The 220,995-nt window shown below is 46.5% G+C and overlaps 52 protein-coding genes and 6 non-coding genes across 58 annotated transcripts; 34 read left to right on the top strand and 24 right to left on the bottom strand.

Moving 5' to 3' along the window:
- Positions 1–6,960: 6,960 nt before the first annotated feature.
- On the top strand, positions 6,961–7,031 carry QC764_0087170. The gene has a single exon. It is a non-coding gene; the product is annotated as a tRNA-OTHER (tRNA).
- Positions 7,032–18,430: 11,399 nt separating this feature from the next.
- Positions 18,431–19,564, top strand: QC764_0087180 (uncharacterized protein; the record flags this gene model as incomplete). Its single annotated transcript, XM_062940879.1, has 1 exon — positions 18,431–19,564. The coding sequence occupies one exon, from the start codon at positions 18,431–18,433 to the stop codon at positions 19,562–19,564; it is 1,134 nt and encodes a 377-aa protein (XP_062799789.1).
- Positions 19,565–19,917: 353 nt separating this feature from the next.
- On the bottom strand, positions 19,918–20,580 carry QC764_0087190 (uncharacterized protein; the record flags this gene model as incomplete). The annotated part of the gene is made up of 1 exon (XM_062940880.1): positions 19,918–20,580. The coding sequence occupies one exon, from the start codon at positions 20,578–20,580 to the stop codon at positions 19,918–19,920; it is 663 nt and encodes a 220-aa protein (XP_062799790.1).
- A 3,550-nt stretch (positions 20,581–24,130) lies between these two features.
- Positions 24,131–24,710, top strand: QC764_510775 (uncharacterized protein; the record flags this gene model as incomplete). Its single annotated transcript, XM_062948314.1, has 2 exons — positions 24,131–24,353; positions 24,439–24,710. The coding sequence occupies 2 exons, from the start codon at positions 24,131–24,133 to the stop codon at positions 24,708–24,710; spliced, it is 495 nt and encodes a 164-aa protein (XP_062799791.1).
- A 405-nt stretch (positions 24,711–25,115) lies between these two features.
- Positions 25,116–25,736, top strand: QC764_510770 (uncharacterized protein; the record flags this gene model as incomplete). The annotated part of the gene is made up of 1 exon (XM_062948313.1): positions 25,116–25,736. One exon carries the CDS (start codon positions 25,116–25,118, stop codon positions 25,734–25,736), a length of 621 nt encoding a protein of 206 aa, XP_062799792.1.
- Positions 25,737–29,702: 3,966 nt separating this feature from the next.
- QC764_0087220 lies at positions 29,703–29,783 on the top strand. Its single transcript has one exon. It is a non-coding gene; the product is annotated as a tRNA-Ser (tRNA).
- Positions 29,784–30,004: 221 nt separating this feature from the next.
- Positions 30,005–30,913, bottom strand: QC764_510760 (uncharacterized protein; the record flags this gene model as incomplete). Its single annotated transcript, XM_062948312.1, has 2 exons — positions 30,005–30,431; positions 30,499–30,913. 2 exons carry the CDS (start codon positions 30,911–30,913, stop codon positions 30,145–30,147), a joined length of 702 nt encoding a protein of 233 aa, XP_062799793.1. The 3' UTR covers positions 30,005–30,144.
- Positions 30,914–32,504: 1,591 nt separating this feature from the next.
- Positions 32,505–33,320, bottom strand: QC764_510750 (uncharacterized protein; the record flags this gene model as incomplete). The annotated part of the gene is made up of 1 exon (XM_062948311.1): positions 32,505–33,320. The coding sequence occupies one exon, from the start codon at positions 33,318–33,320 to the stop codon at positions 32,505–32,507; it is 816 nt and encodes a 271-aa protein (XP_062799794.1).
- Positions 33,321–34,304: 984 nt separating this feature from the next.
- On the bottom strand, positions 34,305–34,899 carry QC764_510745 (uncharacterized protein; the record flags this gene model as incomplete). Its single annotated transcript, XM_062948310.1, has 2 exons — positions 34,305–34,531; positions 34,593–34,899. 2 exons carry the CDS (start codon positions 34,897–34,899, stop codon positions 34,305–34,307), a joined length of 534 nt encoding a protein of 177 aa, XP_062799795.1.
- Positions 34,900–41,516: 6,617 nt separating this feature from the next.
- QC764_0087260 lies at positions 41,517–41,587 on the top strand. Its single transcript has one exon. It is a non-coding gene; the product is annotated as a tRNA-Asn (tRNA).
- A 7,502-nt stretch (positions 41,588–49,089) lies between these two features.
- Positions 49,090–50,040, top strand: QC764_510740 (uncharacterized protein; the record flags this gene model as incomplete). The annotated part of the gene is made up of 1 exon (XM_062948309.1): positions 49,090–50,040. One exon carries the CDS (start codon positions 49,090–49,092, stop codon positions 50,038–50,040), a length of 951 nt encoding a protein of 316 aa, XP_062799796.1.
- Positions 50,041–50,594: 554 nt separating this feature from the next.
- On the top strand, positions 50,595–52,151 carry QC764_510730 (uncharacterized protein; the record flags this gene model as incomplete). Its single annotated transcript, XM_062948308.1, has 1 exon — positions 50,595–52,151. One exon carries the CDS (start codon positions 50,595–50,597, stop codon positions 52,149–52,151), a length of 1,557 nt encoding a protein of 518 aa, XP_062799797.1.
- Positions 52,152–52,521: 370 nt separating this feature from the next.
- On the top strand, positions 52,522–54,111 carry QC764_510720 (uncharacterized protein; the record flags this gene model as incomplete). Its single annotated transcript, XM_062948307.1, has 1 exon — positions 52,522–54,111. One exon carries the CDS (start codon positions 52,522–52,524, stop codon positions 54,109–54,111), a length of 1,590 nt encoding a protein of 529 aa, XP_062799798.1.
- Positions 54,112–54,607: 496 nt separating this feature from the next.
- Positions 54,608–55,152, bottom strand: QC764_510715 (uncharacterized protein; the record flags this gene model as incomplete). The annotated part of the gene is made up of 3 exons (XM_062948306.1): positions 55,013–55,152; positions 54,783–54,950; positions 54,608–54,716 (listed from the first exon to the last, which is right to left on the bottom strand). Exons 1-3 carry the CDS (start codon positions 55,120–55,122, stop codon positions 54,608–54,610), a joined length of 387 nt encoding a protein of 128 aa, XP_062799799.1. The 5' UTR covers positions 55,123–55,152.
- Positions 55,153–55,620: 468 nt separating this feature from the next.
- Positions 55,621–55,723, top strand: QC764_0087310. The gene has a single exon. It is a non-coding gene; the product is annotated as a tRNA-Ala (tRNA).
- Positions 55,724–57,177: 1,454 nt separating this feature from the next.
- On the bottom strand, positions 57,178–59,255 carry QC764_510710 (uncharacterized protein). Its single transcript, XM_062948305.1, has 3 exons — positions 57,847–59,255; positions 57,602–57,787; positions 57,178–57,550 (listed from the first exon to the last, which is right to left on the bottom strand). The coding sequence occupies exons 1-3, from the start codon at positions 59,071–59,073 to the stop codon at positions 57,395–57,397; spliced, it is 1,569 nt and encodes a 522-aa protein (XP_062799800.1). The 5' UTR covers positions 59,074–59,255; the 3' UTR covers positions 57,178–57,394.
- A 2,270-nt stretch (positions 59,256–61,525) lies between these two features.
- Positions 61,526–63,599, bottom strand: QC764_510700 (uncharacterized protein). The gene is made up of 4 exons (XM_062948304.1): positions 62,921–63,599; positions 62,369–62,859; positions 62,219–62,320; positions 61,526–62,165 (listed from the first exon to the last, which is right to left on the bottom strand). The coding sequence occupies exons 1-4, from the start codon at positions 63,128–63,130 to the stop codon at positions 61,658–61,660; spliced, it is 1,311 nt and encodes a 436-aa protein (XP_062799801.1). The 5' UTR covers positions 63,131–63,599; the 3' UTR covers positions 61,526–61,657.
- A 7,750-nt stretch (positions 63,600–71,349) lies between these two features.
- Positions 71,350–75,264, top strand: QC764_510680 (uncharacterized protein). Its single transcript, XM_062948303.1, has 2 exons — positions 71,350–71,860; positions 71,916–75,264. Exons 1-2 carry the CDS (start codon positions 71,431–71,433, stop codon positions 73,667–73,669), a joined length of 2,184 nt encoding a protein of 727 aa, XP_062799802.1. The 5' UTR covers positions 71,350–71,430; the 3' UTR covers positions 73,670–75,264.
- On the bottom strand, positions 73,707–74,618 carry QC764_510670 (uncharacterized protein; the record flags this gene model as incomplete). The annotated part of the gene is made up of 1 exon (XM_062948302.1): positions 73,707–74,618. One exon carries the CDS (start codon positions 74,616–74,618, stop codon positions 73,707–73,709), a length of 912 nt encoding a protein of 303 aa, XP_062799803.1.
- A 660-nt stretch (positions 75,265–75,924) lies between the features above and the next one.
- On the top strand, positions 75,925–76,767 carry QC764_510660 (uncharacterized protein; the record flags this gene model as incomplete). Its single annotated transcript, XM_062948301.1, has 3 exons — positions 75,925–76,230; positions 76,298–76,504; positions 76,567–76,767. 3 exons carry the CDS (start codon positions 75,925–75,927, stop codon positions 76,765–76,767), a joined length of 714 nt encoding a protein of 237 aa, XP_062799804.1.
- Positions 76,768–76,958: 191 nt separating this feature from the next.
- On the bottom strand, positions 76,959–78,272 carry QC764_510650 (uncharacterized protein; the record flags this gene model as incomplete). The annotated part of the gene is made up of 2 exons (XM_062948300.1): positions 77,865–78,272; positions 76,959–77,812 (listed from the first exon to the last, which is right to left on the bottom strand). The coding sequence occupies exons 1-2, from the start codon at positions 77,929–77,931 to the stop codon at positions 76,959–76,961; spliced, it is 921 nt and encodes a 306-aa protein (XP_062799805.1). The 5' UTR covers positions 77,932–78,272.
- Positions 78,273–78,367: 95 nt separating this feature from the next.
- On the top strand, positions 78,368–79,990 carry QC764_510640 (uncharacterized protein). The gene is made up of 3 exons (XM_062948299.1): positions 78,368–78,599; positions 78,672–79,265; positions 79,323–79,990. The coding sequence occupies exons 2-3, from the start codon at positions 78,698–78,700 to the stop codon at positions 79,973–79,975; spliced, it is 1,221 nt and encodes a 406-aa protein (XP_062799806.1). The 5' UTR covers positions 78,368–78,599; positions 78,672–78,697; the 3' UTR covers positions 79,976–79,990.
- Positions 79,991–83,222: 3,232 nt separating this feature from the next.
- QC764_0087390 (uncharacterized protein) lies at positions 83,223–84,288 on the bottom strand (the record flags this gene model as incomplete). Its single annotated transcript, XM_062940881.1, is given in 4 exon segments — positions 83,223–83,329; positions 83,370–83,499; positions 83,518–83,592; positions 83,661–84,288. The coding sequence occupies 4 exon segments, from the start codon at positions 83,682–83,684 to the stop codon at positions 83,223–83,225; spliced, it is 336 nt and encodes a 111-aa protein (XP_062799807.1). The 5' UTR covers positions 83,685–84,288.
- Positions 84,289–84,634: 346 nt separating this feature from the next.
- On the top strand, positions 84,635–84,960 carry QC764_510615 (uncharacterized protein; the record flags this gene model as incomplete). The annotated part of the gene is made up of 2 exons (XM_062948298.1): positions 84,635–84,811; positions 84,880–84,960. The coding sequence occupies 2 exons, from the start codon at positions 84,635–84,637 to the stop codon at positions 84,958–84,960; spliced, it is 258 nt and encodes an 85-aa protein (XP_062799808.1).
- A 15,729-nt stretch (positions 84,961–100,689) lies between these two features.
- On the bottom strand, positions 100,690–102,168 carry QC764_0087410 (uncharacterized protein; the record flags this gene model as incomplete). The annotated part of the gene is made up of 1 exon (XM_062940882.1): positions 100,690–102,168. One exon carries the CDS (start codon positions 102,166–102,168, stop codon positions 100,690–100,692), a length of 1,479 nt encoding a protein of 492 aa, XP_062799809.1.
- A 275-nt stretch (positions 102,169–102,443) lies between these two features.
- On the bottom strand, positions 102,444–104,595 carry QC764_0087420 (uncharacterized protein). The gene is made up of 3 exons (XM_062940883.1): positions 103,225–104,595; positions 102,942–103,172; positions 102,444–102,886 (listed from the first exon to the last, which is right to left on the bottom strand). The coding sequence occupies exons 1-3, from the start codon at positions 104,438–104,440 to the stop codon at positions 102,771–102,773; spliced, it is 1,563 nt and encodes a 520-aa protein (XP_062799810.1). The 5' UTR covers positions 104,441–104,595; the 3' UTR covers positions 102,444–102,770.
- A 577-nt stretch (positions 104,596–105,172) lies between these two features.
- On the bottom strand, positions 105,173–105,880 carry QC764_510590 (uncharacterized protein; the record flags this gene model as incomplete). The annotated part of the gene is given in 3 exon segments (XM_062948297.1): positions 105,173–105,365; positions 105,385–105,656; positions 105,716–105,880. The coding sequence occupies 3 exon segments, from the start codon at positions 105,878–105,880 to the stop codon at positions 105,173–105,175; spliced, it is 630 nt and encodes a 209-aa protein (XP_062799811.1).
- A 1,395-nt stretch (positions 105,881–107,275) lies between these two features.
- QC764_0087440 (uncharacterized protein) lies at positions 107,276–107,665 on the top strand (the record flags this gene model as incomplete). The annotated part of the gene is made up of 1 exon (XM_062940884.1): positions 107,276–107,665. One exon carries the CDS (start codon positions 107,276–107,278, stop codon positions 107,663–107,665), a length of 390 nt encoding a protein of 129 aa, XP_062799812.1.
- Positions 107,666–107,826: 161 nt separating this feature from the next.
- On the bottom strand, positions 107,827–108,752 carry QC764_0087450 (uncharacterized protein; the record flags this gene model as incomplete). The annotated part of the gene is made up of 2 exons (XM_062940885.1): positions 107,827–108,495; positions 108,577–108,752. The coding sequence occupies 2 exons, from the start codon at positions 108,750–108,752 to the stop codon at positions 108,339–108,341; spliced, it is 333 nt and encodes a 110-aa protein (XP_062799813.1). The 3' UTR covers positions 107,827–108,338.
- A 29-nt stretch (positions 108,753–108,781) lies between these two features.
- On the bottom strand, positions 108,782–110,501 carry QC764_0087460 (uncharacterized protein; the record flags this gene model as incomplete). Its single annotated transcript, XM_062940886.1, is given in 4 exon segments — positions 108,782–108,944; positions 109,009–109,381; positions 109,390–109,746; positions 109,824–110,501. Coding segments are annotated over 4 exon segments (1,107 nt in total). The 5' UTR covers positions 110,038–110,501.
- Positions 110,502–113,289: 2,788 nt separating this feature from the next.
- Positions 113,290–115,066, top strand: QC764_510550 (uncharacterized protein). Its single transcript, XM_062948296.1, has 3 exons — positions 113,290–114,119; positions 114,181–114,578; positions 114,632–115,066. The coding sequence occupies exons 1-3, from the start codon at positions 113,583–113,585 to the stop codon at positions 115,056–115,058; spliced, it is 1,362 nt and encodes a 453-aa protein (XP_062799815.1). The 5' UTR covers positions 113,290–113,582; the 3' UTR covers positions 115,059–115,066.
- A 347-nt stretch (positions 115,067–115,413) lies between these two features.
- QC764_510540 (uncharacterized protein) lies at positions 115,414–117,028 on the top strand. The gene is made up of 2 exons (XM_062948295.1): positions 115,414–116,591; positions 116,675–117,028. The coding sequence occupies exons 1-2, from the start codon at positions 116,314–116,316 to the stop codon at positions 116,913–116,915; spliced, it is 519 nt and encodes a 172-aa protein (XP_062799816.1). The 5' UTR covers positions 115,414–116,313; the 3' UTR covers positions 116,916–117,028.
- An 8,811-nt stretch (positions 117,029–125,839) lies between these two features.
- QC764_510533 (uncharacterized protein) lies at positions 125,840–127,312 on the top strand (the record flags this gene model as incomplete). Its single annotated transcript, XM_062948294.1, has 3 exons — positions 125,840–125,865; positions 126,262–126,437; positions 126,504–127,312. The coding sequence occupies 3 exons, from the start codon at positions 125,840–125,842 to the stop codon at positions 127,310–127,312; spliced, it is 1,011 nt and encodes a 336-aa protein (XP_062799817.1).
- A 37-nt stretch (positions 127,313–127,349) lies between these two features.
- QC764_510532 (uncharacterized protein) lies at positions 127,350–128,048 on the top strand (the record flags this gene model as incomplete). The annotated part of the gene is made up of 4 exons (XM_062948293.1): positions 127,350–127,387; positions 127,440–127,622; positions 127,685–127,838; positions 127,896–128,048. The coding sequence occupies 4 exons, from the start codon at positions 127,350–127,352 to the stop codon at positions 128,046–128,048; spliced, it is 528 nt and encodes a 175-aa protein (XP_062799818.1).
- A 1,498-nt stretch (positions 128,049–129,546) lies between these two features.
- Positions 129,547–131,273, top strand: QC764_510530 (uncharacterized protein; the record flags this gene model as incomplete). The annotated part of the gene is made up of 2 exons (XM_062948292.1): positions 129,547–130,323; positions 130,354–131,273. 2 exons carry the CDS (start codon positions 129,547–129,549, stop codon positions 131,185–131,187), a joined length of 1,611 nt encoding a protein of 536 aa, XP_062799819.1. The 3' UTR covers positions 131,188–131,273.
- A 961-nt stretch (positions 131,274–132,234) lies between these two features.
- Positions 132,235–143,085, bottom strand: QC764_510520 (uncharacterized protein; the record flags this gene model as incomplete). Its single annotated transcript, XM_062948291.1, has 2 exons — positions 132,235–135,770; positions 136,401–143,085. 2 exons carry the CDS (start codon positions 143,083–143,085, stop codon positions 132,235–132,237), a joined length of 10,221 nt encoding a protein of 3,406 aa, XP_062799820.1.
- Positions 143,086–144,157: 1,072 nt separating this feature from the next.
- LXR1 (L-xylulose reductase) lies at positions 144,158–145,671 on the top strand. The gene is made up of 2 exons (XM_062948290.1): positions 144,158–144,948; positions 145,005–145,671. Exons 1-2 carry the CDS (start codon positions 144,617–144,619, stop codon positions 145,483–145,485), a joined length of 813 nt encoding a protein of 270 aa, XP_062799821.1. The 5' UTR covers positions 144,158–144,616; the 3' UTR covers positions 145,486–145,671.
- Positions 145,672–145,723: 52 nt separating this feature from the next.
- QC764_0087540 lies at positions 145,724–145,810 on the top strand. The gene has a single exon. It is a non-coding gene; the product is annotated as a tRNA-Lys (tRNA).
- A 688-nt stretch (positions 145,811–146,498) lies between these two features.
- Positions 146,499–148,052, top strand: QC764_510490 (uncharacterized protein; the record flags this gene model as incomplete). The annotated part of the gene is made up of 1 exon (XM_062948289.1): positions 146,499–148,052. The coding sequence occupies one exon, from the start codon at positions 146,499–146,501 to the stop codon at positions 148,050–148,052; it is 1,554 nt and encodes a 517-aa protein (XP_062799822.1).
- A 270-nt stretch (positions 148,053–148,322) lies between these two features.
- On the top strand, positions 148,323–150,194 carry QC764_510480 (uncharacterized protein). The gene is made up of 3 exons (XM_062948288.1): positions 148,323–149,177; positions 149,239–149,490; positions 149,549–150,194. Exons 1-3 carry the CDS (start codon positions 148,498–148,500, stop codon positions 149,868–149,870), a joined length of 1,254 nt encoding a protein of 417 aa, XP_062799823.1. The 5' UTR covers positions 148,323–148,497; the 3' UTR covers positions 149,871–150,194.
- A 209-nt stretch (positions 150,195–150,403) lies between these two features.
- QC764_510470 (uncharacterized protein) lies at positions 150,404–153,091 on the top strand (the record flags this gene model as incomplete). The annotated part of the gene is made up of 1 exon (XM_062948287.1): positions 150,404–153,091. The coding sequence occupies one exon, from the start codon at positions 150,404–150,406 to the stop codon at positions 153,089–153,091; it is 2,688 nt and encodes an 895-aa protein (XP_062799824.1).
- Positions 153,092–155,834: 2,743 nt separating this feature from the next.
- Positions 155,835–157,811, bottom strand: QC764_0087580 (uncharacterized protein). Its single transcript, XM_062940887.1, has 2 exons — positions 156,324–157,811; positions 155,835–156,267 (listed from the first exon to the last, which is right to left on the bottom strand). Exons 1-2 carry the CDS (start codon positions 157,692–157,694, stop codon positions 156,043–156,045), a joined length of 1,596 nt encoding a protein of 531 aa, XP_062799825.1. The 5' UTR covers positions 157,695–157,811; the 3' UTR covers positions 155,835–156,042.
- Positions 157,812–163,592: 5,781 nt separating this feature from the next.
- Positions 163,593–165,312, bottom strand: QC764_510440 (uncharacterized protein). The gene is made up of 2 exons (XM_062948286.1): positions 163,978–165,312; positions 163,593–163,914 (listed from the first exon to the last, which is right to left on the bottom strand). Exons 1-2 carry the CDS (start codon positions 165,228–165,230, stop codon positions 163,887–163,889), a joined length of 1,281 nt encoding a protein of 426 aa, XP_062799826.1. The 5' UTR covers positions 165,231–165,312; the 3' UTR covers positions 163,593–163,886.
- Positions 165,313–166,254: 942 nt separating this feature from the next.
- QC764_510430 (uncharacterized protein) lies at positions 166,255–168,240 on the top strand (the record flags this gene model as incomplete). Its single annotated transcript, XM_062948285.1, has 1 exon — positions 166,255–168,240. The coding sequence occupies exon 1, from the start codon at positions 166,612–166,614 to the stop codon at positions 168,238–168,240; it is 1,629 nt and encodes a 542-aa protein (XP_062799827.1). The 5' UTR covers positions 166,255–166,611.
- Positions 166,366–166,452, top strand: QC764_0087610. Its single transcript has one exon. It is a non-coding gene; the product is annotated as a tRNA-Lys (tRNA).
- A 544-nt stretch (positions 168,241–168,784) lies between the features above and the next one.
- On the top strand, positions 168,785–170,226 carry QC764_510420 (uncharacterized protein). Its single transcript, XM_062948284.1, has 2 exons — positions 168,785–169,620; positions 169,675–170,226. Exons 1-2 carry the CDS (start codon positions 168,814–168,816, stop codon positions 170,158–170,160), a joined length of 1,293 nt encoding a protein of 430 aa, XP_062799828.1. The 5' UTR covers positions 168,785–168,813; the 3' UTR covers positions 170,161–170,226.
- A 605-nt stretch (positions 170,227–170,831) lies between these two features.
- QC764_510410 (uncharacterized protein) lies at positions 170,832–172,660 on the top strand. The gene is made up of 4 exons (XM_062948283.1): positions 170,832–171,445; positions 171,500–171,976; positions 172,046–172,237; positions 172,300–172,660. Exons 1-4 carry the CDS (start codon positions 171,083–171,085, stop codon positions 172,453–172,455), a joined length of 1,188 nt encoding a protein of 395 aa, XP_062799829.1. The 5' UTR covers positions 170,832–171,082; the 3' UTR covers positions 172,456–172,660.
- A 9,319-nt stretch (positions 172,661–181,979) lies between these two features.
- On the bottom strand, positions 181,980–182,928 carry QC764_0087640 (uncharacterized protein; the record flags this gene model as incomplete). The annotated part of the gene is made up of 2 exons (XM_062940888.1): positions 181,980–182,033; positions 182,071–182,928. 2 exons carry the CDS (start codon positions 182,926–182,928, stop codon positions 181,980–181,982), a joined length of 912 nt encoding a protein of 303 aa, XP_062799830.1.
- Positions 182,929–183,309: 381 nt separating this feature from the next.
- On the bottom strand, positions 183,310–184,700 carry QC764_0087650 (uncharacterized protein; the record flags this gene model as incomplete). Its single annotated transcript, XM_062940889.1, has 2 exons — positions 183,310–184,321; positions 184,342–184,700. The coding sequence occupies 2 exons, from the start codon at positions 184,698–184,700 to the stop codon at positions 183,310–183,312; spliced, it is 1,371 nt and encodes a 456-aa protein (XP_062799831.1).
- Positions 184,701–196,835: 12,135 nt separating this feature from the next.
- Positions 196,836–198,733, bottom strand: QC764_510380 (uncharacterized protein). The gene is made up of 3 exons (XM_062948281.1): positions 197,778–198,733; positions 197,579–197,721; positions 196,836–197,525 (listed from the first exon to the last, which is right to left on the bottom strand). The coding sequence occupies exons 1-3, from the start codon at positions 198,426–198,428 to the stop codon at positions 197,480–197,482; spliced, it is 840 nt and encodes a 279-aa protein (XP_062799832.1). The 5' UTR covers positions 198,429–198,733; the 3' UTR covers positions 196,836–197,479.
- Positions 196,935–197,306, top strand: QC764_510390 (uncharacterized protein; the record flags this gene model as incomplete). Its single annotated transcript, XM_062948282.1, has 1 exon — positions 196,935–197,306. One exon carries the CDS (start codon positions 196,935–196,937, stop codon positions 197,304–197,306), a length of 372 nt encoding a protein of 123 aa, XP_062799833.1.
- Positions 198,734–201,967: 3,234 nt separating the features above from the next.
- On the top strand, positions 201,968–203,500 carry QC764_510360 (uncharacterized protein; the record flags this gene model as incomplete). Its single annotated transcript, XM_062948280.1, has 1 exon — positions 201,968–203,500. The coding sequence occupies one exon, from the start codon at positions 201,968–201,970 to the stop codon at positions 203,498–203,500; it is 1,533 nt and encodes a 510-aa protein (XP_062799834.1).
- A 644-nt stretch (positions 203,501–204,144) lies between these two features.
- On the bottom strand, positions 204,145–204,814 carry QC764_510350 (uncharacterized protein; the record flags this gene model as incomplete). Its single annotated transcript, XM_062948279.1, has 2 exons — positions 204,677–204,814; positions 204,145–204,624 (listed from the first exon to the last, which is right to left on the bottom strand). The coding sequence occupies exons 1-2, from the start codon at positions 204,719–204,721 to the stop codon at positions 204,145–204,147; spliced, it is 525 nt and encodes a 174-aa protein (XP_062799835.1). The 5' UTR covers positions 204,722–204,814.
- A 2,999-nt stretch (positions 204,815–207,813) lies between these two features.
- Positions 207,814–208,786, bottom strand: QC764_510340 (uncharacterized protein; the record flags this gene model as incomplete). Its single annotated transcript, XM_062948278.1, has 1 exon — positions 207,814–208,786. The coding sequence occupies exon 1, from the start codon at positions 208,738–208,740 to the stop codon at positions 207,814–207,816; it is 927 nt and encodes a 308-aa protein (XP_062799836.1). The 5' UTR covers positions 208,741–208,786.
- A 1,947-nt stretch (positions 208,787–210,733) lies between these two features.
- On the bottom strand, positions 210,734–211,396 carry QC764_510335 (uncharacterized protein; the record flags this gene model as incomplete). The annotated part of the gene is made up of 2 exons (XM_062948277.1): positions 210,734–211,077; positions 211,225–211,396. The coding sequence occupies 2 exons, from the start codon at positions 211,394–211,396 to the stop codon at positions 210,734–210,736; spliced, it is 516 nt and encodes a 171-aa protein (XP_062799837.1).
- A 906-nt stretch (positions 211,397–212,302) lies between these two features.
- On the top strand, positions 212,303–213,421 carry QC764_510330 (uncharacterized protein; the record flags this gene model as incomplete). Its single annotated transcript, XM_062948276.1, has 1 exon — positions 212,303–213,421. One exon carries the CDS (start codon positions 212,303–212,305, stop codon positions 213,419–213,421), a length of 1,119 nt encoding a protein of 372 aa, XP_062799838.1.
- Positions 213,422–213,939: 518 nt separating this feature from the next.
- QC764_510320 (uncharacterized protein) lies at positions 213,940–216,905 on the top strand (the record flags this gene model as incomplete). The annotated part of the gene is made up of 1 exon (XM_062948275.1): positions 213,940–216,905. A coding segment is annotated over one exon (2,964 nt), but the record flags the coding sequence as incomplete, so codon positions are not given.
- A 2,013-nt stretch (positions 216,906–218,918) lies between these two features.
- SUB2_3 (Suppressor of the cold-sensitive snRNP biogenesis mutant brr1-1) lies at positions 218,919–220,592 on the top strand (the record flags this gene model as incomplete). The annotated part of the gene is made up of 3 exons (XM_062948274.1): positions 218,919–219,395; positions 219,488–219,886; positions 220,041–220,592. 3 exons carry the CDS (start codon positions 218,919–218,921, stop codon positions 220,590–220,592), a joined length of 1,428 nt encoding a protein of 475 aa, XP_062799840.1.
- Between the last annotated feature and the right edge of the window lie 403 nt (positions 220,593–220,995).

A 220,995-nucleotide genomic window follows, 5' to 3' on the forward strand; every position in this document is an offset into this window, starting at 1 on the left:
CAAAAGCGTTTAAGATTATACGCCTCCGGACCTAAATACCCTTATTATAAACGGTGCGAACCTAATGCTTTAGCTAGCACCTTTAAACTAGGTAGCCGTAACTCAATATAGCCGTATATTTAAATCCATAACCCTGTAATTAAGTATATCTAACTAAGTATTAAGCTAAATAGTATAGTATACCGACTTATAAAATTAATTATAGCGTTATATCGAGTTACGCTGTTCTTAATTTCGAAGCTCTTAAAGATAAAAAATTTATTTTTTCTAGAGGAAGATATTTAGACCGTGCTGGACTTAGAGATAGTAACAGCCTCAAAATATTCGGGAATAATATAAGAAGGTAAACCGCGCTCGCACCTCGGGTATCTTAAATAAAGAAAAGCTTAATTCGTAGGCTAGTAATATACTAAAGGTACACGCTATACCACACAGGGTACTTAAAAGTACTTTAAAGTTTTAGGTATCGAATATTAGGAAATAAGTAAGGGCTAAATAAAATAAGCTAAAGGGTTTCCTCGATGCTAGTTTTTAACTTAGGGAGGATCTAGATTTTTTAAATAGCCTAGCGTATTACGGCTTTTTAGGCTTGCGCTAGCTATATTTCCTTAAATACCTAACCGTAAGCTTCTTTAAAAAAGGAAATGACCGCAGTAAGCTACTTAGTTTGATCTAACGGTTTTGTATCGTACTCCTGAACTCCGACACTATAAACCTCTCGAATTAGTAGAACGCTATATCCGCATTTAGTCCGAATCGGCGTTAAACCGCAATTCTATCTCTGCTATACAATAGGAGATGAAATTTCCAGTCGATCCTTAATAACGGTTTCCAACAGCCATGGTAGATAGTATGCTCTTTAGTATAAATAGCGGATGACGGCTCCTCTAATATAAAGTGTTGGAATTCGCTAAGGCAAGGGCTAAGTTAGCGTCCAAACCTCTCTAGATACTTAAACCCACCACAAATAAAACTTGATTTCGAGAAGTGCGGACTCTGATAGCTGTAAGTAAATATACTTATATTTTAGCAGCTTAGGTAAATATACGGTTTTATTCCCTAACAGCAATCATAACCTTTTTCTTCTAAACCTGTAATTTAGCTAAGAAACTCTGTCCTCTCGTAAAGCCTTACGTAACTTAATATTAATAGCGTTTACATAGTCTTTCAGCACGCGCTAATTGTATTTCTTCTTTACTATATAAGACAAATCCCACGATGATTTTACAGCGGTAACTAAGCCCGCAAAAGCGGCAGTTAATGCCAAGGAATCTATCTATACTCAGCACATCTTCTTGTCTTAGCGAATTTCAGCACTTTATAGCACAGGAGCCCGCATCCGCTATCTATACCGAACAGCTCCCTATCTACCATGGCTGTTGGAAACCGTTATTAAGGATCGACTGGGAATTTCATTCCCTGTTATATAGCAGAGATAGAATTGCGGTTTAACGCCGATTTAGACTAAGTGCGGATATAGCATTTCACTAATTCGAAAGGTTTATAGTGTTAGAGCGCAGGAGTACGATATAAGACCGTCAGATCAAACTAGGTAGCCTACTACGGTCATTTCCCTTCCTGGAGAGGCTTTTAGGGTTAGGGTTATATAAAAAGGTCTTTAAGGTATAAGCCTAATTAAAGGGTACGTAATAAAAAATAGAGAAGGAAGAGTTTAAAGGACTTAATAAACGCGGAAGGATTTAACTTACTAAATACCTTTTTATTACTATTTAAATCCCCGCTACTTTCCCGGTTTACTTTCCTCCTTAGTTCTCCGTTAGCTTTAGTTACTACTGCTAAAGGAAATAAGTATATTATAGATCTTTCCTTTAATTATAAAAAGTTTAGACTATATAGCGTATTAAACGACTTTTAACGACTAAATAAGGTAATAACTCCTTTTAAGCTCCGTACTTCTATAATAATAAACTCGCCGCTCCTCTTTAGGCTAATTATTACCGGGTCCTTTATTTATAACTATTTAGGATCGTTAATAATATACTTTTTACTTAATTATATACTTATTATATAGGATAAAAGTGGGCTCCTAAAGATCCTTAAAAACAAAAGGAGAAGTTCGTTAGGTCGCCGGTTATAATAGCTCGATAGAGATAAAGGTATACTCTAAGATCCAAAAAGTAAGGATACTCCTCTTTCCAATTAAAGGAAAATAAATAAAGAATAGTAGGATTATATTAGTTTTTTTTTTTTTTTTACTAAATAATATTTTTTTTTTCGCTTAGAAGGAATTTTTTTTTATATATTGTTAAAATACAGCTTTTATTTGTGGATTTTACAGTGTATCTGAGCCCTGTATATTACAGGGCCTCAGAGGCAATACGATGGCTTGAATCAGCAGTGTTTAGGGACTGCGGTTGCCGGAGCGGAGGCTCGGCCTCCGGAAGCAATCCGAGGTCCCGGAAGACCGAGCGCTAAGGCCGGTGCCCTGCAGTAGTCAAACGGTAGCGGCAACGTAGCCTGCAGTGGCCAAACGGTAGCGGCAACGTGGCCTGTAACCTTATATTTGGATAGCGCACTTAGCGGGCGTTCGGGCCCGGGAAACGCGCGTTCAGGCCCGGGAACGGAATCGCCCTCGGGGAGCAAGTAAGAGGCCGATAGCCTATAAGACCTCTGCCTCACACCCTATCCACTGTGGTATTTTTTAGTCTATAAGGTTCAATCAATATACTGGTTCACCACACTCATCAGTGCCTTATAAGCCTATGTTACAGTGATTCTCTTCTATATATTACAGGGCACCGCCCCTGTAATCCTCCTTCCTTCAGTGCCACGGCAACTGTCGAATGCTGCAGTCAAAGTCTTCTTCGCTCTCAGTGTACTACGCCGATAGCTATTTAAGCCTATATTTATAGGCCTCAATAGCACCTATTTCAACATATATATATTTACCTACTAGTTTATAGTAGTTACATACGAAGGGAGGTTTGGTTTCGGGTACGGCTATAAGCCTAAAGGTTTAAGTAAAGAAGTGGAGCTCTCTAAGGATTTAAAGGGTTTAGGGGTTATATATAAAAGCGGTTTACTTCGGACATTCTATTTTAGATAGGATATCGACTTTTATTTCTTTATATTTTTGTGCTTTGCATGCGTGTAGGCAATTCTGGCCCTTTAATTAAGCCGATTAGGTGCTTATTATGTGGCCTGCGAACCTATAGAGGCTTTTCTTTGTCCTACGTAGAGTGCGGCCTGCGAGCGAGCTACTGTCACGCAGGTGTGTTTATTTAGATACTCCATTAAGGGTATATTTGTGGTGTTGTAGTTGGTTTGTGTGTTTTCTTTCTATTTTAATAATAAATAATTTAACAGAGAATAGTATTTTTATTTTATATATTTGTAATTTAAAAGTCTATTACCGCGAAACTTTCTTTACTTTTACTAACTAACAAATTAATATATTCTTACTTTTCCTATAACATTTTACCTTTTTTTATAAAATGTACGCCGGGCCTTCTATTATTATTTATATAGTAAAACCGTACCGTATAGGCCGGGTAAAAAACCTATATCGGAAAGTTTAGATAGTCCGGGACTATTAGTAACCGTACGTAAGCGTATCAAGGAGAGCCTATACTAGCTATTTATTCTTAATAGCGCCGATAACTTTATTATATTTAGGGTAAGCCGGATATAATTAAGTAAAGAGTAAAGTTAAAGAATAGAAGAGGAGCAAAAGCTTATATAATTTCGTATCCCGGAGCCTCGCAGGGATAGTACTATAGATAAATCGTAATAAGCGGATTAGCGGTAGCCTTATAGGCGGCCGACGAGCGATTAATATCTTTAATATAACGGAAGGAATGGTAAAAATATTATTCGAAATAGTTATATACGCGGTATTATATACGGTAATATATATAGGAAGGACGGCTACCCTAATCGGTAACTATTTATTAAAGTTAAAGAGATATATAAAGAGATAGTAACTATTTAACGAAACGGAGTTAACCGATACCATAAAATAAATATATCGAATAACGTTATATAAACGTAAAGTATTTTAATCGAGTATATCCGACTACGAATATAAGCGAGTAAATGACATTATAGGCTATTTAGTTTTCTTATCGCAACTATACCGAAACTATATTTAAAAGTAATAAAGAAATTTACATTACCTTTATATTTTTACTCCCTTAATAGACTTATCGAAACGCCTAATAGTTCCGCCTTTTAGATTTTTTTATAATAGTTAAAACCAGAAGTATAAGCTGTATTATAAATAATATCGTATATAAAGATATTATAAACAAATAGAATTAAGGATTTTAATACTATCTTATAGTATTTATTTAATAAAGAAGTAATAGGTTATACTTCCGGTATTTACTTATACTTTTATAGTTTATATATAATTAATTTATAAAGTAAATATATAAATAAAATTCTATTATTAATCGTAATACTAATCTCTCTTTAGATTAATTTCTCTCTTATATTAAAGGTTATTAGCCGAGAAGTCGATAAAATCCGTTTAGAAACCTATAAGGTAAACTAATTACTTTAAAAGTTATTATTATAAAATAAAAAGTATATAAATTAGAGGTTATTTATAAAGATAGGAATAATATTTATTTAAACTTAATATACTTATCCTATAATTATCTAAACTATATATACGTTTAAATAATAAAACTTTTTTTAATTAATCTTTCGACTAGAAATATACTAATAAAAACTAAAACATTAGGATAATATATGTCAAAATAAGTGCTATTGAGGCCTGTAAATATAGGCTTAAATAGCTATCGGCGTAGTACACTGAGAGCGAAGAAGACTTTGACTGCAGCATTCGACAGTTGCCGTGGCACTAAAAGAAGGAGGATTACAGGGGCGGTGCCCTGTAATATATAGAAGAGAATCACTGTAACATAGGCTTGTGAGGCACTGATAAGTGTAGTGAACCAGTATATTGATTGAACCTTATAGACTAAAAAATACCACAGTGGATAGGGTGTGAGGCAGAGGTCTTATAGGCCATCGGCCTCTTACTTGCTCCCCGAGGGTGGCTCCGTTTCCGGGCTTGAACGCGCGTTTCCCGGCTTGAACGCGCGTTTCCCGGACCCGAACGTCCGCTAAATGCGCTAACCAAATATAAGGTTAGGGGCCACGTTACAGGCCACGTTGCCGCTACCGTTTAACCACTGCAAGGCACCGGCTTTAGCGCTCGGCCTTCCGGGACCTCGGATGCTTCCGGAGGCCGAGCCTCCGCTCCGGTAACCGCAGTCCCTAAACACTGCTGATTTAAGCCATCGTATTGCCTGTGAGGCCCTGTAATATACAGGGCTCAGATACACTGTAAAATCCACAAACAAAAGCTGTATTTTAACAATATATAAAGCTAAACCTAAAGATTTTACTATATAAGAAAAATTATAAATAGAATTCCGTTTCTAGACCCCTTCTCCTATTTATTTATAACAATCTCGAGTTTATATAGATCCCCCTTATATATAAAAAGGAAGCTCTCGCTTATATTATACTTTTCGAGAGCCCGGCGAAATAATTTAATTTTCTGAATATTAAAGTAAAGTATATTATAACCGTTATTTTATTCTTTAGGTTTCTAAAAGTTATTTTAATATATAATATATTTAAGGTCGTTAATTATAATATTAAAAGCTATTTTATTATTTTTATATTTAATATTTAATACTTTGTGACGAACCCCTATCCAGAACCTTTGAAAGGGATACTGGTTAAAGGCACTTCTAAATAATCCTAGTTCGGTACAGCTAAATAGTATACAATAATAACTTATCTCTATTATAATAGTCTAAATACTAACGATTATAACTTATATTATATACTACGGAACTATCTATCTATACCAGTTAGTTCCTCCGTATATATAAAACTCTATCCTCTAGGTACCTCCGTACCTGGCTTACCACGCTTACCAGTAAGCCTAATAATCCGTCCTAGCTTACTACGTTTACTAATAAGCTAGGTAAGCCAGCTTACTTCTACCAAAAGTAAGCGCCCCGCCATCCTACAGGTCCGTCGTTTCCTTCTACCTAATTAACTACTACGGCTAGCTGCAGTCTCTATCCTACTTTACTATATAGTTAGCCTATAATATAATACCTCTTTTCTTTATCTTTCGTCCCGAAAGATACGCTACTACTATTCCTTATACCCTAGCGCTTCTTCCTTTTCTTCCACTATATATATATTTCCTCCCTCTTTTCTATTTTAGCGTTATTAACTATATCGGGGCGCGTAGAGAAACGTTATCGCAATACTATCCGTAAACAAATAGTTTTTTCTAATTCGATTAATTAGGACGGTATTAAAATTATACCTTATTCCCGCTACTAGCGCGCGAAGCCCCAAAGGCGCTATATTATAAAAGAGAGGTTAAACCGTTACTCGAACTACGTTCGAGCAGGTAAGCCGTATAACGGTCCGAACGTAACCGACTCCCGTATATATCCGGGTATCGTAATCGTACGTCCTTTACTAATAGCCATAGTAATTAAAAACTTATCGGAATAAAAAAAGATTAATAACGAGATAATTATAAAAAAGAACTTACTGGTCGAGACGTTAAGTGCCTTAACTCGCCTACGTAAGTAACGTACGTCGATATATAACTAGGGTTCCGAGCTTTTCCGTCGAGGCATAAAGTCTTTAGACGAGGCCGATAGTATATTGTCTCCTACAGACCCTTCTTAAAAGCAATATCTTATTAGCTAGGCTTAGTTAATAGGTACCTTTAAAGTAATAGACTAGGAGGCGGTTAAGGTCGCTCCCTTAGATCCTAGCATAGCCTTTAACTTCCCCGCTAGCCTTAACTAGCCGCCTAATCTTTCCCTAGATCCGGGTACGGCCGGTCCTTCCTTCCTCGCCGCGCTAAATGCCACCGATAGCGCGCCTTTTACTTCCTAACGTACCTAAGGCACGTAGCACTATTTATATCCCGCTCTCCTTATACCTTTTAATCTTATAGTATAGTATATAGCACGTCGGCTACTACGTCGGAGGCGCGGGTTCGATTCCCGTCGAGGTTTTTTTAGCTTTATATTATAGCTATTTAGCTGTAACTTAGAGCTAAGTCTTTTTACTTACCTAGGTTTTAGTCGGTCCGGATATTATTAATAGAATTCTTTTTACTTATTTAAATAATTAAAGTATATTTATAGCTCTTACGAGTTATTAATAACCGGATATCCTAATTAATTAATTAAATACTTTAATTAACCTTTATTAAACCGTAAATTTAATATCTCTTTTATATCGTACTTCTCTTTTTTATCCTCCGCTACTACCTATATATTAGCTTTACTTACGTATAGTACGGGTTCTAAAAGTAAGATATAAAAGGTATATAACCGTAGACGTATCGTATTAAGTAACTTTAATTCGAATACTATCTTTAATATCTTTTTCTTAACCTTAAATAGTCCTACTCTCCTATAGTCTAGCTTCTTATTAGGTCTTTTAATACGTAAATTACGTATAGAGAGAAATACTATATCTCTTTCTTTAAGGCGAGGTCCCTTAAACCTTTTAATATTATAATATTTCCGTATTCTTTCCTTTATAAACTTTAGTTTTTACTTAAGCTTATTATAAAATATATATATTTTATTTACCTTAACCCTAACTTTAAATACCTTAACCGTAGGTTCCTACCGTAGGTCTGCCTCGTAGCCGAAATCCGCGAAGAACGGTATAGCTTTAGTCGTTTTAATTAACGATATATTATATATTAATTATACCGTAAGTAATAATTTAACTTAATCGTCCTGCTCGAAATTAATATAATTCCGTAAATATTATTTTACGATTTAATTAAGCCGTTCCGTTTAACCGTCCGTCTAAAGGTAGTAGGCCGATAATACTTTACTTACTACCTTTAGCTTCGTTATTAACGCTATTTAGAATTTCGATACGAACTTAGTATCGCGGTTTATAATAAACTCCTTTAGCTATATATATATTAATATAATATACTATAGTACTATATCGGCTAATTATTTTACCGATTAAGTCTCTTTATAAAGCAGGAAGTATACCTATTTAATAAACCTATCGATTACCGTTAATATATTATCGTATTTAACGCCGGTTACTGTATTTTTAGATTTTAATAATTTAATAATAAAGTCTATCGTAACTAAACTTTATAGCCGTTCTACTACCGGTAATAGCTCTAAAAATCTATAAAGCTTATACCTTATAATCCTCGTTCTTTCGCACGTATAATATAATTAAATAGCTTTTTTAATATCGTCCTTAATCCTTAACTAATTAAAGTATTATTTAATCTTTTTTATAGTCTTAGCGATACCTATATATCCTTCGAGCTTTAATACGTAAATCTCTATTATTAATACCGTTTTATCGCCTAGCTTTACGTACGCTCGATTTTTATACTATAGTCTTCCCTAACTATCTTTCTAAATACCCTATAGCTTTAGCTTTTCCTACTAATATTACTCTATAATATCGTTACTTATTTTCCCTTAATATTTACTAAAAGTAACCTTTTTATAATATACTACGTAATACTTTATTTACGGCTATAATAAATACTTAAAAATACTATTTAACGCCTCTTCGAATAATAGTAGTAACTCCTTAGGTATATCTTTATAATAGTCGGCTCGCCAGCTAAATATATTTACTTTAGCGTTCTCCGAACTCTTTTTATAATTAATTTAAAAATTAAATTCTAAAAGAAACTTTAACTATCGTATTTACTATACGTTAAGGACCTTCGTAATAGTAAAGTACTATAAATTTTTATAATCCGTATAGACCTATACTTTATACTTAATACCGCTAAAGTATAGCCTTTACTCTTTAAACGCTTCGATAATAGTAAGTAGCTCTTTATCGTAAATTAAGTAGTTCTAATATACTTCTTTAAACTTTTTTAAAAAAAAGGCTACCGGGTATAACTTATCGTTATCGTCTCGCTACCTTAATTATCTACCGATCGTATAGTCTAATATATCCGCCTCGACCTCGAACGGTTAATTAGGGTCTAGTAATTTAAGCACCGAGTCCTTTAAAATAGTTTCTTTTAGCTTTTAAAAAGCTTATTTCTCTTCCTACCTTTACCGGAACTCTATATCCTTTTTAATTAAATAATTAAGTAGCCTCGTAATATTTATATAGCCCCGAATAAATATTTAATAGAAATTTATAAACCTTAAGAATTCCTTAATATATATTTATAATTATAGCGTAAGTTAGTCTTTAATTACTATAATTTTCTTTAATTCTATACGAACCTTACCTAGCGATATTAAATATCCTAAATATATTATCTTTTATATATAAAACTCGCTTTTTTCCTTATTAACTAAGAGTCTAGCTCTGTATAGCGCGTTAAATATCTCTCGTACGTACCGCTTATACTTTTCTAAAGTACGTAAGTAAATAAGAACGTTATCGAGATAATATATTATTATTTTATCGAGGTATTTCCGTATCGTATAGTTAACGAAAGATTAAAACGTTATAAGTATATTAATTAACCTAAATAATATTACGAGATACTTAAAATAACTATAGGATATACGAAACGCTATTTTCTATTTATCTCCTTCTTTAATTTATATATAGGTATACCTAATAGGTATATTTAAGCGTATAAAGTATTACGTTTTTACTAGTTAACTTTATAACCTAAATATTAACGGTAACGAATAATTATTTTTTACCGTTTTATTATTTAATTAACGGTAATCTATATATAATCGTAAACTACCGTCCTTCTTTGGTATAAAGAATATAGGATATCCTACTAACGATATAGATTCCTTAATATATCTTTTTTTTAGATTTTTATTTAAATATTTCTATAATTCCTTACTTTATTTATTATTAGTATAGTAAACCTTAAATAACCGTAGCTTAATTCTTTCTTTTAATTTAATCTTATAGTCCTACGGTTCTCGCTTTAGAAACCCCTTTAAGTATTTAGCCGTAAAGGCTAAGTATCCTCGATATTCTATCGGTATTACTTTTTTTTTACTTTTCTTTACGTTATTATAATAAATATACTTATTAACTTCCGATATCTCTATTAACGTCGTTAATCCTACTTTTTCGATTTTACTACCTATATCGATAAAATATATTATTATTTCCTATACTCTTTACGGTAGTACCGTAGAAAGTGCTTATCCTATACTTTACTCCGTATATACTCCTAATCTTCTATTGTTAATTAAATACTTCTAAAGTTCTTTTAATCGTAAATAACTATTATCCCTCTAATCGATATTTAAGTTATAGTCTTTATACTATAGTTACTTTAGGATTATATCTTTCGAGGGTCCTATATTTATAATATCGAATATAATTAATATTATTTTTCCTTTAACTATAATATCTAGGGGTAGTATCTCTTTATAAACCTTTTACGTAGGAAATAATCCTTATATAACGATTTATTCCTTTTTTTTTTCTATAGTATACGGGCCTAATATACGAACTATAATAAAATTTAATTTATTTCCGTACTACCGTTTATTAATATTACTATTTAAAGATTTTTCTATCGTATAGTAACCTAAAAGCGTTTATCTTTCTTACTTCCTTCCTATATAGTAGCGACCTCGCTAACGAGCGCCGGATCGTTATTTTATATTTTCGCTTTACGTTAATACCTTCGAAAATACCGTTTATAGTCCGTTAAAGGTTAACGGCCCCCGTAAAGGGCCGCGAATCGTTTCCTAAGCGGTTATATCGCTTAAAAGCGTTTTCTTACTCCGGGTTATTTAGTAATATAAAGTTTTTTAACTATACCCGCCTAGCTTCCTCCTATCTTCCGTCTTTAATATTTTCTCGTATCTACGCTTAATAACGGTTCTTCTACTTAATTTTAGGCGTTTTAGCTTAATAATACCGTTTAACTTTCTCCTGTAAATATATAGCGTAGTCTAGATTTAAGTACTATCTTAATATTACTTTCTCCTATAAACGTATATTATTATTTATATTTTAACCGTTTATATATTCGACGTAGTACCTTATATACTTTAATGCGATCTATATAACTTAAAGGCTATTCTTTAGTTTAACCGGGTTTTAAACCTTTTATAAAATATAGTTATTTAGGTCCTTTTATTAAGCTTTTTCCTATCGGGCTATAGTCTTTTTAATTAGCTATAGCTTACCCTCCTTACTTACCTTACGTATCGGCCAGTAGCCGTATAGCGACTTACTTTAGTAGTGCTTTATATATTTATATATAATATACTGGAATTAAGGTACTCTTTAATACTCTAGATATTTAGGATAAAACTATACTGTATTTCTTTTATAGGGTATATACTATATAGGTATTAGTATATCCTTTAATAACTTTACGATTTTAATATTAGCGACCTTCCTACCTTTTTAATATTTTTTTTAGCTTTTATATAAAAGCTTTATAGGCTATAATATATCTTATAAAATAGTAATTCCGTACTTACTATATTACTTCTCTAATATCGTTTACTTAATAAGTCTTTACGTAAGACCCTCGTCTTTAGCGACCTCCGTAATAACTTTTATAGCGATCTATACTAATTAATTTTATAATACTTATATCTAAAGATCTTCTTCCTCGTACTCTGCCTTTAGCCTTTCTAAGGCTTCCTTCACCTCCTAGAACTCTATATTTTCTTATCCGGCGTATTAATTAAAGTATTCTTCGGAGCTTACCGCTCTGCTTTACTAATACCCGATAGCTATTACTTTTATAACCCTCGGTCCCTTTAATATAGTAGTTAACGCGATTTCCTTTTTCTATCCGAGCCTCTTAAGTACTTTATAGTCTTTCTTAAAGTATTTTACTTTACCGTAATTAAAATACTTAAAGTTATTTCTACTTTAGCTCCGGCCTTACGGCCTTTATTATTATATAGCGTTAACGTCTATCGGTCCCGAATATATAGTATTAAAGTAATTAATATTAAGATATTGTTAATAGTATTACGTAAGTTATCGATTTTAAATTAAACTATATAGTTAACCGTTAAACGTATTTAACGTAGGCTTAAAAGCTTTTTTTATACGCGTTTTACTTTATCGTACTTTCTAAATACTTTCTTAAGCTTAACTTTAAAGGTATAATAGCTCTCGAAGTACTTTATAGTAATTTTCTTTTAATCTTCCGGTTTCTATTCGTAATAGTTATTAAGGATAGGCTCGAATTATACGAGAGCCCTATCCTTAAGCCTAGTAACCGCGAAAATTACTTTCGACTTTTTATTAGTAAACTAGTTTAAATATTAACGAAAATAGGTTTTAAGCTAAATTAAAAACCCTTTAAGCTCTACCTTTTCTCCTCCATAACGTTCCGGTACCGGAAACTTAATAGTCGACTTAAATATAGTCGAGATAGCGAAAGTCTGCTCCTGGGTCTACTAAGCCTCGTCCTCGAGTTCTTTAAGGCGCTTAATAACTTACTTTATGGTAAAGGGTATATATCTAGAAAGTCCCTCGGCGCCTGGGTTAGGCGGGACGCTTCCTATCTAAACGTTTTTAGGTCCGGCTATAGTAATAAAAAAACGCTTTTAACTTATTTATAATAGAGTTAAAGTAAGTATATAACGTATAACGAACCTCTATCCAGAACCTCTAAAAGGGATACTAGTTAAAGGTACTTTTAAATAATCCTAGTTCGGTATAGCTAAATAGTATATAATAATAGCTTATTTCTATTATAATAGTCTAAATACTAACGATTATAATTTATATTATATACTGCGGAACTATCTATCTATACTAGCTAGTTCCTCTATATATATACAACTCTATCCTCTAGGTACCTCCGTACCTGGCTCACCACGCTCACTAGTAAGCCTAGTGATCCGTCCTGGCTCACTACGCTCACTAGTGAGCCAGGTGAGCCGGCTCACTTCTGCCAAGAGTGAGCGCCCCGCTGTCCTGCAGGTCCGTCGTTTCCTTCTACCTAATTGGCCACCACGGCCGGCTGCAGTCTCCATCCTGCCTTACTATATGGTTGGCCTGTGACATACTTTTATACCCTGCATTTCCTATACGTATATAGTTATCGAGTCGTTATTGGTTAGATCCAGTATATATATTGTACTACCGTAGCTACCATCGGGGAAAGGTATCATCGAGTTATTTTAGTTAAGGTCGTAAAGGAATATTATTAAGTTATTTTAATAAGGATTATAGTAAGTAAAGAATAGATTTAAGGGTTTTTCTTAAATAAATAATTATTAATTATAAACTTTAAAATAAATAGAAAGAGCTTTATTAGTAAAATCTTAATTAAAAGAGTCCCAATAGTAAGGGTTAGACTAGAATAAAGACCTTCGAAGAATGATAACTTAGTAGGTTAAAAGATCTAAATATAAATATGCACTTTACGCTTTTATATTTTATATATTTCGTATTAGTAAGAAGAGGGAACTTATATATATTTATTTAATTAATATAAAAATAATAAAGGAAACCTAAAATATATTTCGCCCGCTACCGATCTCTATAATATCTAATATTTATAAGGGGGGGGTGGGTTAATATAAGCTTAGTAGTAGGGATTTCTATAGTAAAAGAAACTATATATCTATCGTCTCGTAATATATAGTGTAGCATAATAAAGTAATACCTTCCAAACTTCTAATCCTAAATAATATTTACCCTTCCTTCCGGTATACTTTAAATAAAATAGGTTTTAGCCTCTACTTTATATACTATATTTAACCCAGTATCGGAGAACCGTCCGTCTAATCCAATAAAGTAGATTTATCGCACCACCTGTTTTCCGTTTTTACGTTAATTCTCTAAAGAGTATAGTAACGAAGTTATATTTAATTTAAGCTTACCTTTAACAGTAATATAGAACTTAGGCTTTATAATAAGCGTACTAGGGGTTTAATAAGAACTTAGCGAATAGTAATGTCGTTATAGTTATATATATTTAGAAAACCGGCGAGCTTAGCAAGAAAGCTATTATCGACTTAAAATAAATCTAGCATAGGCTTTACCTAATACTTATATAGAACCTCGAATCTTGCTACCCCACTCGCTTATAACCTTATAAATTAGTAGTTCGCGAGATACGGGTACTAGAAGTAATCCTCTTACTGGCCATAATTACTACAGGGTATACGGATATATCGTATATACCATTAGCCTCACAGATACTTTTCTCCTAATAACTAAACTAATCTATTTAGCCCAAGCTATTACAGCCACCCTTAATAATGGAGGGGCGACGGCAAAGGCGTCAATCCCCGGCTAGATGCGATCCTGCAGACGCCATGCAGCATGTCTTTAAGCTTAGAGAAAACGGAGGCTGAAATATATAGGATAACCGGAAGATATAACTTCATCGATTTTACTCTCAATAAAGCATCTGAAGATGTTGCAGAGCGCCTAAGTTCATTAAAACGATCTATCCTAATAATCGTACGCATTATTTCGACGCAACTAGATCTAATAAATCGGCGATTTTTCCGATTATTCTCTTCCCCGTTAATTAATCCGCTCCAAGTAAAATACCTCGTCAACTACTCCGCCGATTACCCTACCAAATTACCCCGCCAGTTCCTTTATAAAAAGCTTACGAATGTCGTTAAATACAAAATATATAGCCTAAAAATCCGAGTTTAAAAACCATTAGGAGCACTTTAAGGGCGCGGTCATTAGGCGCTCCCTACATTAATAATGCCAGTCTTAGTCGAGAATAAAGATAACGCTTTAAGTTAAGCTACCTAATTAGTAAAGCCGCTCTTCTATTTACTAAATATTCTTTAACTTGCTAGATATAAATAAATATATCGATCGATAGTCTCGAATTTAACGATAAAAAAGAGTAAAGACATTAATTATTTATATATAGAAGCCTTTTTACGAGATTATTATCTATAATAAAGATTCTTTAAATACAAAATAAGGAAACTAGTTATATATATCTAAAGATTTTTTAAATAAGTTGCCAAATATAGAAGAGGTTAAAATTGAATATATTAATATGAAATAAAAGTATAATTTAGGTATTAAATAAAATAGTAATATAATAATCCGCTTTGGTAATAACTATTCCTCCTTAACTAGTAAAGCGACTCAAAATCTATTTATTAAACCTCGTAGTCTTTAATAATAAAAGTTTATTATTATAACCGCGTATATAAATAGAAATAAAAAATATACGATTTAAAAATAACTCCGCGATTTTTAAAGTCCCCTTTTTAAATACTATACTAAAGTTAGCCTTATACCTATATTATAAGCAGTAAACCTATACTAATTAATAATATATTACTTCGCTTTTTACTCGGATATAATAATATAGAATCCTTCTATTTAATTAATTCTATATCTACAAAACTTACGTATAAATCTAATATTTTTAATATTCCTAATCGCCGAAAGGAATAGCTCGTTAGAATAAATAAAAATAATATAATATCGACGTATAAAGCTAGAAAATACTTTGATTAAATACTACATGCTATTAAGCTAGCTCGGCTAAAAAGCGGGATCAAGCTAGTCCGGCTGAGCGTTCGAGTATATAGTTAAGAGGCTCGCTATGCCGGGATATATGCCTAAGGACCCGGTACTGTCTAACCGGGATATCGGAGTCTAATCGAGACTTTAGGGAGCAGCGGTATATAAATCTATATTACCTATATTAACTTATAGCGGAAAAAGATTATACATTAAACTTACTATCCGACGTATTTATTCCGGTTCTTAAACGCTTCTTTAATTACCCCTTTAATTCGGTTTTGATATCGCTAGTATTATTATAAATAGCGGTACTTATCGTTTTAAACGTCGGCGGGGCAGGGGTATTATCGGAAGGTTAGCTTAACCGATCGCTAAATACGATGCGAGTCGCCGGCGGCAGCGTAAAAGTCGCTAGATTCGCTTTAGAAGTTAGTTCTAAGGTTATAATTATTAACTAAGTAAAAGGAGATAAATAATAAAGATTTACCTTTAATCGATTTCCCGTAAGTATATTAAAGACGTAACGTTATATTATAAAAAGAATACATATATATTTATTGCAGAATAATAGCTTAGTATTAAGACAGCGGAATTATAAATATAGAGTCGGGCGCGCCTAGTCCGATTATTATTAGTATAGGACTCTAAAATAGCTGGAGGGTCTCTAAAGCGGGGTTTAGCTCGGTAAAGAACGTAATACTCGGCGGTCTTTAGTTTTATATAACTATATTAAGCCTTACGTTATTATCCTTTAACTACGTAAACTGCCCTATTATCTTTTCGGCTCCCTTCGAAAGCGTATCGATAGTCCTAAATACTCTTATACGGAGCTCGACTTCCGTATAGAGAATTATAAATATACCGAGCAGTTTATTATCTAAACCTCGCAAATAATTTATTTTTTTCGGCTATTTATAGGTTAATCTTTTCTTTGTAATATAAGTAAGAAAATTTATAACGCGCTTAATATCGGCGTTATTAAGTAGACTGTAAAATAATTTAGTAAAGGTAAGCTTCCGAATATTAGCGTAGTATATTATTTTATTTAGTAAGGTATTAAATTACTATTATAACTTAATATTAACGACGATATTATTAGCCTATAAAGAGTCTAGAAATATATTACTAACGGTGTAAAGCTTTTTTATATCTAAATAGAATAGAACACTGGGCGAGAAAAGCGGTAAAGAAATCGATAAACGGATAAGGATAAAGAAATAGGTTAGGAAATTGAGGAAATTAATAAACGAATAAAAGTAAAAAAGCGGTAAGGAAATCGATAAACAAAAGAAAATACTAAGGAAATCAGAAAGTATTTTAGAGAAAACACTAGTAAAAGAATCTGTAAGGAAATCTATAAGGAAATCTATAAGGAAATCTATAAGGAAATCTGTAAGGAAATCTGTGAGGAAATCTGTGAGGAAATCTGTAAGGAAATCTGTAAGAAAATCAGTGAGGAAATCAGTAACGAAATTAAGGAAATTAATAAACGGGTAAGAAATATAACTAAATACCCTGCATTATACGTTAATGGCTTAGCAATTAAACGCACGGGTTTGCAGAGGGGGCAGCCGTAAAATATACGCTAATGCAAGAGCCGCATATAAACACCTTTGCCTATACACGCCGCAATACTGAACGTCACATCATAATGAGCTGCGGTAAGCTATATCAAACCATATCATCGCTAGGGCGACATACGAGAGGATGCCCTGCATTCTCTGATGATTGCAAGCGGTTTCTGCGACTACTCGCATATCTGGAGCCTGGACCTGGCGCATATGCATCAGGATGTACTTGTGTGAACGGCAAGGCTGCCGAAACAGTACTCCTGCCTGTGGGATTTATGCATTAGCGTGGGCCGCATATCGATCCAACTTGAGTATCTATAGCCGCCAAAAAGGGATGCAGCACGTCTCACCAATAAATGCTTTATTCAGGAGTGGGTGATGGGCCGCACGCTGCTCACGAGTTGCTATGTATTATGGATTCGGGGCGCCAGGCATGATGAGTCTCAGCTTGCAGGGGAGTAAGTAACGTTGTATCTCGTTTCATCAAGAGGTGTTGGTGGCGATCGCAATGTTGGCGCATGCACACGTCTCATCGATGAACAGGCTGCACGCTGCTTGCGAGTCGAACCTCACTTCCATGGCACACTTTGCCTGTGAAGGCAGCTAGAATACGTGTGTCGTGTGTTGAGTGGTGCAAAATATGAACGAGCCAGAGATAGTGTTGGAAAAAAAGGACGCTGCGTTTGTCTATAAATGGTGGGTTCCATCTTCTCCTTCCCCCTTGAATTTTCAACATCAACGCCTCCACCTCCCTACTCACGCGGCTTTCCTAATCTTACACCGAATACAACATGTATCAACTTATTAGGAAAAGGTTCCTTTGCGAACATAGCTCTCACGAGTCATACTGGAATCCCCCCGATCCAGCTGAGTGTGCAGATGCCGTCGCAACTGGCTGTTATATAAACGGTCAACTGCAGCGCTGCTCTGGGTACCACTATTCGACAACCACCTTTGTGGACAAAGGCCATTGCCCCAACAGCAGCTGCCGCAAGAAGGCATTCAGAATGTGTGATTGGAAGTGCCACGCGTGCGAGTTCCAAGTTCCCGCTGGCGGTAATACCTGTGGTAATTGTAGCCATAAGAGTTGTTCTGAATGTTTATTAAGCTAGAACCAAAAGTTTTCTGGGGCCGGTAAGCTTCTTCTACCTGTAGCTAACCGGTAACACTAGCAAGGCTAAAAACTGAGGATTAGTGTAACATATACAACATGTGTTCAACGTTGATTGGTAGCTATAGTGGAGTGGAGGCGGTGAAGCCGATGGCTAGCAAACGGGCCTGTATTTAGGTTCCCTAGTTTCTCTGCAAATTAAGAATTTCTTGTCCTCTTTGTTACCTTCCCTTATCTACACTAGTGTTCTCTTCTTCTCTCCAATCCACCAATTTCACGGCGTGCCACCACGATGCAAGAATTCTATATTGAGTGTATTACCTGGGATACGACATTTAATTTAGACAGCGAAATCACTCTTTACGTCCGCCATGGCGGCGCCGCGTTCCGCATCTGCTACGATCCACGCATCCTCGCCGTCTCGCCTACTGTTTTGGACCAGCACCACGAGTCATACCGAATCCTACACAATGATGATCCAGATGGAGAATTTTTGGAAGTGGCGGAACGTCTAAGAAAGCCGTTTGAGGAACTTATGACTCAGATGGCCTCATCAATGGAGTCAATACGGCATCTGCACAGTTATCTCTACCCGCCGTGGTTCATTCTCGAGGCAAGGGTAGCTAAAAGCAGCAGCCACATTCAACCACATTTCAAACTAGCCCTCTCGCGACAGGAGTTCATCCGTCCAGGTGATTATGTAACCAATAACTTCCTTCAAGCACACCTATCTCCGCTACTTAACTCGAAACTTAATCAATACTCGTCTCGTCAAGTGCAAGTTCTGGCTCAAACACCGCAGTTAGTTCCATCTAGGGTCCTTGTAGATAGTACTGTGTACTTCTTCAAACCTTGGGTCTCAGGTCGAGTGCATGGATACCACGAGTTACAGTCATACAGGAAGATCCTAGCGGATACCGAGGCAAGCCCGCCCCTTCTCGCCGACGCACGTATCTGCCGCCTTTACGGTCTAATTATCGACAATGACGATAATGTCCTCCAACACTATCCTCTCGATAACGGCGAGGAGGACCATTCTGGGACCCGTTTAGTCGGACTACTTCTTACGTGCATCGAGAATCGAGGCACTTTAAAGGATTTGGCGCCTTGGGACGACTGTACAAATGAGGATCGGCTTCGCTGGTCTGGGCAAATACACCATGCGGTCGAATGTTTGCATAACGCAGGTGTAATTTGGGGAGATGCTAAGCCCGAGAACGTTTTGATTGATATGGAGGGCGATGCCTGGCTCATTGATTTTGGCGGTAGTTATACCCCGGGCTGGGTTGACGAGGATAAGCGGGAGACTGTGGAAGGAGACTGGCAGGGTGTGCAAAGGATTGATGATTGGCTCACCAGATGGTCCCGCCAGCCGGTTGCTCGTATTAAGCGGAGTGGTAAAGGGGTTGGGGAAGGAGGAGTGTGATGGTTATAGAGGGTGGTGTCATGGTGATGGAGAGGGAGGGGAAGGGGGCTGTGGAAGGGTATTCGTCCTCTATGCTATGGGAGGGGCTTCTTAAGCTGTGGGACAGCTGCGGTTATAGAATTTGAGGGTCTGGCTCGGCTTGTCGAGCTGGAAGTTTTTCCGGCCGATTTTTTGGCAAAGTATATAACATTTTGCGAATATGCTTGTGTATTTACCTCGTAACGGCGGCAAAAAGGTCTAGGATCAGTGGACCTAGTTTAAATACGGGCCCGCCAATCTGGTTCGATGGCATTGAAAGCTCCTAGTTTCCGCTGCATTTGTGTTGTACGAATGCGCTCGCTGTATTGAATTTGTTAGAGCAGTCGGCGCAGGGTCGATTCCAAACAGATCTTGCGAGATGCTTTAGGTATTTCCGTTTCCCGGTCCTGTTTAACCTCGGAATTGTTAAGCTCCACTAGCCTCATAATGGCGATTGCGGCTAGGCTGGCAACAGTCTTTCCCAGCCCGGTGCCGAGCGTTTCCCGAAGGCTTGTCTCAGTTATTAACTGTTTATATACTTCGGAGAGCCTCTGTCTGAGATTGTCGATCTCTGTAGCTAGCTGAGTGATCCGCGAGCTAAAACTGACTTCGACCTCGCCAATGGGTTCTGGGGGAAAGATGTGGCTAGGTTGAGAAGAAATTTCAGAGCTAGATATAACTGATGGAACAGCCTCAAACTTTTTTCCGAGTCCCGCACATAGCTCCCTGTAAGCCCCGATAGAGTATTTACTTATGTTTCTAAAAAATAAATGTTTTAGCTCAGTAAGGTACTGCCATGAGTACCCGTTATCTCTTGATGTTAGCAGCCGAACCTCCGAAGGTTTAATAGAAATATCAGTGCGCTCCTCTATAGTTGCATTAGCACTTCGATTTACTGCTGCAGAGTATAGCATCTTACTTATATGTTGCGTAAGCAGGTACCTGCATATTTCCCTTAACCTCTTCCGCTTTAGGTTGTTCGGCCTCGCGTTAGACATCGAAGTAGTATAATTACACTTTAGCACATTGCTGAAGCGCGGACTTTGGCGCTTAAACTTCCTATAACGTAACAAACTTACGGTATCCCGGTTCTATTTTCTTAAGAGAAGTGGGATTTAGCGCTTTATTTTCCTGCTTCTACCTTATAGGAACGTATATTCCGCTCGCTCCGCGCCGGAAGTCGCTGCTTACCGCGCCGTCGAATCTGGAAGCTTAGTGCCGGAAGGTTCAAAGGACCTCCTTACCGCTCGCTTAGCGCTAGAAGCCGCCGCCGCCCGCGCAGCCGAATCCGAAAGAGGACCTCCTGGGACTGCTATTTGCTTTTGGCCGGTAAGTGCTATTAGCGTGTGCTTTCAGGTCGCTGGTACAAGCTTGGTTATTTTTTAGGACGTTAGCATAGGTTGTTTTAGCGGAATCGATCCTATTAAGCGGGAGGCGCCTAAGGTGTCTAGGGATTAATGTACTTCGAAGCTTAATATACTTAGCAGTAACAGGTATATTGTGCTGACTTATAAAATGCATTTCTGCTAAAGGAAGGCATTTAAATCCTGCTGGGCTAAGAAATAGTAACAGCCTTATAAGATTCGGAAATAACGTAAGAAAGTTAACCACGCTTATACCTTAGGCATCTTAGATAAGGTACCTTCGGCCACAATGCGTGGCATAATGAGTCCTTTAAGTATATTACGAGCTTGCGAATCAAACTATTTTTTAAGGTTCGAGCTACTTAATACGGAGTCTCAGAGTTGGAGACAGTGCTGGGTGGTTGGTGGGATGATCTTTGTGACTGGGTGGAGTGTCTGTTGGAGTATGTCAACACCGCCCCCGAACATCGAAAGGGTCCGGCGCTGAGAAAAATGCTTACCTCCATGGAGAGAGCCACACGTCTGGCAGATGACGGAGTGGTGCCCAAAGATAGGACGGTATCCCTTATCGCGAGGCGGAGTGACTACGCAGGTTTTGGCACAGATCTGTGAGTCCGATCCAAGCCAGAATGTTCAGGGCTATCTCCTAACCGTACGTCTCCTCAGACTTTTGTGAGACATGATCAGTATTTCCAACGTAACTACCTAGTTTTTGTGGCCGAAGTTCGTGCTGGACCTCGCAAAAACCTGGAACCATCGATGGATTTATGTCAGTTCGAACAAAGACATTTCGCTGTTGCCATAGAGCATCGCCATCAATATTTTACTCTCTCGATATCTGTTCGCTTCTTAGTTCGTCCTCCTCGTGATAGAACATGGCAGATACGAGTCGTGGTAACATGAGCCAACGGACAGGATCGTGAGAGCTTCCAACAGTTTTGATACATCCTCGCTGAGGCTATATAATCATTATACCTGTTTTCACAGTTCAACTCAGCTCAGATGGCACATCTTGACAACTCTCACCGTTCAGCTTTCACGACTTCGACTTCGAAACACCATCATGAACGCTGAATTTTGGAGACGGCTTTATGCCAAAGACATCATGAACAGTGGGCTGGGCTTTGAAGGCAATGGCGCGGTATCAGTGGAGCACTTCATGTACGGATTCAAAAAGGGCGATGATATTTCACACTCGAAGAACGACAACGGAGGAATCATCGAAGGCGAACAAATTGTGGAAAGCCTGTCAGCGTTGAACACCAATGGCGACAATGCCATCGACACTCAAGACATCGCTCCCAACAGTGAAACGCCCCAATGTTCGGCAAAGAAACGGAGTGAGGAGGGCCCGGTCGTAATTCAAGTGGGTATGGCTGTTGTGGATACACGCAATAAGTGGCCTCTGGGCCGTACTATTAAAATCTGCTTCTTGGGTGGTCTCGGTGACATCCATGCCATGGTTGAAGAGGCCGCCCGACAATGGGAACGTTGTGTTAATTTGCGATTTGAATTCGGTCACCCGGAGTGGAACTCTGATGTTCGTATTTCATTTCACCCCATCCACGCTCGCCATGGCATAGGGTCCTCGTGGTATGACTTCAAAACCGATGCTCTGACGTCTTCTTATGCATGCAACATGTATCTGGATGTTCAATACAGAGCATTGACACGCGGCACAGTGCTCCATGAGTTTGGACATCTCCTGGCTTTCGACCATGAACATCAGTCTCCTAAATCAATCATAAATGGAACAAGACGGCTGTCGCCATGGAACTCCAACACAGAACGTCCCGCTTTCTGGAAGACAACTACTTCCACACCTTTCAAGACCCTGATATTGAATGTACAGCTTTTGATCCCAACAGCACTATGATGTACGGTATTCCTGTGAGGTGGACGCTGAATTGGGAGACGTACCACAAGCCTACTGTTCTTTCCGAATCGGACAAATCTTTCGCCGCTCACCAGTACCCATTCCCACCACCTCGCCAACCAACACCACCACCACAGCAAGTAGCACTACCTCGCGTATGGTAAGTAGCTTGCCATTGCGGAGCCACACTCAGCCAACCGTATAGCTTTTGTCAGCGCAGGGTATGCCAATGTGAACAATCGGTCAAGCCCTTATGCAGCCTTCAGGGGGCCTGTCATGGGGTACTGCGGGCTGAGAGTGCCCAAGACAGTGATCATGGCCGAGCGAGCACTTCAGCCTGTTATGGCTCTGTGGACTAGGCTTCGCAATAGATTTTAGAACAGTTGTGCATCCCCTCTCGTCGGTGATATACCACCACCGTTTCTGTGAGCTAATTGTGTTTAACATTTTACCGAATTGGCTATCATACCCCTTTGCTCTGCTATCATTATTTTCACGAGGTCTCGTAAACATGATTCGTCAGTCTTCTTACCTACCTCAGATAAGAAAATTGGTAGATTTCAGGATTCAAGGGAAGTGTACAGCCAGAGAGCTGCTATTCGCATGGTCACCCAACTGAATCGTTGGCTCACATCTAGGTAGCTAGCCACAGCAGCACAGTCGGTGCAGCACTGATGCACTAGGGTGGTAGGTAGAATGAAGATGGTATGCTGATTGATTGCTACCACGCGGCGTCAAGGCAAGGATGACAGCCCTTCCTGTCTGGTGCCTCCAAAGAGAAAATGACAGGTTAGGGACGGTTGCGGGTGGATATACCGACTGAGACAAAGGGGTTGATGATAAGAAGGTTGTTGTTGAGGCTACGGACTTGAATTTGCAGGTTTATTCAACGAATGTTGTGACGAGCAAGACGTCAGATCCCGACGCGGCAAAGCCTACAGCGGCTGAAGAAAAAATACCACTGGAAACCCTGCCGTTAGCGGCACTTCAACCCATATCACTTCACTACCTACCTGAGCACTGCCTATCTTATTCGTGGACAAACAAAGTCATTGTTTCTGTGCGTTTCATCACGAAATGTGACGGGCCCTTGGAGAACCTTCTCGTCAAGTAAATGAAGGATGAACATGCGTCATATCTTTGTTGCATGTGACCAAGGCCTCATAAGTGTTTGCTGTGTTTACAAAATTCTTCTGAGTCTTTCCTGGGATGGTCTGGCAGCGTCTACTCTAACGGATTTTAGTTCCAGTGTCTTGAAGGAAGGTTGTCACAGATTCATCTGATTATAAATACCACCGTCAAACACATATGATCTTCCTGCGGCCGTCAAGACAATTCCCATCATACTATCTACTCAGTACTCGAGGACCATTACCGATAACCACACCCTTCTCAACACTTCCCTCTATCATCATGGAACCCTACAACAACAGCCCGTTCTGGGACATCGGCGTAGATGACCTCGCAAGCTACTGGAATGGTGGCCAAGACAAGACGTACGACCACCAAGACAACGGCAACGACAGCGACAGTGAGTTCAGCAGCAACTTCGGAGACAACATCGACTCGTGTCAGAAGAATAAGTGGTATGAAGTCCGGCTTGAGCATGACTCTAGAAGAATTCTGGCTCAATATCAAGACGATGACTCAGACGACGAGCCCGAAGGCGGCCAGTACGAGGATAACGAGGATGGCGACTGTCGAGGCTGCTGTGGTGACGAAGGGTGCCACTGTCAGTGTTGTGATCCAGACGACATGGAAGGTTGCCAATGCTGTGGGAGAAAGAGTTGTCATTGCCAGTGTTGCGATGGGGATGATGACGACGATGACTACGAGGATAGGTAGCTTCGGGGGTGCTGGTAGGGTAGCGGCTTCATGCATTAAGTAGGAGGAGAAACAACCATCATTTCTTGCAAACAAGTTCTGGCTCAGAACAGGAGCTGATGTTCGCCCATGTCAAAAGTTGAACTCGGCGAGTAATGATCAGGTGACATAGTATAGTCAAAACCTTCCTCTTCCATTTAATCCAATATCTCGCTTTTCAAGGATAGATGTTCCTGAGTGTTTACCCCGCCTATGGCAATGACATGCAGTTGCCATTTGTCTTCCAGACTGCCCCTCCCTATCATCAGTCGTGCCTTTCTGTGCTTCTGTTTGCTTGCTACCCAATGAGTGACGTGATCATACGTCGCCCATCATCCAGATCGCAGTAGATTTTACCATTCCCATACTCCTCAGCTCTCGTCCACGTCGCAACCACAGGATACAACACTCTGAAGACAGAAGCGACACAATGAGCGCACCCGCCGCCCCAAATGACAACAAAACTGAAAAGCCCGAGCGCGAACATGTCTACGCCGTCACCATACCCAGTCTTCAGTGGAAACGCGGCGAGGTAATCCCCACAGCCTTTGTCAATGGCACCCCGCAACTCCAAGCCAAGGTGAAGCAACACGCACAAGAACTCGAAAAGCACGCCAATTTTCGCTTTAAGTTCCGGCCTTCTGAGCATGGCCCCGCCAGGATTACCATCGCCATGGATCCCCAGTTAGGCTCCTACTCAAAACTTGACACCCAGTCTCCCGTCGCTGCCTACAACAATCCCGACAATCCCACCATGAACTTGCGTATCGACGAGACAACACCAGATGACGAGATTCGAAGAACCTGCATGCACGAGCTTCTTCACGCAATCGGGTTTGACCATGAGCACCAGTCACCAGTCGCCAACATTGAGTGGGATGAAGATGCTGTGTACGAGGAAATGGCCAAGAGCGGTTGGACACGTGAGAAGACTCAACAAGCGCAACGTGCAGCACTCAAGATTCGACCCCGATTCAATTATGATGTACCCGATCCAAGAGAACCGGACAAGGAACGGGTTTTCCAACACTCGGAACACCATGCTTTTTGAGACTGACAAGTCTTTTGCCCGTGAAGTGTACCCGTTCGATGACCTGCCGCCTCATGGCTTGCAGTGCGTAGGGAAATGTTCCTCCCCTGGGGCCTACGTCGAACAACATTCTCCGCAACCTGTTGCCGGTCATGATCAAATGTATGCCCGGCCGGACCAGTCTCCGTCAAGCACAGGATGCATCAACGGAGACGGTGCCGACTCAGGGGCGTATGAATATCAGAGCATCCTGCAAGGAAATAAGTCGGAAGAGGATGTCGGAGACACGGTGCGCTATGACACGACTGGGTACTTTGAGGAGGTTATATCTGTCGCAGAGTCAGAACGGTAGCTTTTAGAGGATGAGGTTGGTAATGGAGGACATAGTGTTGAGAGCCTTAACTACAATGCCGAGTGTGTGTATATCTGTAACGTACATTATAAGCGAGTGCACCATATAAGCGAGTGCACCACTTTTTAAGCGACGCACTATCCTTCCACCCAACATCGACTTTTTCTACACAACCCAATATGCCTTCTACTTTAAAGGAAGCCAGGGTGATCTTAGCCCTCGAAGCTCTTGAAAAAAATAAAAATCTTAGCCTCCGAGCCGCAGGAAAGATCTATAACGTCTACTATACGACTCTCTTACGACGACGCGCTGGCCGGCCTGCACGACGCAATACCACGCCCAAATCGAAGAAGCTTACTTAATCCGAAGAGGATACTATTGTTTAATACATCATTAAGCTATATACGCGAGCTTTTCCACTAAGATTACGTGGTGTAGAAGATATGGCTAACCAACTACTACGCGTACGCGACGCGCCCCCTATTAGCAAGCTCTAGGCACATAACTTCGTTAAACGCTAGCCACAGCTCCGTACGCGTTTTACGCGTAAATACAATTACCAGAGGGCTAAGTGCGAAGATTTAAAGGTTATTACCGAGTGGTTTACGCTTATACGGAATACTAAGGCCAAGTACGGTATTATAAATAACGATATCTATAACTTCGACGAGACTGGGTTTATAATAGGTATTATTTTTGCGGGTATAGTAGTTACGACCTCGGACGGCTTTAGTAAGGCAAAACTAGCCTAGCCTAATAACCGCGAATGGGCAACGGTAATCCAGAAAGTTAATACTCTTGGTTAAGCTATCCTTCCCTTTATTATTTTAGCCGTATAGTATTACCTTACTAATTAGTATACCGAATGCAATTTACCGTCCACCTAGCGTATTGTAATTACCGATAATAGATAGACTACCAATCCGGTAAGCCTAGATTAGATTAAGTACTTTAACTATTATATAGCGTCCCGTATAAAAGGTAAATACCGGTTATTAATCCTCGATGGCCACGAAAGCTACTACTCGACCGAATTCGAGCGCTACTACTAGCAAAACAATATTATTACACTCTATATACCTCCACACTCCTCCTACCTCCTCTAGCCACTCGATATTAACTACTTTAGGCTACTAAAACAGACGTACGGTCGCTAGATCGAAGACTTAATATATATATATATTAACTATATAAGTAAGCTCGAGTTCCTCTATACCTTCCGCGAGACCTTCTTCGTCTCTATAATAGAGAAGAATATATAGGGTAGCTTTACGGGCGCTAGCTTTATACCGTACGATCCAGAGAAGGTGCTTTCTAAGCTGGATGTAAAGCTTTATACGCTAACACCTCCAAACTTACGGCCCGGCACTGTATAACCTTGGGTCTCCTAGACACTACACAACCCTCGAGAAGCCAATTTATAATCAACGCTTATCAAGACTCGCATTACTAACTATCAAAATAGCTCCCCAACTTCAATGCTAGCTACGGTAGACCAGCTTACTAAGGGTACAACGGCTATAATGCACCAGGTGGCTCTCCTTCGTGCAGAGGTCTCTTCGCTCCGTAAAGCTAATGAGGCACTAAGCAAGCGCCGGAGAGCTAAAAAAACACGTGTAAGGCTTGGAGGGTCACTTACTATACAAGAGGCACAGGATCTATTGGATCAGAAGGCCGTGGATAAGGAGGGAGTGCAAGAAACGCAGCCGGATAGTAGTAATGCAGGGGGCTCGTACGAAGGTTCAGTGCTGTAGTGTGTGCGGCAAGCCTGGCCATAATGCGCGCACTTGCCAGGAAGCTGCAGATGCCTCAGATTCAGCTGTTTCTGATGTAATTATAGTTAATTCCTTGTGCTGATGTGGTGTAATTGAGGATAGTATTCGTAGGGTGGTGGAAAGTGGTGCACTCGCTTATATGGTGCACTCGCTTATAATGTACGTTACCCTTTATTGGGTGAAGGCTACCGATACGTAGTAATAGCGACCTTATAAAAAACTATTAAGGGATAAATATAGGCCGACTAATAATACTAATTAAAAATAATATCTAGAACCTAGTTATGTTTTTTATTCGTTTATACTGTTATCATATTAATAAAGGTAAAGCAATAACAGCTTTTACTAATGAATTTATAATGTATTTAAAGAATGAATATCAGTATATCGCAATTCATAGATTTTAAAACTTATGTAATAATTGTTTTACCTGTCGGACCAAATATTTCCCAAGCTGTAGGGCGAGTTCTTGGGTCAGAACACTTTCATCCGTCCAATAGACCCGGAGCAATGGTTCACTTATGATCATTCACGCGATATCACGAAACCCACAGAGGAGCATAAGTGAATCCGCGCAGATATTCACCAGCGTGATAATCCCTGCAAAAAGCCACTATCAAGAAGTATATAAATACCAATTCCTCCAACCAGTCTTTCCACCCACTCTATCGCGATCACCACTCCCCACCAAGATACCAATCAACCTCATACATCGCATCACTTCCGAGTTAACCAGCCTCATCCCTTAACCGCAACATCGCCATCAAGATGCCCACCTCAACCAAGACAAAGACCAAGATCAGGTGCAAGTGCCACTGCGCCTGCACAGCCGAGAGCAGCAAAGACTTTGGGCCGTACTGCTTCCAGTGCGTCAAGGAGCACGCAGCCAACGTCATCGATAACCGGCTAGCCGGCAGCAGGAACGAAAAGAAGAACATGGGAACCCACAAAGCTCCCAGTACCGACACGGTCTCTGTTATTCCGACGAGTTTCCCCGAGTCATCAAGACAACAGGCGCGCGATCATTTTTTTCAAGAAGTCCCCTAAGGAGGATGAGTATGAACGAGGCCGGAAGAAGAGGGAGGATGGGGTTTTAGTGCCGAATAATTGCTCGGCTATGTAGGGGGACTTGTAAGTACATTGTTACAAGGGAGGGGGTATTCTGTTGCTGACGCTGGGGGTGTAGGTTATGGCGGCGGGCCGTGGTGGCAATGGTGATCAAGGAGCGAGATGTATGGGGGGAGGCAAGACACTGGCTACACACGAGGGGGGGATGATAATCGGAGGGGATTTCGGTATACAGGGCATAGTCAGGAGGGGGGAAGGGTCTGAGCATTAGTCGTCTGGACATTCCTTTTCATCGAGAGAGATCGACACAATGAACAAAGAGAAATCCCCACTGGAGCCACTTGTTCATTATGTCATGGTTGCCGTCTATGCAAACATGAACCTGATGATTTGACTTGCTGTGCAACCGTTAGTTATCCGCCTTGGTTTGACGACGAAACACACCTCTCAGTCAATGTTTGCAGTTAATATGAAGTGCAGCGGCCTCGCATTTCGATGGGCCTGGAAAAGATGCTGAGAAGCAATATGTTGGCAGGGTAACAGCAAGCGGTTAGCATCTCGAAGGCGGGCCACAGTAATTAGGTGGCAGTGAACCACATAGACAACATATTAGCTTGTATATCTGTAAACACCATCCTACTCAACCCCCTGAAATTCTAACAGAGCTGCAAACCTAGAAGTTCCATAAAAAGGAAGACCAAAAGAAAAAGGTACGTCCAGATATAGGACGTGCAAGGCTTCATGGGAGCCATGCAGCATTGGACTTGTATACATTTGAAGTATGAGAAAAATCGTCACCTGCAGGATTCGAACCTACGCTCCCGAAGGAACAGCCTTAGCAGGGCTGCGTGTTAACCACTCCACCAAAGTGACCTAATGCTTTGTTGATATATTGCATGTTTGGGAATAGCTCTCAAGACGGCCAGCAGAGAACAGGCAGAGCTAAAGTAGCTGCGCGGCCCAGCGCCAAATTAAAAACTTTTGGCCTAATATCTATCATGTCATCAGTCGAATCGTGAGATTGTGGGTGTTGTCGAGCTGCATGAATAGCTAGTTTCACATCACATGATGGCAAAGGCGGCGAAAAGCAGTCAAGATACCATAATATGTCCTTCTATTCAGAAGCAAAGTATGTACGACGAAGAATATCCAAATGGTATATCTGCAACCCCCCTCAGCTTCACACCCCTCCCTTATTCCCCATCACACCAATCCACCTCTCACCACCCCGCATTTAGCAGCGGACGGGAGCAGGGCCAGGGTTGGTATAAGAGGTAGGTGTAGGCCAGTAAAGCTGGAACAGAATGCCAGGGTCGGTAGCCTTGTAAGCACCGGGGAAGGACACCAGCTGGCCGGTGTTGAGGGTGCCAGAGCCGCCCGTGACGGAGATCTGGGCGCAGGAGAGGTAGAGCTGGGCACCACCGACGCTACCGGCCGAGTGGAGAGCGATATGCTCAACACGGAGGAGGTACTCGCCGTTGGCGATGCAGCTGGGGATCTGGACCGAGACCTCGGTCTTGCCTGTTGGGTGAAAACAACCAGGTTAGTACCTTGTCTTTAACTGAGTTGCTGGCATCGAATAACTTACCATCGCTGGGCCACTTGATGGAACCTGTGCCGAGGCCGGAAGGACCATCCTGGTAGATCTTGAACCAGACAGCGCCCTTGCCGTCGAAGGTCTTGGCCGTCTTGCCGGCGGGGACCTTGGCCATGTAGAAGTGAAGAGGGCCGGGGTGGCCGACGGAGGAGCCGACCTGGAAGGTGACGGTGGAGCCGGCGGTGACGGCGAGGGTGTTGGGGGCACCGACGCCAGGGTCACGCTCGTAGCAGGTCATGAGGGGGGAGTTGACATCGGTGACCGGGCCGTTGGAGTAGTGGTTCTGAGTGATACGGACGGTGTCCCATTGGGGCTGGGCAACACCGTTGTACTTGGTACCAGGGAAGGTGTAGTGGGCTTGAGCGCCAGCAGCGGCGAGGACCGCGAGGGTGGTGGAAGCCTTCATCTTGACGGTGGGGAATGAACCGTGAGTGAGATGAGAAATGTGATCGGCGGATGGCGGACCAAAAAATTCAGGAGATCGTCAGGGCGGTCGAGGCAGACCTTTATAGTTGGACGATCTCCCGGGTTGAGCCATGGCCATGCTCCCGCCCTGTCGATGATCGAGTCCAGAATCTCAGCCGACAGTCACATCAACCGGGTCAATGGAATATCCAGCCGATGGAGGACGTGAATTGTGGAGCAGGTAGCAGTGGGTGGCAGACATGTGGAGAGCTGTCGAATATTCTGATGTGTGAAGCGAATCCATCGACCAGTCAGCCGGCGGCTAATAGATTGAAGTGAAATGGCGAGGGGCTGCGGGTTGACGTTGTGAACCCGGTTTTGGGATGGCACTGTGAGCCTGGGCCGTGGTGTTGCGGAGGTTGTAGTCATGCGTCTGGTAATTGCGCAATGCCGTTCTTGCTTGAATCGAGTGCCGGAGGAGAAGATTGTCAAGGGGGGCCATCAGCGTTACATGCGGCTTCTTCTCCCGAAACCTCTTACCCGTTCGGGCAACCCAACGACGAAACGGCTTGGCGATGGTATGCCAGTTTCCAAGCGGAACAAATGAGATTGGAGGATTTTCCCAGTTCTCGACACTGTTTCGGTACCAGGCCTTCCATGATTCCCATTCCGGGCCCTAGTCCGATGTCGATCGCCGACTACGCTGGCCGACACTACAGGCGCGGTACCGGCGACGTTGCGACGGTATATCGGGCAGACGGTGACTTGGCGGGCTGCCAGTCCTTGACCTGACAGACATAAGCCGGCTATCTCCCCGATAGATGCGGCTGGCGGTAGCTGCGCTGATCTCCTGCACGAATCCAAGCTTGATCCATCCTCGCGTGGTAGATATGTGTGGCTTGTAAGAGGATATTCAGGCTCCCGAGACAGAGCATTCGACGCCAAGTTCTAGCCGCCCAGTTCCAACGTTGCGCGGGCCTGTCATCCGATTGTCTCGCTCCCAAGAGTTTCAAAGTTCCCAAGCTGGAAGGTCTTGGAGGTTGGCGGTGTTGATCTGATGTCGATTCGTGAAGGCTAGGTATGTCGATCGAGATGCAAGTGGCCGCGCCATTGCAACCTGCGACGAGCTGGAGGCCGGGCGTTGGCAATATTTCGGGTTCTGGTTTCGAGTAGATGGGTACTAGCACGCGAGGAAGAAGGATAATCCTCGGGGTGTTTTGATGTTCACAAAGCAACATCAGAGTCTAGCAGAGATGGCGGAGTTGAAAGCTCTTCCACCCTGGTGTCCCGTGTTGCCAACTGTGCCAGCCCCACATCGTGACTGCTGTCACTGGCAGTGAACCTGTGGCTTTGCACCATCCGGCTGACCCCCTCACACTGTCTGGGAGATGTCCTCCTTCTCAGTATTCTTGTTGCTGATCGTCAGCGCTGCGGGTGAATCTCGATAGCCACGGTCCTACTTACCCACACATCCCATCGTCGTTAGCCATCAGCCGCGCTCAAGTGTCACTCAACAATCAGCAACGAATTCGGAAGACAACAAATAAAATATTCGATTGAAGCTACAATGACCACCTCTCCCAACAACCCCCTTATGGATTTCCAGGCGACCCAACATCCAAGTTGGCATCGAAAGTGATGGAGCTGTGCTTCGCCCGTCCAATATTCCCAGCGAAAGTCGCGTCTTTGAAGCCGATAGTGGCCTTACCAAAGTCATGCGCAAACAACTTGTCCCTGATAGCAAGCGAAGGGAAGCCATTATACGACACCAATGCACCCCTGAACCACACGCCCTTGTGGTTCTCAATGTTGTCATCGCTGGCATCGGCAAAGCGGAAGCAGTGAGTGCTAACCCCGTCCTTGTGATAGACAATCTTGGGGTGGTCTCCATCCCATCTAACCTGGCTGGCAGCCTTGATCTCATACTCCCCGTGCTGTGAGACGCCGACATACTCGGCCTGGTTGGTGCTTTGCCTCACCCACACGGCAATGTGCTCCCAATCGTGGGTGTGGCCGGGGTCAATAAAGTTGGCGATGGCGACGTCCTTCTCGAAGTAATACCCGTACAGGTAGATGCACCAGCCGTTGTTGCACCGCTGGCGGGAGTAGACGTTGTTGTTGTCAAGGTCGGAGAGGTCGCGACAGTTGGAAGAGTAGCCGGTCCAATTGTGGGGGAGACCCTCCACGATGTTGCCCTGGGCGTCGATGGCAGGGACGTTGTAGCATCCATCGGTGTCAAAGTCCAGAGAGGGTTGCCATTTGAGGTCATTGGCTGTGGCTCTCTGGGGGAGAGCCGTTGGGGGGGCCGCGGCACGGTAGGAGATGATGGCGGGTGGTGCTGCCAAGGCGGCCCACGGGGCAAGTGCCGCTGTCAGGAACAGGGCGGGGGAAGTGAGGGTGGGGATCATCTTGATATCGGCCGGAGTTGGGCGGGCAAAAGAGCGACTGCCGATGATGATGGAGGTGGAAGGACGCCATCGTTGGAACGGGATGCGCTGGCCATCTTATATCATCACGTCGGCGATGGTGCAGTAGCTGGTTACCTGGAAGGAATGAAGGAATGTCATCTCGGCGGAAGAGAGTTGCCTTTTTCAGATGACCCCTTGTCGGCCACGAGTAGCAACGATGTGCAAATGCACTGTTTTCCCATTGATATTCCCCTATCATGAGGGGCCTACTGAGCATCGCATTGGCTGAGTCCGAGTTCGTTCAGGGGTATTGACGCGGGGAAGCATATGCTCCAACGCCATTGCATGAGCAAACAGGTGTGAGGGCGGATTGTGGGCTACAATTGGAAGTTGGAAAGTTCCAATCAGCGTCCAACCGTTGCATTTTGAAGGTATATGTTGCACTGTGCCAGCCAATGATGAGGAGCAACGCGGCAATGTGACCTGGCCAGGGGGCCGTAGCGTACCCATCAAGCTGGCCTACAGGAGCCAACCGGCCAATATGTAGCCAATCCATCGTCAAAGCCGAGCACATGATTTTATACAGAGTACCTAATCCTGGTAAGAACACCGGGATCGGCCGCGCTTCTACAGATGCTCTTTTGCATCTTCATACAAGGCATCTTTACGGCTGTCTCAAGTCATACTTTGCACGTGAATCATTCCTGGATCAGAAGAAGAGAATACCTATCTTGCGCAATCTCACTTGCAAGGATCGAAATTGCAGGTGGCACTTGGGTATCGCAGAGTCAACACACTTTTTCCAGCGCGATGAGAGCATTCCTCTGACAGAGACAATGGTGGTACAAGGCAACCAGTCCCTAAGCCATTTGTGTGATTACTAACTATCCGTACCTAGACTCCTCTCTAAGCCGATAGAATAAAAACAATGCCTGCCTACCATCCGGTGGTGGGTTAAGGAGCACAACTACGAACTTTGAACGATTAGGGCACCCGGATATTGGCGGGCTTTGCTGCAATGCCCTTCACCCTGGTGAGGTCGGTTCCGGTCAGGGTGAAGGTGGGCTTTCCCTTGATCTTCTGATAGTACGTCGCGAATTCGGCGTTTCCATCAATGTAGTCACCAGCGGCCGGGCCCCTGGTTTCTCTCATCTCCTTCTCGCTCTCCTTGCGTCTGGCTGTGGGAGCAGTGACCTTGGCGGGGGTGAAGGCTGGCAAAGTTAGCATCACGGAAAATGGGCCATTTCAATGAGGTGAAGACTAGGTACGTACTTCCAGCGAGCATTGTCTTGACCCAGGCGTGATCGACGAGATTCTGGTCGGCTGGGGCAACGCGGCTTTGCTTCTTGTCTGCCCACAGTTTCCCGGCCTGCTTCTCCTTGAGGGCATCCGCCGGGTCAAAGAATACCTCAATGTTGTAGCCGACAAACTTGTCCTCCCAGAACCGACCGGACTCACCCTTGACCCTGGAGAGCTCAGGGGGGGCGTTGATCTTGTCGGGCGTGTTAGTCTTGGGAACACCGATGATTCTGCCGGCGAAAAAGTGCACCAGTTCGTGGGCAATGGTTAAGCTCCCCATGAGAAGATGCTTTTCGAGGTTCTTCATGTTGGATGCCGTCGGGCTAGTGGCTGCCGCTTCGGCGGCAAGGCTGACGTACTCCATCATCTGGACACAGAACGGGTAAGCTTCATATGGTTTTGTTGTCAATCAGAACAAGGGGTGACTTACCGCCTTGTCAAGGAAAAGGTAAGCGGCTAGCTTGGGGTTGTAAGCAGTCCCTGGCTTGACGTTCCATGTCTGGCGTCTGGTGACAGCCCGTCTAGGAACACGAGTGCTCAACAGCAAGTTGGGGAAGTCGCTGCGAAGTGCTTTCAGAAACGTATCAACGAAGGCTGCATCAACGCTATCTTTGGTGACTGCCCAATCCTTCCGGTGTCTGGCCGGAACAACCTTTAGGATCGGCGAAACTTGCTAGCTGCTGTTCCACCGGGCGCAGACTGCCGTCTAGCCAATAGCTTCGCGGACTCAAGTGATATAATGCGGGATTGTGGGGATTCTTTTGGACCTTAACGACAGTTCAACCCCGGCTTTGGTCCCTACGGTGCATACCCGGTAACCAGGGCATGAAGGGGAGGCGGGCGGCCATGTGCTGGGCCGTTGGGGATGTGGGCTGGAGGCAGCGCTTCTAGGCCAATAAAACTTAGGTACAACTGTAATGTGGGGCACCAAAGGGCCCAGGTTTTCCCAGACCCACACCGGTTTGCTCTTGGGGCTGGATTTTCTTACTGTTTTCTTTTGAACCAACAACCAACTACTATAATACTAATTTGCTTACCAATTTTGGCCATTTTTTGGCCTTATTTTCGCCGCCGGTGACTTTCCTAGGTCGCCAGCCCAACAGGTTATGAGCTCTTTTAACGCTTAAATCACCAAGCAAACCGAAGTCGACGCCCTCGTCGATAACCTGACCTCGTAAGGCCGAATACTATACCGGACCTTACGACTTTTCGACCCTTATTAAGCTAATATTACGTAATTAGACCTTTCGATAGTAATTTTGGAGGCGTTAAGAGAGTTAATTAACTTCCTAATTAACGGAAGCCTGGTTTTAACCCTAATACTTATTTTAACGAAAAGTTAAAGCGACCGACTACCCCTCACCGATAAAAGTATAGTTTACGGCGCTAACCTTCTCCTAGCTAAATTTCCTTAATTCTGCCATTTCTACGACCTTTTAGTTAGGAAATTACTATTTTCTAGTAGTAATCGAGAACTCTATCCTACCTTATTAGGAAACCGATAGCGAAGTAAATATCTCGCTCTCTATATAAATTAATTTAACCTACTATAGGCGGCTATAAAGTTAAGTAACGCCTTTCTTTAAATCTTTCTTTCGATATTTTTCTTATAGCGTTTTTCTTACGACTTTTCTTTAACTAGTTTTTCTTTTAAAATAGTTAGTACTAACGTTATTATAGCCTAGCTTTTAAAGCTTATAAAAGCTATAGGAAATACTAATACCGTCGCTATAGTTAAGTAACGAACTTTTTAAACTTTATCGGCTCTAAACTTAGAAACCGATCTTTCCGGTTAAGAATTTTAATTAACCTAGTCCTTTATATACTATAGTTTAGAGGACTATATTAAGGCTAATATATAACTATTAGCGGAAGAAAGGATACTTACTTTCGACTAATAGCGTATTAATAACCTAGATATTTAGAACCTAATAATAATTTCCGTTAAGAAGCCCGAGATCTAATAACGAATTTTTAACCTCGGTTAGAGGGCCGATAGTATTAATACCTATAGTCTATACTAAAAAATTATTTAAGCTCTATAGCGCAGTATTTTCGATATTATTAATATACTTTTAAAGAAGTATTTTACTTTTAAGCGTACTAACTTCGCTTTATTTTAAATTTATTTTAGCCGGCTCGAGGTCCTTTACCGTCGTTTTAATACGATAGAAATTAAAATCGACCACGTAGCTTACCTTTAGGCTACCCTAAACGGCATTAAAACCGCGTACCCCGATTTATATAATCGGCTAATAAGGAAGATAGAAGATAGTATTATAACCTAGGCGCTCCTTTACTAAGAATATAGCGCTAAAGCCGTTATAGAGAAAACTACGCCGGCTTACTCTAAAATTACTATCGAAACTACTAAGGCCCCGGCCGCGACTATACCCTTATATACTATATTATTAACCTTATTAAAGAAATGCGATTACTATATTAAGGGCTTAAAAAAAGGTAATTAGTATTATATAGGCTATGGTCGTTACTACCCGAAGGGTAAGGCCTATTAATAGTATAACTCTAATAAGGCTTTAAAGGATTAAGAGTATAAGGAAAAGGTATAAGCGGATAGGTAAGAAAGGCAGTAAAGTACTAGCTCGTTAATAGGGACTCTTTAAGGCTATATTAGTAACGTTACTAATACTAGGTCTTCGAGGGACCGACCTACTTATAATACCTTAATACTATTTAATAACTTCGCTAATATATCGCTCTTTATTTACTATAATAATAACTAATCGGATTTTCGTTTCGGCCCCTAAAGGTAGTACTCTCGTTAGTAAATACCTTTAAAGTCTAATAAGCTATCGAGATATTTAAAGACTATATATATTACGACTCCGGATATACGGATTTTATATTTAATAAACTAAAGTAGTTTACCGAGCTTTACTTATTATTTAAGGAAAGGGAAAAGAGGTTCTTTTCGTTATTAGGAGATATTATAAAGTGTAATTACCAGGGAGCCGCAGCGCTAAAATCTACCTTTTTAAGTAGCTAGGTTATTACCCTAGAGCTTAAGGAAGCGGTATACTACCTATAAACGCCTATTAATTTAATATCGGCGGGTAAGTTACTCGATAAAGGTATTTTCTAAGACTAGGAGAGTTATAACCTGATCCTTAAAAGTATTAAGTAGGTAGTATATAAGTTAATTAGAAATAATAATATATATTAAATAAATACGACGCCCGGCGTTAATTTCGGTAAAGTATCTTTAGTAAAAACTCTTATTAAAGCCGTAATAATATTTATTAATTACCGGGTAATATATTACCGCCTAATACACGCTAATAAAGACGATATTTATAAGGCTTATACGTAAGCGAGGATTAAGCTCGTTAGTAATAACTTTTTTTACGAGCCTTACGTAATAGTAAAGATAATAGATTAACTAGGCTTATCGACCCCTACGTAGATTAATAACCCGTTTAACTTTATCTATATCGACGTTATTACTTATAAAAACCTTAAATATTTAGATTATAAATACTTTATTTATTACGTAAATATATAGAGTAGTTATAAGTGGATTAACTTTATAGTAAAGAAAAAGCAGGTATTCGATAAGGTTAAGGATTTCGAAACGAAAATCGCGTATTAAACCGGGTATAAAATTAGTATTATCGGCCTTAATAAAAATACGGAATTTACTTAGGGCTCTAGGACCTTTAACAATAGCCGCTTAGCTACTTAGGCCGACCAGGAGGGCATTACTATCCTTAAGACCATACCTTACTTACCGTAAATAAATAGAAAAGTAAAGAGGGCCGCGAGGACTACGCTTAACCGCACTAGGGCTATTATACTAGCCTATAAGGTACTAAAGAAGCTATTTCTATTTATTATATAATCTATAATTTACGTAGGTAACCTACTACCTTCGAGGGTTAACGAGGGAGATATTAGTATTTATAAAAAGTATATTATAAGGCTTAATATACCCGAAGGTAAGCGGAAGCCGTATATTCGGTACTTACGCTTATACTTTTACGACGCGTATTACTACGTTAAGCCGGTTTACCGGGCTAATTCGGATAAGTTTATTGTTAGGGTAGAGAAAGGAAAGCTTATCGGCTATATAAATATATACGGTAAAATATATTAAGTCTGGAACCTAGTTATTAATAAAGTCGTAAAAGTTAACGCTATAAAGTTTAATAAAGGCGATTTTTATAGGCTTAACGATAACGAGTATAAAGATATTAAGTACGAAGTAATTTTTATTAATAGTACTATAGTTAAAGAAAAAAATACCGCTATTAATAGAATAATATTTTTAGGGAGGAAGGTTATCTTTAATAATAAACTTATTACTATACCGGAGTCCGCTATATAGCGGAGTACTTTAATAGTTAATAAAGGGAAGGTTAAGGACCTTAAGTAAACTATTTTACTTACTCCAAAAGCTACGCCGTTATTAATACTACCTTTATTACCTAAGGCTTTAAACGTAAAAAACTTTTTCGACGCTAAAGAGGTAAAGGATATACGGTCCGAGGCACCTATCTTACTAAACTATAACTAAGCGCCCTATACTACTAACTTTCTTATTATAAAAGAGTTTACCTCCCTTATAAGGCTAATAGGGGGGGAGGAGGGTAAGGCTATAGGGAGGCCTAGTAATAACTAAGTTAATAATAAGTTACTAAATTTAAGTACGGATAGCCTAGTCGAAAACTCTAATAACGATTTCGAGCCTAATATAGGCTATATAAAGGAAGCGGTAGCTTCTCTGCCGGCTTAGGAATAGCCTCGCAAAATAATAATAAAAAATTAAGGCCCAAGCTTCTATAAAAAACTATAGTAAGGTAAGCACCTTTATTAAGGTTTTTTTATAGTATATTTCGATAACCTATAACTACGTAAGGTAGTAGCCTACGCCCTATCTACAGTTAAAATCGACTACCTTCTATAAACTATTAATAAATATTATATACCTAGGAACTACCGGTAAGCGAGGAAACTCGAAAACTATTATAAGTATTAGCTACCTACTATAAAGGAGCAGGACGCTAGCCTATTAGAAAAGGATATTTACGAGCTAATAAATACGCCGAAAAGCTATAACGTTTTACCGAGCAAATAGGTATATAATAAAAAAATAGACCCTTATATTAATAAAGTAAAGGCTAGGGCGAGATAGGTAATATATAATAACTTTAACAGGGACTCCTGGGCTATATAGGACGTCTACGCCGCTATTATAAGTAACGTAATAATTAAATACTTTTAGGCTATTATAGCCGTAAAGGACTGGGAGTACCTTCAATACGACTTTAAAATAGCATTTCTTAACGCCAAAATCCCTAATACCGCATAATACTACGTACGATTACCAGATAGCTTAGGCAAGTTACTAGGCAAGGTGTACCGGCTCAAGAGGGCATTATACGGCCTAAGGAAGTTACTTATTTACTAATACGAGATAGTGAAACCTATAATGGTTAAACTGGGCTTCGATACCCTCTTATTAAACCTTTACCTATTCCGTTATAAAGAGATAGGTACCTTAGTAGTCCTATACGTAAATAACCTACTTATATTAACGCCTATAACGAAAATTATTAAAGATATTACTATCGGGCTAAAGAGTAAGTATAGTATTAAGAAACTAAGCGAGCCGAAAAGGTTCTTAGGTTTTAATATCGTAAGGAACCGCGGGAAGAGGTAAGTCTACCTATCCTAAGTAGCTGTGACGAACCCCTATCCAGAACCTCTGAAAGGGACACTGGTTAAAGGCACTTCTGAACAATCCTAGTCCGGTACAGCTAAATAATATACAACAACGGCTTATCTCTATCACAATAGTCTGAATACCAACGATTGTAACTTATATTGCATACTACAGAACTGTCTATCTACGCCGGCCAGTTCCTCCGTATATATAGACCCGTGGACCGTAGACCGTTAACTTACAGACGGTCCTCGGTCCGCTCCTGATTGGCCGATGCCGGACCGTAAACCGTGAGCCCCACCGCGGTCCCCGGTCCCCATTTTATTGGTCCGTTGCCCTTCTAGACCGTGAGCCCCGCTCAACGGCGCGGTCCAGTCTTGATTGGTCCCTCGTGGCCCCACTGTCTTCCAGAACCGTAACATGATGCTCCCTCTCCAGGCCGAAGCCCCTGCGGCCTAGTCTTCTTCCACTGCTAACTATATCGTAGGTTTTTCCTCCCCTTTTCTCCTTACCTTCATTATGTCTAACCGTGTGCAGAAACGTCATTGTAAGACTAAATAGGCCTCTGCCCTTTCCTCCCGAATCCGCCGCCGTAGTTCTGCCGTAATACCGTATTTTACCTATTTTACCGCCGAATCCCCTTGCATCATAGCCCCTAGGTCCTTACGGTGCGCCGAGTGCGTGCGCCGTAAGATCCTATATGATGGATCTGATGTTGGCTCTGCCCGTAGGTAGATCTTCCTTTTCTTCCTGTACCGTAATTGACCGTTCCATAGTAACCCGAACGATAGAAGAGCAGGATAGACTCGAGCGTAAGGAATAAAAGCTTAAAGACTAACTTTCGCAACTAACTGCCTAGCTTATCCGGGTAAAACGAATACGTCGCTCTCTTCGCGTACGTGAAGAGCGCCTCTTCGCGCGGGGTATCCAGGAGGAGGATGCCCAGGTAGCGCAGTCTGCCGCTGCGGCGCCTCCTGTTTCTTCGCCGGGTGCTCCTGCGCGGCCGGACGCCGCCCAGGATACCGTTCCGTGGTCTCCTCACGCCCTGGATCCTTCCTTAGGCCTAGACTGGCCCTCCGACCTTTCCTTTGATCCTGGCGTAGCCGGTCCTTCCTTCCTAACCGCGCTAGATACCGCTAGTGGCGCGCCTTCCACTTCCTAAGGTGCCTAAGGCGCGTAGTACTACTTATATTTAGTCCCCTTTAATACCTTTTAACCTCGTAGTGTAGTATGTAGCACGTCGACTATTACGTTGAAGGCGCGGGTTCGACTCCCGTCGAGGTTCTTTTAGCTCCGTCTTATAGCTATCTGGCTATAAGCCGGGACCGAGTCTTTTTGCTTGTTTGGGTTTTGGTCGGTCCGGATATCGTTGGTGGAATTCTTTTTGCTTATCTAGGTAGTTAAAGTATGCCTGTGGTTCCTACGAGTTATTTATAGCCGGATATCCTAACTAACTAACTAAATACTCTAATTGGCCTCTATTAAACCGTAAATCTAGTATTTCTTCTACATCGTATTCTTCTTCTTCGTCCTCCGCCACTGCCTGTATATTAGCCTTACTTGTATATAGTGCGGGTTCTAGAAGTGAGATATAAAAGGTATGTAACCGTAGACGTATCGTACTAGGTAGCTCCAATTCGAATACCGTCTCCGATAACTTCTTTTTAACCTTAAATGGTCTTACTCTCCTATGGTCTAGCTTTTTACTAGGTCTTTTAGTACGTAAATTGCGTATAGAAAGGAATACTATGTCCCTCCCCTTAAGGCGAGGTCCCTCGAGCCTTCTAGTATTATAGTATTTCCATATCCTTTCCCTTATAAACTCCAGTTTTTACTTAAGCTTACCGTAGAGTATGTGTATCTTATTTGCTTTGACTCCAGCCCTGGGCACCTTAACCGTAGGTCCCTGCCGTAAGTCTGCCTCGTAGCCGAAGTTCGCGAAGAACGGTGTGGCTTTAGTTATCTTAGTTGGCGATGTATTGTATGCTAGCTGTGCTATAGGTAATAGTTTAACCTAATCGTCCTGCTCGAAATTAATGTAATTCCGTAGGTACTGTTCTACGATTTAGTTAAGCCGTTCCGTCTAACCGTCCGTCTAAGGGTAGTAGGCCGAAGACGCCTTACTTATTACCTTTAGCTTCGTTATTAACGCTCTTTAGAACTTCGATACGAACTTAGTATTACGGTTTATAATAAACTCCTTTAGTTATATATATATTAATGTAATATATTATAGTACTATATCCGCTAATTATTCTGCCGACTAGGTTTCCTTATAAGGCAGGAAGTATACTTACTTGGTAAGCCTATCGACCACCGTTAATATACTATCGTACTTAACGCCGGTTACCGTATCCTTAAACTCTAGTAATTTAGTAATAAAGTCTATCGTGATTGAACTCTATAGCTGTTCTGCTACCGGTAGTGGCTCTAGAAATCTATAGGGCTTGTGCCTCGCAACTCTCGTTCTCTCGTACGTGTAGTATAACTGGATGGTTTCCTTAACGTCGTCCTTAATCCCTAGCTAGTTAAAGTGCTGCTTAATCTTTTCTATAGTCTTAGCGATATCTATATGTCCTCCGAGCTTTAATACGTAAATCTCTATCACTAGTGCCGTCCTATTACCTAGCCTCACGTACGCTCGGTTCTTATACTACAGTCTTCCCTAACTATCTTTCTGGATACCCTGTGGCTCTAGCTCTTCCTGCCAGTATTACTCTATAATATCGTTGCCTAACTTCCCTTGGTATTTGCTAGAAGTGGCCTTCTTGCGATACACTGCGCAACACTCCATCCACGGCTGCAGTAGATGCTTGAGGGTACTATCTAGCACCTCCTTAAGTAGTGGTGGTGACTCTCTGGGTATATCCTTGTGGTAGTCGGCTCGCCGGCTAAGTGCGTCTGCCCTGGCGTTCTCCGAACCCTTCTTATAGTTAATTTAGAAATAAAATTCTAAGAGAAACTCTGACCATCGTATTTGCCGCGCGTTAAGGACCTTCGTGGTAGTAAAGTACCGTAGATTCTTATGGTCCGTATAGACCTGCACTTCGTACTTAGTACCGCTAAGGTATAGCCTCTATTCCTCAAACGCTTCGATGATGGCGAGTAGCTTTTTATCGTAGATTGGGTAGTTCTGACGTACCCCCTCGAGCTTCTTCGAAAAGAAGGCTACCGGGTATAGTTTACCGTTATCGTCTCGCTGTCCTAGCTATCTACCGATCGCATAGTCTAATGCGTTTGCCTCGACCTTAAATGGTCGACTGGGGTCTAGCAATTTAAGCACCGGGTCCTCCAAAATAGCCTCTTTTAGCTTCTGGAAGGCCTGCTCTTCTTCCTACCTCCACCGGAGCTCTACGTCTTTCTTAGTTAAGTAGTTAAGTGGCCGCGCGATACCTGCGTACCCACGAATGAATATCCGATAGAAGTTCGTAAACCCTAAGAATTCCCTGACGTGTGTTTGTGACTGCGGCGTAGGCCAGTCCTTAACTACCGTAATTTTCCTAGGTTCTATGCGAACCTTACCTAGCGATATTAGATATTCTAGATATACTATCTTCTGTACGTGGAACTTGCTTTTCTCCTTGTTAACGGAGAGTCCGGCTCCGTGTAGCGCGTCGAGTATCTCTCGTACGTGTCGCTTATGCTCCTTTAGAGTGCGTAAATAGATAAGAACGTCGTCGAGATAGTACACTGCTGTTTTATCGAGGTACTTCCGTATAGTATAGTTAACGAGAGATTAGAACGTTACGGGCGTATTAGTTAACCCGAATGGTATTACGAGATACTCGAAATAACTATAGGGTGTGCGAAACGCTGTTTTCCATTCGTCTCCTTCTTTAATCCGTATATGGGCGTACCCGACAGGTATATCCAAGCGTATAAAGTATCGCGCCTCTGCTAGTTAACTCCGTAACCTAGATATTAACGGTAGCGGGTAACTGTTTTTCACCGTTTCGTTATTTAGCTACCGGTAGTCTATATATAGTTGCAAATTACTATCCTTCTTCGGCACGAAGAATATAGGGTATCCTGCTAGCGATATAGACTCCTTAATGTATCCTTTCTTTAAGTTCTCGTCTAAGTACTTCCGTAGCTCCTTACTCTGCTTATCGTTAGTATAGTAGACCTTAAATAGCCGTAACTTAGCTCCTTCTTTTAACTTAATCTCGTAGTCCCACGGTCCTTATTCTGGAAGCCCCTCCAAATGTTTAGCCGTAAAGGCTAGGTGTCCTCGATATTCCACCGGTACCGCCTTTTTCTCGCCTTTCTCCACGTTATTATAGTAGGCGTATTTATTAACCTCCGATATCTCTACTAATATCGTTAACCCTACTTCTTCGATCTTACCGCCTATATCGATAGAATATACCATTACTTCCTATGCTCCTTACGGTAGTGCCGTGGAGGGTGCTCGTTCTATACTCTGCTCCGTACGTGCTCCTAATTTTCTATTGTTAGTTAGATACTTTTAAGGCTCTCTTGGTCGTAGGTAGCCACTATCCCTCTAATCGATATCTGGGTTATAGTCTTTATGCTATAATTACCCTAGGATTATATCCTTCGAGGGTCCTATATCTATAATGTCGAATATAACTAATATCGTTTTTCCTTCGACTATAATGTCCAGGGGTAGTGTCTCCCTATAGACCTTTTGCGTGGGAAATGGACTTTGTATAACTATCTATTCCTTCTTTTTTTTTTATAGTATACGGGCCTGGTGCACGAACTGTGGCGAAATTAAGTTCGTCTCCGCACTACCGTCTATTAGTGCCACTGCCTAGAGATCCCTCTATCGTGCAGTAACCTAAAGGCGTTTATCTTTCTTACCTCCTCCCTGTGCGGCAGCGACCTCGCTAACGAGCGCCGGGTCGTTATCCTATACCTTCGCCTTACGCTAATGCCTTTGAAGATATCGTTCGTGGTCCGTTAAAGGTTAACGGCCCCCGCGAAGGGCCGCGAATCGTTTCCCAAGCGGTTATATCGTTCAAGAGCGTCCTCCTACCCCGGGTTATTTAACAATATAAAGTCTTTTAACTATACCCGCCTAGCTTCTTCCTATCTTCCGTCTCTAGCATTCTCTCGCATCTATACTCGATAGCGGTTCTTCTGCTTAGTCTTGGGCGTCTTGGCTTAATAATATCGCTTAACCTTCTCCCGCAGGTATATAGCGCAGTCTGGGCTTAGGCACTATCCCAATATCACTTCCTCCTACGAGCGTACGCTATCGTCTGTATTCCAACCGTCTACGTATTCGACGTAGTACCTTATATACTTTAGTGCGATTTGTATAACCTGAAGGCTATCCTTTAATTTAACCGGGTCCTGAACTTTCTATAAGACGTAGTCGTTCAGGTCCTCCTGTTAGGCCTTTTCCTATCGGGCTATAGTCCTTCTAACTGGCTGTGGTTTGCCCTCCTTGCCTACCGTACGTACCGGCTAGTGGCCGTATAGCGACTTGTTCTGGTGGTGCTCCACACATCCGTATATAATACACTGGAACCAAGGTACTCTCTAATGCTCCGGATGCCTGGGATAAAGCTATGCCGTATCTCCCTCATAGGGTGTATACTATGTGGGTGTTAGTGCGTCCCTTGGCAACTTCGCGATCCCAATGCTAGCAACCTTCCTGCCTTTCCAGTACTCTTCCTAGCTTTTATATAAAAGCTTTATAGGCTATAATATATCCTATAAGATAGTAATTCCGTGCTTGCTATACTGCCTCTTTAGTATCGTCTACCTAGTAGGTCCTTGCGTAAGACCCTCGTCTTTAGCGACCTCCGTAGTAACTTCCGTAGCGATCTATGCCAGTTAATTCTGCAATACCTGTATCTAAAGATCTCCTTCCTCGTGCTCCGCCTTTAGCCTTTCCAGGGCTTCCTTTACCTCCTGGAACTCTATATCTTCTTATCCGGCGTACCAGTTAGAGTCTTCCTCGGAGCTTACCGCTCCGCCTTACTGGTACCCGATGGCTACTACCTCCATAACCCTCGGTCCTTTCGATATGGTAGTTAATGCAATTTCCTTCTTCTATCCGAGCCGTTTGGGTGCCCTACAGTCCTTCTTAAAGTATCCTGCCTTACCGTAGTTAAAATACTTAAGGTTATTTCTGCCCTAGCCCCGGCCTTATGGTCTCTATTACTGTATAGCGTCGACCTCTATCGGTCCTGCGTGTGTGGTGCCGGAGTAGCTAGTGCTGGGGTATCTTTTCTTTTATTTATCGTTAGGACGGTTATTACCGAAGTATCCTTTATTATTATTATTACTGTAGTGACCCCTGCTGCCTTTCTTCTCCGTGCGCCGCTGGAACTGCCGATCGTCGATCCGAATAGCTATAGCGATATACTTGTCGATAGTGTTAGGCCTTAACTCCTTATATAACTCATCCTTTACCTTTTCCTTAAGGCCGTTATAGAAAAGCTATATTAACCCCTTATCGTTAATGGTACTACGTAGGCTGTCGATCTTAAATAGAGCCGCGTAGTTAGCCGCTAAGCGCGTCTGGCGTAGGTTTGCGAGCCTCTCCTGCGCGCGCCTTACCTTATCGTACTCCCTAAATACCTCCTTAAGCTTAGTCTTAAAGATACGATAGCTCTCGAAGTATTCTACGGTAATCTTTTCTTAGTCCTCCGGCTCCTGCTCGTAATAGTTATCGAGGATAGGCTTAAACCACATAAGAGCCCTATCCTTAAGTCTGGTAGCCGCGAAGATTACTTTTAACTCTTCGTTAGTAAACTGGTCTAGATAGTAACGAAAATAAGTTTTAAGCTAGATTAAGAACCCTCTAAGCTCTGCCTTTCTTCCTCCATAGCGCTCCGGTGCCGGGAACTTAACGGTTAACTTAGGTACGGTTATAATAGCGATAATCTGCTCCCGGGTCTACTAAGCCTCTTCCTCAAGCTCCCTAAGGCGCTTAACGACCTATTCTACAGTAGTGAGTGCAGGTCTGGTGCTAGTGGAAAGTCCCTCGCTGCCTAGGCTAGGCGGGACGCCTCCCATCTGAATATTCTCAGGTCCGGCCATGGTAGTAAAAAGACGCCTTTAACTTATCCGTGATAGAGTTAAAGTAAGTATATAACGTGTGACGAACCCCTATCCAGAACCTTTAAAAGGGACACTGGTTGAAGGTACTTCTAAATAATCCTGGTCCGGTATAGCTAAATAGTGTATAATAACGGCTTGTCTCTATCACAATAGTTTAAATACTAACGATTATGACTTGTATTGCATACTATAGAACTGTCTATCTACGCCGGCCAGTTCCTCCGTATATATAGACCCGTGGACCGTGGACCGTTGACTTACAGACGGTCCTCGGTCCGCTCCTAATTGGCCGATGCCGGACCGTGGACCGTGAGCCCCACCGCGGTCCCCGGTCCCCATCTTATTGGTCCGTTGCCCTTCTGGACCGTGAGCCCCGCTCGACGGCGCGGTCCAGTCTTGATTGGTCCCTCGTGGCCCCACTGTCTTCCAGAACCGTGACAGTAGCCTATATCGACGCCTTACTTGAGAAGTTCGGCTATAAAGATATAGCCGGCGTAGCTACGCCGTAACTAGCTAAACTAAAGCTCCCTTTTACGTAGGAGAAAATAACCGCGGAAGTAAAGGAATATATTCGGAAGACCGGTTCGTTAAATTAGCTTTCTATTAGCACTTAGCTTAATATTACTTTTATTATTAACCGCCTTTATAAAGGTAATTTTGGGCCCTTACTACGTTACTTAGAGTTAATAAAGCACCTTTTCCGGTACCTAGCTACTACTAGGAAGCTATATATTATATTAAAGGGTTCCGAATTTTCGGTAAAAAATATAAAGCTTATAGGATTCGCAGATACCTTATACGCGGATATCTTACTTTAGAAATATTCTATTGGCGGCTATATCGTTTTCGTGGCTAGTAGGCTAGTATTGTAGAAGAGTAAGAAGCAGACCTTCGTCGCCCTAAGTACGACGGAGGCAGAGTTTACTAACCTAACGCCTATAGGGTATTTACTATAGTAGGTATTAAAGATATTAAAAGACTATAGTATACTATAGCCAAGGCTATATATACTATATACCGATAGTAAGAACGCCGAAATTATAGTTCTAAACCCTCAGAATATTGCTAGGACCCGGTATATCGATATACGATATAAGTAGGTAGGTAAATAAGTAAAGGAAAGAAGATTTAGTATTTAATATATCTCTGGGTTAGAGATACTGGCGGATGGATTTATAAAGGTACTATAAAGGGAGAAGTACGCAAAGTTTGTATAGTTATTAGGAATGCGAGATTTTCCGGTTTAAGATATGTAGGAGAACGTATATTTATATGGGAAAAAGGCTACTAGGGTATTGGGTAAAGGAGTTAAAGGAAGTGGGAAGAATCTGGGCGTATATTGGCCTTCGGAGGATATTAACGATGGCTTCGTTTTGGACGGCGGTGTGCTGTCTGTGGGGGGGTGTGGGGCACCAAAGGGCCCAGGTTTTCCCAGACCCACACCGGTTTGCTCTTGGGGCTGGATTTTCTTACTGTTTTCTTTTGAACCAACAACCAACTACTGTAATACTAATTTACTTACCAATTTTGGCCATTTTTTGGCCTCATTTTCGCCGCCGGTGACTTTCCTAGGTCGCCAGCCCAACATATAACGAACCGACACCACCACCAACAACAACAACAGAATTTCCAGTCTCCTCTCTCCCCATCAACTCTTCTCATCGAGAATAGCACACACATCACACAAAGTGATTCACAATCACAAACAAACCCTTTTCGACAATTGGATACCGATACCGTACGACAATGGATGACATTACCAAGACCCTGACGCAGCTTGCTCGAAAAGCACGCGATGCTCGTGTTCCATATAACAACGGCAACTCCGAACACTATGCAATGTTCAGCGGCGCCATATCCAACGTTCTATCCACTGAGATCGCACTTTTCACCTATGCCCAGATCATTGATGGATTACCCACCGACGAAGTGGCTTACGATCGACGATCGCCTGGTCTTCATGGTGACCATCCCATCGAGCACCATGTCGACCTTTGCCCCGGCGCCCTGGAAAGAGCTCGCGAGTTTCGTCAAAGCTTCGACCCAGCCATTCTCTCATTTGACCCCAAACTGCTTAAATCGTACCGAAGAGCAGCGGTGGGCTCGAAGGAATTCAATACGAGGTTGATTGAACTTGTCGCGGCCGCCATCCATGAAATCGCAGTCATTCTGTTTCAACTCGGCCTCCGGCTGCATCAGGGCGACGTCGACGCAATCGTCCAGTGGAAGGAAGATGATGAAGACGTGCCCCCCCGAGCAACTATCTTCAACCACCCCTACTATCTCGACGACGATGTCTACCCTGATGGGGTAGCCGATGTTGTCGGATACTGGGCTGAAGATCGTATTCTCGGCGGCGTGACGGTGTTTGACCGGCGCGCCGAAGAAGCCACTCCAGAACAGCCACCAAATGTATACTTTCTTTCCTGTCGCAGGCGCCACACGGATCGCTACTGGCAGCTACTTGACCAGCAGCAGCAGGACCTGGTCGACTTCTTTCTTGGCAAGAGTGCATCATGTCCCCTTCCCACACTCTGTACCGACGACAACACTGTGAGAAGTGATGAGCAATTTGCCATCATCCAGCATCATGTGTACCGCGACATATGGGAGCGTAAACCGCCAACCCGACAGCATTACGGTTCCTTGCAAACCGGCCACAAAACGCGGGGGATTACCCTGAGCACGCAGCGCTGATCGAGTCGATTAAGCGCCAATGGGGCGATGACCTCGAGCCCGAGACAAAGGAGTAGGTAGAGACAACACTAAACGGATCTATGTCAGATAAAAGCCAGATTCTATAGCTTCGATCGGGGAACACTAAAATGATAACACCAGATACTTGGCAAACATGGGAGAGCTTCGGGGAGGAGTAAGATTTTCATGCGTTATTTGCCGTCAGCAGCTGACATCAGCCCCACCTGACAACCAGCTGCAGCCAGGGCTCGCCGACCGGCAGTTCAAGCTAGCTCCAGCTGATAAGAGCGATAAGCCCCAGACGCCAAGAGATCCACGCACCGAAAATCCGGCTAATTCCGGCGTTGCTACTGTTCCAGGGAATCTGGGACTTTCGAGATTCCAGTTGCATTCTGTGCATTCCCAGCGGCCGCCAACGCTGACGCAGCCCAACGACTGCCAAGACCACGTTTAACGACCATCACGACTTTTATATTCGATGAGACCTTCAAGTTATCTCTGAAACAAGACCCTTTCCACTCAAAAAAGACAATGCCATTCATCCCATCACCACCATGACACAACCAACAAACTCCAACAGCAAAAAGCCCCCAGGCAACAACAACGACTCATCTCACCACATCGCATCCTCCCTCTTCCCCAGCCCATCCCTCGCCAACAACAGCCCCTTAATCCACAACCCAGACTACACCCACCTACCCACCCTCCCAGACGGCGTAACCCTCCAACCACCAGGAAAACTCCCCGCCACCAACGCAGCAACCGGCGCCTCGGCCGCCGGCGTCCGCGCCCTCACCTCCCAGGCTATCGCCTTCTACTTCCGCGCCCCGGTGAAAGCCTTTTTTCGGACCAGGGTCGATTACCTAGCCTATGCCCGGGCGATCCAAGAACAGCAGCTCGCCGCTTACCTCGCCTCCTCCAACCATACGTCGTCTAATGCCGCCTGGGGCTGGTTTAAGGGCCGTTTGAGGGGGAGCACACCCGGCTTGATTGCCTCAGCAGTGAGATATCATGGGTGGAGGGTGGTGCCTGATCAGGTGTTGCCGCCTTTGATTGCAAATGTCGGGGTGGGAGCGGTGCTGTACACGAGTTACCTCCAGATTTTGGGACGGCTTCACCCGGAAAGCGCGCTGGCGAGTAAAAGGGTTTATCCGCCTCCGTCGCCGGGGGAGACGTTTACCGCGGGGCTGTTGGCGGGGGGGATACAGAGTTTTGTGGCTGCGCCGTTGGATGCTGTGCAGGCCAGGTATGACTTGGGGGTTGGGGGGGCGGGGATGACGGGGAGTGGGACTACCATGGGGGGTGGGACGAAGGGGGTGGTGGTGGAGGGAGGTGGGAATGGGAATGGAAACAAGGGGGCAAGGATTGCCCGGCCCAGGAGCATGTGGACTTTTAGTCGGGAAAAGCTTGCCGAGATTGGACCGAGGGGGATATTCGCTGGGTGGGGGTTGAGTTTGGTGAAGGATAGTATGGGGAGTGCGGTGTTCTTCAGTTTGTTTGAGTGGATTAAGGCGCAGGGGTACTATGGGTTTGTGGGGTGGTATTATGGGAGTTTGGAAGAGGACGCGATTGTGCTGTTGTCGCAGAGGAGACCGGCGGGGCTGGATGGCAAGGTTGGTTCGAGGAGGGACAGGCTTACGGGAGAGGTGGAGAGAGAGGATGATGGGGAGCTGAGAATGCCTGCTATTATTCGACCTCATTATGCTATTGAGCCAGCGTTTTTGTTGCTTGCTGGCATGGGGGCATCGGTAGCGCAGCAGGTGGTTCTTCATCCGCTGGGTCACATTCAGGTGGAACATTGGGAAAGGCTCGAGGCGTTGGATGCCAAGGCTAGGAAGCTTAAATCAACTGAAGGGGGAAGCTCGAGAAGAATGTTCAAGGCTTATAGGGATGCATACAGGGTTACATGGGGAGAATGCGCTGCGGAGGCCAAGACGGCCGGGCTGAGCATGCGACAGTGGTTGTATAGAGGGTTCTGGTGGAACACCATCAGACAAGTTCCAAGCACATCGGCCGGCCTGATCATCTTTGAGCTTGTCCGAAGAAAATATGGTCTTGGCGGCGACCAGGTCAAGATCAATAGGGATGGATACGATATTTTGTTGACGTAAGCGCAACTATTCAGAATCAACAGGTTGCCGGTTAGCTCAAACGCTGCCACGCTTTAGACAACTCGACTCGGTTAACCTGGCTTTGCAGTGCTATTTGTTTTGTCCGGAGCACGGTTGCTTCACTGTTGGTTGTTCCATTGTGAGCCTCTTCCGCATTTGGACGTTGTCTTTGACACGGCTCAAAGACCCTTTCCGAAACAATGCCACTACCACTTGTCTTGTGCCGTGCTTTTCTTCGGACAATGCACACCCCCAGTATTTGACTGACATAGAACGGCTCTATCAACTGGACGTTCTTTTTGCTTTTTCTTCTCACATCTCAAATCCTTATTTGGTAGATACCGGGATTACTTTTTACGACGCTGTAAACATGCCTCGCCCCAAACGCGCCTCCAAGGCCACCTCCAAGGCCACCTCCAGCCCCTACCCACCCAGTGTCTCGGGGTCCGCCAAGTCCGTCACCACTATACCCTCAGCCGGAAATCGTAAAATTCAGGAGGCCCTTGCCAAGCGCCTCGAAGAAGTCGAGGATCAGTTCCGCGCAGATTACGTCGAAATGGTCAATAAAACATACGAAGAGATGAGCGAGGCCAAAAAGGGCCCAATCCGATGGCCCCGAGAAAAGGGGTGGGAGCCTCGGTTGCGTGAAGGCTTTGAGGATATCAATACAGAGAGTTATCTTCAACGAGGGTTTCCAGTAGAGGAAATCGACAGGGTGATGGCCAAGTCAGCGGTGCCTGTAGGTCCTGTTCCTCCTCCTCCGCCGCCGCCTGTTCCCCCTCTGCCGCTTGCTACCCCAGCATATGTTGCCCCCGGAGCTCCCGGTTGGAACCCACTGGGGAATTTTTCGCGGCTCTCAGCCGAGATTCGCATCATGATATATGATGAGATCTTTCCCGTGGGGCGGCGTGTTCAGCGGCTTCAAAGGCATGCCCCTGGACAGCCTGATCGTTATGGTTTGTCACTCCGCCCCGCGCCACCTTGGATAAGTATCATCCTGGCGTCGTCGGTTCTGCGCGATGAAGCTCTGGCCGTCCTGTATTCCAGGAACAATGTCATAATCCACGCCAACCTGCTGGATGAGTCACTACGAGATCCGATCGATACTTTCCCGCTGGTTTTCAGAAACACGGCAAAGCGGCTCACGTTCGCTTGGGACTATGCTGACAGCGATGCCGTCAAACTTGGCAGGCAACCCGGCATCAACTTCCCGCCGGGGTGGACAACCAGGCGGTCCAGACAGCAGCGGGGGCTCCCTCGCAACCAGCCGATCGACCCGCGACAGCCCTACCCGATGGGGCAGTGGTACGGAAAGGTGGCCAAGCACACCATCACGGTTGACGGGCAATACCAGCAGACGATCACCATCTTCAGCGACTTCCCCAATACGCGGCCCCTGTGCTTGGATGCCTGGCTGCCCATCTTCAACAAGGTGGACGCGGTCGACTACTGGCACTATTTCGACTGCCACATTGCCAGGGAGTTCAGCCGGTCCCAACTGTGGTGGAAGTACTCGTTCCAGGCCAACGATCCCCATGCGAGAGGGGTCGGTAGCACAAACATGATGTCGAATCAACCCTTCATCTTGCCCCAGGTCGCGAATCCGCCCCTGCCGAGGGGCATCCCGCTCAAGACGCGGGCCGAGAAGCAGCTTCTCCAGCAGCTTCTGGAAAATGGCGCGTTCTACTACGACATGCAGCGGTTGGTCAACAACCCGCACTGGCTTCATTTGCAAGCTTTTGACTTGAGGTGGGGGCCGATAATCGTTCCCAATGATCATGACACGCTCTTCTGGATGTGGCAAATGCGCCAGGCGGAGCAGCTGATAGTTGAGACGCACATGTTGGATCCTAGGAATTGGGATCCCGACTTCCAGACTCGGGTAAATGTCGGTGTGGTTTTCCCGCCGCCTGTGATACCCAGGACGGGGAAGGGTTCGAGGGCGTTTAGGTTGGATTAAGCATGGGAGATAGATGTATTAGGAATTTTTATTCTCGAATTCTCAGTTCGTTGTGCTTTGTTATTTTAACTTTGCCCGCATTAGGCAGCGCATTATGATCGTCGTTCCAGAAAACGTAGGCGCCTACCGAGATGTCTATTAACTATCCTTTGAAGTATAGTTCAGGGCACCCTGTTTCCGTTGACTTCAAGCCGGAATTCAATCGAGGCATGCCTCAGAAATGATACTACGATGAGCACTGTATCAGGTAAGAGCAGAAACATCACCGCAGCCAGAAACAGTGAAAAACCCCCCGCCCCCCCAACAGGGAAAGCATTTTTCAATTTTGTCTCATCAACCTCATCATAAACAGTCAAAACCTGCAGGTCCAACAGAAGTAAGAAAGAAAAAAGCCCCGTCGAGCTTGAAACGAGTGTCATGAATCGAATCCTCCACCTCTCAACAAATCACCACCAACCCCCTGATTTCACCCCTCCCCCAGGACCCTCCTAGATGCTTAGTTGCACCGGAAAGAGTTAATTCTATCATTCCAGCCAACAGTCACCAAGTTTGCGATGCCAGGGAAGGTGATCGGGCCGAACGACGGGCCGGTGCAGCCGTTGTTGCTGTAGGGTAGGTTCTCATGTCAACATTGATCACAACCTTCCGTGGTAGTAAAAAAAGGGACTTACTCCCAAATGGTGCAAGTCAACCCGCTGTCAGGCCCAAAGGCAGAGATGACGTTGGGCCAGCCGTTGCCGAGGGTGAGGCACTGCCCTCGGACGACGATGAGGTGCTCGGAGCGGCCGCCCCAGTTGATGTCCTGGGTGACGAAGACGCCGAGGGATTGGCGCTTTTCGCTGTTGAGAAGATGGGTGGTTAGTTGTTTTAGATGGGAAAGGCGGGGTGGGTGGTGGCTTACAGGTCAACGGGGGGCTGGGGAGCGGCCTCGGGGGAGGCTTCAGGGGCAGGGGCGGCGACGGTAAGGCCGGCCATGGTGACGATGGCGAGAATGGTGGTGAGGAATTGCATTTTGAAGGTGTGAAAGGTGGTTGGTGCTTTTGGTGGAAGTTAGTGTTGATGGTGATGATGGTGATGAGGAATTGTGAGGGGAAAGGAAGAGCGAGAAGGGGTGATTTATACTTTTTCTGTTGGTATATCAAGGCTTTCAGATACCATACCGTTTACAATTTCAACTCTAGGTTCAGGTTCTGTCCCCGTAGCCTGAGGGATTGGAGTTTGGCAGGTGACAAAGTTTTCATACGGAATAGTGGACTGGGTGGGTGAGAGTCTGACTGCAGATGCGACTGCTGATGATGTTTATTGCTACCCGATGAGCTTACACGAGAGGTCTTGTTGTTTTCTTGTCATATTCTAGATAGGAAACACCCGTTGAGTATTCTTACCAAGCCGGCTGGTTCATAAAGGAGTCGTCGGAAGCATCCTGGCTCTACTACCTAGGTACATAGGGTCTGTGTTGATGCACCTTGGGCATCCATCTCCACTCACTCGAGTCAGGAGACAAAACAAGGGCGTGTGGCTCAGTTGGTAGAGCGTTCGCTTAGCATACTCAACCTTAATACAAGGATCATTTGTATGCGAAAGGTCCTGGGTTCGATTCCCAGCTCGTCCAAACATCGTGATTCTATCTCGACAATGTCTTTTTCTCATTTTATGTTTTGTGTTCATCAGATCAGCTGACGCTCGAGAGACACTATAGGCTTTGCGAAGGTTGATGGATTCGATGTTAGAACCCCTAGGTGTTGGTAACACTAGGACCAATAACGTCGCAGCCATGTAAGATCATAAGCCTCGTGGCACAGCCCCCATTGAACACTCGGAAGCTGACACATGCATCTACATACTTCCCCGACCAAGACTTTCGAAGCGAGCCAATCGAGTTTGCTGACTGCAGTTTTGGTGAAGAGGCCTTTCGAGAACATGGCGGGATACAGTTTCACTATTTCTCTTTTGGTGAAACTTCTAGATTAAGGCTTTGTAGTGGACATGCGCTGACCGTGGTCCTCTTCCATGCATCTCACCTTCCAACATGCTCCCCAAACAAACACATAAAGACCCGAGCCCGCACAGCGCCCTTGTAGCACGAACCCCAATTCCAATCCTGTGATCAGCTGATAAATTGCATCAGGCTTGGGCTTGGCTTCCATTTTTCAATTTCAGAGTGTACGAAGCTAGTCATCTTGAGTTCGAACTCGCCGGGGAAAGCACCTCGTCTGCGTCGTGAAATTGGAGAAGTACCTACCAATGCGTGGTCCACTGAAATGCCAAGGATTACTGTATCATTGAGGCCTATGGCACAGGACGACTTAAATTGCTCAATGCGATCAGTAATACTAGTATAACCTTTTGCTTGGCCACTGAGAGACTTCACAAGGGGCCAGTCAGTCATGCAGTTGTACCTTGGTCGAGCCCCTTTCTCGCGGTCCTGCTGTGACACCCCAACCCCGCATCAAGAAGCGTCATACATGTAAGTTAGCAGCCTAATCAACAGTATCTGGGCACTTACCCCAGGATCGGGAGCCCATGCATGTAAAGGTCCCAGAATGCCGCATGACACCCTCAATGCAACAGAGAGGCGGTAAGATCAATGTCCGCAGCGGAGGTTTGTCAAGGCAAATTACTCGGAGTAGGTAATGACAACCTACACTCATCACGGAGTGCTCTAATAAACAACATCAATAACAGTAGCAAGTGTGAATACAGAACAAAATACTGAGCAGTAAAGACGGTTGAAATCTCACTCGACGAACCCATAAAGCCTAGTTACCGTAGGAACACCTAGGAAACCTCGACTGGTGGTCTGATTCGGAAGCTCGGGGAGGATCTTACCAACCCAGCCGTAATTTTGCGGGTCTTTTGAACAAGAACCGGAGACTTCCTTTGCTGGTCAGCATCCTTGGTTGCTCATATTGTTTTGGGTCTTGTGGTGTGTGCTGCCCTTTTGTCAACTCAATCCGCCACACTGATTGGAAAGTGTCAAAGCACTTACGAGCCTTGCACACCCTCCATGATCTTATTAGCATGACAAACGATGGTAAACGAACTCGCCGGTTCAGACTAGTCTTGTATGAAAAACGAATCTTGATTCAATAGCTGTCTTGTCTTTGTAGACGTTGTTATTGAAGATGGCGGTGAAGACCAGCTACAAAGTCTAGTACTGTCCATCATGTATCTTGTGGGGCCGTCTGGATGTCTTTTAAAAGCTGCTGACTTAGAAAGTCTCTCAAAATACTCCCACCTCACCTCTGTTTGCAGCTGCCTGTCTCCGTCCGTTTGACTGCATTCAAGCTGATTTTCGGACATACTCAACGGGACCAGCATATCGGAGTCGACCTCTAACAATATAATACACCACGCTGAAGACAACCACGGTCCCATACACAAGAATGCTCCAGTTCATCATCTCTAGTGTTGGTTCTGGCACCGGCGGGAAGAATGTCTGCGTCAAGATTAGCTTCTACCCACTGATCTATGACTGGTGGCCTCTTACCATGATGAAGGTGAACACCAGAAATGAAACACTGAGCACATTAATGACCAACCCTGTCCGGCCTAGATCAAAGCTCCGCGGCAGCAGCGGCTCATGTCGAATGCGCTTCACCGCGATGCAGCCACACGAGATGGCATACGACGAAAGCAACGCACCCACCCCAAGACTGGTGAGGATGTTGAACGCCTATCATCCAAGTCAGTAGTGCCCCCCTCCGACCAGGCCCAGGACACGGGAAAGCTCACCACGGTGCTCCCTATATTGATCAACGACAACAACACAGCAAACACATACGACGCCCCCAGCGCATTCAACGGCAGCCCTAACCGCGGATGCACCTTGGCAAACCACCCTGAGAACGGCACGCCCCTGTCCCTCGCAAACGCCCACAGCTGCCGACTGCTCGTCGCAATGTTGTTCACCACCCCGCACGAGGCCATGATTATCATGATACACGTCATCGCCGTCACACCGCCGTAACTCCCCACGGCGTTGTAAAATACCTGGATGAACGGCATCATTGTTGGGGTCTGTAGCACACTCTCCAAATCCCCGAGAACCATGCAATAGGTAACCACCATGACGAACCCTGACACACCGTTAAGAAGTGCTGTGGCTATCATGGCCCGCGGGAGGGATTTACTCGCATCCTGCAGCTCCTCCGCCATGTGCGTAGCTGAGTCCGGCCCAAGGAGACTGAATATAGGGGAGAGAATCCCCACCAGGCAGGAAAGCCCGGTGTTTCCCCATCCTCCCCCGTCGGCAAAGGTGAAGAAGACGTCGTGAGCGGGTTGCAGTTTTGGACCCATTGTCCACAGGGGAATCAGCACTGCGAGAAAGCCGGCCGTGTGCAGCACAAGAGCGAGAGTTTCCAACAGCGGTAGGGCGCGGTAGAGGAGGGTGTTGAGAACCATGCAGACGGTCAAAATGGCGATGACCAGCAGCGTGAGATGCCACCGCTCAGGAACATACGAAGGGTTGTTGAGAATAACCAACCCCTGGATCTGCTGCGCCAGAAGGAAACAAATCGCCGGGTTGCCGACCTGCCAACCTAGCACGCTTAACCAACCGACAATGAAACTGAGGAAACGCTGCGAGGATCGGGGGGCGAACTCGCTGACCCAGTGGTACTGTCCTCCTGTTGTGGGCGCCATGGAGGCCATTTCTGCCATGGTGAGGATGGCGAAGAAGAGACCGAGGAAGGCGCCGAAGTAGACCCAGATCACGCCGCCGGTGCCGCCGTTGACGAGGCCGAAGACGCTGACGTTGAGTTCTGTTTCCCAGGTTTGCATGAGGACCATGGTGAAGCCGAAGATGGAGAAGAAGCGGAAGTTGCGGTGGAGTTGGGGGGTTTTGCCCATGCGGTACATGTCGGCTTTATCGAGGGGGGTGCTGCCGTCGGCGATGGTGAGGGGGAGGCCATCGGGAATTTCGCCGGCTTCGCTGTCGGCGGGGGATTTGGTGTCGGTCATTATGATGGATGAGAGCTAGGTTTACCTGAGGTGTTAGCTGGAGGGAAACATCTGTTGGGATGAGCTGGAGTGCAGGAAGGAGATGGTATGATATACGACGGCACACGCAAAGCACCGTGCTGCTTCTACTACCGGTAGTTGGAGATAGGCGTGTTACAGTGCAGTCCTCGGATTGATTGAAGTGCGATCTGTACCACCACTATTCAGCTCTCCGCGAATCAAACTCCTGGCTCAGTGCTGTACATTGCAGCCTGCTGTGTTCCATATGCGGCATGGATGAATAATCACAGTGTTGGGCTTTCAATAGTGTCGCCTCGCTGCAATGTATGTGCTCTCGGATTTGATGCTTAGTGGTCGTTCTGCGGCTTTGAGTGGTTCCAAATGGTTTTGTGTAACAACAGCTTTACCCCAACAACTTCACGCGCCATAGTATTTGGCCATGCCGTGAGAAAGATGCAGAAACTATCGAACTTGCTCCGAGTCAACGGAGGCGTCGAGGAGAAACGAGTCACAAGTACCTGTACCCGCGCGGGACTCGAAGTCAGACTTTCAAGGCAAAGGGTGGCGCCAGGTGCTATATTGCTGGGCTGTCGACTTTGGTAATGCCCTTCCCCATGCTTTTCTTTTGTTCGAACAGGATGCTGCTAGTTGTGAGTAGCTAAAGAACACCCTAAAGCCCAGGTAGGACCCTCTGAGTTCTTCAACTAACAAACCTCGAGGACATTCCACTAAATCGACCTGTATCCAGGGCATTAGCGGAGACCTCAGCCATCATGCTGTTTACGAACAGAAACCTGAGGAATAGGGTGGGCGATGATGAGCCAGTGTGAAAGTATCTTCGTCCGGAAACTGTCTGTTTGCTTCGGACTAACCCAATAACTCTTCATGATAAGGGTAAGTGACCGTTCAGTATGACAAACGACGGGTTTCATCACAATGCCGACCTCCCACAATTGTGGCATTGGGCGTGGGTTGTGTCAGAATAGCCAATTGGGCCCACTGTTGAGGAATTAATATCTTGGTAGTGGGACCTGTGGGTTCGGCCTTTTTCCAGCCACCTGGGCAACTCACCCTCGTGCAACAACAGAATTGACAGCTTTTTGGACCCCATATACGATTTGACAGGTTGCCATTCCCGTTTACCTTTTCCTCAAAGAGAATGGTGGTATCTTGGCTCTTGGCGGTAGCATCAAGAAGCGAGACTTTGGCGGCCTCAGCAAGCTGTTGATCTTGGCAGGGCAGGGCGTGATCAACGACACAGCGGCTGGAGTTAATCTCAATTTGATGTTGCTAATGGATCTCTGTGGGAGGGATAATGTGTGCTTCTCAGGGGGAGCATAAGGTTTCACATTGCCATCCAAATCAAGCACCACCAGAGACTTATAGCTATGAATATTAACTAACATGTGTAAATGCGAGGGCGGGTGGCTTGCATACTGCCACTTGCAAATACATGCTGGGCACATATACGGGTCCAACAGAGATGTGTGGCTGTGCCTCTGATTTCAAGGGCGGAACAGCACCGCGCCTAGACAACGTGCAGGGATAACTAGCAGCACTGCTAAGCAAAATCGGGTGTAGCACTGCGATGGGAAGCTCTTTCGACTTTATGACTCCATGATCAGAGAGATGTATAAGATTGCAGTGATTGCCCCAGGATGAAACAGTGTCATTCCCAAGATCATTACACCCTCAAGGCACAAGAAGGGCTTCAAAGTCTCAGTCGGCAACCTTTCTTCACAATCGTCCTCTCAACCGATACGTATTGTTTGACAAAAACAAAAGACCATCAAGATGCACACCCCAATCATCATCCTCACCTCTCTCATGGCGCTCACAATCAACGCCCAATCCCACCCCATGATCACACCCGCTCCGGCCCCTATAGCCCGCCGCCAGGACAACAGCGTTGATGAAGACGCCGACTGTTTGTCCTCTTTGGGGTATGTGCCTACCTTACTTATTGAGAGCACACTCTTTGCCGTCAATTGTTTACCTAACTAACCTCTCGCCAGTCACTACGTCTCCTGCCTGAACATAGCCATGTCGCCCGATCCCTGCATGAAGAGCGCCCACATCCACGGCGACATTGAGTGCGGCTGCAAACAGGCCTCGAGCATCTATGGGTGTTATACCTCATTTTGCACGCCCGGCCCTCGTGCCGCCGACTTCGCCAGTGTTGTCGATGAGTGTGGTATCCCGTATGGTGGGGCTGCACCTACAGGGAGCCCCGATGATGATGACGATGATGATGATAATGATGATGATGATGGGAATGTTTCGGATAACGAGGATGGGCCTACCCGGACAGGAGGGGGTGTTGTTCCTACAGAGACTCCTAGTTCTGCTGAGTCGTTGAAGGCTGGTGTTTGGGGGTTGGTGGCGATTGGGGCTGTTGTAGGGATGTTGGTTTAGGTGGTGATTTCTAGCGATACCCGGCGTTGAGGAGTTGTGGAAGAAGCTTTGTTTTTAATTGAGTGTAGCGCACTCCTCTCTTCGTACACACAAACTTCTTGATTCATATTACACACCCAGCGCCAAAGACGCCTTAACAATGGTACAACCCGGGTATCCCCCCTTCACTTCACTTCTCAACCCTAAACTCAGTCGTCTTCACAATCCCCCTCAACCCCCCCTCCTCGCCTCTCAAACCTGCAGGCAATATCAAATCCCTCTCATCATCACTCCCCTGTCCCTTATCAGCCACCCCAACCCCGCCCTGAACAATCGTCTCTGTCTCCCCCCCACTCGTAATCTTGGTGCTTCTGACCGGGGGTGAGCGGACGTACTCCATGTGCAACGCTGTGGCATAATTTCCCCACTTCCCTCTCTTCTCCCCTGTTAAGAGCTCAATAAACTGTCGTTCTTCGAGGTCAAGCTCGGTGTTTTGTCGGAGGTAAGCGGCTCGAATGCCGTTGATGCTCGTGTCTCGTCCCGGGTGGCGCGAGTGGAGTGGTAATCGATCGAGAGCCTTGCCGGCGCGGTAGTAGTTTGCTTCGCGGTAGGCGATGGGGGAGAGGCGGAGGAAGCGGCCGAGGAGGGGGCGGAGGGTGGGGGCGCAGGCGGCGATGATGCCTATGTCTAGTTGAAGACTGTTGAAGTGTTAGCAGATGATGAATAAGGGGATGAAAGGAGGTGGACTCACGAGCCGAAGAAGGGGGCGTAGGGATAGAATGTGCCGTCGGTGTTGTTGACGTAGGCGATGATGTAGATTCCTTTCGCTATCCCCAGACCAACAGCGCTACCACTCCGTCAGTTCCTAGAGCTGTGACATAGAGGATGGAGGATAGCTTACAAGTACCCGCCACTCAGAATAGCAATCAAATAAATCCGAAGCCTCCTCTGCAGCTGCAGGCTCCAAATGAGTGGAACCGGCAGCGTGGCAAATGACAGGTCGGTAAAGATGTTGCATGCCGTGTTAAACAGTCCGAAATTCCTATACATGACCTTTCCATAACACTTCGGCTTGATGTCCGGATTCCACTGTCCTGAAACCGGTTGACATCTCGTCATGAAGGTGATGAAGGCGAACAATGTGTAGAAGACGGTGAAGGTGATCAGGCCCCAGAGTATCCATTTGTACCACTTTCCCCTGCTGAGGCGTAACAGCGAGAGGGCGATTGAGATTTTGAGGAAGCCAAAAGCAAAGGAAGCTTCAATGACGGATTGGAAGAACTGAGCTTCGAGTAGGATCTTCCACCTGTCTCGTGGGATGGTGTCGGTGTGTTGGCCGTAGCCATTGTGGCAGCCTACTATCCAGGCGGCGAGACCTCCTATGCCGCAGAGCTGTGCTTGTCAGCCTCTGTCAAAAAGAGGACAGAAGAAAAGAAGGGGCTATAGCACCTACCACGGCCAACACCATAAAGATATCATCCTTCCCAAACGACCTCACCACGATCGCCCTTGTGTAGAACCGGACGAGCGCCGTGCAGAAAGCGAGACTCCAAATGACGCAGACGACAGCGATAAATACGTTCGAGTTACTCTCTGCGGCGCGGATGGGGTCGATCTTTTGCCCTGTGATGGTGACCTCTGCGTCGTCGTCCGACGATGACATGACGATGGTCGCAGTTGAGATGAACGGTGATGATAGTCCTTTATGGCGACGTCGTGTGCCAGGCGAAGCTAAAGCCTTGCAGCAGAAGCATCACCTCGATGCAGCGCTGGCAAGAGACGGGGCGATGACACCAAACGATGCCAGGGTCCCAGAAATCCAAGACAGGGGAAAAGGAAAGAAACGCAAGCAGGGGAAAAGGCTGGGGTTGACCGACTGTTAATGCTATGGAAGAGCGGCCCTCGGTTGGGGTACCGACCAAGCGACGGCAGGCCACCCAAACGAAAGTCCATTCATCCATCCGCTCCCATACTGTCTCGACACCATCTCGCTGCTTGTTTTCCTCTTGTTGGTTGGGCATCGGAAAGCTTTGCATGCGTCTTCACGTCGGGCCCATTTTCGGCACTGCTCCGCAATAAATTCTAGATTGGAAATCTGGGGAAACACAACGTTGACGGTTGCTTGATGGAGTCGTGCATTGGAAGAGGGGGCACCATTTGACCAGTCAGTGGTCTTGGTACCGCTCACTCTCCGATCCCCTGCCCGATTCGTGTGGAAATATCAATCAAGCAATCATTAAACAACTTTCAAGCTATCTTGGCGGTCTTCAAATGGCAAACTCTTGGTCGGGAATGTGCCGGCACTGGCATCTCCTCTTTGGCTTGTCCAATGAATGGGGGTGGAGGGGGTGTGTTTTGGCTAAAGTCAACAGGTGTTTGCCCCCCTTTTTGGCTGTCCCAGCTCGTGCAAAGTTCGCAGTGCAAAAGGTACGGCCTCCGCCATGATTGCATTCTGGATATCAGTTTCATTCTTTAGAAAATACACTGATTCAAGGTACCGGACCTACGTACTGACATCAGCGTGCGTTCTTCGCGTCGTATGTTTGAACAGGGCATATGCCAGCACCTTACTGCTTTCTGGTTTGTATTAGCAGTCTGCCTAGGTTCCTGTGCACCATTTGTCTCTTGAAATTCCGAGTGCTGACTGTACATGTACCCAGCCCAATCAGCCAGCTTGCAAGCTGCCCAATTTGAACACGGCGGAGGAGGTTGGAGCTATGACCATTTCTTGGGTGGTAAAGTGCCGTGAATTACTACCGTCGCACTGAACCAAACATAGGCCCAAAGTTCCGGATCTCGGATAGAGACGATATAGAGAGGTGACTGGACAAGTCTGACGTGCAAATGCCGTCTGACACTGTGACCTCAGCAGGGGCTTGAGCGCGAGTGTGTGTCTCTGTTCCACCTACGAACTAACTCAAACTCGTTCACCTTCCTGCAAGCACCTGAGAGGGCGGATGGAGAGCCTGATTTGCCAAAATGAGTAAGATCTTTCTGCTAAAAGATGTCAAACTGCATTCGTTGCTGTGGGGCATCCCAATTCTCAAAAAGATGTATCTCTTCAGAACACCCTTACCTATCTATTGACATTTTCGGCCTCGACTTCAAGAAATGAGAGGCTCCTCTGAATCTGAGAACTGCTTTTTGATCAAAGGCTCTTTCCGAGTTCCACCCATCGTGGATCAGTAGTTTTATAGCACTGGTAAATTCAAAGGAACTAGCTCAGAGCCGATCATGGGGTCGTGAATATCAACCCACTGTCTCTTCATCGATATCCCTGGGAACCTCCCAGACACTCGCGTATGATATTTGCTGCAAAAATGGCAGATTCGATTTGTTCAGTTTTTACTCCACTCACTCGGAAGACGATATGAAATATCATCTTCTTCGGAATAACTGCTGTGCTCTTTTGAACCTGAACTCTGAACACTCACAGTGGTGACTCAAAGCAAGACCACCCGCCTACCGCGTTTTCTTACAGCCAACACGCGCAGCCCAACACAAAGCCCTACTTACCCCCTATTCCGCGGCCTATAGAACCTTCACAGTGAGTGCCCTCTTTTCGTGCATGAGTGACTCTGGCACTCAAAAGCACCACTTTCGCGGCCAAGAGGGCGACAACTACACCCTCGAGACAAGAGCCCGCGGAACTATTCACGCCGAAGCCTGTATCGGAGTCTCTTCCAGATCCGGGCGTGAGCGGTATGACGCCCAAGGGCGCGGAGTCACAGGCGGGTCTCCACACGAGACTGAGACAGAACACACAGTCGGCAGAGGTCTTCAGCCAGAAGAAGCAGTAGGAGATATTGAGTGCTGAGTGGACGGTTTTCATCAAGAAATAGAGTTCAAGGGGCAGAGGGGGGACAACATGAGCTTTCACGGTCGATAATATCGAACTGCAGGTAGCCAACTGGCTCTCAAAAGCGACAACACTCAGTGCGTAGAACTTTCTTACGCCTATCGGCAACTCACTCCATAGATAAGAATCCATTATCAATCTTCTTTAGAGCAGCCATATCGTCTTATCACCTGGTGGAAATATTCTACTGGTTTCCTTGCCTTGACCTGCTTATTTGTCAAAGACTCTTCTTGTAGAACAATGCTCCCACAGGATCCACCCTTGACTGCTCTCACCCGGCAAGATATCAGTTAAAGTTCCCGAATAATAGATGAGAAAACTCTTTCAGGACTCTCGTCGGTCCCCGCTTCTCGTATTATGGTGGGCTACGCGCTCTTCTTCTTTCCGACCTTTCTTTCACTTCGGCTCTACGGAAGAAACCCTCTCCATCTTTCTCCCTCCCAAATAATCACATCACTCTCCTCCATAATCCCCAAAAGACCGTGACCTCATCACATCATTGCTTTCTCTATATCTTAGTAAGTTCCTACCCTCACGCAGGACAACCAATCTAATGGTATAATCAAAGTTAACACCTCCTGAAAGGTAGAAGGGGTAATCACGTCACCCGCCAGAGAAACACAAGCAATGGGGAACTGGCTCTGTAAACCGCCTCTTCCAGAAACGGGAGTCCATTACGAGTACCACGAGAGTTTATCCGAGTTCGGTAGCGACCTGTCCCTCCCACGAGGCCAGCCCGAGTCACACTGAGCAACATTGCGCTTGACGCAATGTCCAAGTTCCCAAGCAATGTGACCCGCCGCCAGGGTAGAAGACCGGTTGAACGTAGACCCGCCGAAGGGTTGACGGAAACAACGACAGTCAAAACAATGACAACCTTGACTAATGGACAGGTTGTGACGACTACAGAGACGACGACTGTGACTATTGAGCGAGGAGAAAGGGTTCGGAGGTTCGGGAGATGGGGGAGGACATAGATAGGTGGGATACTACGATAAGAAATGAGTGCACATAATTCACTGGCCTCCACAATATATAGAGCACTGGTTCACTACGCCGATCTACCAGTCTCAGATAAACTGAAAAAGGTCACCCTCGTCTCGAAACTTCAAAGTTCCAGATTTCCCCGGGACCGTGTGAATCATGAATAGCCACAACCTGGGCTAGCCTGTACCTGGTGAATTCGACTACTTCGAATAATGGTGAGTTCACCACTCCCCGAGTAATGAATGCGGCCATCAGAAGATCTCTTCATGCTCCCGAAGCCCAGGCAAGTTGCCTCACTGAATGCATTCATTGTACGGTAAGTGCCTATTTAACAGGTCTTGTTGAGGTTTTTTGTCTCCCTTCCTGTAAAACAACAAACTGTCAGTCTGGACCCCGTTCCTGCCTCGAGCTGAGCCTCTTCACCAAACAGCAGTCTTAGATGTGAGCCTCAAACGACTCCCATCGCCATTAAGCACCATATGCAACGGCAACTTGCTTCGGGACAGGGCCAGCACCCCAGGCTTCCAACAGACGACCCTCTGTCAACAACCGCCACAGGTGAAACACCCACAGCTCTCACAAAAACCGCGATCAAAAGCATCACTCCAGCTGCGATCAAGGAACTGGAAACCGCAGCCTCGAGTAAGCCAACGCTCGAGTTAGACGAGGCTCAATCTGCCAGCCTGGGCACACTCGGCATAAACGCAGAAGCAGTGTGGTTATTTGAACAAGCGAGAGGGTTGTCAGGTTTGATGCTGTTAGTGGGTATGACAAGGGTAGTGGGAGAGATGGGAGACTTTGAGGGGATGAACAGCTAGATGTGGGGGACTGGCTATCGTGGGAGATTTGAGAACGCGCGGTTTTGGCGCTTAGGTTTAGACATCAGGGTATTTGCGGGCAACGGTAGCAACGATACAGGACGGTCGACGGTAGATCTTGGGCATCATTAGAGGCAGGTTAGGGTTGTGGGAAACAGACCGGGGGCAGAGACAAACAATCTAACAGGGCACCTGAGGTACCTATCTAAGCTCAAGCAACGTGCCCGCTTCTAGGCGGTACCAGCTCTTCCCAACGCCAAGGTCAGAGCAAGAGATAGCCTTATAATGAATACCTACTGAACTGCTCACACGCCCTGCTCCAAGTGAATCCCAACATCAGCGTGGACCAACCTACCAATATGAGGCCCCGAACACCAGACCCGCCTGCCGACGTTGCTCCATGTTAGATTCACTTACAACCGGCGCAAATTCCAACCCCCATGATAAAAGCCAACCCTTCACCACGACGGAAGCACACTTGTAAACCACCCGCCTTCCCACTCCACTCACACACCCCTCTTCCCATCCATGATCCATCATTCACCCCCTCCAACAGCAACCACACTCCTCGAGTCAAACACATATCACCAAGAACGCCAAAGAAAACAAGAATTCCTCACAGGTAGGTCCTCGTCCCCATCGCTATACCTCTATTGATATACCTCTGCTAACAACCACAACAAGAAGACATGATAACCCTCTTCAAAGAATCCGGCCCGAGGCTCGACGAGAACGGCAACATGCGTAGCTACCTCAAACGCCAACGTTGGAGAAGTCTGGGAGTTTGGTTGAAACATATCGTTGATCCTGGCGTGGGATTTCTCGTCTTGTGTGACTCACAGCACAGTCTGCATCCAGTGACGAGGAAGACGAAGAGTAAGACGAAGATCTGCCTTGGTACTTCGATGTTTATTCCAGTAGCCTGGTAGCCAAGTTTCAGTTGCACCCATTCGATTTAAGTATGTCTAACTTGGTCTCCGTTGCTTTGCAAGGGACTGGAGGATCCAGTATAACCACCCTGGAAAATCTGGTTAATATCCGCAACCCGCCAAACCGGGACGAGCTCATTCGGCTTATCCATCGGAACCGAAGGCAACTAAGAAAATCGGTCGAACCACCGGCAATCTTATCGGACGATCTAAATTATGAGCACCTGCAAGATACGGCCATCTTGGTTCACGGTGAGGGAAAAAAAGCGGAACAAGGCGACTCTGGAATCGATGAATTAGAAGACGCAGCCTCCAACAGTCTTTTTCTTGATAATCAAGCTGTGGCCCTTGGAATGATAGCGAACGTGCCAGACAAAACAAAAGCCACGTTGGAACTTCAAGCACAGGAACAGCGGACCTCGATAGGACAGAATATGGGCCGGGTATTACGGTCAAGTCAAGGTCTATGGGTACTTTCCAGTAAGTGGACAACCTACCTTTGTGCTGCACAACGGGAGGTTTCACATACTGAATTTCTATTTAGGCGTTATGGCTATGGCTATCGCGGTTATGTGTGCTAGAGCTTTCCTTGTTCCCAATTATGAAGATCAATACAAATAGAAGATCACAACGAACCACACCGCCAGCTGTTTCGCTGCGCCCTCCCGTCCAGCTGACAAAACGCCAACGACCCGACTGCCACATAGGCACGCCCTTCAGGTTTACGAACTTTGCCGGTCCCTTCAAGGACGTAAAAACCCCATGGCACATCCCCCCTTGAACTCACAGTCTTCCGTGTCCATATTTGAGGAAGAACACAAACCACAAACTCAGCTGTTTCTTCCCTGCATTCCACACTCAGCTTGTCACCCAAATCACCCAACCATCTTTCTACCTAACTTACCAACAGCTTCAGCAATCCCCAAAATATTCGCCGGCCTCTCCTCAGCGCAACAATAGCTCAGCCTTCAAACGGCTATCCAACGCGCCTTTGAAATCACTCATACTCGCCACCAGCACATCACTCACCCACTCAGCGCCTTTACCAGAATGTACCTCTTGAATTTCTGCAGCCCTCCCCGGAAAGCCTCATGTTCGTGGACGGCACCGTCCATCGACCTATTTTTTCCCGTGGCTTTATCGAGGCTGGGGGAAGAACTCAGTTTTTTCATAGCGGTGGTGCGTGTGCACGCAGTCTCTCCAGGCGATGGAGTAGCTGGCAAAGTCGGATTTATCGGTGGGGGGGTGCTTGGTGGCAGGTGCTGTTGAAGCCGCGGCTGAAGGCGTTATGGGCTGAGGGATATGGGCGAGGCTTCGGTTGCGAAGGGGTTGTCCTGAATAAGGTAGAAGGCATGAGGGGGTGGTTGGATATAGTGCTTACTTGACCTGTTAGGAAGTTTGGTGTTGGGATCAGTGACAAGGGAATCTCGGTATATATTGGAGGGCTGGTGGGTGCCATGACGACTGACGGGAACGATGCTAGGTCAGATTTGAGGCTACCGGTTGAAAATGAGATCTTTCCAAAGACGTGGGAGCGTTAGAAATAGGCTGATTTGAGGCTATTCGCTGCCTTGATAACCACCATCACGTAAATGACACGGGGTTGTATGGAAGATAATTTGATGGGCTATTTGAAGAGAAACGATCCAATTACTTGTAGGTTCATTGGTCAGAAAGTATCATGTTGGAAGCTTTGGCATTGCCAACAAGCTCTACTGTTCCTCATGGGAGCCTGACCTTCCGATTCAAGTCGAATTTCGCGAACCACAATCTAGAGGGGGCCGTTGGGCACAAGTTGGATCTTGGATGCGAGTACACAAAATTTCTTGTTGGATGTGCACTGACCTGTGCGAAGAGACAGTTTGTAATTTCCATCTAGTTTATCTATGCAACCCTGAAGTCTCCAATCTCCCATGCTTGCACTACAAAGTTCAGTCCAGGGCACAATGTATATCTCATCTACATCTCAGCAACACCACCTTAGGTTTCTCTTTCCAAGTATGATTTCATCGTGTTATGGTCGTGGTGAGGTGTTGTTAAATGTGTTGCGACGGGAGCGGCGGCCTCTAGCTGCTGGGTTCAACGATCCTGGGGTCCAAGACTCGTAATAGCAACAGTCTCGGTAGAAAGAGGAGGGCAGGTGAGGGCAGGGAACGAGGTAATAACGAATGTCTCCGTGACAAAACTGATCTCAATTGGCAAAATAGTGGTGACGGTAAACCACTCGGTGCTGAAGCTTGTCGCAACAGGAGGAAAGGAGGTCACAGTGATGATCTCGGTCGAGTAGACGGTCTCAACAGGAAGCACCGAGGTGACGGTAGAGAATTCAGTACTGAAGCTGACAGGGCTTGAGGGAGGAGCATCACAAAGGACAGTGACGGTGGCGGTGGGAAGGAGAGTTTCTGTCTTTGTGACAGTCTCTGTTGGTTTTCGGATGCCCCAGGCGGAAGCTGGAGCAGCTGCCAAGGCAGTCGCGAGGAGGGTGATTAGAAACATCCCAGGTTCCTTGATGAGGTTTTCGTGTTATGGGTGAAGATGGAAGGTAGAGACTGTTTTGCCCAGTCCGTCGCTTTGGACCTCCTTTATATCCACTCGCATCTTGAGCCGCATCATTTTACAAGCACGATGTTAACCCCTGGTTGAAGGGCGCAGTCATAGACTAATTTCCCACGATCATCCGTGCAGAAACTGCGTAGCATTTCAAGACTTATACAGATCCAGTAATAATAGTAAAGACCAGGTGGTGATTGGCTATGACAGGGCTGAGCGATGCGAGAGCCTCGCATTCGGAGATAAAGTAATGCCTTTCACCGACATAATTGAGCAGAAAGTGAATATTTCCGAGGCAGAGGGCACAGCTCAGAGTTTTACATTTACTTAGGTTGAATGCGCCACTGCACGGATGCTGCCATCTCACACTTGATGTTCTTGACGGGCAAACAGCATCGCGGTATCATAGTTTCATGCAAGGATCATTCTCCTGAACTCTGTTCTTCAGATGGTGGCTCGACATGGGTTAAATTAATATAGTTCTAGGAGAGTACTTAGGTAGTTCTGTATTGCATAACCACCAAGCTACCTAACTTAAGTACCACGAAGCTTTATGGGGTGAGATACATGTCTTATTCGACGGTGATAAGTACCCTCATCCTGCTACCTACTTTGTTAGCCGCAACATGCTCTATCAGCATTCCATTATGGTCATCGAGGTACCCCGCTAACAAACAGCGACTATGTGGGTCAGTTTGTGTCTTGCGCTGCTGCCTGATCATTGTGCAACAAATTCCCGCTCAACTACCAGGACTCACCACACTCGTCTTCAACCTATTATTCGTTATAACTGGAGGCTTTCTAACTCCATGACCTGTTAATGATGGCGTCCAAAACAGACCTTTGCAAGCCATGTCTCACCGCATTTTCTCAGCCTCTGCCAAATTGCTCCGTCGTCGGACATGCCGATGGTGTCGTTTACAAGTGCACAAGAGACCACCTCTGCCAGTCGTCTTGTCCGATGTGCATCCTAATACAAGGCTTGATCGACAGAGCGGATAAGGCTTACGGAAGACTCTCGTCCGATGAAGTCGAGTTGCGGCTAGCACATGACCGTGGGTCTCACAGCGGTTATCGCCCTCCTGCATGGACCGACCCGGATCCAAGACGACAGCCTGAGGAAGACAGCCTGCTGGAAGGGGCCGAGGACAGCCCGGAGTCTTGGTACAGCTTGAAAATTTGGCTCACCCCTGACGTTTATCCCTACAACGCCACCACCATTCTTTATGTTACTCTTGCTGCGGACTTTGGTATGTCACCAGACTTCATTAGAGGCTTGATCAGCTACTGACTTGTTGGTTAAAGGAACGTCTGCCGCAGCGCATGTCGTTGCGCGTCCGCGGCCTGTTGATACAACTACGACCTTCTCCATCATCAAACGTTGGATTCAACATTGTGACGGCCACCACGCATCTTGTAGAGATGCCACGCATAACGCGTCCGAGATGCCTAGGCGTCTTCTCTGGGTGTCGAATGCAGACATCTTTCCCGATATACGGGTTGCGCCAGTCTCAACTGGAAAGCGCTATATCGCGCTCAGCTATTGTTGGGGTGGTGCAGCCGAAGCCAGTACCCAGAAGAAATCAACATCTGCTACCATCGCCGAAAACGAACTCAAAATTTCTTTCCAATCACTACCGAAGACAATCCAAGACGCGGTGTCAGTTTCCAGGGAGCTTGGCATCGATTATCTCTGGGTTGACGCGCTGTGTATCATCCAGGATGACGATAATGACCGAAACCACGAGATCGCCCGCATGGGCGCCATTTACGCGAATGCATATCTGACGCTTTCCGCCTCCGGGGCTAGCCACTGCGCCGAGGGATTTCTCGAACGCCCACTGACAGAGTATCGTGAATCCGATTTCTTTGAGGTACCGTTACAACTGCCCGGAAAAGGCGGTCCAACACTGGTCAAAGCGAGCCGCGCAGGGGTCCGGAACATCTGGTCCAAAGAAAACGGGAATCTCTTTTGGTTCCAGAACCGGGAGCTCTTGCACACAAGAGGCTGGACATTCCAAGAGACATTCTTGTCACCACGGTTGCTGATATATACCTCCCTACAACCATATTGGGTCTGTCGTGAAGCGTTTTGGTCGTGCGGAGATCCTGGCCCGATGGAGTATCTCAGAAGCGTCTACCTTCAGGACATGCTCGAACTGCGAGAGATGTCTGATAGACAACAGAAGTACATGCAAACCCTCCCTTCAGACGATCCGAATTCTTCGGCCGAGCTATGGCGTTGGGGCACCATCATACACTGGTTTTCATCACGCCGATTAACGTTGGTTGAGGACAAACCTCTTGCTCTTCATGCCGTCAGGGACAAGTTCACTCGCCATGACCCTAGCCTGCAAGACTGCGCGTTGGGTTTATTCCGTTCCACTGCCCATATGGATCTCCTATGGCACACCAGACATGGAGCTGATCCACAGTCTAAACAACTCTCTGAGTTCCCGAGCTGGACCTGGATGTCTTTTGATGGCGGCGTAACGTGCCCCTTCAAGTACGGAGGACCACAGGAGTCGAGCATGATCAAGACACACGATGAATTTGAGATCGAAAGTTGGCCGGGATGTGATCAGTTTGGACGACTGCTTCCCGACAGTTCGCCGCTGAAGCTCCGGGGTATCACGAGAGAGGTGGCCATCCCACACCGGTTCTGGAAAGATGGTTATGCGTCTGCTCAGGATATGCCATGCTTTTCACTCCGCGTCCTTGAGCTACGGGAGGACGAGTGGGAGGAGAATGAAGACAGGATTGGCCATATCACTTTCGATCAGTACCGGATGCCGAGCTCGGATGATGACTTTGAGAACAATCCGCCAACCCGGTATAAGACTCTTCAGATCCTCGTTATTGCGCTGCAAAAAGAACACATCAACAACACACTGAGCCTCCCTGACGATAGACAGGGTTATGAAGCTACGTACGGACTTGTCATTGCTCCGGCATTGAGAGCTGGAGGAAGACATCGGAGGATAGGGTTCTACAAAGGAGGGGACAATAGTGTTTCATATTTTCACAATGGGGTGACAGAGGAGTTTGACCTTGAATGAACAGTCAACACCCCATTACCTCGATACATTTCAGGGCTTAGTTCGCAAGCTGCGACTGAGTAAAAAAATTCCAAATCTCCCCCGGAACCCAAGATCTAGCACCGCTCTCCGGCCCATTATCAACCGCCCCCGGCCAATGCCCCCCATCAAAAGGAATCCACGTCACCGGATACCCGCTCCTGCACCCGTTAAAGTTGGTCTTGATATGAATCCCACTCCCCCTCGCCGGCTCAGGCGCATTGGTGTTTTGACACCCGTTATTTCTCACAAACCGATCCCTCATCGCCCTCCCCTGCCCAACGTTCAACGTCCCGTCCCAAACCCCATGAATGCCAAGATACGCCACAGGATCATTCCCACCGCTGCAACCAGACAACTGCCCACCCCCAATAACAGCCACACCCCTAAACTCCCTCGCCCTTGAACACGCCAGGCTGAAGGTCATACTCCCCCCGTAAGAAAACCCCAAACTGAACCTCTGCCTCTGGTTTACGCACAAGGCATCTTCGATGTGACGAATCATGGCATCGACAAAAGCGACGTCTTCTCCCCCGTTATTAGCCCACCCATTGTTGATCCCCTGAGGTGCGACTAAAATGGCGGACTCCCCTGCGTTGCGCTGCATCCCGTAATATGACCATAGCTCGCGGTCGGTGCCGCCCGAGGAGATGTCGTTCATTGTGCCACCGACCCAGTGGAAGGCGAAGATGAGGCGGTAGGAGCGGTTGGGGTTGTAGTTGTTGGGGACGCGGACGATGAATTGTCTTTGTCGGCCGTTGACGTTTACGGTGCGGACGCCGGAGCCAAAGGGTGATTTGCCGCAGCCGGGTGAGGGGTTGGAGAGTTGGCGGGGGACGAGCACAGTTTCAGGGGTGGTGGAGGGGAGGGCGTGGGCTAGGGAGGTTGAGAGGGTGAGGAGGCTGGTGAGGAGGTGGGTGAGGGCTACCATCGTTGCTGGCTGGGCCCTTTGCTCCGGGACTGAGTGACTTGATGGTGAGGGTTGAAGTTGGGTGCTGTGTTGGCGAAGATGTGGCGAGCTATATACCTGTCGGGTAGGATACCAGGTTGGTGAGGAGTCTCACCACGAGGTTGTCATGGCAAGATTGGCCCAGGAGCAAAAGGTTGACATTTGACACTTTCATGACCAAGTCGACCGAGATTCGGTTTTCTTTGGCACCTACCTAACTAACATGGCGAACCTTACTCCCGGACAGCTTCCATCCGTGACTGTGGCGATGGGGTTCAAGCGGAAGACGGGACATAACCTGATTGGCGCGCTTTGTCCCGCTGCGTCGTTCCTGGTTGAGTCGAAGCGACTACAACCTCGCTAAGATGAACTGCCGATGGCTGGAGCCTCTCGTTTATGGGACCGATGGGGTTGTAAGGTTGAGTTGATATCAAATGATTGTGTTGGGTGAAAGCCATTGGAGGAGAATTGTTGACAGTAACAAGTTTCGCCGTTTTAAAGCGAAAGTACGGCGATGTTATAGGGGCGGATGGAAAACTGGATGCTTTTTTGCGGTTGAGATATAGCAGTCGATGAATGATATATATGACTGGAGATGAGGCAACCAGGTAATGGGCAAGAATAGGAGATAGATTCGGAAATCTCAGCCCGCCGTTACCAACGGCGGTATGGCGTTTCCACCTCTAGATGCTATCATTTTGGAGAATCATATGGAGAGATTACCAGTTAGCTGCAGCTCTTTTTAGGAATATGTTCTCTCTCAAGTCAACAAGGCTGTGCCAGTCTTCACAGCCATCTGTATAACCAGCTGGAAATCGCATGTCTAAACTATAGTTTCAAAGAAATTGATAGTCCATTGTTGATGTTCTTTTTAAACTCCATGTTGGGCGACAGTCATTAGTGGTTCCAGCCACAATCCTGGTGGACTTTGAAGGAAGAAACATTCTCCCGTCACGGGCTACTTCCAGTTCATATCCGGGATAGGTCAACTATGTAAACGCGGCTTAAGATTGGCATGGGTATATTACCTTGTGCTAAGGTATGCTACGCGCATAGTACCACACGTTGCCCTAGTTGGGTACCAGATCTAGAAGATGCGCAATCTCAGGTCAACGGATTACGGGAACGGGTGACGCGGAAGCGAAATTCAACGCCTACGGCAGTTCGGATGTTGGAACGAAGTTGAAGGTATAAAAGAGGGTTGCTCTTCATGTGTTGTCTGTTCTAACCTTCTTCACCTCATCTTCAACCTTCTATCCTTGTTACTCCTGACAGCCTCCCGGTCATCATGCACTTCTCTACCGTTACTGCCGTAGCCTTTGCGGTGGCTCCTCAGTTGGCATCCGCACACTTCCTCTTTCCCCATCTCATGCTTAACGGCTTGCGCACAGGCGCGTTTGAGTATGTCCGTGAACACGACTTCGGCTTCATGCCGCACAACAATGACTTCATCAACTCACAGGACTTCCGCTGCAACGAAGGCTCCTGGAGACACCGCCGCGAGCCCAAGACGGCGCAGGTCACAGCTGGGCGAGACACGGTTGGGTTCAACCTGCACCTTGACTTTGGGATTTACCACCCGGGGCCGGTCACTGTAAGCACACCCACTCGACAGAAGCCCCAAACACAATGACAAGTATTGACGACCATTACCTTCACAGATCTACCTCTCCAAAGCCCCCGGTGATGTCCGCGACTACGACGGGTCGGGCGACTGGTTCAAGGTGTACCAGCTCGGCACTATGATGCCCTGGAACGGCACTGATCAGGGCTGGCTTACGCGCGACAAAAAGAACTTTCAGTTCCGTCTGCCATCTGAGATTCCGGCCGGCCAATACCTGATGCGCATCGAGCAGATGAGCGTTCATGTATGTTTTGAAACGTCTACCTGACTGTCTCTTTTGCTTCTCGTACTAACAATTCTTTTCAGCCCCCTTACAAACAAAAGGAGTGGTACGTCCAGTGCGCCCATCTGAATATCGCCAGCAACTACAACGGACGCGCCCCCGGTCCAACCATCCGCTTCCCGGGCGGTTACAAGATCAGCGATCCTGCGATTCAACTTGACAGCTGGGCCAAGCCTCCTCCCACATTTGCGCCCATGCCCGGCCCTCAGCTTTGGCCTAACTAGGGATTTGTACAGGGGCATTCAGGGCTGTCGTAGTTGCACAGATGTCTGTCGGACGGTCTCAAGTCTAAAGACTGCAGCTCCAAATAGTCACACACGTATAGTTATCGAGATGAAGCTCCATCAATCGACTAGTTTACCTGGTATCTTAGACCCACTCTCACTATATCATGCCCCCCCTCCCCGAGCACCTGTTACTGTTCACTATGCTGCCTGCCTCGCCCCCCTGAACCCCAATCAACCACCCCCGCCCCAGAAAACACCCTCCCCAACTCCTCCACCTTGGCCACACCGACCACAATCTCCCCTTCAACCTTTGTCCTCCTCGCATTCCCCTCAAACTCTGCCAAAGTCAACAAACTTGCTTCGTCATTCCCTAGTTTCCACCCAGAGACCTTTCCCACAACTTGAACCGCATCGAAGTTCCTCGTCCTATCCACCCCAACAAACAAAGCCATCTTCTTCGCCGGATCAGTAATCACCTCTTCTTCAGCCTCAGCATTAAAACCCCTCCTATTCCAAACCAACCACACCCCATGATCCTCCCCAACAACATCAACAACCACAGCGTAGTTCGTCTCGGTTAGTTCATCCCCTGACGACAGTTTGTAGTATAGCTGTCCCAGAGGATAAACATGCTTTGGCAGAACAGCAGATGAACCATGACTCAAGGAGTAAAAGAAAGGGTGGACTTTAGTCCTATTGTCAACTTCTTCATCGGTCTTATGTAATGAACTGACCATGATAGGGGGTACGGAAAGTGACAAAGCCCCTGCCTTAACAACGACGAGGTACTGATGGCTGGGCGATTGAAACAACGGGATAGGGACCGATGTATTATTGACAGCGTCAGCAAAAGCGGTGATGGCCTTGAGATCAGCGAACTTTGTCGCGATCGATTGGATTTGGGCAAGGGTATCCGCGGCGGGAAGCTTTGCTTGCGGGGAGGTCATCTTTTGGAGGAGGTGTTCTTGCGTCCAGGCGAGATAGGCGTCCGGGGAGCGGGTTTTGGAGCGGACGAGGGAGAGGAGGTCGGGGGGTAGGCCGTCTATGGTGAGGGGGTTAGCTTGGTGAGAAGAAAGGGGGGAGGGAGGACAGACCTTTGCGGAGGGATTCGGTGATTGCGTCTTTGACGGCTTGGAAGTTTGGGTTGTTTGGGGTTGCCATGGTGAAAGGTGGGGATGTTGACAAGGAAGTGGGTCTGGAATAGGGGGTTCAGGGGTGACAAAACAGGGGTAAAGTGGAATGTTTGAGCCTCGATCGGAGCAATTGAACAGGTGAGGGATTGACTTCCGTGGAGTGTTCTGAAGCGAGATGATTCCGATCAACAAGAATGAGGCGACTGACTTGCACATATATTTACTGGGGAAAAATTCTGCTATCGGTCGCCGCTCCTCAAGTTAATTGTTTGCGGCTGGATCATAGGTGCGGAAATGCACTAAACGGTGTGGTTGCATTCGGTGGAGGCGCAGTGAAGTTCAGCTGTTGCGACGACAGCCACACCAGACACCGAACGCCCCTAAGAGTGGGGGATTGACGTACATGACCTGGCAAACTTCGTTACGATAAACTGTATCTAAGGTAGGTATGGTATATCTGAACTGAGGCAGGATCCGAGTAAGAGGCGGTATGCGTGCCAAGTTTCACGATGAGTTGAACCAAACTCAAAGCAATCCTAAAAGGATCCCTCGCTCAATAACCCGAGTACAGACCTAGTGTTTACAGTTAGTCATCGGAGGCTAGATGGGTGCTCTGTACTCTGCATGTTCAGATACTCACCATTGTTGATCTTGGCGCTATGTTGACATCGCTGCTGCACAGTCAAATCATATAAGGTCTGTCAAGCCCATTGGGATCTATCTCTTTCTCTCTAGGCAATATTGACCCTTCTCCCAACACTGATATAGCCACTCCTCTGCCCAAATCCCTGACCATGGCTGTCTTCAGAGAAAACCCCCGCATTTACCACCAGTCCGCCCCAACTCGGGCCACCACAAGACAACAAATCATCAACCAGCCGCTTCTCTTCCAACAAACCTGGCAATGTGCACAAGATGCTGCTCAAAACATTTGGCTTCTGTATCGAGACTTTCTCGGTACCATGTTTACCGCTCAGATTGGTGCCGGCGCAGGTGGAGTGCATCTCGATGATGCCAGAGATCTTGTTCGGCTTGGCTATTGGCTTGTCCTCGGTCCAATGTGGGAAGTAGTCCAGGAACGCCACTACCGCCTCGGGGGAGGTCCAGGCAGCTTCCCCACCATGGCAGACCTCAGCTTCATCGACTATCTGATGGGGATTTGTTCTACTCTAGAGATTATCGAGACAAGGATCTTCAACGTTCCGAATGTCCAGCAACTCCCACATAACGTTCAGCACCAAGGCATTCTCAACGACATTGCGCAGTGGACGAATCCAAATAACCAGACTGCCCAGAACATCAGTGTGCTGGGATTTTTGGAGCTGCTTTCGCGAATCATCGCCCATACATCACCAAACTTGGGTATGTCTGCACTGCTTGACCAGGCCTTGATAAAACCATTCTCTAACACAATCATAGCTGCCTTCCGCACCTCGTTGAACAACCTCCAGACTCATCAGCCCCGCAACCACATCTACCATAAGCGTGGCCTCCCCCGGGTCATGTTCGTCTGTGCCGGTGCCAACAATGGTATGCACGTCATCACCACTTCCAAAGACAACTGGTATGACTTCACATCTCTCTGGGCGGCGACAGATGCCGCTCGTGTCCAGCGTCAAACCTGCCCACCCATCGTCCTGCCTGGCGGAGCGGGCCAACCGGCATTCAATGTCGTCGGGCAGTCCAATGCTGTCTTCCATGAGTTTTCCAACGCCGAGGCAGATGTCGCTCAGATTTTATCTGACAATGCCGCCGAGATTATCAGGTCAAATACCATCACAGTCTGGCAGAACCAAGCGGTGCGGTTTGCGAACCATGCGAATGAGAGGTGTTTACCCATGACGGTTCCTGATTTTGCGGTGAAGGCGAGGTGCTTGAGGTGCCAGGCGCTGTTTCGTTATAATGTTAATCATCCTGATGCGTTGGGACTGGTCGGGGCCGAAGCTGCGTGGCGGGGAAACCGCCGGTTGGGGGTGGCGGTGTTGTGTAACGGTGATTGGGATTGTGCGGAGACGTTGGCACATTTCTATTGCGTTGCTGCGAATGTGGTTGGTGTAGGGGGGCTTCATTAATAAATTATTTCTTTCATCTTTGTACTGGATGTCAACAGCAATACTGTATTGGCGGGCTGGTCAACCGCTATCACTGATGCTTGCCTTTGGCAATGGCTTAGGGTCTGTAAAGTGAACGTGGATTAGATTTGAGGTGGCTTCAATGCATACTGAGGGTAAAAAGACGTTATTAGAGGCCGGTTACCGTATGTGAATCGCACCCCTACCTCCATATCCGTGCCGTTTAGGTTGTTCTAGCTTCCTCTCCTAGCCAGTGAGGAAGCTAGAAGCACAAATATCAGGTACCTTAATGAATGGATGACAGCTCTTGTACTCAGTGCCCCTGGTCTGAACTCATCCAATGAATTATACCGGCTGTTCTTCAACGCAGCCGCGGATAGTCCAGCTTTTGCTGACAAGGGCGGGACTGGAAGCCTCAAGGCTGGGGCACCCGCGATAGAGGAAGACCGAACTGAGACGGTGCGCTTTTCAAGAACCGACTCCGTATTAGCAGGTGCTAGATACGTCACTGCAATACAATGATTGGCGCACCTGCCTCTCGACCTTATCACTTTTGCCCGGGTACCAGCGGCTGAAGCGGCCCAGAGGTCATTCTGTTTAAGTGGTGCTGGACATGCGCTGAGATAACAGCACTTCCGCGTCGTTGCCAATCGTGTAATGGCTTGGACTGAATGTGTTTTTGGCAGGTTCATTGGTTGTTTTGAAGTGCTCGTTAGCCTAGGCGTCAGGTATGTGGACAAGATTAACCAAACTCGGTCTAGATATCTGGGAGACAACGAGGCATCCATCTTGGAGAATATCGCGGCCCGAAACCCTGTGCCAAATAAATATTTCAGTCACTGTAACCTCGAAAACTCCATCGTTTAGGCCGGACAACCAAAGCACACATTGTTCCCGAGTTCAGGTCAAAAACACAGTCGTTTCTAGTACTTAAACGAGCTGATGCACAGCCACGGCCCGTTCCCGACAGCTCAGAGACGGAGGACTGTAATATACAGAGGTCGCAGCGCTGCATGCACCTAACAGTTTTCTGGGGATCTGCACTCGTATGGGCGTGCCATTCTCCGCCACGCTTGGCGTAACGACGTAAAAGTTTGCCTATTCAATATAACGTCGCCTTAGACATTTTAGTTGTAATGATTGGAGCCACACCCGATACCCAAGGTATCCATTGACAGCCACCTACATGCATACTGCTTTCTATGAGGTTGCTCTCAGCACAAGAAGTTATTCGGGCAACAAGATACCTCCGACAGGGAGAAGAGGCGCGCTGAGTAGGTATGAAAGCTTCAATCTCTCCCGTCCTTAGGAATGAACTGGCTCGCGTGTCAAGATTGCCGTTGGCTTTCCTCCTGACGAATGGATTTTACCAAGGAATATGGAACCGTTTGAATGCTGAAAGCAAGTCTCACCAGCAAAATGCGGCCACATATCCCAATATGATTCTCGACCTATTCGCGCTGTTTGATGGCGTACACTGGAGGAGCAGCACAGTTACAACTCTTGCCTTGGCTCTGGACCCAACTTTAGGAACAGCTCTCCAAACTAGCAATGAGCAGGCTAATGGTTCCGCCCAGCGTCTCCTCGAACGATGTAACGCGCTCGGAAAGAAGATTGAGCTTCGCTGTGCCGGACTGGTGGAGCTGGTCGACTCTGAGATTGGATTTGTTCATCGCTCGGCCCAAGACTTCCTAGTAGACACACTTAATGGTCGTGCAATACTGGCATACGACACGACTTCACGACAGGATCGCGTTTATCAACTTATCAATGCCCACCTCACAGTTCTATCCGTTCAAAGCGAAGAATACCTTGACTGTTTCTACCATTGGCTAGGGAGAGGCCATTATCTGATCCGAGCATCTATCAAGCTCGTGCTCCGTGCATACAACACTCTGGTTACGCTTTCTGACGCTGAAGCTATGGAGCTTCTAGACCGCATCTAGAAGGTCTCTGAGCTACGCACTGGGTCTCAGATTGCCTGCCACTTCGTGGGAATGACTTTTGCGGCCAGCTCGCGCAACAGGGCTGTTTAAGGTTTCTATTGCATACGATGAATAGGGCAGAAGAAATATGCGGTCCCACGTCTGGTGCTTACCGAAGCTATCTCATATTTTCGACCCTTCGACGAGCAGACAAGTTCAATTATCACGCAACCGACACCCGCTACATGCAGTACCGCTTGGAAATATTATGTCATCTTCTGTCTGCACGGAATGACAGGTTACTAAACCGGGCGGTCCCTAATCCGTATGACCGCCGTGTTCTTCAGCCAAATGTCACGTGTCGCACAACGACAATGATGGCGGCAGTTCTTGAGCCTCAATCGTTCAATCTTGGCAAGTTTCTCATGGATGTTATACCGTTGGATATATCTCAAACCTTCACGCAGGTGGTTGACATCTGCTTCCAATTCCTCAATGTTGGAGAAGATCTGACCAGCTTCATTCTATTCCAATTTGAACATAAGAATGGGTTTGAATGGTCTTATTGTCCTGATTGGAACACTTTGCGTGAACCGTCACGAAGTCCAAGTGCAGTTCTTCTCGTTCAGCTCAACATGGCATTCGTAGTTGATATGTGGTACCGCATGATGAGCAACTATGTTCCTCGACGCTACAGGAAGAAAGGGGCTAGATGCTCTGTGGAAAATGGCCCAAACAATCAAAAAGGTTGATGTGCTGGGCGCATTCAACAGATCCGACCCTAGCAAATTTCACATCTTGGCAGCAGGAAAGACGGCAGAGTACCCAAGGGCCGTTGAGAGCCTGCCTCTAGCTATGCAGAGTCCATGGATCATAGGGATCGATCCAACCATGGTCAAGTCGGCCGATGCGGTTTCGGAAAGGCATGTAAATGAACTTGGAACCGAGCTTATACAACGAGGGCTTCTGGTAAGAAGAAGGGATGTGGAAACAGATCCGAGTCGCTTCAGACACGTGGAGTACAAGGGAGTGTTACCATAGTATCGGGCAGAAACAGGCCAGCCATACGTATGGGGGCTGCACATCTTAATACATAAGTTACTTTGACTGATATCCTTAGCCGCGTGTCGTGGGGCTTGTGAAAAGGCACGTTCAACCCTTGGTCAACAGCACGGTTGCCGCGATCGCACATGACCTGCTGACGGATCTCACTCGGACAACGAGGTACTGAAATTCTCACAGTCTTTGACGCCCCAAAAAGCTAAGGATTTCTTCTAGTTATGTACTTATCAATGTACATTCTTGATCTCCCGCAAAATCCGCTAGATTGCCCCATCGTACTTGACAATACTGCATTCCGGCCCTCGGCCACGCATCCCATACGTGTATCCTTGACCAAGCCGAATGGCCTGGAAACACTGTGTAACTTCTGCAGCCAGATCGTCCCAGTTTTAATGGTTACCCTTCACTTAGAATGCGAAAAAACAACTGATTGGTGGCAACCTTGAGTATCGCAAGATCGAATCGCCGGGGTGGCATTCTCTGCTCCGGCACCACAAGATATGTCGGGCAGTCGAACTCGATGCTCAACACAGCGTTCTAGTCCCCATTGCTGACCGCCTCACCCACCATTAGTTGGGCGACATTGTTGTCGTGCCAAGCTAACGCCATAATTGTCAAAATGCAATCTGCCTGATGGAGCAAGAAGTTAGACACAAAGTCAAGATGCTTTGAATCAACACAGGGCTCATGATACACACCTCTGACCAAGAGAACGGTTCCATGGTTCCGTCGGCTGCAGTGAGTTCGTTCAAGGCCGAAAAGGTAGCTGTTCAAAAACTCAAAGATTATCGTCAAGTCTGAATGGCGAAGAGGTTTTCTTTCTCCGACAGACTTGTCTGTTGATGAAAGGTATATATATTTGATAAGTTTTGATTGGGTTGGATGATTGTGGCTCTCGATATTGCCTCTCTCCCGCAGGCTATCGGAAAACACCTGAAGCCCTTTTGTGAATACCCAAGAGAAATTGCGCACCCGACGTCACATTGCTAGTACAGTTGTTGCGGGATGGGCCGTGCCGCCGGGGGATAGAGTTGGACCAACCGGACCCTTATCAATGGCTGGTGTTGACACTCTATGCTACTCCACACCTTCTGACAGCTGTTTCTGTTCCCTTTTGTGGGGAGCCCGGGGTGAAAGATAGAAGCTTAATGTCGAGCGGTGCATGATGGCGGATGGAGCACAGTAGCAGAGTTTGAACCTTTCTTGTCTAAAACAAGCAGTCAGATTGAGGACATATCGAAAGTTCCTGCCGTCACATCTTGAAATGGAATGGCTGTTCTTGATCATAAGAGCTGATACCCACGCTTCAACCGAAATGGTCACCTGAGTTACGACATGGAACTGAGTGTGATACGCACGTTTGGACTCGCCTTCTTGCTCAGCTAGCCACAAGCCCATGCTATCGAAGTCTTTGGTGCCCCAGGGGGTCATCGGCTTGCCACCAGGAACACAGTAACATCATCTTGGGATACCAAAGGTACCATATTTACGTACTATTCCTTGGCAGCGGTGGTTGAGGTCCAGCCAGATCCAGCACCGGACACCAAGAGGGCAAGTGTCTATAAAGAGGCCTTTCGCCGCCGTCCAGACTTCGTTCATCAGCTCTCCAGAACACATTCTGTTTTTCGATCAAACGTCTACTTTCGCCCACAACAACACATATCTGCTCATCATGCCGACTCAGTACATTGCAGAGGTCAACCAGTCCAAGGAGGACGGCGAGTGGTCTGCCAAGCAGGAAAATCCCAACGCAAAGCCCGACTCCCTAAACTTTGCCTCCAATGACTACGCAGTTGCAGTTCATATCCTGGTTGATGTTCAAGACCCAGCTGCCAAGAAGTGGACTCCGGTAGGTTTCTCATCGCCCCTCTTGAATATTGCTTTCCAGATTTTCCATCCTCGCTGACAATTATGAAGATCTGGGTTGGCAAGTACATGCTCCTCAAGGGCGCCCACGGAGAATACCAACCCATCGTGACCGTCAACATTTGGTATTAGCAAGGCGATCAGACAGCGGCCATGGGCTCCACCCAGGTCACATCAGTTCAGCCGTACGACATGCCGGCTGCGCGCCCCGTTTACTTTTCCTATGATGCTGTCAAAGGAAAATGGCGTACCCCTGATGACCAGCCGTTTGAGTTCCGTTGGGTGCGTGTGTGGGATCCACGTGGTAATCTTGAAGAAGATAGCCAGGGGCAGTGGAGGAAGGACGACGAGAGAGACATGATTAGGGGTACACGTATACAGTCTCGGTTTTGGAAAAAAAGGAACAATGACTTAGATAGATGCCAGCACCTGTGGCAACGACAATACAAGTCCCATCGATCCGTGTCTCGTTGAACTATCCCCAACCTGAATATCTTGTTTTCCACATATGCGCATGTCCAAGGGACGGGACTTGTGCAGATGTATTTATCGACATCATGTGTAACCTTGTGGAACCCAGAAACAATGATTGAACCCCTTCCAGGGATGTCAAAAAAGCGCCCATCACAGCTATGATAAAGCCCCTCAATTCCATCCCGTACCCCAAGACATGTGCCAGCCATGCTGTTTTCAGCATCAAGAAACCAATTGACCTTGGTACTGTAACTGGCAGTGAAATGGATTAATGCTCTTGCTCAGTCCGCAGCTCCAGTTTAAACTCCGGTCATTGATCTAGAGGAGCGAGCAAAGCATAGCATGCATTTCACTGTTACATCTTCCAGCCAGAAGGGTTGACTAGAAACATTATTTTGTACGGTTTCAAGAATAGGGGTATCTATCATGAAGCGAGAGTCTTCTCGCAATAAACATTAGGTTGGATGACCAGGAAATGGACCACATGTGGATCTGGTCCACCACCACCACACCAGCCACACAACCTTGTTGAGATTGCCCCTGAATGATCACACTGGCCACAACAAGACTAATATTGGGTCAATTTCTATGGAAATTATACCAAAATGTAGCTCAATCACTGTCTAAGTCAGACATTGCATCTGCTTCTCGCTTGCGCCTGGTTTGAACCCGATGACGTGCGCTGCGCCGCACAGGCTGGGCTGGCTCTGGCTGCTCCATATCCTCCTTGGCTACCACTTTTTCCTCCACTACCCTCCCTTGAATGCGGGCCTCTTCTAGTTTATAGAGCCTTATAAATTAAGAATTCGAGTTTTCTTTATTTAATTTATATATTTTTTTTATTTCCTGGCCCTTCTAGGCGTTTGTCACGGCTTGACACTTGGTGGAGCGCGGGGCGCACCACGGACCAATCGTTTGTACAGGAGCAAGGACCAATCAGAACAGGATCATTGGGATCAAGGATCGATCCAGAAGAGTCAATCCCAAAAGGGACAGTATCGATAGGATCGATGGTTGAGTCTATCGATCCAGGACAGTGCCAGGCTTGGCATAGGGTCTATATATACGGAGGAACTGGCTGGTGTAGATAGACAGTTCCGCAGTATGCAATTCAAGCTTGTATTCACGGTATCTTGTGTTTACATTGAGACATCTTGTGGGGCACCAAAGGGCCCAGGTTTTCCCAGACCCACACCGGTTTGCTCTTGGGGATGGATTTACTTACTGTTTTCCTTTCAACCAACAACCAACTACTGTAATACTAATTTGTTTACCATTTTTCTGGCCAATTTGGCCTTATTTTCGCAGCCAGTGGCTTTCCTAGGTCACCAGCCCAACACATCTTGTTGTGCACTGTTTAGCTACACCGAACCAATTGTCAGAAGTTACCTTCAACCCGTATACCTTTCAGAGGTTCTGTACAGGGGTTCGTCACAGCGTTCTATTAGTACTTTACTGTATTAGTTTTATAAATAAATATTTTAAATTTAAATACAAGTATAATATTAATAAGAATCTTGACCGCAAATTATTTTCCGACCGGTATACAATTCTTAAATAAATCCCTATTTTTTTAATTACCTAAAAATTCTTTATAGTACAAAAAATAAATATTTGTAAAAAGATATTTTACGGTACTATAAGAATTATTACCAAACTTAAGAAAAAGGGTTTACAACCATATATAAACTATAATTCTATCTTATACTAACCTTTAGTGATGTCACGGTTCTGGAAGACAGTGGGGCCACGAGGGACCAATCAAGACTAGACCGCGCTGTCGAGCGGGGCTCACGGTCCAGAAGGGTAACGGACTAATAAGATGGGGACCGGGGACCGCGGTAGGGCTCACGGTCCACGGTCCGGCATCGGCCAATCAGGAGCGGACCGAGGACCGTCTATAAGTCAATAGTCTACGGTCCACGGGTCTATATATACGGAGGAACTGGCCGGCGTAGATAAATAGTTCCGTAGTATATAATATAAGTTATAATCGTTAGTATTTAAACTATTATAATAAAGATAAACCGTTATTATATACTATTTAGTTATACCGGATTAAGATTATTTAAAAGTGCCTTTAACTAATATTCCTTTTAGAGGTTCTAGATAGGGGTTCGTTATACGTTATATACTTACTTTAACTTTATTACGGATAAGTTAAAGGCGTCTTTTTACTATTATAGCCGGACCTAAAAATATTTAGATAGGAGGCGTCCCGCTTAGCCTAGGTACCGAGGGACTTTCTAAATATATATCCTTTACCGTAAAGTAGGTTATTAAGCGCCTTAAAGAATTCGAAAACGAAGCTTAGTAGACCCGGAAATAGATTTTTATTATTTCGATTACGTTTAAGTCGACTATTAAGTTCTTAGTGCCGGAATATTATAGAGGAGAAAAGGCCGAGCTTAAAGGATTCTTAATTTAATTTAAAACTTATTTTCGTTAATACCTAAACTAATTTACTAACGAAGAGTCGAAAATAATTTTCGCGGCTATTAAACTTAAGGATAAGGCTTTCGCGTAGTTTAAGCTTATCCTCGACGATTATTATAAATAAAAACAAAAGTATTAAAAGAAAATTACCGTAAAGTATTTCGAAAGCTACCGTATCTTTAAGGTTAAGCTTAAAAAAGTATTTAGGAAATACGATAAAGTAAAGTGCGCGTAAGGGAGGCTCTTAAGCTTACGCTAAATACGTTTAGCGGCTAACTATACGGTTTAATTTAAAATCGATAGCTTACGTAATATTATTAACGATAAGGGATTAATATAGCTTTTTTACTATAGTTTTAAGAAAAAAGTAAAGGATAAATTATATAAAAAGTTAAAACCTAATACTATCGATAAATATATTATTATAGTTATACGGATCGACGATCGGTAATTCGAGCGTCGTACGGAAAAGAGAAATTACGGTAGGGGTACCTATAGTAATAACTATAAGAGATATTTTAATAATAATTATTTTAATAATAAATATAAACGGAAATACTTTAATATTAATTATTTTAATATTATATATTTAAGACCGATAAACGTCGATACTATATAATAATAAAAGTTATAAGGCCAGAGCTAAAGTAAAAATAATTTTAAATATTTTAATTATAGTAAAGTAAAATACTTTAAGAAGGACTATAAGGCATTTAAACGGCTCGGATAAAAAAAAAAATCGTATTAATTACTATATCGAGAAGACCGAGAGTTATAAAGGTAATAGTTATCGGGTATTAATAAAATAGAACGGTAAGCTCCGAAAAAGACTTTAATTAATACGCCGGATAAGAAAATATAAAGTTCTAGGAAGTAAAGGAAGCCTTAAAAAGGCTAAAGGCGAAATATAAAGAAAAAGATCTTTAAATATAAATATTATAGGATTAATTAATATAAATCGTTACGGAAGTTACTATAAAGGTTATTAAAGACGAGGGTCTTATATAAGGACTTATTAAATAAACGATATTAAAAAGGTAATATAGTAAATACGGAATTACTATCTTATGAAATATATTATAGTCTATAAAGTTTTTATATAAAAGCTAAAAAAAGTATTAAAAAGGTAAGAAGGTCGCTAATATTAGGATCGTAAAGTTATTAAAGAATATATTAATACTTATATAATATATATCTTATAAAGGAGATACGGTATAGCTTTATCTTAGGTATTTAGAGTATTAAAAAGTATTTTAATTTTAGTATATTATATATAAATATATAAAATACTATTAAAGTAAATCGCTATATAGTTATTAGCCGGTATATAAAGTAAGTAAAAAAAGTAAATTATAGTTAATTAAAAGGACTATAGCCCGATAGGAAAAGGTTTAATAGAAAAACCTAAATAATTATATTTTATAAAAAGTTTAGGACTTAATTAAATTAAAGGATAGCCTTTAAATTATATAAATTATATTAAAGTATATAAGGTATTACGTCGAATATATAGATAGTTAGAATATAAATAATAATATATATTTATAGGAAAAAATAATATTAAAATAGTATTTAAGTTTAGACTACGCTATATACTTACGGAAGAAGGTTAAGCGATATTATTAAGCTAAGACGCTTAAGATTAAATAAAAAAATTATTATCGAGCGTAAATAGAAAAGAATATTAAAGATAGAAGATAGGAGGAAGCTAGATAAGTATAATTAAAAGATTTTATATTATTAAATAACCTAAGGTAAGAGGACGTTTTTAAACGATATAATGGTTTAGGAAATAACTTACGGCCCTTTATAGGGGCCGTTAACTTTTAACGGACTATAAATAATATTTTCGAAGGTATTAACGTAAGGTAAAGGTATAGGATAATGATCCGGCGCTCGTTAGCGAAGTTACTACTATATAAGGAAAAAGTAAGAAAGATAAACGCCTTTAGATTATTATATAATAAAGGGATTTTTAAATAATAATATTAATAAACGGTAATATAGAAACGAATTTAATTTCGTTATAATTTATATATTAAGCCCGTATATTATAAAAGAAAAAAAAAAATAAATAATTATATAAAGTCTATTTCCTACGTAAAAGGTTTATAAGGAAATACTATCTTTAAATATTATAATTAAAGGAAAAACAATATTAATTATATTCGATATTATAAATATAGGACCTTTAAAGGATATAATCCTAAAATAATTATAATATAAAAACTATAACCTAAATATCGATTAAAGGGATAGTAATTACTTACAATTAAAAAAACTTTAAAAGTATTTAACTAACGATAAAAAATTAAGAATACGTACGGAATAAAATATAAGATAAATACCCTTTACAGTACTATTATAAAGAGTATAGGAAGTAATAGTATATTCTATTAATATAAATAATAAAATCGAAAAAGTAAGGTTAACGACGTTAATAAAGATATCGAAGGTTAATAAATACGCTTACTATAATAATATAGAGAAAGGCGAGAAAAAGGCGGTACCGGTAAAATATCGAGGATACCTAGCCTTTACGGCTAAGTATTTAAAGGGGCTTCTAAAGCGAGGACCGTAAAACTATAAAATTAAATTAAAAGAAAAAGCTAAGCTACGGCTATTTAAGGTTTATTATATTAACGATAAGTAAAGTAAAGAGCTATAAAAATACTTAAATAAAAACTTAAAAAGAAAATATATTAAGGAGTTTATATTACTAATAGGATACTTTATATTCTTTATACCGAAGAAAGACGGTAGTTTACGATTATATATAGATTATCGCTAGCTAAATAACGAAATAGTAAAAAATAATTACCCGCTATTATTAATATTTAAGTTACGGAATTAATTAATAAAAGCGTAATACTTTATACGCTTAAATATATTTATTAGGTATACCTATATACGGATTAAGGAAGGAAATAAATAGAAAATTACGTTTTATATACCTTATAATTATTTCGAGTATCTCGTAATACTATTTAGGTTAATTAATACGCTTATAACGTTTTAATTTCTCGTTAACTATACGATATAAAAGTACCTCGATAAAATAATAATATACTATCTTAATAATATTTTTATTTATTTACGTATTTTAAAGGAGTATAAGCGGTATATATAAAAGATATTCGACGCGCTATACGGAGCCGGACTTTTAATTAATAAAGAGAAAAACGAGTTTTACGTATAGAAAATAATATATTTAGGATATTTAATATCGTTAAATAAGGTTCGTATAAAACTAAGGAAAATTATAATAGTAAAAAATTAACTTACGCTATAATTATAAATATATATTAGGGAATTCTTAAGGTTTATAAACTTTTATTAAATATTTATCCGGGATTACGTAAGTATTACGAGGCTATTTAATTATTTAATTAAGAAAGATATAGAGTTCCGGTAGGAGTAAAAAAAAGAATAGGCTTTTTAAAAGTTAAAAAAGGCTATTTTAAAGGACCCGGTATTTAAATTACTAAACCCTAATCGACTATTTAAGGTTAAAGTAAATATATTAGACTATACTATCGGTAAATAATTAAAATAGCAAGACGATAATGATAAACTATATTCGGTAGCTTTTTTTTCGAAGAAGCTTAATAAAATACATTAAAACTATTTAATCTATAATAAGGAACTACTTATTATTATTAAAGCGTTCGAGGAGTAAAGACTATATTTTAACGGTACTAAATATAAAGTATAGGTTTATACGGATTATAAAAATCTATAGTACTTTATTACTATAAAGGTCCTTAATATACGGTAAATACGATAATTAAAGTTTCTTTCGGAATTTAATTTTTAAATTAATTATAAAAAGGGTTCGGAAAACGTTAAAATAAATATATTTAACCGGCGAGCCGACTACTATAAAGATATACTGTTACGGTTCTGGAAGACAGTGGGGCTACGAGGGACTAATCAAGACTAGACCGCGCTATCGAGCGGGGCTTACGGTCCAGAAGGGCAACGGACTAATAAAATAGGGACCGGGGACCGCGGTGGGGCTTACGGTCCACGGTCCGGCATCGGCTAATTAGGAGCGGACCGAGGACCGTCTGTAAGTTAACGGTTTACGGTCCACGGGTCTATATATATAGAGGAATTAGCCGGCCTAAATAGATAGTTCCGTAGTATATAATATAAATTATAATCGTTAATATTTAAATTATTATAATAAAAATAAGCTATTATTATATATTATTTAATTATACCGGACTAAAATTATTTAGAAGTACCTTTAACTAATATCCCTTTTAAAGGTTTTAGATAGGGGTTCGTTATACGTTATATATTTACTTTAACTTTATTATAAATAAATTAAAAGCGTCTTTTTACTACTATAGCCGGACCTAAAAATATTTAAATAAAAAGCGTCCCGCTTAGTCCAGGCACCGAAGGACCTTCTAAATATATATCCTTTACCGTAAAGCAGATTATTAAGCGCCTTAAAAAACTCGAGGACGAGGCTTAATAAATCCGGAAATAGATTTTCGCTATCTCGATTATGTTTAAATTAATTATTAAGTTCTTAATACCGGAGTATTATAAAAGAGAAAAGGCCGAGCTTAAAAGGTTTTTAATTTAGTTTAAAACCTATTTTCGTAAATACCTAAATTAATTTATTAACGAAAAGTTAAAAATAATTTTCGCGGTTATTAAACTTAAGGATAAGGCTTTTACGTAATTCGAGTTTATCTTTAACGATTATTATGAATAAAAGCGGAAGTATTAAAAAAAAATTACCGTAAAGTATTTTAAAAATTATTATACTTTTAAAGCTAATCTTAAAAAGATATTTAAGGAATATAATAAAGTAAAGTACGTATAGGGAAAGCTTTTAAGCTTACGCTAAATACGTTTAACGGTTAATTATATAGTTTAATTTAAAATCGATAGTTTATATAATATTATTAATAATAAGGGATTAATATAGTTTTTTTACTATAACCTTAAGGAAAAAGTAAAGGATAAATTATATAAAAAGTTAAAGTTTAATATTATCGATAAATATATTATTATAATTATATAAATCGACGATCGGTAGTTCGAGCGTCGTACGGAGAAAAAGAATTATAGTAAAGGTACCTATAGTAATAACTATAAAAAATATTTTAATAATAATTATTTTAACGATAAATATAAATAAAAATACTTTAATATTAATTATTCCGGTACTATATATTTAAAACCGATAAACGTTAATACTATATAATAATAAAGGTTATAAGGCCGGGGCTAAAGTAAAAATAATTTTAAATATTTTAATTATAATAAAGTAAAATACTTTAAAAAAGATTATAAGGTACTTAAATAGCTCGGATAAAAGAAGGAGATCGTATTAATTATTATATTAAAGGGACCGAGGGTAGTAAAGATAATAATTATTAAATATTAGTAAGGTAAAGCGGTAAGCTTTAAAGAAAACTTTAATTAATATACCGGATAAAAAAATATAGAGTTTTAGGAGGTAAAGGAAGTTTTAGAAAGGCTAAAGGCGGAATATAAAGAAGGAGATCTTTAAATATAAGTATTATAGGATTAATGAGTATAGATCGTTACGGAAGTTACTATAGAGGTTACTAAAGATAAGGGTTTTACGTAAAGATTTATTAAATAAACGATACTAAAGAAGTAATATAGTAAGTACGGAATTACTATTTTATAAAATATATTATAGCCTATAAAGTTTTTATATAAAAGCTAAGAAAAGTATTAAAAAGGTAAGAAAGTCGTTAATATTAAGATCGTAAAGTTATTAAAGGATATATTAATACCTATATAATATATATCCTATAAAGGAGATATAATATAGTTTTATCCTAAATATCTAAAGTATTAAAGAGTATTTTAATTTTAATATATTATATATAGATATATAAAGTATTATTAAAGTAAGTTACTATATAGTTATTAGCCAGTACGTAAAGTAAGTAAAGAAAGTAAATTATAATTAATTAAAAGGATTATAGCCTAATAGAAAAAGGCTTAATAGGAAAACCTAAACGATTACGTTTTATAAAAGATTTAAAATCTAGTTAAATTAAAGGATAGCCTTTAAGTTATATAAATTATATTAAAATATATAAGGTATTATATTAAATATATAAATAGTTAAAATATAAACGATAATATATATTTATAGAAAAAAGTAATATTAAAATAGTACCTAAGCTTAAACTATATTATATACCTATAGGAAAAAGTTAAACGATATTATTAAACTAAAACGCTTAAAACTAAGTAGAAAAACTATTATCGAGCGTAAATATAAAAAAATATTAAAAACGGAAAATAAAAGGAAATTAAATAAGTATAATTAAAAAACTTTATATTATTAAATAACTTAAAGTAAAAAAACGTTTTTAAATAATATAATTATTTAAAAAATAATTTACGGCTTTTCGTAGGGGCCGTTAACCTTTAATAAATTATAAACGATACTTTCGAAAGTATTAATATAAAGTAAAAGTATAAAATAACGATCCGATACTTATTAACGAAGTCGCTACTATATAAGGAAAAAATAGAAAAAATAAATATTTTTAAATTATTATATAATAAAGGGATCTCTAAATAATAATATTAATAAACGTTAATACGGAAATAAATTTAATTTCGTTATAATTCGTATATTAGGCCTATATACTATAAAAGAAAAAAAAAATAAATAGTTATATAAAGTCTATTTCCTACGTAAAAGGTCTATAGGAAAATACTATCTTTAAATATTATAATCGAAGGAAAAACGATATTAATTATATTTAATATTATAAATATAGAACCCTCGAAGAATATAATTTTAAGGTAACTATAATATAAAGATTATAATTTAGATATTGATTAAAGGGATAGTAATTACCTACGATTAAAAAAGCTTTAAAAGTATTTAATTAATAATAAAAGATTAAAAGTATATACGAAGTAAAGTATAGGATAAATACCCTTTACGGTACTACCGTAAAGAGTATAAGAAATAATAATATATTCTATCGATATAGGTAGTAAAATCGAAGAAATAAAGTTAATAACGTTAATAAAAATATTGGAGGTTAATAAATACGTTTACTATAATAACGTAAAGAAAGGTAAGAAAAAGGCGGTACTAATAGAATATTAAAGATACTTAACCTTTACGGTTAAATATTTAGAGGGGCTTCTAAAGCGAGAACCGTAAAATTACGAAATTAAGTTAAAAGAAAGAGCTAAACTACGGCTATTTAAAGTTTACTATACTAACGATAAGTAAAATAAAAATTATAAAAGTATTTAAACGAAAATTTTAAGAAAGAATATATTAGGGAGTCTATATCGTTAATAAAATACTTTATATTTTTCGTATTAAAAAAGAATAATAACTTACGATTATATATAAATTACTATTAATTAAATAATAAAATAATAATAAATAATTACTTACTACTATTAATATTTAAGTTACGGAGTTAACTAATAGGGGCGCGATACTTTATATATTTAAATATACTTATTAAGTACGCTTATATATAGATTAAGGAAAGAGATAAATAAAAAACTACGTTTCGTATATTTTATAATTATTTTAAGTATTTCGTAATACTATTTAAGCTAATTAATATACCTATAACGTTTTAATTTCTTATTAACTATATAATATAAAAATATTTTAATAAAATAATAATATACTATCTCGATAACGTTTTTATTTATTTACGTACTTTAAAGGAATATAAATAATATATACGAGAGATACTTAACGCGCTATATAGAACTAGACTTTTAATTAATAAAGAAAAAAACGAGTTTTATATATAAAAAATAATATATTTAAAATATTTAATATCGTTAAATAAGATTTATATAGAACCGGAGAAAATTACGGTAATAAAGGATTAGCCTATACTATAATTATAAATATATATTAAGGAATTTTTAAAGTTTATAAACTTCTATCGGATATTTATTTAGGGCTATATAAGTATTATAAAGCTACTTAATTATTTAACTAAAAAGGACGTAAAGTTCCGGTAGGGATAAGAAAAGGAATAGGCTTTTTAAAAGCTAAAAAAAATTATTTTAAAGGACCCGGTATTTAAATTATTAAACCTTAATCGACTATTCGAAGTTAAAGTAAATATATTAAATTATATTATTGGTAAATAATTAAGGTAATAAAATAATAATAGTAAATTATATTTAATAATTTTCTTTTCGAAAAAACTTAATAAAATACGTTAAAACTATTTAATCTATAATAAGGAACTATTTACTATTATCGAAGCGTTTAAAAAATAAAAGTTATACTTTAACGGTATTAAATATAAAATATAGGTTTATATAGATTATAAAAATCTATAGTACTTTACTATTACGAAAGTCTTTAATGCCCGGTAAATATAATAATTAGAGTTTCTTTTAAAATTTAATTTTTAAATTAATTATAAAAAGGGTTCGGAAAACGTTAGGGTAAACGTATTTAGCCGGCGAGCCGACTATTATAAAGATATATTTAGGGAGTTACTATTATTATTTAAGGAAGCGTTAAATAATATTTTTAAGTATTTATTATAACTGTAAATAAAATATTACGTAGTATATCGCGAGAAAGCTATTTCTAATAAATATTAAAGGAAATTAAATAACGATATTATAAAATAATATTAATAGGAAAAGCTAAAGCTATAAGGTATTTAGAAAAATAATTAGGAAAGACTATAATATAAAAACTAAATATATATAAAGTTAGGTAATAAAATAATATTAATAATAAGGATTTATATATTAAAACTCGGAAAATATATAAATATTGTTAAGACTATAGAAAAAATTAAATAATACTTTAATTAGCTAGGGATTAAGGACGACATTAAAGAAACTATTTAATTATATTATATATATAAAAGAACGAGGGTTACGAGGTATAAGCCTTATAGATTTTTAAAGCTATTACCGGTAATAGAACGGCTATAAAGTTTAATTATAATAAACTTTATTATTAAATTATTAAAGTCTAAAAATATAATAACCGGTATTAAATATAATAGTATATTAACGGTAATTAATAGGCTTACTAAATAAATATACTTTTTACCTTATAAAGAGACCTAGTCGGTAAAATAATTAGTAAATATAATATTATAATATATTATATTAATATATATATAATTAAAGGAGTTTATTATAAACCGCGATATTAAATTCGTATCGAAATTCTAAAGAGCGTTAATAACGAAGCTAGGGATAATAAATAAAGCGTTTTCGGCTTACTACCTTTAAACGGATGGTTAAATAAAATAATTTAATTAAATTATAAAATAGTATTTACGGAATTATATTAATTTTAAATAAAATAATTAAATTAAATTATTATTTATAATATAGTTAATATATAATATATCGTTAATTAAAACGATTAAAGCTATATTATTCTTCGTAAATTTCGGTTATAAAGCAAATCTACGGTAAGGACTTACGGTTAAGGTACTTAAGGCTAGAGTTAAAGTAAATAAAATATATATATTTTATAGTAAATTTAAGTAAAAACTAAAGTTTATAAAGGAAAAAATATAAAAATATTATAATATTAAAAGGCTCGAAAAACCTTACTTTAAGGGAAGGAATATAATATTCCTTTTTATATATAATTTACGTATTAAAAAACCTAATAAAAAGCTAAATTATAAAAGAATAGAACTATTTAAAGTTAAAAGGAAAATGTCGGAGACGGTATTCGAATTAGAATTATTTAATATAATACGTTTACGGTTATATACTTTTTATATTTTACTTTTAGAACTTATATTATATATAAATAAGGCTAATATATAGGTAATAGCGGAAGACGAAGAAAAAGAATACGATATAGAAGAAATATTAAATTTACGGTTTAATAAAAGTTAATTAAAATATTTAGTTAATTAATTAAGATATTTGGCTATAGATAATTCGTAAAAATTATAAATATACTTTAATTACTTAAATAAATAAAAAAATTTTTATTAACGATATTTAAACCGATTAAAACTTAAATAAGTAAAAAGACTTAGCCCCGGCTTATAGCTAAATAACTATAAGACGGAGTTAAAAGAACCTCGACGGGAGTCGAACCTACGCCTTTAATATAATAGTCGATATACTATATACTATACTATAAGGTTAAAAAATATAAAAAAAACTAAATATAAATAGTACTACGCGCTTTAAGTACTTTAAAAAGTAAAAGGTACGCTATTAATAGTATTTAGCGCGGTTAGGAAGGAAGGACCGGCTACGTTAGAATCGAAGGAAAAGTCGGAGGGTTAGTCTAGGCTTAAGGAAAGATCTAAAGTGTAAAGAGATTACGGAACGGTATTCTAGGCGGTATCCGGCCGCGTAGGAGTATCCGGTAAAAAAGTAGGAGGCGCCGTAGCGGTAGATTACGCTACCTAAGCATCCTCCTTCTAGATATCCCGCGCGAAGAGGCGCTCTTTACGTACGCGAAGAGAGCGATATATTTATTTTATCCGGATAAGTTTAATAATTAATTACGAAAGTTAGTTTTTAAACTTTTATTTTTTATATTTAAGTTTATTTTACTTTTTTATTGTTCGGGTTACTATAGAACGGTTAATTATAGTATAAGAAGAAAAGGAAGATCTATTTATAGGTAAAGCTAATATTAAATTTATTATATAGGATCTTATAGCGTACGTATTTAGCGTACCGTAAGGACCTAAGGGCTATAATATAAAAGGATTCGGCGGTAAAATAGGTAAAATATAGTATTATAATAAAACTATAGCGGTGGATTCGGGAGGAAAGGGTAAAAGCCTATTTAGTTTTATAATAACGTTTCTATATATAGTTAAATATAATAAAAGTAAAGAGAAAAGGGGAGGAAAAACCTACGATATAGTTAGTAGTGGAAAAAGATTAGGCCGTAAGGGCTTCGGCCTAAAGAAGGAATATTATATTACGGTTCTAGAAAATAGTAAAGCTATAAGGGACTAATTAAAACTAGACCGTACCGTCGAGCGGGACTTACGGTCCAGAAAGGTAACGGACTAATAAAATAAAGACCGGAGACCGCGGTAAGGCTTACAGTCCACGGTCCGGTATCGGCTAATTAAGAGCGGACCGAAGACCGTCTATAAATTAACGGTCTACGGTCCACGGGTCTATATATACGGAGGAACTGGCCGGCGTAAATAAATAATTTCGTAATATATAATATAAATTATAATCGTTAATATTTAGATTATTATAATAAAGATAAGCTATTATTATATATTATTTAGTTATACCGGACTAGAATTATTTAGAAGTGCCTTTAACTAATATCCCTTTTAGAGGTTCTGGATAGGGGTTCGTTATAAGTGATATTTGTTTTTCTTAAAATTTTATTTACGAGTAGAGTTATATAATTAAAATAAATTAATTTTATTATTAAATATATAGTTAATAAAAATGTTAATGATAATTCAAAATCTTTTATATATTTCTTTTATATTTAAAAGATAATTAATATTAAAGAGTTGAAAGATAAAAAAAAATAGTAAAAAGAAAAAAATAAATAAATATTATTTTTATAATATTAAATGATAGAATCGTTAATAATATATGAATTATGATTATTATAAGTAAATGAATAATGTTTTAATAAATCTTTAAATTTAACCTTTAATATAAATATCTTATTAAATTAGATTAATAGTAGGGTTATTATTAATCTAATTTTTTTTAATATAACTATATATTAAAATAGTGAGAAAACACACAAATACAACTAAGACACTACAAATATACCTGCGTGACAATAGCTCGCTCGCAGGCCGCACTTCACGTAAGACAATGAAAAGACACTATGGGCTCGCAGGCTACATAATAAGCATCGGAATAGCCTGATCAGAGGGCTAGAATTGCCTGCACGCATGCAAGGCACAAAATACGAGGAAACAAAAGTCGATGTCCTGTCTAAAATAGAATGCCCTAAGCAGACCGCTTATATACATAACCCTTTCTAAACTTCCGAATCTTCCGAAAGCCCTACATCCTCACCTTCTGATCAGAAAGTCTTTGGGCCTGTGGCTGCACCCCAAACTAATATTAATCCTTATTTAATTAATTTTTAAACTATTATTTACAAAGGTTTTTCCGTTTTATAAAATATATTTAAATATAATAATTGAAATCCTTTTTCCCTTTTATTTCATATATATAAATGTCTTATTTAACTTTCACTTTCTATTATCTTTAAGTTTTTACAGTTATATCTATACTTAAATTTAATTTAATTAACGGTAAAATACAAGTTAAAGAATTTATTAATGTTTTCGGGGGGACCTTTATTAAATTTAAAATAATTAAATTTTTTTGCTTTATATAAATATATAAATGAGAATTAATAAAGTAAAATATTTAGTATTTATTAAAGAAGTTAAAATTACTTTATTTAATTAATAAACTAACCGTTAAAGCTTTTATATTAGTACAAGTAAAAGCGTAATTAAATTTTTTTAACGAAGCATCTATTATATAATAAGGTTTTTTTAGCTGTAAAAAAATTACAATTCGTTTTTATAAGTAAAGTTCTTTAGTAGAGTACTATTAATATAGTACTTTAGGGTAGAACGTAGAATCCCATACTTATTAGATGCTTTTCGCTAGCTTATACTAGCCGCAATGTCTTTCTAGGTATTTTTAACATCCTCTTCGGTATATTTGGCTATTGTGGGTACCTGGAGCAAAAAAAAGTAAAAAGAAAAGCTTTATTTTTGGTTTCTGTGGGTGGAATATACAGTGTGTGTTGATATCGGGGGGCTTTCGGAGGTCCAGGGTTGTGGAGGGTTTAATGTGGGTAGATGGCTTGGGTAGTTCAAACCTACCTGGGCCACATCCATATGTGGTCCACTTCCTTGTCATCCAACCTAATAGTTGGAGGCTCCAATGATTTCATCATAACCACGATGAGATGTGCAAGGTCTAAACAGCCCGGATTACACCGTTCGCTGAACCCTCACCCGTCTCCTGTCGCCGTGGGGAAGCAGGCGCCTGCTGGGCTGAACTTATGGTCGGCCCAATAACCACAGTACCAGAACCCATCACAGGCCCAAGTACCGCATTTGGGTTCCCCAAGGCCGGCCCCCGAGTAGCAGCTGTCGTCCCACTATTCATCGAATGCCCATCACTGACACTCGAAAGAGGAGAACCGGGATAAACAGGCAAAGGCGTGTCATCGTGTTCCGGGGCTCTCGACGGGGGACCTCCAGTTCCAGCACCACCACCACCACCACCACCACCACCACCACCTCCGGCTCCGTTACCTCCCCCCACCGATTCCCATCTCAATACTCTCCCCACACTAACCGGCTTTCGAGCCCCCAACCAGCGCTCGGGATACTTGAGCCGAAACCCCCACTGAAGCCACAACTTTATCTTCATCCAAAATGGCATCCTCTTCCACTTCTCCCTCAGTTGCTCCTGATCATCTGCATTCCTCCCGACTTCATATTTGGTGACAAAGATCATGAGCAGCGTGGCAATCAGCCACCAGCACACCGTGCCGCACCGAAGAGCCCAGTGGCCTTGCATCAGGCTCCTGAACCACAGGAAATTCTCGATGAAGCCTAGAACAAAGAGGGTCCCGACGATGGCAAGGATGATGGCAGGACCTTCTGGGATTTTGCTGCAGCGTCCGAAGGCCTTGTGGGGACATTTTTGTTTTGCCTCTGCTCCAAATGGGTTGGGGCGCGGATTCTTTTCGCCTGGGAGAAAGCAGTTCTCAATGTAGCGGTAGTTGATTTGATCGTGTCGGTAGTAATCCGCCGGCGGTCTGCGCGCTGGAGGAAGGTCCGTCGCTTTCACATGCAGTGTCGTGTATGTGTAGTACGAAGTTTGTTGCACCCAACGATGGGTGCTGCTATCGGTTGTGGCGACAAGTCTGGTGTATGTGACGACATCTGTTTCGACGCTGGCCATGGAGTGGAGGATCTCGCTGAGCGGCGTCGGAACAGACGCGGAGGTCCTGAGGTTGATTTCGGTGGTGTATTCGAAGGGGGTCGGGCAGCTGGTTGGCGCGGTGATTGTATAGTCGACAAGCCATTGAGGGCCCTCCCCACGCGAGTCGGGATCTGGGTCCCACCGCCAGGTATACAGGTCCGAGGTGGGAACCGCGTCGGCGGGATAATAGTACTCCACAACCTCCAAATCCCAGGAAGTGAGACTCGCTGTTGTGGTTGATATTGGCGTTACGTCTGGAAGTGAGGTGGTACGTGCCACTAACCGTGTTACGGTCGTTGTTCCGGTGCATGAGAGACCCGTCACACCAGCTGGGTCGCAGCGAAATGGCTCAGGTTCTGGGTCATCGACGAATATCTGCGTCGCGGTCCAGAAACTCGCCGCTGTTATCTGACATAGGCCGGCTGATGCCAATAACCGGGCTATTAGGTGTATTCGTGCCATGGTGAAATATTGGTGGTCGAAGCCCTGAGACCTGGAATGAAGGGCTACGACGATTTCAATCGAGGGTGGCCTTCTGGCACATTTAAGACCAACACCTCAACCGACAACCCAACCAACGATTGTCAGATCAGTCCTCTTATGGGACCTTGGCAACGCGATTATGGGGACGAGCTCAAGGGCTTGTTCTCGGCACAAAGCTTGGTAGCATCGCAGGAGAAGCGAAATGAGGCAGCCAATCTGACACTATCACAACATCACTCAATTTCTATGGAGATGAGATAGTACCGCAACCAAAGAGAACACATGTCGTTGCCAAGCTAGCCTTGCCAAACCAAGTTAAAATATCGAGGCATTCGGTCGCTCTCTATCCAATGAACAAACTGGAGATGTGCTGCACGATTCTTGTGTTTCCATAGCGTGGGAGCATGCTGGCACACTGCCAGCACTGCGCCACAGATGAAGTTTGGTTCAACCCTAACCCTCTGTTCGACAATTATCCCTGAACCCCTTAAACAATAAAAACAACACCCATGTCTGACCTCGAATATTTGATCTCAGTCTCTTTGATTATGTACCCCATCACGACAGGATAGCAATTTTTCCTATCCGATCAAAGGCCTACTTTTCCTTGGCAGCGTGACCTTGAACACCAAGGCCTGTTGGTCCAGGCTGCACCCACTCGCGTCTTTGTATGGGATCTTGCCGTTGTTGATAAATCCTGAAACAGTTGTCAGCAGTGTATTATGCATCCCTCTATTGTCAAAAACGCTTACCATTCTGCGTGATAAAGTCATTATCAGAGATGGCAATCAAGAAGTACTCGTCCTTCTTGCCATCGTCCACCGGAACCAACACCAAGCTCTCCCACTTCTCATTCAAAAGGCTGTTCATCGGCAACGCTGGGGGCCCGTTCCTCATCCCAAACTTGTTCAGCCTAGAATTGATGTTGAAGTCGATCCACGGGCAAAGTGTCGCGGGTGTTATCTCTGGCTTCAACACACCATCTGCTCTCGTCAGGGTCAGGCTATCCTTCGTATCAAAAGTCAAATAACATACCTTCACTCGCTATCGAAGCATTAAACAAATCATACCCCCTCCCCTTCACATCCGTCGCCCTCCCAATATCAACCACGTCCACATGCCTGTACAAACTCGTCGGGCTATCAGTGCAAGCACCAACCCCGCTATCCCTCGGCAGCACAAGCAGCTGCTCGTCACTGACATACTTGATCTCACTCTGCGCCGCCACCCTCGTCCTCCCTTGCCCATCAGTAAACGTAGGCAAAGGCACAACCCACTCCCCGGAGTACTTCACCTTCTTGCCTTTCCCCTTGCTAACATCATACCTCAATAACCGGGTATACCTCCTCGTAGCAGCATTCCCACCCCCTTCCAGCCTCCCCGCACTCTGCAGCATGACCCAGAGTTGTTTCCCATCTGGACTGGCAGTTAACCCCTCAAAACCCTGGTTGTTTGACCTACCCTGACTGGGGTTGGTAGGAATGGGTCGTTTGCCGTTGTCGAAAATAGGGGCGTTGTCACTGCTGAAACTGAGGGTGCCATTCCTCAGTGGGAGGAGAGCATCAGGTGGGGCGATGGCGGATAGGAGTTTTCCGCGGGGGGAGAAGAGGTAGATGTACGGGCCGTACTCGTCGCTTATCCAGAAGGTGCCATCATCATTCAGCACCAAGCCTTCGGCGTCAATAGCGATGCGTTTTCCTCCTGAACCGGGGCCACCAAATCCATCACCGGGATAGGTCGATGCTGGGAGGGGGGGAAAGCCAGGGAGGGTGGTGATACTGTCTGGGTCGAGACCAGTGAGGGGTTCACCGCTGGGAGAGGTAAGAAGGATGGTGGCTTTGTATTTGAAGAGGAGGTTTGGTGGGAGGGGCGGGGATTGAGATGCCGCGGCGGCTGGGGTGAAAGTCACATCAAAGATGTGGACGCGAGGGATGGTGTTTTGGGTGCCTTGGGTGTTCCAGCCTCTGTCGGGGAGGCCGTAGAGCGTGCCGGTGTAGTAGGTTTGTTTGTTTTTGCCACCGGCAGATCGCTTTTTCCAGTTGGTGATCGCGGCTGAGGAGCCGATGCTGATTGTGTCGCCGAATTCGTCTCTTGCGTCAGAGGGGATCGAACCGAAACCGGCGAGTTCGTTGTAGGTATAGGATTTTCCCTGGCACGTTGTCGTGGAGACGGGAGCAGGAGATGGCTGAGGGTGTGAGAGCACGGTGCTCGTCAACAAGGCAAGGACGCCTAGGCTGCTGAGGAAGACCATGACTCTGGTGGAGGTGCGCAGCTGTTTGTGACGGTGAGGAAGCTTGCACTCCTCCGCGAGCGCATATTCAACTTATGGCCTCGGCCAGGGCACGTGGGCATCTTTCAGCTCATGCAAGCTAAGGAATAGAATGATGGAGGAATGGTGTGACTGTAACACTGGAGTCTGTCACTTACCCACGTGCTCAATGGCATTGAGATATAGCAGTGAGCTGAGGAAAGTGGTGGGGGAGATCGTCAGGAACATGTGGGTGTTTTCGCCTCCGTGATTGGACGGTGGCGACAAACCGATAACGCCAAGCCATGTGACATTTGTTGACACCATACATAGCTGCATGTAAACCAATGTAGATGAAAATGTTCCAACCTCCTTTCCTGATTTCTGTTAGTTGCTCATGTCCCTTCCCAAGTCATGATTTCCTGCCCTCGCTCTAGCGTTGTAAGCCCTTCCCTCCTCATCAAGGCCATGGAGATCATGAAGATACTCTTTGAACTCCCTTGTTATTTGGCAAACTTGCTCAAAGTCCTTCTGATCCAAAGTTGGGCCATCATGCTCCTTCTTGTCAGTCTTTTGCAGGAATCGGAATTCTGCCAGAGCGACGGCAGTTTGGAATGCTGCGCACCAAAAGCTTTGTCAGTACATCGCCACGTGGACTTGATTAACTGGTCTTACCATTGTGAATTTCCCGGCCGTTCCATTCCAGCCTCTTTACGATCTCATCATCCAGATGTATCATTTGGCTCGCCCAGTGATGATGAAGCCTTGACGCTCGTCGGTGAGTTTGTCAAAGAACTGTGTCCAAATCTGGCGGTGATTGTCTTTACTGAGCTGATCGTACTTGATGATGATGTGAATCCTGGAAATGAAGGCGTCGTCGAATGCCCGACGCGGTTTGTAGTCAAGAACAGGATTCCTCGGTAATATTCTATAGAACGAAGAAACACTGTACATTCAGGGTCAGTACTACTGGTGTACTCAGATGAGGATGCCAACGCAGAATCTCACCAAATACAAGGCTGTTGCGCCGAAGGTCACTAACAACGCGCCGTTCCAGGTAGATATCAGCCTCGTCAATCAACATGACAGCCCCCCATTTTTCGGCCAGTCTGAACCACTTGGAGAGCTGCTGTTCCATCTTGACGTCGTCTGTGCCAATGTCTCCACAGGTGAGAGATAGTAGAGGACAGTACGTATACTCCGCGATACATTCGGCGGTCTGATGAGGGGCAGAACTGTTAATCGTGCACGGTTAAGGATAAATGTATGCCGACCTACATATGTCTTCCCAACACCGGGACCGCCATGTAGCAAGAAGATATGACCCTCTCCCTTGTTTTCAATAAAGTCGGCGCGCCACGATGTAGATAAGCCTGGTGTTGGGCTCATGTTGGTGTACTTCTGAACCAACGCCTTGATCATATCTTTGCGTGGCACAGGCATGACTAACGTGTCAATAGCCCTCGGATTGAGTTTAGGCTCCAAGCAATAGGCTACATTAAGGACGCTCTGAATGGTAAACAACAAAGTAGTAAGCCTTGTAGCTATCAGAGAGTCCTCTATGTGTAGGCAGGGAGTTAAGGGATCTTAGCACCTACCCCAAATTCTGGACTTCAAGAATATTCCATAGAGAAGATAGTCACACAATAGGTATCGATGATTGGAATCATGCGCCCCGGACTCCAGTGTAAGATTCTCCACCATTGTTGGATCCAGAAAATCGCAGAATGCGTACCGAAAGTTAGCTGGGGGATGGGGCCGTCTGCCATAACTGCGATCGGGGTTAGTCAGGCATATTCATTTTGAGTAAATGTGTTTATCCTGCACCCAGTCTAAGGGTTTGTAACACCACTCTTCACACCCGCACATCGCCAAATTCCGTCCGATATCATTGACGTTGCAGATTTCCGGTAGTAGTAGGCTGCAGAATTGACGTACACTCGACCGCTAAGCTGATAGTTGCAGTCAGATACGTGTCAGAAAGCCATACTCCCGGGTACATGAGTGAAGCCAAAATACCATCAATGGTGCTTTGGAGGAGATGGACATACCGAACCCGCTTTTCTGGCTTTGCGTATATTGGGCTTGTGACTAGCAGCATCCTGAGAGTCCATACTTTCCTCACTTGCCTTCCTCCTAACAACGTGTCTGTTTTGGAGAACAAGTGCCGCCCGGTCAGACGTGTCGCATTGATAGAAGGCCGGCTGACCACGTAAGAGTTTGAACAATTGCCTCCCCTGTGCTTCCAATCTCGCTTTAGTCTCGCCACCGTCTTTCTTGTCGAAAAGTTCCGTTGGGAAAACCTTCAGTGATGTGATTTCACGTTCTCAGTCAGCGTCCGCGCATCAGGCAAGGATTATTACATACGCAGTAGGATTAGGAGCGGTAAACACTACCCCTCAAAGCCATTATACGATACGGTATCATCAACGCACTCAATACAACAGGCGTGATTCACTTGTTAGCAGCTAGAGCTACATCAACGTTGGTCTTCGACATTTGGGGTTGAATTTGACCTTTATGAGCCTCCGCTGTTGGTAGTGCTGACAGGAAACAACCGATTCCGAAGAAGTAAAATTACACGAGAACGGGGCTAGAAAAAGTCAAATACAAAGTTGCGACTCGCTTAGGGGATCGTCACTGATGGAATACTGATCATATACTTCAACCTTCCCAAAAAGGTATCATTCCCAAAGGCAGCTTGAAACCCTGAGCATTGTGAACGCAAGTATAAAGCACATTGCCTCACCAACTTTTGTCTGGCTTCATCACTCTCTCCATCGACATCCTCCACAACGCTGTCTCCTCAGCCTTCAACAAAAAGCCTCCCTCGCCAAAATGGTCAGCGCCAAGTACCTCCTCCTCGCACCTACCAGCTGCCTCACCTTTACCGCCAACGGCAGCGTCTGGTGGTATACTTGCGGGTTAGTGTCATCTTATTCTATGACCTCACTAAGAATGCCTCTGCTAACAGTGTTTTTAGCAACTGCAAGTGTCCCCACACTGGCTCTTACGAGGGTTTCAGTGGTACCAGCCCCTGCATCAGGGTCGACAGCTCCATTAGCTCGATCAGCCTCACCCGCGTCGGCACCAAGTCGATCACTTGCAGCATCTTCTCTGATAACAAACTGCCAAGACCAGAGGCAGAGCGTGGGCTCCAGTGGGACGTACTCTTGCACGGCGTTCAACCAGAACTCGGGGAGCATGAGGTGCTACTGCAATGTCTAAGCGCTCGAAGGTGGGGTTGGAAGGTCAACTGAGAGGGCATAGATTCATGACACGATGTATCTGTGGGATGGTAGATTCGTGAGACAATTGTTGGTTGGTGAGAGACTGGGTCATCTTGTCCATTAGTTGACTCCTTGTGGCGATGCTTTATGGGCAAACATTGAGGTTCAGCAGTCATCGGACAAAAGCATCGTATACTGGTATCGATATTGCTCTTCCTCTACTAACTCTGGACTCTCCAAGACCTTCAGAAACTTCGCCTATCTTGCAGATCCCAATTGTTGTGATCGGTTCCCATGCCAACCCCCCTAGTTACTCGTCTTAACCCATGAACCGAGTGATCCTTCGGGGCCACTGGCAACTCCCAATGGTCGTGGTCGACGCTGACTTCGACTCTTTGCACCGACATCCGCGCACTGTCCCTCACTGTGTTTTTTGCTAGTCCTGATGGTTCCCAGTAACCACAAAGCCTATCAAATTCCGGTTTGTAAATTGGAATCTCCGTGATTGAAGATTCGCTGGAATGTTTTAGAGGCAGTGGCCACTGGGCGGTCTTGTCCTTTTCTTTCTTGGCTTTCTTGTGATGATGGATCATCCAAATCACCAGAGAGACTATGATAGCCAGAGCAAGCATTCCCCCGGCTTTGGCTCCTGCGATAGCCCCGACTGGAGTTTAAGTCGTTGAGAAATCTTGTCGTGAGTCCGCTTGCTCTGTGCCATTGGGAATGTCTGTTAGCTTGCTAGGCGCGCTCCCTGGAGGTTCAGCGTCCGTATCTGTCGCAAACAGGGCCCTCGCCTGCTCGGAAGACCAGAAAACCTTGTCCATACCTCTACACGTAGGACAGCATTAGCCTCTTCTCGCGATGGAACCAGTATTGCCTTTTGGAGGTGACATGTAACTTGAAACTAACCCGTTCTGATACCACTCGTCCAGAGTTTTAGCCCGAACATAATTCTTGGCTTTGCCGTCATAGTTATCGTTCCAGGTTTGGGCAGTCATGTCAAAGACTAGTAAGCCTTGTGGAGCTGCATCCACCGACTTGATTTTATCAGTGACGCCGCCGATACTGAGCACCTGATTTCCCATAGAGACACGCGCACTGGATAATTGAACTGTCAGTGCGGATTCATGGTGAATATTATTGTAAAGACCGACTGGAAGAATCGCGGCCCTGCCGGAGGAGTTGGAACCAGGATCCACACGAAGCCTGGCAGGCTGAGAATGTAGGCATCATCGTAGTAGCTCTGCTGCGCTTCGTTCCGTCGTCCAAATATAAAGCTGTTAAACCATCAACGACTGTGTTACCAAAGTATTCTGGTTATTTGGCAGAATTTAAACTTACACATCATAACCCACCCTTGCTACAGTGAAGCCGGTGACGCAAAAGTGAGCCCGGGGATAAGGCAGTATATCTCCTGTGGCAATTTGCCAATATCTTTCTCCTGTTTCCGGGTCGAAGAATAACAAGTTCCGAAAATCAAAGCCAGGCGAGTCTTCGAGGCTGCATTGTGGGTCGACATAAGATCTGTGGCCCCCCAAGACCAGTATCAACCCTTGGTGGCTTTTCGTGCCAGTGTTAGCCGGGATGAAGTGAGCCCTCGCCCCAATGAGTGTCTCTAATGGGCTTCTGTTGGAGCCCGCATCGTTGGCTGTGCCATTGCTGATCTCCTTAGTTCGCATGTCAAATGAGACCATGCCTGGGATGGCCTGAATGTCTGTGAACCCAGGTATGTCCACCCCCAAACGGAACCTCCAATTAAAAAGCCTTTGTCGTCCGTGTTAGCATAAGCTCCCCTCTCTAATGATAACAAAATTTTAAAGGCCTCCGGATTTGCAAAATCCTGGAAAGGTGACCAGCTCCCTCCCCCTCTGCCATCTGCGCTGAACTTCCACATCTCGGACTCGGTCACAGATCTTCCCAATGAGAAAACACCACCCCAAGAGTAGAATCCGCCCGTTCCTTCCTTGTCTGTCCATATCATCGACGCGTTTCTAGGAGCGTTGGGCTTCCCTATCGTCCGGATAGAGACGTCGCTTGTAGTCCAAGAGGTGGAGATGTCAATGGACAGTGTTGAGTTCACTAGGGTTGAATATTGAGATTAGACTGGTACTCCCGTCACCTGCTGGGCGAACAGTTGAGGCACATGGGGAGCTTACCTTGGTAAACTGGAGCCTCGTCTATTGTCCCGTTCTCGAACTGATTGATCTCACCCCCGTCGATGTAGACGTAATCACCAATCACTGTGGCGGCGACGTTCCATCTCCTGACGAAATCTTCAACTCGAGGTACATCAAGTCGTACTCCTTGGACTGCCGCTGCGATGGCTATCAAAACGAACCCAAATAAAGAAGCCAAACGAGCGGGAAACATGTTATCAAACGGCAAAAATGAAAGAACAAGCAACAGGAGACCGCAAGTAGATGCAAATGAAGGTAAGACAACAAAGTGTGGTGGGTTTCAATTTTCTCATAATAATAGAGGGGTCTAGCCCACCTCAAAAGGGTCAGAAGTTCGAGATAGGGCCAAAGTGAACTGCCGCCTAGCCATGGGGGCACTTTGAAGAATTGACCGTCCGGGTTGGGTCTGCCTAGGCCGGCCATTCCAGTTTGCGTCTCATTAATATGGCCAATCATGGCGTGGACCACATCGACGTAACATCAATCGGTGGCTGTATCAATGAACGTCGGAAATATAATTTATGTCGCTGGTGTTGCATCTTGCGGTTTACAGTGCTCGGGTTTGGAACCAATCAACCCTTTCTTCGCCCCTTATTTTCCATTCAGACCCATCAAACCTAGGCCTCCAGGGAGGTTGAATGCCCAATGAACCAGGTAACGTACATTATAAGCGAGTGAGCCATATAAGCGAGTGAGCCACTTTTCACTACCCTACTACAATTACCCTCAATTGTAATACACCAACATTAGGAACTAATTACAATTATATTAGAAACAGCTGAATCAGATGATTCTGCAGCCTCCTGGCAAGTGCGTGCATTATAGCCAGGCTTACCGCATATACTATAGCACTGAACCTTCGTACGAGCCCCCCCTGTATTACTACTATCCGGCTACATTTCTTACACTCCTTCCTTATCCACGGCCTTTTAATTTAGTAGATCCTGTACCTCTTGTATAGTAAGTGACCCTTTAAGCCTTATACGTGTTTTTTTAGCTTTCCGGCGCTTACTTAGTACTTTATTAGCTTTACGGAGCGAAGAGACCTTTATACGAAGGAAAGCCATTTAGTGTATTATAGCCGTAGTATCTTTAGTAAGCTAGTTTACTATAGTTAGTATTAAAGTCGGGAAGCTATTTTAATAGTTAGTAATGTAAGTTTTAATAAACGTTAACTGTAAATTAGTTTCTCGAGGGTTATATAGCGTTTAGGAGACCTAAGGGAGTACTGTGCCCGGCCTTAAAGATAAAGGTATTAATATATAAAGCTTTATATTTAGCTTAGAAAATACTTTCTTTAAATCGTATAGTATAAGGCTAATATCCGTAAAGCTATTCTATATATTCTTCTTTATTATAGAGGCGAAGAAGGCTTTATAGAAAATATAGAGGAACTTAAATTTACTTATATAATTAATATATATATATATTAAGTCTTTAATTTAACGACCGTACGTTTATTTTAATAGCCTAAAGTAATTAATATCGAGTAATTAAAGAAGGTAAAAGAAGTATAAAGGTATATAAAGTATAATAATATTATTTTATTAGTAATAGCGTTTAAATTCGGTTAAGTAATAACTTTCGTGGCTATTAAAGATTAATAACCGGTATTTATCTTTTATACGGGACGCTATATAATAGTCGAAGTACTTAATTTAATTTAAGCTTACCGGATTAATAGTCTAACTATTTTTAGTAATTATAATATATTAAGTAAATGGTAAATTATATTTAGTATATTAATTAATAAGGTAATATTATACGGTTAAAATAATAAAGGGAGGAATAAATTAGCTAAAGGTATTAACTTTTTAAATTACCGTTATTTATTTACGGTTATTAGGCTAGGCTAGTTTTACCTTACTAAAGCTGTCTAAGGTTATAACTACTATACCCGTAAAGATAATACTTATTATAAACCTAGTCTCGTCGAAGTTATAAATATCGTTATTTATAATACTATATTTGGCTTTAGTATTCTATATAAGCGTAAACTACTCGGTAATAATCTTTAGAACCTTATACTTGGCCCTTTAGTAATTATATTTACGCGTAAAACGCGTACGGAGCTATGGTTAGCGTTTAACGAAGTTATATACCTAAAGCTTATTAATAGGGGGCGCGTCGCGTACGCGTAGTAGTTAGTTAATTATATCTTCTACACTACGTAATTTTAGTGGAAAAGCTTATGCATTTAGCTTAATAATATATTAAATAATAATATTCTCTTCTAATTAAGTAAGCTTCTTCGAATTAGGCGTGGTGTCGCGTCGTGTAGGCTTACCAGCGCGTCGCCGCGAAAGAGTTATACGATCAATGTTGTAGATCTTAGTAGCGGCCCGTACACTTAGATTTTCGTCATTTTAAAGAACTTCAAGGGCTAAGTTTACCCTAGCTTCGTATAAAGTGGCAGGCATAGTTGGTTGTTGTGAGTGGTATGTTGTAGGTGGAGGGTCGCGTCGCGTCGAAAAAGTGGCCCACTCGCTTATATGGCTCACTCGCTTATAATGTACGTTAGATATCTTCCGTTATTTGGTTTTTAACCGCCCAGCTACCGTGCAGGTTGCACGCTTCTCTCTGTTCGGTATCACCAGCCCGGACACCCTGAGACAACGAGGATGAGGCCACCCCAGTACTGTCACCAGTTGAATTTGCCCAGTTATCCACGCTAGAAACTATGAGTACCGATCTTGGAATGCAACCGTGTAATAAGAACTAGTTTCAACGTGGAATATCTCCGAGAGGCGAGCCGACCGCGAGCAAACGCGGGATGCGGGATAACTGTTGACTAGCGTACCAACTCCAAGACATGAGTGGCACAGCATCCGAGACAATGTAACAGCGTCTTGAAGCCAGCCATGTTGATGGTATATGACGTCAGCGGGGATATGATAAAAAATATCGTTTCTGTTAACTAGGTCTCTTTCGCACGTGGATGGGTCGCTTTGCGCAGCGCCAAAGAGACGGACAGGACAAAAAGCACACCAGGCGGAGAAGCGCTACTCAAAGAAGCCACGACTCCGAGAATGATGGACGGAGTCGGGCATTTCGCAGTTGAAGATGGATTTTGGCCCGGAAGTCTGTGCTTGGCTGGAAAGTGCTGCTGAATAGCGCACAACTTAAAAAAAAGTGTCGTGGCTGCTGTCGAGAGGCGCAGCGCTTTGACTGGCGTGGGAAATGGCAAATTCCTTCCTTGGTCTCGGCCCGGACTCCAGGACTCGGTCAGTTGCCGCGCTCCGGGATCGTTGAGACATGTGGTGCTGTGATGCTACAGAATTTGCATCAAGGTCGTGGTTGTGGTAATCTTCGGTGTGGCTCAATGAAAGCTTAACCTACCTAAACATGGCCGTCTGAGTGTGCTCAAAAAACACGACCAAATGGGCGTAAGCGCCCATCCCTCAACAACTGGTGACTCGGATGGTGTGAATCAGCACCTGTGGGCATCAATCTTGAGCGCTTCAAAACTTCAATTATGCAGTGTATTCGGCCTGCATACGAGCGCGGGAATGGGTGTGGCTCCCCAAACCCCGGATTATCCGGCCTTGATACAGGGATCGTTTATAAGCGGCTTATGAATACACAGCTCCTGTGAACTCGGCGACCGAAGAATATTTCCGAGCGAGTGCATTTCTATCTTATCTCAATCCTTCCACATCTGATTCATAACCGACGAGCCTCGCCTTGGCTTCTTGGCCTTTCTCTCCTGCCAAGGACATTTTTGTTTACTTTTCCAGAATGGCTGTCCGATTATACCCGGGGGGTGACGTGAAAGCCAACCTCACAGACAGCGAAAGTCTCAGAACCCCATCCCTAGTTCGTGGCGAGACCAAGTCGCCATCATCACCACCACCACCCCACCAACAACCACCTGCACGTCCAAGACTGGGTCAAGCTGACTTCCCAGAAGGCGGCGCCCGCGCCTGGCTGACTGTCAGCGGTGCATCAGCCTGTCTGTTTGTCTCGTTTGGCTGGGTCAACTGCGCTGGTATTTTCCAGTCGCATTACCAGGCCAATCAGCTCAGCAACTACACACCATCGGAGATCTCATGGATTTCCGCGCTGCAGATATTTTTCATGATATTTTCTGGAATCTGGGTGGGGAGAATCTTTGACAGCCATGGCCCAGCGGCTTTGCTTCTTGTGGGGAGTTTTATGCATGTGTTTGGGATGATGATGATCAGTTTGTCGACGACGTATTATCAGATTCTTCTCAGTCAGGCAATATGCTCGGCGGTTGGGGCGTCGATGGTGTTTTTCCCCGCTTTTACTTGCGTGAGTCGCCAGCACCTCCCGAGATGTTTATGCAATCATCACCAACTGACACATACCTCAGGTCTCGACATGGTTTCTCAAGAAACGCGGTGCAGCAATGGGTCTTGTCGTCTGTGGCTCCTCCATCGGCGGTGTCATCTTCCCTGTCATGTTGATCAACCTCATCCCCAAAGTCGGATTCCCCTGGGCAATCAGAACATGCGCCTTTCTCGTCCTAGCCCTCCTCATCTGGGCCAATTTCACAGTCCGTACGCGCATCCCACCGGTGAAGCGTCCCTTTGAGTTCAAGGCCTTCCTCGCACCTTTGAGAGAGCTGCCATTTGCTTTCTTGACTGCCGGAATTTTCTTCTTTTATTGGGGCATGTTTGTCCCATTCACCTTCATTGTTGTTGAAGCTCTTGCGGGTGGCATGTCAGAGCATCTCGCCAACTATCTTGTGCCCATTTTGAATGGTGCTAGGTTCGTACCCTCCTCCATCCACTGAACAGTTGCAATATGCCAACATTTCCCAGCATCATCGGCCGAACAATACCCAACGCCATGGCGGACAAGCTTGGCCATTTTAACGTCATGATTATCATGGCGGCCTTCACCAGCATTCTCATCCTCGCTGTATGGTTACCCTCCTCAGGCGACGCGGCCATCATCACGTTTGCCGTGCTGTTTGGCATCGGTTCAGGTGCTGGCATTGGTCTTACTCCCGTGTTGATTGCTTCCATATCCCCCATCCAACAGATCGGTGCCCGCACCGGCACAGCTTTCAGCATTGCTTCGATTGCGGCGTTGACTGGGTCGCCAATCGGTGGTGCTATCCTGACATCTGCTAACGGCGCATTTCAAAGCACAAAGATTTTCGGTGGTGTTGCCTGTGCCGTGGGTACTTTGCTGTTTATTGCTGCACGGGTTGCTTTGGTGGGCGTAAAGCCCAAGAAGTTCTGATGAGATGACCTTTTCTTTATCAGTGACGATATGGGGGAAGGAATCTCTTTTCAGTGTATTATATACTTTGTTTAGACTCGCTTAATAATGACGTCTGAAAACAGTTTCTATCATGCACTTGCCATTTGTCTTCACATAAGTTGTCCAGGAGTAAGCCCACCTCACGTTTCAAACCCAGAGAACAACAATATGACCACGGTCAATCTCCCGGTGCCTCCAGCCGGGCGTATCTCCCAAGAAAGCCAGCTGGAATATCTCAAGAAGGAACAGGCCTGTTTCCTGCAAGCTATGACGGTCGACGGTATTTGCGGAAGGGACCATGGAAGGTGTCTGGTTGTTGTGATCCTCAGTGTCCCACAAGGGTTGGTGCAGTAGAACCACAGAGTTCTTGGAGCAGGTTATCAGGGAAACAGCAAGGCTTCACATGATCTGGATCTGGCCAATTATCCATGTAGGCATACCAGAGGATATGATCACAAAAACGAAATTCATTTGAGAGCACGCTTCACCTACTTCCTGAACAGCCACCTTCTCACCCAGCGCATGTTTCTCCTGATGTCGCCTCCTTCCTATCCTCCCTACGAGCTTTCCCAGCTGAATTGCCAGTGACAATGACCTCATACAGTGTTGATCTAGAGCCCTGGACGAAAGTGGAGGTCCCATCACTTCCCCAGGCAGCCAATGAGGGATACTGCAAAGAGCCCAGGCCAGAGAAAGAGGGCAAGTGGAGAACTCCTTAAACTGCGGCTGCCGTCAATTGTTAGCACATGATGGCCCGGGTCATGCTCCTTCCCTCAGATGCCCATCCCGTGATGCCTCGAATATCAGATGGCCACTCCTTGATGGTATTTTCATGCTTGAAGATGCCGCCAATTCCATGAATGGCCGGATATTCGGAAGCGATGAGAACCAGGAAGACGGCCCCGTGGCTTTGTCCTTGCCAAAGACAGTATCGAACGGAGCCAAAAAGTCGGAAACCACTCGCCAACCTTGGATCACGAGAACGTCAAGAAGCAGAGTTTTCATCATCACTCCGTCTTCGATTGATTTAGTGCCCGTGGCCTCTACTCTCCATTTTCGGGGCCCACCAGCGTGCTTGTGATCTCCTAAGAGACAGGTATATCTTCCACACTTGTCCTCCGACTTGCCATCTCCTCCCTCTCCCAAACCACCGACAACCGATGACAATCTTGCAGCTACACCTCAACTTCAATCTCGCAACTGAACACTGAGAACTCGAACCACTTCCATCATCATGCAGCTCACCAAGCTCACCGTCACCCTTGTTGGCCTCTTCACAGCCGCCATTCAGGCCGCCCCCGCCGTCCCCGAGACTGGGGTTTCCTCTCCCTCTGCCGACTCCGGCTACACCGAAGTCAGCGACGGTGTCTGGTACAAAAACAAGACCGACTTCTTCAAGGGCGACAGCTTCTGCAACTCTGACTACGAATACTGGAACAAAACTTCGGAGAATTCCCCTTTAGTCCTCGACTGCTGGCACATGTACAACAACATCAAGGAACCAGGCAATTGGTATGTCTTATTGCATCCCCATCTTCTGATTGATAGATAGATTGATTGATTGATTGACGCTGACGCTCGACGATGTGATGCAGGGTCGGCGCCGGGGGCCACAAAAAACTCATCAGCAAGGACTCGTGTGCGTATACGACGTGGGCCGAACACAACGGTCTATTATACACGCTCGGCAATGAGGACCTCCGCCTCACGATCAAGAAGGCGATTCAGAAGTTTGGCACTCTGTTCCCTGGCGAGAAGGACTACAAGATCGGGGCTTATGGCAAGCTGCGTTGCCAGGCGCTTGTGATCAATTGGGAGATTTCTCAGAACTCGTGATTGGCAGGTGGGAGGAGCATCGGGATGATGGTATTGCAGCGTGGTGGATAGCAGGCGATCTAGGGTGAAGGGAGTAGATCGCTTAAAAGCATCTTCGGTTCATGACAATGCGATTGTCTGATCTCTTTCTGGTGCATTCTTGGATGAGTGGATTCCATGAAGCAGTGTTTCTGTTGTGTTGGCACGCACGGTACTGTGAAGTTCACGGGGACTGTGCCGCATCTCATTCTATATCTTACCCAGATGATTGACCACGGTCCAAGTCCTCTCGTCCGTGGCCAGCTTCCGTAAAGAAATCTTGTGATTCCATGCACCTAGCAGAAGTAATCCACCGAAAAAGACCAGAAGAACAAAACAGACCAATCCCTATAACATTTGCTTTGTTGTAGGGATTGGTCAGTTCACCAGTGGTAATATTGATGAATCTCTCGGAATAATCCGGGTCGTCGGGCGTTCGATTGTTGCCGACCCGCTCCCATTGTGGTGGCAGTCGACCCAGGCGTGGATCATCATCTGTTGTGCGCTTGGTATTGAAGTTGTAGTATTGATACGCGTTCTGGTGTCCATTTTGGTCGAATAGTACTTGCACAGACCAGCCTACTGGGAGTGGTCCCAGGAGAGCTGTTGCATCATGTGATCCATACACCATGGACTCGCCAATAAAGTGATATTTTCCATCTCCGGCATTACGTAGTATCACAGGGGCATCGAAGCCCAGGAAGACAGCGATGATGTCTCCCATTCATACTAATTAGCTTCACACATTTCAAGGTGATTGGATGCGTAGGAAATGCATAGCTACCATTTCTCATCCCCTTGGGACTTAGCCCTACTAGACCATCCGTTGTGAAGAAGAGTTTTCTCTGGAAGATAAAGGTTTTGACTGCGTCAAGGATATAAGTGTCAACAATCTCATTCCTTTCGATAGACCCCTCTCCGCATACGAGAGTGTCGTAGCAATACTCTGTCCACTCATGAACTGTTGTATAGAAATGATTCCACGGCACCCTGTTTCTGGATATCATGCCACAACGACTCCGGGTCCAGGAAAACCCTTCCAGAAATGTTCCGTCGCCATGTCGCAGAGCTGCCACCTTCTCACAATCTGCAGGCCCCCATTCATCGCGTCTACCACCTCATCATGCATAACAGTAACTTCACCTGCATGCACGCGCATACCTCCGGTACATGAGGAGGAATAAAGCGCGTCACTGAACGGGTCATGCCCGAAGAGAACTGCCCACGCCTGGACAGAGGCCGAAACGGGCGCGTTCTGAGATCAAAAACCCACGTTGGTATGCCCTCGGTTGCCGAGGCGTCGTCTCCCGAGCCCGAACATCCAACAAGAGGTTCCGGACGACCAAAGTGTTCCATCTGGGCGAGAGCGAATAGTTGACCGTGATACGTGCATGTAGAGACGCTGACAGGAGTCCCAACAATCCGTAAACCCTATCCGACGGGTTCGAGCATTCACGATCGTCAAAATAAACGCACAACTCGCGACAGCAGGTCAGACAGGGTTATACTCGGCCAACCGCTTAACATGTCCCATCCTGTCGCGAAACTCGGCCGATGGCAAGCTGTTCTTTGTGGATAGGCATATGATCGTGCGGTGCATCGCAGGTCATGGTAGTATCTCGTCACCACACTGCACGGCTGCGCGAGAGCAATGGACCAGCATGATCTCCTGCAGGTTCCACACCCGTGTGAACCAGTCGCGATGGAAGAGAGCCTGCAGCGCGGCCCATGTTCTCTCGTTGTAGGGTAGGTTGCCCTTTAGCATATGCCAGTTCAACGTCCCCCGCTGTACACTCCCGGCTGGCTGATCTGATGCATGGTCCGGAGGATATCAACTTGCTCGCTGAGGAAGCTGAGGGTGGAGAGCGCGTGGTTGCTGTCGTCTGCTTCAGGGCCTAGCCATATAGCGAGATGGTTTGCAAGACGATAAATATCGGCCATCCGCTGGACTGTACGTTGAGCTCTCTCTCATTTTTTTGGTTGATGCAAATGGCATCTATCCACAGGTTTCTTGTCGCGCGGGTGTGGAGCGGTCGACGGAGATGACGCAACGCCGTCGCCAAGTTTTGCGTCACACTGAGCTTGCCGCGTGCTCCAGCCACGTCGAAGTAGCTTCTAAACAAGATGAAATCGGCTTCGGTTGCGGAGCCCAGTGAGAAAAGAGCCTCATACAAGGGAGCGCCGGGGACGGAGGGGGCCAAAAACTCTGGAGGCTTGAAGTCAGGATCGCTGGGGCGTTCCCAGGTTGCGTCGACATAAAAGTCTTCATGGTTGTAAATGAAACAGCCTTCCATAGTCTCGTAAACTGTCCAGTCGGATGGAAGCGACTTTTGCACTTGCTCCAGGGTTGCCTTATGGGCTGAAATGGTGAGGTCTTCCTCGATGTAGCTTGGGAGAGAGACATGTTCGATATCTATCCGTTTGTCTCCTCTCTATAACCCGGTAATAGATGAACAATGCGCAATGTCATGAGATGTATCTTGCAGAGGACAATAGCCAAATTTGGGGATCGACGCCGAGCCTCGCCGTTCGAGAGTTGGGTTTCTTCCATGGGAAGGGTGCTGGATATTGAGGATGCATTCATTTGCATTCAAGCAATTCATGCTTTTTGAGGAATGGGGTGTGCCTCTCTTAGGTACTCGCGAAACATCTCGGGATACTTTTCAGTCAGTAGGCTGTGGTTCGCCTGGACGACCCTGCCACACAGCCTGATGGCAGAGGTCCTCACGACATTGATTCTTGGCATTCTGCCAGCAGGTAAAGGGCTGCCAGGATTTATTCAGGGCTTTGATTAAGCACGCCGCATTCGGTAAATCACAGCTGAAAAGTCATCAGACAGACCATATTCTGTTTGGTGAGTACCTTCAATGCAGAGTACACGGCATGTCTTTGGAAACGGCATTGTTTTCATGCTAGCCAATCAATTCCAGGCAACACAGTGCCACAGGGCACATGGAGTTTTGCCACGTGAGCTGTTACCATTTTTCTGGATTCTCTTGCTGTCCAGATCTCCATAGCCGTCGGGCAGCATTAGGCACATGCTCTTGCTCATTACAAGCAACATATCATGAACAGATAGGTAGGTAAGCACCCTGGTCCAGTACCTTAAGTGGACTACGAGATAATGCACTCAGCTGTATCTCTCAAATAGTAGTCTGTGAGCCCCTTCCTACTGTTGTTATGATACCATTCATCAAAGCTAGCTTGAGAGAGTCATGTTGGCGCTCGAGGCAAGTTGAAGCACCGACCAATGTTCTGATATGGTCCGTGCTTCTCTCATGTATCCATGCCGCCCCGCAGACAACCGCTCTCTGCACCTGTTTCCAAGTGTCGCGAATGCTTCCAGAAACATGAAACCCAAGTTCGATGTACCAAGTAAACATCCCTACGGAAGAATGGCATGTGGTAAAGCTGGGTAATATCGCATTCCCCCTTGCATCTTCGCATAAGGTGGGTTGGGGGAGCAGAGTGTGGGGAGGCGTGCCGACGGGTAGGGCTGAAAAATCTGGGGAAGCCTGCAAGCTTTTAACCGAGGGTCTGTGCGAGAGCAAGCTCTCCTGTAGGGTTAACCAGATTCCTGGGTCCAGCTTTTGGTGTGTTCACGTGACTCATCGCACGCCAGTTTTGGTTTCTGATTTTAAGGGCGGGGCAGATCCAAAAATCGCTATTTTTGTACTTTCGGAGCTCTTTTGGCCACAACATTATATCCAATCGTCTCAAAAATGAAGCTGTACCTCCGGAATAGTCTTGTACAGCTTCGGAGTGCATTTCTTCCTGGTTTCGGCGACGGTTGCAGGTTCCAGGTTCCACATCATTTTTGGTGCACCCATGCGGTAAATGGTTAATAAATGCGGCGGCCGTTTTGAATGAAAGCTTTTGATTGGCTCAATATAAGACTTGCCGGTTTGGAGCAGACACTGCATGATAAGAACTAATAGTTATATGTCCGGCCTGATTCATCCGTTGCCAGCTGGAAATGAAAGGCTACTCCTGTTATCCAACCCTGGTGGCAGTTGCTTACAGCGAATGATCGAAAGTCCATTGCTCTGCTAAGTGGGGGGCAGTGCTTGACAAACGGTGAGGAGGAAGGTATGATAAGTGTTTACCCATCATAGCCTTATTCGCGATGAGCATTATTCATCCATGTTAATAAGATTCGATGAATGTTTTAGACTTCTATTATTTGACTGCAAGATAGGTAACTTTTATGTGTCCTCATGCGAATAGAACAGTTTTGCATGACGAAATGTCCTGAACATCCAACCCTATGATTTCTTCAATTCTCAGGGCGGTTTTAAATCTCGCTATCTGCACCGCTGGTGTGTCTCATCTCATTTTCCATCGCGGGCGTTCTATCCTTTCTGACTTACGATATCGGAAATGACAAAAGGGCAATAATGATGGGTTTGAGTTGTTCCGGATCCAGAGCAAATCTACTGGCTAAAATCTCGGCCAGCCTGGAATTCCATCGCTCTCCTTGCAGCCCTCTATCAGCACCCATTTCTTCCGAAAACAGTGGCAAGATACATTTTTGGCCCTTTTTGCTTTTCAAGTGGTCGGCCAGTTTGTCTTGTCGAGAGAACTCCCTTCCGCATCCCCTTGTCCCTCCATTGTCTAGATCTCCGAGATAGAGGAAGCGGTTTTGTCCCGAGTGCATTGTAGTCTGGTGACGGTCCCGTTCATATTGGCGAGTGAATGACTGATTGCAGTGGTTGCAAGAGTGTGGCTTCTCTTGGCGATGTGCACGGAGGTGATTTTGAAGGTTGTGGTTTCGAGTGAAGCTTTTGGGACATGAAGGACAAGCAAATTTCGTCAGGTTAGAGGTCTCGGAAATTTGCTTCGTCGGTGGTAAGGGAAATTCGAGATCTTTGGTTGGATCGCTAATATCAATGCTGTGCGTCTCGAGAAGGTGTTTTTGGAGGCCATCTCTTGTGGCCCACCCAAACCTTGAACCAAGATCACAATCAGGTACCATGCACAAAAACGGCTTTTCATGCCGGTTGATGTGATCATCAAGTTGCTTCCGCGTCCGAAAGCCTTTGTGGAAGAACTCACAGTTCATAGCTGAGCACTTGAACCAGTTGGGGCCGTAAAACTCGTGAAGAAGCGTCCGCTGCTCTTGGGTGATATTGCCAGATTCCGCAAGCATGGCAAGAGTCTCTCTTACCCTCAGCAGTAGTGGTTTTGGATCGAGCGAACCATGACCACCTTCTGCCAACCCTTCCTGGCCCAGTTGACGCCTTGCTGTAGCAACTGCCAAGCATAGTCTTTGATAAAAGTCCTGTCCTTGCAATGGGCTAAGGTATTTTTGAACAGCCTTCGGGATATTCGTCGTGTCGAGCGATGTTTCTTGCGGCAGTTTGCAACGGGTGTCAAGAAACACATCGAGCTACCCAGACAACTCTTCAAAATCCGGGCTCGTGCTACTCGCTATTTGAAGGGCCTCTTGCAAATGGAGTGACCAGCATGCAACGGAATATTCCAAGAAAGCATAGTATCCTGCGTCAATGTAACACGGAAGCAGAAATGTACTGACGTCTCCTTGTAGTTCTGGCAGAGTGAGGTAGGGAATGATTAGGTTAGAAAGGTTCAGGTGTCCACGATGGTTTTCGAAATGGTGTTTAAGGATATACCTAGTCGTATGTCAGTTCCTAAGGACGGTTCATCACCGTGCGAGAGTGGGTCAAACGTACTCTCTTGCCGTTGGGTGAATCAATTGTAGCGTGTCATCCGGGCCCTGCTCGACTAACGGACCGAAAAAATCACGACGACTCTGCTTCAATGTCCGAGGCACCAGTTGCTCATAGTTGACGGTCTGACCGTCCAAGTCAATGGCGGCCGCGCCTCGAACTTCTACCACTTGAGTGGTTTCCGGGCGCAAGCAAGCCAGCCCAACAGGTCAAGGCGATCCTGGCGCCGAAAAGCATTATGTGACAGGAGATTTCCCATGATCCTTCCGTATCTTTGGCAATGTTCGTTAGTTGGCGAAGGGGTGCAAAATTGGGTCTTGGGCACTCACACTTCATCAAGGCCTTGTGGTACTTGCCGCAGCTCAGACTGAAGCTCACGCAGTGGAAGTGGCTGGAGATGCCGGAACATCAGACTTGCAAATAGAAACATCCCTATGTCATATCCTGTCAGTATTGCTCGAGACTGACGAAGAGTGTTGCAAGTATGCTTCCATACCATGAGCCCTGGCAGTCACCACCTTGACAATGTCCATGCCTACCGTCTGGAGCGAACCTAGCCTTCTTTCCAAGTAGCTCTTGCAAGAATTCCAGTAACTCTCAATGTCAAGTTTATTATCCTTCGGTGTAGTTGTGATGGTGGGGAGATCACCCAGGTCTTTCTTCGCGAAACCGTCGTTTTGAGACAAAAAGACGCACCGGACGTCGTCCATGTGTTCCTTGGGAAGGCTTTCGACGATTGATCGAAGGGTGCTGACAATGTCCTTCCGGTCTTTTCTGCTGCAAGAGTCGAGCCCATCAATAACGATGTAGGTGCTCTTGCAACATCCGAGAGCGTCCTTGAGCATGGACTTGGCAAGTTCGGTCGTGGATAAAGTCACCTGTCCGCTAAGCGATCTTTGTTCGGCCATGCTGGTGATCATGGAACTGTTCCGAGTCACTAGCTGCGAAATCAAACCTCGAGCCACGGCAACGAACGTGTTTGTGTTGGGGTCGTTTGGCTGACAAAAGAAGCATGCGACAGTAACGTCTGTATCCAGATCCCTTGCTTCGTCGACGATGATGGATGCCAACACAGACTTGCCGGCTCCAGGGATACCTGTAATCCAGAGTAGCGGGTTCCTGCAGAATGCAGGATGAAACCAGTCTTGGAATCGCTGGGAGTCGAGGAGTCACTTGCCTGAACCAGGACACCAAGCTCTCGCCTCTCTGTGTTTCTCTAGGGACGCGGGAGCTGGATTAAGCCAGGCAATGGTTTCATTCCGCTGGCGGTCTAGTTCGGACTTGCGTTGCATCTCGAATTGTTGCTCGAAATTCCGGCGAAAGTTGCTTATCTCCTCAAGCTGGGCGAGTGTGGCTCCGTTCTCTAGCAGTCGCCGGTGGCGAGCCATGTTTTTCTTGATGAAGTTGATTTTTGGCAGAAATCCTCTCCAGGCAGCTTGGACGATTTGCTTCCATACCGGTACAACAAACATGTCGGTATTTTATAGGTTGATGAGAGGCGGCTGTGCAAGGTAGCTAACCTCGATGCTTGAAGTATGTGATTGCCTCTCGATGGAACTCCAGGATGTCCTTGTATATCCAGACAAGAACAATTCGAAGATTTGGTCTCGATTCCAGCATTGATGCGTACTCTCCCAATAGAGGAAGCTGCTCCCATATGTCCTGGTAGGCGTTGAGCCAGTGTGTTTTTGAACTCGGCCAATGCAGTGTGGAAAGCGTTGGTGCTTGCCCCAGCACCGAGGGCATTGCAAGCCATGATGACAAAAGGCGATGTGAATCATAGAGACGAATGGGAACCAAATTGGATTCGAATTAAATTGTTTTCTGTCAGTGTTAAGATGTACAAAACAGAATACGCCAGTGGTGGTGCCTTGCAGCGTGGAGAGGGGCGGTGCATCTGCATGGCCACACCTCCCCGCCGGCCGGTCTGCGGGGCACATTTTCCGCCCCCAATGCCATACAAGACCATTCCAAATCCAGACGAGGCTCTGGGTTTGGACGAACATTGAGTTACAAGTTTCCGGAATTCTCGTTCTTTTCAGCGGATCTGGAATTTACAGGCCATGATCATCATTGTTGTAAGCAATAATGGAGGATGCACGACTTCTTTGCTTTTTCTCGACCGCCGAGACCCCAAACACTGACACCCACAAGTGGTGAAGATGACCCGGATCAGATGGATGTTGATGAGGAGCAGACGGTATGCTTTGGAATGGTAATGAAGATGTGGCTAGTTCTTGACGGTGTTGATGGCTCGAACTAATCCAACCTTGTGTACCGACAGCTTTGTGATGTGAAAGCACAATTTCACCGCACACGCGGTCCAGGGTCTAGTACGCCATATTACAGTCGTTTTGGCTGATCATGAAGAGGAATGGATACCGCTGAACCTCTCTCTGGAAGAGGCATATGGTGGATTATCCACCTTGTCCAGCCACTTGATTGCGGTCCTCAACAAAAAGTCCTCAGCAGGTCTCGCAAAACTTCAGGAAATCGCTGAAGACGTCAAATATTTGACTTATGCTCACCGGAACCAATTGCAAGCGGGTCTGGAAAAGTTACAGACCAGCACCGGCAATGTTCAATTTTGACCTTGATTTCATGGTCATTGGACCAGAGTCAGAAAGCGAAGAAATCGCCAGAAGTCTGTCTACGCACAGCCTGTACTTGCAAGAGCCCTATTTCATGCTTGAGCAGTACCCATACCGCAATCCGTAGTATCTCGAAATTGAACACTATGAGCAACAGCCCTCTCTAGATACGGAGCAATCATCGCAGTCAAGATGAAAATGTCGATAGCTCGGAGCCGTCACATCTGGAGTTGATCCTAGCTGCAATTGACAACCTACCGGAGAATAGCAGGCTCGGTCCGGCACAGGTAGACTCGCGCATACAAACGCCACTACTAGAGTATATCCGCCCGGGTTACACCACTCCTGGTCCATGTATCCGGCCGAGTGGTAGGCGTCAAAGCAAGGCAGTAGACTTCATCATCGGCAGGGAAAACGGTGACCACACCAAGGTCACACCTTTGTGGAAGGAAACCGAGGAAGGCCGTTCTTCAATGCAGGTTCCGGGTCCCATGTTACCTTTGTTGCACTTTACTCATTATGAATGCAGATTCCAACACGTCATTACTGGCTCCAAGAGCCCGTCTCCAGATGATGTTCCGGGTGGCCTACTGGCAGACGAGATGGCTTGGGGAAAACACTCAGCATGATCTCTGCCGTCGTCACCGCCATGTCATGCGCCGAGAGCTATGCAAGGACAACCCAAACTAGATCAGGGGTGACACCAACCCTCTCCACACTTGTGATAGTGCCCTCTTCGCGTAAGCCGCGTTGGTACCAGCATCAAGAATCAGGAAAACTAACAGCAGAAACCAGTTCTTCTGGAAGGATGGGTTTAAGAGATAGAAAAGTGAGTTTCATCTGATTGCGCCACCGAAGTCTTTTGCAGTGGCCAATATGACAGCTACTCGCTGGGCCTAAAGAATCGGCCGTTTCGTTGTCAGCCAGTTCTGTAGACCCAACGAGCGTGCGCCTTTGCGCTCCGGGGATGCCTCTTCCTTGATCTTCTTCATCTTTTCATCATCTATTAGTGTTACCGGCCGTGATAGTCGCTCACAGACCACTTAGGCATGTCAAACCTGGCGTCATCACCCACTACAAGTATCATGGGCCCGACAGGCGGCTGGATCCGTCCAATTTGCCATCAGTGGTAATATCGACATACGGAACAGTGAACACAGAGACCACACGAGCCAAGAGTATTTTGAGACAGATACTCTGGTATCGGATAGTCCTGGACGAAGGTAAGTCCTGGACACGGCCTCATGCTTAAGCTTCCGCAAACTCCACAACTAACCCTCAGAAACCAGCACACATCATACGTAACTGGTCCACCAAGCAGTTCCGGGCCATGAACAGCCTATCATCCCATATTCGATGGTGCATGACCGGCACCCCGGTGCAGAATGGCGTTGGCGATGTCGGGTCACTAGTGCCGTTTCTTCGTGTCCCAGTAATGGGAGACGTCGCCAACTTCCGGAAGCACATCCTAGACAAGACCAAACTCACCTCTCTCGAGTCATCAAGCCATGACTTTGACAACCTGCGCCTTCTCCTATCCTCTATCTGCCTGAGACGAAACACCTCTGTTCTACAACTGCCAGCGGTCAAATACGAATACCGACGGCCGCACTTCAGTGCGGTGGAAAAGGAGGCACATACCAAGCTCATTCTCGCTTGCCAGGAAGCCATTGATCGGTCTGTTCTCGGCAACCCGAACAAAGCTGTTGCGTTTCAGAAAGGACTTGGTTTGGAGTCTTCAAACAGAGTACTTGAATCACTTCTCCGGCTCCGTCTTTTCTGCGATCGAGGGCTAGCTTTGGGACCGCCCAAGGGGGGGCTCCCCTCGACACTCGATGAGGCTCTCAGCCTTCTGCAGCAGAAGGGCATCTCGAGATGCGGGGACTACGGTAACGACAAAATGGCGGCCAGGGTGGAAGATACCCATCTGACCAATTGCCATGCGTTGGTATGTTCTGAATGCTGCATCAAATTTCACGATGAGCTGCTTGGAGTCGCTCGTCCAGTGGCGTCGGTGGGACCTGTCCATTCTGTGGAGAATATGACAATGGCGAGAACCTCCTACCGAACCAGCAATCGGTCAGCTCAAATAGCATAGGGCCGACGTCCCGTGCCCGTCAAAACTCGAGGCATTGATGGAAGATCTTTGCAAGATGGCGCGGCACGAGAAGAGGTATGTCCCGACCCTGTTACAACGCTACCAAATCAACCGCTAATCCACCCAGTATCGTATTTTCTTTCTGGATGAAATCTCTTGACCTTGTCGAGAACCTCCTCAAGAAACACAATATCGCCTTTCGACGCGTCGACGGCTCGAGATCAAAGAACGACAGGAGGGCCTCGCTGCACGACTTTCGAACGAAAGATGTGCCGGTGCTCTTGATGACATTTGGAACGGGATCGATGGGGTATGAACACGACCTGTCACCTTGAAACCTTGAACACTTGTTGTTAGCTAACACTCATTCAGGCTCAACGACCTGAATGTGGCGCGCCGCGTCCACATCCTCGAACCGCAATGGAACCCGTCTGTCGAGAACCAAGCCATCGGTCGCGTGTCGCGGCTCGGCCAGACGAGAGAGGTGACGGTGATTCTATATGTGATGAAGAAGAGTATCGAAGAGGTGAGTGATTTCAAGCCGTTGTTTGAGTGCACTCGGGGTGATGCTGATACGCCGTAGGCTGTGGAGAGCAGACAGTTCCTCAAGCTCAAACTCGCATTGGGTGGTGGTCTGCACGAAGGAAAGGGGACGAATGTGAAAGCCCAGCAGGCAAGTCAGGCGCGAAGGATTGCCTCAGATTTGCACCAGTTCTTGACGCAGATCATGATGTGATACGAAGTAGCGTGTTGGATGCGCTGGAGACAGAGAGAGAACAGCCAACCTGCTGGATGGCAAGTGTTACAGGGGTGAGATGGGAGCGCTGAAGTCTAGGATGAGCTCCCTGCCCCCGGCACGCACTGTGCCTCTCGCCCAGACGCGTCCGCGCGTCGCCTGCAATAGACAGCAATCACATCCATGTAGAACGGCACTGACCACATTCTCAACTCATCCTTCTTCTCTCTTTTCTCACCAAGCAACCACCGACCTCCCGACCGTCATTCCTCCCCACTGACCTCCCCGGATTTTCCTTCCGCAGCTCGAAAGCGGGCCGCGCACGATTTCCGATTTCCCCAGACGCCAAGTCACATCGACCCCGCAGCTTTCGCGATGAATTACAAGGATCAGGGGAGGATTGCCGAGGCTCTAGGACGTTGGGAGGAGGGAGGGGTTTGACATTTGATTTTGGAAACAGAGAAGGGAACATCTATGCGCTCTGTCGGTAGATTCGGTGGCTGGACACTCACTAGTATGGCTCCTGATGGTAGCTTTGGTGGCTGGACTAACTTGACAGCCTACACGGCCATAGGACAGCCCAGAGCATCTGGAACAGAGTTGAAGTCAAAACTGCGATTTTGGGCCTGATGCCTATCTTCTCAGGTTGACGGCAAATTAGAGATACGGTAAGCAGCACAAAGTCAAGCATGTGGATCGGGGGAACTTCCGGTTTTGTCTGCTTGGTGGTCAGAATCAGCAGTCACACTGGGTTTGCGAGAACAGTTGTCTTTGCGGGGAAAAGGATGTTTTGCGATCTTGGTTGTGAGTTACCCTGGAGCGAGGTCGCATTATGGAGTAGCAACCACTCGGTGTTACTCATGACTACCACCCGAGCCGGCCTGCTTGGGAGCAAAGCCGGGTGTTAATACTCATGGAAATCGTCCTACCTCTGGTGTACTTCAGGCTACCAACAACCCAGAGCCCAGAAGGATGAAGCCATGCGCATGCCCACCTGAAATTCAAGCATATGTCTCGAGAAGATGCCGATGATATTGCATGGACCAACATTCAATATTCCCACCCATGACACACTTTTGCCCTGCACGATACAGGTTATTTCTACACACTAGAAGACTGCATGATGACCCTTCTGGCAAGTTCCTGCATGTTGGGCTGCAGAGGTATCTCGGTGTCACCCTCCACAAGACAGCAAATCCGGGGAAACAGGGCTTGTCGTTCTCCGCAGCCATCTCATGAACGAATGAAATCCTTGATATACATCTATCACAAGCATTTACAGCTTCTGGTTTAATCTACTGCTAATATTGCTGCTGGCCAAGACGTGGTACATGCGGAGAAGCTCGTGATGGCTGCTCGTTGCTACGCTGTCAGAACCAACAGGCGGAAAGACCTTGAGGCCTGGTATAAAAGCTCTCGACGCTGATCACGCCATTCAAGAAGAAGAGTCTTTGGTCACCCCCTCCTTTCATTTACAGGTTTCATAGGGACCTAGGCTATGATGGTATCTTCTACCGCAACTGTGCCCATCCTCTTGGCAGCAGCATGCGGCGTCCTCGCTCTTGTTCCCACTCCCGTTCTTCAGCACAATGGCCGATCTGAAATCACACCCGGTCCGTCCTGCGGCGAGTTCCCCTGCGGCTCAGAACTAGCAGCCATCCCCAGCTGTGCCATCCCTTGTATCGAGTCAGCGGGCTTGGGTCTAGGCTGCGCGACGGCCGACTACGGATGCCAGTGTGACAACCTCGACGCCCTTCAAGGAGCTGCGGTCAACTGTGTCATCGAAGGCTGTGGTGGTTTCGACAATGCTATCCCGGTGGTGTACTCTGCTGTGGCCATGTGCCAGTGTGTGGACTCCAACAGCCCCCTGCCTACACCCTGCCCATCGACCACAACCACAAGCGAGGAGCCAATCATCACCGAGGCTCCCTGCGGTGACTTCCCTTGCACCGCCGAACTTGAAGCCATTCCCAGCTGTGCTATACCATGCATTGAGAACTCGGGCGAGAAGTTTGGTTGCGGCAGGACAGAATACGGCTGCCAATGCCAAAACCTAGATGCTATCCAAGGCGATGCCGTACTGTGCGTTATCGATGCTTGTGGTGGCTTCGACAATGCTATTCCCGTCGTGTACTCTGCCGTGGCCATGTGTCAGTGTGTAGCGAGAAACACGCCGCTGCCGACTGCTTGCCCGACGACGAGCACTGTGGGGACTACGTCGACAGCTGAGACGTCGACTGAGGAAACCAGCGCCGTTGAGACCTCCACCGTGGAGACCAGCACCGTTGAAACCTCCACCGTCGAGACCACCGCTGTAGAGACATCCACCGGCGAGACCTCGACGGTAGAAACCTCGACGGTCGAGCCATCCTCCACCCCGACATCTGACTGCCCCGAAGAATCGACCACCTTGGACATCTCTACACCGCCTACACCCTCCATCACCACACCCTCTATCGTCACCACCACCACAGCAGTGATCTGCCACACCCCCTGCGCTGGCCAAGCATCCGCCATTCCCGTCTGCGCAACAGCCTGCATCGAGTCCGCCGGTGGTGCCGTCGGCTGCGAAAGGGGTGACCACAATTGCCAGTGCGCGTCGAGCGATGCCATTCAGGCGACTGCTGTCAACTGTGTGCTTGGGGCTTGTGGGGGTATTCCTGGAGCGGTGAAGGTTGTTGAGTCGGTTGCTGCTATGTGCGGTTGTGTTAGTGCTAGCCGGCTGAGTTCTTGTGAGACGACTACGAAGACGATTACGGTTGGGGATGGTGAAAATGATGGGGGGTTTGTTACTACTACCCCTGGGGGGGGTCAGCCTGGGAGTGGGTTTGTGAGTGTTACTAAGACTGGGGGTGGTGGTGGAGGGCCGGTTGAGACGTCTCAGCCTGGAGATAGTGGTGATGGAGATGGTGGTGATGGAGGTGGCGGTGTTGGAGATGGGGATGGGGACAGTGATGGAGGTGATGGCGATGATGGTGGTGACGGTGGTGATGGACCCGGAGATGACGACGAGCCCCAAGGCCCTACACCAACCACCTCACGCCCACCTGTCGTCACCGCAGGCGCCTCTTCTAATACTCTTCTCAGTGGCTCTTCAGGCTTCACTGCTCTCCTGATGATGTTGGCAGCTTTTGTGTAAGCCAGTCGACCAGTGATGATCGACTGGTAGATATTTTGTAGAAATCCCTGCGACTCTGATGGAGGAAAAATCGACATTGATTCCTCTAATCCGAACATACCTCGTTAAAGTTCCTGTGTTCGTGATCTAAACATTGCCATGTATTAGGGCATTCAGCCGCAGAAATTGTCATGGTCATCCGACCTTTGGTTGATGTCCCAGAGCTTAGATGCCAAAGCAGAGTTGGTTAGGTACGTTGGGCAACGTCACGGCTTGACAGCAATCAGTTCGCCCACAGCAACATGATTATCAACAGCAACATGATCATCAGCAGCTGCCAGGCTATGAGAAACAACCAAGCAACGGGCAAAACCCAGGCTGCCAGCAGCACACCCTCCATCAGCACCAACAAGCCCATGGGCAGCCGTCTGTCTATCAGTACCAAACACCCCACCACCTGCAGCAGCCAGCCCACGGGCAGCAACCTGCCTAACCACCGCAACAACCTTTTCCTCGCCCTTCACCATAAGCCGCAGGTTTAGCCCGGCCTCATGGCTGGGTTGTTAGCTGGGAATATCCCGATGTGGTTGTTTTATATAGGATGACTACAGGGATTGACGATATACTGTTGAATTACTGGGATTAGGATTGCCTGGCATTAGACGTTGTTTTTTTGTGTCATATACCTTCTTCTCATGGGGGAAGACTTCAAGGGGCTTACCATAAACTCGTGACGGTGTTGGGATTGTTTTTAAGAGTCTTGTTGCAGGTTTAACAGGAGGCTGAGTTGGTCAACTGGTACGAATGAGCGCAAAGTGAGAAGTTGAAGAAGATAAAATATATTCCGACATGAAGCCGTCCCAGCAACGGTCTCTCATGTACTCCTTGCGTAATATCAAACAATAAATTACCACCAACTCCAAACACCTCTTCTCCGTTTTTTATATGCCCAATCCTAACGCCTTGATGTGTATACCCGGGTATCTCCTCACCCGTCATCAGGAGAAAACATTATACATGAATCACTTAAAAATCTGACAAAAGAAATCCCCCCATTAACTCCCGTCTTTACTTCCAGTAAACATCCATCCAAAACCAGTTCTTCGGATTAACAGCCGCCGCACCCGTCCTAGCCCTCCCTCTCTCCTTCTGTCTCGGACCAGTGACATGCTGCTGCGCAAGTCCCTCACTGTTACCCACAACCGCTCCATACTTCTTCACTCTAGCAGGCTTAGGTTGAGTTGGTGGACGGGGAGTCATCTTGTGTCTCTGCTCGTCGATATCTTCCCACTCCCCGTCAGTTTTCTGCGCTGCCTTCCCCTTTCCTTTGTCCTTGTTTTTGTTCTTGACAGTAGCTGCTTTCTTCGCTCTTGAACGAGTGAACAAGCCCCTCTTCTTCTTAGGTTTGGGTGGCTCGTCAAACTCAGCTTCGTTGTATTCAGGGATGGTCTGTTGCCATTGCCGAGGTGTCTGCTGCTGGCGGGCATTAGGTCCAACAATGGCCCCAACCGCGGAAGTGCGTCTGTTTGGACCTTGCATGAGTTGCGGGCTGCCAGACTTGACTCGACCCACACGGGCTATTTGGTCCTCCTGGGTGTTCATCTTGCCCATTTCAATGTCGTCCGTAGACTGGGTCTTTTTCTTGGAACGAGAGAACAGTCTGGCCCAGAAGCCCTTCCTTTTCTCCGGTTTCTGAGCGTCGATATCAGGTGAACCACCCGAGACGGCCTCGCGCGGGCTGGCTCGTGGTGACTGTTTTTGTAGTTGAGACTTCTTGCCAAATAACCGGGCCCAGAATCCTCGCTTTTTAGATGCTTCGTCAACCTTGTCGGCGGGTAGCCGTTCGGCTGCCATCATGTGAGGCGACTGGAAATTCTGTGCGCCACGCTCGACTGTTGCCATGTTGCCGTAGATGGCGCTCTGTCGTGTAGGCTCCATGGCGCGGGCCTGGCGAGTGTTCCGCATTTCATATGACTCTTGAGGGATCGGGCTGGGGGCTTCAACATCGGTGACCACAGTATTGTCGCGTCGGCCGAACCATGCGAAGAAGCCCTTTTTCTTCGGCGCAGGCTCCTCAACGTTGGTGTCGTTGGCAACGTTCCACTCGTTGGTCGGCTGAGGCGCTAGGTTAGGTGTCCGTGAAGTGTTGTTTTGCACGACATTCAGTCCGCGAGAACTTGTCGCGTTGGGAGGCGTTGGTTGAGAAACTGGCCGAGATTGCTCCGTCTGCTCGACAATCGGAGAGTTGCCGCTGCTCCCGGGCGTTTCTGTGGTACTCTGCTTTTGCTTGCCAAATCCAAAGAGACCCTTAAATGTCCACCCAGATGATTTGCCGGTGGAGGTATGATACTGCTCCTCGAGTGATTCCAAGCCAAATCCAAGCGTTGCTGTAGCCATGAGAGGAAGCAGCCACAAGTACTTTTGGGTGTTGCCGCCGTGCTTAGCAGTGACATTGGCTGTTGCCGCGTCCTGAGTGTTGTTATCCGAGACACTGTTCAGCTGCATTGGTTCGTTGGCCTGATATGCGTCCTGACTGTTGGATCTTAGCCCTGGGTTGGCACTTCGAGTCTGTTGCTCCGTTGGGTGCGTTTGCTTGGGAAAGAGACTCAGTGGGCGGCTTGGAGGTGGAGGGGGAGGGGGAGGTTGATATTGTTGTTGCTCGACAACTCTCTCCTCCTGCACGATAATGGCGGGTGATGATGTGTAGCTATGATACTCTGGCTGCTGTTGGTCGTAGCCATCCTGCGCAATCTGCTCTGGTTGGACATAGGTGTAATCTTCGTATGGGCTTGCTGGTTCATCTTGCATGCACTCTTCTATGGATGGCCGACCATGAGGAACTTGGTAATCCACCGATTCCACTCGCACCGAAGACACTGATGTTTGGCGGGCAGAATAGTCTTTGGAAACACGTTGTGGTGACTGAGGTGGCATTTGGTGGGAGACTTGAGAACGCTCAACCGGGGCGTATGTGTCGAGATTTCTGGCATCCGCATTTATGATCTCAAACTCAGGTTCCGAGAGTCGTCGATCGTCGCCAATGGAATCAGGCTCCGACAAGTAAGTGTTAGTATCAACTGCGGGGGACTGAGCGCTTTCCTTCGGGCTGGGGGGTGCGGCAAATCCACGGGTGCTTTGTTGAACGGGAAACTTTGGTGGTCTAGGCCAAGCAGCAGGGTATATGTGGTCAACCTCCGCAGGGGTTTGTGGCAAACTCATTGCGTTCTCACCAGCCCAGCCCGTATGGTCGTAAGCATCATCTTGTTCCTCGATGTCCTGTTCCTGGTGATAGAGCTCGGTGGAAGTGAATCGACTATTGACCAGTGGGCTTTGCTGAAAGGTAAGAGGTGAGAGCATCTCGTGATCGTGAGGGTCATCAGGCGGCGTCACGGGTCTGTGTTGGCTTGCATCCCATCCAGGCACTGGGCTCGAGACATACTCGACATCTTGTTGCATATCTTCGGGTGGCGGGGTGAGCGGTCTTGGAGATAGTAGCTGCGAGTCACGTCCCCAGTTAGAAGCAACTGCAGGGCTCTTCAGATGGTTGTTGAAGGATGGAGAGAGTGCATTGGATCCGTAGGTGTCATCATCTGGGGTGATTGGGCGAGGGAACTGCTCGTCTGTGTGATGGGGCTTTCCAGAGGTCTCCTCGGGATTGTAAGATTCTTTATCTAAGGCTTGATGAATCCCTTGTGCCACGGGATAGACCACCTCTTCATCAGAATAAACGATGATTGTCTCGCTCTCATCCTCCCGGATCTCGGGTTCCAGCTGTGGTTGGTTAAGCGGTGGGGATGGGGGAGGCGAGAGATTGTCAATTGGCCCTTGATAAGACGGCGTGGGCTCGGGGTGGACGGGCAGAACGTCATTCTCTGGTTGATAATGAAGTTCTTCATGATATTCGAGCTGCTCGTCAGTGTATGGAGCTTCGTCTTCTGTCAGATCACCTCCCCAGCCTTGTCCAGAATACAGGTCTTGCCCTGGTTCCTCGTAGCTTTGTTCCACTGGGACTTGGCCATGTTCCTGATTTGGCTCTTGGACCATATTCTGATACTCCTCTTGGGAATCTGGAGCAATTGGCTCATTGAAATCCTCTTGGGCTGGTTCGTCGTATGTCGCATCTTGCGGTTGCTCTTCGAGGTCCTCCTGGATATATTCATCTGTCGCTTCGTTGTATATTTGGTCTTCGACGTATTGTTCCGATACCTGCTCGACTGCTGGTTCATTGTCTGGTTCTTCGTAGGTCTGTTCCTGGTATACTTCTGCAGCGGCTTGCTCGTTTGCTTGGACAATCTCTTCCTCGGAAGCTGGCTCCTCATATCCTGGTTCGTGGTGGGATGGCTCATCGTATGTCGGCTCACCGTCTTCCTCCTGAGATGCTGGCTCCTCGTAAACCTCCGCGGAAGAATCATCATAGACAGGTTCGTCAGCAGCCTCTTCAATGGGCTGTGAAATATGCTCCTCATATGCCTCCCCATCAGGTTGCGCGTATACCTCCTCACTTGGCTCCTCAGAGAAATCCTGCGCCGGCTCCTCACTCTCCTGCTGAATTGGCCCCTCGTAAGATTCCTCGGCCAGCTCCTCATACACATCCTGAGCCGGCTCTTCATATAGATCTTGAACAGGCTCCTCATTCAACTCCCCGTACACCTCTGGCCCCTGTTCCTCATATACCTCCTGAATCGGCTCTCCAAACTCCTCTTGAGGCTTATCATACGCATCTTCTGCAGCAGGCTCCTCTGTAACAGGCTCCTCTGCAGCAGGCTCCTCTGCAGCAGGCTGCTCATACACCTCTTCAGCAACGGGTTCTTCGTGCACCTCTTCAACAACCGGCTCTTCGTACACCTCCTCCACTTGCTCTTCGTAAACCTCCTCAACTGGTTCTTCATACGCCTCTTCAACAAGGGGTTCTTCATACACCTCCTCAGCCGGTTCTTCATACACCTCCTCAGCCGGTTCTTCGTACACCTCCTCAGCCAGTTCCTCGTAAAACTCGTCCACTGGTTCTTCGTAAAACTCCTCAACTGGCTCCTCATAGAACTCCGCAGCTGGCTCTTCAAATGCTTCTTCGACTGGCTCCTCATCTTGAAAGCCCTCGTCGAATACCACATCATCCTCTTGCACGAAGTCAACATCTTCCGCAAATGCTTCGCCTTCCGCATCGCCAAATTCCTCTTCCATGGGCTGTTCGGGTTCAAGTTCTGGTTCTGGTTCCAGTTCTGGCTCATAGTCACCAATCTCCTCCTCTACATACACTTCAGGCTCCGGCTCCGGTTCATATACCGGCTCTGGTTCAGTCTCATAGACTTCTTCAGGTTCAGGCTCTGCTTCGAATGTACGGTCAAACTCAGCTTCAGATGCTGGCTCAGGCTCCGGCTCGTAGGCGGACTCCGGGTCGTATGAGGGCTCTTCCAATGCTGGTTCGTCCGCGGGCTCTGGCCTGTAGCCGTCTTCAAAACCGGTATCCATGGGCTCCAAGGTGCGGTCGCCTTCGTCATACATTTCGTCCTGAGTGGCATCCTCGTACATGGCTTCTTCTGGTTCACCAAACTCTTCAACTGGGTCTTCGTCAAACCCCTCTTCCATGATCTGCTCCTCATATACCTCCTCCTCCACTGGAGCCTCCTCCTCAAACAGGGGTTCTTCCTCAAATGGAGGCTCCTCCTCAAATGGGGCTTCCTCTCCGAATGGGGCTTCCTCTTCCTCCTCTCCAAACTCCATGTCTTCGCCCCGATCACCCTCTTCGCCAAACTCATCACCCATCTCAGCATATTCGTCGCCTTCTCCAAGCTCTTCGCCCACATCCTCGCCCATCTCTTCGTCGAACTCATCACCTGTGGAATTGTTAGCAAAGTTGTCTTTCGTCATGTGTGAAATGATGGTGAGCTCGCCTTCAGGATAGTCTTGGGCGAATTCCTCCTCCGCAAGCTCCTCCTCGAACGGTTCGCCGGCCTCTCCATCGTCGAAACCGCGCTCGCCATCCTCGGCGAAGTCTTCTTCCAGCAAACCATCCTCAGCATATCCACCCTCGGCATATTCACCCTCAGCAGCCTCGCCATCTGCGAATTCATCCCCGAATTCCTCACTATTGGCGAGCTCACCATCTTCCTGGTACTCACCTTCGGCAAACTCTTGTTCCCCTTCCGCACCCTCGCCATCGAAGTCTTCGTCCAGACCGCGCTCACCGTCTTCAAAGTCGCCCTCCTCACCAAATTCACCCTCCTCAGCAAACTCTCCTTCTTCGCCAAATTCGTCGCCTTCGGCAAACTCTGCACCTTCATCTTCAAATTCTCCCTCCTCAACATATTCTCCCTCGCCGTCCATAAACTCGTCATCATCCAAACCACGCTCACCGTCCTCAAACTCGCCGTCCATTTCTGGATCAAATTCACCCTCGCCCTCTTCACCTTCCCCATATTCACCCTCCTCGCCTTCCACGTACCCATCTTCTTCTTCACCTTCAGCATACTCACCTTCCTCCTCATCGTCCATGTACTCACCCTCCTCGGCAAACTCACCTTCTTCCATCTCCTCATCCAAGCCGCGCTCGCCATCCTCTTCATCATAGCCCTCACCTTGCTCCTCCCCTTCAAAGCCTTCCTCTTCAGCGTACTCTTCCTCGCCTTCGAGGTACTCTTCTTCAGAGAGCTCCTCCTCTTCACCCTCCTCAACATACTCCTCCTCGTCCTCTGCAATCTCGTCCTCATCAAGCTCCCGCTCACCATCTTCCTCGTCAAGGAATTCCCCCTCTTCAACTTCACCCTCACCATCCTCGAGATACTCTGGTTCTTCCAACGGCTCACCCTCAACATAAACCTCCTCTCCCTCCCCATACACCTCCTCTCCCTCCTCTCCCTCATCATACTCCTCCTCATCCTCATCCTCATCCCAGCCAAGGTCGTGAGTCATACCAGGCGGACCATACATCGCCGCCGCAGGAGTATCAAGAACAGCATACATATTCTTCTCAACAGCAAACTTTTCCTCGTCGTCATCGTAGACGGTGAAGAGGTCGTCGTCATCTTCTTCGTCGAGCAACTCAGAGAGAAGCTCGTCCTCGTTGAAGTCGTCTTCGAACTCAGCAGCTTCGTCTTGACCGGAGAGATATTCACCTTCTTGATCTTCTTCAAGCAGGTCTTGTCCTTCCTCGGCTTCGAGGAAGATATCGCGTTTGCCATCTTCGCCTTGATATTCTTCTTGGCCTTCAAAGTCCTCTTCCTGGTCATTGAATTCTGGTTGTGCGTCGAGTTCCTCCCGACCTTCAACGCCCTCTTGGCCATCAAATTCCGGTTGGTCGTCATAATCTTGCTGACGGTCGAAATCTTCTTGGTCCTCCTCAAGATCCGACCCACGCTCACCATCGTCGTCGAAATGCTGATCGTCTTGGGGCTCTTCCTGGTCTTGGGACTCGTCTTGGTTGTCAAAGTCCTCTTGCTGATCGAGGTCCTCATTCCCATCAAGTTCACCCTGGTCGCCAAAGTGTTCTTGATCTTCAAGATATTCCTGCTCATCTTCAATATCCAGGGAGCGTTCGCCGTCGCCGTCGAGATCCTCTTGGCCTTCGAAGTCTTCTTGCCCATCAAAGTTGTCTTGGCTTTCGTGCTCCTCCTCGTCTTGACCCTCAAACTCTTCCTGGCCGTCGAAGTCTTGTTGCTCTTCGAGGTCGGCTTCGCACTCAAAGACCTCCTCAGCCTCGGGATCTAGCTCTCCATCTCCTTCTGACTCTGCACATTTCTGATTGTGAAGCTCCTCAAAGGTGATGTGATCGTCAGCGGTAGGGATCTCGAGAACACCCAAGTCACCAGAGATGGTGTTGAGAAAGTCGGCGTCAAAGGCTTCCTCAAGTTCACGGAGCTCTTCTTCGGTCATTCGAGGTTCTTCAGGCTGAGCGTTGTCTTCGAGAACAACTTCTTCAGAGACTTCTTCCTCGAAGCCCTCTTCGTCGACCTGTTCGTCACCAAGGGGCTCTTCCTCAAGCAGCTCTTTGTCAATCGGCTCTTCATCAAGGGTTTCTTGGTCAGTCGGCTCCTCGTCAAGGGGTTCTTCTTGAAGGAGCTCCTTGTCAAAAGCCTCGTCGTCAATAGCGTGCTCGTCGTCGTAGTACTCATCCTCCCTGTCCTCAAGTGGCTGATCATCAACAGGGATGCCATCGCCCTCAAAGACCTCATCATCAAGCGAGCGTTGACCGTCGACAAATTCGTCATTTTGTGGGGTGTACTCGCCATCTTCCAAAGGAGCCTCTTCATCGTACAGGGCGTTGTCTTCTCCGGCATATTCGCCGTCATCGACGGGTGCTTCCTCCTGATACTGAGCGTCATCCTCAGGGTACTCGCCGTCCTCGACAGGCTCCACTTCGTCAAACTGGTTGTCGCCGTTTTGAGACGGATACTCTTCCTGTTCGTAGGCGGAGTCTTCTTCGTATTGTTGGCCTTCAACAGGGATTTCTTCGTCGTCATGCTCCGAGTCGTCGTGATCAACGAAACCTTCACCGTCAGCTTCTTCGACGAAATCCTCAGGTAGAGAGCGCTCCCCGTCAATTAAGTCCTCTTCCTCCGGCTGATACTCATTTTCCTGAAGGGGGAGATCTTCGTCGTATGGCGGAGCATCGTTGTCGAGGGCCTCGGTGTTGAGTTCTTCCTCGCCATTGGTGAACTGCTGCTCGTCATCTTCGGGGTATTCATCATTTTCCGGAGCAGGCTCCTCGTCGTATTGATCGTCAGCAGTAAACTCGGCATCTTCGTCGAAGTATTCCTGGTCGCTGGGTTGGTACTCTTCATTGCAAATCTCGTCTTCAGCGGGAGGTACTTCAGATGCGTATCCATCTTCGTCGACGAAATTATCGTTGTCCGGGGGATTGTCTTGGGCATCTTCATCGTAGAGGGCTTCATCAACAGGTGCCTCTTCATCAGTGAAATCCTGGGTTCCAGAGGAATAGTTGACTTCTTGGCCAGCAACAGCCTCCTCAACGATATGCTCGTCTTCCAATGCTGCTTCCTTCTCGTATTGGACCTGACCGTCATCAACGGACTGAGAATCGTCCTCGTCGAGATATTCACGGTCAGACTGAACTCGACCCTCTGGGAACTCGTCACGAATGGGGCTCTCAACAGGAGTCAAATCCTGGGGCGTGAACCCTCCGTCGACAGAACTGTTTTCGAATGAGCGATCAGCCTCAATTGCTTCATCAGCATCTTCCAGAGGATAATCATCATCTTCCGCAGCAAGGGCCTCCTCCTCTCCGTATTGGACTTGATCTTCGTCGGCGGGGCAGTCTTCCGCTGGAAGATCCTCTTCTTGGTCTTCAGTTGTCATCTCGGCGCCATCTTCATCCACAACTTGCTCGTCGTCCGAGGCAGCAGAGGTGCATTCATCAGCGTCTTGCCCCAATAATTCCTCCTTGCCGTCAGAGGCGTTCTCATATGATGTCTCCGCCTCGTCGGGAAACTCGTCATCAAACGATTCAGCATGTGGAGAACGAGCCTCGTCATCTGAGGCACCGTCTTCAGTTTTGAGGGTATCTTCTGGAAAAGCGTCGTCTGAGGTAGGGGTAGCCTGACCTTGCGCGTAGTCGTCTTCAGCGCAGTCGTCTTCTGAAAGCTCGGCATGGGCAAGGTTTTCGGGGGTGTTGGTTTCTGGTAGGTTTACATCCTCTTGATGGACGGCTTCCTCCTCTACAGCCTCATCAACCGGGTCGGGATACCGATCCACCTCTACGTTCGCCTCCTCATCCTCGGCGACGTATTCGCTTTCCTGTCGGTCCTCGCAAGAGAAATCCTCCTCAGGGGAATCCTGCTCGTAAAGCCCATCATCATTGACCTCGCCCTGGCCAGGCTGAAAATCCTCGTGGTCGGTCCCCATGGGGCGCTCTCCATTCTCATCAGAGGACTCGGGATCTTTCAGGCTGTATTCCACCTCCTCAAAGTTGTCAGAGATCACCTCATCCTGGTTGATGTCTTGGAAGCTTCCATCCTCGGAAGCTTGGTTATACTGCTCAGAGTCGGAGATGTGCTCCTGGGCGAGGTCATCGTCGGCCGCGTCATGTTCTTGGTGCGCGGAAAGGGTCTCGGCATCGGCGAGCTCCTGGGTTTTTTCATCTTCCGGGATGCTCTGAGAATCGACGGTGTCGTCGTCGTCCTGAACCAAGTCCTCTGGTTCCGTTGAAGGAAGAGGGGAGTCCAGCACCTGGTCGACATCGGCCCGAGTGTCTTCGTCATTTGATGCATCTTCAATGATGGGGGTTTGAGGCTGGGAGATGACATCGTCGTCGACTGCGATATCCTCGTCTTCGTGGACCTCGCCGTGATCAAACTCTTCCTGTTCAACCTCCTCGTCTTGATCGCCGTCTTGCTCAACTTGCTCGTGCTGGTCGTCCTGCTGAGCCTCGTCTTGGTCCACCTCGTCGTCCGGAACAGGCTCTTCATGATCAACCTGCTCCTGATCTAGCTCTTGATCCAGCCCTGACTCAACACCCTCGCCATCAGAAACCTGTTCTTGGCCATCATGCTCTTCATTTTCGTCAAGGTTATCCTCAACGGGCATATCTTGGTCCAGACCAGCCTCTTCATCTTGCAAGGATGCCGATTCATCACCAGCGACGGATTGATCACCAGTGGAGACTTTAAGGCCAACATCTCCTAGGTCAAGCTCATCAGACTCAAGACCTTGCTCTTCCGCATCATCCGCTCCTGAGGTAATATCGCCTGACTGGGGATCGTCATTCTCTTCATCGGCAGCATGTTCCTGCGGTCCAGAAACGACAAACTCGAACCGTGGTTGACCTTCGAGATTCTCTGGCTCGAAATCAGGCTCATCTTCCAATGGCGGGTTTTCTTGGTAGTAGTCATCAAGTGTCTGCCCATCTTCTTCGTCTTCGCCGTACGGGATAGTCGGTGGAGGGTTGTAGTATGAGCCGAGATCAGCTGTTGTTTGATCATCGTATGGGTTGGAAAGATGTCGTTCTTGATACAGTGAGTGGTCCTCTGGAATGCCATCATCTCCGTAGTCCCCGATCGTGAAACCAGGTGAGTCTAGTGGTTCGTCACCTTCGACCTCTAGTTGTGGGGATGCCGGGGGTTGGTATTCTCCTGGAGGCTCATCGACTGGCGGTTGCGGTGATGGTGATGGCGAGTCTGGTGGTGTAGACAGGATTGATGGCTCTGTCTGTTCTGGCTCCGTTGGAACAGCAACGGGGACTGGAACAACCTCATTCTTTTTTGGTGCCTCGACGGTGAAATCCTTCTTGATGCATGGATTTTCCCGTCTCCGCCTCCCATTCTTCCTCGGCCCGTAGCAGTCCTCCTTTTTGTGATCTTTCCCATCCCTATCCCGGTGCCACTCCAAATTCCAATGCCATGGCCCTCCCTCAGCAACCTTCCTCCCATTCCACGTGCCAAGATAAATGCTAAACGGGCTAATAACCCAATTCTCCTCGCTGAACGGAGCATTACATTTCTTGCAGGCCGTGTCCTCCGCATAATCCGCCACCTTTGGCGCCAAAAACCCATTAAAAGCCCCATCATCATCAAAAGCATTAATGGCCTCACACTCCCCACACCTCCACGCCTCGGGAGTCTGATCAAACTCTCCCACAACCTTCTTGTCGCTGGTGGCAATCTCCCGTGACCCAGAAGAGTTCACAATCATGCAGTTTGAGCAGTCGACAAAGGCATGATCACACTCCCCGCACACCTCGAGCGGCTTGAACAAACTGCTCGATGCCCAGCACCTGCAGCATTTCCGCCGCCCGGGCACGCCCTTCCTCTCTTCTTCTGTAAACTCCTCTGGTGATTTGGCGATAGGAAGTGAAAAGTCCCCTCTCACAAAAGAGATCCCCGGTGCCTTTTCCACCAAAACATTGTCGTGGTGACCACAAGGCCAGACATACTCGATGAGGTTCGGAGATCGTCGTGTGGGTCCCATCTTGTCCTTCTGTGTGAGTAATTCCACCCTCAACTACCGAGCGTGCGTTCTTTCGTCTGTTTGGCGTGTTATTCTCTCTCTCTCTCTCTCTTCGATCGCTCGTAAAACCTGGTGTTAGTCAAGCAGCAGCAACAACAACAACAACAACGGGATGAATGGCCCAAACCAAGCCAGGGTCATTCGGAAGTCGGAGGATATGACGAAAGGGAAAAGAAATCCAAAAGGTAAGACCGTGAACGGCCATGAAAAGTGTTTTAAGAGAGCCATCGACAACAACAACAAGAACAACAACAACGCTGTTGTTGGACTAATACAATGAGACGGTGGTGGCGATGGGGTGGGGCTGGTGTGTGGGCGACCCGACCTGTCGGTTGCCCGTGGTCGAAACATTGAGAGGGCTTCCCAATAATACCCGCGTTTCAAAACATTGAGGCCATGACATGGCTCTTTTCGGAGTTGAACAGCTTCGAAAGTGGCGTGTTGGCCCAAGTGATGACCGTGACAAGTGCCGTGTTCCATATCCAACCCTAACCCCATCACGGCACAGCAAAGTTCTTCCGTTGGTCTGTCATCTTGGCGGTCGGGGCGAAGCTCGGTAGGCGATGTTTGAGAAACACGGCCGGTTCTTGTCGATGTGTGTGTACACAGGGTGTCTTGGACGAGAACATTGCGCGGGACATCACTGGGAAGCACTTGCTTGGAGGTTCCTGGCTGTCGTCATTCCGAGCCTTGATGTTGGCATTTGGCGGCTCTGGGCGGATCAGAATGGAGCAAAGTGGAAATGTTGATGTGGCCCCGTGTGACGTTGATGTCGGCAGATGAAGTCGGTCGGTTCGGAGGACGATGGCGATCATCCGGAATGAAGTCCACAGGTCCATAGCAAACATCGTGTTCAATAATAGCGACGGCCGGTCGCTGGGTTTGGCGGCACTGCCTGGAAGCCCGGCCACTTGTTCACTGTCAGTCAGCGACTCTTCTGTTTGTGAGACGCCCCCACTTCTGTTGTTACATGGCCCCAGGCCGCTGAGCTGGCCGCAGCCTGGGAAAAACATCAGCAGAGCATCATCCAGTGGTCGGGAATGTATGCTTAAAACATCCGACGGAATATTATTGTTTGTGCTGGCTGGTATTCCTGTGTCGATGATGGGAATCCCTTTTGTTTCACTGTATCCTCGCGGCCATGTTGCACAGCTGCGTTGCTTCAGTGCTTGTTCACTAACATAACCCCCATCATTCTCCACCACACCACTGCTAGCACACAATGACATGTCCACCGACCCCTCCACTCCTTCTTACTCCAGTCCCGTCCTCCTGCTGCATCCTCACCCAAGAAATCTCATGTCAAAAACGGACAATGACATCAGCAGTCGACGCTTAGTGTTGCCACATCCCGATACCTTAACAAACCGCCGACATGTTGATATATCACTCTTTTCCCCCTCTTGTTTGTCACAGCCACCTTCCAACTGCATTCCACCCTTTTCCCACGCTTTAGCTCACTTATACACAACAACCACACACCCATATCACAATGACTGCGCAAACAGGCAATGCTGTCCCCAAGGCTGAGAAGCTGAGCGACCTGTTCAGCCTCAAGGGAAAGGTAGTCGTCGTGACAGGAGCTTCGGGCCCCCGAGGCATGGGCATTGAAGCTGCCCGCGGTTGCGCCGAGATGGGAGCCAATGTCGCCATCACATACGCCTCCAGGAAAGAGGGCGCCGAGAAGAACGTGGCCGAGCTCGAAAAAGAGTACGGCATCAAGGCCAAGTGCTACAAGCTTCAGATTGACGACTATTCCGACTGCCAACGTCTGGTCAGTGACGTCATCAAGGACTTTGGGAAGATTGACGCCTTTATCGCCAAGTAGGTTTTATTATCCAACCTTTGGGTCATTGAACACAAACTAACATTCACAACAGTGCCGGCGCCACAGCAAACGGGGGACTCCTCGACGACTCCAAGGAAGAATGGGATCGCGTTGTCCAAACCGACCTCAGCGGGACAGCCTACTGCGCCAAGGCAGTGGGACCCCATTTCAAGGAGCGCGGCACAGGATCCTTTGTCATCACGGCCTCCATGTCCGGCCACATCGCCAACTACCCTCAGGAACAGACCTCTTACAACGTCGCCAAGGCCGGCTGCATTCACATGGCCCGGTCTCTTGCCAACGAGTGGCGCGGCTTTGCTCGCGTCAACAGCATCTCCCCTGGCTACATCGACACGGGACTGTCAGACTTTATCGACCAAAAGACTCAGGATCTGTGGAACAGCATGATTCCCCTCAACCGTCCAGGGAATGCCAAGGAGCTGAAGGGGGCTTATGTCTATCTGGTTAGCGATGCGAGCAGTTACACCACGGGTGCGGATATCGTCATTGATGGCGGTTACACATGCCGCTAAGTGTATCGTCTAAATGGGAGATGACGGGGTCAGATCTTAGTTATTAATGCGGTTTTTGGTAGATAGAGGGGCTCAGGGCTGGCTAATAAAAGCCAACTTCTTTTCTTGCCCTCCGATTTCGCATTAGCCAGCGGAATGACTCTCCTGCGCAAGAGATAAACAAAACAAAAACAAAACAGAAAGTTGGCAGGTGACTTTTAAATCAAAAAAGAAAAAGATTCGTCTAGGACGGGATTTGAGCCCGACGTGGGGGTCGAACCCACAACCTTGAGATTTCGGAGTACTCCATAAGAGTCTCACGCTCTACCGATTGAGCTAGCCGGGCAGGCCAACCAATGTTGTTGTTTCTCCGCGCTGGACATAGCTCCCAAGGAGCGAATGAAGCATTCCCGCGGCAACCTCCCCAGTGACCTCTGCACTCATGGCTCACATACTCCAAGAGCATATTCAGGGATCTTCGGTGGTACCGAATGCCAGCCATGTGGTAAGATATCTCCTCATTTGATCGGAAAAGATGCTATGCATGATCAACCAGTCACAACGTTGATGAGGTGAGATGTGCGATCCCGTGTTTTCTCCAACCTTTTCATCATGACTGGACGCACACAAGCCAACAGGTGTTCCCGTCAGCACGTCATCGGATTTCCTCAAAGTAATTCCCCAACGCCGCTCAGCACGTGGCCAATAGACCGAACCAAGCTGTCGGTTGCGAAGTCTTGGATCAGCATCACCAGGTCCAACCAGATTACCAACCATTAGAAAGCGAAGAATGGTTGCGTTCATTCTGTGGGGCGATGCAAAATATTGGTTGTAAACCCGCCCGATCGGAATTATTCTTCGCGATGACGCTGTAAATCCCGAAGGTGCTGGGCAATGCAACGTCGTTGTGAGCATGTACATCAGCCTCATGTTGGGAGATATAAGAGATGTGGCAGACGGTTGTCTTGACGACCCGATGACTGGCTTTTATTCGCAGACCTATCTTTTCAACAAGTGACGGTCTTGGTAACACCATGCACGCCAGTCATCTTGGGGTCCTCCTCTCGGGACTTCTTGTCTCAGCCAAGAGCGCCTCAGCTTCATCGATCCTATTCTCCGGAGGCACAATCATTGCCTTTGACCGTGCAACAAACTCTCTCGATGTCATCCGCGATGGCTCTGTCTTGGTAACCGACGACCGCATCACCAGCGTCTTTGCTGGGTCAATTCCACCCTCTTCGGTCTCCATCCCGTCAGACGTGGAAGAGGTAGACATCACAAACAAAATCCTCACTCCCGGCTTCATCGACACCCACCGTCACGGCTGGCAAACAGCCTACAAAACCCTCGGCAGCAACACCTCCCTCGTTGATTACTTCAACCGCTTCGGCGAGTTCCCCACCGCAGCCAACTACCCCTTCACCCCAGAAGAAATTTACTACAGCCAACTCGCCGGCCTGTACGAAGCCCTCAACGCAGGCGTGACCACCACCCTCGACCACGCCCACGGCACCTTTTCCAACGCCACCTCCTCAGCCAGCTTCCAAGCCTCCATCGACAGCGGCGCTCGCGTCTTTTGGGCCTACGCTTTCCACGAACTAGAAAACTACCCCCTCTCTGAACAATTCGCCCACTACCGCTCCATTTTCACCGAAGCCCCCCACCTTAACACCCCAACCACCCTCGGGATAGCGTACGACGGCTTCGGTCCCAACCCAAACCAAGAAATAATCTCCACCATCATCTCCCTCACCCACGAAACCAACGCCTCTGTCTTGACAACACACTCCGTCCAGGGACCATATGGAATCACAAACTCCCCTGAGGACTTCGCCGCCCAGTCTTTATTCACCTCCCTCCCCCCAACCACACCGATCGTCTTCTCCCACGCATCATTCCTCTCCGCCGTCGGTGCCCAGCTCCTCCGCACATACAATCACACCATCAGCATAACACCCGAGTCGGAGATGCACTACGGACATACCCACCCCACCTCCCATCTAATCCTCGACCGTGCCTCGATCGGGGTGGACACGCATTTCACTTTCTCGACCGATATCCTAACCCAAACACGCATGTGGCTGCAATCTGTCCGACGGCTCCTCTACGCAGAAGTACTAAACCGTTGGCAGGTGCCAGTTAACAACCCCATGTCTGCGAACCAGGCTTTTTTACTTGCCACGCGGAACGGGGGGCTGTCGCTGAGAAGAGAGGATCTGGGGATTATTGCCCCTGGGGCGAAGGCTGATTTGGTGATTTGGGATGGAGGGACGGGGCCGAATATGTGGGGGTGGAGGGACCCGGTTGCGGCGGTGGTGTTGCATGGGAATATTGGGGATGTGGAGGGGGTGGTGGTGGATGGGAGGTGGAAGAAGAGGGGTGGGAAGTTGACGGATGAGAGGTTTGAGGACGTGAAAATGAAGTTTGCGGAGGTTGCGAGACGGGTGCAGGATAGGGTTGTTGAGGCGGGGGTTGGGTTGCCGGGGGAGGGGGAGAGGTTTGTGGTTAGTGGGCTGGAGTTTGGGAATAGTACCGTGGTTGATGTGCAGGTTGGGGAGGGGGATGGGTATGGGGGGTTGTTTTTGTGAAGTTGTTGTAATCATCACTTGGACTGGTCTCGATCCAACAGGCGTCAGGTGTTCAGGGGCAAAATCCATCTGATCTGGAAGCAGCACAGAGAAGGCAGTGATTATATGTTGCTGTCCATGCTAGCAACTTCATTCGGATATATGAGCTATCACGTCTGAATCACTTCCAAATTATCCGCCTGGTCAAACAGAACGGGACGGTTGGAGCAGGGAAAGCCGCTGCCGTGTCGGTGGTGCCATGGTAATAGAGATATGGGTGCGGAGAAGCGGGGATGACTGAATTCCTGCTCGGGACATAATTCAAGATCCCGAAATTCCAGAAGACCTTTGTTATCAACAGGCCTGCCTATCTAGGTGGTAGAAACTTAAAGCAAAGTCAAGTTATCAAGTCAAAGACAGCAGCCACAGATTCTTGCACTAGATCTATCTTCGCCATTGACCCACAATGGCCCTTGATAAAGTAATAGTCGTCGGTGCCGGCCCCTCCGGCCTCCTCTTGACCCTCCTCCTCTCCCGGGCCTCCATCCCCGTCGAGCTCATCGAACAGACCGAAGGCCTCGACACCAACCCCCGCGCCAGCCACTACAGCCCCGAGTCCTGCCGCGAATTCGACCGTGCTGGTATCCTCGACGATGTCCGAGAAGCAGGATTCATCCCTGACGGAGTATCATGGCGAAGACTGGAAGGCGAGGACAAGAGTCGACTCATCAAAATCACCAACCCGGCCCTCAAACCCGGGGATGACCCAGAATCAGCCGCCTTCAGACATCGCATGGTCTGCCTTCCGTTGCACAAACTGGGGAAAATATTGGAGACACATGTGAAGAGTCAAGGCACAGCTGAGATCAAGTATGGTCGGAAGGTTGTCGAGATTGGCGAGGATGCTGACAAAGGCAAGGCTTGGGTCAAGGTTGAAAAGGCCGATGGAAGCACCGAGATACGCGAGGCAGATTACGTTGTTGGCTGTGATGGCGCGAATAGCATCATTCGGCGGAAATTGTTTGGTGACTCGGTGTATCCAGGGTATACCTGGGACAAGCAGATTGTTGCGACAAACATCTATTATGATGGGTTCAAAGACGTTGACTTTGATGACAGTCAGTTCTTTGTGCATCCTGAACATTGGTGAGTCATCAACTTTCTTGATATCGAGCGTTGCCGTCAACTGGTTCTGATATGACTCTAGGCACATGGTTGCAAGGATACAGCCTGATGGGCTTTACCGCGTAACTTATGGCGAGATCGGTGGACTCACCTATGACCAACTCAAGGAGAGACAACCAGCCAAATTTCAAGCAATCTTACCCGGCAATCCAACCCCTGAGAAATATCAGCTTGTCAACTTCAGTCCGTACAAAGTCCATCAGCGATGTGTTGACAGGATGAGAGTTGGACGCTTCTTGCTTGCGGCTGACGCAGCCCATCTTTGCAATCCATTGTAAGTCATTATTCGGCCACAGGTCCTAGCAGAAGACCCGTTGCTGACTGCAAACCAGTGGAGGCATGGGTTTGACTGGAGGCATCGCAGATGTTGGCAGTTTGTATGACTCCCTTCGCGGCATTGACAACAAGAAGGCAGAGGACTCTATTCTCGACAAATACGATGAAGTAAGACGGAGGATCTGGCACGAAGTCATTAATCCTATTTCTACGGAAAACATGCAACGTCTCTTCCAGTACCAAAACGCGAATGAGTTTGTCGACAAGGATCCGTTGTACAAGCTGGTGAGGGAGATGCAGAATCCCGACAAGAAGCTTGAGAGGGGCGGCCCTCCAAATGCAAGTGTCACTGTTTCCCAGCGGTTGTTGTGGTCATGAGTCGCTGACATGGTCGAAACAGCCCGGACTGCCACCACTGACGTACGACATGACACAACATTATGTTGCATAATCCCGTTGTTACTGTCGACTGAGACTTTCTCAGCCACTTACGAGTTGCTGGAATTGGGGTTTCAATGTCTTGAAAACTCCCCCGAAAGACCCGCTTCTGGAATGCAAATGCCTTTTAGCCGGACGGAGGGAATCCCAGAAAGCTGGTAAATACTAGCCACCGTTCTGGGAAGGTCGGAGGTTAAAGCTATGCCAAGTCTTGACGGCTGGTTGCATAGCAATGGGTGAATCCTGATATGTAACTGTACCGGGTAACGTTGAGTGGAATGCGGGGAATATCAGAGACATCGTGACGATCTCAATCTCCATATCTGAATGTAGGATCCCGATTTTACCTTCACGTGCATGTCAGGCATGGATGGGATGATGACATGACTTTTGATCTTTTGCTCCTCCGCTCATCTCTTCGGTGTTGATCCCAAAACATCCCGAAGTGTCAGCTTGCGGCACAAACACCCACCATGCGCCTCCAACCGTTAACCATTGGCGTTTCTGCTGCCGCGAACTTGCATTCGGTCGCGGCCGACCCGTTGGTATTCCTGAATGGCCAGGTCACGGCCATCCCATCGTGGGACCTCCAGTCATCAGCAGAGATCGGTACAGACCTTGCGGCTCTGTCGAAAACAGGGGTCGACACCTCATCATGGCACCACATCACCACATCGAAGTGCACTCTAATGGGCTGCCTGATCAACGCCGGGGTTTACAGTGAGGATGATCTGTTCTACTCAGAAAACATGAAGAGGGTGGATGACAGGCAGTTCTCAGTCCCATGGACGTACCGACAGGAATATTCGCTCGAACCTGGCCCTGGGAAGCACTTCTTCCTCAAGACGCATGGAATAACTTCACGAGCCGACATCTTCTTGAACGGAAAGCAAGTCGCGTCAAAAGATCAGCAAGCCGGTTCGTTTGCTGGCAAGAACTATGACATCACCAAGCTAGTCGCTAAACAGAATGCTCTTGCTATTCAGGTGCACCCTACAAGCTACTACCACGATTTTGCTCTTGGGTGGGTGGATTGGAACCCATGGCCGGCCGACAACGGGACCGGCGTGTGGAGAGACGTTGAAGTCAAGCAAACGGGACCTGTAGCGCTGGAGAGCTTGCGGATCATCACAAAAGTTGGACCGACGGTTGAGAGACTAAAGGACCCAGCAACTGTCACGCTCAAGTCTCGTGCTGAGAATTTGGAGGACAAACCCCTGGTTGTGACAGCTCATGGTTCCGTCTTTGCACCGTTTGGACGGAAGGCCGCCCCGATAACATGGAGCAAACAGCTCACCCTTCCACCACGATCCATCACCGACATCGTCCTCGAAACCACTGTGACCGACCCAGCCATATGGTGGCCAAAACAATGGGGCGATCAACCCCTCTACAGCGGAGCCCTCGCCATCACCGTCAACAACACCCTCTCCGACTCCATCACCCAACAATTCGGCCTCCGCAGCGTCACCTCCAAGCTCAACTCCCACCAAGACGTCACCTACATCGTCAACCACATCCCCTTCCAAGTCATTGGCGCAGGCTACACCCCCAACATCTTCCTCCAATTCGATCCCTCCAGATGGGAAGCCGAACTCCAGTACGTCCTCGACCTCGGCCTCAACACCGTCCGCCTCGAAGGCAAAAACGAGCACCCCATCCTTTACGAAATCGCCAACCGCCTCGGGATATTCCTCATGCCAGGCTGGGAATGCTGCGACAAGTGGGAGTCCTGGTCCTACAACCACGACCTCTTCCTCAACCCACCACCAGTCTGGTCAAACGCCGATTACACCATCGCCAACAACTCGATGCTCCACGAAGCAGCCATGCTCCAAACCCACCCCTCCGTCCTGACCTACCTTATCGGATCAGACTATTGGCCTGACGCACGCGCCACACCCATCTACCTCAACGCCTTGAAACACTACGACTGGCAGACTCCCATCATCGGGTCGGCTTCCAAAAGGGGGTACTCCCCCCTCACCGGCCCCTCGGGCATGAAAATGGAAGGACCCTACGACTGGGTCCCCCCGAACTACTGGTACGAGACCTCCCCTGCCCGCGCAGGCTCAGCTTTCGGTTTCGGGTCAGAACTCGGCGCCGGAGTGGGAACCCCCACCGTATCCTCCCTAACGAAATTCCTCTCCCCTTCTGACCTTGACGACCTTTGGAAAAACCCGACGAAACCATTATATCACATGTCCCGTGAAGGATCAGAGTTCACCACACGACAAATCTACCACTCTGCCCTTTCCGCCCGGTGGGGTAGTCCGACATCATTGGAGGATTATCTCATGAAATCGCAAATAATGGATTACGAGGCTACAAGAGCGCAGTTTGAGGCTTTTGCGGTGAAATGGAGTGATAGGAACAGACCGGCAACGGGATTGATATATTGGATGCTGAATAATGCGTGGCCGTCGCTGCATTGGAATGTTTGGGATTATTACATGAAGCCGGGGGGGAGTTATTATGGTGCGAAAGCTGGGGCTAGGAGGGAGCATGTTGTTTATGATTATATCACGAAGGAGGTTTGGATAGTTGATAGGACGGTTGATGATTTATATCGCGAGAGGGAGGTGGAGATACAGGTTGTGGGGTTGGATGGGGGGGTGAAGTTTGGGAGTTTGGTGAAGGTGGAGAGTTTGCCTAATGGGAGTGGGAGGGTGGCAGGGTTAGGCGGGGAAGGGGCGTTGGGTTATTTGACGGGGGGGGTGTTTTTACGGCTGGTGCTCAGGGATGGGGATGGGAGGGTGCTGAGTCGGAATGTGTACTGGTTGAGTAAGGAGCTGGATCGGTTGGATTGGGGGGAGACGACTTGGTTTGTGACGCCGGTGGGGAGGTATGCGGATTACAAAGAGTTTAATACACTCAAGGAGGCGGAGGTGACAGTTGCGGTGGAGAGGAGGGGTGAGAAAGAGGTTGTGGTTAATTTGGAGAATCGGGCTAGTGTGCCGGCGTTTTTTGTTGGTTTGGAGTTGTTGGATGGGAATGGGAATGATGTTTTGCCGTTGACTTGGGAGGATAATTATGTCACTTTGTGGCCGGGGGAGAAGATACGTTTGGTTGCCAAGTCGGTTGGTTCACGAGGGTGGCAGCCGGCGAGTGTTCGTGTGGGAGGCAAGAATGTCAAGGAGATGCTTGTCAGTGTATCTTAGTTTGTAGAACAAAAAAAGTGTTGCTCTGCAGAGATGACTGCCTAAACATGTGTGGCAGGATGATTGTGAGATCAATGTTGGTTTGTGGTGTGATCAAGCATAGGGGGTATGGGTGTGGTAGTGGGTCCACAGATGATTCAGGGTTTCAGGGGTCATGTTTGGGTGTTTTCCCCATTTTTATGTTTGGTTTCGGTTTTCGTGAGTCTAGCCATGTGGAAGTTTTTCTTGCCCTCCTTGTTGTTCATTGCAGACACCGGGACCCATAAATGGGTTCACCACTGGATGTGGAGTTTTATTCATATCTTGTTCCCTTCAGTATCTTCGCTCCGCGTCACGTCAGAAGCTCTGCGCTGGTTCCTCAGGAGACATTAAGATGCAAGTTCCAATTTCAATTCCTCCTTCTGCCACTTCCCCTCAACCCTCAAGTTCTTTCAGATCCCTCACACTCCAAACCAGAGATGATACTGGTGGGGACAAGCCTCTCTCCAAGCTCATACCGACTTTTGCAGTTGATGTCTCTGGGAGTACCTACCCGAATGGAGCTCTAGTTGCAAAGAAGAACGCCATAATCAAGATCTCCGACCTTCTTGAGGATCAATGGTCATCCCCCATTCTCCCTTGGAACTATATTGCCCACCCTCCGTGTGATCGCAGGACCATCGGTACACTGAAGCACATGTATGGGACCAGACCGGCTGCCTTGTTTGAGGGCACAGAAAGTCTAAAGATACTACCGAATTCCCTGGTATGGTTTCTTATGACGGATGGAGAGATTGGAAGGGATGAGCTACAGAAATTCACCAACCACTTTCGCGAAAATGGTCCACAGTATTGCTGCAGTAGTCATTGTCTTTGGACACAGACACCGTCACTCGTCACCCTTCCATTGTAATGTCTCAGTCGGCATATCCGTTTATGGGATTGCGCCCACGACATCTTCTTGTTTCATGATATTCAGACCGGCATCGTCTGAGTCTTCGAGGCCAAGGGTTATTTTTCGAGAGTTATTCCTAATGAGCGGCGGGTCACTCGACTGTGTAAAGATACGAAATGGGGGGATCTGATTGAAATCATGTATGATGACTTGGTCAAGGTCTCCATTCCCAAGCCAGAGTTACCGGACCGTCATGTCATCAAGCTTCGTGACGGCGAGACCATCAACATGGAGGATCTTTACAGTCACTCGCTGCCATCTGACGAAATTTTTGATTTTCTTGGCTCCGCCACTGCCCTTGACGCCATAATTATTACTTCCGAGACCGCAGGGGAGGGAGAGAGGCTTTCTGAAGCGCTCCGAACAGCCCTGGCGAAGGGAGTAGATTCTGCCCAAGCCGGCATCAATCTGAGCTCTGTTTACCTCAGGACCATTTTCCAAGACGCATTCGATGCCAGCGGTGCTGATGCCCAGAAGCCCGATGCCCTGTGGCTTGCATTGAAGCAACATAAGTTCACCCAGACGATTGATATTGAATCCATGAAGGCACATTTACGACAGGAACACCGAGACACTCGAGTGCGTGTCAAGGCTTGTTCGACTTCTGCGCAATCCGTCACCTTTCTGGAAAAAATGTCACAAAAGGGAAAGTGGCAAGAAAAACAGAGACACTGGCATGCTGAGGCCGCTTCTCTGAGGCCTACCAAGTCCGATGACTTTGATGAGTGTTCAACTCCTTTTAGATATATCACATCGCCTCCCGAGAAAGGCGGAAAGTTAGCGAACGGGAAGTCGGCACGACGTGATCCATCCTCGCCGGCGACCGTCGGGAGGTCAGCATCATCCGTTACCTTGGATCATGAGTCACATTCAGGTGACGGGGATAGCTACGTCCATGTAAGGATGTAAGCACTCCGTCTTGGATGAGAAATCCATTCTGTTGCGACCCAATTGGGACGACTTCCAGGTAGACGCGCAAGACCTTCACGACTGCTGCGTCTGTGGTGAGCAAAAATGTTTACAGATGTTTTTGCTTCGACCCCATAGAAGTTATGGTATGGATCACGAGCGTAGGGAGAGATTTGTGCCTTTCATTTTCCCCATCACTTGTTGCGATGGTTGTTTTGGCGTCTTGCACCAAACGGGCAAACTGCCGAACGGTGAGGATCCCCCTACCGAGGCTGTGCCAGACCTGACACAACTACCTGAAAGAAAATCAGCACGGAAGAGATGGCTGGCTCCTTTGGAAAACGTGATTGACTTCAACACCCTGCGGGCCATATGGGGTACGCATGATGGTATAACAACGTGGTTGGATTACCCCCTCGAGAACTTTATTCAGCTGATTCGACTTTGTTCACTCCACCCCGAGAACCAGGATCACCATAGACCTCAAATCCTGATCTGGGACAAGTTCTTGTACGAGCTAGCGGATAGACATTTGAAGCTATCTGCTGAGATCGGACATTATGAGAGCCTTCAGAGACTGAAAAACATCCTGCCCGATCCGTCTTCTCTTTCACACAAAAGTATCAGGGCTCTGCAAGACCTACAAGGAACATATTTGGTGCCCCAAGAAAGTCTCGATTTGTTTACGAGCTGTTTCAACGGGCACTGCAATTTCTTCGAGGCAGTAGCATCTGGCAGGTTTGACTGGGCACTACTAATTTTTCTGTTTTCGCTGGTGGAGGACTTGGAATCCATACAGGATTCGGACTCTTTCGACCTGCACGAATTTCTGTCTAGGATGAGGAACAGCATCGGGAGGCCGGAGCAAATAGCTCCAAAGACGCCCAAGTGTTGATTCAGCTGACGAAAGATTTAAAGGATTAGATGCCTAATGGCATTCAATTGGTACACAGATTGAAGGCAGACGGCCACAGGAGGTTTTGTTGATGAATAGGCAGTTAGCTTTTGCCATAGCGTTCTTAGTATGCTTATAGAAAACGCAACTTAGGTACCTAGTACCTAGGTAAATACCAGCTGTTTGTATTGCTAGTATACTGTCTTCACTATTTTAATGCCATGGTACCTTACAACCTGATTCATTAGTTGTGGTCTTCCTGGCTTTGATGTAGCAAGGCCACGAGTGTTGGACAACCGTGAAAAAGGCTTGCCACTTCCACTCCTGCTCCGGATTTACCTGTGAGATGTCATAGTCCCTGACCAGTGTGGCCGCAATCTTGCTCATTTCAAGTCTTGCAATATTTTGTCCGGGGCAAGAGTTGTAGCCATAACCCCACTGTACACATCAGTCAGTCAGTTTTCCTAACAACATCACTAAAGGCTTTCACTCACAGGCATAAACCACTTGTCCAATTCTCCTGTATCCTCTGTCAACCACCTCTCTGGCTTGAACTCCCCGGCGTCCTTCCCCCATATCTCTTCCGACAAATGCATAACCCAAGAATTCACAGACAAAATCGACCCCTTCTCAAAGCGCCTCCCCCCGATCTCCAATCCCTCAGGTCCCACCACCCTAGGCAAGTTCATCGGCACAGGTGCAAACATCCTCAGCCCCTCCTTCAAACAAGCCTGCAGATAAACCAACCTCTTCGCCTGCCCCCAGCTAACCACCCTTTTCTCTCGTCCCCCTTCCTTCTCCTGCAGCTCGATCACCTCTTTCCTAGCCCTTTCCCAAGCCCCAGGAGTCCGTATCATGTAGTACACAAAACTCTGCAACGCGCAACTAACAGTCTCACTTGCCGCTCCCACCGTACTGACAGTAACAGCCTGTACATCCCTCCACTTTATCTTCTCAGGATGCTTTTCCATCGCCCTAAACCAATACTCCACACTATCAAACCTTGATTCGTCTCTCTTGTCCTGTAAACGGGCTCTCATCGCTTTGATGGCTGTATCAAAGAGATGTCCATACGGTAGGATATTAAGCCAGGTGATAAACGGGTTCCCCAATAACGCGACGTGGATGTGATAAAAAAACGCCATGGCAGACGCGTACATTGACAGCCAGTATCCATTCGCAATCGCATTACCGACATCAGTCCCTGTCTCGAGGAAACCGAATTGACTCGAAAAGAGGACCTCCCCCGCTACATCGAACGAAGTGAACGTAAAATACTTATCCAAACCCACCTCCCTCCCCGTCCTGGCAAAACCATCAAGATGGCCAAGAAGCAAAGAGATGACGTTGTCGAGCTGAGGCTCTGACCGCAGCACGTTGGTGAGGGCATACCCCGAAGCAAAAGCCTTGCTTTTCTCCATTTTCTTTTTTGGGTCGGTGATCGCCATGGGACTCTGGAAGCGATAGTCTGGAATGGCAGTCATGCGGTACCAGGGACCTTTCTTGAGCTGACTCCCGAGGATTTTCTTGATGGCTTCGGGATGGGAAACGGAGACTTCATTGTGGGCGAGGCGGACAAAGTGCCCGTGTTTGTTGTGGAGAGAGACGAGCTGAAGGTTTTGGTCACCTTTGAGGATGTGGTAGATGTGCCAGAGGCGGGAGATGGAGGCGAAGGGTGGGCCGGGGATGGAGGAGAGGGGGTGGAGGTGGCGGCGGTAGATGATGATGGAGGTGATGGTTGCTAAGAGTATCTGGATGGCCAGAGTCCAACTCATGGTCAGGCGTTTGTCTAGCAAGAGATCCATTTTCGTCTTAGGAGTAAAAGACAATAGGAAGTCCTGAGGGTTTTGCGAAGACAGGAGCATTTAAATGTCTCGATTCATGTCACAAATCTGGTTATCTCGCCAGTGATTAGGTTCCATCCCGCACAGCCCAAATGCCTTGCATACTGTTTCATCAGACCACGTTTGACAAATCAGAAGTGTTGATATGATTCGGAGAATCGGAGTCTGTGGGTCTCTCGGCAGTGCATGATCATCGCTGAACATGCCTCAAAGGAGAGGTAACAGCGGCACTATGGGAATAATGCTGACTGTGCACACCGACATACAACTCACATGTCAGCCGAATACTAGTAACGGACCAAATGCTGCGGGAAAGAAGACATTGATTCGAACCTCATCGAGACTGCCAGGGAGAGGTCATTATGACCAAGCAAGTTCAATGCAGAACCTGCTTACCCCGAGCCCCTGACTACCCTAGATCTGTGGTACAGAGCTATCAGTCTCTGCCGGAGACTCGTTCACCTTCCCCCATTTGTTTCCATCCTGCTTCTCCTTTAACCACTCATCCAATTTCCGGAATGCATACTCATCATGTTTCTTCTGCGAACGACGAAAAACCTCCTCATACTATCCCGGCGTTTCGCACGACTGTAATCTACGGCGCGCAGCCCCAAACCCATCGGGAGCGTTGAGGCCATCGAGGTGGTCAGGCGCGATTTTGAGCTTGACGTCGCGTGGGATTTGAGGGAAAATCACTTCGTCTCCGATTCGCTGCAGGAGCTGGGTGAACTCATCAAATGCGGGTCTCTCTTGTTTCTCGTGGTCATCCGTAATGTACACTTTCATCAGCGGTGACATGGTAGAACATGCAGGATTTTTCTATGCCAGTGACTGGATCTCAAAGGGACTCGATGATGGTGAGGTCGCGGTAGGATGTGATGGTGGGAATGGGATGCCCCTCATCCGCTGTTGCGGTGCCATTGTTGGACTCCATGACTGTCTTGTCAATGGAAGACATGGTGGATTGATCTTCTTGAATGGAACGTTCAGTTTTGTGATGTGGGAAATAGAGTCCAGAGACAAACGGACAGTGCTGTTGATGACGAGAGACGAGGTTGGTGCCCAAAACATGCAGTCGCACAGCCAAATAATTATTGGCTGGCTAAATCCCACTGTAACCTATGCCAACAGCGCAGAGAAGCCTTTTCGTGTCCAAGTCAAGAGCGATGTCACAGAATGGGGTCGACGTTGAAGACAGTCGACTGTATCTCCGAAGAGAATGCTACAATGAAGTATTCGCAAGCAATTCGACATCAACCCTCTCGTTTCCAACCCCTATATCGACGTTCACAACCTGAAATCTACACCACATTCATCAAAGCTCCATCATCTTATCCAAATACTAGCGCGTCTGTAAAAACCAGTCGTGAAGACCCCTTTCAGCATGGGCCTCGGCCTCATATTCCAACGAGTGCTGAAGATTCGTCCTGTTTATCCCCACACCCTCCACATTGGCTGAGTGAATCAAGTCCTTAAGCAGCTCATCAAACTTTCTGTCCGACCTCTTATGGAAGCTCGTTACCTCCTTCTTCGACACAATAAGCACTCTCTAACAGCTCCGAGAAGTCTAATAGCCTGGTTTAAAGCCTGGTCATGCACAAATCCAATTTGTTTATCCAATTGTACTCTAGCAAAGTCCAATTCCTTGATGGTTTCGGCAAAGTTTAGTCGGCGTGCGAAGGCATCCCAGAACTCGGCAAGCTGCATGGAATGGCTCCTCCTGCTGCTCCCAGAACCTCATCGCCTCTGCGTCCCACCGGGGATCATTCTCCACTTCCGCATACCTCTGGACAGCCTCCACACACAATTCATCAAGCAGATGATCGTACTTTCCGACCGAGTCCTTTCCACGGCCGTACCTATTCTTTGGCCTCGGATTTCAAATCGTCACCGTCCTCATGCTCATGATCGCTGCTAAGAAACATGAACCTATCCCCTCGATCACAATACCATGATACCACCGACCACGTAGGAAACAGGTAAGCTTGTATGCCTCCTTTATCGCGTCAGGATCGTCCATCCCCATGGCGGCTCGGATGGGGCGGAGGAGTTCGAGAAATGCCGAGTTGAAGAGGCCCTTGTCGCGGATGAAGTAGTTGTACTCGTTAAGTACATAAGTTAAGTTAAGTAAAGCCCATTTTTGGTTAAGCCAAATTAAGCGTTCCTATTAGTTTAACTTGTAAATTCGGTAAGCTTTGCTATTTTTAACTTTTTATAAAAAGCCGTAATATACTAGATATAATATTAAAGTTATTACTATTAGATTTATAGTTAAAGGTACTGCGACTAATTATTTGGCTTTACCTAAAGTAAGGATTCTATATTTTAATATGTTAAATTACACTAATTAGTTCTTTTTCAAATAGCTTGTATTATACTTTTTTTTAAAATTATTCGAATTTGCTTTATCACTTACGTTTCCTTAGTAATACTCTACCGGTGGGTATACTGTAAAAGTGTGTGAAAAAAATGATCAAAATTAAAAGAGGCTGTCGAGCAAGCATCCCACTTAAAAAAAATGTGGGACCCATACCTTGGATATAGTAGGTGCTTGGCAAGCCAGTCAAGTAACAGGCGACTAGCTTGTGCTTGCTCACAGCAGCTAACATACGTCCTTATCTAATCCTTATCAAAGCTTTATCAAATTTGGACAGTTTTATCTTTTCTTTCTTTTTGCGTATTATTTGGCCGTTATTACGTTCATTATTTTGTATATAATTTTTAATTTTACTGTATTATTGTTTATATTGCAAGCAAGTTTATTGCTGAATTTAATATTACTAAGTTCTATAGTAACTTTAATAACTATCGTTAATTAATATTTAAATGCCATTAGTAAATTAGAAGCAATAACGTACATTATCAGCGAGTGACCCATATCAGCGAGTGACCCACCTCCCACCACACCCTAACAAACCATCCTCAATTATACCACATCAACATAAGGAATTAACTATAATTACATCAGAAACAGCTGAATCAGATGCTTCTGCAGCCTCCTGGCAAGTGCGCGCATTATGGCCAGGCTTGCCGCACACACTACAGCACCGAACCTTCGTACGAGCCCCCCCTGCATTACTACTTTCCGGCTGCGTTTCTTACACTCCCTCCCTATCCACGGCCTTCTGATCCAGTAGATCCTGTGCCTCTTGTACAGTAAGTAACCCTCCAAGCCTTACGCGTGTTTTTTTTAGCTCTCCGGCGTTTGCTTAATGCCTCATTGGCCTTACGGAGCGACGAGACCTCTGCACGAAGGAGAGCCACCTAGTGCATTATAGCTATTGTACCCTTAGTAAGCTGGTCTACCGCAGCCAACATTAAAGTCGGAGAGCTATTTTGATGGTTAGCAATGCGAGTCTTAATAAGCGTTGACTGTGAATTGGCTTCTCGAGGGTTGTATGGTGTTTGGGAGACCTAAGGTTATGCAGTGCCGGGCCGTGAGTTTGGAGGTGTTAGCGTACAAAGCTTTACATCTAGCTTAAAAAGCACCTTCTCTGGATCGTATGGTATAAGGCCAGCACCTGCAAAGCCACCCTGTATATTCTTCTCCGTTATAGAGGCGTAGAAGGCCTCGCGGAAGGCATAGAGGAACTCGAGCTTGCTTACGTGGTTGATATACATGCGCATTAAGTCCTCGATCTGGCGGCCGTACGCCTATTTTAGCGGCCCAAAGCAGCCAACATCGAGTAGCTGGAGGAAGTGGGAGGAATATAGAGGCATGTAGAGCGTAATAATGTTATTCTGCTGGCAGTAGCGCTCGAATTCGGTCGAGTAGTGGCTTTCGTGGCCGTTAAGGATTAATAACCGGTATTTGCCCTTTATACGGGACGCTATATAATGGTCGAAGTGTTTAATCCAATCTAGGCCTACCGCATTGGTAGTCCAGCCATTATCGGTAGTTGCGATGCGCCAGGTAGACGGTAGGTTGCACTCGGTATACCAGTTGGCAAGGTGGTACTGCGCGGCTAAGATAATGAAAGGAGGGATGGCCCAGCCGAGGCATTAACTCCCTGGATTACCGTTGCCCATTCGCGGTTGCCAGGCTGGGCCAGTTTCGCCTTGCTAAGGCCGTCTGAGGTCGTAACTACCATACCCGCGAAGATAATACCCATCATAAACCCAGTCTCGTCGAAGTTGTAGATATCGTTATCTACAATACCGTACTTGGCCTTAGTGTTCCGTATAAGCGCGAACCACTCGCTAATAACTTTTGGATCCTCGCATTTGGCCCTCTGGTAGTCGTATTTACGCGTAAAGCGCGTACGGAGCTCTGGTTGGCGTTTAACAAATCGATGTACCCAGAGCTTACCGACAGGGGGCGCATCGCGTACGCGTAGCAGTTGGTTGGCCATATCTTCCACACCACGCAATCTGGGTGGAAAAGCTCGCGCACATAGCTCAATAATGTATTGGACAATAGCCTCCTCTTCTGATTGAGTGAGCTTCTTCGAATTAGGTGTTATATCGCGTCGTGCAGGCTTGCCGATGCGGCGACGCCCTAGTGTTTTACGGTCGACTCCGTAAATTTTAGTTGCAGCTCGTTCGCTTAGATTCTCGTCATTTTGAAGAGCTTGGAGGGCTAAGATTATCTGGCTTTCGTTTGAAGTAGTGGGCATTTTGGATGGTAGAGGAAAGTTGTTGTGAAGTGCAAAGATGTCGCGTCGCGTAGAAAGTGGGTCACTCGCTGATATGGGTCACTCGCTGATAATGTACGTTACCTTTGATTAGAAAAACGATGTTTAGGTTTCATACAAGTTATAATATTAGCTGCGTAATGATGTATATTGAAATGCTGAGAAAACACAAAGAAGCAACTACAACACCACAAAATATACCCTCAACAGGTCCTTGAATGAACACACCTGCGTGACAGTGGCTCGCTCGCAGGCCGCTGTCACAGACCAACCATATTGCAAGGCAGAGTAGAGACTGCAGCAGGCCGTGAAGAACCAATCAAGTAAGATGCAACGACGGGTCGCTCACCTCTTAGCAGAGCTGAGCCGGCTCAGTCAGCTCAGCAACTGAGCGTGGTGAGCCAGGTACGGAGGTACCTGGAGGATTGAGGTATATACAAAGGAACTGGCTAGTGTAGATAGATAGTTCCGTAATATATAATAATTTTAAATTATAATCGTTTGTATCTAAAATATTATGATTAAAATAAGCTATTTATTGTATACTGTTTAGCTATACCGAACCCAGATTGTTCAGAAGTGCCTTTAACTAGTATCCCTTTTAGAGGTTCTAGATAGGAGTTCGTCACAACCGCACTTCACGCAAGACAAAGAAAAGACACTCTGGGCTCGCAGGCCACATAATAATCACCGGAATGGCCTGATCAGAGGGCCAGAATTGCCTGCACGCGTGCAAGGCTTGAAATGCGAAGAAAATAGAAGTCGATGTCCTGTCTAAAATAGAATGTCCAAAGCAGACCGCTTATATACATGACCTTTGAACCCCCGAATCCTCCGAGAGTCCCATTTCATCACCCTCTGATCGGGAAGACCTTAAGCCTGTAGCCGCACCCCAAGCCAGTAAGGGTATTAAGTAAGTAAAAAGTAAGTTTAGTTAAGTCAAGGTAAAGAAGACCCTAGACTTGTCTTGGCTTGACTTATTGCCTACCCTGGGATATCTATTCTCGAGATTGTCTTTTGGAGATGTGTTAATGGCGCGCGCGGTCCAGGTAAGTTTGAATCTTTGAGGTGTTAGTCCTTCTTCTTTTTTTTTTTTTTTGCTGAGATTCTTGGGCACGCTATTGAGGCAAGAGTTGGCAGATTCGTGAGGTGTTGAGAAAGTTGGCAGAAGAAGCAAGTACATCACATGAATGATTTCACTTGACCAACCAAATAGCGTCAACGGCGTTTGTGCTGATGATACCAGGGGCTTGATAGGATGCCCGATCTCAACCCCTCCCATTGCCGCGGTTTGCCACACAAACAGGTCTCTGTCAAGCGTTTATTCAGTAATATTATACCGTTGAACGATTGGGTTATGTACAAGTCACGCCGTTCCGGGCACAAATCTGATATGAAATCAAGGCATTCTTCAGTGTAACTTAAAACCCAAAGATACAACCAGAGATAAAAAAAGGAGCAAGATATTGTAGGCTGAGTTTGAAGCGTCGTGGTGATCTGGTAAGAACCTCGCCTCATTGATGTCTCCATGTTTACTGCCTAAAGAAAACAAGAGAGGCCCAATGAGGGAAAGTCGCGGCTAGACAGGGCTATCGTTTTGCTGGGGCCTGTTTTCCAGTCAGCATACAATCTAAAGACTCTTAGCAATCTGCTCTTGTTGAAGAACTTACTTGGTTGCCTTTTCATTGGTTCGATCGACCTTGTACTCGAGTCTCTGCATGACTCCTGACTCGGGCTCGCTCACTCTATCGTCATTTCCCACAGGAGATGATATCTGCGTAGTGGTGGTGGCTGCTCCAGTCCATCCCTGCTTGGGCACCAGATTAGGGACCGAAGTGTCGCCAGTCTCCACCTCCAGCTCAGGCCTCACTCGAGATGCCGTGTGGATTATGTTCGAGGTTGTCCTAGTAGCTCCGCTGGTAGTTTTAGTGAAGTCGGTGTCTTTTGTGAACAAGATTGGGTCAGGTCGAGTCGGTGGTCTTCCGCCCCTCGCCATGCGTCGTCGGACACGCTCAATCATGCTTGCCGTCGGAGCTGGCTTTTCTGCTTGCCGGGGCTTGGAGCGGACAAAAAGTTGAGGGAAAGAGGAAAGACAGGCGATCAACAAATTGATATAGGCTTCCACCGACCACCAGAAGATGAAGGCTACAGGGTCGATAGCGCCCTGATTGAAGCGAGTCGTGTAAAGGATGGAGACGCGTACGATGCCCACAAATACGGTGATGATGGTGAGAGAAAACAAGCCAATCAACGCTGCCTTCTTCTTCCGCCGGATTTTGAGATTCCAGACCATACTGACAGGAATGACCAGAATCATGAAATCAGTTATGATGCTGAAGGCTGTGAGAATGGTCGAGATGATGAGGGATTCAGTGACGAACCAACCGCTGTTGCAGTGGTCATTTTGATATATAAAGTCGTTCATGTAACACTTGTACTGAATAATCGTCATGGAGAGGATGAAGACGATTGCGCAAGCGACTACGCAGCTCCACCAGTATATTCGCTGTCGCCTCGTTTCGGAATTACCGTAGAGTCGCTTGAAGAAGAGCAGGAGGGCGAGCTTGACAATGAAGATGCAGACGAAGACGAGCAGCTGCATGGCCAGCATGCAATCCATCCACTGTCTGATATCCTTGAGCGGAGGCGGGAGTGGCTGCTTCCCAGATCCCCACCAAACGATGGCATACATATTCCACCACTGTGTTGCCCACACCACCGAGTTTACAAAGATTATAAGCCAAGCAAAAATAACCAGGATGTCGTCCCAGAAGAGCTTGCGGAACGTCCTCCATCTTGTCACGAGCCGGACGCTCAGGGTGATCAAGTTGACTCCCGTCAGAGTCCAGACGACGCCGTGGAAGGCCTGCCAGGGGATGAGAGCCTCTCCATAGCCACCCTTGGATACAGCGGCTTCAGACATGGTGACTAGACGGCGAGATTGAGACGGTGATACGGAATGGCGTGGTGCAAGATCCTGAACAGGTTCAGGGCATGGCGCCTGTTTTTTTTGCTTCACAGAAGCATCGTCTTGGCTATAAAGCAGGGGATCCGTCACAAAGAAGCGACACTGGAAATGCCACCCCAAGTTCTAGATGCTCACCTTCGGGGATAGCAAGCTTCCATCGGTGGGGTAGGCCTGAAACAAAGAGACTCGTCAGCAGCTCATCAATCTCACTGGTCCGGAAAGGCAAGACCGACCAATCCCGTGCAAGATCATTGCAGCTGACTGTCATTAAAGTGTCAAAGGTCTTTGTCCATGGTGAAGATCGGTCAGCAAGCTTCTGGACGCAAGCAAGACACAACAACGACGTCTGATGATCTCCTCCCGAGGACGAAAGCCAAGCAGCAGCATTGTTCTGCAAACCGCCATACTCTTGTCTACAAAGTATACGTGGCTTGAGAACCAGCCTCGCTAGACTACAGGTAGCTGAATGAAACATATGTTGTGATATTCCGAGGAATATTCAACAACAACAGAACTATAAGAGGCTATTGCAAACCGGAATGTTTTCAGATATGATCAAGCTCCGTACATAGCTGCAGCGGCAAGGGAGCGGGAACTACTCCGACGTGGTGGCAAAGGCACGCTATTCTTTGTTAAAGGCCGGGCGGGACATTGTCCGATCACGACAACTACCCCGCCTAACCGAAGCTATTGAAGCTGTTCAACAACGGGACTTTATCGCCATGCCGAGGGAACACAACAACCTGAACCCCTCCCTGGACGGCTCAGATGCATCGGTTTTTACACCACATGGAAACAACTTGCCGGGTCGCCTAGCGTTAACGAGCGCGAAGAGGGGCAGGTTGATCTGCCGTAGCATTGCCAGTGATTGGCGCGCTTGCAAGAGGTGAATGAATTCCCACGACTGGCGGAGAAATATTCTAGGGCTCGCAAGTGCCCAAAAAAACCAAAGGGCATAAGACCACGGAGAATTTGAATGGCAATGTCAACTAATATCTTTGGCTGTCTCTCAGGGACTACCTTGCGGAGTCGTCTGGTCCGGCTTACATGAGTGCTAAATGCGCGGCAGTGCACTAACAATTACCTAGCCGCCCGGCTAGCTCAATCGGTAGAGCGTGAGACTCTTATGGAGTACTCCGAAATCTCAAGGTTGTGGGTTCGACCCCCACGTCGGGCTCAATTCCCGTCAATGACGATCTTTTTTCTTTTTTTCCACTCTGTATCCTCCGTCCTGTTTTTGGGGTTGTTCCATCTTGGAGATACTTAAACACCCCCTGAACCATCCATCAAGAACCAAGATGTCTCGTCCACCACCACGGCCCTCCAAACCATCACAATGTTCCTCCACACGCTCATCACCACCCTCCTCCTCCTCCTTCCCCGTCAAGCCCTCTCCCAAACAACCCTCACCAACCCCGTCATCTGGCAAGACCACCCCGACCTCGACGTCTTCCGCATCGGCCACACATTCTACTACTCCTCCTCCACCTTTGCGTACTCCCCCGGCGCCCCCCTGCTCCGCTCCTTTGACCTCGCCAACTGGGAAGCAGTCACCCACTCAGTCCCCTACCTCAACTTTTCCCCCGCCAACGCCTACAATTTGACCTCGGGCTCAAGAGCCTACGTAAAAGGCATTTGGGCCAGCACCCTCCGCTATCGCCCCTCAACCGACACCTTCTACTGGCTCGGCTGCATCGACGGATCCAAAACCCACATCTGGACCAGCCCGGGCGGCAACGCGCGCCAAAACGGGGGGGAGGTCCCCCCCCAAGCATGGAACTGGTCCCCCCGGCCGGTGATTAGCAACTGCTACTACGACGCGGGGTTGTTTTTTGATGACAATGACGACTCGCAAGTTTACGTCGTTTATGGAAACACCCAGATTAGGATGGCGCAGTTAGTGGTGGACCAGAATGGGGATTTGAAAGAGGTGAGGAATCAGGTTGTTTATACTAGTGGTGATATGACGCTGGAAGGGGCGAGGTTGTATAAGCGGAACGGGGAGTACTATGTTTGGGTTACCAGACCGGCGGATGCGCAGTTTGTACTTAGGGGCAAGAGTCCGTGGGGGCCGTTCGAGAGACGGGTGTTGGTTGATAGGATTGGGGGGCCTTTGTCGAGTGCGGGGTTTGCGCATCAGGGGGGGATTGTGGATACGGAGGATGGGAGGTGGTTTTATTTGGGGTTTTTGGATGCTTATCCCGGAGGGAGGATTCCTGTAGCCGCGCCGTTGACGTGGGGGGGTGATGGGTGGCCGATTGTGGTTAGGGATGGGGGGAATGGATGGGGGAGGACGTATCCTTTGCCAGTGAACACGACTAGAAAGGTGAATGTGTTGGGGCCGAGGGTTGATGAGTTTAAGGGGGGGAAGTTGGGCCCGGAGTGGGAATGGAATCATAATCCTGATAATGGGAAGTGGTCGTTGAGTGATGGGCTGGTTTTGAAGACGGCGACGGTGACGGGGGATTTGTTTGCCGCGAGGAACACTCTTACACATCGGATTGTTGGGCCGAAGTCGAGGGGTACTTTTAGGATTGATGTTGGAGCTATGAGGGATGGCGATCGAGCTGGCGCTGTGCTCTTCCGGGACAAGGCTGCCTACATTGGCATTCACAAGACCGGAAACACTGCGTCGATCGTCATGGTTGACAACTTGAACTTGGTTGAGGGTTCATGGACAACAAGTTCTACCGGTCGAGTGGCGGCGACTGGGCCGTCTGTCACCGGAGAGATCTGGCTCCGAATTCAAGCCGATATCACGCCCGCCTTCGGGACGAACACTGGACGACAAGTCATCTTCTCTTACAGCACCGATGGCAGGACTTTCACGAATCTTGGACCCGCCTTCGCCATGAGCAACTCTTGGCGATACTTTACTGGATATAGATATGGCGTTTTCAACTTTGCGACCAAGGCACTGGGAGGCGAGGTGAAGGTCAAGAGTTTTGCGATGGAGATGGTGTAACTCTATGTCCAGCAGTGATGGAACACCATGGTGTTATTGTTTAAGAGAAGTGCATGGCTTGGCATAGTTACAATCGAATCGAACAACTCTCATGGTGGCTCCACCAAGCAATCACAAAGAATATTCCAGAACCGTGCTAGTGGGGCCACCTTTTTTCTTCTGGAAGATAGCAAAACCGATCTTACAAAGCAAGACTGGAGTCGAAGAATGGGGAAAACTCTTCATTTTCTAGATGTCGATAATGGTGGGTCTGTTTTTGTCGGCGAAACCTTTTCCCAATTGCCCGTGTAGCTCGATGCTGACTACAACATCAGCGATATGGCATTGAGTTAAAATTCGTACCTAAGCAAAACCAATTAGAAAGCATTGTCAGGGATGGGCGTTATTCATGAGGTGTGATGTGAGCATTGGCGACATCAAAAAAACATGGGCAGACCACTCTCTGCTGACTGTTTGCCATTATGCATGCACTCTAACAACCCAGACATTAACTTTAGAGCTTACTCATCATGCTGATGACCAACAACACTCTGGGGCTCGACCGGGGATTCTCCCAAGAGAAAATGTCTCCACATGGCATCGTGGTATCGTAGCTATGACGTTGCATATCTGCGGGACCCGGACGACAACCGACCAAATTGTGACCCCAGAGGAGGTAGGAGCTTGTTTTGTTTGAACAGATATAAAAGCCCTCTGGCTCGTCTCGACCTAGAACCTGTTCATCCATTTTACTCTCTCATTCTCAATTCATACCCCACAACCCCCTTTCACCCCCTATCACGTCTCCAATCTCAGCTTTCACACGATTCATCACCAGTCATCACAATGTCCATCCCCAAGACCCAGAAGCAGTGGCTCATCACCGGAGCCGACAAGGGCCTCGACGGCCTCGTCTACCAAGACGCTCCCGTCCCCACCCCCGGCGACCATGAGGTCCTCGTCCACCTTCGCGGCGCCTCACTCAACTACCGCGATCTCATCATCCCCAGGGGAATGTATCCCTTCCCGCTCAACCTCCCAGTAGTAGCCTGCTCCGACGGCGCCGGCGAGGTTGTCGCTGTTGGGTCCAAGGTCACAAAGTGGAAAAAAGGCGACAAGGTCCTCACCCTCTTTAACCAGGGCCATCAGAGAGGTGATATGGACATTGCGGCCAGCAAGACCGGTCTTGGCGGCTGCTTCGACGGCACCTTGAGGCAGTATGGTACTTTTGCCGAGACTGGTGTCGCCAAGATGCCCAGCAACTTGAACTACGTCGAGTCGGCTTCGCTTGTCTGTGCTGGTCTTACGAGCTGGAACGCTCTTTATGGTCTGAAGCCGTTGAAGAAGGGCCAGTGGGTTGTCACCCAGGGTACTGGTGGTGTTAGTTTGTTTGCTCTGCAGGTAAGAATTTCTCTTTCAACAAATGAAACATGGGGGCGTGCTAACAGAAAACAGTTTGCCAAGGCTGCTGGCGCGCATGTCATCGCGACGACATCTACCGCCGAGAAGGCCGAGATGCTTAAGAAGTTGGGCGCCGACCACGTCATTAACTACAGGGAAGATGTCAACTGGGGTGAGACTGCCCGTAAGTTGACCCCCGGTGGTGAGGGTGTTGAGCATGTTATTGAGGTTGGCGGTGCCGACACTTTCACCCAGAGCTTGAGCGCTGTTAAGATGGAGGGTGTCATCTCCGTCATTGGATTCCTCGGCGGCGCGGCTCCCAAGGACAACATTCTCGAGACCCTTTCTCGTGTCTGCACTGTCCGTGGTGTATACGTCGGCTCTCGCGAGCAGCTTGAGGCCATGTGTGCCGAGATTGAGAAGCATGACATCCACCCTGTCATGGACAAGACAGTCTTTACTCTTGAAAAGGCGAAGGAGGCTTATGAGTACATGTGGGCCAAGAAGCACACTGGCAAGATTCCCATCACGATTGAGTAACGGGGTCAAAAGGGGGATTTGTGCAACATTGTATATAAGAACCTAATGATGAGATCTGCTTAACGATGAGAACTGTCACAGTCATTATCACCCGTGTGTATAGTGGGACCGACCGGGCCAGTCACGCAGGATGTGCCGACCCGAGCTTGAGCGTCCGATGCCGTGGTAAATTGGACTCTAGGGGTAACCCAGGCCCCATTTTCCTTGATGTTACCTGCCGAGCTTGACTGAGCGCCGGCCGCGCTTGTTCTGACTGGCGCCAGCTTATGCAAGGTGTCAACCGAGTGTTGACGAATCAGCATATAAGACTGACAGAACAGCAAATGCAACATTAGATAAGCGGGCCAAAAAGCACCAGTTCCATGGAGATAAACCTCATGAGCTCTACATTTGTCCTACCACCCCGCTCCTGAGGCGTGGTCTAGAAACAATAGGCACTGTCGTGACACCCACCATCAGAACTGAAATGCCGGCTAAGAGCTCAATCCCACGTTGTGGCTGCCAAGAGACCCTGCCAATGCTGCTGACTGCAGATGTACCGTAGAAATTAATCCCGGTATCAGCATTGGCTGCCGGGTAGCGAGTGAGCAGGTCCTATCGGATGGACTCCTCATAGGGCCGACAGTATGAATTGCCACACGGAGTGCCCATTATCATACACACTATCGAGTTGGAGATGGCTGGGCGGCAAGACCCTCGCAGAACCGAACCTCTCAGTGGCACCCAACCAACGTGGAGGCATCATGAAGAACTTGCATGTGCTTACATGGACTATTGGATGGTGCCAAAGATGCGCGGGCCAACATCCCGGCAGGAGAAAAAGTTGAGATTGTGGCAAGCATAAATAACACAAGCTCCTCGCGGGAATTGTTCAGACAGAGCTTCCACGGCACCTCGTCCCCAATCTTCACGCACAGCCATCATGAAGCTCCTCACAGGTTACCTTCTCCTCCAAACTGCCGGCCTAGCCACGGCTCTGCACCCCAAGCTCGAGGACTTCAAGCAAAAAGCAATCGACTCCGGCGTCGCCCTCAAAGCCCTCAATGGTATCGCCCTCGCCAAAGCCCTCACCAAATTCAGCGGCACATGCACCCCCTCCAAAGTGAAATACCGCCGCGAATGGCGCACCATCTCCAAGTCCGACCGCAGAAAGTTCATCGCCGCGGTCAAGTGCATCATGGCAAAACCCAGCACGCTCCCTCCGGGGGAAGTCCCCGGCGCCAAGTCATTATACGATGACATCGTCTGGGCCCATGCGCGAAGAAGCGGTCTCGTTCACAACAGCGTTCGCTGCCCTTCTCCTCCGCCCCCCTTTTTCCCACTTTACTAATCCTCACAGGGAACCTTCCTCCTCTTCCACCGCTACTACCTCCACACCTACGAAACGGAACTCTCCGCCTGCGGCTGGACCGCAGGGCTCCCCTACTGGGAATGGGGCCTCGACATAACCGGGCCCCATCTCTCCCCCGTCTTTGACGGTTCCGACACATCGTTAGGTGGTGACGGCGAGTTCATCCCTAACCGCCCCCCTTTTTCAATCCCTTGGATCGACCCCCTCACACCGGAAATCATCATCCCACCCGGGACGGGAGGTGGATGCGTCAAGACCGGTCCGTTTGTCCATCATAAAGTCAGACTTGGGCCGTTCAACATGACGGAGACGTTCCCTGTCGAGCCGGAGGATGGGAGGGGGGACAATGAGAGGTGTTTGATTAGGGATTTGAACAAGGGGGGGATTGAGAGGTGGGCGAGTTTTAGGAATAGTACTGAGTTGATTTTGGGGAGTGGGGATATCTTTGAGTTTCACGTCAATGCTGTGAGTGCTTCTGACTGGATTGAAAGGTAACAGGAAGGGGGAGTGCTGCTGACATGCCGAGTGGTATAGGAAGGGGATCCGAGATGGGTACCGACCAAGCCGATGGGTGTTCATGGTGGTGGGCATTCGTCGATTGGCGGGGTGGGCGGGCATGCTGCTGATCCGGTGATTTCGCCGTATGATCCTGCTTTTTGGTTGACGCATGGGCAGTTGGATAGGGTTTATTGGATTTGGCAGATGTTGGATTTGGAGAGTCGGAGTGTGAGTTCTGCTGAGCGGAGTCGTTTGTTGTGTGATATGAAAGCTGACTTGGCTTCGGACAGGACGTCTTTGGGACTGGCACGTGGCTCAACATCCCGCCTAGTCCTAATGTTACTGTGGAAGACAGCATCGATGTGTTGCCTCATCAGCCGCCGAGGAAGTTGAAGGAGTTGATGAGTACGGTTGCGGGAAGCCCGTTCTGTTTTGTCTATGTGTAAGTGAGACGAGGATGATGGTGTTTATCATTTACAAGCAGTTAAGGACTGGCATATTTGCTGCACCTCAGGAGATGTCGTAGCAAGACAGTTAGGAAGTGTTGGGCAATTGTGTTGGCTTCGTAGAGAAACACCGCGATCCCACTGTGACTACATATCAGTCAGATTCATACATGTTCAATTCGGCTTAGTGCCACTCTATCATCCACTCCGTTTTCGTCCTTTTTGTTTTTTGCCTGTGCACGATCGCCGTCTATTTGTCCCCGTTTGCAAGGCGCGTTCTTGACAAACCAAAACACGACGCAACTGGTCGTGACTTCATCGGCATCATGCCCCCCCTACTCCCGAAAGCGCAAAGCCTCTCTCCATGACGATAACTCAGCATTAGCAGTAGCAAGCGAGTAGCCTCACCCACAAGCCCGGCGGGGCACCCAGCAGAGGACGAGGACAACCGACAGCTGGTCGCTACATCACAAGTCACCCAAAGCGACAATCCACCGTTTACCTCACCAAAACACGGCCCAGGCGGTCCTGATGCTGTTCTTGGCCTCGAAAAAAAATGGAACCTTTCGCGCGACGAAATCCCAAGCAACCTGGCAGACGCCATGGGTATGGATACCTTGTATTCACTCTATTTCCAGGAGCTCGGTGAGAAGGAGCTTGCGAAAAAGATCACGATATTGAATGTGAGTAGTAGCATGCTGTATCTCCCTTGCTTGATAAACCGCCAATTTGCTCATCGATCACTAATGACATCGCATGGATATACTGGCGCCAAAACCTCGACTCATGATGCTTCTTCGCCAACATATTGGGTCGTTGTCCCTTGCCAACCAATTCAGATTGCGCATCCATGCTGCAGCAGCGCCTCTCTATGAAGGGGTGTCTTCAACAGCTGGTATATACAATTCGACTCTGACCCAAGGGCTAGAGAAGTTTACTTCCCTTGTGCAGACTCTTTATGAGCTTCGAGGAGGAGCATTCTGAAGGGTTACTGATGGTGTCCCGGGAAGAAGTGGTGGAAACTGACCGATTGTCTGGTGGCTCGGACTGGGCCGTCCGTTGGTTTGATCAGGTACTGGGAGGGATTATCGGTCGTTAGAGACAATTTGGGACCCTGCTGGGATGTGAAAGGCGACTTGGACAAAATGACTGCGGAATGGCGAGCACGACAGGTCTCCTGTTTGGGGGAACACACCTCAGAATCGTGGTTTGACGAATCACGGCGACTGTTGGGGATCATGTGTGGAGTTTTTCCAAGGCTAGAGAGCTCTCCGGAGTCAGGCCGCTCGCGCTATAACTGAGATTGTATGTGGGCAATGGCTTAACAGCTTCGAATGGCTGATGTAAAGATCCTGGTTCTGAGGTGGCGTTAGAATCTGCAGAGCGTCGCATCACTTTCTCTTGTTTCCCATTGCTGCTCATCGATACTTAGGGTAATGCCCCCCTAGAGTTTCTCAATTCTTAACTTTGAAGCCCGTGGTGGACCCGTTCGGCCTGTACAACAACCACACCCTGAAACACGCCACGTGGCGATTCATCCCTGGGATCCGTGAAATATCCGAGGCTAGTGACAAAAGTTGCCTATCGACCAGCACAATAGAAAACTATGATTATTTTCCAGCAAGTCTCATCCGACGGAGGATGGAAGCTGGACATCACCTTCGTGACTGGAAGGTCCATGAGTGCTACTCTATTTTGCTGGAACGATCAAAGGAACGGGAGGTTCGGTGTGATGAGGCGTGTTATGCTGAGCCGTTGTCGTTGTGATGAATTGGGAGTAAGAAATGAGGCTGAGTAAGCTACCACATTAGGTAATGTGGAACTTGGAGATCCCAGTTGTATTAGTACATTGATTAATGTCTGTCTGAAGAAGAAAAGCCTACCCTAGAGAGCGTAAGAAAGGCAGCTTATATAGACCGAGAGCACCACTAAAAAGACCGTATCCTTCCAAGAGCTTCAAAGGCCTTCCGTAAGCTCTCTTGAGTTTTATAATACTCTATTAGAGCCAGAAAATTGCGCCAAAGCCAGATAAAAGAGCGTAGACCTCTTTCTCCGTCTGAGGCTATATTGGTATACCCGTAAGCCACGCTGCTCTTGCGAGCCTGCAGGAGCCAAGGCGGGCCAAGCCATACGCCACACCTTCACAGGTAATCTGCCATGTTAGCTCAAGAATAAAAGTTGAGTTTGCTGCGAGTTGTATGACAGTGGATGGATATATTCTGTGAGGTCTCATGTGCCGCCAACCTGCTTGGCATCCAGCTGACCAACAACCAGCCAAGCCCTCAACCCAACAACACATATCTCAACCGGACGTCATTTGACACGGTTCAAAGGAACACGACAGTAAAATAAAATGGTGAGAGGGCCACTTGTTGCTTTGGACAACCCCGGTCACGCGTCTTGTGGAACACACATGCACCGACGACGATTGGAACGCCCCCTTCATTCTTGATGGCCCTTCTCGCCGGAAACACAAAACCCAATGACGACAGCCCCTCCCAGCCGATGGATATGTCGGATTCGACGAAGAAGAAACGCGAACCCCGGTCCAGTCCCGAGGATTACCTCGCCAAAGGTATACCGTCAAAGCCATCTTATCAGATCCTATCAGACTAACCTGTTGACCTTTCAGAACCTGCTCAGTCTTTCAAAGCCCTCACGTACTCTGCTCTAGTACGGGGTCTGCAGCAATTGCAGCTCAGCGGATCATGTCTCGAATTAGCAGCGAGGAGAAGCCCGTGGAGGAGGAGGTAGCTGTTAGTGTTGAGGATGATGTTAGTGTTGAGGATGATGTTAGTGTTGAGGATGATGTTAGTGTTGAGGATGATGGCCGCTGTCCCGAGTCCATCAGAAAGTAAGACCATATTCTTGATGAGTTGTGTGCCGAAGTTATCAAAAAGTGTGCAGACTCGGAGACTCCGAGTCAGGAAAACGGCGGCCTAAAGTACCGGCAAGCGGCGTAGGACTTCCGTGAGTGGCAAGAGGACCGTGAGGATATGGGGATTACGGATTGGCTTCCTGAAAGCAAGGCGTTGGACTTGCTTGCAGATCCACCCCCGAATAGCTGGGGGGGGCACTCACCTTGGTGGAAATGGGATTTGTCACGCTGAAGCCAAAGAAAGAAAATGAGGATTTGGTGGCTGATCTGAACTGAGTTGGGCTTGAGTCAACTTTTTTGTTGGCAGGTGATTGAATTGAACACGGTATCGGGCGGAACACACACCAAGAGAAAGCTTAATACATGATGAGATGCGCTCGCATTTTCCCTCCGCGCTGCCCTCTTCTCCTTTTCTGTTCAGCCAGCTACATTCACTGATCGATCAGCAAGACCAAGTCCGCCTCAGGCTACCTCCAGACATGGATCTAGACAGGCTGGCACCGAAGAACACTCCAGTTTCAAGGACCGCGGCAGCTGGTCCGGCTCAGAAAAGACGAAGCGGTTCAAAGATTTTTGGCAAGACAAAAACGAACCGAGGGACATGAAAGACTTGATGAAGAAAATGCTCTCCTAAAAGCTCAACTTGCTCAGGTTATTGGCCTTGTTGACCAGCAGTTTGTTGCAGCGAGTACGCACGACCAAACTTCATGTTTGACTCTCCTTGACCATTTTGAACTGACGTAGTGTATCAGATGCACCCTCTTCCCTTCAAGACCTCTTCGTATCCCGCCCCAGCCCTCGAACTTTGGCCAAATCACTGCTCAAAAGCATTGCCATCGTCGCGTCACCACTTTAAACCAAAATGTTTTGGCCTAAAAAGACCGAAATTTCCAACGATGACCTGTGCTTCGCCATGTCGAAGTTCATAGAACCAATCCGAAAGATTGCCGATATTGATCATGCGAACTCTCTCAAGCAGGCTTACATGCTTGCTTTGGAGCTCCGGGCTTGGTGTTTCAACGAGGCCTCCGTCTGTCATGATTTCTATGGCTCTGCCGACAGAGATGTTCAGCTTGACGAGTTGATAACCGATTTGATTGGGAAAAGAAAGGAAGCCAGACATCGCTGGGCGTGGAAAGCTGAGCTGGAAAGGCTCGAGGAAGAAGCCAAGATGCGGGCTGATAAGGGAACAGAGCGGTGGTTGTTGCAATACGCCAGGCGCTGAAAGGGCTTGTGGACCAGGTTGGTCCTCGTGATGAAGATGTCATGCCAGCGAAAAAACGTAGAAAACTACGATTACACGCATAGCGGTGTCAGTAACGACGACATAGCCCAAAGAAACCGCGTGGTTCGTCGAGCCCATTCGAGAGATTTCCGAAATTGATCACAAAGACGCCCTTGCTGGGGTGTATGACTTGCTTTTTGAAGCGAAGCAATGATGGTATACTGAGGAAGGAGAGAACGAGGATGGTGATACCTCTTAACGTGGCGGTCTTCATTGCGGTCTTCATTGCGAGTGTTGTGTATCAACACCATGAAGACAAGGGTGGACAAGCTCGAAAAGACTTGCGCAATGGAAACAATGACTGGCGGGATGGAATGGAGAAACGTTCCAAGCTCGTCTAGACACCCGCCAGCAGCGGCTAAAGTATCTTGAGGGAAACACACGAGACTAAGCCTTACTTAGCTCAAATATAAAACTTACGGGGCAATCAAGGTACCTATCTAAGTCGAAGCAACTGGCTCATACATAGACCTCATCGTCAACAAACATTGCAGATCCCATTTCTATATTTTCTAGGCAAAGGGGTAATCATTCCCCCACCCACCGCCAACAACATTCCTTTCTCGTTCAACAGTCTAAGCTTTTCCGCATCATTTAATGCATACCAACGATGGGGAGAAGCCAATACTATTAGCCCTGGTCGCCAGTGCCCACCCTCAGTCTTTCCTCTAGTTTATGGACCAATTCTCCATACGAAAGAACCTCCAAACCAAAAGTCGGCAGCCAGACGGCTCAGGAGGAAGACTGCGGAAGAATGGATGCACTACAACTACGTCCGAAACGTCCCCTCGTCCATTCGTCGCTTCGTTGGAAAGAGGTAGCACTTTCGTTTGATCTCCCAGATTCATGATATTTTCGGATCTTTTATCATTAAGAACAACCTATTCTGTGGTAAGTTCCTGTGCACCTACATTACGTAGACTTCGTACGGCTTATGTTGATGGCATCCCTCGACAGCTAACCTTGCCTTTCTCAGACCTTCCGCCGCACATTCAGGTTATAATTCGGCCCGAGTGGCGGTCCAGACCCAGTAGGCGCCCGAGGACCTTAACAGACATACGGGATGTGAAATCTATAAAACGGCTCACGGTCCGGTTCATTACTGAGCAACCCACAAAGGTCAAAGGCTAGGCGTAACCTGTTTCTTGCGTTCGAGATTTGCACGATTATTGACCCGTCATTTCAGACCTCCCTCCAGCTCTTAGATCCATAGTACAAACACCAGGAACGGTCGCCCAAGGCCGTGTCTAATGAGCTGAAAAAGCGCATCGACGACTCCTACCTCAAATATCCCAATCACCGCCGCGCCGACCCCCCTCCTCCCGTTCAGAGTCCACCTGCTGCAATTTATTAACCCCATCAGAGCCATCCTCAACATGGACCGCCCCGATGCTGCAAAGGAGGCTTACGGGTGCGCTCGTTTCCTGTGGAACCTCTGATACGATTTATGCCGGCCTGAGCATGACGATACTCATGACTAACTGGCCTCGGACGAGGAGTGTATGGAGGCTCTTGAAGTTGAACCTGACCCGTCAGCTGTGACCGATGGTGATGACTGGGACTATCATCAGGGATATGCTAGCGGCTCTGGCGCAATGAACGTGAGGATAATCAGCCTGATGTGAGTGATGGTTACGACAAACAGCCTCCAGACGAGTATTTTGAACGGAGTTAAAGGTCTGATCTCTGAGGTAAGTATCTAGTCTTCGTCATACCGCTTTCACACTCGTGTAAAAGATAACGATGATGGGAACCGAAAGCAGCATTATATGCGCGCCTGCCCCATGTTTTCACGTATGTCAGCCTTCAACTTCACCCATGCCTCTCTGTCCTGGACGGCGGTCTTCAAACCCGCCGTACTCCGCCTCGGAGAGTTAATATGCATCCTTATGTGCCCGTTCATGTATGCCATCCACGCTCGAGCAGCCTGGTCCATGCTCCACAGACGGCGCTGCTCTTCACTGCAATGCCCGTGGCATCAACAGTTAGCGCTCTTCTGGCATATAATCACGGGGAATAGACCTACCTAGGATACTTCACAAACACCCTGGCAGCCTCACGCACAACCTGCACCAACTCATCTATCATCTCGCAGAGACCATCTCGGTAGGTGTACAGATTCCTATCCTGCCCGAACCACGACGGCGTCCCAGACTGGCGGCGGACAAAAGATTCAAGCGTGACGTAGTTGATTTATACTAGAAAAGTAATTAATATCAAGGGGTTAAAGGATTATAAAAGTAGTAAGAGAGTAGGAAAAGAAACCAAAAATTATTCCTATAGTACCGGATTACAAAGTCGTTAGTAATATATAAATTATAATTATTATAAATAAAAAAATATAGTTTTAATAAATCTTTAAGTGCAGGTTTTAATATGAAAGCTATTTTAAATTAATTAACGGTAAAGACATAACTAGTTCAATTATTCTTTAATATAATTATATATTAATCTTTATTTAATTAATGCTTAAACTATTACTTCTAAAGGTCTTTACATTTAAAGATAACCCTGGGGGAAAGGACCGTCGTGTTTTATAAAATACAATTAAGTATAGTAGTTTAGGTCCTTTTTTAGTTTTATTTAACGTATATTAACTTTTTATTATACTTTAAAAACTTAATAATTAAGCCGTTTTTTCGCTAGTATTTTATTATACTTACTTTATTTTACTTATATCTATAGCTAACCGTAATCTAGTTAATAATAAAATATAAATTAAAAAACTTATTAATAACGTATATTATAAGCGAGTGACCCATATAAGCGAGTGACCCACTTCCTTCGTGACATAACACCTTCGCACTCAACAATAATTTCCTTAACCATCCAAGATGCCTTCTAATTTAAATGAAGCCCACATAATCTTAGCCCTCCAAGCGCTTCAAAACGGTAAGAATCTAAGCGAACGAGCCGCAGCTAAGATCTATAGAGTCGATCGTAAGACTCTAGGGCGTCGGCGCGCTAGCCGGCCTACACGACGCGATATTACGCCTAAATCGAAAAAGCTTACTTAATTTAAAAAAGATACTATTATTTAATACGTTATTGAGCTATATACGCGAGCTTTTCCACTAAGATTATGTAGTGTGGAAGATATGGCTAACTAACTATTACGCGTACGCGACGCGTACCCTATTAGTAAACTCTAGATATATAACTTCGTTAAACGCTAATTATAGCTCTGTATGCGTTTTACGCGTAAATACGACTACTAGAGGGCTAAGTACGAGGATTTAAAGGTTATTACCGAGTAGTTTACGCTCGTACGGAACACTAAAGCTAAGTATAGTATTATAAATAACGATATTTATTACTTTAACGAAACTAGGTTTATAATAGGTATTATTTTCGTAAGTATAGTAATTATAACCTCGGACGGCCTTAGTAAAGTAAAATTAGCTTAGCCTAATAACCGCGAATAGGTAACGGTAATCTAGGAAGTTAATGCCCTCGGCCAGGCTATCTTTCCCTTTATTATTTTAGCCGCGTAGTATTACTTTACTAACTAATATACCGAGTATAATCTACCGTTTACTTAACGTATTGTAATTACCGATAATAGTTAGATTATTAATCCGGTAGGCCTAAATTAAATTAAGTACTTCGATTATTATATAGCGTCCCGTATAAAAGGTAAATACCGGTTACTAATCCTCGATAGCCACGAAAGCTATTACTTAACCGAATTCGAGCGCTACTACCAGTAGAATAACATTATTACGTTTTATATACTTTTATATTCCTCCTACCTCCTCTAGCCACTCGATATTAATTACTTTAGGCCGCTAAAATAGGCGTACGGTCGCTAGATCGAGGACTTAATACGTATATATATTAACTATATAAGTAAGCTCGAGTTCCTCTATACTTTCCGTAAGGCTTTCTTTACCTTTATAATAGAGAAGAATATACAGGGTGACTTTGCGGGTGCTGGCCTTATACCGTACGATCTAGAGAAGGTACTTTCTAAGCTAAATATAAAGCTTTATACGCTAATACCTCCAAATTTATAGCCCGGTACTATATAACCTTGGGTCTCCCAAATACTATATAACCCTCGAGAAGCCAATTCACAATTAACGCTTATTAAAACTCGTATTACTAACTATTAAAATAACTCCCTAACTTTAATACTAACTACGGTAGACCAGCTTACTAAAGGTACAACGGCTATAATGCACTAGGTAGCTCTCCTTCGTACAGAGGTCTCTTCGCTCCGTAAGGCCAATAAGGCACTAAGTAAGCGCCGGAGAGCCAAAAAAACACGTGTGAGGCTTGGAGGGTCACTTACTGTACAAAAGGCACAGGATTTACTGGATCAGAAGGCCGTGGATGGGGAGGAAATGCAAGAAACGCAGCCGGATAGTAGTAATGTAGGGGGGGCTCGTACGAAGGTTCGGTGCTGTGGTATATGCGGTAAGCCTGGCCATAATGCGCGCACTTGCCAGGAGGCTGCAGAAGCATCTGATTTAGCTATTTCTAATATAATTATAGTTAATTCCTTATATTGATGTGGTGCAATTGAGGATAGTTTGTTAGGGTGTGGTGGGAGGTGGGTCACTCGCTTATATGGGTCACTCGCTTATAATATACGTTACTGTTTATAGTAATTTCGTTAACTTTAATATAATTTATATTTCTTTTAACTTTTATTTAATATATAGATAATAGTTAATAAATTAAAATACTTAATACTTACTAAAGTAATTAGAATCGCTTTATTTAATTAGTAAACTAGCTGCTAGAGCTTTTATATTAATATAAGTAGGAACGTAATTAAAGCTTTCCTAACGAAGGATCTATGAAAGAATAAAGTCTTCTTAACCGTGAAAAAAATCGCTATCAGTTTTTAGAAGTAAGGCTCTTTAGTAGTGTACTATTAATACGGTACCTTAGGGTAGAACGTAAAATCCTGTGCTTATTGGACGCTTTTCGCTGGCTTATACTAGCGGTAATATCTTTCTAGGTATTTTTAATATCCTCCTCGGTATATTTGGCTATTGGTGGGTACCTGGAGCAAAAAAAGTAAAAGAAAAGCTTCATTTTAGGTCTTTGTGGGTGGAATATAAAGTGTGTGTTGATATCGGGGGCTTTTGGAGGTCCAGGGTTGTGGAGGGTTTAATGTGGGTAGATGGCTTGGGTAGTTCAAACCTACCTGGGCCACATCCATGTGGTTCACTTCCTTGTCATCCAAACTAGTATCTATCCAGTGTAACCACATCCAAACACACTACACCATGCATGTAGTATACGGGCCCAGCCACATTATTGTCGGATCATTGCATATCTTCCCGCCCGAGTGCCGAAAGGAGTACGTAACCGATCAGACGTACGATGATACGCCTGGCAGGTAGACTCTCACTTCCCGGTTTGCCTAGCCTGAACCTGGCTGGGTATGGCACCCGCCCGTGCCTGTATGAAGCGTCAACGTCCCCCTATTCCCAATCACAAACAATCCCCTCCTGGTCCTCGTAAGCGCGACATTCAACCTCCTCATATCCGTCAAGAACCCAATCTCCCTCTTCTCATTACACCTCACCGTCACAAAAACAACCACGTCCGCCTCCCTCCCCTGAAAAGCATCAACACTGCTCACCTCCACCAGCCCCGACCCCATAACCTGACCCAACACCCGTTTCAGCAAATCAACTTGCTTCGCATACGGTGTTGAAACCGCCACAGTCTGGCTGACCCCCTTTTCCCCATAAGCAGCAGTAGTCAAAAGCGTACAAACCCCCAAACAAACCCCCGCCTGCCCTTTATTTACTTTACTTTTCCCCTTCACCTCCTCCCGATCAGCAAACTCAACCCACACCCTCCTTTTATCCCCCTTTGGCCACGAAAATCCCGTCTTTTCCAACCCCCTCTCACTGTCCCTCAATCCGGTAACCAACCTCTCTCGGTAAAACTCTGTAGAAGGGAAGTCACATAACGAGCTGTGCATCCGGTATTGCGTGTCGAGCATCAACCTCCCTAACCCCTCCCCTCTGGAAGAGGTGAACAGCCTCTTAAAAAGGGAACAATCACCCCCCAGAGCCACAACCTCTGGCCTCACCGTCGGTCTTAGTTGGACGTGATCACCCACCAAAACAGCCCTTTGACACCCCTTTACGAACGGCACGAGGGCGCACCCCTCTGTTTGCTGGGAGGCTTCGTCTATGATGACAATATCAAACATTTCATTCCTTAATAGTCCCAAACTTGAGCCTATACAAGTCGAAAACACGATTTTGGCAGTCTTCACACGTCTTTTGGCTTTGGTGGTCTCGGCGCGAGAGTGGAGGGTGTTGAGTTCGATTCCGGCCATTGCGTCGAGGGTGTAAGGCGTGATGTCGGGGGAGACTTTACGGATTTCGGTCGAGATCCGCAAGGGGGGGGTGGGTGGGGTTAAGGGAGAGGTACCGCCGGAGAACGTTATCTACTGCGTTGTGGGTTGGGGCTGTGAGGAGGATGCGGGAGTCGGGGAAGTGGGATTGGAGAGACAGGATGATGGGGAGGATGGTTTCTGTTTTGCCTGTTCCCGGGGGTCCCCAGAGGCATAAAAAAGGGGGGTGTTGAGGGAGGTGGAGACGGCGAGGTTCTGGGAGGGGTTGAGATGGGGGTAGGGGGTGACGCTTTCCGGGGGAGGGGGAGAAAAGGGTTGGGATTCATGGCCGAGGAGGTAGGGGGATATGGGACAGCACTCGTCTCATTTGGTGGCAAAGAGGAGGATAGCGTCAAGGGCTATTTTTGCGGTTGTGAAAGGGGCGCAGCAGGTGAGTTTCCATTGGAAGTGGGAGTAGTATGGCGGTAAGGGGTGGAAGCACTGGAATTTTGCACGGCCGGGCTCGGATTGGAGGACGAGGGCGTCGGTGGAGTAACGTTTCTCGAGGAGGGAGTTTGCGGGCGCTGAGGCAGCGGTTAAACGGACGTGGGCGGCGTTGTTGAGCCGGGAATTGTCTGAGTCGATGCGGAAGCTCACCTCGACGACTTGGTAGCCGTCTTCGTCTTTGTCGAGGAGGTATAATTTGAGGAGATCTTTTCTTGGCTCTGACCTTCCTGATGCTTCTCCGATGTGTTCTAGCGCTGTAGCGATCAAGTTTTGGACAAAGTGGTTGACGGCAGCTGGCCGACCGGGAAGGAGACACGATGCTTCGGGCTCGAAACACTCGAGTAGAATATCCATTGCCACTTCTGGTATTATGACCTTCAATGAGATAAGTTTGACAAGCTCGGTGAACTGGTGCATTGATAAGACTCTGATACGTGAGAGATATGACTTGAGGGGCGCGACAACGAGTTCCATGGCATCGTTGGCTGAAAGAATGAACCCGGTGAGGGCGTCTTGAGCGTATACTTCCAAAATGTCTACCGGATCTTCTGTCTTCTCGTCAACAGCCTCGATGGGCGGCATTCTGCCAAAGGCAATAGTCAGTGATGGCGCCAGGCGCAGGACACCAAGCATTACGCGGAGAATATCCGCCGACGAGACTCTTGTCAGACGGCTAGGTTCGTTGCTACTAATGCCCAGCAAGAGATAGTCAAAGCACTTGAAGAGAATGGGACTTTGATCCCTGCCCAGCAACCAGGAAAACAATTCCTCAAACTGCTTCCGCGACGTCAATTCCCTCATCCAAGGCAGCTTTCCATCCTTTGCAATCGCCACAGTAAAGTCCGGCTCAGAGCCCCAGTCAACATCCTTCAAGGTCGGAATGGTGTATCTTCCGCCTCCTGGTCAAACAGCGGCAGTGTTGTATCCGTGTCGAGATGCTCAAACCACAAGTCGAGATTCCTCATTGGCTTGACGTCTCTGTTGCTGATAACGTAGACCTCGGCGGCCGTCACTGCATTCCGGTTCATTCTGCCGATATGTCGCTGCAGACCCCTGCTGAACTTGTCGGGGGCGATACTGGCATGGAAGTCAACATTGGTTCCGGAGTCGATGGTCGCTTGGCGTTGTCTTCGCATGTCGCTTTTGTTATCTGCGGCCCTGTAGGAACTGTCGTCCGAGGGGCTGCGGTTGATGAAGATCCAGGTGTTTCCACGCTGGCCTTCAAACAGTTGAAACTGTCTCTCGTCGCAATACAGACGATATGTCATCTTGGTGGGAAGGGTCATACGGCTCTGCCGTTCAGTGCCCTGGGTGTGTGGAAAGGCATATAACCGCACAGTGTCATAGACAAGGGAGTCTTGGGATGTCTCAATCTTGCGGGGAACGTAGATGGATACGGTCAAACGTTTGTCAACTTTGAGGATGATCAGCTTGCGGTTAAATATTTCCAGTGCTTTGCTGGTAGTATCAAGGAAAGTCCCCAGACGGTCTCTTGTTGAAGAGTTGTAAATGCACTTCCTGTGGATGCTGTGATGATTGAGTTGGAAACCGCGAGCAGCATCTTCCGTAACGTACATTATAAGCGAGTGAGCCATATAAGCGAGTAAGCCACTTTTTCGACGCGACGCGACCCTCCACCTACAACATACCACTCACAATAACCAACTATGCCTGCCACCTTATACGAAGCTAGGGTAAACTTAGCCCTTGAAGCTCTTTAAAATGACGAAAATCTAAGTGTACGGGCCGCTGCTAAGATCTATAACATTGATCGTATAACTCTTTCGCGGCGACGCGCTAGTAAGCTTGCACGACGCGATATTACGCCTAATTCGAAGGAGCTTACTTAATTAGAAGAGGATACTATTATTTATTATATTATTAAGCTAAATACGCGAGCTTTTTTATTAAAATTATGTAATATAGAAGATATAGCTAACTAACTACTATACGTATACAATACGCCCCTTATTAGTAAGCTCTAGGTATATAACTTCGTTAAACGTTAACTATAGCTCCGTACGCGTTTTACGTGTAAGTACGATTATTAGAGGGCTAAATGCGAAGATCTAAAGGTTATTACTAAATAGTTTACGTTTATACGGAATATTAAAGCTAAATATAGTATTATAGATAACAATATTTATAACTTCGATAAGATTAGGTTTATAATAAATATTATTTTCGCGGATATAGTAGTTACGACCTCGGACGGCCTTAGTAAGGTAAAACTAATTTAGTCTAGTAACTATAAATAAGTAACAGTAATCTAGGAAATTAATACTTTCGGTTAAACTATTTTTCCTTTTATTATTTTAATTATATAATATTACTTTACTAATTAATATATTAAATATAATTTATCGTTTATTTAATATATCGTAATTACCGAAAATAATTAAATTATTAATTTAATAAGCTTAAATTAAATTAAGTACTTTAATTATTATATAGCGTCCCGTATAAAAAGTAAATACCGGTTATTAATCCTCGATAACTACGAAAGTTATTATTCGACCGAATTTAAATACTATTATTAGTAAAATAATATTATTATACTTTATATACCTCTATACTCCTCTTGCTTCCTTTAACTACTCGATATTAATTACTTTAAGCCGCTAAAATAGGTATACAGTCGCTAAATTAAGGACTTAATACGTATATATATTAATTATATAAGTAAGCTCGAGTTCCTTTATACTTTCCGCGAAGCTTTCTTCGCCTTTATAATAAAAAAAAATATATAAAGTAGCTTTACGGGTATTAACTTTATATTATATAATTTTAAAAAAATATTTTTTAAACTAAATATAAAGCTTCGTACGTTAATATCTCTAAACTTATAGCCCGGTATGTCACAGTTAAGCCAACAGGTAGGACGGACCGTGTGCGGGGCACAAGACGCACAGATAATCGCTAGTAGGACCAATTAGGGCAAGGCTACGCGATTATAGGCAACAGACTGGGAAGACACAGTGATCGCGGCAATACAACTAATAGGGAGTTATGGAGGATTATAGCGATTATTACGATTATTAAGAATAAGCGGAATAATTACTATAATCAGGGCTTAGCACGAGGTCTATATATACGGAGGAACTGGCCGGCGTAGATAGATAGTTCCGTAATATGTAATATAAGTTATAATTATTAGTATTTAGACTATTATAATAGAGATAAGCCATTATTATATACTATTTAGCTATATCGGACTAAGATTATTTAGAAGTGCCTTTAACTAGTGTCCTTTTTAAAGGTTTTAGATAGGGGTTCGTTATACGTTATATATTTACTTTAACTTTATTACGGATAAGTTAAAGGCGTTTTTTTACTACTATAGCTGGACCTAAGAATATTTAGATAGGAGGCGTCCCGCCTAGCCTAGGTACCGAGGGACCTTCTAAATATATATCCTTTACCGTAAAGTAGGTCATTAAGCGCTTTAAAGAACTCGAGGACGAGGCTTAATAAACCTAGGAGTAGATTTTCGTTATCTCGATTACGTTTAAGTCGACTATTAAGTTTCCGGTACCGGAGCGCTATAAAAGAGAAAAGGCTAAGTTTAGAGGGTTTTTAATTTAGTTTAAAATTTATTTTCGTTAATACTTAAATTAATTTATTAACGAAAAGTCGAAGGTAATCTTCGCGGTTATTAGGCTTAAAGATAAGGCTTTCGCGTAGTTTGAGCCTATCCTCGACGACTATTACGAGTAGGAGCGGGAATACTAAAAGAAGATTACCGTAAAGTACTTCGAGAGTTACTATACCTTTAAGGCTAAACTTAAAGAGGTATTTAGGGAGTACGATAAAGCAAGGCGCGTATAGGGAAGGCTCTTAAGCCTACGCTAAATACGTTTAGCGGTTAATTACGTAATTTAATTTAAAATCGATAGCCTATATAATACTATTAACGATAAAGGATTAATATAGCTTTTTTACTATAGCTTTAAGGAAAAGGTAAAGGATAAGTTATATAAGGAGTTAAGGCCCGATATTATTAATAAGTATATCGTTATAGCTATACGGATCGACGATTAGTAGTTTAAGCGTCGTACGGAGAAAAGGAATTATAGTAAAGATACCTATAGTAATAACTATAAAGGATACTTTAATAATAATTATCTTAACGATAAGCGTAAGTAAAAATACCTTAATACTAGTTACTCCGGTATTATATATTCGGAATTAATAAACGTCGACGCTATATAATAATAAAAGCTATAAAGCTAGGGCTAAAGTAAAAATAACTTTAAGTATTTTAATTACGGTAAAATAAAATACTTTAAGAAGAACTATAAAGTACCTAAACGGCTTAGATAAAAGAAAGAGATCGTATTAATTACTATATCGAAAGGACCGAGGATTATAGAGGTAATAACTATCGGATACTAGTAAAGTAAAGCGGTAAGTTCTAAAGAAAATTCTAATTAGTACGCCGGATAAAAAAATATAAAGTTTTAAAAGGTAAAGGAAGCCCTAGAAAGGCTAAAAGCAAAGTATAAAGAAAAAAATCTTTAAATATAGGTATTATAGGATTAACTAATATAAATCGTTACGGAAATTACTACGGAGGTCGCTAAAGATAAAGGTTTTACGTAAGGACCTATTAAGTAAATAATATTAAAGAGGTAATATAATAAATATAAAATTATTATTTTATAGGATATATTATAGCCTATAAAGCTTTTATATAAAAGCTAAAAAGAGTATTAGAAAGGTAGAAAGGTCATTAGTATTAAAATCGCGAAGTTACTAAAGGATATATTAATACCTATATAGTATATACTTTATAAAGGAAATACAGTATAATTTTATTTTAAGTATTTAAAGTATTAGAAAGTACTTTAGTTTTAATATATTATATATAAATATATAGAATACTATTAAAGTAAGTTACTATATAGTTATTAGCCGGTATATAAAGTAGGTAAAGAAAGTAAATTATAGTTAATTAAAAGGATTATAGTCCGATAGGAAAAGGCTTAATAGGAGGACCTAAATAACTATATTTTATAAAAGGTTTAGGACCTAATTAAACTAAAGGATAGCCTTTAAATTATATAAATCGCACTAAAATATATAAAATATTACGTTAAATACGTAAACGGTTAGAATATAAATAATAATATATACTCGTAGGAAGAAATAATATTAGGATAGTACTTAAGCCCAGATTACGCTATATACCTACGGAAGAAGGTTAAGCGATATTATTAAATTAAGATACTTAAGACTAAGTAAAAGAACTACTATCGAGTATAAATATAAGAGAATATTAAAGACGGAAGATAGGAGGAAACTAGGTAGGTATAATTAAAAAACTTTATATTATTAGATAACCTAGGGTAGGAAAACGTTCTTAAACGATATAACTACTTAGGAAATAACTCGCGGCCCTTTACGGAAGCCGTTAACCTTTAACGGACTACGAATAATATTTTTAAAGGTATTAACGTAAAATAAAAATATAAAATAACGACCCGGCGTTTATTAACGAAGTCGCTACCGTATAGGGAAAAGGTAAGAAAGATAAACGCCTTTAGATTATTATACGATGGAGGGATCTCTAGGTAATAATATTAGTAAACGGTAGTATAGAAACGAATTTAATTTCGCTATAATTTATATATTAAGCCTATATACTATAGAAGAAAAAGAAGGAATAGATAGTTATATAAAGTTTATTTCCTACGTAAAAAGTCTGTAAGGAGATACTACCTCTAAATATTATAATCGAAGGAAAAACGATATTAGTTATATTCGATATTATAAATATAGGACCCTCGAAGGATATAATCTTAGGGTAACTATAGTATAAAGATTATAACCTAAATATCGATTAAAGGGATAGTAATTACCTACGATTAAAAGAGCTTTAGAAGTATTTAACTAATAATAGAAAATTAAAAATATATACGAAGTAAAGTATAGGACGAATACCCTCTACGGTACTACTGTAAGGAGTATAGGAAATAATAGTATATTTTATCGATATAAGCGGTAAAATCGAAAAAGTAGGGTTAACGACGTTAGTAAAGATATCGGAGGTTAATAAATATATTTACTATAATAATATAGAGAAAGGCGAAAAAAAGGCGATACCGGTAGAATATCGAGGATACTTAGCCTTTACAGTTAAATATTTAGAGGGGCTTTTAGAGCGAGGACCGTGGAACTACGAGATTAAGTTAAAAAAAGGAGTTAAGCTACGGCTATTTAAAGTCTATTATATTAATAATAAATAAAGTAAGGAACTACGGAAATACTTAAATAAAAATTTAAAGAAAGGATATATTAAAGAGTCTATATTCCTAATAGGATACCCTATATTTTTTATACCGAAGAAAGATAGTAATTTACGATTATATATAGATTACCGCTAGCTAAATAACGAGACGGTAAAAAACAGTTATCCGCTACCGTTAATATCTAGATTACGGAATTAATTAATAAAGGCGCGATACTTTATACGCTTAAATATACCTATCGGATACGCTTATATATAAATTAAGGAAAGAGATAAATAAAAAACTACGTTTCGTATACCTTATAATTATTTTAAGTATTTCGTAATACTATTTAGGCTAACTAATACGCTTATAACGTTTTAATTTCTTATTAATTATACGATACGGAAATACCTTAATAAAATAATAATATACTATCTCGATAACGTTTTTATCTATTTACGTACTTTAGAGAAATATAAACGGTACGTACGAAAGATATTCGACGCGCTATATAGAGCTAAACTCTTAATTAATAAAGAGAAAAGCGAGTTTTACGTATAAAAAATAGTATATCTAGAATATTTAATATCGTTAAGTAAAGTTCGTATAGAACCGGGAAAAATTATAGTAATAAAGAACTAGCCTACGCTATAATTATAAATATACGTTAAAAATTTTTTAAAGTTTATAAACTTCTATCGGATATTTATCTGGGGCTATATAAGTATTACGAGGCTACTTAACTATTTAATTAAAAAGAACGTAAAGTTTTAGTGGGAGTAGGAAAAGGAGTAGGCCTTTTAGAAGCTAAAAAAGGCTATTCTAAAGGACCCGGTGCTTAAACTACTAGACCTTAGTCGACTATTTAAGGTCGAGGTAAATATATTAAACTATATTATCGGTAGATAGTTAGGATAGCGAGACGATAATAGTAAGTTATATCCGGTTACTTTCTTTTCGAAGAAGCTTAATAAAATACGTTAAAACTATTTAATTTACGATAAGGAATTACTTACTATTATTAAAGCGTTCGAGGAGTAGAGGCTATACTTTAACGGTACTAAGTATAAAGTATAGGTCTATACGGATTATAAGAATTTACGGTACTTTATTACTACGAAGGTCCTTAACGTACGGTAAATACGATAATTAAAGTTTCTTTCGGAATTTAATTTTTAAATTAACTATAAAAAGGGTTCGGAGAACGTTAGGGTAGACGTACTTAGCCGGCGAACCGACTACTATAAAGATATACTTAAAGAGTTATTATTACTATTTAAAGAGGCGCTAAATAATACCCTTAAGTATTTACTATAGCCGTGGATAGAGTATTACGTAATATATTATAAAAAGGCTACTTTTAGTAAATATTAAAGGAAGTTAAGTAACGATATTATAGAGTAATATTAATAGGAAAAGCTAGAGCTATAAAGTATTTAGAAGGATAATTAAGGAAAATTATAATATAAAAACCGAGCGTACGTAAGGTTAGGTAATAGGATAGTATTAGTAATAAAGATTTATATATTAAAGTTCGGAGGATATATAGGTATCGCTAAGACTATAGAAAAAATTAAATAGCACTTTAACTAGCTAAGGATTAAGGATAACGTTAAAGAAACTATTTAGTTATACTATATATACGAGAAAATAAAGGTTACGAGGTATAAACCCTATAGATTTCTAAAGCTATTACCGGTAATAAAATAGTTATAAAGTTTAATTATAATAATCTTTATTACTAAATTACTAAAGTCTAAAGATATAGTAACCGGCGTTAAGTATAATAATATTTTAACGGTAGTCGATAGGTTTATTAAATAAATATATTTCTTACTTTATAAAGAGACTTAATTAATAAAATAATTAACGGATATAGTATTATAGTATATTATATTAATATATATATAATTAAAGGAGTTTATTATAGACCGCGATATTAAATTTATATCGAAATTCTAAAAAGCGTTAATAACGAGGCTAAAGGTAATAAATAAAGCGTTTTCGGTTTACTACCCTTAAACAAACGGTTAGACGGAACGGTTTAATTAAATCGTAAAATAGTATTTACGGAATTATATTAATTTCGAGTAGGACGATTAGATTAAACTATTACCTACGGTATAATTAATATATAATATATTATTAATTAAAACGATTAAAGCTATACTATTCTTTACGAACTTCGGCTATAAAGTAGACCTACGGTAAGGACTTACAGTTAAGGTATTTAAAGTTAAGGTTAAAGTAAATAAAATATATATATTTTATAATAAACTTAAGTAAAAACTAAAGTTTATAAGGAAAAGGATACGGAAATACTATAATACTAAAAGGCTCGAGGGACCTCGCCTTAAAAAAAAGGATATAGTATTCCTTTTTATACGTAATTTACGTATTAAAAGACTTAATAAGAAGCTAGACTATAGGAAAGTAGGCCCGTTTAAGGTTAAAAGAAAGATATCGGAGATAATATTTAAACTGGAGCTACCCTATATAATACGTTTACGGTTATATACTTTCTATATCTTACTTCTAGAGCCCGTACTATAGGTAAGTAAGGTTAATATATAGATAATAGCGGAGAATAAAGAAAAAAAGTACGATATAGAAAAGATATTAGATTTATAGTTTAATAAAGGTAAATTAAAGTATTTAGTTAGTTAATTAAGCTATCCGGTTATAAATAACTTGTAGGAACTATAAATATACTTTAATTACTTAAATAAGTAAAAAGAATTTTATTAATAATATCCGGATTAACTAAAACCTAAATAAGTAAAAAGACTTAGCCCTAGCCTATAGCTAAATAGCTATAAGATAAAGCTAGGAGAACCTCGATAGGAATCGAATCTACGCTTCTAACGTAATAATCGACGTACTATATATTATACTATAAAGTTAAAAGGTATAAAGGAGATTAAATATAAATAATACTATATACTTTAATTATTTTAGGAAGGGAAAAGCGCGTTATTAACGGTATCCTATATAAATAAAAAGGAAGGACCGGCTATACTAAAATCGGTACTAAGGTTAGGAAATAGCTAGTTAAGCAAAATAGGAGGCCAGGAGAAGGAGTTAATACTAGGAGTAATAGTAATAGGAGGATCGAGCGTAAGTATTACCTCGCTAATAATAGTAATACTCCGCTCCGAAAGATATTGTTTTTGCTAGTAAAGGCGGGATAAGTACGTAACGGCTTTTTACGCCTTATATATAGCCTCTTCGGCTTTACGGTAGGCGTCCAGGAGTCGTTTCTCGGTAGCTAGCTCCTTTAAAGATAAACGACGATACTCGGTAACTAGGTACTCGACTAGATAAGGTTAAACGAAGTATTAAGAGAGAGACGGACTAACCGATTTATAATAGTAAAAGTGCCCGATATATCGTAAGTACGGCCTCGACGTATATACTTGCCGTAACGGAAAGAACGTTCGTAAAAGTAATAAGTTAAGTTATAAACGGTATAGAACGAATAAAGTATAATGATAAAACCTTTAAAATTAATAAAAGCGGTTAGGGCTAAACGATAACGGTATTACAGATTAACGCGCGGGGAAGGGGATTGCGAGGACCTAAAAACTCTATAAGAGTTAAATATCGTAGCGATAGGGAAAAGAGAAGGACTTATAAATAAATAAAAGTAGGCGATAGGCGGTTATTTTAAGCCTCGGGTCGACGGAACGTCGACCTAAGAGGAAAGGTATTATATTATAGTTAAGCTAATAGGCAGGACGGACCGTATGCGGGGCATAAAACGCATAGATAATCGCTAGTAAGACTAATTAGGGCAAGGCTACGCGATTATAGGCAATAGACTAGGAAAATATAGTAATCGCGGTAATATAACTAATAGGGAGTTATGGAGGATTATAACGATTATTACGATTATTAAGAATAAGCGGAATAATCACTATAATTAGGGCTTAGCACGAGGTTTATATATACGGAGGAACTGGCCGGCGTAGATAGATAGTTCCGTAGTATATAATATAAATTATAATTATTAGTATTCAGACTATTATAATAGAGATAAGCTATTATTATATACTATTTAGCTGTACCGGACCAAGATTGTTCAGAAGTGCCTTCAACCAGTGTCCCTTTTAGAGATTCTGGATAGGGGTTCGTCACACGGTACTATATAACCTTAGGTTTCCTAAATACTATATAACCTTCGAAAAGCTAACTTATAATTAACGCTTATTAAAACTCATATTATTAACTATTAAAATAGCTTCTCGACTTTAATATTAATTACGGTAAATTAACTTATTAAGGGTATAATAATTATAATATATTAAGTAGCTCTCCTTCGTACAGAGGTCTCTTCGCTCCGTAAAGCCAATAAGGTACTAAGTAAGCGCCGGAGAGCCAAAAAAATACGTATGAGGCTTAGAGGGTCACTTACTATACAAGAGGCACAGGATCTACTGGATCAGAAGGCCGTAGATAGGAAGGGAGTGCAAGAAACGTAGCCGGATAGTAGTAATGCAGGGGAGGCTCGTACAAAGGTTTAGTGCTATAGTGTATGCGGTAAGCCTGGCTATAATACATGCACTTGCCAGGAGGCTGCAGAATCATCTGATTCAGCTGTTTCTAATGTAATTATAGTTAGTTCCTAATGTTGGTGTGTTACAATTGAGGGTAATTGTAGTAAGGTAGTGAAAAGTGGCTCACTCGCTTATATGGCTCACTCGCTTATAATGTACGTTAATCAGACTCGAGTAGGTCACCGCGTTTCTGACTAAAGCGGGAATTTCTTGTGAGGGTGGCATTTTCTGCAACACCCATGCCTTCTCATGGTCTGTCAAGACATTAAAGTCAAAGTAGTCCAGAAAGTCTTCCAGACGGGCATCGTTTCTGCGACACCACGTTTGAGTCATGCAAATAAACTCAAACTCGGACATGGCGACGTCATCTTGGTTGAGGAGCAGCTCCAGAGCGTCATGGTCATAGCCATTGAAAACATTGCGATGAATCTGAGCTGTGTCCTTGAGAATGATCTGCTTGGCGGCCTCATTTAAATCATCAAGAATAACGGTGGCGCATCCCCGGGGGGGGTCGGGTGCCTGGTCCAACTTGGGAGGAATTCTGATGATGTTCCCGTCCACACACTGAGAGAAAAGCCGGTTCAGCTCTTGACACTCTGGTGCCATGGGCCCCCGAGCACGAGCCCAGGCGAAGTAAAGCTTCTTGACTCGCCCAAGAGACATGTGGTTGTACTTGGCCTTGGCAAAATAAACAAACCGGTCGTCGTCAGTGATGGCTTTGAAGCTGATCGCTTCTCTGGCACCTGGATACTTGGCGGGTTCCGACATGGTCGAGGGAATCACACTTTTATCCCAGCAGACGAAGACTGTTGTCCCTGTTAGCGTCTCCATAGCAACGTTAAGGGGGGTGACTCCACCTAAGAAAACATACAACTATCACCATCCAAATCACCCCCAGACATCAGATCCACCCCTGGTCTTCTGCCCCTCGAAGAAAAGACAATGCAATCCGTCAGATGCGCCAGCTCTGGTCTTTCAACCACCCTAAAATTTTGCATATCTCCCGGGTGTAAACACGGGTTCCTCGTCACCAACACCTCCATCCCTTTCAGCGCCGCCGGTTGGCCATCCTCGAAAAGGGTGACTTTGACTGCGCATTCTCCCTCCTTGAGACAATCCCAAGCATCACATACCCCAAACAGCAGCCTCGACTGCGGGATCAAGATTCGACATTTTTGCTCATCTCGTTTGTTCAACATCTTGACGTATTCTGCCTTTGACGAGCGCCTTGACTTTGGACTGGGCCTGCTCAACGTTGTCTGCCATTAGGATTTTCTCCGCCATTTCAGGCATATTGGCATAAGACAAGAACCTAAACGCAGTGTGGGGGTCTCTGGTAGCTTCTTCGAGAAACTGGAAATGTTCGTTTTGCTTTTGATGAAAGGTTTCGTGTGTGATGCCAAGGGCGGAGAGAAGGAGGATGGACTCGTCGTTGAGATACCCGTAGGTGTATGGTTTGGAGTACTCGACGACAGAAAAGGAGTAATCGTCGCCACCAGAGAACTTCTTCATTGATTTGCGCAGCTTGAGCCAGATCGGAGGGGTGTCGGAGCTCTTGTTCTTTCGTCGCGGCATGGTCTGATCGACTTCCACAACGCCCTTGTAACCGCGATAGCGTATTTGGAACACGGACGGGGTGTAGCGTCTGTTGCGAAAGATGATTTGATCACGTCTTGCCAGTTCCCGCGCGAGACTAGGTGAGATGAGGCCGCAGCCGTCGGTAAAGATGTAATCGGCTTTCTCGATATCGGGGATGTCCTCGACGCGTTCGGGCGGGATGAGCATTGCTACCGATCCGTTAGAGAACAGGAGACCTATACGCTTGGCCTTTTTGGCAACTGTCTTCATTTTCAAAAAGTCGCCTAAGTCGCTGACCTTGCGGGAGATCTCCTCGGGTGAACCGGCATAGAGAAAGCAGGTTTGGGATTTGAGCTGGCTGTTGCTGTGGCCGTAGAAATTGTAGTGGACACCTTGAATGGAGATTCCAGTCCTGAGGAGTCGAGTAGCGTAGTCGGTACATTCTCGGGGCGTGGATGGTTGAAGCGAGTCGTCTGTGGATGTTGCTGCAGCAGAGCGGGGTGGTCGTCGTCCAGGCGGAGCACGCAGCTCGGCGAGAGAGACGACGAGGAGCTTGTTGAATGGCTCGCCGCGGATAGCTCGATTGTCTTGTGCCTTGACCAGGGTGAAGTTGATATCGTGCTTGCCACCGGTCATGGCCAAGCTCACTGTTTTGATGAGTCGAGCATTGTCGAGCTTGTCGGGCCCAGGCAGGTTGGGGATGGTGTACCTCCATTCTTGATCATCTAACCTCATCCAGTCCTGGAGTTGGTGTTTGAAGCTTGCAAGTTTGCCACACATGGCAGTCGAGATCCTTGGAAGGGAGATGTAGCGACAACAAGAAAAGAACTGGCGTCTACTGAAGGCAGGTCGAGGGCACAGGTGCTGGGGTTTGAGGAGGGGCAGGCCACACAAGAGCAGCTAAACTGTCGGAGCTGGATCTCGCAGTTGATACGTGCCCGCACCTCCTGCAGCAGGCCTCAGTGCATATCTCACCTGACTGGCTCAAAGCGCCGATTTTCGACCATCCCTTACATCAAAGATCATAAAGACGAGTACCTCACATCTATCTCCACGTCGTTCCAGCATCGAGAGCCTGGAATAAGTCCATCAAGCACAGTCGACTACCTACAGTTGAATTGCGCCCTACCAAACAATGTCCCAACCACCAAACATCTACATCGTCGGCGCTCAATGCACAGGCAAAATGACCCTCGTCAAAAACCTCCACGCTAATTTTGAGTTCAACTCCTCCCACGAACCGCCAGTCCTGATCACCGAAGTCGCCCGCACAGTCCTCAAGAAGCACTCCTTCACAGCAGCCGACCCAATCGCCTACGCCTTGCGATATGTAGAAGGACGAGCCAACCAATTGATCCAGTCGGATGAAAGGCGGGAACTGAGAACAAGGATGCAGGACGCGGTTGTGGTTGTCTGTGAAGCTAGCGAAGAAGCGCGGAGCTGGCTTGCGGATGATGGGGTTAGGTTGATGCCGGAGGATGTGGATGATTTGGATTGCCATGCATAGGGTGTTTTGCGAATTCTTGCAAGATCAGAAGATAAATTTCCAGGTCTTGCCTGCTTGGGTTGGGGATCATCAGTAGAGGGTTGAGTTTGTGTTGCAATGTTGGGATTGTAAGAAAGAAAGGGGTCCACGGTGGGTGGTAACTGATTTCTAATGGGGGGTTTATAGAAGGCTACCTATACACTATAGGCAGCGACAAGTCTCGCTCGCTCAGTCGCGGTACTATGGCAGTTAGTCGACGTTGGAACGGACTGATCTAGGAATGGGACACTCACATAGGAGTTACGTATCCGTGCCTGGGATTCTTTGGCAGCTTTGCGTTCTTGACGACCGTCCACTTGCCCTTGGAAATATCGTTTGTTGTGAATGGAACGTAGCCGCCGTCACCACGCATGTAGTCGTCGATCCACAGATGCCACTGTCTCAAAGTTAGTAGAGCCCCCTCTCTGTGCTTCCTCACAGTGACTGACTGACCTTCTTCGGATCCCTGTTATCCCTAAACACCAACGGTCCCTCCCCGGCCGGCATGCCTCCATCAGCACCGATCCTTTCGCTAACCGTCTTCCACGGCCCCTCCGGACTGTCCGCCACATTCTGCTGAATCAACTCATCAGGCCCATGCTTACTAAACCAGTAGTACTTCCCCGTCTCTTCTTCCAAAGCAATAGTAGCATCCATCCCCAACCGATTAAACTCCTCCGCCCGTGTAAACGTCTTGAAATCCTCCGTGTGCGCCTTCATAAGCACAAGCTGACCATCCAACTTGCTCGTGAAATAAACCAAGAACTTTTTCTTGACCGGATCCCAAATCGCGTCCGGAGCCCAAGCCATCGCTGCTTCAGGGGGAGCCACCGTCGTGAACATCGGCCCGGTCCATCTCGCGAGATCGTTCGATTCCCAGACGTGGATAGACTTCGATCCGTTGCAGGTGTAGCAAGTCCCATTGTTCCAGCCGCGGCCCCAGACTTTGAGGTCTGTGGCGAGGAGCCAAAACTTTGACCGGTCGGGCGCGATGATGAGGGATGGGTCGCGGATGCCGCCCATGCCGAAGGAGGTGGTTAGGACAGGGTCACCTTTGTTGAGGGTGGTCCAGGTGGTTGGGTCGTTGTTGTTGCTGACGGCCATGTAGACTTGTTCGCCGTCTGGGAGGCGTTCGCCGGTGAACTGGGTGCTGTTAGCATTTCTGGCTAGCTACATGGGGGAGAGGGGGGAGGGGACATAGGTGTAGAGGTAATCTGTGAAGTTGGTCGCTGGAGCTTGCCGCGCTTCAGGGCTGTGGTGCTGTAGGGCTGACAGTGGTGTGCCCTGTGCCACATGGGCAGCTGCTAGAATGGAGCAGATGATGTGACGCATGTTGCCCTGAAGGTGCGAGAGTTGCCACAACATTGGTTGGTGCGCTTCTGCACATCGTATACCCAATGACCGGTTTTATACTTTGTTGGTTCATCACCACGACGTCCACTTACACGGATAATTCTCCTCCGTCGGCCACTCCCGAGACCGGTGTGGTGGTCGTGAATGCGCAAGCAATTTATCGTGCAGCCGACGCGAGATCCGCGCAAATGGGAGGTAGGGAGTGGGCCGTGCACACCGGCAATCTTTTTTGCACCGGTCATATTGTACGAGGAGTCTGTAGGCTAATATACACATCTGTTGTGGGAATAAGGGGGTAAACGCATGGAAAAGAGCCGCAGAAGATGTCCATGTTGCCAAGGCTTTCAGCTGGGGATGGTCAGCTGCTGAAGCTATTTGCCGTGAGCTCAGTTTGTCATCAGATTCCTGGATAGGCGTTTAGTTCACTTGAGAGTCCGAAGGAGAGCGTCCGAAGGAGAGCGTCCGAAGAAGAGCGTCCGACACGAAGAGGAGATGAATCACTTGTAAGTGAATTGCCCAGTATCTTCACTTGATCGCAACCTGGAAACTTGGGGAAAGTGATTGTGACAACTTATTCGAAAACGTGATGTTGTCGGTGGTGCTTATGGGAAGGAAGGAAGGAAGAAACAGGCTATAGTTCAGGCTGGCAAAAGAAGAGCAGGATCTTAGTAGTGGGCCTCTTCCCACACCTCTCACACAGTGCATCGACCAGAATCTTGATCACTATCATGGTGCCTACATGAAGTCTCGTATCATCTTGCAGTGCTATTTGAGGAGAGTATTGGTTAGAACGGGTACGGAGACCTGTTTAGAGTGAGCTGGTGGTTGGAGAGCAGCTAGGTTTCGACAACATGGAATAACAGCTGTGATTAAGGCCGGGTTTGATTTGAAAACGGTGTCGAACTTCGTATTGGGGGCTCTTTCGTCTTTAAATGGGGCATGCAATAGACGGCACCGAATAAGGTAGAGATTGAACCAGAAGCAACCATGACGTTCCGAGAAAATGTTCAGCTATCCGACGAAATCTTTCAACTATCAGTTGAGAGATAGTCATGCTAGGTGAGGTTTCCAGAGCTTTCCGTGGAAGCCCAATCACTGTTATTCCAAGGCGTCTCCCCTACGGGGCTTGCAAACCAGAGCTAGAGCAACCTAATAGATTCCCCGGGTCACGGAGCAGACCCACAACTTCTCTGTTGTCCTTCCAAATTGACTACCTAAACTGGACGTGACAGTTGCAGGACCTAACCCCATCGCGTTTACCTGTTCGCCCTTTCTTGTTTTTCCACTACAACTTTCTGTCTTGAGAAACCTGTCCCATCCGATTGCAACTTTACCACGCTCTTCCCCTGCGGTTACCTCAACACCTCGACCGCCCGTGCAAGGTATGTAACGAGCGCCTAAAACGTTTCAGGGGTCTAGATCGTACTGATGAACACCTCTTTTGGAGCCGTTCAAGCATGTCCTCCTCGGGTCCCATCCGGAAGTTGCCTGTCGAGTTACTCCGCGACATCGTCGGACGGCTACGGGACGCCAACAAGCTGGGCATCATTAGCCGCTCTTGGTCAGACCTGTCGCGGCTTTCGGGAAATCATCGACCACTATCTATGGCAGCATCCACAAGCAGAGGAACCACAAGTTTTCTACTGGGGTTGTCGGTATGGCCGTGAGGCTGTGGTCCGGCGCCTTCTAGCCTCAACGATGGGCCACCCACCGGGAATCGGATCCGCGAGTTGAATCATGGCTTGGGTCTGCCTCATACCTGGGTTATGACACCAAACACGGCCAAGTACTTTCTCCCTTCAAGCGAAGAGGTGGTTAAGCCCAGAAAACTCTTTCTATCGAACGTCGACCTGGATGATGAAGAACAGCCAAGGACGGAGAGTACCGCATACCCAATCCATCTCGCCATTCTGTCAGGCAACGCGGAGCTGGTCAAATACATCACCCTCAGGCTCAACGGCCCGTTGGAATGGCACAACCAGACTTCAAACCGACTGTGTCACTGCGTCATCGATGGCCCCGGGATTCGGTTGACGCCAAATCAAGGTGACGCGACATGGCCATCGCTCAATGCGCTCCACATGGCCTTGTGCATCGGTCATGAAGACATGGTCAATTTCTTCTTCAAGCTTCTGCCAGAGGTGGATTGCCCATTGAGAAGCACCTATTACGTGGAACTGACCGTCAAAGACCCCCCCACCCATGCCAGGGCTGTTAAGACAGGATGTTCACCCATTCACTTGCTGGCAAGGAATGGGCACCTGAAGTTGCTGAATTCGATACTGAATCGAAACGACAAGGTCAATTACCTAGTGGAAAATCTAGACGAGCAATGCCTGACACCGATTTGGCACGCCTATCTCAAAGACCACTGTAAGTCTTCCGAACCTTCCGTTTTCATCTGCTAGTTTCAGGTGAATAGCTAACCAATCTTTCCAGGGGACATCGTGGATCGTCTCCTACAGGCCGGAGCCGATATCAACGACGACCTCAGCAGGGGTTACACCCCTTTAACCCATGCCGCCATTGCTGGCAATTTGTCTGCTGTCAAAGAGCTGCTCGACCGCGGCGCCAACGTAAACACCACCACAATTACTCGACCACCCCAGCGCATGTTTGCCTCGAATCCGAATCACACCTCGTACTATGGCCTTCGGGCCCTCGACATTTGTCTCGCCTCCTCTCCGAACCAGGGAAAGATCAGCTTCCGAATCTTGAAACGCAGGACCAAAGAAGCAAGTACTATGTGGAAGCCTCCGGGCAGGACTGCTGCCCAGAAGGAAGTAGAGTATCGCGGTTATGAGCACCAACGCTTCATGTTGGTTCAGAGACTGGTTCAAGCTGGAGCCAACTTGAACGCCAGTATGATATCTGTACACAAAACCCCGCCGTTGGTCGCGGCCGCGGCAGAACAGTATGTCTACCTCTTGTATCTGGTGGCGGTAGTCTCTAGTGCTAACAGAATTATCCTATCCAGCCTCCCAGATATTGTTGATTATCTCCTCGACCGCGGGGCATCAGTCGATGAACCCGACGCCCACGGCATCACAGCCCTGGTTGCTACCCTAGGATATGGCCACTGTAGCTGCCCGTTTCATATATTTCCATCCGGGGCGAAGCGCCCCCACAACCAACCCATCTGTCGAGGTCTCCAGAAATGCGTCACATTGCTCCTTGACAGCGGTGCGCGAATCAGTCCTGTTGGCAGCGACTCGGCACTGTTACGGCTTGCCATGCCCTCGAGATACCGTCGATCCGCTGAATCCAAGGGCCGAGTAACCCAGGTTGGGATGAGACGAGACTGGTATCTTGCCGAGGAAGACAAGGAGAACCTGGCTCACATGTTCATGAGCCGTCACGCCAATCCTAACCTCAGATCAGGCTCAATGAGGATTCCGATGATATCGAGCATCGAGAAGAATATGCCGTACCTCACCTCGGACTCAACGGTGGTGTTAAACCCCTTGCCGCAGCACCATGAGTCGTGGTTGTTGTGCAAGCAATCCCCCGTCGCCACCACAACACGACCGGCCGAGACCTGGCCTTGGTCGCCCCTCCAGCATGCGTTCTGGTCGCGAGACTTTTCTCTGTTCGAAATCTTGATGAGCTACGGCAATGTTCCACCGGCTGCCGACATTCTCTGGATGTTTCAGGGCATGATCTACTCGCTGATGACCAGCCCCGTAGAAATCTTTTGTCACTTCAGACGAACAGATTGGTTGAACCTACTGGCGTTATCGCCGGGACAACCACAGTTCCGGGCCCTGCGAAGCCCCATTGCGCTTGCATGGACTTTGTCACTACTACGGGAGTGTGCTCTGAGCCGGGTAAAGATCCTCGAGACGGACGATGTCAACTGCCTTTGCTACAGCGGAACTGATGCCACATCACATGATCTTCGAGGATCGTGCAAAGGCTTGAAGCAACGGGACGTTTCCCAGCTGGCATGGGACATCTGGTCCCTCGGGATTAACCGGGATCACCTCCTCGAAATGGTAGATGCCCGCCGGTGGCACCCCCGTTACGGATCCCACCGCATCATGGTAGCCACAGTTTGTTTGGAGGAGGCAGTCCTCGCGGCCGAGCACAGAATCGTCTCGGCTCTCCTTGACCTGAATATTGAAGGAATCATCCGACCAGAGACACTCATCATGGCAGTCTCCCTAACCAAAGCCAACCATGTCAGCTCAGCAATCCTGGAGAAGCTTCTCCAGAAAAGCACCCCGCTTCCCTGCCGCCCTGTACCAACGAACCCAAGACTCGAATCCCCCACCGGCCTCCTCCAACACGCCACCTGCAAGCCCAAAGACAAGAACACCAACCTCGGCGGCCTAGCCGGTCACCGAGGCTACCCCCACTGCCGCGACCCCTTCCAATACGCAATCTGCACCTCCAACCTCCCCGCCCTCACGATCTTCTCCCGCCACCCCCTCCCCTGCCCCCTCACAACCCTCTACATCAACGAAGCCACCCTCAGGCTCGACGTCCAAGTCCTCTTCCTCCTCCTCATCCGCAACCCCGCCTGCAGGTCGGAAGATCCCCTGATCTTCCTCCTCAAAAACCTCCACGACATCTGCAACGGTGTCGCCGACCTCAGGTACCACCACGTCGCTGGGACCTCGCACCTCGGCGTGAGGTTCTCCCAGTTGACGCGGTGGATGGCGTGCGCGGTTGCTCTGATCAGGACGGGGGTGGATTTGGACAGGGCGGTGGATGAGAGGGGCAAGTCGGCGAGGGGGTACATTGATGAGTACCAGGGCTACCAGGGCCCGAACCGTTTTTTGAAAGAGGTGGCGAGGAGGGGTGCTCGTTTGCTCGCGTGAGGGGATTCGTTTCCTCGCGAGGGGGATGCGTTTCCTCGCGGAGGCTGGGTGGAGGGAGGGGGGATGGGGATGCGTTTGCTTGAGGGGAGATACGCTCGCTCGTGTGGGAATATGATTATGCTGAGACGATTTCGAGATATAATACTTGGTAGATATTTGTACAAACAGAGAAAGAAGAATATAAGATATGGGATGGAAAAAGTTCACACTTGCTATCAAAAAGTCAAGGGAATAGAGTATCATCCGCTTTATGAATTTACTGGCATATAAGAGTAAAATAACCTCTATTATATTGTGATGTGTAGCTCGAAGTACATTTCTTAGGCCTTTTAAAACAAATAGAAGGCCTTACAGGTCTTGAATAGGAGTTGGAAACATAGTCGAGTGCATATTGACTATCTTTAAAGGCCTTACAAAAGTAAATGGAAGCTGAAAGCATACCTGTCGAACGCGTATCCCCTATCTTTAGATGTCTTGAAGGAAACAGAATAGCCGTTGATGATAGTTTAAGACCTCTTAATTCACTTCTGAAGCACGGTTCACAATATAAATTGGTCAATTCACTTTTCCCCTGCCAATCATTTTATAGGAAGATAGACACCACAACACCAAACTCTCCCCACACGCCATCTCCCCCAGCCCACTTACAAAGCCACCCTCCAACCCAACCCCATCACTCCCCCACCCTTCCCCGCCAAAACCTCAACCACAGCCTTCAACGCCGCACGATCAGCACCCCGTACCCTCTCCACCAACCCATCACCCGTCAAAGGCACCGACGGGCGAGCTGTCATTCCCTGAACCGCCACCCCCTTCGGCGCACCATTCTCAAAGAACAAAAAAGTCGGCATCGCAGACACCCCATACCGCGAGGCAATGTTATCAACGTGGTCGACATTCACCTTGGCGAAAGCAAGCTGGCCGTCTGAAGAGTGCTTGTCGGCCAGCTCGGAGAAGTGTGGTGCAATGGCGCGACAAGGCGGACACCAGTCTGCGTAAAAGTCTACTACCACATGCTTGGCGGAGGACAGGAGGGCGTCGAACTCGGCGGCGTTGGCTATTTTGTAGACTTTGCTCGAGGTTTCAGGGATGGGGGTGGTGGATGTAAAGAGTCGCTTTAGGATCTGGACGTGGATGTCAGCACAGAAGGATATCAACCGGGGGGATGGACGGTACCCAGAGTACGATAAAAATCGTGACCAGATAGAATGAAGTGTCCATGGTGTCGTTGCGGTTGTGGGGTGCGGCGATGGAGGAGTGGTGTTGTTGCTGAAGAGTGGTGTAAAATGAAAGAGAGAGTGACGTGGCGGCGGGCATTTCCCTTATGGTGGGGCTAGAGCCTTGGCGTTAGCTATTACTGCATTTCTATTGGTCGGTCTCCGTAGAAAAACGTTGCATCCCACGCAACTCTCGCTCCAGCATTTGCATATGACTGTCGATCTTTGCGTTTGTGTAGATAGGTAGGACTTGGGTAAGGCGTGTACGCGAAGTCTAAGGTGCGTTTTTGTTTTGGATCCTCGGAACGGTTGTGTCTGTGGAAGAGGAAGTGGTTTTGGCAAGGGAGTCGCCATGTTGATAGAGCTAGGCATTTGGGGTCTGGTCCGGAAAAGACGACTGTGGTTGCACGTAGTCACCCGCGTCAACAGCGCGGATCAAGATATCGCCACCATGAGCTTGTCCGTGCCCGGTGTTAACCAGCACGTGCGACCCTCATGGATTACCTGACGGGGGTGATTTGGCGATGGGCCCGGAAGTGAAGCATCCTGATCAGCCGAAGGAGAAGACTGTGCAAACGGTGTCCTATCAAGTGTTACCCAGACAGCTGGCTGTGGGCTGTCGTCCAGGTCACGAAGTGGGTGACTTGAAACCCAGAGGGTTGAAAAGTATTAAAGCATGGACCAAGCCAGTGTCATATGAGCAAGATCGACTACCTCGTCTGAATGCGACATGTCTTGTAAGCGTAGCGATCAGCCCTTCATAAACACCATCATCGAGACGCTTAATTGTCACGGTCACAGCCACCTTCCACTCCTGGAACAATTCCAAGGCAGAAACTTGATATATTAAGGCAACAAACCTGGGAAGCAGAGTCGCGTTCTCCTCGTTTCACCCGAGTCCTAGCCGATATGTCTTGCCCACCACCCACTATCCCGAAAAACACAACCCAACCCTCTTCATCATCCTCGGCAGTAACTATTCCCCCCTCTCTCGAGCCTCCTCCTTATCCTTATACTCATCGCAAAGCCTCGTCTCCTTCCTTTTAGTGATCTTCCTACACCCAAGCGGCTTGTCGCATTCCTTCGTGCTTTGCCCGATTTTCTTGGTGCAGCCGGAGCAGGTGGTATCTATGATGGTGCACATGATGGATGATGCTTCTTTTTCTTGAGTTGGATCGAGTATGGCGATGATGAGGAGAAGGCTAAACCAGCCTTAGAATAGAGTGAGCCATGTTTAAATATCCATGACCTCACAAGTTTCTTCGTGGCCTCTTTCGTGAACTATCCGTATCAGAAGGACACCAAACGTCATTTCACAACTAGAGGCGTTTGATGCCACTTGTTAACAGGCAGAGCCGATAATATCCAGACAACAGCTCAGACAATGCTTGATCAAGCCATCACACGACTGCGGCTGTCTTCATCGTCTCATCTGCAATCCATCCCGGCGACCAATGCTCCACTCGTCAAGGCGGGAATCAGAGTCTTCCAGGCACCGAACTGGATCCAAGCAACCAAAATGTGCAGCGTTTTAAGTTTTATCAGCGAGGTTTTGTCTGTGTGCCCAGCTCCAGAGCCTCAGGCCGCCGACCAGTTTCTCTGTTGAGTGGAATCGGGCTTCTGGGCCGGAAAGTTCGAAGTATTTGTTAGCGTGCATAGGCCATGCAGAGACAAGTAAAAATCAAGCCTGTTCTGCTCCCGTTGCCATCTCTTCATTTTCATCCTTTCATAATTCACCTCCATTATGTGGTCCAAGTATTTGGATGCAATGCTACGCCAACATCAACAACATGTCTCACAACAACTCCACAAAGAGCAATGTCGACAACACATCAGTTACGCCTGACCCGCAGAGTAGAGCACGAGGCGATTCAACATCGTCCGCCGTTGACATGGACTGATACTGCGTGCGGGCAGATTTCATTTACAACAACGCCGCAAACAACGGCACCACTGAGGTTGAAAGACCGAGAACCACAAGGCATGCTCCCCCCGTGGTCAGGGACTGGGTCCCTGATGAGCATATCAGCGCACGGGAGAGATGCGTCTAATCGTAGACATGTGCTGATCCAGAGGGCGCGTCTTCCCAAACAGCTGGGTTGTTTCGAGGAAGGGGGTAAGGGTACCTAGAGAGATGGAAATTGCATGTGAACATCAATAACAATCCTGCTGTCCACGACCGCACTATCCCCCACTTTCCTGTCAAGCCGAAGAGCTCTTCAATCTTTCTCTTTTCGTGTTTTCCACTCCCTCGTTTCCTCCCTCATTATCACACACTACCCCTCCACCACACCCATTGATACTTGCTTAATTTTATTTTTTGTTTTGCTGGCCTTCTCTCCATTCCGTCCTTCGACTTTCTCGACTGCCAAGTTCCGACCTGTTCATTTTCATTGATTTCCCACTCGACTCTTCCTTCCACATCCTCGTTACTCCTCGCTCCATTTTCCACCTTTGTTTTTTTTCTTCTTCGACTTTCCTCCCCCCGAGATTTTGGTTTTCCAAGTAGGGGTCGCGCAAGAGATGCTGGGAATAGCCCAGGTTTGCGCGCACGACTCTGGGGGTGTCATGGTAATTTTTAGAGTTACCCTAGGCCGAGCGTGTTTGGTTTTTGGACATTTTGGCTGTCGGTCTGGTTCTGGCTTCTTTTTTGTTTCGCTGCCGAGCACGTGAGTATGATGGCGTTAACTTTTGGAGGGCTTGAACTGGTCGCTGCCGCCGGTGACTGAGCAGGAATTTTGTCTCTTTGATGTCACATCATGGGGGGACACGGGGGGAGAAGTTGGCATACTAGTGTTGTGGGGAAGTGAAGGCTAACACTGCGGCGCATTTTTATTTTTTCTCTTATTTTTATTTAGGAATCTTGTTATTTTTCTCAGAACGCTGGGTAACCCCCGATATTTGAAGAAAAGATCGATGACCACAGCCAAAAAGATATATCACACCATCGTCGGAGAGACTTAGCTGAAACTTGTGCTAACCATCTGGTCAGCTTGCTATTATTCGACCCCATCTCCAAGACGAAAAGGATAGACAGTGATGATGATGATGCCCCATCTCTTGTCCCCTCCACCACCCTCCCCCCGCCACACCTTCCTAGCCAATAGTAGCATTCTTGAAAAACAAATTCGACCTCCTATCCCCCGCAACACCGCTCGCGAAGCCCAAAAATAATCTTGTCTGGCCCGCTGCCGTCCGATAGACGGCCATGCCTTCTGCTTCCCTGAAAACAAGACTCTCTCCCGCCTTTGTCAACGTCGGTCCTTGCACCAGCAACCCAGTGTTCATGTCGACAGTTGCCACTTGAGAGTTGACGCCGCCCCCTGTGACGTCGTAGCTGTCGCCCCATAAGAGGTACAAGTGCCTGCCATGCGCGGCGTACCCCTGAAACGCGCCGCCGAGCGTGGTGATTGTTGGGATTTTGAAGTTTACCAAGGGGGACGAAAAGTCGCCTGCTGTGGCGGCGGCGAGGGTGTAGACGGCCATGTGCTTGCCTGATCCGGAGAGGTGATAACGCACTATTAGACGGTTGTTTACTGGGTCGATTGAGCAGGTGAATTCGGTTGCTGCTGGGATGGGTTTGAATTTTTGGAGGGTGGGACTTGAGGCTGAGAGGGAGGTTCCGGAGGTGAATTTGAAACGGGCTAGGCGGGTGCCGTAGCCGTTGGAGTTGGCGTCAACTTCTGTCCAGAGGTAGGTAGAGGTTCCGACTGCTTGCGCGCCGAAAGACACGCCGTGGCCGAAGCCAGTCAGGTGCATATACCCTACCTGGTTGCCGGAAAAGTCGAGCTGGGTTATGCAGAGGTTGCCAAGGGAGGAGTCGGCGCCGTTGCGGCGCTGGGAGACGAAGAGGCGCGCGTTGGTGTTGTCGAAGGTGAAGGATTGTTGGACGGTGGAGTCGTGGAGGGTTTTGTGGCGGAAGAGGTCGTAGGAAGGTTTGGTCAGGTCGAAACGGGGGGAAGAGGGGAGTTGGGCGAGGGTGAGTGGAAGGGAAATGGAAAGGAAGAGGGTGAGGGGGTGCATTTTGCTAGTTTGGGAAGGCGAGGGGGAGGAAGAGGGTGAGGAGAAGAGATGGAAAAGAAAAAGGGGAGACGGGGTGGGTGGTGATGGATGAGGCTGGGTGTTTATGTGTGTATTCAGTGTGGCATCCTGGTGTTATGGGCTTTAGAATACCAATGGCGGCCCGCGCCGAGCTCCAAGGTGAATACCTACGTATGCATGTCACGCCTTACCCCTGGAAGTAAGCTCTACACAACTATTGTCCCGTTGAAACTACGCCATCCTAATGAGGAAGGTTGATATGGCGCGATTAGCGCCAGGGAATGGCATCGAGGGGTTGAAGGAATTAACTGGGGTAGATGTGTTTATAAATGGCGCACTAGTTGCTGGCTGCAGCACGGCCTTTTCTTCACAATCAAGAGGTTGGTATGAAATAGAGGGGAGTTGTGGTGGTAGCCAACCAATGATCATGGCTGGCTTATCAACGTGCAGTTTTGGAGTTGCAGAATTCCAACCAGACACGCACCCCGTTTATAGATCCTGTTAGATTCACCTACTTAGGGATCAACCATTTAGCTTTATTTATGTAAATAGGTAGTGAGTGCAGGGTAGGTAGGGAGAGGAAGTGTGACAGCTCGGTCAGAGAATATGTGTTGCTGATGAAATGCGGAGCCAATGAGTGCGAGTTTTGATGTGGAAAAAACTAGACTTTTTGAGCAGAGTTGCCTTCTCTAGCTGGTTGATGTCCCTCATGGTCATCATATATCTCTAAAGGGTGCTTTTTACCTGTTAACAGTTGTCCTGGCTTGATATGATCCAAGACGGGAAATCCAAAAGTTCTTCCGCGCAGTTTCAACAACCCGTTTTGTGCGCCTTTTGCCACGATACGTGTCCCCGTCAGCAACATCAGAAGCCATTCCTCAAATAGAGTTAATTTCAAGTGTCTTAGGAAAGGGCTGTATATTCTGAAGGGTGAGGAGAATACACTGCACGGGTCGTGCTGGAGGGGCGGCGTTGCATAGCATGTGGGTTTGCCACCAGTGGTGGCTCGAGTAGGTACCTATCAAAAGGGGCTGAAGCCACGGCGCACACAGCGTTGAATCTCAGCTTGCCTCTGACATACCCATAGACGAGACCATGACCCTGCGCTGCGACTTGGCCCTGAGTTTCTTAACATCGCTATATGGGCCTCAAGGTAATCTCCGCCACATCAGATGCGATCTGCAAGGTTGAAGTACCACAAGATATGCCCCTTTACAGCTCCGCTTGGAAAGGTGTCTTGCTCGCTAGTGGCGATAGCGAGTCGCTACCAAGAGTCTCGACATTGACAGTCGAACTCATCGGTTCACTCTAACCTGAATGGAGTTTCCTGGAGTGTATTATTCATGAAGGACAGGTTGCCTATGGACTCGTATCAATTACACCAGAGTTGCAAGCACGTTAAAAAGAAAGAGCACGTCAAATGATGGGAAGCCAGAGGTCTTGTTGGTATGGCATGACAGATGACCAATCCTCAGTGCTCTTTGATAACAGGTCCACTGTGAGCCAGCTGGGCTCGCATGATATCACTCCATGGCCTCATTCTCTCCGAATACGCCAGCAAGCAACAAAAGACATGGTGATTTCGGCGGCGATGCCGTCATCAGTCGGCCCGTCCGCTTGCCCTGTCCGGAACCCATTCTAGCCAGGCTGGAGCAACCGTACACCGACTTGAAGACCTTGGACAACCGTCCTTGATATTCATCAATCAATCCCACGCGCCATCTCAACATACAACCTGCCCCCAGAGCAGATTGATTGCCTTACGGCCGTCAACGGTAACGCCTCAACCGCCACTGGCGTCGCGCCACCCTGCAAGCCCAACCGTTCAGAGGCTGTTTGATGCAAATGACGCCTGTCCCCCCTGACGATCAAAACAGCATAATCGCCAAGCAGCGCAAACTGGCTCGCTCGATCTTTGTGAGACCGCGACCAACTGCCAATCACTCTAACACCGGAGCTGACGGGGGCGGAGACTTTAACAGCTTTTGCTTAGGACTGGACGGTAGGGCGACGGTGCAAAAAAACGTTGAAGCGGCTTGGTCTCGGAGAGGAGGATCGGGATGTCTAGTACAACAGCTATTGCCGTGATGGCGATGACGGAGCGGAGTGGGATGTGAACGGGGTGTGCTCCTCTTCGGTCCCGAGCAGGTGGAATGGGACAGTCATGAATGATGTGATTTTGGCGGTTAGAATTTCTCCCGGCAAAGACGAACAGAGTGTGGAAGGGAATTTGCGAGTCGTAAACAGAGCACGATTCGGAGGCGAAGGAGGAGGAAATAACCGACCGAGCCTTCAGTCGGGGTGGACAAGATCTGGCGGCTGCAAAGTGGTGCCAGTAAAGATGTCGTTCATGTCGGACATTTTCCATTTACGCGCGTGTGCTTGGAGCTGGGGGTGGTCCTTGTCAGTCGGGGGACAACCCCTGTGCGTCAAAAGTCCCGTCTTGTTACCCCCCCACATACGTACCGTTGTCAAATTGGGAAGGATGCAGGTCGTGTAACAGTGGACAGTGGGTATCAGCAAGTGCCGTTTGAAGCCGGTGCCGGGGGAGACATCTCGCGCCCGGGCTTGCCTGCGGTGCCGCGCCTGTCTCTGATGCAAAGTCTGTGGAGGTCTCTTGTGGGATCAAAACAGTCATCGGAGGGCTTGCGTAGTCAAGATGCTGCTTCCAAGACAGGGGCTGTGGTTCATCCAAGCATGCAGATACCCAAACGCCAACGCCACGAGGCCAGTCACTCCCTAGAACCGATTTGCGACAACTGCGTCACCTCTCGGCCGAAGCGTAGATATTTCTCATGGCTGTCTTGGGACCAGAAGCTGACACCCCGCGTGAGGTCTCAGGCTGGGACCAAAATGTCTTGCAGGTCGGATGTCGGAGCGGCAGACTCCGATAAACAACCCTCCCCCTCAGACATGAAGCCCTCACATGTCAAGCTTGCGTGGCTGGCAAGCCACATCGTCCCAAATTTGCCAGGAGCCACCAGCATGGGCGGTGACGGCATGAGACGGTTTAGCTCGCAGGCCAGTCCCAGGAGAGGGCGATGATCCGTCAGCGATGTTCCTAGCCTCTTGATGTGTTGCGGACGGATGGAGAAGCGATAACGACAACTCGACACGAGTGAAGAGGCGTCAAACTCGGCGAGCAGCTGGAGTCTAGACTCCATCATCACAAGTTCCTGAGGTGCGCATGTTAGCATGCGGTCGACTGAGATTTCACGCCACGCCACTGGTCGGCTGTCCCGTTGGCGCCCACTAGCGCTCAGCTGAGTACCATGGTTGGCGGGTCTGGCCACAGCAATACAGGCGGTGCCAGAGAGCCGCGCCCTTTGGAACGAGACACCAGGTCTCTCTGCCTTGTCTCCGAAAGGGTACCCAATCGTCTTGGCACGCCCCGGCAGGGGGGGGGTTTGTTGCTGTTGTATATATGCCGCCGACGGACACCCTCGTTGTCTGGTCTGATACCTCCCAGATCCTTCCATCTATCAGTCATCATTCCAACAAATACCAACCAACTCACCAACACACACACACATACACACACAATATGGTTTCGCCAAAAGATTTGGTATTGATAACAGGGGCCACGGGCCATGTAGGGTCGTGGACTCTGGTGCAACTGCTTCGAGAGGGATATCGGGTCCGGGCCGCCGTTCGATCCCATGCAAAAGCTGCTGCTGTTCTTGCAAGACCACAAATCCAGGCACTCAACCCAGGACACCGACTCTCCTTCATCATTGTGCCCGATATCACGGTCCCCGGTGCTTACGACAACGCTGTCGAGGGCGCAACACACATCATCCACATTGCTTCGCCACTGGCCTCAGGTGGTAACGGCGTACCGCTCAGTCAACACGATGCGCATTTCATCCAGCCAGCTGTGCGCGGTACCATCAGCCTCCTGGAAGCAGCCAACCTCGGTGGGACGGTCCGTCGTGTCGTGATCACCAGCTCCTTCATTGCCTTGGTTCCCATGGACGAGCTGACGGGCAGACGGAAGCGAGACCCTTCCAAGCCTGTGTCTCCCAATGACCGCATCCCGTTTGCCCCTGGACCGTACGAATCCGAGTTTGCGGCCTATGCGGCATCCAAGGTTGCAGCGCTGCACCATGCCGAGGCGTGGATGGAGCGTGAGAGGCCACCGTTCGATGTCGTGCACCTTCACCCAGGCTTCGTGTTGGGGCGCAACGACACGGCTACCACAGCAGGACAAGCCATGCAGGGCACCAACTCGGTGGTACTGGCGCTGCTGCTGGGCAAGCGGTTTGGGCCGTATGCGGGCGCGACAGTGCATGCCTCTGATGTGGCTCGGGCGCACGTGTCGGCACTGGACCCGACGGTTCTCGGAAACCAGAGCTACATTCTCAGTCAGTCGGCGCGGTGGAACGATGCCATCGCCATCGCCAAGCGGGAGTTTCCCGAGGCCATCAAGACAAAGCTGCTGGTGACGGGTGGCAGCGTCAAGACAACGCCTCTTCCCATCGACGCAAGTCTAACCGAGGAGACGTTCGGCTTCAAGTTTGCCAGCTACGAGGACCAGGTGATCAATGTTGTTGAGCACTTCTTGGAGCTGCGGTTGCGCAAGAAGACAGGGGTCCAGATGGTGTCTTCCAGCGCACCAAAGAAGCAACGGGTGGTTGTCAATGTCAGCGCCATCGCTTGCTGATGCGTGGTGGTAGTTTTCTGTGTTTCTTTCTGTACATGTATTTCTTGGGCGCAACAGGCGGCATTGGGGAAAAACGATCATCTTGGCGTTCGGGATGAATGAGACATGACTGGAATGAGTCGGAATGGCCGTAGACAGCGAGAGCCGAGCAATCATCAAGCGACGGAGAACAACGGAGGACGATGGAGGACGATGGAGGACGAGGAGCGTCGAAAAGAAGATACTAGATACCCAGCTCAGTAGAATAACATAGAACACGAGACAACCTCGATTAAATTGCATGCAAATAAATAATGATTGTCTTCACTGGACATGACAGTGATGATGATGATGGTTGAGGAGGTCGGGACAAGCTTTCCAGTGCCCGCTCGGTGGGGCTCAGCAGGCATCAGTGGGCTGATAAGATAAGGAGCCCAGACAAACACAGTGCGCGCCACACTCCCCAGTAGGGAACAGCGAACCGCGCCAAAAGTTCTGACGCCACAGGCCACATGCGTCCTCGGTCCTCCATGCTCCAGCGCGCAACGAACTCCGACTACAACACAAGACAAGAATTGTTGCGCTTCATTTCCTTTTTTTTATTTTTTATTTTTTTTTACACCTCCTCCTTCAAGATAACGGCAAGATGCCCTTTGATCCAACAACATTCACAAAGGCCACGGCCGCCGATTATTCCTCCTCAGAGTCCGACGCTGAAGATGATGAATATTTGATACCCTCGACCAACCCCCACGACGATGAATTCGCCGATCACAACCCCCGAAAACGGAGGCGCACCGGCCGCGATGCAAAAGAGAGCGCTGCCCTTGGAATTTTCGGATCCGAAAGCGAAGATGAAGGGCCCAGTCGAAAATGGAAACACAAGCCATTGCGCAACAAGGGCGTTAGCTTCGTATCGTCGAGCAACGTGAAGCCCGGCCCGGTTGACGACGAAGACGATGATGAGGACAAGGAAGACGATAAGGATGATGAGTACGCCGAGTGGGATGACGATGGAAAACCTACCATGAGGACCTCAACTGCCACCGCCGCCGACGGAGACGAAGACGAAGACGATGAAGACGAGGACATGGGAGGCTTCGGCCTGGGCTTTGGTGGTGGTGGTGAGGCCGCTGCCGCTGCCCAAGGTCTCGGATGGACCCCCCCGACGCAACAACAGAAGCCTCTAAAAAGCGCCGTCTTGAAGCCGATGCCATTCGTCAAGTCAAAAGTAGATCCTAGCAACCCTCTGGGAACTGGGTTTGTGCCAATGTCGGCGAGAGGTCCAACTCTTCTAAACCGTGACGACGATGAACCAGCGAAACCACGTGTACCTGCGGCGAGCGCGTTCACAAAGGGCAAAGGTGGGAAGATCAAGACCAATACCAATTCTTTCGCGGCGAGAATGATGGCCAAGATGGGTTATCAGGAAGGAAAAGGTCTTGGAAAAGAGGGCCAGGGTCGAAACATTGTCATCGAGGCCAACCTGCGCCCACAAGGCGCCGGTCTCGGTGCTGTCAAGGAAAAGACTGAACAGGAAAGGCAAGAAGAGAAACGACAAGCACGTCTCAGGGGCGAGGAGGTTATTGACTCGGAAGAGGAGGAAAAGAAGAAGAAGGCCGCGCGCAGGAAGAAGGCTCTGTCTGGTGGACTGGGCAGTGGTACAGGTAGTGGCGCAAGCACGCCCAAACGCCAGAAGCCAAAGTACCTGACAATGGATGAGATCAAGAAGGCCGCCCCCGGCCTCAATATTCCCGACGCGTTTACCCCTATCTTGGATCTGACCGGTCCCGGCAAAAAGATGCTGACCACCTCGTCAGGCTTGATGACCCCCACTGGTGGTACTGCGCCTGTTGAGTCTGCTGAAACGGCCGAATCCCGGAAGCTCGTCCGCCGTGCCCAAAACGACTTCATGGCTATTCTTGAGGAATGGCAGAGCTTACAAGAGCGCAAGGCATATATTGAGCTGCAGTTGAAACAAGAAAGGCAAGAGATGGAAGAGCTGGCCACAACGTTGCAAGGCAATCAATCACTCACCAGTGCCTGCGCTGCAGCGTCCAACCCAACCGAGAGCGGCGAGATTGATCGCAAGGCTGATCTCAACTATCGACTGGGTCGCATCATTTCAGGGCTCAGTGATACTTACTCGTCTCTGTCCGACAAGATGTTACCTCAGATCAAGGAAGAGCTCACATCCCTCGTCGTAGCTGCCATCCACCCGGCCTTTAATCAATACCGTCAGCTCTGGGATCCTCTCGAGGAACCTGAACCAAGCTTCGTCGACGGTCTCAAGTCTATCCGAGGCTTGCTCGGTCTCGACCAACAAACCAAAAAGACGTACCGCCGACCGACCGCCAACCCCTACGAAACAATGATGTACGAGTTGTGGTACCGAACCGTCACCAGCGCAGTCCGCGAATGGAACGTCCGGGAACCAGACCAGCTCATTGCTGTGCTAGAAGCTTGGGATGACCTCCTGCCTGGCTTTGTCCGCACTCAGCTTCTACAAGATATCATTCGCAAGCTGGAGGAGGCTGTTCGGAAGTGGCAACCAAAACGACACAGCGAGCACCTCCCTCACACTTGGATCTTTCCCTGGTTGCCGTATTTGCCTTCGGTCCATCTGGACCCAAGAAGCTCGTCTGGTCTGGTGGCAGATGTCAAGCGCAAGTTCAGACAGCTCGTTGACTCGTGGGAGTTCAAGAGGGGTGTCATTCCCGGCTTGAAACCCTGGAAACAAGTGCTGCGTGGAAGCAGTAGTAAGAGCGACCAGTGGGGGCCGCTGGTGATGAACCACCTTTTGCCTGGTTTGGCGAGGTATCTTGGGAAGAGCTTCAAGGTTGATCCGCGAGACCAAGAGCCGTACATGAAGGTGTTGGATAGGGTGTTTGAGTGGTTGGAGTTTGTGAGTCCGACCATGATTGGGGAGGTGCTGGTGGCGGAGGTGTTCCCCATGTGGCATGAGGCGCTTTACCAATGGCTTTTGCTGGAAGATGCCAACTATGATGAGATTGGTCAGTGGTTTGAGTGGTGGCAGGGGGAGGTTTTCCCCGAGGAGATTAGAGTGTTGCCATCCATCACGGCTGAGTTTGAGAAGGGTACTCGTCTCATTGAGAAGGCGCTTGATTTGGGTGATAGGGCGAAGGATGAGCTCAAGCCACCAGAGAATGGCCCTGCTCTCAGGAGTGAAAGGCGGGATAGGGAACATAAGACAAGGAAACCTGAACCACTGGTGGAAACGCCTGTTGGGGAGCCGCCAAGGGAGGTTTCGTTTAGACAGGTCATGGAGGAGTGGTGCCAGGAGAATGATTTGCAGTTTATGCCTGAGAAAAACGTTCATGCCGAAGGGCCGATGTACAAGATCTCTGGCAATGATGCCAAGAAGAGTGTTTTGGTGTGGTTTAAGGGGAACACGATGTCGGTGAAGACAAAGACGCATGGGACGGTGGAGGTCAGGAGGGAGAATGAGGATGAGTACGGGGTGTTGTTGGATTTGGTGGTGTAGTTGAAGTTGCATGTAAATGATACCAATCACGATTCAGTTGTCGGGTCGGATGCTACCGAAAGACACAGAAAAGACAGAACGGGCAGCCGCCTTGGAGATCCATATCATTGGAGGGACTTTTCTGGAAGGTGATACGGTATTCGCGTGTTGTCATTGGTTGTGATACTGACGAATGTTCTGACATGAATGTCTCACACGAGGTAGACTGAGACCGCATCTCGCTGTTCAGGTACGAAGAGAACTACGCCTCACCTTCATCCTCACCGATATCTTCGCTACCACGAGCAATCGTCCACGTCGCAAACTTTCTCGTATCTCTTGCCTCGATTTATTACAACATGCCGTGACACAGCCAAACGGGCCGAGCGTTGAATAGTCCTCTTCGTTCCGGATACTTGCCTTCGTACGGCATTTCGCAGGATGCCCGAGTCTTATAGTTGAGGTCGATCTCTTGCACCTCGCCTATCATGCCAAACATTTCGCCTATCCTCACCGAGAGATTTTACCCGCTGTACAAGTCCCAACCGGGCCATGTCACCTATCCGTCCCACGTGGTCTTCTCCCGCTCCCCTTACCCGCCCGTGGAAACCGGCAAGGAAGGTCGCATGCGGTTGTAGGAACTGTTGCGGTTTCTATTCTTATCGCGGCGGCATCCGGCACCTTTCTGAACGGGATATATTGTCCGGCTTGATATTAATCGACGTCTGTGGCCTCGTGACGCGTCCCGTCGCGTGGAAGCGCGGGATAGTACCGCGGCGGCAGGGGAGAGATAAGACTTCGTGTGAGTTTCGCTTGGGGCCGTCATTTGCCTAGGACTTGGAGGCGTCAACCTACACGGCCATCAACCAGCACAGATGTCATCATGACTCTATCACTTCACTGTCCAACTTTGTCGAACCCCCCTCCCCCTTTTCGCAAAAGATTTCATTTCTCACAAAGATAAGCGATATAACTCGCCCACCATTCTTCCCAAGTCATATGCGAACCTTCGCCATGAATCCAAGCAACTAAGTCCTGGAACCAGAAGGATTCTTCCTCACGTTGGCGTATGCTGACAACAATACTACCGTATCTGCCACCGCGCTGTGATGTGACGCTCGACAAGCCAACAGCAATGGCAACTCGATATTGCATTTCATCTGTATGGATATTAACAGACACACGGTTAATATCCACAAGCTCGCTCTTTCCCGGTCACCAGCAAAGCCGGGCATGTTCCGACTGGTCTTGAGGCGAATGAATTAGTCAACGACTTTTCCTACCCGGATGCTGGGATGCGATCTGCCGGGTTTGGGTGATTTACGGGCCATCTGATCTCACTTGTTCCCAGGATTGGAGGGTGAGGGAGCGTGGGATTTGTTATTGGGTTCACTACCTTTTTTCTTGGACTCAGGCAATCGTCTGCCTGCCGGAAGGCTGTACATTGAGAGGGAAGATAGCCCTCTACAATGGTTTTGCTATCAGACGGACAATGTTGACTTGAACATCCTACGCCGGGAAATAAAGATGATTTCTATTTACCTAGAACATAAGCATTTAAGGAGAAGACGTCCAACCTAACGTAATGGCCAAGCCACTGTCGTCCACTCTGCACCTGAGTTCTTCCATGCACATGAAGAGTAATCCAAGGGTCTAACACGACTGGTTCGTGCGACGTTTCCCTCACACCGACCTGTGGCTTGTATCAAGGCTGCATGGGCCAACCTTACCACCCACCATTCAGCATGTCGGGGATTTCTCAGGTGCTTGCATGGCCACCCCCCAAGGTGTCACGACCTCCTTCCTGTTCGTCTTGCAGCTCTTATCTTCAAACATCCACATTTGCTTGCAAGATACCGACTCTATGTCGTGCTCAGGCAGGAATTATGTGAGCTTGCGTCTGAAAGGGAAGTTGAGGAGAACGAAAAGGAAGAGGGTGTGCAGTGGCTGCTACTGCAGGGTGGTTAGATACCTTACTGTCTCGGCAAGGCAGACCGGACAAGAAGAAGCAAGGGAGATACGTGATGCTAAAAGATGATGGTGGAAAGACTGATGGTTGATCTCATTTGCTTAGGCCAGCGAGCTTGGGAGTGCATACCGACACCGCTGCGAAATAAGGAGCTTTGCAAGTATAAAAGCCCCTCATTTCTCACTCATTCTTTGTGTTTTGAAGTCATCAACATCATCTTGCGCAGCTACTTGCGATACAAATCTTACGACATGGTCAGAATCACCTACATCCTGCTATGCGTGGGCATCGCCCTAGCCCTACCGGTAGCCAAACGGGACAACGCACCAGTGCCCATTGCCGGAAAATATATTATCACCCTCAGGCCGGGAGCGGCACCCTCTTTTGAGACCCACCTGTCTTGGGTGAGAGACGTGCATACTCGGAGCCTCTCGCGCCGTGACGAATCTGGAATTGAGAAGGTCTACTCTGCCCTTGATTTCCATGGCTATGCAGGGTCTTTTGACGAGGAGACCATAGCTCAGATCAGGGCCAACCCTGATGTCAGTGTTTCTTAACACATATCCACATTCTTCCAACACATACCACCACCTTCTCACCCCCGTTACCTTTTCATAGCACTAACCCCTCCCAGGTCTCCTCCGTAGAACAAGACCAAACCTTCCACCTAACCTACCACCTCCCCTCCCAACCCCGCCATCGCCAAACAGGCCTCACCACCCAGAAAGACGCCCCCTGGGGGCTGGGTAGTATCTCCCACCGAGCCCCCAACTCGACAGATTACATCTACGACAGCCGTGGTGATGCCGTGGACGGGTACACCGCCTACGTCGTCGACACCGGCATCCGCACCACCCACAATGAGTTTGAGGGGGGTAGGGCAATCTTTGGGTATAACGCCTACCCTGACGCGGACAGCGATGAGGACAATATTGGACATGGAACGCATGTCAGTGGGACGATTGCTGGGAAGACGTACGGGGTTGCGAAGAAGGCAAGGGTGGTGGCGGTGAAGGTTTTTGATTGGGGTTCTGTAAGTTATTTCTTTCTATCTTTGCAAGAGTGCCCGATTTGTTGTGACGCTCTCTCACGCCCTCTTTTGGAGTGCGGTGACCTTGTTGACACCCCTTTTACCCCTTTTCCCCCTTTTCCTACCCCACCTTTGCTAACACCATCACCTCACACAGTCGACAACCTCCATCGTCCTCGACGGCTACCTATGGGCAGTAAACAACATCACGACCCCCGCCAAATCAGTCATCAACCTCTCCCTCGGCGGTCCCCAATCCGACGCCGTCGACTCCGCCATTGCAGCGGCATACTCCGCTGGTATTCTCACCGTCGTCGCCGCAGGGAACGACGGCCGTTCCTCTGACAATGGGTGGGGCAGTCCGGCCTCAGCTCCTGAGGCGTTGGCGGTGGGTGCGGTGGATGTGGAGAATGTCAGGCCTAGCTTTAGCAACTGGGGGCCGGGGGTGGATATCTGGGCTCCGGGGGTGATGGTGAGAAGCGCGTGGAATTGGGATGATGGTGATTATCTTGAGGTGGAGGGGACTAGTATGGCTAGTCCGCATGTTGCGGGGTTGGTGTTGTATCTCAGGAGTTTGGAGGGGGGAGGTCAGGGGGGGTTGGTGGGGGCGGTGGTGGATAAGGTTAGGGAGTTGGGGACTAAGGGAGTGGTGAAAGAGGCGGGCAGGGGGAGTGTTAACTTGTTGACTTATAACGGGAATGGTGCTTGAGTTGAGGGAGATTGTTTGGACAGTATGTGGTAGAGTGGTTGATAGACAGGTTTCTTTTACGCGTGGCTTTTTTCTGGTCTAGATATCTGTAATGCACTGACTCACAAATCCAACGCAACAACCCCCTCATTCACCAGCGTAAAGTCAGGCAAAAACTCCCCCCCATTCGTCACATAAAGCGTCGTCCTCTCCTTTGCACTCCCCCTCCCAAAAGCACACGCAGTCGGGTTCAACAGTTTCGTCACATTCTTCACAACCCACTGCGACCCCTCTGGGAGCGTAACACCAACAGCATAGTCGGGATGAGAAGCAATCCAAACCTTCCCACTACCACCATGTCCGAAATCAAGCGCGATATCATCATACACCACATCAGCCCCCGCATCGGAAGCACTAGACAGAA

This window comes from Podospora pseudoanserina, chromosome 5, assembly GCF_035222485.1.
Source record: "Podospora pseudoanserina strain CBS 124.78 chromosome 5, whole genome shotgun sequence".
Taxonomy (NCBI): domain Eukaryota; kingdom Fungi; phylum Ascomycota; class Sordariomycetes; order Sordariales; family Podosporaceae; genus Podospora; species Podospora pseudoanserina.

Excerpts from the sequence above, each read along its gene's own strand:
- QC764_510640 (XM_062948299.1), top strand. The coding sequence starts at position 78,698 with ATGGCTGTCTTCAGAGAAAACCCCCGCATTTACCACCAGTCCGCCCCA. Across the intron at positions 79,266-79,322 it reads CCATACATCACCAAACTTGG|CTGCCTTCCGCACCTCGTTG; the intron begins GTATGTCTGCAC and ends ACACAATCATAG.
- QC764_510680 (XM_062948303.1), top strand. The coding sequence starts at position 71,431 with ATGATGGCGTCCAAAACAGACCTTTGCAAGCCATGTCTCACCGCATTT. Across the intron at positions 71,861-71,915 it reads TACTCTTGCTGCGGACTTTG|GAACGTCTGCCGCAGCGCAT; the intron begins GTATGTCACCAG and ends TGTTGGTTAAAG.
- LXR1 (XM_062948290.1), top strand. The coding sequence starts at position 144,617 with ATGACTGCGCAAACAGGCAATGCTGTCCCCAAGGCTGAGAAGCTGAGC. Across the intron at positions 144,949-145,004 it reads ATTGACGCCTTTATCGCCAA|TGCCGGCGCCACAGCAAACG; the intron begins GTAGGTTTTATT and ends CATTCACAACAG.
- QC764_510710 (XM_062948305.1), bottom strand. The coding sequence starts at position 59,073 with ATGACCGACACCAAATCCCCCGCCGACAGCGAAGCCGGCGAAATTCCC. Across the intron at positions 57,788-57,846 it reads TCAATATAGGGAGCACCGTG|GCGTTCAACATCCTCACCAG; the intron begins GTGAGCTTTCCC and ends CTTGGATGATAG. Across the intron at positions 57,551-57,601 it reads TGGTGTTCACCTTCATCATG|ACATTCTTCCCGCCGGTGCC; the intron begins GTAAGAGGCCAC and ends ATCTTGACGCAG.
- QC764_510410 (XM_062948283.1), top strand. The coding sequence starts at position 171,083 with ATGAAGCTCCTCACAGGTTACCTTCTCCTCCAAACTGCCGGCCTAGCC. Across the intron at positions 171,446-171,499 it reads GCGGTCTCGTTCACAACAGC|GGAACCTTCCTCCTCTTCCA; the intron begins GTTCGCTGCCCT and ends TAATCCTCACAG. Across the intron at positions 171,977-172,045 it reads TTGAGTTTCACGTCAATGCT|GAAGGGGATCCGAGATGGGT; the intron begins GTGAGTGCTTCT and ends CGAGTGGTATAG.
- QC764_510480 (XM_062948288.1), top strand. The coding sequence starts at position 148,498 with ATGGCCCTTGATAAAGTAATAGTCGTCGGTGCCGGCCCCTCCGGCCTC. Across the intron at positions 149,178-149,238 it reads TTTGTGCATCCTGAACATTG|GCACATGGTTGCAAGGATAC; the intron begins GTGAGTCATCAA and ends ATATGACTCTAG. Across the intron at positions 149,491-149,548 it reads GCCCATCTTTGCAATCCATT|TGGAGGCATGGGTTTGACTG; the intron begins GTAAGTCATTAT and ends ACTGCAAACCAG.
- QC764_510550 (XM_062948296.1), top strand. The coding sequence starts at position 113,583 with ATGGCTGTCCGATTATACCCGGGGGGTGACGTGAAAGCCAACCTCACA. Across the intron at positions 114,120-114,180 it reads TTTTCCCCGCTTTTACTTGC|GTCTCGACATGGTTTCTCAA; the intron begins GTGAGTCGCCAG and ends CACATACCTCAG. Across the intron at positions 114,579-114,631 it reads CCCATTTTGAATGGTGCTAG|CATCATCGGCCGAACAATAC; the intron begins GTTCGTACCCTC and ends AACATTTCCCAG.
- QC764_0087420 (XM_062940883.1), bottom strand. The coding sequence starts at position 104,440 with ATGGTCTTCCTCAGCAGCCTAGGCGTCCTTGCCTTGTTGACGAGCACC. Across the intron at positions 103,173-103,224 it reads TGCTTCGATAGCGAGTGAAG|ATGGTGTGTTGAAGCCAGAG; the intron begins GTATGTTATTTG and ends TGACGAGAGCAG. Across the intron at positions 102,887-102,941 it reads TGACTTTATCACGCAGAATG|GATTTATCAACAACGGCAAG; the intron begins GTAAGCGTTTTT and ends CAACTGTTTCAG.
- QC764_510440 (XM_062948286.1), bottom strand. The coding sequence starts at position 165,230 with ATGTCTGAAGCCGCTGTATCCAAGGGTGGCTATGGAGAGGCTCTCATC. Across the intron at positions 163,915-163,977 it reads ACCAATGAAAAGGCAACCAA|GCCCCAGCAAAACGATAGCC; the intron begins GTAAGTTCTTCA and ends ACTGGAAAACAG.
- QC764_510420 (XM_062948284.1), top strand. The coding sequence starts at position 168,814 with ATGGCATCGTGGTATCGTAGCTATGACGTTGCATATCTGCGGGACCCG. Across the intron at positions 169,621-169,674 it reads TTAGTTTGTTTGCTCTGCAG|TTTGCCAAGGCTGCTGGCGC; the intron begins GTAAGAATTTCT and ends AACAGAAAACAG.
- QC764_510540 (XM_062948295.1), top strand. The coding sequence starts at position 116,314 with ATGCAGCTCACCAAGCTCACCGTCACCCTTGTTGGCCTCTTCACAGCC. Across the intron at positions 116,592-116,674 it reads ATCAAGGAACCAGGCAATTG|GGTCGGCGCCGGGGGCCACA; the intron begins GTATGTCTTATT and ends GATGTGATGCAG.
- QC764_0087580 (XM_062940887.1), bottom strand. The coding sequence starts at position 157,694 with ATGCTCCTGTCTTCGCAAAACCCTCAGGACTTCCTATTGTCTTTTACT. Across the intron at positions 156,268-156,323 it reads TGGACAAGTGGTTTATGCCT|TGGGGTTATGGCTACAACTC; the intron begins GTGAGTGAAAGC and ends TGATGTGTACAG.
- QC764_510700 (XM_062948304.1), bottom strand. The coding sequence starts at position 63,130 with ATGTCATCGTCGGACGACGACGCAGAGGTCACCATCACAGGGCAAAAG. Across the intron at positions 62,860-62,920 it reads TCTTTATGGTGTTGGCCGTG|CTCTGCGGCATAGGAGGTCT; the intron begins GTAGGTGCTATA and ends TGACAAGCACAG. Across the intron at positions 62,166-62,218 it reads TACGCCCCCTTCTTCGGCTC|TCTTCAACTAGACATAGGCA; the intron begins GTGAGTCCACCT and ends ACACTTCAACAG.
- QC764_510380 (XM_062948281.1), bottom strand. The coding sequence starts at position 198,428 with ATGGCCGTCAGCAACAACAACGACCCAACCACCTGGACCACCCTCAAC. Across the intron at positions 197,722-197,777 it reads ATAACAGGGATCCGAAGAAG|TGGCATCTGTGGATCGACGA; the intron begins GTCAGTCAGTCA and ends ACTTTGAGACAG. Across the intron at positions 197,526-197,578 it reads CACGGATACGTAACTCCTAT|TACCGCGACTGAGCGAGCGA; the intron begins GTGAGTGTCCCA and ends TAACTGCCATAG.